The sequence below is a fragment of the Anser cygnoides genome, chromosome 4 (assembly GCF_040182565.1).
Source record: "Anser cygnoides isolate HZ-2024a breed goose chromosome 4, Taihu_goose_T2T_genome, whole genome shotgun sequence".
NCBI lineage: Eukaryota > Metazoa > Chordata > Aves > Anseriformes > Anatidae > Anser > Anser cygnoides.
The window spans coordinates 9,152,511-9,440,868 of record NC_089876.1 but is presented as its reverse complement, the minus strand read 5'-3'; the positions used below and the strand labels follow the sequence as shown (position 1 = coordinate 9,440,868).

Below are 288,358 nucleotides of genomic sequence, written 5' to 3'. Positions count from 1 at the left end.
TTCATCTGATGCCTATTCCGGTGGAGATTTTGTTTTCGAATACCCATCATCTATAGCCACGTACCTAAGTTATGGCCATTAAAACAAAGCAATGAAAAACTTCTAGTCCACCTCGGCTAAGCCACTGACTTGCCATCTGTTGTGCTAGCAGCTTACTGAAGATAAGCAGCCTGGAAGCATTACGGCAATTAAGAAATCTTTTGGTCATTAACTCCACACCAATTAAACACTAAAGGCTGGCAAAATTGGACTGTGGCTCAGATCTGCTGTTCATGGCAAACTCTTGTGTTCCCAGTGACTGGCTTCACCGTGCAACCCAGCGTTAAAACCATTTACTTGGGCACTTGTCTGACTAGGAGCAGCCTTAGCACTCACGGGAAGTACATGTTCCAGAAATATTCACATGCCCACAACGTACTTCATACCAACTTACACAACAACACCATTAATCCCCATTGAAGAATGCCATGTTTAAAAACACTTGGATCCATGCACACACGTGTACGAGCATGCATACACACTCAGATCTACCTGTAAGAGAGTCACTGGGCTTGTGTCACCAACATTAGTGTTACCCAAATTCAGAGCCTCACATCCATCTCAGTGATAAACTCCCTTCAAGTTTGAAACAGCCCACTACTGGGTTTAACACGGTTACACAATTCGGAAGAGGCTCCTTAACTCCTTGAGGGTCACAAACTAACCCACGTTTGCTGCGAGAACTGCTAACTCCAAGTATCTTCACATCACGCGATCACCGTTAGCTTGCTGCATCCACACCAAGGAGAAAAAGACCACACAATACTCAAAAACAGCTGAGCTGCGCTTGCGTACAGCTCAGTGGTAGCACCACGTTCCTGGCTTTGGAAGGGTCCTGCTCTGCGAGCTCAAGCCACTATTCCTGCACCTAGAAAACTGAAAAAACAATGTTTTGGCTTTCGAAAACCCCTTAGTTTAAAAGCGAAATTACTTTAGTCCCAAAATACAGCACAAAGCAAGACGTTTGCAATACCCCCAGTTCGTGCCCTGCCTCCAAGGCACCAACGCAACTGCTTGCGCTACTCAGCCTTTGAGAGAGGCATTGAAGAGGAGAAGCAGGAGGCAGAGCGCGTTCCAGCCTGGCACCCCGGCCCAAAGCTGCTTCTTTTGCTCTGGAGGAACAGGCGTTGAGGCAGCACAGAGCTTAAAGCAGACCAGGAGTCAAGGCAGAGCCTCACAACACTTGGCAGAACATTACATTCAATGCAGTTTCCAACAAATTTCAGTGCTACATACTACAAGATACACCCTAATAAAATAATAGGTAGATTTTCAAGCCTCCTGGAAGACATCTGTTAATGCAAACAAGTGGAATTTCATCGACTGCCTTCTCTTCTTTTCCTTACGTCGCCGACATGACCAAGTTTCAGCCATGTCCTTCACAGGCTTGGAGGCTGTCATTAGGTGATGCATCTAAAAAGCTTACTAGTCAAGTTCAATTAAAACATAATGCCATGCTCAGTGGAGGTTTGAGTCTTCACCAACTCACTCGCCTATCTCACAAGGCTAAGCTTCTTTTCACTTAACATCTGTCAATTTCGTGATTTTACAGTTCTTTCTCATCCAAATTAACTCTTCTGCCACATCATCCAAGAGGGATGAAAATGCCATTTCGGTCTCCTTCTGTCCTTCCAAAGACCCCATCCCCATTCACTAGCCACAGAACAGACTTACCCTTCTCTCAGCTTACCAGATCTGTGATGGGCACCTGCTTCTTCTGACAGATGGGAAGAGGAAAGACGACAACCAAAAGACAAGACCAGACCCTGACAAAGTGGCTACATCCAAACTATAGCAAGATGCTGTTTCTGGGTCACATTCAGACCTTGGTCCAGTTGACAGGTATCCAGGTTCCCAGTTCCTAAATAGCTGCTGGTGGTACAAGGAGATCATTTGATGGACAAGGCTGAACACCAGCTCTGGGTTGCGCACCAGCTCAGGCAGCAGCCAGCCATGTTAGCACCAAAGTGTGCAAAGTCCACCTGAGAGGCAGATTATTACCATGAATCAGATCATTTATTAGCCTAGATGGCCCGTCTTAGACGAAAGCTGGCTCATGAGATGGATGGTCCTCACACAACCTGCTGCACCTGTTTTTCCCCCTCCCCAAAAGCTTTCTGAATGTTATAACTATAAGGGATTGCCACTACTGTACGCCTCCTTCATCCTCTGTAGAGGAACATGCCCCTGCTATCCTTCACTCTCCAGTTCCCTATCTGGGGAATAATTTCCATGGTCACTTCTGCCACACTTGCAGATCTCCTAAAGAAGGTGAGTGAGCAGACCTTGAGGGGGAGGGAAAAAAACACCTCATCAGCACCACCTGGCAATTATTTCAGTGCTGTAGACTTAAGCTGCCAGTGTTTACATCCCTAATTAAAGAAGCTACAGATAGTCCGTGGGGCCCTTTACACATTCACAGGGCAGCTACTGGATTTATTTACTACAGGTAACACACCAACCAACCACACACAACATAGTAAACTGCTATCAATCAATGGCATTTAATACGCTAGCGATGCACGCACCCGTACACAATGTCTAGGAAACCTACCTTCTCAGCATACGCACAGCTGGGAAATAAACCAGCCACTGCCTCTGCACTGCTTGGTTTTGCTTTAACTTTTAAGCGGAGAAGCTGCTGTTTCCAAAGTGGGCAACGACTTAGGGATGGAAGTGAACAAAGCTGACATTGCGATGCGAGCTGTGATTTCACTAACACCCTGACAGCGTAGGCATAACAACGTCTAGACGAATACAGCCAGGTATCTAAAGATGTAGCTCCAGAACAGTGAAGTAGCCTGAGCTGCTGGACACTTCTACCCCTCCTGCCACCTTTCCCTGAAGAAGAAGAGGAAGAGCTATTTAGAGCAACAAACACTGCCCCAACAGCTGATCACATCCTCCATCTGTTCGCAGCTCCACACAGACCACTGAGCTGCTGCCAAAGCAGTTAAAAAAAATCCAGCAGCTTTTTCTGAGAGCAACTGCCATCCATGCACGCTCCCGGCGATCCGTCCTCACTCCTCGTTACTCCTCCTGCAGCAGCACGTCACCTCCCACAGCCACACTCGAGGCCCAGAAGTCCAAGGCTCTGGATTCAGCAGCAATGATTTCCGTAACCCTGGGAAGACTTCGTTATTTAGCTGGGTGACTGCGGTCTCACGTTTCTGAAGTTCCTGCAGACACACGCACTCGAGAAAGCTCCTATAACCCAGTCCGTCAGACCAAGGTGTTAAAGGGTCGCTACCATAAAGATTGCTTGTGCGAGAGGACCTGCTTTGTGGTGCTCTACCATAAGACTAACGATCTACAGAAGCATCCACAGCCCATTTGATTTTATTTGTCTGGGTCTGAAGGGAGACTACACACCGCAGTATTTCTTGGAAGTAGCCCGAGCTTTTCTTCCAAGAAACGCACAGTAGAGTCACTCTTTCTTTCCTTCCAATAAACGAGCCAAGCTATTTTTTCAGTTTTAAGAAGTGACCGAGGTTGCGATGAGGCTCACTCATCTCAACCCTTCTGAGCTTCCAGTTTTATTTTTTAAAGTGAAGAAGCCATAACTGAATAGGCAGGCCAAGGATAAACAGGGCCTCCCACAGAGACTTCCATAGTATCCTCACCTCTGGGTGTCCAGCTTCTACCAAAGTCCCCTGAGGCTTCCTCTTATAAAGGGTGGAGAGAGACTTGTCTCCTACAGCATGATTCAGAGCAGGAATGCCTCCTTCCCAGATGCTCAAGCACCCCCTGTTATTACCAGGAATTCTGTGATGGAAAGAACATTTTCCCAAGTCATGCAGCCTGCCCAACAGAAGCTAAGTTAATTACATAAGCACACGGCTAAAGCTCCTGCTCCCAGACAGCCTCTCTCCAGCTCCATCACCAGTCCAGCAGGAACAGCTTCATTCAACAGCCTCAAACAGGCTCACGAGGCAACCCCAATAATTTGTTCCCCTGAAAGCCGCTGTGTAACGCGGTGCTCAGACTGACCTCTGCACCACTACAGCAGCTGCACATGCTATATCCGAATTATTTGCTCTAAGGAAAGTATATACTTCAGGAGAATTACTGTGCTGCTCAGAGCTTTCATCCTGCTTCTGGTGTATTTGCTCACATGGCTATGAGGTGAAGGTCAGTAATGTCAGAGGCTGCCTTGAAGTTTAATAATATAAAACCATCAAGTACCACTCGTGTCAAAGAAATAATGGCATATTTATCTTATTGCATTCCCTGACAAGCCTCGACTGTTGCAGTTCCCATAATAACATTAAGAGCAGCATTACAGATGTCATTTCCCATTTGAACTCTTCATTTGCAGCAGAAGAAACCTGAACTTGTGGATTGAGTTATTAACAGAGAGAGAGTTAAACTGCAGCATTTGTCTAACTATTTAACTTCAATATTCCCTTCTTTTAATTATCCTCGGAGAGCTTCACCTATGACATACCCTTCCTCAAAACACAGCAGTCCAAATCTACCTTGGTCACTATTCGAATAAAAACTTGGCACAGGAAAGGAAAATGTAGGAACTGTTTTCATCACTTTAATAAAAGTGAAGTGACCTCTTCCCAACCTTGAAGGAGCCTCAGCAAATACTTGATCTTCTTTGATTACCTGTACCCATATGAGCGCTGGAACACTGCCTAGCACATCCATGAAGTGCTGTCCATCCTAAGCAAAAACAAGTTCATTTCCGATTATTTCTCCTCATAAATTCTTCACGATGCATCCCCAGCAAGCCTCTATTTCTTGAGGAGCACCCCTACAAAAACCATAGCAGGGACTAAACATTACCCGTGCAGGCACCAGATGCCATCAGTCTGAATTTCAATGTGCACTCAGCTCTCCTTGCCAGGCAAGTAGAGGAAGCCTGGATCCCTTCATACCCTGACTGTAAAGGAGAAGGGACCCGAGGGCTCCCCTCATGGTGGGATACCACTACAAAAGGACACTGTAAAAGAAAATCTGATATTATACACATAAAATGACACTTCAGGTACTGTTTTGTATCAGAAAATTTTAGGACAGTGACTGTTCAGAACCCTGAATGTTGCCATCAATACCCACCCACTTGACAAGAAACCTAATTTCATGATAACCTAACTCTGAACTAAATCAGCAAGGTTTCATTTTCAGACAGGAGACAAAAGTTTGGGAGGGAATGGAGTCAGTCTTTTTTTTTATAGTCAAAAATATCTTTTTAATTTCTTTCAACCATTTTGCAACCAACACAGCAAGAAAGAACCCCACCTCTTTCCTAACAAAGCCGTAGCAGGCTACTTAGCCAGTACCGATTAGGCACCGCTGAACCAGATGCAATTTTGGCCACACTTTCCACATGTTTCATTTAACAATTCACAAGCGATTATTCCCGTTATCAATTGACCATGATAGAGCAGGTGCAGGAGGTGGGGGAGAAATGGAGCGATCGGGGATTGGAGATCCGTCAAGGTCAGGAGAACACAGGAACATGCTTCCCAGGAGCGGCATTACCGGGTCCGAACGGAGGGATACGAGGCGTGCCTGTGGTCCCCGACCTCTTAGCTGAGAAATACCTTCACTGATCACAGGAAGATGCTAAGAAAGAGCTATTAACGTGAGTGTTATGCAACCATTAAGCTTGTTTTAAATGAAGCTAACTAGAACGCCTCAACCTAAGTCGCAATAAGATTCCCTTTCTAAATTAGCAAGGTAACTCAACCGTACCACCTAAAATCAGTCCTAATAGTTTCAGCCCGTTCTGTTACATCTCCTTTTATTAAAAAACAAGCAGAGCATAAGCTCTTCAAGGCAGGGACCGCACCTCCATTTACAGGAAAAAAAAAAAGAACGAATGAATTGCATTTAGTTAGAGGAAGAAGCGTGCTCCTGGACTATCAAAAGACTTCTTTTTCCTAAAGTATCATAAATTTTTAGAATTACCCGTTCCCTCAACTCCAGGTTACAATATTATTTTATTAGAATTACCAGGTTTACCTGAGCGTTGATAAAAAATGGCTAAAGTTTATTTGCCTTCTTTGTTACCTATGTACAAAAGCTAGGTATTTGTTGAACTCCTGAGTTCGTGACAAAGCTCATCTTTTATACGCTATTTCTTTTGAATGTTTGGATCATGGAGGGGTGAAGAGAGAAGAAAAATCTCCAACAAATCAAGCATAGATATCAGTGAAGTGCAATCAACTGGAGCACTGAACTACAAAGCTGCTGGGAAAAAATGGCCTACAGGGTGGCAACGTATGGTCTGCCATGAATAGAATATCTATTTAGGAAACCATCTTATAAATAAAGGAATAGTCCGGTGGAACAGCTCATGGAAATTCTAAAAATCAACAGCTCTCAAATGCAAGAAGGTTTAATACATTGCTACAATTTACTGATATAAATGATACTTGGAGAAATGGAAGCGAGAGCATTGTAAAATGGCTACTGAATTATTCACCTCGATAACCTACAGCGACTGGTCAGCCACGGAGCCCCAGCCCTTCGCTCCCAAGTACCTGGGCACGCTAAGGAACTGCCAGCTCTCCTACGGCATAACCCTGGGTTGTGCAGCTGTTGATAGGGACTGGTGCTGTAAGATGCAGTTGGTTATGATCCAAGCACCAGCCAAAGAGCTAAAGTGGCAAGTAAATGCAATGCATTACTGAATTAAAAACAAAAACAGGCAGCGGTCTGTTTAAATATATACATAAACTCTCAAAATATTTCACTTTTCTCATTACAAATCGTTGTTATCCATAGGATACTCAACTCCTCACTCCATGACACTGCTACTAACAGTTCTGTAAGGAGAGGAAATACAGCTCCCAGGGCCGTCTTGCAGGAGCGCCGCACAGAAACGAGTGACTTGGTTTTCAGTTCCAGGTTAATTAGACATAGCTACAGGTTTCCAAAACTGAGATACTCCCTTGCACTGAAAACACTGCCGTCGCATCCTGAACTTCCCTATCACTTTAAGCATCTGAGAGCACTGTACAGGATGAATTCTGATGCTTTAAAGCATGTGCACGGGGCAACATAGCTTCCAGGAAGATTCTATTAGGAGTTGCCCACTTGCAGCCCACAACAAGACGTTGCATGTACTCTAATGCAGAATTTAGCCTACAGTCTTAAAAATAATATTCCAGATAAGACACATAAAAGCCTCAATTAAAATATATTTGTTAGCTGTAACAGTCTCAGCTCGAATTTTAATACTGGCACATGCGCTTTTAGTTCCAACCATAAATAAAGCCATTTTATAACTCTGTTCAAGCCATTCCATAAAATGTACTGAATGCATACCTTATCCTGAAAATTACTGACAGACAAGAATGCAGAACACACACAGTGTCATTTCTCAAGCCTCTCATTTCATTCTGTACTTCAGACAAGTTCTGGAAGAAGCATTTAAAGAAACTTCAACAGAAGAACGTGCCCAGAACATCCAGCATGGATGCCATAATATCAGGGAAGTGATGAAAGATGGAAACAAAGCATGCTAACAACTAGAAAACACCACTGGAAATTAGAAATTGTGCCTTTTTATTAATAATTTTATATATGTGTACTTTCAAAGACGTTTGTCCAGCAGAGAACTGGCTGCTGCGTTCTCTTACCCACTAACAGGAACTTCAGAATATTCTGAGCAAGGTGAAAGTAAAGCAAGTCTGGGTACTACTTACAGCTATTAGCGTGTTGCTTACTCTCCATGCAGCCAAAACAAACATCGCACCTAATTTAGAAGTGATCAGTCATGTAAAATACACAGTTTTCTTTCTCAACTCCATCCAGAAGCAACATATGGCAGTCTTTCAGTCACGGAACGCAGCCTTGTTTTGACCACGTACCCCTAACTGGCGAATTACCGGCCATTAACGACAGCACGTTTTCAAGCACCTAACAGTCATTTAATGATGCTTTAGCATTTAACTTTTTTCAAAGACAAAATCTTAATCTTGTGCACTACTGGCAACTTCTTGCCACAACCACTGGTGAGGTATTGAAAGTGTCAAGGAAGAGGTCACAGAATCCAGCATGGAGGGAGGAAGCAGCATCAACTTGAAAGGAGCATCTCTGAGTTCAAGCATTTCCCTTTTGGAAACTGAGCACTGGGGATTTATCTACCCTCATTATAACCCACCTCTAGCACTTACTGTTTCATTTAATGAGAAACCCGTCACTGGTTTATTCTACGCTTAACTAATTGATCTGATAGATTTGTTAAGTCCCTGTCCGTCCATCAGTGTTCTGAATCACATGTACCATGCTAACAAGTAAAACACAAACATTTGATAAATTGCATACACGTCTTAGAGTACAAGCAAAAGAAATCAACTAAGACAAAGTTACAACGTGTTCAAATTATTTGTTGTGCATACTTGCAAGAGTACAAATACCATATTGCTACAAGTAATATATCAATGTATTTTCCTAGAAATCTAGTGCTGAAATACGGCATTTAACTTGGTAGATATACTCTCCAAGTGAAGACCCCTGAAGACTAAGAAATTTTATTAAGAACCGCCTAGTCTAAAAGGAAGAAGAAATATGAAGCAGAAAATTTAGAAGCAATGCTGCCCTTAAAAGAGGAATTTCAGAAAAAGATCTGACCCAGTACAATCAGTTTCCAACCAAAGTCCTGGCCTACACCTAACCACAAGATAGAAAGAGATCAAACTATCAGGGACAGTGAAGCCTTTGCTCTTCGAATCACAGCAGTGAAGCATTCTGCCTATCGCTCCATTGCTCATTTTGTTCCCCTTGCATTACCATGTTTATTCCAGCAATACCTAGGAGCTTGTGCCTGCAAGAACTTGCCGTCTAAGATGTAAAAGAAAACAAGAAGCATCTTCCTGCACGAGGTTTACCCAGAGCAGAGTTCAGATTCATGATTGGCAAAGTTACAAATAGCTTGCCCATCTCTTCACCATTACGCACATCATTCTTCTGGATATCTAAGTCATAGAAGTGGTACTGTCCCAAACAGAAATCACACCTGAAATAAGCATCAGGTTAGGAGAGACATACAAAAACGATTCCTCTAAACCACTGCGGGCTTCAGGTAACTAAATACGATAGCCCAAAAAGACGAGCGTTAAAGAAAAAACAAGTTAATCTACAAATACCAAATGGCTTGTTGACCAGCAAAACACAAAATAACACCAAAACCAGCATTCAGTACATCAGGGTGTTTTAACCACCCCATAACAGAAGAGCCATTTCTTCTGCTCCCCTCACATGCACCACAAGTTTATGAGAGCAAGAGAGGAGGCAGAGCAGGCTGCACGACACGCAGGGAAGCCTGAAGATGCTGTCAGCAGGAAATCCTTCTGTAAATACGACACCTAAACGCAACCTTCGTGCGGATAAAAAAAAAAAAAACATGAGGTAACCTTTACGGGAGAAAAGCGCATGAACTTATTTACTCTTTTGTCACCCGAGCTAGCAGGACACCTTGCTCAAGGCTTAATCCTTCGGCAGTGCCTCGGAAGAAAGGCCCAGTGACCCACCCAACGCGCTCCTGACGGATTTCCCCCGTTTGATGCTGGATGCCGAGGGGCGGCCGGCTCTCCCCCCGCGGCCGCTTTCCCTCCCGGCTCCTCCGTGCAGGAGGGGCCTGAGGCGAAGCCCCCCGCGGCGGGGGAGAAGAAAAGGGGGGGGGGGGGATAGAAGGAAAAGGGGGGGGACGACGACACCGGGCACCGCCCCCCCAAACCCTTCGGGACCACCGCCCACCTTCTGAGGGGGGGTCCCCAAATCCCCCCCCTTCATAAAAAAGGGGGGGAGGGGGTTCCCCACGCCCCCTTACGGCCCCCCCCCGGCCCCTCAGGCCGCCCCTCGCGGCCGCCCCCTCCTCACCTCGCCCCCCGGCGCTCCGTTAGCGGCGGGCGGTGCCGGCAGGAGGCCGCCCCCGGCGCTCGGCGAGGCGGCCGCCGCCTGGCTGGCGGCCCGCACGGGGGCCGCTCCCGCTGCCGCCGCCGCCGCTCCCGCTGCCGGTGCTGAGGCCCCGGCCCCGGCTTTGCCCAAGCCGCCGGCTCCCCCGCCGCCGCCCGGCCCCGGCCCGCCGGTGCTGCCGAGGCCGCCGCCCCGCTTGTTCTTCCGCCGCTTGGCTCCGCGCTTGGCGTCGGCCGGGCTCATGGCGCCTGGCAGCGGGCGGCGAGGAGGAGGAGGCGGAGGAGGGAGGGAGGGGGGCGGGGGGGGGCGGCGAGGAGCGGGGCGCGGCGCCTGTCACGGCCACGGGGCTGCCTCGGCCCCGGCGCCGCGGAGCGGAGTTACCGTCCAATATGGCGGACACAAGGGGAAAGTGATCCCCCTTTACGTCGCGGGGCTCCCCCTGGCGCTGACGGGAACCCGCCCCGCGGGGCACGCCGGGAAGACAAGTTCTCGCTCCCGCCGTTTCCTTCTGTTTCTTCGGGTAAAGGACTACACGTCCCGGCGTGCACCGCGGGAGCGGGCTGGGCGCGGCCGCTGATGTCACCCGCCGCCGCGGGGCGCGCTGGGAGCTGTAGTCCCGCCCGCCGCCGTTAGCCCCGCCGGCCGACGTTGCCACCCCGGTCAAGGGACTACACCGCCGCCCAGAAGCCGGCGAGCACCACGTGACGCGCGCCCCCGCGCCTTAAAGGGGACGCGGCCGCCGGCCGCTCCCACAGGGGCCGAGGCGCGAGGGGCTCCGCGCTGTGAGGGGAGCGGGGCCGAGCCCCGGGCTCGCCGCAGGCAATGGCGGCCGCCTCCCGCGCTCCGCGTTCGCACAAGCACCACAAAGGCGCGGTCAAACGGCACCGCTGACCACGTCCCCTCAATAAAGAGTCACGGGGAAGCCACGTTTTGCCCCCGATGTGTGCAGGCTGTGGGCGCAGGGAGGCATCGAGTCCCCGGGGGGAGGCTCAAGATGGAGGTTGAGCCCCGTGGGCTGGTGGCATGGTGCCCTGCTCTTCACGGGGCCGGGTGGCAAGGAGAGCAGGCCTGCCGCACAATGTGGCCAACCCAACCCAACCCATGGCATCACCTCACAGCCCAGAGCTCCTCTTCCTCACCACCGGCCTCAAGCCCTGCTGTCCCTTTCTCCTGCTAAGCCGCAGGAGAATCCCTTCACCTCATGGCATTAACTCCCACGTACATCCCCCCGCCATAAACTGCCACATAACCCCCCCGGTGCATCATAAGCCATCGGCCAGCAGCATTTCCTGAGATTGTTTTGCCCTGGTGGCACAACGTGCGGTCGCACAGATAGACGTGGAAAAGACAAAATGCTCCAGCGCGCTGCTTTGATCTGATGTGATGGCCTGACGTAAAGTTATAGGTGGGGTCATGAAACCTGGCGATGATCGACTGCAGTGTAAAAATCTCATCGAGTTGTTAAGATTTTGATGGCCTGTGTGGTAGCGGTGGTGGATCTGGCTATAGCTCGGAGACACCGGAATATTTTCCTTCCATTCACTGCAGCCACGCAGCACGGCTGGACAGCTGCTTGGCTGAAAGACACAATGCCCATAAAACGTTTACAGGTCACAGAAAAGACGGCTCTGGAGCTTGGGAAGGGAAATGGAAGAAAGCACTTATTCCAGTGCATCCTGACGAGTGCTGGCAGCTCCAGTCATAGCCACCATCCATGCTGAAGCTGTTCCAGGCTTAGTTTGCCCTGATACGCATGAAGGAGCTTTGCAGGTACACGCAGGCAGCTGTGAAACCAGGAGAACATGTTTTTTCGTTATGTGGTCTAATAAACGGTGAGTTTTTTGGGGCAGGGCGCTAGCCTTCATGAACACATTCAACACAGCGCGCACGGGGCTGTACCAACAAGAAACAGCAGAGACAACCGTAGGCTTACACAGAACTCACACGATTGTGTGCAGCATCTTGCCAGGAACAAATAAATTCCAGGCCTTGTCCTGTAAACTCAAATTTTACTCCATGTAACATCTCTTCTTAATACATGGTGTTATTTTCAGAGCGCATATCTTTCACTTGAAAGGCTGACATGTCTTATTTTAATCTTATAAAGGCCAGCTTTATCTTCCTTTCAGAATTGTATTTTCATTTGGCCCCTGCTCATCTAACACCATGCTTCTGAAAGAAAGATTACAGCTCTGTCAGTCTCTCTATCCCCTATGTGCTACAGATAAAAAACATTATTATGAGAAACTATTATAGTAAAATCACTCAACTGTACAGCAGCTAAAGTAATACTGCTTAGTCTGGCATCACAATGTTTAATTCCAATGCTCTCGTTATAGAAACATAAATGTTTTCCTTTTACTTTTCAGAAAATAAGGGTCATCCATAAGATTTTTTAAATTCAGCTTTCAACATTAAAGACAATTTGCAGTGCAGGACACAAAGTCTTAATAAACTGTCGAGGCCAGGGTCTTTTTTTTTTTTTTTTAATCTGCAAGTAAATACTAGTGCTGGGGAAAATGAAGTACTTTTATGGCTTTGAACAGCACTCAGCTACCACACCTTATTTTTAACTTACAATTAGCTGCTGAGCCAGTAGGTTGTTTTAGAAATGAACTTGCCAGCTTGGTGGTGGATTTGAACATTGGTATGAACTGGAGCGAAAGGAAAAGGAAATTAATTTGCCTGCTGCAAAGACTTACAACCAAGATTCTTGCCCTCACTTGAATCAAATTATTTAAAATGCTCCACCTCATCCCTAGAAAAATAAAGCCAGTCATTTGAACAAACTAACTTTCATTTACCTCATTGTTAATTTAAAGAATGGCATTACACTTCAATATCCTTTTGGGGGAAAAATCATTTATACTCCTAAAGTTTTTCAAGTTTTCCAGGAACAACATTTATAAAAACTCACTGCATAAACAGTGCAGAACGCTGCAGTGCATTCAGATGGCCTTCCTTTGAACCAGCCGAGTTTCAGTAGCGTTGTGGTTTTATCTGTGAAGCATAAAGTCAATAAAAGGCTCTGTGGAGAGTCCTGCAGGTCACAGTTACCTTCAAGTTCCGCATTCACAATGCCAAGGGGTCTGGGATAACTCAGTATGGTTTTACCGCCTCACTGGAATATTTGTGCTGGTCTCCTCTTGCACTCACAATGACGTAAGGAACCCATACCACTGAACTCTCGTTATAACTACAATTAAAAAATAGGTGCTCTGCTAATCATTACTGTTCTTGAAAAAATAGGCTCTGTGCCAGGGAGGGTAAAATTTATGGTTTCTTTGATTTCAAGTGGTTGTAAATTATGTATTTCATGCAGTAATAAGTCAAAGGAGCAACTTGCTGCACGGCAGCTCCAAGAAGAGTTAAAGTTGTCCTTCTGTTTTCCACCATCCTTGAATTACCCCCATTCACTGAACTATTGTTTTATGTACCTTTCCAAAACCTACTTTTGTGGCCTGTTTTTTCTCTGTCTCCCCCATACTGGTACAGTTTTACTGAGGACGTGGGGCGCTGCACTGAAATTAACGTTATACAACTCAAGCAATTTGTCAATGTAATTATTCTGCAACGAGCGCTATTTTGTCTTTGCTTTCCAACAAGGGGTCATTTTAATAGCAATTCCATTTTTCTAAAAGGCTTCTCTACAGGAGAGTGAACGTGCACATTTGTGGGCATAGGGACGCATGTATTTACACACAAATAAATAAATAAAAAACAGCTGGAAAATATGGAGCTCAGGCACTTTGTCACATCATAAGGATCATCGTCATGGTGAGAGACCCTCTCTGTGTCAACATGCTGAACTCACATCCCAGCACTTTTTGGTAGAGCACCTGGAAGTCCCCGAGGTCTCACAGAAGAGCTGTGTGTGTCTCCGGGGACAGCACCATGATTGCAAACCAGCACACAGATCACTGAAGCAGCATTGCAGCATCCTGGGTGCCATTTAATCAGCATACCTCCAATTCTCATGCACGATACAAGAGCATCTGAGCTCCTTCTGCATACTAGGGATGTTGAAAACAAATTCCTCGAGGGCCTTCATAGACTCCTAGGCACTGCCTCCTTTCTAAAGCAAGAATAACTTTGGGGGAAAGGTTATAGACTTATTGGCTTTGGTAGAGGGAGGGTTTTTTTTGTTGCATGGTGGGACTGAACTGAAGGATGATGCAAGCAATGCCATTCTTCTAGCAGGGCTTTCAGTAAAGCAAAAGACTGCATTTTTTTCTTCAGAAGGCCAAATTCAGTTTCACCTAATCTCCTCTGGAATTTGTTTCACAGCCAGATGCCTCAGCTGAGAAAACTATCTAATGCAGAGAAAGTTTAGAGCACAATAAAGGGAATCTCACCTGCTGTGTAATAAAATTTTATTTCATTAGCTTTATGACCTTTGTGGCTTTATGGTTATTGGCTTTTTCTTTCTGGACAATCTTCACTCGCCCTTAAACAACGTGTTCGTTAAACCTGTAAGCACAGAGGTCTTGCAGAAAGATTTGTTTGAGTATCTGCCGTAGAAAACAACATCCCAGGGAAACCTGGATTTCATACCTGATGTAGCCAAGAAGATGTGTGATTTCTGGGTGCTTGTTCACAGTGCCAGCGCTGAAAGACTTCTGTATTATGCTGAATTTATAAATAATAAACACAGAGACACAAAAGCAAGCAAATTATCTTTTTCTCCTGAATACCTCAGTAAATAAACTGAAGAGAGCTCTGTTTCTTACCATAAGAACACTACTGGAACGTGTATGTCAACTGCATTCAGCAACTTTTTCCCAAAATTTGATTCTCAACCTTTTTCTCTTCCTTGGAGTACTCTTTCAGCCTGTTCTGAAGGATAGCTTTTGACACATCTCCTGCATTTTATGAGGCATGGCTTAATTCAGGCTATTGAAATATGTCAGGTGATGCTGCTCTGCGCGAGCTGACATTTTTCGTACAGAAAGGTGGTACACCTTTCCATGACAAGATATTTTTGCCTCTTAGTTACAAGGAAATGTTTTGCACATCAGTGCAAAGACAGCAGCTAAGGCTGTACAATTCCAGCTTATCCTAACAAAATCATAAGTGCCACCTGCACGCGGGGCACGGTGTGCCTGCAGGCTGCTGGCACGCAGACGGAGGATCTCCCACCAGCAATACCCGCAGCAGTTCAAAATGAAGTGGAGCAGCTTGGACGAGCCTGCCCCTGAGCCCTTACAATGAAGTGTGCAGGGAATGAAGTTTACTCTCCCAGCTAGGTTTTCAGAAGAAAATCCAATTTCCACCTTTCAGCGCAGGTGTTAACCTACGCAGTCAGAGCTCTGCTGGTGAGCTGATGGAGTGAAAAGGATATTTCCATAGTGCAATCTGCTTTACCCACAAAGTCCCAGCGCAGTGGGAAAACACAGCTGCATTTCCTTGCTTGCAGTTTGCAGCCCTACCTGTCCAGGCAGCCCTGCACCCAGCCTCTCCGCTCCTCTGAAGGACACAACTGAGGCTGCTCGCCTTCTCTTTCTGCCTCCATCCCTCGCAGATTGCCAATAACCCTTAAATTAAGTACTGGCAGCCGGTGCCTGAGAGCAGTGCCAACCTTTGGGGTTGGTTCCGGTGCCAGTCCCTGTCAGGGCAGAATTGTTCACGTAGTGTTTCAACTGGATCCAGCTCCTCCTGCAGAAAAGATCTCAGGGCTCTTTTGACCCTCTCATTTCACCTTTTGGAAGATGCTGAATCCATCCGTCATTTCTAAGCAAGAGTATGACAGCTGAAAGATCAGAGCATACTTCTTGGCAGCCATTAACACGTAAAGCAGACATCTAATTTCATTGTAAATTTTGCCGATGGAAGCACATTCTGCTTTTGCTCTCGTTGATCTCGAGCTTTTTAACATTATCAAAATGAACAGTGAAGCCTGAGAATCTTTCTTATGGCTTATCTTTCTGCTTCTTTGGCTTTTAAATTTATTACCATAGGGGAAAAAACCAGTATCTCGTCGCTCTTCTATCAGCTGTTTCCTCAAAATATCCCACAGAATTTATTTTTCCCTATCGCTGAGGTATGATACAGGAGAGTTGTGGTTGTGATAGCAGATCTTATAACATGAGGATGCTCAGCAGAGCTCATGGATCACCCAGGTTTCCACTCTGTGCCCGAGAAACCCAGCAGAGATGAGGGATAACATTTTCTTGTTTCTCTTTCCTTCTTCTCCAAACTGCTGCCAGCTCTGAGCAATCAAGTTAATGAATTTTGGCTGCCATTTGTGGGGCGGTTGAACCCAGAGTAGCAGAATGAGGGGGTTTGGGTGCTCACGCCACCTTTCTCTGGTGGCAGGAGAGAGGGATCACTGGATGGGACATCTCCCCACCAGCACGATGCCAGGGAACTAGCAGCAGTCCCAGGCAGCGTCTTTTGTCTGTCCCAGCTGGATGAAGGAAGCGGAGAACCCTAGGATGCTACAGGCATAGAATTTAAGCCTAGAAAAGAACAATTTATCTGCCCACCTTCTTAAATTTTCCTTTATTATCAGGATGTCCCCAGATTTGTTGCTGAGTGACAACGTATTTTTCCAGAAGGTCTCGAGATCCAGCCTTAAAAATCCTGGGTAATGGAGGACATATTGTCACAGGAAAGTTTAACTGAGGGCACAAATTACTCTCCTTTGAAGGATTAACAGCTCTTCTGCAGCTCAGGCTCTGCTGGATACGGCCTTGCCTGGGAACAGCGGTGTCGGTGGTGCAAGGCCGGGAGCGTTACCCGCTGCTGCCCTCAGGAAGCCCAGGGTCACTGCATGAATCTTCATTTCACATTTGGACAGCTTGCCCACTGGTTCGATGCCCTCTGGAGGGAGGCCGGCCAAGCGAGGGCACTCCCCGTCCTGGGCATGGCGCTGAGGGGGAGCAGGCCGGGAAGGCGACACACGGACCAAATGCAGGCCGTCGGGACTCAGTGCTGGCGCCAGCGTCGTGGTGCTCGGCCAGGAGCAGGGCTCGTAGCTCTTGGGGTGGGCAGAACTGGTAGGAGGCCTGCCCTTCGTGTGGGCAGCCCGGCAGGAGCAAACAGGGCACTCGCTTCAGGCTTTGGTTTTGGAGGGTTTTGAAGCTATGGCAAGGCACTGGTTGTTATGGCACGGCGCTGTGCCTTGCTCACACTGGCAGGAACCATGAAGAAGCCAACAGTCCGGGGTGTTTTGAGTTCTCCATCTCTGCCTCTCTCTTCCCCAGGTCTTCTGTGATGGGCCAGCCCTTCTTTCCATCCGCATCCTGAGCAGAGTCAGAGAGAGGAGGTCCCTTGAAAGCCTCTCGCTTCTTCACAGGAGTGGATTCAGATCCCCATGAGCCTGTCTTCTTTGCACCCCAGGCTGTGCTGCAGACACCTAGCGCCAAACCATGATGCTTTGGCTAGAGGACAGTTGAGGACAAAGCTCCCAAATGAAGTTTTGCTGGTTTTGCTTCTGACACAAGGATAATCTGAATGACCCAACACCATTCGGTAGACTCATCCTGTGTTCAGATCGAAGGTCTCAGATGCAGAATGTACCCGTTTGAACATTAAAAAAGAGGTAAGCTGGAAAAGTTGATTTCTATAACCGAGATTCTGCTTCAATGACAGTGTTCAAAGGAAACCAACACCTATGCTGTCACATTTTCTCAGTGACCAGCTAAGATTTTTTTTAATCCACCTATCACTTTCAATCCCACTTGACAGACACAGAGATCCCCCAGTTATGCCATCTGACAAGTTTTAGGCAGACATTAACTTGCATGTCCCCCGGGTAGCCCCACAAAGGGGAAAAACACTTCCAGTCTCTTATCTGTGACGAGAGGCAAGAACCCGCCGGCCAGTCTGCCCATGCGTAACTTCAAGCACGGCATAAAAGATGCTGCCGCTCGCCCGGCCAGGCGGGGAGGAAATGAGAGAGCTGGGAGGGGAAGGGAAGGAATGCAGAGTCCAAACCCATGGGAAACTTTATTTCCACTGCCAAAGAGCAGCATATTTCAGTGAAGACCGGGATTCGGAGATGGCTTCTCTGAGGTTCCTCAAAGCCTGGGGCATCTGGGGACTAGAGTTTGGTTCAAGATCAAAGATACCAAAACCAGCTGTGAAATTCCAGTCCAAATTGAAATCCTCACCACAATAAGTGTCTGTGCTTCAACTTAAATATTTAGTTTGCTTGATGAGATTATCGGAACTGACTGGGCTTGCCCCTGGATTGTTGACTCATTTCCATGTTGTCTCCTAGGGTCCAGACTGTGCCTTTCAATCTTCAGAAAACTTGAGCAGTTAATATAATGACGTGATCCCCAAAGATGCTGAGCACCAGAAATCTCGTAGCAGCAAGTATAAATACATCTAGGTTTTGGCTGCAGGTCCTTTCAGAGCTACCTGTTATTCTAAACCCTTCCCATCGTGAGCACAGTGGGGCTTTTTGCTGGACTATTGCACAGCTCACTGTAAACAACCATTTCATGGTATTTACATGAATACAGGGTGTCATAATTCTGAGCTTCTCTCATCCCTATAAGAGAAAATATTAAAGGAAATTCCCCAAAGGGCAAGTCACATTCAGATAACGCTGGCATCACTCCAAGGGTGTGCAACTGCCAGAGAAAGGGAATTTACTTGATGAAGAATGAGAATATAGCTTTATTTACAAGCTAAGAGCTGACCCTGCAGGGGGTAGAACATCGTCTTCCTTGGTATCGGAGTAGACTGAGGCCGCTCCACATCTCAGGCCCAGATTTAATAAACACTGACGTGTTTGCACAGTGTGTGCTTGCAAGAGGCATTTCGGTAAGTGCAAGGAGGCAGTTTGCGCATTAGCAAGGCCAGCAGAGACATTTTCTGAGCCACTTCAGTGTCTGGGTTGTCAAGTGCAACAGCGATATCAAAAGCTTCAGCAGAGACGGGCTTGTTAACGTGCACTGTTTCTGGGCACAAACCATTAGCAGAGGGCTACAGCTCCTGGGTTTCAGAGCTTTTGCTAAGTTTATTTATTTATTTTGAAGTAGCAAAAACACCGCGTGTACTGTACTGTTCATGTATGTGGATAAAAAGGAAATTAATCCCTCTGGTCGCGTTTAGAATCCACATTTGAACATGCCTTTTGCTTTAACTCCACGGAGAATTCGGTGCGCAGTTGTATACTGAAGTTTGCATTTAAAGCATCACCTTGCAGAGAGTGAATCTGCCCGTCAGACGCATGCTGTGTGTTTGGGAAAGGAGGGGAAGAAGGAAGGACTGGACATTGGAAACGTTTCACCACATGTAACCCTACTGCTTCTTGAGAACATCGAGAGACCACCAAAACGCAGCCGGAAGGCACCGTGCTCTGATGCATCACTCCTTTGCTTTCTGCTCTTCTGATCCCCCTGGTAAATACTGGCAAGCCTGGCCACAAAAGCAGCACCTTTCTGGCTTCTTCTGTGCAATTCTTCCTCCCGTGTACTCCCAGTTCTCTCCAGGATGGTGCCCAAATGATTTTGAACAGCAGTGAGACAGCGCTGCAACATTAAATAGTCAGAAATTGTGTTTTCCAGGGTCGGTCTTCCCCATGGTGGCTAACTGGTACCTGAGTCAAGGCTAATAGACAAATGAGAAATTTTCTCTTCCCCCTTTGAAATCATCTACATGGCTGTAGCTGATTGATGCCAGCTGAAGCCAAATGGAGCAGACTAGCTGGGTTTGGTTGTGATAGCGGTACATACACTTATTGCACGCTGTAAGAATATTCCACCACATCCCAGCTTCTCCAGCCCATATAGCAGCTCCCTCTCTTTGTCTAATGAAGCACTTTTAGTCATCTCATTCAAAATTAAAAATCTGACATCGCTGTTGTGCCAGATAAGAGATGGGTGTATTCTCAGGATTCTTTTATTTCTCGGTGACTAAATTGGAAACAGGCTGGAACAAAGAAGAGATATTTCAATACATGTCTGCAAATAAATGGTGTATAAAAACACTCCTCACAGCACATCACGTGCTCCAGTAAAACTACTTGCTGCTGCGAGAAGTACTCCGTGCTGAAAATTTACCTGGAAATCCTGTACTTCTCAAAGAAGAGTCACCTTTCTGCGTGTCTACGTTTCAAGCAATTCTATTTACCTCAAAGTGCAAAAGGAAAAAGCGGGAAGTGGCTTTATTTAAGGATACATGGTGGCTGGATGTGCCAGAGATAAAAATAGTGGTTAATAGCTGAAATCCAGAAGGGGAAACAGATTCAGCCTGAATGAATTCGAAAGCTTTGTCAAAGAGAGCAATTCATTTTTTGGCAGTGTGAAAGCTTCGAAAGCTAGCAGGGGAAGGACTGCCAGGAATTTGTTTCTTGAAAGAAGACTTTTGCTGAGAATACCCTGACCAAGGTTACCCACTTGACGTTCCTCGTGCTACTGCTCTAGTTTAGGATGGGCAGAGGTCTGGGTTGAATTTCCTTTTCTGCCCAGTGCCCCGTGTGACTCTGAGCATTTATTTAACCTCCTTGGCCTCAGGTTCCCTTGGGTAAAATGGAAATAAAAAACACCGTACAAATCTTCCTTCCCAGCCTCTCCAGCGTGTTATCTAGCGCTTTGTTTTCAAAATAAATCATGGATGATTGCAAAGACCATATAAATCTTATCTACAAAGTAGGCTGATCTGTCAAAAAGGCTACCTTAGTTGAATTAAATGATGGCTTTCTTCTACAAAACATACCAGTAGCATTGCGTAAGAAGTCAGTGGGAAATATGGTGGAAATTAAATGAGGCACAAATAAAATCTCTATAAAACCACCTAAGAAGCGGTATCTAATATTGGCAACACTTCAGAAGCTGTACTCTTTGTCATCATGTGTGAAGACGGCTTAACATTTGGGCAATTCAGATCCTGCTATAAAGGGTTATACATCCACTGCCTTGGCACAGCATTTGTGAGGGCTTGCTAAAGCACCACCTCTCAAGCATTTATTAAATCACTTTAGGATTTTTTTTTCCTTAATGGCAATTAAATCCTAAATCACTATCTCACAGCAGTTTAATAAATGTTCGAGTTCTACCAGTTACAAATAATATTTCCGTAGTGATTTTACTGTTAAAGCCTCACAAAAAGATACAGTACCAGTTTCTTCACCCAGGGTGAGGTGCTGAATTTGAAGCCAGTGGAGCTGCAGCGCTTCCCGCTCAGTACGACTCTGGGCTGCCATAACTCGGGGGAATAGAGCTGTCTGAGTTCACCCGAAGCACGTTCTTAAATGCTAAAGCAAAAGCTTCCTCCCCTCCCAGGTTTTTAAATTGGACCCTGTTTCCCTGAGAATCTCACTGACGTTTTTTTAGTTCTGTGTGAAATTGGCAAAAGCCCCCGCTGCTGCTCTTTTACTGCAGGGATAAGCCTCCTCTGCTCCGACCAGCTAACTCGGGTGAGTTTCTACAGCATTTCCCCCGTGTTATCCTTGGAGGGCGAGTACAATGATGGCTTTGTCTCACCCTCGGCTATAATTATTGGTAAGAACAGAAAGAAGGGGGGAAGCAGAGGAGATGCAAGAAGGGCATTCTTGAGGGCGCTTCGCAATCTGGCAGCGACGCCTGGGACGTGGTGGCGAATGGCTGCCTGCTAGGGGCATCGCAAGGGCTTTTGGGGAGAAATGCGAACATATTTGGGTTCAGCTGTGGGCCAAGGCGGGGACCGGTTTGGGTTTGTTTGCCGTCTCCCATGAAGACGCTTACCAATGAGAGGAAGAAGAAAGGGAGAAGGTGGTGACGTCCAGGCTGCGATGTCCTGCGCCAGAAGAGAGAAAGAAAGGAGCTGCTGCTGCCAACCCCGCGGGGCTGGGAGCCCCACAGGAGCCGGGAGGTGGGCAGGGAGAGGGGAGGTGGTGGCCGGAGACAGGGGAGGAAGACAGAGGTTGTTAAAGGCATTTCTGGGGGTTCAGCTGCAGCAGTGGACACAGAGCCAGCAGCACTCTGCAGTGAAGAGGGGATGGGGCGAGGGTGGGGGAGCAGAAAGCAGGAACTGCGAGGCCACCCGTGTCACCTCTGCACAAGCGAAGGAACTTTTTTCTTTGAAAAAAACAAAACCAACTGCAGCGCTTTCAGGATGCATCCAGATTTCTGTAACCTTTTCCTTCTCGGCAGGTCCGGCCGCGCAGTACCCATGGCAACGCCAAGCGCCCGTTTCCTCTCTAATTTCCCCCAGTTGTAACCGGGGCGGGGGAAGTTGGTCCTGGCCTTGCAGCACCAGGGATGCTCCTGGTGCCCATCCCCGAGCTCAGCTTTCAGCTGAAATCCTCAAATCCCATGAATAAAAAAAAAAAAACTAATGCTGAGGTTATCGTCCCCATAAACTTACCTTGTTCCGATAAAAGAGCTCTGCTTCGCCCAGCAGCGGGGCTGATCAGTGCTGTATGTTTCCTGCCTGTATAGAAAGGCTGCTGGACCCGCTGCGTGGCCAGGGGGCTCCTCTGCAGCTCATGGATGTGCACCCAGACCACCGAACCACCAACACGCCCACAGCCCCGTTCTTACAGCATCACTGTACCTCGTCAGGAGGTACAGGCAGGTAGAAATACTGCAAACAGCTCACAAGCGGGCCCTCTGAAGATGATTAGCGCTCTCCCTCTCTGACTCCCAGTCACGCAGTCTCTGTTGACCTCTGCCGTTTTTCTGGGTTCACTCTCATCAGCATCCCCATTACTGAAATAGATATTTTTTGGTGAAAGTATTACAAAGTGTAGGTCATTTCGTATCTGCCGTGCCCCCACTGGCTGCAACACTGCCCCACTCCTTTTGGCACGGTGACGTCTCCCCTCCACCCTGCCATCACTTCTGTGCTCCACCGAAGTGTTGGAATGGCTCTTGCAAAATTCCCTGGTGCTTGGGTAAAACAAGTAGTATCCCCTTGGTTTGCAGTGAGCTGAAAGATGTGAGCCTGACCTATACCAGGCCTTCGCTTCACCTTGCGGCTGTGCGTTTGGAGGCGATCTCCAGAGTGGCCAAACGGCTGCAGAGATGGCACAGCCGTCCCTGCAGCAGCCGGCAGCACAGAGTGAGCATGGGCGGTAACCCCTCGGAAAAGCTGTGGCTGAAAGAAGGTAGAAACAGCAGCCTGACTTCATCGTGTGTGTATTCTCCCGTGTGTTTTTCCTAGGGGAATTTATAGTTCTTTTCTGCTGCGTCGTTAATGTCTGAACCCTTGCCACGAGAGGCCGAATGGATGCGTTGCCATTTTGCCCGCCACTGGCCGTAGGTTTTTGAGGCCGTTCCTTTCCAGGCGGACGCCAGGCGGTGGAGGCAGGGATGGATTTCGGCACGGTGCGGCTGTGGCTGCCTTGCCATCAGCTCCCCTGCTGCGGTAGCAGCGGGCTCCCTCCACTCCTTCGGGGTGCGAAGACTCGTCCTGGTGATAACGAAGCCGAGAGCTTGACAACCTCCACCTCTGTTATTAACGCGGGACCTGAATCAACTCCCCAGCCCCATCACCCAGCACTTGGGGCAGGCGCTGCTGCACCCCCCTCACCCCGCTGTGCCCACAGCTGTGGAGCCAGGGCTGGATGTGCCAGCACCACGCCAGGACGCACCCACCCGGGGACCGTGACCTGTGGACAGAGGATCGAGAGCGCTCTGGAGAAGGGCAATGCCCTTTTCAACGCCCTGCACCACAGCCAGGTCTCCTCTGGACACCGCATGAAGCTGCTCCGCCGTTTCCAAGGTGATCCTGGAGGTGAAGCCTGTAATATATTCCCGTGCAGGTAGCAGCAGCTGTAGCCGAGAGATGCCCTTGGACACGCCGTTGTTTGCAGGGAGGTGGGGAAAAGGCAGAAAGAAAAGATCTATTTGTAATTATTTTTTAAAGACCAGCAAGAAAAAAAAAAAAAGACAAATTAGGGCATTTATTTTGTGAGACGGTGAGTGTTTTCTAATGCAGTTCAAGTCTTTGCATCTGGGAATAAGCATTGCAACTGCACGGTAAACAACAAAATTAATCACTTAATCCTCATTTAGCACTGTCCTCTAATGCGATGGTTACAAATGCTGTTAGTGCCTAGCATTGAGGCCTCGGGATACCTGAGGAAGACCCCGATTTAAGGCACCACACCGAATTAATCGAGGCATGTTTTCCTTCCCCTGCCTCCCCGGGGGACGGGCTTGCAGCAGGTACAGCATGTGGCCCCTCGCTGCCTCCTGAAATCTCAGGGAACTTGCTCTAAACTTTATACCATTTCTCTGGAATTTCTTCTCCAGAGGTTCGCCGCAAACCAAAACCACATTTATTTGAAGCTTGATTTAGCCTTGCTGGAGTCTTTCTGCTGACCTCCTCGAGCTCAGGATTTCATAACACCCCGCGGTTTTGTAAGCAATGGATGCTTGGTTTAATGGATAAATTTCAGTCGGTGCCCTAAGAAAACAAACAGAAAGCTCACCCCAGAAGATGTTTGTCTCCTTTTCGGTTTTCCTTTTGATCAATCTGTGGGGAAGCCATACGCACATCCTGTACACACTTGGATGCAGCACGGATTTCTTTAAACCATTAACATCCAGTCTCGCAGGGTAGACTTTGATGTCCAGCAAGGTCAGAGCAGCTCCTCCGCCTGTATCGGAGCAATCAATGCCAGACGTTTTAAGGGAAAATTAATAAATCCAGCCCCAGGCTCTACCACAGTCAGTTTGTAGGACACCTCTTCTCAGGGAAGCTTTGCCCAGTCTCTTAGGGTTCAAGATTGAATTAAAGACCGGGAGGTAATACACAGCAAAATAGCATGGACATCAGCCCGTGTGGCTGGGTCTTCTTTCATAGAATCGTAGAAAATCATTTAGGTTGGAAAAGTCCTCTGCGGTCATCAAGTCCAACTGTCGACGTGGAGAACATCAGCCTCAGCCTGCAAGAGAAACTCCTCGAGTCTGGAAAAGCGGAGAGGAGGAGGGTGGCGATGGATGGAGCTCCGGTCACCTCCCCTGCAGCGTAACGTGGTTGTGGGCGCTGAGACACTGAACTGGCTCAGTTTGGCCATCGAGGAGCTGGAGTACCATGAGGGAAGGACTCCAGGGCAGCACCCACGGGTGGCGATGACCACCAGCTACACACAGCGCGTGCAGCCGGATCACCGTGCAGAGCCCGGCTTTACAGCAGCGCCTTGCTCTCTGGCTGCGTATTTATTTAATGCCCTTGCTTCCCAAAGCTCCGCGGTGCATCCAGCGGGCACAACATGCATCTGAATTAGGTGCGAGCATCAGTCCAGCAGCACGCTGCGTACGCAGCAGTGGCAGGTTACATACTTACTACCCTTTTGTGCTAATGGGTGCAGGGAGCACCGGGAACACCGGAGCTGTTTCAGAATAAATCTCTCGTGATGTTTTTGTTTGCTCCTGAATGTTACAGCCTTTTAATCTGCCTCCGACACACCGAAATCCTGCAGCACGCTCATTTTTATTGATTTATAATTCTTCAAAGTGCATCCAGGGCTTGGAGCCGGGCGCGAGGCAGGTGGGGCAGCGTAGGTGGCCAGGGGCAAGCTGGGGGCTGCCGCCTGTCCCTGCAGGGCCGTCGGCCTTGCCCGTGCCCCTTGGTGCCGCAAGGGGCCAGCTCAGTATTTACAGGCAGATGCCACGGGTCACTTGAGCAAGCCGTCACCTGTGCGAGTTCCCCCGGGAGGCAGAGCATGCTGCCTCTGGCGGAGCAGCATCGTGGGCTTTGCTTCAGGCTGTGCTGCCCGCAAAGCAAAATGCAAGCGTGAGCAATTAAAAACAGAGCAAGAGAGCGTGGTCGCAGGCTCCCCGGGGGTTGGTGAGGTAGGAGGCGAGTGGGGCACTGAAGCAGTAATCTGTAGCCAGGGATTTTTCCTGTACGTCTCACGCCAGATCCCCAGTTATTAATTTTACTACGCAGCGTATGCTCTTGCATCACTGCTTTCTGCTCTCACCTCACTTATCGTAGGAAGCCTCCGCAGCACATAATTCAGTGCTAATTAACTCACGGTGGCAGCCTCAGCACCAGTCCTGCTGGAGGAGCGATGTTAAACCTGGAGACGGTGTTATCAGCGGGGAAGGATGCTGAGCAGGGAGCGGTCAGCCCGTCGCAGAATAGGTACGGCCACGTGGGATAAATGGTGATTCCGTCCTGACGAGGCTGAAAATACCTTCAAGACCCCTTGGGGGAGCACCAGGTGGAGCAGCAGCCTCTGGTGCAGTGGAGAGAAGGTGCAGGGACTGGGCAAGGTGCTGCTCGGCCGCTTCCTTTGGAAAGAGAAAGAAGCCAACCAGGAGGCCGTGCGAGTTCACCCCTGGGAAGCTGAGCTGGTTCCGAGACATGAAAATTCCCACCAGCGCTGAAATAGTTAATCTTCATATTTCAAGATGCTATTTTTACACAGACCCTTGGAAAATGATTTAAGGTTATTAAAATTCTCTCATTTGTCTTCTTCTCTCGTTTCTTAAAACTGCGTCGGACGAGAACATCGATGCAGCCCCTACCCAGCAGCGCGGCGTGAAGTGCAGCATGGTGACCCCGAAAAGTTAACGGCCCCTGGAGATGCACTGCCACGTCCTAAGCGAGCATAAAGCATTTGGATTAAGAGATTTTAAATTCATTTAAGACATAAGGACAGTGCTCATCAGAGAGCCTGGCTGCCTGCATGAGGAGTGAGAATATTTTGCAGCGTGTGTCAGCTCTCAGCTAAGGCAAGCACGTGATGGCTTTCAGGAGCTCCGTCACTTTTCAGTTAAACAGACCCGGAATGGTACATCAGTCTGCTTAACAGATACAGCAATGTAAAACCAGTTCGATTTCAATGTAAAATTAATTAAGGGGGTAATTTTTGAAGCCTTTCTTCCAAGATATATAACCGCCGGGAAGCAGTCGTCTCCACACGAGCTCCCCCACTACAGCCGATGCAGGTACCTGCTGCTTGCGGGGCGCACGTCTCCTCGAAATCGGGGGCTTTTCTCCAAAACCCATCCTTCACTGCTCCCCGTCCTGCTCAGCATCACTGCGTGCCTTGAGCCCCCCCGTCACTGACCTACCCCGACTTCGCAGCTGTTCCTCAGTGACCTGGAAAAGCTCCAAAACCTCCAGGACTGGCAGCAATGCCCATGGGGGACGTGGCCCTGCTGTCGGTCAGGCCAGAAAGCACGTGTCCATCCACATGTGAGTTTCGTCGGCCTCTGGGTGCCACCAGACCACAGCGATGCTGTTGGAGAGCACAAAAGGAAGACGCTGAGATGTGTTTAATGCAAGAACATGGACTTTTTGTCCCTGATCTTTGTGGATCTTAAAATGCACCGACAACATCGCAGGGATCGGTTCATGGTTCCCAACAAGGGCACCAGTGAAGATTGGGGCAGGAAGCAAATCCCAACACCCCAGCCAAGCTTGGCCATGCAAAAACCCGCGACATCATGCCATGGCTGCCACGGGAGCAGGGGCTGGCCGATGGCAATGACCTGGACTGGCGCTCCTCTGGGGCCACAGGATTAACAGCCAGGATCTTGTATGAAGTGTCGGTAAACCTATACCCTCCCTATAAATACTCAACAACATTTTAGGAACTTATTTTCCTCCTCTCTTTTTTTCATTTTTTTGCTTTCCCCCCTGTGATTTGCATTATCGGTTGTTAAATGGATTATGGCGCACTTTCCCCCCATTCACAGCTTCAAAGCCCTCCCCTGTAGCAGTGTTGCAGGTAATTCGCTACTTGATCGTACAACTCCAGCACGTATTGCCAGCCGCAGGAATTTTATTTCAGACCAAATCACCATCCTTTTGGAAGTTAATACCCATTATTTTCCTCTAGTGGAGTTTCATCTCCTCTATAGCAGTAGAAGGAAAATATTTCTGTCTACCTGGAGGCATTAGGTGGAGACCTGCGTAACAGAGATGTCCCAGTGCTGCCCCTTAATCTCTCCATTGGCGCTGAGGTCATTCAGAACATAGTTTTCACTCTGCTCATCTCTGCTCTTGAGGTCAACTTGGCTTTTGTGGAAAAACAGTATTCTGTGAGTTTTCATTCATCCATTCCCCCGTGTAGTGGTCAGGTTCTTCTCCTCTTACCTCAGGTGTAAAATGGCAGCCACGATGTTCCTGTGACCAAAGACCTCCGGAGAGGCCCAGCTAAAGAAACCACGGAGCCACAACAGCACGTTTTAACTTTTGCCATTAAACTTGAGCGCTCCCCTCCCTCTCACACTGGGCCTGTTATTGCAATGTGCTTCAATATACAAAATGCTTCGGTTAAATCCTCTCCAACAGTTCCCTTGTTAGGCTGAATAAAAGCCAGCTTTCTTCCTTATGTCCCACTAAGATCTCCAATCATCTCCATTGTGTTTCTCTTGGCATCCTTAATATTATCAGTATGCAGCCAGAACAGAAATTGCTGGCTTTATGATCAGCTTTAATAACAAGTGTTTAATAATTGCAGGTATAATTATTCACAACACTGACAAATTTTCCTATTCACCACTAATTTCTTCAAATTGCTCAAGGCATAAAGCAAAAATTGACGAGTTAGAAAGACATTCATTCCTAATCAAGTTTTGTTGCTGTTGTTTAAGGAACAAAATTTTCAACCCCGGCGTTCCAATGAGATTTCATTACAATAAATGAAAAATAAAGATAACGGTGGCTTACTGCTCTGTACTATGCACAGATGGTTCTGATTTTGGTTAGGAACATTAATACCCAAGCTCTGTTGGGGTGCGCCTGCACTGATAAGGCACGACAGGCGCCGACAGTGTATTTCCTCAGCCTGTTTTTATCTATTCAAATGTTTTGATTATTGCTACAAGACTGAAACACAGGGCGATATCATGAAACCCCAAAGAAGGGCTTGGCACCGGCAGCCACCCGTCCTGCTGGGGAGGTCACAGCCTCGCAGGACGGCTGAGGCTGGCAGGCACCTCGGGGTCCTTCTGCTCCAAGCCCTGCCCCAGCAGGGCCACCCCGAGCAGGGTGTCACCAGAACCACAGCGCACACGGGAGGGACACACAGCATCGTGCTTACTGTGAGGAAGGAGCAGCTACAAGGCATTATGGAAGGGCTACACCCCTTCCTCTGTGCTAGCTTGTCCGTGGCACCCTTCCCTATGTGCTGTACCTCAGCAGAAGCCACGCCAAGTCCAGCTCCTGTAGTGCACGGGGAGAAGCTGTGGGGCAATCCTGGCTTTGGGCTGGGTGGTAGGGGTGGCCTCTCGTGCCAGGTACAGGTGATGCAGCTGTTGTGTATGGCTGAGGAGGAACGTAACTCCAGCCCTGGGTCTCATCCCTGTCTAGAAACGAGCCAAAGCTTCCACAAACCAGGCTTGCCATAGTGACAGCCTAAAACTCCTCACAAGTTTTGGGTCTAAGCTAAAACAGACACGTTTTTCTATAATGTTGACCTGCATTGCATCCTAGTCTGGTTAATCTTTGTCCTCAGCATCAGTACGAGGTGAGTGGGGCACCTGGGACCCGCCACACAAGCCCAGGACAGCGTTTCCTAGCCCAGAAGCACAACACGTTGTCCCCGGAGTCTCTCAGACAGAACAGTAAGGATATACACAAGGACACTGGAGATATTTGCCAATTCAAACGTACAGAGGTATGAGGAAGGGGGCAGGGTGACAGCAGATGGGACAAGTAGAGCCAAAATCTGCTCCTCAGCGTCCCCAAAAGTGGTGAAGGACATTACGGGGCCTACCCCGGGGCGCTGCAGCAGGCCTCGGCCCTCTCCTGCCCGTGCCTGCTCCGCGACAGCGGTGACGAGCTGTAGGAGTTTATGGAGCCACTTGATTTTTGGGGTTCAAAAAATAATAATAATGAAAATTAGTTTTGGAAGGTGTGTGCGGCTCCGGCGGAAAGCCCCCCTTGTTTTCTCAGGGCCTGGCCGAGTCGTGGTTTTTCAGTGCAAGGCTCTCCGCCCTCACAAGGCCGGAGAAGGCAGACATGAAAGGAGCACTGGGTGGCAAACACAAAACGCCGCCTCCACTGACAGAGCCCTCACCATTAGCAAAGCACTTGAAATATATTCTAGCCAGAAGTGTTGGAAAAATCAGTCTTTTGCAAGCATTTCCCCTAATTAGCGCTCTGCAAGCCACAGAGCCCCTGTGGCCGCAGACAGATCTCTTTCCGAGTGGAGCCCCGGCTGATCCTGGAGCCCCACGCTCGAATTGCTCAGCATTGAGGGGTGCTAATGCTCCAACATGCAGCAGGCACTTTCTTGAATGTCGGAAGACTTAAATTATGACCATCCTATAATTTGGCAGGTTAGAAAAGAAGCTTTAAAAGAGCCTTGTTAAATGAATGACTTAAACGCTCACCCCAGGCTCTTTTAAAAATTCATTTGCACGCCAGCGAGAAGGCAGGAGGGAGGCACAGACGTAGGCATGATCCATGTCTAAATTTCTGATTGCTGAATTAGAGAGAAGCTACGATCGTTTCACCCATTAATAAAGGATTTGGGGGGACTGCGTTGGAACATTGGCCACTGCCATAGCCACGGCTTCCTCCCATTCCTCCACAGGGCAGGGATTTGAAGGAGATTTAAGGAGGAACCTGCGGTAGAGAAAATATTCAACTCGGCACCTTCAGACGCTTTATAAAGCAAGGAGCACCATGCAAGGAGTCGTTCCTGGAGCCTGGCCACCACAGCACAGTGTTCCCTGCCACCAGCGTGCCGCTGTGGCAGGCAGGGGTCAGGGCAGAGATGTCAGCGGGAGAAACTCTCCCTAAAGGAAATGCAGGATAAACCACAGCGAAAGGGGGCAGAGGTCCTCCTCCTCCTCCTCCTGAAGGATCCCTCAGCAGGAGATGAGAGTGAATGTTGTGCGCTGACCGGGAAACAAGTGTCCCCATAAAGAGTTGAAATGTGATTAAAATTAATGTCTGCAATTTCTTGTGTAGACAGACCTCTAAAGCTATTAATCCTCCTCACCTCTATGTTAGAACGGTATCAAACCCTGTAATTTTTCTTGCATAAGGTTTTTAGTGCCTTTTTTTTAAAATTATTTTTCTAATACCTTGTTCACGTAATTTGGGAAAGGAAATCAGTTCAGAAACAATTTTCTATTCACACTTTCCTTCCCAATGTATCTGCTTCTAACTGCCTTGCTGGCAACCTTAAGGTAGCATCGAACACTGGAAATAAGAAAACACCGAGTCTGTATCTGAAATACGTGGTTAGCAGCGTTACAAGTGGGCGGCAAGGACATTCAGGTTTATGCTGCTGCTGTCATCAAAGGCTTTAGAGAAAGAAAGGTGTTGCAACTATTCAGTATCATTTTGAAACGGAGACCTCAGTTTCATTCCTAATAAAAGCAGAAAAATGCATCGCGTTGCCTCCATATTCATACCCGGCACATACCACCGGCATGGGTTGGACTCCTTGCTGAAATGAGAGGCTGGGGAGAGAACTCAGACTACATTTGGACACAGCCTCGGAGATTTTCCTTGGTAATAATGGCAATCTTTCCCTCTGGGAAGCCCAAGACGAGATATTCCTGTCCCTCTTACTTTCCCAGAACCCACAAAGAGAAATTGGAGGAGGACTTCGGATGTCACAGAAAAGCCTTACGGCATCTCAGTGCTAACAGCCCTTCAATCAGCTGAAGAAACTAGTAGGAATTTAGTCTTCACATGAAACAGAGCAACACAGAAAGCACCAAGATGGGTTTCACACCATCAGGAAAAAGATAAAAATGCAGATAAAAAAATTGGGGGTTAAAACGTGCTCACAAACCCAAAGGCTCAATCTTACACTCTCGACCTGAAGAAATAAAACAGATTTAAACAGAACATAGGCAGCTAACATCCACTGCCACCAAATGCGTATCAGACACGCTGAAAGGACGTTTCTACATTTAACAAAACTTCCTAGGCACCATTGCACCACCCGCGAGCATCGCCCCAGAGCTGCCTCACCCCCTGCGAGATGTAACGCGGGCAAACCAAGGCCTGAGCTCTGCAGCAGCTGCGGCCCTGCCGGGCTGATACACCCGACCCAAGGCGATGCTCGCCCTCGGCAGTTCCCTTTGCAGCCTGGCTGCTCGCACACCACTCGGCTGCAGCCACGTCGCTGCTCCTGGCTCTGCAGGTGCAGTTTCTGCCTCGTGCTGCACCAGAATCGGCCCCGCTCCAGCCCCCAGGACCATCCTCCTCCATCTTCCCACCCAAGCGGTGCCACAGCACCGTGGGCATCCCCCAGGAGATGTTCCACCTTACTCCTGGACCGTGTTTCTTACCTGCCTTCCTAGCCCAGGACTGGTCTTCTCTGCTCCTGGACTTCGGCTTCCCCGCTTGGGTATCTGGCTCACGTTTTGTATTTACCCCTTCTCCTCTCCAAAACTGCAAACCAGAACCAGACCCAAGGCGAGAACAACTTCTTGTCATTCATCCCACAAGGGTCAAATCCGACTGCAGGTCGGAGCTGAGTTCTGAGGGACCTGCTACCTCCAGTGGCACCAGGAGCAGACCAGGCAGCAAGGACCGAGCCACCACAACGCCCGTGTTTGCTCAGCTCGTTCAAATGGGGTCAAGCCGGCTCTGCAGGAGGCTCCTGGGGGGATAGAAGTGGGAATGAGAAGCCCCCGGCACCAAACAGCATTCAGCGGAAAGCCAACGCACAGAGCAGAATAGATGAGAAATTTCTAACACTCTTGTTGTAGAAGGGAACAGCTGTGGCATTCTGATTTAAAACAAAACCAAATCCAAAATAACGATCATAATTTGAGATTAACCAACAGTTTAGAAAACCAGGTTGCCAAAGCTCCTTGCAAAAATCTGTTAAATAAGATCCAGCATGCAAATTATTCTCAGTACTGCCTACAGCAGAACAGAGAGACTGGAACTTAACTCTGAGGGAAGATACCTCAAACGTTGGATTTACAGAAAGAGAATTATTCTTGGAGCTTTGCCTTGTATTGTTTTAGCCAGGAGCTGTGCTCGGGCACCTGCTTGTCACCGGTGTGTACTTACCGTAGACTTCTAGGACCGATCATCACCTGCAGATGAAAGCAGCATTTTGTACTAGCATCCCAATTTTTAAGACTAGAGAACACTTGCCGCTAAAAAATAACAAATAAAAAAAAAAGCCCCAAGCAAATAGGTAACCTCTCTTCCCAGAAAATAAAATTTCCTCAGCATAACCAGAGCCAGTGCAGATAGAGTAGGGAAGAAGAAAAACACGATTAGAAGATGCAAAAAGGCATCAGGCTGCTGTAAATAAAGATCAATAGGAAACGTACACACTTAACGAGTTTCATTAGCAGCAACGTATTTCAGAATAACACATTTGCTCCCAAAGCTGCTGTTCAGGTCCATCATAACACATTTTAACACCCGCTGAATAAATAAGATTACCAGTGGACCTCTGATGCAGCGGACTCGCATATGGATGCGAGCGTGATTAACATGCTCCATAAACTGCTTACATGGACGTAAGAGGCTCGCCTCCCCCCTTCCTCGTTACAAGGCAGAAGCTTCATTAAGAAAAATGAGTAAGGAAAACAAATTAGAGGCACAAGGAAAGAGCTACAGGGCAACAGCATCTACTTGGCTTGTTTGGAGAAGTAAAATGAAGTGTACAGAGGGACTTCCAAACCACCGCGTGACGTCCTCTCCTCAGCGCTCATTGCCCCTCTCCCGCAAGCCTCCACGCATCACAGGAGCGTGCTGCACACAAGGGCACCAGGAGCAGTGGGACACCTCACCACACGCCCGTTCTGCCCAAATCCTCGAAGGTGCTGCCGGCCCCCAGCTCCCAAAGCACCCAGTCCTGAGCTCGGTGCTGTCCCCGCTCCCCGACCCAGCAGCAGGACTGGGAGCCGTGGTCTCGCCGTCACTCCTGCACGAGAAAACACTTTACTCCTACCCCATACAACACCAATTCACCAAAACCCCAGACACTTTGGGATTTGCGATCTTTTTTCCCCCCAAAGGATTTAATACCATGCGATTAAAAGGAAGAATACTTGGTCGATTGATTTTTTATTTTATTTCCACCTGTTTAAAAGAACTGTTTGCCTACCAGCAGAGTCCAACATAGATGTGACATACAGACATGAATACAATTAAATACAAGAAAAATTGAACTATATACAACAAGACATACATTTACATAATGAAAAAAAATCTTTATATTATCTATCAGTTCTTGCCAATGTGAAACATCACTGGAACTCAAATATATTGGGGTTTCTTTATTCCTTTTTTTAATAAAAAAGTATAATGCAACTTAGTATTTTTCCATGTACTGCGAGCTTAAAATTCGAGATGCACAAATTTGTGGCACTTCACAGGGTACACAAAAGCTAAAAAACTTTTTTGTTAAATATTTTATAGTTTGGGATATCTAAATTTCAATTAGGCCTACTTATTAAAGCACAAACTATAAAGTGATATTTACATGGAGGGAGTTGTGCAAAGTCAGTTTAGGCTATAGCTAGTACACTACGAAAGATGCATGGATACGTGACTCAACGTCATTCCCAGAGGTAACTCATTAAACCCTCTCGTTATTGTCCCTCTGACACAGTAACCACTGAAGTAAAACTGGCCATAATTCTCCACCCACCCCCCACCTCCCCTTTATGGCCCGTAAATATTTTCACAGTTTCGTGTTGGGCTGCTTCTCTTCACGCAGTTCTGTTTGAAACAATCCTAAGGGCTGTTTTATCATTTCGTCTTTTTTTGGGACACGAGCTCCAGCCTGCCCTGTCACCGCGCTATCCTAAGACTGCCGTATTCCTTCGCTTCCGAGCTCACATTGCTACTGGGAGCGCACGGTGGAGTAACATTTTAGGAGTAGGAGCACTGCCACAAGGCAGAACCAGCATTTTCCCCAGAACAACGCTGAACCCAAGCTATCCCAAACCAGGGTGGGGAAAGTATTGCATTTCTCAAGGTGGCCTTCATGGAGCAGAACTCTTCATGGATTACTACCTCCAGTAACACCCCTAAACATCCTAAGAATAAACTTTGCTCTTGGGTTGCAATCTTCAATCAAGAACTTAAGACAGCTAATTAGAAGAGCTGCTTTAATTAAAGGCTTCCTACAGATTGCTAGGACATGTTAGCAAAGATACATCAGACATCAACGTTAACTAAACGCATCCTACAATTCTGTTGTACCAGAGCACAGAATGCTACTTCTAATGGTTTTCATAATTAACAAGCTTCCAAAGGATGCCTGACAGTTTAATTTTGGATTTTTTTTTAAACAGACTGAATTTCAACCTTCATAGATGCAGCTACTGCATATATGGACAATAAAACACCAATTTTAATCATCTCATCTACATTTAGTTATTAAAATCCTATTTGTATCAGCCCATCTTGGATTCCACATCAGCTGGCAGATTTTATCTGTATCAGGTTTAAGCAGACATTTATATCTTAGTCCCGGAAGAAGAGAAATAACTGGCTAACAGTACATAAGCATGTGTATTCCTGCCTTGTTTAAATAGAAGAGTTCTCTCCTAGGACATATACCTGACTTCTTTTTAAAAAGAAAGATGCATGGCCCTCAGGGCAAAGACAGTTTAAGCTTCTCTTTCAAACAATTTGCAAGTCAAGATTGCTGCCAAATGTCTTTTAAAGTCTCTATTTCCTCTGAACTCATGGTATTGCAGTTATTTAAATTTTGATCCTATACATCAGGCTAAAACCAGTCAACTGTACCAGTACAGCGACTGAAGAGAACAGCGAAGTGAACGTACTGCACTTGAAGCATTGCATTGGGTACACTTGATACAGTAAGAAGATCTGTCTGGGTAGTTTGGTATTCAGCTGATAAGAGCAAAGCATACAGTTTGCTTCTTATTCATCACTAGCAAGCCTAGAGAAGACTGTATTCGCCTCAGTTACAAGGAGACAGAGCTCTATAGAACAGTAGTAAACCCAAGTGACCATCTCATCATGTTAGAAAATAAATTCATCGTTGTGATCCAAATACAGGAATTCTTGGCAGTTAAAACATTCAAATAACTATTTTCACGTTGTACATGTTGCAGTTTGGCTATGTACTTCAGATCTCATGGAGTTCATAAAGACATCTACACGTTCAAGCCTTCTGCTTTAAAAAAATCTGACTGCTGGTTAACAGCAGGTTATTTTATTGCATTACCCTGGGTGTCGATTTCATATTGATTTATGATGAAATGATCAATTGTTACAGAACTTATTCTACTTGGACAAAGATGATTTAGCAGAAAGCAATATATTAATGAGCATATTATAGGATAAAAACAGAAGAGTAATGAAATGGCAAATTGTTCATCTGTATTTTGAAAGGTAACTATTTCATACCTGCACGCAACGGTGGGAATAATTTCAAGAGTAAGAAATAACAAAATATTCAGACCCCTCTTATTTACGCATTAAAAAAGTAGAAGGAAATGGATTAGCTGCTTCATTTCTGATATAGGCTGCTGGTCTAGTTTATAGACAGTCATAAATTCAACATTATAACCAGTGACATAACAAGAAGCAGCTTGGACCATAAAAAAGCTGTTTATATATGTACAAGTTATTCTCAAAAAAAAAATCAGTTTTATTTGGATGTGTTCACAACCTGCTGCTCTTTAAATCTTCAGAGCATTGAAACCAAGACATTTTCCCCAAAAATCCAGTTGAATCTGTCCTGAGAAATATAAGTACTCATATATAAATTGGATGGTATTGTCTGTGAGTGAGTTTTTTCCTACAGGTTGGGCAGGAATTGGCGTTCCTAAGGGAATCACGGAGGCACTGACTACAGAAGACATGGCCACATTTGGTTGACACAATCAGTCGCCCGCTTTGCACAATCTGGAAGAAAAGAAACCACAACAGGTATTTGGAATAAGGAATTCGGCTTTGCTGGCCTATTGGCACCAGGCAAATAGCACTTGAGTATCTATAGTCAGTACATTATTACTGTAATACGGAACCCAACTCTCGGTGCCATCTTGGAAAGTATTTCTCCCTCTGTGTATACTACTAAGAAATGACTTTGAGTGACAAGCCAGTTTAACCTTGGAACCCAAGTCTGTACTTCAAGCTAGCTGTCTGTACTGTCCCACACGACCTAACAGAGCTGTGTTGCTCAACCTCTTCCCCATTCTCCCTCCCACAGAAAAGAAACGACGACAATGTGTGGGTCCTTACCTCTGAGTAGCCATCCATGCAAATCGGACAACTAACAGTACCAGAAGGCCTTGTGGTAAAGGGAATAAAAAAAGGAAAAGAAACACACATCCATTAATTTCATGGTACATTGACATTTACTGATACATAAAATGTCATATCATCATCCGACTGCACAGACCAGCCATGACGATGCACTACATCTGAAGATCCCTGCGCAGCTTTAACTTTCTAAATTCCCTGCTTTTAATAAGTAGTTAGGGTCTCCTTTACTGAAGGGAAACAACTTGATTTCCGTCAAGAAAAACATGAGGAAGATGAAGTTAAGTCACACACTAACATGAGGAAACATTGAAAAAAATAATTCCGTCTCAGAAGACCAACTGGGTGGCCATTTCCAAGCTGAGGTCACAGAGGAACCCCCTCCTGCCTTCCCTCTCCAGGTCAGTTGTACTGCAAGCACTGCATAGTAACAGGCTGAACTACCCTGCATGGGGGAGTGTTTTGTAACGTAAGTGCTGAATGATATTCTCTATTAGAAAGAGTAAGAGCTTTTTGCCTCTTTTATTGACAGATTAATCTTGATTCTAAATGATCAAAGTATGCTGCTTTAATAAGTCTTTACCACAAACACTTGGCTTTACCGTGTAACCTCCCACGTTAAGCAACAGTTTATAATTTATTAATCACAGCAGGGATAGAAAGCACGATACCTTCTATCCCACAATCTTAAATTCAAGCAGCAAGTACTAAAGTCTACACCTAGTTTCACATACATAATTTAATTCTATTGATTACCCCATTTTTACTACTCAAATTCTTTATGCAGCAGCTATTATACCAACTCAGTAATTACAACTCATGATAACCTCCATGTAAGCAAGAGTAACCTAACTCTGCAGCCCAACACTGTGAAGGCTCTGTGGCAATCTACAGCATCAGTACCTTTTTGTCAATGTTAAAAGCTGCAGCACTGAGCTGTCATAGCCATACCTAAACGGACCAAGAAGGCCCATTCTAACAGAGAAGCTTGAGCTTAAGATAGCTAAACATGACATTTTTACATTAACTATGTAGTGGGATTTATTCATATAATACATATACTTAACAGCCAAAAATAACAACAAAAAAAACCAAACTCATTGGCCAAATCCACTCTGTTTTCAAATACAAGCACTTCAGGTGGCATATTTAAGAACCTGACACCCCAAATTTTCGTGTTCTCTCCTATATTGCCCTCCACTGAACTAAAAGGCTCAAAGCCCACCAACAAGATAATTTTATCAGTATAGGGAGCTCCTTCCCAAAACACGCTCAAGTAGTCCTGTTACAAAAAGTCCAGAGTTCTATATAAAAAAAAAAAAGACCGACTGCACGATGGAAGAGCTGACCACTGCCTGCATAAATACTTCTTTTTTTTTTTTTTTAAAGTCACAATGAAGGTTTTAACTCATTACATTGCTGGGGCCAAGCAGGAGGACCTGAGTTGAAGATACCCAAAAGGATTAAGAAAATCCGAGAGTTCAGGCCACATGTAAATGCCTACAGACTCTGAGATGCCAAAAAAGCCAAATAAGTTATCACACTGACACTGCTATACTGGGAATGTTTACACTGCGGTCTTTGTCAACACCACAGACCACTTAAATTTCAAAAACAAAATCCACCACCAGTGCTCTTAAGCTTTAAGATTATGGGCACATCTTTAGCCAATTTCTTATCCTCTACTCCCTGAAAACCAGAGCAGGTAGATCAGTTGCATCATAAATGCCATTTACTTGCCTAGGATCTAGTACCTTATGCTGTAAGGTCAGATGGGGATACCCTATTCAAAGTTGTAAAACTGTCAGTGAGATAAGAACAGCCACCCCTACTCAGTAACAGCACTAAGTCAGCTGTCAAGTTTGACTAAATTTTAAATATGTAATCAAGGCATTCAAAGAAGTGTCTAGGAAATATATTTCTTGGGAAGAATAACAGATTTTTTCCCTCTATTATCCACTGCACTCCAGTTTCACCTTGATTTCATCTATTTCCTAGTCAGAGACTAGGTTGGACCAGTTGATCTTGAAGGTCTTTTCCAGCCTTAATGATTCTTTGATTCTATGACAGTAACGACAGCCTAGACAGCATGGCCTAAGCACACAGCAATACAATCCATGAGCTAAATGAAAGACTACGTTAAAACCCTTAATAAAGATCTGTATTTCTCCCTCCCCCAAACATTTTACAAGACATTTATACCAATTCTCATGTTCCTTGTCTGCACTAGTCACATGGATACCTGATTTCATTTAGTTACTCTAGTAGATTGTAACACCAAACCTCATCCACACCAGTGAAAATACTTCCATATCACAACAGCACTACTAGAGCTTTGCATGAAAAGTAAATGCAACACATCATGAGCTACGGCCTGTCGCTAATCCTCCTTCCCTGACACACCCCCACATTCATCTTAAAGGTTGTATGCAAAGCTGCGCATTCCTCTTGGGCTGGCTTTTTATTGCAGAAGTGCAAACAACATCATTTTGTCAGTATGCGAAATGTGATGCTGTACTCATCGAGAGTGGCAACAAACTAGAGTAAGATTTCAAAGACAAGACTGACTGTAACAATATAAATTAGTCCTGTATGTATAAAAAGAGGCAAAACTTAATATTTATTAGGTCATAAGGCATACATACTTTGAACTTGCAGTTTCATCCTCCAGTGGTCCCAATTCTCGAGACACTTTATCTGTTACATACACATCATTATCTCTTGCTTCATCTTCATCATCGCTACTCAGTACACAGCTGTCTGACTGCCGCTGGCTTCTTAGTCTGAGATTTCTCCTTCGCCGTTGATTCTCTGCAATTTATTTGTTTTAAGTTAGACATATTATAAAATATATAGCCCTGTAACTAACCTTGAAATGTATGAGTAGACCGTAACAGTTGTAATTTTAAGTGGACTAAAACATATTCATCTCAGTTAAGAGCAACAAAAAAGGTTCCTCAATATTAAGGATGGACATTTCCAGATGCTGTGAATATTCTGTTTCATATTGACACAAACCATTTGCTCTATTCACTTTACAACAGCCAAAACATGACCTTAAAGCTTGTCTGTATGGTAAGCTTCCATATAGTTACGCTACCTGTGAACAGAACGCCCCTTATAGGGGCAGGCTTCCTCTCCAGGTTTCTTCTAACAGAAGAAATCTAACTGCTTCTAACTAGTATGATACAACGCTGAGGAACTGGAACAATTGCTACTTGATTCTTTAAAGGAAAATTAAAAGAGAGAAAGAAGACAAGTTTCCAAGTAGCATGGCGAGGTAGCGCAACAAAAGGTTTGACAAAACAGAGAGCACTTTGTTCACAACTGTATAATGCATGAGATTAGAAGGGAGCACCATCCCCCACAACTACCTAAACTGCTTAGGGCAGGGATATCATTGCCAGCAGCCAGTTGCTGCTTCTGGGGATTAGCGACCATATGTGTACACACACACACACACACTCAGAATATTCTTCCAGTAACAAAGTCTAAAATAAGTAGTTTTTCAGAATTGATGGAAGACTTGCTTAAGTCTAAACATTTAAATTATGCAGCTGCTGTGGTTTCTCACTGCTCTGTCCAGGTATACTGAAACGTTCCACTCTTTGTCTGTCTTAAATCAAATCTCCCTACTCAAAAGCAGTTTCAACAAAACAAGCCTTTTTAAGAACAGTATCTGGAAGATTACATAAATACTTGAAGTAGTGCCTCCTTAGACATTTTCATCATCGTCCTCCTGAGTTAGTGCAACTTGAAAACAGAGTTCATATTGTCCAAGATAAAAACAGATCAAAAAAATTACCTGGCCTGTAGCATCCAAAGGTTAAAGAACAGCTGCTTGCTTTTTTTTAACAATTAGAAACTGCATGCATGAATTATTTCTTTGCTGTTGCATCAACACTGGAGGTGTAATCACGAAGGACTAATTAACATTACATCGACAGCCCCAAAATTTAAGTTTCTTTCTGCATAATTTTTCAGCTATAACTTTTGTTGCATATGTTTTTATTCCCTTGTTTGTGTCATTCAGAGCCCAGAATGGATTACACTCTAAGGAAGCAGCTAACAACATATTAGCACATCTCAGATATTATAATCAGAGCAAGGTCTGAAAGATGTAAAGGATTAAGTTCTTTATACCTATTCTACAACTACTGTAATACATCAAGTAGAAAAAAAAATGTACTTGTTAGCACTTACCAGTATTAAATTTGAGGAGTGTTAGGCTACACAATTAAAGTGAATACTATGACTTGGACATCTTTCTACTTCAGTTCCTTCAGTACAACACAGGCTAATAAGGACTTTGAACATTTTCCTATTCTACTAATACAGATATTCTACTGCTAAAAGTGCCAGTTAAACTGATTATTCACTTCAGGCTTACAGAACTTCTATATTTGGGAAGAAAAATATATTTTGAGAAACTACGGTGCATTTTATTTCAGATACTTTATATCATCTTCCATAGAGACTATGAAGCATGGATTGGATCTGTTCTCTGAGACACTGGCTGAATACTTTAGCACTGCTCTTTGTTTTTTGCCAAACGCAGTTTTAATCCACGCTGCTCAAGTTTGTTGGAAAAGAAAAAAAAAATTAAGTTTAGGACAAATCTATTGTCACTTGTAAAACGTCAACTCACCTTCAACAATCTTGCATCAATATATATGGTATGGGAGAGAGAAGAAAAATAAAATTAGATTTTTGGTATGCACCCCAAGCGTTACGTACAAGCATCAGATAAGGTAAGCAATTAACAACAAGCACACTAAGAATTTTAGGATATCACTATATTATTTTGCTTAAGAATGTGTTAAAAGTATTTTCAGATCAACAGCCAATTTACTAAGTTCTTACTTCTGGTTCTTACTCTGCTGAAAAGGGACAGAAATGACCCCTTCTCCCTGTCCCTCAGTTTCAGTACCCCAATTTGATTTAGGCTGGAGGTGACTCTTCAGCTCCTTCTCCCCCAAACAAGCAAAGTCATGTGAGATATCCCTAAACACTTCATATTGGATAACAATTGCTAAAAAAATAAACCTGAACAGAAAACCAACCCACTACTATCTTTGGTGGAACCAGAACTGGGGCAACGCAGATTATATTAAAATGTTTGTGGCCTTCCCTTTGTATGCGCTCAGGAACAATCTTAGCATGAGATACCCTCCCTGTTACTCCTGCTGCTTGTTCGTGGTTCTGCACAGCAGTAGTGGCATCCCAAAACAGACTATTAACTACACTATGGACTGGATCAAATACCGTTTGAGCTTTAAAAATAGCAGTAACAACAAAGTGGATTTTTTTTTTAAATGAGTTCTTGGAGTAAGAAACTGAACTAGTTTCTAACAGTCAGCTACAGTTGTGCCTGCCTTCTTAAACTAATGTTTCAACTAAACACTTCATATCTGTGAAGCCAAAGACTTATTGCTACCTCCTCCACTTTTTATTTAAATCATTGGCCTTTATCTTTGATATATCTAACACAGCTCCAACTTTAAGTAGCATCTGCTTCTATTACATTACCCGTGATAGGTATATATCCCTGAGATCTGGAGCAACAAGCTATTTTAGATTGTGCTTTCATTACTTGCAGGTGATATTCACAGATGTAGATACACCTATAAATCCATTTGGCATTGAATGCGAACTCTGAAGTGCTAAATAAGAGCCAGGTTTTAACCCTTTAAGTCAGGCTACTTAGATATCAGGAGCTGTTTGTCTAGAAGATGAGCTTTTGATGATCTAAGGTCTTGGTAAACTATGACCCAAACCCAAATCTTGTAAAGCTTAAGCTTACTTCTGCAGTCAGTATATCAATTTACTTTTACTGTACAGATCTTCAAATATTCATCAAATACACATTTCAATAGAGTTCTTTAATGCCTTAGAATTCAGTTTTCCAGATTCTTCAAGCTTAGTAATTATCAGTAGGATTCTTCTTAAACATTCGTGACAGCCATGACAAGCATGCCAGACTTCTGATCCTTAGATTAGAAGCAATAAGGTCTGTACCTAGCTATTAAGGAACACACACTGCAACCTACAAAAACAACTGAGGAGCCTGTGCATTATACTCCATATAACTATACTGCTCAAAAACCCAGAGAGCAACATGGGAGCAGTCACTGTGCAGCTCAGGTACCTTCAACATTTAGTGAACAAGGGGCCTAGACTCTCAGAGAATGTCATACTTTAAATGCATTTAATTTAAATGCATCATGTCTACACTACGAAAAGGCGTATTATTATCTTGAGCCTGATTAAATTGGTTAGACTCATAGAGACATTTAACGAGTTGTTTTTGAAGAAGAGTACCCATGCAGATTTACAGCACTCTGAGAAAGCAGGGAGGGACTGTACTGCTGTACCCAAAGAATGCCTGTGCTACGTAGCACCTTCAGAGCAGTTTCTGTGTTGATCTGCAACGCATGGCTTTCATGCACTGAAAAGTCAACTCTGAACTTTGAACTCATCCTTAAAGATTCTACCAACAAGCACAATACAAAATTAATTTGACTATGTTATTTAGGTGTGTCATTCATTACTTACCACAACAGAATCACTGTGAGTTAGATCAACTACTACAGGATCAGAAGATTCACATGTGAGATCTACTACTTCTTCACCAGCTTAAAAACACAACGTTAGAATCCATATCAGAGATCGCAGGAAAAAATTACCTGTCAGTGTGTAACAGACTGAGGTACGATTCAACACTGCTCTATCCCTCTTCTCTTCAGTAATGTGTCCAAAATTTCACTCAAGCTTTGCTCTCAATAATCCATATACAGCATTAACACCACTGCCTTCTGCAAGTAGCAATGCAAGAGTAACAGCAGCTGACCTCGCACACTGTCTCACATGTCAATAGCTTGTAGGAGGTATGCAGCAACAGATAATTCATCCAATATAGGAGAATGATTATCACACTGTAAAACACGTATCATATAGGATATAAGAGTTTTCCAGTGCTATGCTGTCAATGTTCTCGTCTCACGCCTCTTCTAACTTTTAATAGTCAAATTCACAGCAAAAAGACAAAAAACCATATAGCTACCTGGAGACCAACGGTTACTTTTAATTCTTTCCAAAGAAGGCAGTGTAAGTATCTATTTAGAGGTTAAGGAGCCTTTTTAAAGTCTAGTGCTTTTTGTAAAACCATACTGGACAAGCGCCCTTAAGGAACAGGACATGACTGACAACAAAATTTAATTATCTTCTTAAAACTTGGGAGTTCCCAAATTTACTTTGCTGTTATCTGTAAAGGCAGCTGCAGTGACTCCCAACAAACAGTCTGATATTTGAGCATTTGCGTACCTTCCTCACGTAACTCAGCTCTCTCTAGCAGTGAACGCATCACACCTCAGTAACCAACTCAAACAGTTGTCAGCAGCCTTGTTCACAGATTCCATACTGCACGCATTTTAAAATAATTAGGTTTTTATCCTCCTTTAAAATGCCTTGAAACTGGCAAAAAAAACACATTAAGTGGGATCCCAACACTCCAGAAGCAGTTGATTTTCTTACCAAGTTAAAGAGAAAGCTTACCACTTTCTTCAAGTTCTATTGGCTCTGCTTCTGAAGCCATTTCCGTGGTGGAAGCTATCAGCCTGCTTCGTTTCTGAGCTTGCCTAGAACTAACCGATCCTCCACGGCGCTTTCTTTGAGTCTAAGAGAGAACAAAGCCTCAGAGTTTTCTTTAAGAGTAATGGTAGTGTAGACCTCACTTTTGCAGCATCAACGAAAGCATACAAAGATGGACAAAACACATCACTAGAAGGCTGCAGTATGAGTACGCTAGTGGGATGGGTCGGTCCTATCTCAACTCATCACATCAAGGAAAAGACATCACTCCAGATCTCCAGCCAGCTGGGTCACAAAAAGAAAACGATGGCACATATTGTGATGGTTTACAAATGAGAAGATGAGCTCACAATTACATCAGAGTAATCATTTGATCAGTCTGACCTAAAGTTTTTGCTGACGTTTTAGGCATTCCTGAAACACTGCTAGCTCCTAGAGATTAATTTAAGTATTACAGAACATGAGGTTACATGGGAACTTAATATGTTAGTACATATACAATAACTCTTAAAGATTTACAGAAGTACTATAAACAACACATTTTAAGAAGCAGTTTTACACTGATTAGTAAAATACTTACTGTACTCATGGTGTTTCTTGATCTAAAGTTACAGAAAAAGTAAGAGGTACAAATACCATAAAATTAAATGCAAGGAAGCTACAACTTTCAATTCCTTATATTATATTCCTTATATATGTGTGTGTGTATATATATATATGTATATGTATTCCTTCTTTAGGTAGTACACTGTTAGAAAGTCCAGATTTCTCAGTATCTTAGAATGATGTTCTTCCAAACCTATAAGAAAAGAAGAGAGAAGATTACCTATCTGTAAGTCCTGTTCTCTTCAACACGCCCACTCTAAGGATTCCCATTCCTGATCCACTAGTTGCTGACCAAAGCCAGGCTGCAAGTCCCAGAAGTATTTAAGCCTCAAACACCTGCAGATGGGCCTGCAGCCTCACTCATTCCTACCCATTTCCTAAACTGAACACCAGAATAAGCCAGTTCAATAGCAAACCACAAAAAATCACTAAGGAGTCCCAATTAAGTTTTATCTGAGAAAACAACTGATTCTCTTCAGGCACTGTTTGTGTGTGGGCAGAAGCCACCGGGAATTGTGTCACAAGAAGCCATCTCCAGAGAACAAAACTTACAGATAAGCAGTTCTCTTTTCTCCAAGCCGTCTCTAGATTCCACCACGTGGGAGCTGAACAGCTTGAAAGGAATCTAAAGCAAGTGGAGCACAGAAATTTCAGCGTGGAACTACTCACGGGTCTCTGGCGTACGGGAACACGAGTTCACAGCACCTGTCCTGAAGGAGCCGCAGGTGTGCACGGCCCTGCTCACCTGGCACCTCACTGCTCCGGGGGAAGAGCCAGGGAGCAAGCACACAGCTGGTTCTCACAGCAGCTGGCACGGTACTGAAGCTCATGTTGGAAAGCCTGCTTCTAGTAAAACTAACGCTTGTCCAAACGCGACGGGGGGCAGCAGGGGGACCCCAAACAAACCAAATAACTCATTTCAGAGGACAGAGCATTACAAAGTAGTAGGAAAAATATTCCTTAATAGACAAAATGAAGTGGTTAGAAAGCTGAGGAATCAAGCCCACCAGACGGCCTGCATTTTAGTGCACAAAAGACCAAACTGAAGCCTTCGCAGACCGCCAAGTGTCCAACCATCAAGCCTACGCAAAGTCTTGTTACGAATCTGTCTCTAAAAAATAAAATAAATCCCTTCTTGATGCACAGCTGCTTCTACCTGCAGAGGTCTGATATTGCCTAGAATCTCCCTCCCTTGGTGTGTTTTTACAGGCCTGGCAGCAGAGAAGCCCTGGCAAGCCCTAAGTAACACAACCGAGAGATAAACCCGTACTAGAAGTCCTATTGCACTGTGCTCAAACAAAACCAGGAAGGCAGAAATCCACTGGTTTCATGTGCTGGGCTTCAACTGCCACATCCAGCAACGCAGCCTTGCTGCAAGGAACGCCCACAGCCTGCAGCAGGGCGAGGGAAGGGATCCTTGCCCTCTGCTCAGGGCTGAGGGGCCTTCTGGAGCACTGGGCTCCCCAGTACAACCGAGACGTGGATGTACTGGGGAAACCAAGGCCATGAAGATGTGCCAGCCCTTGGAGCACCTGAAACTACTCATCAAGGGACCTTGTCAGCGTGTGCAAGTAGCTGATGGGGGAAGAGAAGAAGATGGAAATAAGTGATTCTCATCAGCGGTACCCAGGACTGAAGAAATGCCTTCCCAGACCTTGTCCCACGCTGCCGAGGCCATCGCGCGGTGCTCAGGCGGAGGGCGCAGCGCGGAGGTGTTCCCCCAGCCGTGCAGAGCAGGGCAGCCCACAGCTGGCACCGACCCGCGCTGCTCTGCCGTGTGGAACAACGCACTGCTTTTGTGCCAAAGCGGCCGTCCCCTGCCCGTAACGGCCTAGGAGCTGGAGCTGGCTGTTCCCGTCACGGTTCCGGCTGCAGACAGCAGCCCAAAGGTGCGAGCTGTGGCACGCTGCGCAGGTCCCTGGCTCTGCGTTAGCCATAACCTCAGCCAAGGGACGCTGCATGGCCCCTGTCACAGTGCAGACGGCACACCACGGCCTCAAAAAGGACACGAAATAACGCCAGACCGCCCCATTTGGCCGCTTCCAGGTAATTAGTCTTCTCTACAGAAGAGTTGTAGGGCCTTCAGGCAAGGCTTGACAGAAGCACCCTGGACACACAGGCAATCTAAAAGTACAGAGTAAATCCACATCCTCTGCACAGCCCTCCTAAACACAAGGACCAGCACGAGCCAGAGCACTGCTGAGGTCGCTCAGGCTCCCACAACTTCACCATCTGCACCCAAGTCAGAAACGAAGAACCTAAAAGAGGCCGAGAGGATTAGATGCATGTTAGATTTGAGCCAGCTGCATATCCCAGGCAGCTAAAGTTACCAAAACCAAGCTGAGATGATCTTCCAAACTACCTCATCACACAACCTCTCATTAGGGATTTTGGGATCTCCCTCCCCTCTCCTTTCCCCCCCCCCTCCGTGTCAACAGAGGTACAAACTAATTAGCAGGCTATTAACCTATTCCTGGGTCAAGAAATGCTGAGGCCACCCAGGGGGATGGAATGACATTGGTCATCAGTTATAACCTTGAGCTAAAAGAAACCAACTGAATTTTATTCCCCGTCTTAAACTTTCTCTATATTTCTTAAATCACTTCCATAAAAGACCTCTTAACATGAACTGTGACACAACAAGACGTGCCTGAGAATACCTTTACGCTACATTTGGTGCTTTCCCTAAGCCAAAAGATGCATTTATGCGCAGTTTTAGCAACACAATACACCACTCAATTTTCTCCCTTTTTTCCCTCGTTTTAGAATTGCCACAAAAAAAATTAAACTATTATTTAGTAAGAGGCTACCTGTTGTGTGCCGCTGTTACCGGCCAGAAAGCCCACTGGCAGGTCCTGCTCACAGCAGATTAAGTTTCCAAAGTCCTTATGCACTGCCACCCACCCCAAAATGAACCTGAAGTCTTCATGGCGTGACTTTCGCCAAATCTGGCAGGAAACGCTTTTAAAACCTCTAGTTACACGGACAGTCACTCAAGAGTTTTTCTAGGAAACGCGAGCAAACAGCCTTCTGCGCTCCCCGGGACACACAAGACGAAGAAGGCCTGGCGTTCGCTCTGCCGCGGAGGGCAGGGTGCTGACCTGCAGCCTCCTGCTCCCCCCCGCAGCCCTTCTCGTTTCCGTACCCATCTGTAGCCAGGTAGCGTGTGTGCTCTTGGCACACTTCGCCCCGCTGTTCTGAAGGTTGAGATTTCTCTTTGCTTCCCAAGAAAGCTTTTCAGCCACCCGCCAGCCTTACCAAGGCTTGGGAACATCCCGTTTTACTCAGTTTTTGGAAGAGGGAACAAGGACTTTTAAAACAAGACCGCATCTGATTCTGCACTCCTGCAAAATCCAGCCCAGGGGCACTGTTCTGGGATCACCATTTCTAGGTGCTATACGAGTTCCTCTCTCTCTGTTTTTTATAGCTCTGGCTTTGAGGCTTCTTGGAGACAAGGGGCAGAGGGAGGCGAAGCAAGAAGGGCACGCAGCACAAGGGATGAGGGATGGCACACAACAGGATCACCCGTAAACCTAGCATCAGCTCCTTCAGACTGCAGTTGCTCAAAGGCACCCTCTTCATCCAACAGCTACAACGGAAACCAAAAATAACTTTGGCAAAGCAGTTTCCCCCAGACAGGAAGATGAACAAGACCGAGCAACATATGAGGTATATAAAGAATCCGATGGCGTGGCTTCTTGCTAGGTTCATTTCACCAAGGAAGCCAAGAGACATTTTCCTCTGTTCTCCTCAGATACGGAATTGGAAAAACACTTTGACATTAAAAAGCTGGGAAATATGAATTGATACACGCATCTGAGGAGCGTAAAGAATTAAGTTTTAAACAAGCTTAGTTGAAATTACAAACTGCTAGAATTGGCTTTAATTACAGTCTTTTAAAGCAAGCTGATACATTGATGTATCTACGCTGCTGAAAGACAAAAAAATGAAACTCTGCTGTTCACCTGACAGCCCAGTTTGGGACATAAAACACTCAGAAAGCTTCACCAGACTGGGTGCTTGTTGGATATGACACTGAAAACAGCCCAGTGCAGTGGTATGGTGACAAAGTAGCTTAAAAAAAGGATTAAAAATTAGATAAAAAAAAAAATCAAGCACCTGGGATGACTCCAAATGTGAAACCTTATGCAGATTCACAGACTTCCTTTGGCCAGAAGTGGCACAAATGCCGAAGAGCTACTACAGAGAAAAACAACACCACCACAACCCAGAACAACAAAAACAAATAAAAAAACCCACACAACCAAAACCACTTAAATTTGGTGGAAAGTAATTGGAGGGGGCGAAGGGGGGAGGACGACGACAAGGAAGTACTGTTCAATAGCAGATCTGTCACACTAAAACCACCTCACCACCATTAACCATTCCCACGCCTCTTCACCAGGAGGCCCAGAAACCCCAGAAACGTGTCATTTACAGGATTACTACGACGTGTATCAGAGTAACATCAGGCCTCAAAGCAACGCAGAGAGCTACTTCTCCAACCGAGGTGGCAGCCCCGCGTCGCCATTCGGCTGTTTTATCTTTCTGAATCTCCCAACGCCACCAGGCGGCTTTCTTCATACTGATTGTCACAGCTCTTAACAGAGAGTACACGTGGGGCACAAGCATTCCTGTCCTAGTTGCTAATGGAGCAAACCTCAACCTCCCTGGGAAGTTCTTCTGCACAAGAAAGTTGGGAGTAGGTATCCATAGGGGTGCTCCTCACCGTAAAGCCACCCTAAAATAAACCACCATCAGAAGATTCATCAGCGTTAACCAGAGCCACCTCACAACAAACACGCTCACAAGGAAAGCCAGACTGCTGGAATTTATTAGGACTCCGGAAGGAGTCTCTTGATCCAGCAACATTCTTTTCTTGGAAGAACAAACCTCTTCTGTGGGGCTACAGATTTCCACACTAAGCTATTGGCTTATTCAGGAATCTCTGCTGAATGCTAATTGTCCGAACCGCAAGAAGGAGGATGAAAAATAAAGTAAAGCTTATTTTCTTTAGTATACCGCAGATCAAATTAGCATTATACGAGAAGAGATAAACAGAACAGCTCAAACACTGCACATTTAGTGACACACTCACTAACTTCTCTGGGGCCCCAAGCACAAAAAGAACATGGATGTATTAGGATGTGTCCAGAGGAGGGCCATGGGGATGATCAAGGGGCTGGAGCACCTCTCCTACGGAGACAGGCTGAGGGAGTTGGGGTTGTTCAGCCTGGAGAAGAGAAGGCTCCTGGAGACCTTACAGCGGCCTTCCAGTGCCTACAGGGGCTGCAGGAAAGGTGGGGAGGGACTCTTTGTCAGGGGGTGCAGTGGTAGGACAAGGGGAAATGGCTTTAAACTAAAATAAGGATGGTTTATATTAGACATGAGGAAGAAATTCTTTACTCAGAGGGCGGTGAGGCACTGGCACAGGCTGCCCAGAGAAGCTGTGGATGCCCCATCCCTGGCAGCGCTCGAGGCCAGGCTGGATGGGGCTTAGGGCAGCCAGGGCTGGTGGGAGGTGTCCCTGCCCATGGCAGGGGGTGGGACTGGATGGGCTTTAAGGTCCCTTCCAACCCAAACCATTCTGTGATTCTATCATTAGAATTCCTTAGAAGATTTTTCAAAGCCTCAGGACTACTGCATAATGATTCGTTACACAGGCCCAGATAGTCCAAATTATTTCCTAAGGCCTCCATGCTCCTCCTGCAGCAGTCTCTATGGAAACCCAGCATCGGGGCTCCGACGACAGGACGACACAAATAGAGTCACGGCACCAACATCTCTCCCCCCCCAACAAACAATCTTTAAGCACCACATAACCCCAGCTGAAGCTATTAGTAAGGTCATCTATTATACCTGTGGTAAGATGCACTCAGAAATCAGTTCAAAATTCCAGATTTACTTTATTTTTTAAGCTAAAGACTTCTTTTTTAAATACAAAAGCTTTGCAGATCAACTTAGCAAGCCAACAGGTACTTTCAAATTTTAGGGAAGTTACTGCATCGCTGCATGATGACGCGTTACCAGCACGAGCCGCTTGCCCTTCCTCACATGCAAAGAGCTCTCCACGTGCACTTACTGCTCCTGGCGTTCAGCTCTCCCAAAAGGCTTAAGTATTTGTCCTCATAACAGCATAGTTCAAGGCTTATTCTAGCTAATCCACTGATATTTTACGTACTATAACCACCGGCATTTCTCTGTACAGGTAGATACTTCAGAAGAATAAGGGTCAAGCCACATAAATGTTATTCACAGTAGGAGGAGAGGAATATTGCATCCCATATCTATGACTTAAGTCCTCCATTCTGGTTTTTTTTTCCTAAAAAGAAGTTAGTATATCCACTGTGCTTAAGTTGACCTCAATTAACGTTTCAATTACACTCCTGAAAACTGAATTCTCTGTACAGCATAAAATGAAAACTTCTCTTGCACCTCTCTGAAAACAAGGTTTTGATCTGCCACAAGCTTCCGATGCTTTAAAGCAAATCAGCTGACGGAAAAGTAGGTATTTCCATCACATCTGACTAATATGGACAAGACTTGATTTTGTAAACATCCTAAATATTACAAATAGGTTAAAGGCAGTATTTCAAGACAGCAACAATGTCAGACTAATGGTTTGGTACGCACAAGGCACAGCTGACACCAAACAGTATACATAGTATTTGTCAGAGCAGGGACATGCTACCTCTTTAAAATTTGGCTTCTTATTTCCACTCCTAAAAGCTCTCACGGCCCTGGTAACAACAGGAAACAGTATCAAAGGCGTAGAAAAAAAAAAGGAAAAATAAAAAAAAGGGGGTGGTTCTCTGTTCAGCGGCACTCAGGGCCAGGCCAAGCGGCAGCGGGCACAGCCTGGAGCCCAGGATCGCCCCCTGCCCCCCAGGCAGCCCTGCGGGGCTCTGTGGGGCTGGAGCCTGGCCCAGGCTGCCCAGGGGCTGTGGGGGCTCCTTGGGGACCTCCAGGAGCCGCCTGGCCTGGGGCTGGGCCCCCTGCTCGGGGTGGCCCTGCTGGGGCAGGGCTCGGAGCAGAAGGCCCCAGAGGCCCGTCCAGGCTCGGCCAGCCGCGGCCAGCAGGCCAGGCACCAAGCACAGCACGATCCGCACCACGTCTCCCTGTCGCTGAGCGCAGCCATCTGCCATTTTACTCCCTCAGACGCTCTCCTACCACGCACCCCAGGCACCTTTAGAGACATTCCCATTATTTCCACACCGGCTGCAGAAGAGCAGAAAGCCAGCCTACCCCCACCTCACCAAACGAGGCCGGGCGGCCCCACACCACAGAACCCTGCCCGGACCCCCCTCGGCAGCAGCAGGACCCCAGCACGGCGCCGAGCCCCCGGCCCCGGGCAGCCCCCCGCACCCAGCCACCCACCCACCAGCGCCCTAAAAAAAGGGCAAAACAAAGAGCCCGAGCCCGAACCCAGCCCAAACTTTCATCTGGCCATCGCACAGCAACGACAAGACGACGAGGACCGGCCCCGACCCCCAAAGCCGCCCCCCTCGGCTCCCCTCAGCGCTGCCCCCCCCCCCCCTTTCCCCTCAGCCCGCCGCCATTACGCCCCCCTCGCCCTCCTCCCCCCCCCCCGCCCCCATCGGAGCCCCCCGGCCTGCGGCCCTCACCCTCCGCGCCCGGCCCGGCGACGGCGTAAGAGCAGCGCCCGCCCCCGCCTCCCTGCCATTGGTGGCGGCGCCGCTCCGCCGCCCGCCCAAAGGCCGCGGCGCCCGTCAATCAAAGGGGGAGGTGGAAAAAGAACCCGCCCGCCTCTTATCCGGCCGCGGGGCGTGCTGGGAGTTGTAGTTTCCACGGGTGGGAGTGAGGCCTGTACGTCCCTCACGGCCCGGTGCCCCCTTGGAAAGTTTTTTTCCCCCCCAGGGGTTTGCTCGGTGTCGTGGCGGGGCTGCCCTCTGCCCCTTCCTCACCTCTTCCTCCCTCTGCCCCTTCCTCACGGCCGTTGTCTGCTACGAATTCCCCAGTGCACCCAGGGGGATTTGTCAGAGACATCAGCCTGGGGGGTCGTTGCCTATTGCTTCTGGCATGATTAGCCCAAATCCTCAATAAAACTTACCATACATGCTTGCCAATGTATTTTGCATCTCCTCTGACCATCAGAAGCATTTTCTGGCTGCTTTCCCTGGCCTACCTTTGATTTTTACTGCCCCACACCTGTCAGTCTGCCTTTTTGTAGATAAATCTGTAGCTCTTCCTGCTGACTTCTCTTGCCTTTCCTCCCTGGGTAAATCTCTCCTGAGATTTGTACCAGTTTTTGCCTGCCAAGCCAATGCAGCACTGTCTTTGGTTTTATGTGACTAATGAAATACCTGCACTGTGTAGGGCTGATCTGGTTGCCTGGCCAGGCCCCTAGGGACTTGCCTCATTATCAGGCTGTGAGTCTGGTTTGGTGTAGGGAGCCACGTGGCAGTGACCGTGGCACAAGAGCATGCACCCTGTGTCCAAAACCCTTTGGTTTTTCCTCAGTTTTTCTCGGACTCGTTATACTGTAGGTCCACAACAAAGTTTTTCTGATCTGGCCATCTACACTGAAATAGGAGACCTCACATTTATCTGAGTGATTCTGGCATGTGAAATTTATGGTGTTGAAAGGGGTTTCTTAATGAGTCTGTCACTAAAACCAGACAGGTAAAACCTCTGGTTTTGTGACTGTTTTCAGAGATTATTGAAGAGCCAGCCTTGTCCACTTACACTTGTCTCCTTGGCTGTAACAAATACTGTAACAAACATGTAAGTGAATGAATCACAAATTATTCATGCCCCTGTGTTTACCAGTGTGAAGGCACTGTTGATTACCAATTATCTCTGTGTGGATTAACCAGGCTGTGGATTATCTGTGCCACAAGTACAAGCTGTGGCTTGCACAGAGAAGTGCAGCTGTATTGTTTCAAAGCTCCCTTGGCTCTGATGGTATTACAGCTGCTTTTATAATTTAAGGCTAGAAAGTCCTGCCAGACCTTTGCTGGCTCTCTGTGGGATCACCTTAGGTTTCAGTGTACCATATTCCTGGAATGAGGAATAATACTAGGGGAAGTGCTCTGGTGGCCATGGGCAGAGTGGTTTTGGATAGGGTCTGCTGCCTCCAACATCAAGTTACACGCGTTTGTCTTGAGGAACATGTTATTTTTAATGTTATCCTGTATATTCTGTTGCAAGACCTGCCATCACCTTAAAATCAATAGCTTATGGAAAATAAGAATACATTGGTATTTTTCTTTAAAGACTCAAACTCTTTTATATTCCTCTAAACATTAATTCTGAAGAAGAACTCATGCATCAGATCCTCAGGTAACAAGAACAGAGCTATTTGTAACTTCTTATGATGATGAATCCACAGCTAGATTATTGAGATTCCTCAGCCCTTCCATTTGAAAGCACGGAAAACATGGAGAAGGAAATATTTCTGAGTCACCTTGACTGCAATTGAGTAAGAATTTTGAAGGCCTGGTCCAACATCCCAGGGGAAGAACCATGCAGTATGATAGTTTTTTTAAATTTCTTTATTACCTACCTAAGCATACTTAAAAAATAAATAAATCTCAAAATGCAAGATATATCAAAAAGTATAAGAGGTACTACTCAGCTATGCAATATTCCAAAACATGACTGTCAGCCCTGTTAATTGCTAGCTTCTGGAAAACTGAGGTGTTACAGTCAAGACCTGGCTTTGCCGTTCTGCAACAGAATGCTGAACAACCACAAAGGAAGATGAACTCCCTGCCACCTAGTGTTTGTCCTTTTAGGCTTTTACAATCCTCTATCACACATAAGGTCATAGTTCTCTCTTCTCTGTAGCTGTGCTGCTATCATTCCTTCTTTTCACTCTCGTAGGTTCCCTAACTCTTCCTACAGAGCATGAGTCCTACATTGCTTTTGTGGACTACCATAGCATTTGCAACAAATGAAAAATACAGCACATTTTATCAGCTTGCAGATTGTGGAAGTGATCTTCACAGCTAGATGGCAACAAAAGAATTCCATTAGACTTCCCGCTCTAAAAAGTGAGAAATGTAATGTTGTGAGAGCATTAAAAGCAGCTGCCTGACTCTAATGTCAATGACAGTCTCCTTCAATTTAAATATTTGCAATAGCCATAATTAAACACTTAGTAACTGGCATCAAGTTAAAATAGAAATACATTACATAGTCGTACTGCTGTGCAGATTTTAATTCAGATTTATATCCTCCTTGGCTTTGTGCCTAGAGTAAGTCTTGTGATTTAAAAGCTGTTTTACCCAGTATAGAAATTGTCATAGAGGGCAAATTATCTTCTAGGTGAGTAACAGAATTTTAACTTTTCTGGAAGCAGCTTGCTAAAGAGATCAAACAATGTTATGTTCTCTTTCCACTGTTTAAAGACTGAAGACATTAACCTCTGCAAACAGAGGGATGGTCTGTCGGGTCACTGAGTCTGGCCTCTGGCAGCTGCAGGCTATCGTGTCATCTAAACCTTCTGAACAGTTTTTCCCTTACCCTCTAAAAGCAGTGTTGAGACTGGTGATCCTGTTACACACAGTTACTGTCATGGAAGATGTGTTAGGAGCCTGGGCTGAGCATGCCTTCTGAAAAGATGCTTATATAAACAAATGCTGCTTGTTTTTTCCCCCATTTTTATTCTCTGGGAAAGTGAACATAGCAAACCATGTCCCAGGATGCAATGATAGCAGAAATACAGACCTTAGCATTCTCACCCAGACATTTGCTATTTTGATTTCTTACAGCTTTTTATTCTAACTGAAGAATATACGTATATACCATTATAGCTTTAAAATAAAATTCCATTCTAAAAAATTAACACATTTTTATTCTATTGTGCCTGTATGACCCAAATTTTGCTATTCACACTGTGGAGATCAGATAAAGATTAAAATTCAACCTTGTAGTAAAAAGTCGCACTGGGAGATTTCCAACAGGCCTGAGTTTGTTCCAAGGGTACTTTATTTTACCTCAGAGCGCAATATACAAGCTGTGGCTCCACTTCTTGCTGCCTCATAGGCAGCCATTTTCTGAGCTGTTTCTCTGGCCGTGAAGCCGTGCTGAAGGGTCTTGAACCTCCTTTCCCGACTCTCTTCCAGTTCTTTCCAGTGGTTCCATTGCAAAGAATCCTGCAGAGATGACACACATGATCAGACTGCCGAGAATATAATGCTGCTATTTAGATACACCAAACTTTTATTTCATAATGTGGCTGGCTGGTAACACAGCTATTTGCTAACATGATTGGGGAATGTCAACATCAATTTGGGCATGATGGATAGAAAGGTAACTCAATTGGGTTGCCCAGTTTAAGATAAATTACCCAGCTGCAACACTCCATAGAATGTGAGGTCAAGCTAAAACTATCTGGATAGTCTTCTGTGGCTCCAAAGCCACAGAATCTCATGTTCTTTCTTTGCCATCAGGTTATTCTTGAAGCTGTAAATGAACAGTGGCACAAATCCTATCAGACTCTGCTGGTTTGCTGATTTACAAGCTAGGTTCACAAGGGATCATTCTCCATAAAGCTCATAAGAAACAGAAAACAGCTACTTTTTCATCTGATATTTCACTTAAAATGGTAGAAAAAATACATTTTCTTAAATAAATGGTAGCTTTCTGTATCTTAGTTTTCCAAATTGCAATATACATTCTGTTTTACTAAGAACTTAATAGTAATTTATTAACAAATGTTACTTTCACTTGTACCAGCACAAACGTGTTGGGCCTCAGAGGCTATCACAAACGCAATTGAAGCTACGATCTGACTTGGGACTTTAATATGTGGGGTGAGTTTCACTTTTTGTCTATATATTGAGAAGCCTAAAAGGTAGCAGTACAAACTGAATGCCAGATAGCTATTACACCATAACTGAGGATTATTTTCCTATAGTCACTCTAACACCGTGTACAGCAATATGCAGTTCGACTAGAAAAAGATGCTGCTGGGCATATCTGACCAGAATTGAACCACTTCGCTGTAATAACATTTGGACAGGGTCATGCAGAGCTGAACAGCACTGATGGAACAAACGCCAAAACATCTAAATAATTTATAGTAACCTTAAGGTTTTCCTCTGGTTTTCTTTTCTCTCTTTTTTTTTTTTCTTTTTTACAGATGTCTTAACATTTGAGCAGACCATAAACAAAAACACTGTGACATCTTAGGAGACTTAGTGTGTAAAGCTAAAATAAAAAAAAAAAAAAAAAGACAAAGTCTAACTTCAAAACACCTTTCAAGCCTTGGCTTTTTTCACGTTTATAAAACACCAGAGCACTCACACAGACCCACATCAGTAGTCAAAAGTCGTAGCTCTGAATTTATAATTTGTTTATTTTAAAAATGTCTCACATTTGTAATTATATAGCTGCTTTCCTTTGAAGTCTGCATTTATTCCTTCTACTTTATACTGGACCTCATTCAGCAAAGTGATTAAGCGTATGTTCAAAGCCTCAGTTCAGGAAGCCATCCCAATTTAGGAAATGTTTTCTTCAAATAGGCCTTCAATATTTTCTTTGCTAAAAGGAATAGACCTAGTGTCTATGTAAGCACCTACATGTTTTGCTTGCTGTGGCTTGAAATGGGACTTCTGAGGGCAGCAACCACTGATACTCTGAAAGATTGCACTATTTCAGTTTCTAGACTATACACACTTGAAAAATACATTTTTCCTCTTGATTGAATTCAGCTTGATCCTTCTCACAAAACAGGTAGAGAGTTACTATTTTTGTAGGTAAAGAATTACTATTTTAGGATTAGGAGATTTAGTTCTAATTTTATAATGCTCTAGTACAGCTTTGAAAAAGTGACCCTGTCGTGACCGTTCACTGCGGTGTTTCATACGCCGAGGGAGACGTACTGTTACTGCTACATGAACCACTTGTAAATGTTAGGCACGCGTGAGGCAATGGCAGAGGCAGCAGCAGCAGTGGGAGCAGCAGCTCTCACCCCCTGTCTTTAGACACTTGCCATGGAAACACAACCAGTATAAACCAGCACAAAGCCCACAGGCTTACTGGTGCTTCCATTTGATGTTGTGGGACCAGGTTGAGGAAGGGCTAGGTAAAAATCGTGGGAATGATAAATTGGAGCATGCCTTGGGTGCGAGAAGGGGAGAACCTGTTTCAGTGGGATGAGAGTGTGTGGCAACGCAAGTGGGAAGCTCGGTATGGGACGGATGGACCCTGGCCTGTGGTAGCAGAACGTATGGCAAGGAGCTGAGGTCAAGGCTATTGTTTGGGGACACTGTGCCTATGTGGGGAGTTGTCACTGTCACCCAGGTGTCACACAACCTGCTTCTGCCACCCCTGCCAGCGCTGGCAGTAGAGTCAAACCCTAAACAGCAGATCTGTCACACAGCATTTCCCTTAAGTAACTCTCAGACCTTCCTTGATGTAATGCTGGTTTTCTGGGGAGTAATTTTTAAGAGTCCTGCTTGCTTTTTACGCTCCATTGCCTTCTCTACAATCTTTTTCTGTAGGTTTAAAATGCGTTCATCTTTCATATGACTTTCACCAGCCTGGGACTTTCTTTTCTTTTCTTCTTGTCTGCAAAATGAAAAAGAAGCAATGAGAAGGTAAAATAATATCAACCTACAGAATAAATCCATCTGAGTATATATTACGTGGATGATAATGAATTCGCTCTTGCTTCTGGGGACCAGCTAGACTGAAAACAGGTTTAAATCATATTGCTCAATGAATGTGGAATTCACAGCTTGCTTCTTGTTGTTTACAGAACAGCATTACTAAACAGGATAGAATAATTTCTTCCCACAGGATGCCGTGATGACAATAGCTGAAGTATTTCAAGCTGACATGACATTCTTTGGAAAAAAAACATGTGCAAAACTTGTGTTAATGCTACAGCTTTTTGCTTGTGAGAGCTACAGAGTTTTCTTTATATGATCATTAGTATTCATCTCAATTGCTGTATTCCTTGGCAAATGAAAGATATTCTTTACTGTGTAATCTCAATGCCCAGATTCAGAATATATGGGGCAGTGATGTACGAAGGTTAGAGGGTCTAGGTGGGCATAAATTGATAGTACCATGTGTAGCATATGTGTAAGGCGTAAGCATAAAAGACAGGTCATTGGATAGTCTCTTTTTTTCTTCCTTGCTTTTTTTCCCCTTCTATTATAGCTCCTTTTCAGTCCTTTGTTACATTTTATCTGTTTTTGCTTACTTTCACCCAGCTGGTACAACCTACTCACAATTTTTCATGTAAGTTGCACCACCTTGCACAGTGACTTACATCCAGCTTTCTCTTTTGTACATTGCCCTTGGATTTGGCTGAGTATCATCAGGCTGCAGCGTTACATTATGCCATGAGCAGTTGTCAATCTCTGGCCAAATCCAGTGCTAAAGTCAGTGTCAGACCTACCAAGGAATATACATCATATATCACCTGGTTAGATCTGATGTCTTCTCTCAGCTGGCAAGGGTAGTTTTCTCCAAGGTCCTTTTATACTGCAGTAATACAACATTACATTGCTATTATGGGAAACCTGAAGAGGATTCTGAACAACGAAGAGCAGAGTGTGCTGGGGCCATGTTCAGCCCATACTGGAACTGCTGCTCTGTGAGTGGCAGGACTAATTTCACTGACAGGTTGCCCCTTAGAAATGTTTTACAACAGAACTGTTTCTTCATCGCTTGGGCATATAAGTATATAAGCTTAGAAGTATAAGGCACACTCTTCTCATGACCTGCGGAGGTCCCTTCCAACCTTAACCATGCTGTGGTTCTCAAGGAGCTGGAAGAATGAAGGGGATGAAGGAAGAGGTTTTTCTTCTGAAGCTAGAACCACCAGTTTGCTTTAAAAACGGTCTGTATCAAGATTCCAGGGATGCAAACACTTCTTTCATCTCGGGAGAGATGTTTTTGTCTGCCTTGTTAGCTTCATCCTTGCTAATAGGAAAATCCTCGTAATAGCAGGTATTCTTCAGAGCAGCCATTCTGTTCTGTGGTTCCCTGAATCCTCAGGAATTGGGTGAAGGGGAAATTTGACTCATGGTACATTCTGAAATGTGACTGTGAACTCTAAAAAAGGGGCACAGTTTAGCTTGGTTTCTCATTTCCAGTTGCTTTACTGAGACACTTCCTGAACTGTGCTGCTTGCGTCATGCTGTCTGGATGGGATAACACTTCCGTACCTTCCCTGATACGGTGACACACTCTGCGACACCGAGATTAATTCTTAACACTGTTCTCTAAGTCTAAAAATGATGTACTATCATTTAATCTAATTGAGAACACGGGATATTTCTCCTTGCACCGTAACGAGGCGTAGCATTCCAAGGGATATAGGAGAATATAACGATAAGGTTTTTATGTAAACACTTGATGATTAAATATTGTCAGTGGGAATAAGCAACAAAACGTTTCATTACATGCAAATCCAGATTCTTGTGAATACCACTACGGGAAAAACAGCAAGAGGTTTAACATCATGGAGCAGCAGCAGCAGCTGCTTATGAATTAACATTGTGAATAGTTGGTTATCATCAGACTGATATTCAGTCCTCTTCAACACGAAGGCATGTGCCAGCCATCTACACTATTCCAAAAAGCAGCCAGTCCCATACATTTTCAGATGCCACAGCACATCCTAATGGAAACTCAAAGAGGGGAAGAAAGTGCTGGTTTTCTGTGATGGCCAGTTAATGCCTTTTAGGACTCAAGACAGCAAAACCTCACACAATTTCTGTTTCCCCATATCACATGGGAAGCAAGGTAAGAGTCACTCGGAATGGGATAGTACACGGCTAGAAGAATCCTCTCCAGATTCAATAGGAAATTATCCGATAATTTCTGGAAAACCTATACAGAGATCCTTTATTATTATTATTATTATTATCAGCTATTGGTATTGAGTAAACAACTTGAATAAAAAGCAGTCTTTAAGAATGGTCTTGGTTCCTAAAAGGTATTGTCAAGTCTTTGGTCCAAAAGAGAATTTGTGTCTTTTCCTTTGGTCTCAGACAAGAGTTTCCTGCCCCTTTGTGAATCTGCCATAAATAAATAAATAGAATAAAATTCCCTATGAAAGACTTTGAAAAAAAATGCAATCCTTTTAATGTCCATATATATTTGAAATGGTTTAATGAACTCTAGTTTTTGCTTAGTGACCTTGTCAGAAATTACCCTTTAGTGGTAAGGAATGAGATGAGATTCTTGTATGTGCCTAAGGAAGTCTGTAGTGGTGTGGGGTGTATGTATAAACTACTTAAAGGAGGAAGGGTAAGGTACTAATGAGAGATTCACCAGAATATGGATTAAAAACCAAAACAAAATAAAACAAAAACTGAGGTTTTTTTATCTACCACTGATTTCATTCTCTACTCACTTCCTGTGTATACTGTGCATACAGTCAATAGCAGGAAGACTTTGGCTCACAGTGATGAAGTGCAGAGCGATTCAATCAGTGATGGGTAAAATGTGTCTTTTCTACTTAAAAAAAATATTCCAGGCCTTGTAAACTGAAGTTCACATCCCATACTCATTCTCTCAGTGATTTCCTTAAATAACATAAAGAATTAAAAAAAAAAAAAGTATATTTTTACTTCACATTTTACAATTTGCAATGGAATTTGGCAGTTCAGATTCTTCTTATTTACAAATCCCTTGTAATTATTTATCTACCCTGCAATTTTAGCGTCTGGCCAAATGGACTCTAGGTCCAACAGGTCATCTGGCCTATAACTGAAGAAGCAACTCAGCACTAAAGGTTTTCCCTGTATGAGATGAAAGCCCTTGGAAAAGCCAGGTTAGGCCATCCCAGCTGTGTTCAAAAAGTGGGGAGCCTGTAGATTTGCCCAGAGGATTCCTCCTGAAATCCAACCAGTGTCTTCATTTACATTCTCAAACTCCAGACGTGCATTGAAACCGTGAGATAGATGCATGACAGTTCTTAACTGATTCAATACTAGCAGCAGATGGAGTAAAAATGGCTGCTTGACCATTCTAGGCACCAAAATATCACTTGAGCATCTAGGACTGTTTTTATATGCTCACCTTACGAATAGCCTTGTGTTGTGCAACAAACACAAGCATATTTTTAAAAGCAGAAGGAAACTTGAAGAAGTATGGTTGCCTCATACTGCAGTAAACAATACATTTTTTGCTATTTCCTCTTTCTTTCAGTCTCAGTGACTAGGGCTGTCTGTACTTCACAGTACTTTGTCTTTTATCTGTCCTGCACTATATAATCTTAGTTATTGCAATGAGGAAAATGAATGTATCTGTTAACAGCTCGCTGTTAAGGGAGCCATTATTTTCATATTTAAGCATACTCTACTGCCAGATTGATTACTGTTTTGTACTAATGTGAGGGATTTCAGCATTCAAATTCTGGCTCTCTTCCAAAACAATTAACTTGCTAAGCACCTCATTTCAGGTGGGGAAGCGACTGTTACTCTGTTTTCCTCAGCTGAAATAAAGATTATCAAGCTGTACAATCAGTGTTCACCCACAGAACTGCAGGGCGGTGGAGGCAGGCAGGGACCTCTGGGGGCCACCTGCTCCAATCCTGCTCAGGCAGGGCTGCCCAGGACCACGTCCAGGTGGCTTCTGAAGCTCTCCAAGGAGGGGACTCCACAACCTCTCCGGGCAACCTCTGTCCTCCACACAGCACAGAAAAGCTTCCTGATCAGGTTCAGATGGCACCTCCTGTGTTTCATTGTGTGCCCGCTGCCTCTTGTCCTGACACGGGGTACCGCTAAGAGCCTGACTCCATCTTTTTACAGCCTCCTTTCAGGTATTTATGCTGATGATCCATCGTTGCTGATGAATTTCTTCCTACTGTTTCAATGCTAGTGAAGAACTGATTACCAGCGGCAGGGACTGAGAAAACAAATCTTACTTCCCTACTGCAATCATGTACAGCACCCTAAGTACTTGTGAAATTTGTGAAATTAATGAAATCAAAAAATATTATGAAATACCAAACCAAGGTCCCTCATATTGCTAATTATTCTTGCTTCTGTGTACCTTACGTATGTGGCAGTGGCTGGAGGGGGCATGGATATGCTACTGTCATCTATGTGAGACACTTAAATGTGAGAGACAATAAAATAGTGTGGTGTTTCCTAGGGGGGCTTGCAGGGGAGCCAGGAATTGAGTATGAGAAGTTTTGTGAGATAGCCTTCCTCTAGACAGCTTTAAACCACATGAATGGGGAGAACATGCAGCCCCAAGACCAGGCTAAATCTAACCCAAAGCAAAACCACCAAGCCACAGATAATGTGGACGGAGGGAGCCTCAGCACCAACTGATTTTATCTGTTGCTTCTTACTGAGTTTAATTACCTGCAATATAGACGTAGCCTCGCTAGAGTGAAAGATCTGAAGCATACAGGCACATACCCACAGTACATTAGGATGTATTCATATGGTCATAAATCTTTTGGTGTTCATGTTTGGAAGCTGAGAACTCCAGTGTTTGTCCACTTCATATGCCAGTGCTGATTTTCAAACTGTGTGAAATTCTAGCAATTAAAGGGACGTCCTGCGTACATACTGAATTGATTCTTAAGTGTTCTGCAGGCACTCACAAAGCTACTGCTGTGATGGATGTCATGGCTTGCAGTCTATTAAAGGCTGATGTCTCTGTAATTTTTCATGTTCCATTTCCTATTTTGTTTAATATAGTTCATTATATGCTTGCTCAATGTGCTTCTTTTGTGTTGATGTATGTCTGTTTGTAAATGATATTGAAAGGAACCTGCTTGGTAGGGACCCAATTAAACTCCAGCTGACACTAACTAAAGCACATTTGTTTGGAAAAGCTTAGCCATCATACTTTAGCTGATTAGCAGGAGCCTTCAACATAACACAATTGAAGATATAACATGTAATTTCTTGTTGATGCACAGCGATATCTTATGAGCACCATTGGTAAGATTTGCTATTCTATCCCTGTAATTATGATTTAATTCTGTAAACATAATAATTTGCTCTTTACATCTTCTGTGCAGTATATCAGTACAAGCCAAAAAACTGATCACTCACATCGACTTGATAGAAATTTCAGGAGACTGGATCTGTAAATCAGGTTTAACACACGAAGCCTATAGCTTGTTTAGAGAAAAACAAAAGCTGCAGCAAAGTGTCTAGCACTCATAAATAGGCCAGCATGCTGCATATTAACACCGCCATAGATTTGCATTCTGGATGATAATGCATTAAATACATTCCTGAAGAACATTTCTAGTATGCTTTGATGATGCCTCTTCATAGCAGATGCTCCCAAGCTATGAGACATGAAAGAAAATGTCTTGTAACATCTATAATGAAACTTTATATTTGCTTTATTTGGAGAGCAAACAGGACTCCATTAAAATAAAGTATATTCCTGTATTCCTTACCATGAGTCTGAACAGAAGCTTGCAAACTCAGTGTTTAATTTCATTTAGATTCTACCATCTTTGGCATGGTGGTCTGTTCTAAATAACATTTCAAATATGTCCGGACAAAAAGTGAATCAAAGTTAACTTTGCATTCAGGCATAGCTTATTTCAGGATCAGAAGAGTTTTAGATTTGAATTAAGGCAAAGAGTCTATATTAAAGAAACCCAGCACTATGCAATATGCACGGACTGCATTATCTACCACAAATGATTATTAGAGTGCTCACTAGAAGAAACACATTTTATAAGGTATACAAGTTCTTAACGCCTAGTTTGAATCTCTGGTGGAAAAGGATGACTTGAAATGCTCCCACGGGCTTGCACAACACTGAATGCTTAGAGATGGGAATTTATTTCCAGCTCTAACTCCATTTCAGGTCCTTTAGTCTTAGTCTTCTCTTTATAGATGCTGTAGAAGAGAAGTTCACTGATCTATGCAGTCAATCCACTGGAGCTGCAGTTATTGATTCATTAAACTCATTAAACTATGCTCCCGAGTACTAACACAGTAAAACCTCACTCTTTGGAGATTAACTGTCAGCAGCAAACCAAATCACAGCTGGGACCGGTGAAAACTATTTGAATGAATACATCAATACTGCCTGCTGTGATTGGGATTTAGAACTGGAAGATAAACCAATAACATGAATTGAACTCTTACAAAGCCACCTTCGGTATCGAAGTGATAAACACAAATTTAAGACGTGTCTAAAGATGCATGCTTTTAGCCTGATAGAATATGTCTTCAAAATGCCAGCCCGAACACCTGCTTGCAGGATAAATATCGCAAGACAAGGACTAAACTATCTAACTCACAAAAGAAAAAAAGTGAAAGAAAACTTGCAAAAAAATGGCAAATAGTCAAGATGCATTAAAAATGGCATAAGATCAAGAGGTGTGCCATATTTTATACTTTTACACAGGCTTTCTTCTTGCTCAGATTTATTTGCAAATAGTTTTAACTTAGATTTTAAATTGTTTGTGGAAGGGACCTGTCTTCTGCATATGTAACCATCTATGATGGTTATGGATCCTTTATGACAATGAATAATAAATATGATAATGAATAATAAATATGAATAATGAATACAAAATTTGATCAGAGAGCCTGTAAGCAAAGATTTTTCTCTTTGATCTACTGCTATAATTTATTTAATTTATAATTTATTATTATTATCAGAAAATCTCCTTCCTAAAATATCTTTAATTTCCAAAATAAAGCCTGCCCTTTTACATAACAAATGAAATTCAAGGAAGAAGACTATAGCCCTAGTGTATTGGTTTAGATGAAAATGAGAAACCACTTTTAGTAGCAAGTTAGAATGATTTTAATAAAATCAAATTAGTTCTGATTAACTGAAAAGGAGCAGAAGAAAGGCAGAGCATCTTTCACAAGATATGATTTTGGCTCCCAATCCTGAGGCAATGCTGTCAACACTAGCCTATAGAGCATCTTCAACCACAAATTCAAACTGATGAAAAAGATTTGTTACAGTTGATGCAAAATATTTTCAAGAATAAACTGGAAATCCTGGCCCCAGTGTAATCTTTGACAGAAGTCACACTGCTTCATAAAGGGGCAGTATTTTGCCCCCCCCCTTTTTTTTTTTTTTGAATTCTGAAGGGGCTAGCAAGATATTAACGAAGTTGCAATGTGTTAAATGTCATATGCTGTTTTATACTGACTTTAATGCAGCCGCTCGTCCAAGTTCTGCTCTGAACACGGAAATCTGGTCCAGTTTATCTAGAAGAAGTTGTTCCTTAGCTTGTTTTTCATGAATTATCTGGTCTCTCTTCTCTTCCTCTGCTGCCTTCTGTGCTTCTCTGAGTAGAGCGAGGCGTTCACGCAGTTCCACTACTGACATTTCACAAATTAAACCGTGGCCACCAGTCTAGGAAATACGAAATATAGGTTAAAATAACATAGTAAATGGCAAGGGGAGAGTAAATGACTAAAACCAGAATATTTTGATTGTGTTCCAAATCATGCTGAACATGTTTTGACTTCAAAAAAGACAGGCATGGCTCTAACCCAACTGTAATTTACAAGCTGTTTTTCAGGTGTAGAGCTCATCTTTTATATGTGTAAAAACAGTAGGCACACAAAACATTTCATGAGAAAGCACTGAAGTATAGTGTAGATTAAACATAAACACATTTGCTGTCCAGAAAAAAAGTAGCTGACCTATCTTTTAGTTTTAGTTAGACTTTACAAGTTTTGAAACGTGTAAAAGTGCATATTTTCTAAGTTTGTAAAACTAGAACTGACCTTACTCTCAAAAATATGCATTTTTTTTTGTATTTATCTATTTCCAAGTTACAGATTTGATCTATGATGGCATCTACTATTTTTATCTGAAAAGACAAGAAATAAAAAGTGCTTTGTACACAGGAAATTCAAAAAAATGCCCAAACTTAAATTATTCAAACACAAATGTTTAACGAAAGCTTTTTAAAATCTGCTTTGCAATGAGAATGTGTTGTGGTTTAACCCAGCAGGCAGCTCAGCACCACAAAGTTGTTCACTCACTTACCCGCAGTGGGATGGGGGAGAGAACTGCAAATAAGTTAAAACTCGTGGGCTGAGTTAAGGCAGTTTAATAGGACAGAAAAGGAAGGAAAAACAGTGGTAATAATAATGATAGACGAATATACAAAGGAAGTGATGTGCAATGCGATTGCTCACCACCCCACTGACTGATGCCTGTCCCGTCCCCAAGCAGTGACCCCCACACCCCCGCCAGACCAACCCCTGCAGATTTATTGCTCAGCATGATGTCCTGTGGTACGGGATGTCCCTTTGGCCAGTTTGGGTCAGCTGTGGTGGTTCTGTCCCCTCCCAGCTCCTGGTGCACCCCCAGCCCACTCTGGCAGGGCAGTGCGAAAAGCTGAAAAGGCCTTGACTCAGTGTAAGCAGCACACTGCAACACCTAAAACATCAGTGTGCTGTCAGCATTGTTCTCATCCTAAATCCAAAACACAGCCTCATACCAACTGCTAGGATGAAAATGAACTCTATCCCAGCCAAAATCAGGACAGAGTGATAATGAGTCTGATTCTGAGATATAATGAGAGACTTCTGCGCCTTAGATTGCATCTGAAGACAGATCATTTCTCAACAGTTGTGTATATATTTGAAGTTTTCAGCCCTTGTTCTTACATAAACTCTCCCTTTCCCTGGGTCTACGCATATATACACCTGCATAAAAGGGAAAACTTGCACAAACCCACATGAATATTGAACCTCTCTGCAGCTTTCTTCGCAAAATTTCATCCCTTTCACACAAAATAACATTCTTTTGTCTATCAACCTAGATTTGGTACACATCTTTGGCACATATCTGGTACTATAGCATGTTATAATGGAATGCATAAGACGGGTGCGGAAGTCAAGATGCTTACCAGATAGAGTTGTATAAAATTAAGAGTGATATAATCATTCAGATTTTAATCACAAAGGCCTTGGTCTACTTAGTTCCATAGAACTAGGGCCAGAAAATTAATAACAAAGTTTGGAAAGGCTGAACTAGGGGAGGGCAATACAAAAGAAAAACCACTCCTCCAAATTTATTTCTAAGACTGAAATTAAGTGGTAATGATAAATCTATGTACGTAAAAATCAATGCAATCATTTTAACGGAAATTATTCAGTTAAAGAGCCTTTGTGTTTTCAAACAATCCTTTTTAGCAGAAAAAAAAGCCCTTGTACTGAATACTTAGTTGCTTGTTGACAGAACACTACTTACCTTTCTGCTTTTGGGCTTTTCACAAAACAGAATGTGAAGGAAAAAAACAACCCCCCCCCAAAAAAAAACAGGAAAAGAGGAGGATGCTCTGTCAAAGACAGATGCTCTGATTGTCTGTTTGGCTGCAAGAACTGACATGGTCCCAGCCCCTCTTCTCTGGCCTGGTATGTCATCTAAGCAGCCTAGTCAGGAACCCTTTCTTCACTGAACATTTTGTGGCTGTTCAGAGCAGCAGGTCTATGAATCAGGGTGAAAGACGAGAGAGATGAAGAAAACAGTAATGGCAGTGGGAAGAAAAACATTTCCAAGGGTTTCTCCTACCATTTTGGTCCCCGCAGCTTCTCTTTCTAAATCTTCAAAAGTTGAGTCAGTAGGAAGAGAACGTCACCTCACTGTTTTTTCACCTAAAACCTGACTCCAGTTTTGGTTCGGTGGTTTCTGCTTCCACACAGAAGAGTTTAATGTTAAACAGTCTTCTTTTTGCATCTTTTTGATAAACATGTACCACCATAGGTTAGTGAAACAGTCAATGATCATTTATCTCATTCTCAGATTTCAATTTAGGGTGAATTTGCAAATGGCAAATGCTATCATACCTTGCCTCTAATTTAAGCTACTCAATGACCACCAAGATGTATTCACAGAAAGTGAAAGGCAAATGTTTTACAACAAAGCCTATGTCCCAGTGGTTGTGTGTGAGCATGGCAAGCAGAAACCAAAAAGGCCCAGGAAAGAGAATTTCCTAGAAGCATAGAATGGTAGAGGTGAATACTTTGAGTGTGTGCATTTCAAAAATATTCAGTGAAGTGGTTCCTAAAATAAGAAAGGTTCTATACTTGTGGAGTAGATAATGCTGATACTTAGGCAACTGAAGCACCATCAAGTTAAGAACTGGGTACTTTAAAAATTGTGAGAATGAGTGTGAATTTTATGGACACATACTTAATTTCATTGAGCCTGAAAAAGCCTGTTGTAGAAAGAGAAAAATAGGGCAAGCTATCACCAAAAGAATGCTAAATGACTCTTGAGAACCATTGCAATAGTGAGTATGAGGGAACTGTGAAATAAGCTGAGATATCATTCAGGTTGACTCTCTTATACTTGCAATATGACCTACATGGCCACGCCATTTCCAGCAACCTTACACTACAGTAACCTCACAAATAGCATAAGCTTGATTTCAAATGAGTTTTTCACGTGTGACTTGAAACCTGTTATGTTTTTCTGCTGTCTTTTCAGATGAGCTGGATGGGAAAATGCACTTAAAGCCATATCTGTACTTAGAAACAAACACGATTCCAGCGGAAGATCTATGTCAGGGGTTGACAGCCACTGTAAGTGGCAATGAAATGAACTAGGTTCACAAATAAAAAAGTACTGACATTCCAATCACCTTCACTTGCCTGAATGAGAACCTGCACCATTTTACCATTGTGACTGAAGAAGTAATGACATTTCCACATCCAACTACATTATACTGTTGTGTCTTTGCAGCCTACATCTTATGACTTTGCAGCCTACATCTTGTGACTGAATCATCTGGGTAATAACTGTGCAGTGAGACCACGCGCTAAGGGCTCTGTTTAGGGATGACAAAATGTGAAGCTCTATCTGGAGCAGTAAAAGACCTATAGATTGGAGTACCTTTCAGGTATTTCTATGCAGACAGTTTACATTATCTGTGGTGTAAAATAATTATTTGTACTCTTCACTTATTTCTCTCCTTTTTTTTTTTTAATTAGGTTTCAGTATTATTTCTCCATGGATGGCTGGAGTGAGTCTGAGTTTGAAAAAAGAGAATTGCATTCGTTGGCTGGAAAGGTGGAGAAGCAAAGAAAGTAAAGGAGGATTTGACATCTGGGGAGTTGGTTTTATTGTTGTTCACCTATTTCACACTTAAGATTAAATGTGTTCTAAATTCTGATAAATGAGATGGGTGCTTTATCTGGAGTCTGCAAATACATCAGGTAGCTTTAGAATCAGTGAATGTCTCAGTTCTCTTCAGAGGAGCAGGAGATAAAACCAAAGCATCATATAAACTGTTTGAACAGCCCCATGGATGGAAGACCTGTTCCTTCTGTATGGTTTCTGCAGACTAGCCATGGATGGTTTTGAATTTGTTATCTTCATTTGAATACTTATAAAAAAAAGGAAGGAAAAAAACCCAAAATGATTATATTTAAAATTGGTGGGGTCGTTTTATATTATGTTATTCTTTTTAATTTGGGTGTGAAAAATGGAAGAGTATCTTTTAGCTACTCTGCTTCTGGTTTAGTGGTAGGATAACAGATTTCTAGATGCTGACTAAGTCTGGAAATTCTGCAAAAGTGCCCACTGCCAAGCCCAGTGTCAGGTATATTAGTTGTTGTGTATCAATAGTAAGTCCAAGAAGTTTGGGATACATTTACTGTGGACTTAACCACACACAGACAAGGCATTTGCACAGTACATGTGTAACAGAACAGCAGGTTTTGGGTTCTCTAGACAATCTCTTGTGTATACCTGAATGTTGACAGTTTTGAAAGCACAGGAAATTAATTTTGCCGATTACCATGGCAATCAACACAGCAATATAAAAAACAGTACATCAGTTCACACTTTGTTTTTGTGTCAGTCCTTACTGAAGACTGACAAATCTGTGACTTTTTGAAGGTGGATAGCACACGTTGTAATCACTTGTAGTCTCTTTCTGAAGGATGTTGGGAAACCTAGATACCATTGGCAAAATACAAAGGAAGTTCAAAGGGCCTAAGATTTCACTTACCATGAGAACTTTTATGTAAGATCTCACTTACCATCACAACATTCTTCATGGTAAAAATTTTATTTTATAAACTTTGTGAAAGTTTCATTTCAAAACTAATCTTTGTGTCGTGGGGTCACTTTGCATTTAACACTACACATTCAGGCTGAGATATATCTGCATGCAGTACACAATTCCTCTGAACATGTGAAGCACATATGGTATACATTTATGTAAAAATTGTAGTTCTTCCTTTTGAGCTTACCTCAGTTAAATCAACAAACTTGTGTTTAAGGCTTGGTAAAGACTCAATGGCTCGTATTTGTTGAATTAATTCACATCTTTTCCGAAGCTTCTCCTCCTCTTCTTCTAAAGCTTGCCGAAGAAGTTCTCGATTTTCTTCACAAACTTCCTGAACTGAAAGAAAAGAACTAATCTCTGTTAGCTGATTGCATATTTTAACAAGTAGTCCATCTGGAGGAAAATTCATACGCATTTGTGAATAACGATAATAATACGGATCTAAAGGTACTTGAGGGAACAATCTGTCATTGGTGGGAGGAATGATTAGAGAAACAAATGAGTACTTCTCACCTCCAGTATCCATCATTCTATTCAACATAGAAGCTTATTGTATACATACGTAAAATAGACACTTTGAATTATTGCATCCTAATTTCTGCTCTAATTAATGTATACTGTTTCATTATTTAATACAAGGATATGATACAATTTCAAACATTCATAGTTTTTCAAGCTCTATATATCACAGAAATCATTGAAGTACAAAGGTTGGTAGGCTTTGCTAGACCATTTTAGACTGGCTAACACTCTCTGCCCCCTCAAATACAAGTACGGAGTAAGATAAGCAGAGAAAAGTCTTCTGCTCACTAAAATATGCACAGAGGTAGCCCATTTATACACCAGATGTTAAGATGGTATTGCATTCGAATATGTACAGACATGCCAGTCAGAACGGCCTTCTGCCTGGACTTCACTCGCTGATGCATTAACTGAAGAATTTTCTTTAAGAATTACGGAGGATGAGTAACATCATTTCTCTTCATCCTAATGAGTGGTCTGTCTCGGAGGTGCTACATCCTTCTCCCTTGTGATACTGCCCTTCTGGGAGACGTCTTTTCTTTCCTCAGCTACAATCTTCTTTTCCAGACTGTCTTCTCTGGAGAAGACAATAATCTTAAGCTATGATTCTTTCAGAGTGGTTGCTAGGCAAATCCTCTCTTAATGGTATGAATCACAAGAAGCTGAGCTTCAAAACTTGATTTGACAAAATGTACAGTCATTTCACATATGCTGCTTTTAGACGGAAGGGAAACCAGTTGCAGAACATTAGTGCTGTATTTTTCCCTTTTAAACAAAGAGTAATTCCCATGACCAGTAGCTTAGAATTTCTGATCTACCCATTACAAACTTGCTACTGGCATTCACATTCGTACATTTCTGCGAATGTATATCCTGGGTATTTGCCTCAGCTCCCCTTTCCTTTCAGTAAAAATTGTAATTACCCCACTAAAATAAAGTAATTTGGGGACATTTGGCATCATTTTTTAAATTTTTTATTTTTTTTTATTTTTTTCTGGCAATATATGAATACCTATCTGCTGTTTGTATTTCTGAAGCTTTACTTTTGCTTGCTTTGCGTTCTTGTGTCCTTCCACGACCTGCTCCACCAGCTCTCTCATTTCTTTCTGTTCCTGGAGACGTTTCTCTGCATACTGGTGCATCAGCTCTGCTTTCTAAATCCCAGACAAACAGGTTAATAAAATTACTGATAACTGGTGATCTGAGAGCCTCAAATCATTGAAACAGTGCAAAGACAAACGGATTCATAGGACTACATCATTCACAAAAGTAGCAAAGGACTTTGGCTGGGGACAACATAGAGACACAGTTTTAATGCTTCCCTCTCTACCTTTTAGTTTCGCACCACAGCAATCCATAACATTTGTACTGCTATTTCCCATGATTTTCTCCCATATGTTTCTAAAAGTAGACAAAAAAAGTCATCTCTGGATCTGGTTTTGAGATACCAAGAAGAGTGCTAGTCTAATACACAGACAGTTGTATGCCTGCAGGATCTTCTTTGGCCTGAGCTGTATATCTGTAACATACAGAAAGTCCACTTTTAGTGATCACATTCCTTTCTTTGCCAGACAAAACAAACAGGAAGCAGAAAACATTTTCCAACATTTTCTTCTGTATTTTCTGTTTTAGATGGAAGACGAGAGTTTTAAAAGAAGGAGGGAGGTCACCATGACAGCTGTTGGTCATGGATAAGAGTGTCCTGCTCTCATCTGTTGGAAAGTGAAGGGAGCTGCCTGGAATTGGTCAGGTTAGAGTAAGCCTGATTTGCACATTCCCAGATCAATATAGTTTGGGGTATTTCTGTTAAAAATAAAACATACATGCCCTGAAATCAAGGTGAATATAGTAGTTACAATCATTTTGGAATGGGTTGGAATGGGCACAGTTGTATATGTTAGGGTTCACTTTAAGTTTTTGCTACAGTGTCTAGATAGACATAATGCCCCAAAAGGTTGAAAGATTGTTATTGTTTTAAAAGGACAGAAAAGGACCACATTAAGCCTACTTCACTTCTGTAGTAAGGCCTTTATGAAAATCTTTGTGGCCCAGTCCTAAGTTGCTGAGACACTACTGAGACATCTGTGAGATGTGGCCAAGAGAAAAGTACTGGCCAGCCTATGGGCGTAGCAACAAACCAGGATGAGAAAAGAAAAGCAGTGGACACTGCCTGTGATAGTGACTATTCAAAATATTAAGTCTATAGTATTGATGATTTCTTGAGCATTTGCTTAGTTTATAGGAAAAGCACGAGAAATGTAATGTGAGTTTGGGAAAAAAATGAAAAGATCTAGCAATGTTTTGGGAAAAATGTGATTTGCCAGATTGCAAAATGTGTGGAGAGGTACTTCTTGGCGTAAGTATTCGGTTTTCCATGTATGTAGATCTAATGAGGGTTCCCTGTCTGAATTTTCCTCTAAGAGAGATCCAGGCATGTCAGATAATATGAAGTAAATTGAATTATATCAGTTGAAGAAAACAAATTCTTTTATATTTGTGGCTCTCATTTTAACAAGATAATGAAATTAGTTATGTATTGGTGATTTCTTTGCAAACAGTGCTTAATATCTCAGTATCTGTACAGAAAGAATATTCACAATGACATGAATGTAGGGCAAAATGCTTTAAACTGTTCAGCTGAACTCAGAAGTGCTACCGGTCAAATCAAAAACTTTAAAAAATACTTAGATGTATAAGCATTGCTGTGTCTGGTAGCTATAGCAGTATTCTTCCATTGCTTGCAGACTCCAGTGAGTAAAAACACTGTACAGAATTTTTATATCTACTTGTAAGAGGTATCGTCTATGGTAAGTTTTGCACTGGTTTAATGCAAGCAAAATTTGAGCAACACTATATGTATTACCTCTTCTCTCATTAGATCAGCTTTCTTCTTATTTTCTTGAGTTACATTCTGATGGGCTAAAACTGCCTCTTCATGACTCAGTTTCCCTTGAAGCCTCCTACATTCTATTTCAGCCAGTTGCTCCTCCAGATCTTTACCACGCATCTGTTTTTGCCATTCCAAGAATTCTGATGGGTCTCCAGCCCCTCGTAGCAAGTTTTCAATTCTGCAAGAGTGAAAGAAGAGTATGTCATAGTAGGGATCTGGCTCTCCAGCCCTGCCTTGGTTTGTAAAATCAGTTTGTTCTGACATAAAGTGTTTGATCTCTGCAGAGAAAAAAAGTGGTTGTTGCTAAGTCACTTCATAGATACATTTTAATTCCAGTCTAAGAGGAATTCCTACTAGGAAAGCCTGGGAAAGCTGGGCAGGAAAAAAGTGCATGAGGGTGTGAAAGTTTTCAGAACAGTAAAGCCCCAGAAGAGGGCTAATTTTATTTATATATGTATTCTCACAAGGAGCAAGAAGAATCAGGCCAAAGGTATGTACATTTGCTCAGAGGATTACTTTGCTTAGAGAAAGAACAAGAAACTTTTCTCTTTGGCAGTCTTCTTGGTCACTTCAACATAGAGAACAAAAATCTTTTTCTGCTTAATTCTATTTGTTTTGTATTTTGTCAATTAAATAATCCTTTAACATGTAATGAGGCAAAGAAGTATTCAGTTATTAAGAAAAACCACATTCTTATTTTCTGTGCTTGGTTGACAGAGAAGCATAGCAAAGCCCTGCAGCAGGCCCCTCAAAGTCCAGCAGCAGAGGATTGAATGAGCCAAGAATTTGGGCAGAGACACAAAAATGCAGTGAGTTGTGCCTTACTGTTGCTCCCCAATGCATATATATGTATGTGTTGTTTGTTAAATGCAGCTGAAGATTACATCTCATGAATATAAAATAGTGTTAAGTTGAGGGGAAAATCTCTTCCTTTACTGAGTGGAATAAAATTCTGCCAGACAGAATGAACAGTATCATGTATAATTGTATAAAAAAAACTCAATATGCACACACAGCTGTTAATGATAGGAGGTAACACAACCTGAGTGATGTGTAATATCTTACTGCTAAAATCCTGATCCATATATCAAAATTTGCTAGATCCAAAAACTAAATCCAACTTTAGGCAGTCATTCCAGGATTTAAAATGCTAATATTTAGTCCTTAGCCTGCTAAGTTAGGTGGATTAGTAATAATACTAAATAAAGATAACAATGGTATAGGTTTTATCTTTGTTAAAATTATTATTGAAAATGTTCTGTATTTCTAGTTATAGAATACAATCTGCAGTGTACACTCAGAAGTCAATCTCTCCCTAATTAAGATCAGCTGAAAATCTCTGCCACTTAGTCAGGCTTCCTTATGTCAGAGCCCTAAGAGCACCAAAAGGACCTGCAGCCTTTTGTTCCCCACTCCTAGGATTTAGTTTTATGTGTTCAAAGACAGCTCTGTTGTGTTGCAGCTGTACAGCACTGGATCAGAATGCAGTGAAAAGAGCTGTGTGAGGAAGAGCTGTGAAAATTCTTATGTGTGTGTGGACTTTCTTCCCGGGAGCTGTATTTCAGTTCGTGCTAACGGCCACTGTCCTTGCCTAAGCTATGTTGCAGGTATGTGTGTGCCCACCCTTGTACTTGCTGTAAGGATGTTGTCCTTACATGCCTTGCTGTCACTCAGCTCCTGGCTCATTTGCCTGGTGGAGCAGCACACTCTTAGCTCTCCATGACAGCTCACTGTGATAGAAATGGACAGGTATTTTTATATACGGATAAATAAGTTCAACTATCAAATCTGGCATTTAGTTCCCCAGAAACTGTCAAAGAAAATGAAGGTATATGAAATGATTTGGCTTAAAATATATGTTTCTTTTATAATGGACAGAGGTAAATGTGCATTTGGGACATTATTTATTCTGGAGAATTGGAATAAATATAACGAGTGATCCCTATTGGACTTTACAAGTGGACACTACCCAGAGTGTGAAATCAGAACACAGTCACACTTGCACAGCATCTACAGCAAAATGACTTTAATGTAGACATTCATTTTAGACTACTTTTCTCTTTGTCAGCAATATTTATAGAATAGCTTCCTAATGTCTTACAAGAGATCCCTTATATTACTTTACCTGGAGTTTACCTAGTTATTTTCATGTGGTTAATTATTCTGTAACAAGGGATGTGAAAAATAATCTGAGAAAGATGCTTGATTGTACCTCTTGAGCTCCTGTTCCATTTTCCGCTGATAGAGGGCACCCTCCCTTAAAATAGCTGCTGTATTTAATTTAATAGGTATATTGTCAATCTGTCAAGAAAGGGAATGTATATACTATCGTTAGTAATGTAAACCATAAAACAGAGTATAAAAACATTTCAATGGGTTAAATAAATCGACCTAAGACAGCATAAATTTTGCTTAAAGCATTCATCTAGCATTAATCTGACATTCACAATGAAATTGCATGCTGTTCATAAACCACTCAAGCTGCTTAAGAAATCAGCAAAGTCCCCCAAGTGGATTATAAATTTGTAATCACTCTTGGACCATGTCAAATCCCTTGGAGTGTGTTCACTTCCTTTCATTTCTTCAGTGCTCATATACATAGTGTGCATGGATTCCATCTGGGTTGAACAAAGAAAATAAACTGCTTCCAAAGTTAAATATTTTGTGTGCCTATCTCTGAGGGAAAACAAGTTAGCCAAAAACATTAAAGTAAAACATGAGCAGTACCTCTCACACAAAGGTCTCAAAAGTTCTTTTGCAAATAATCACTGTTTTAACTTCCTAACATTTCTAAGACAGCTGGTACTACCAATTGCCATATCCATTTGCTAGACAGAGGCAGCATAGTTCTCAGTGACTCTCAGTCTTCATGGTACAAGTTGGACTAGATCCTGTGGCTGCTCTGTAGTTCTTCAAGTACTGCCTTAGGACTAACTTCTAGACAACCTATAAATACTGCATGAGGAAGGGAACGATCTCTCTTCCAGTTAAAATGCTCCTTGAACACCTAGACTGTTCAGATGACAAAACATAACACCTTTGTAGATGTATATAATTAGAACTGATCAGAACCAAGGCAAAGCAGTGCAGGTGGGATAAGAACTGGGATCATTCTTGCAGAAAACAAAGTTTAGTCATAACACATTTGACCTAAGTCCACACAAGTTGTTTAGAATCCAAATGTCTATTTAAACTCCAAATTAACAACTTAATGAGTAGCTAAGAAACAGGTGCACAGAATCACTAAAGCAAATACTGTATGTACAAATATGTTCTGCAGTCTCCTGAAACTTATAAGCTAACTGGAAAAGCAAAGGAATATTTTATATTTCATATTAATTAGGCATGTTGAGGATAATAAATGCATGGTATCACCTAGAAATTCAGTAAGCAGAATTACTGAGTTTTCCACATTTAGAGTTGGAATGGAGTTGTCCATTTTAATGGAATTAATTACCTGCCTATTTCTTGGCAAAATGATGATAACTCAAAGAATTTAGGACAAGAACCCCAAACAATGTATTTAAAGATGGTTTTAAAGAGTAGGTAGACCTTCTCACAAGGTATTTGAAGTCACAATACAAACACAGTTTCCGCATTAAACTATTCTGGATATGAACTTGAACGGGGAACAGACCATTTTCCATATTTCCATATTTGCAGTTCTCTGACCCTTGGAAATCCTAGTGGAGAAACAATCAGTATAGTAGATTTTGTGACCTGACTATGTGTCTAAAGGACACAAGACAAACATCTGGATGAGGGCGTCCAGTGCACCCTCAGTAAGTTTGCAGATGACACCAAGCTAAGTGCGTGTGTCGATCTGCTCGAGGGCAGGAAGGCTCTGCAGGAGGATCTGGATAGGCTGGAGCGATGGGCTGAGGTCAACTGTATGAAGTTCAGCAAGGCCAAGTGCCGGGTCCTGCACCTGGGGCGTAACAACCCCAAGCAGCGCTACAGGCTGGGAGATGAGTGGCTGGAAAGCTGCCTGGCAGAGAAGGACCTGGGAGTATTGGTTGACAGTCGGCTGAATATGAGCCAGCAGTGTGCTCAGGTGGCCAAGAAGGCCAACAGCATCCTGGCCTGTATAAGAAGCAGTGTGGCCAGCAGGTCGAGGGAAGTGATTGTGCCCCTGTACTTGGCTCTGGTGAGGCCGCACCTTGAGTACTGTGTTCAGTTTTGGGCCCCTCGCTACAGGAAGGACATGGAGGTGCTCGAGCGAGTCCAGAGAAGGGCGACCAAGCTGGTGAGGGGTCTGGAGAACAAGTCTTACGAGGAGCGGCTGAGGGAGCTGGGCTTGTTCAGCCTGGAGAAGAGGAGGCTCAGGGGCGACCTTATCGCTCTCTACAGTTACCTTAAAGGAGGCTGTAGAGAGGTGGGGGTTGGTCTATTCTCCCACGTGCCTGGTGACAGGACGAGGGGGAATGGGCGAAAGTTGCGACAGGGGAGTTTTAGGTTGGATGTTAGGAAGTACTTCTTTACCGAAAGGGTTATTAAGCATTGGAACGGGCTGCCCAGGGAGGTGGTGGAGTCACCATCCCTGGAGGTCTTTAAAAGACGTTTAGATGTAGAGCTTAGCGATATGGTTTAGTGGAGTACTTAGTGTTAGGACGGAGGTTGGACTCGATGATCTTGAGGTCTCTTCCAACCTAGAAATCTGTGATACTGTGATACTGTGATCCAGACGGATTGTATATTGCATATCAAACAGTTATTAACTGGAATCATTGCTCTTCATTCTTTAGAATCTCAGTTTGAAACAGTGATTTATGGATAGAAGATTCTTCTGTCCCTGTGCTGAGTTCTTAGACCATAGGTTCACAATTCTTGTTTCCCTGTGGGCTGTTCTTAATCCTCACCATTTTACATAAAAACTTCTCCATTTGGAATCAAAAACATTGTTGAAGCAGCATTTTTTTGTGCAGCTGCAGACAACTTACCTGTCAGTGTTCTGAGGGAAACCACCAGGCGATGATTGCCCTGACTGGCCTCACCTAGGACCCTTTGTCCACTGGTCCAGCAGTCCCACTTACGCTCAGGTCTGGGTGTCTGCTTTCCTGTTAGCTGGAGGTAATTCTGCTCCTTGTCTCTCCAGCTCTGTCTCCTGCTGTCCTTACTGGACTTCCAGCATGGACCTGGGTTGATGCTGTAGCCGTGTCTCCTGACTGGAATTCCTGGGTGGATCCTGGACCTTGCTTTGTCTAAGGATGGCTGGCTGTCAGCAGAGCCTGTCACTATCACCAGCCTTGACCTGTTCAGATACTGTAGCCTGTGTCCTGGTTGCTGAGGGTACTGCCTGTGCTTTTATTACCCTTGGCTCACAGTTTGTCCTCGCTCCTGGAGTAGCCACACTCTTGTTGCTCCCTGACCGTTTCCTTGCGGATTGTAAAAGGTCCACAGACCTTTATAGCCTTAGCCCCAGTCCATCCCGTTCTCCTGCACACAGAGCCTCGTGTAAAACCTTGGATTCCAGTAGAGCTCACATTCCCACAAAATTTGTGTTCTTTTACTCCAAAGTTTTCAAGTACATCTAGCAATGGGATCTGAAATGTTACTCACCTTGCTTTGGATCTTTTGAGCCCGGAATGCTGGCCTACTCTTCATACCATTGTGTGTGCTCTGCAGTTCAAACCAAAAATACATTTTTTCATTTCAGAGCGAGAATTTCAAATACTCAGCAGAAGAATATCAGATCTTTACTGAAAATCACTCTTGAATAATCATCTACAGTAACAACTATGATCATGGAATATATTTTGTGATTGTTATATCCTCAAAAACTTGCTATATATATCCAATGCAGTGGAAATATTTCTTATCAAATAACCATGCAAACATGGGTGCAAATAAAAAGTTATTGCAAAGATTCTTTGATTTCCATAACCTTTCTTGACTAAAATAATACCAAAAACAGTGATGTTTCATTTGACTATTGATTTCTACGTATAGATCATGAATGTATTCAGCTCTTAACTGAAACAGATACTCGGAAGACAAAATACAGTGCCAGAGGATATTTAAAAAATACATTAAAGTGGTAGAATTCTAGCAATGGTTATTAATTTCATTTTATGGTATTACTGATGTGAATGTGTCTGGATATTATGGGGATGAACACAGGGAAAAGAATATGCAGACGTGATGAATATATAGTTTGGTGACAGAGTTGCAAATGGGGAATCAACCAAAGCAAGAATTCTGCATGAATTGGAGTGTTACTGCCTCAGCTTGACTGCTTCATGACCTTAAAAGTCAATGGAAAAATAATATGTGGGTTTAGAGGAATGTTGCTGGTTTGGAGACTTGTTGTACTATCATAGGAAAGCTCATGGTCTCAGAATTAGCAGAATAATAAAGTAGGACCAGAAGAAAAGGGGGTTGTGCATTATGGATGCAAAGAAGCAAATGTTAGTATGTTGCATAATCTGAAAATAATATGTATGTGAACTGTCCACACAACTGCAAGTTGTGTGACAAATAAACAAAAATTTTCAAATACTTTGCAGTATCTTTATGCACCTCAGCCATTTTTCATCTTCATACTGTGTAAATCTTAGGTAACAAAGTATTTTGTAGCATACCTCTCCCTTTTCTGGATTCGTGGTTGCACACTTGAACTGGTTAGTATTTGCTTTCAGAAGCAGATCCTAGAATTAAAGCAATTAACTTAAGGAGTATGGTACATTTAAATTCTCTAATAAGAATTTTCTATCTGAAAAAAACCCTGCAGTACAGATCAATATACTAATTTGTTTCCAATGAATGAAGTCGGGACTTAGCATTTATAAGAATTTTCATTCCTGATGAAAGACTTGTTGTAGGCAAGTCTTGACTGCCTACACAGTTCTACCTGGTTGTATCCTTTGCACAGGGCATCAGGCCCTTTGCTAGGTCTGCCCACATGAAAGATGTTGCTCATTCAACTTCTACTTAAAAGCCTCATAATCATCTATGGCACATCAGTACCATAGCTAGTAACTGTTTGCACATAGCTAATAAACGATGGCTTTGCTTTTCTGTTAAATAAGATGACTATGATCAGATCTGAGCACCAAGGATTGCTCCAATGGGCACATCCATAATACTAATTTTGTCTCTCATTTCAAAGGGGGAAATAAAGGCAGCCACATCTCCTGTTTCTGGATATTTCTTTTGATTGTAAACAGTAATCTTTAATCCAATCTGTGAAACACAGACTAGATTTTCCAATATCCTTCAGGTGGTCAGCTGTCCATAACATCAACACTTCCATAACGATACTAAGTATAGCTTCCTCCCTTTTAAAGCTGCTCAGACACAGTACTTATAATGCCATCTATAGCTATTGCGAAAATGCTAGGACAAATGGCATTTCTTAATGCATATTTCTTTTAGGACCCAACATTTCAGCTTGTTTAGCAAACAGTGTAGGGAACTGACCTTTGGGAATGCTTTGGATGCCTTTTATAACATTCCAAAGGCAACAAAAACTGCTGTTATTGCAGCTCTGATTTCTGTGGTGGTGTTCTTCTGTTCCTTATATTCACGTATTTTCCCCACTGAAGAATGTGGCTGGTAGTTAAGTGATTTTACAGTTGTCATAGATTTTTGACAATATAGGCACTGTGATATCCTGCTTTTCCTCCCCAGTTTTTCTAGAAAGTTTGTACGTACAAATGAGCATCCAATGTGCTTTCTCCACAATGTGGAAATAATACAAGGATAAAAAATAATGCAGTACTGTTTGATAATGAAATACCAAGCAATGTGATGGGCCAGCAAAAGGAATGTAAAGTTTATCCCCGTAGAATCTATCACACATTAAAGTTTTTACTATTTTACCATGGTTTAGGAACAGAATCCAATGCCCCTTTCACAAGGACATGCACAAGGACATATGAAGAGCCCAGAACAGTGATAAATAGTCTTGTACTAGCTGGTGAAAGCTAAAGTAAGGCATTTTCAGAATGGAGGTGGGAGAGCGCAGATAAAAACAAGTCAAATAGCACACCTTTTATCACACACTGTGATTGGGTTGGATATGGTGATTACAGAGTGGGAAGGAAGGAAGAAAGTGGGAACTGACATTTAATTAATTCCCTTCCAAGGAGAAGAAGGCAACAATCTGCTTTAACCATGATAGGAGCTAACTTACTGAACAGGTTTCATATCAAAGTTTGGATCAATTCAAATAACTAAATCTGTGTCTTTCTGTGAGGGCACTTACCAGGCCCTCCTTTCTCTCGCTGTCTTAACATACAGACCATGTACTCTGCTTCTTTACAGATCCTGATGACTTCCCATTCTCTCAGTCCACTGAAGGAATGAGTATGGATTCCACATGAAAAAGAACTCAGAATCTACTGATATTTTAAAACAATAATGACGTGGTTATTTACCAGTTACTATAGAAAGCAAACAAAAATATTGAACATATTTCATATTTTGAAGCCTTGATTATTAAGTGAATGCCTTAAATATCCACATGTCTTGTGGGAGTAAAAGAGACAATTTCAAGCTGGTGAAGAGAAGAAAGTAATTGCGTTTCTGCTACCTTACACAGTTATTTGCATAATCCCTCATGTAATTCTTGTGACTATAAGGTGACCTTAATAATAAAAGGTGGATCTTAATAAATTGATAATGAAATAAAGAAGATGGGCAAAGTGTGATAGAACAGAATAGAGAATACAGACCTCATGACTTTAGAGAAAGTGCCGTGACCTATTAGCTACAAAAGCAAATATGTTTCAGATAGAGTTCTTAGATTTGTGAAAACTGGTACAAATTGCAGAACAGAGAGTTTAGAAGATAGAAAACACTGGAACAGGAACTTAATACACTTACTTCTGCTTTTTGTCGATTTTTTGTTTTGATTTCCTCTAGTTGCTTTTTTTCCTTTGGAGGCTTGTAGGTACTTGGAGGAACCTAAATAAAAAGGCAATAATATCCACAGTATGGGATATAAAACATTCAAAGTGATATATTCTTGCAGGGAAAACACCACATTCACCTTTACTGTAAAACAGCTGCAGTTATTTTTTCAATATTGATTCTTTTCTATCAGTGCCAGCATAGAAGCCATGGACAGATTTCAATTAGCTGGGACCACCCAGGCTTTTCAGACCTGTGCAGTGTAATATAAGCCCTGGACAAAGGGCCAGAAAGAAAGAATAATCTGAAACTAGTACAAGAAAGGCTAAAGGAATAATAAACACCATAGGCCCAATGAAGGGGAAAAAGAAGTTGCCAGGAGGGGAAAAGTTCTGTCTGGCATCTCATAAATTTCAGCTTCACAGCACTGACAGCCAGATAGGGTAGCTGTATGAAGTTAAGTGGTGGAGCTCTTTGGCACAGTGTGTGTTGACAAGTTTACAGAGGGTCCAGAGAAGTTTGGGGAAGAAAAATACTTTGAGGGTTATTAAACACCCAGGCACTGCATTGTAACTGAGGACGTCTTTGAGCTGAAATGTTTGGAAGCTGAGAAAGTTGTTGGGGAAAGCAGCAACTATGCTTGTGTTATCCCTGTGCTCCTCCTAGACATCTGGGTTTGGCCACTACTGGAGAAAAAACACCAGGCAAAATGGACCTTCTCTCTGGTACACTGTGGCTGCCCCAACGTGCTTGTAAAGGGACATCATTGGAGATGGAGATTAAATGTTTGGAGGTAGAGGACTGTGAGGACCCTCCCAGCATTAGTCAAAAATTTGGGAAAGCATTCATATGTCAGAAAGTGCTACAGATAAAATGACCAGGAAAGATTTATAGTCTGGCTGTCTTATGGCTCAACAATAAACTAGGCAGAAGGGGGAAATGGGACTGCATCATTTTGATCTAGGATTAGGCTTCTGGGGCATTTCAGTATTTGCGTAAGCAATACATTTTGTGCAGAAGCAGAACCTGGAAAAAGACTGGATGTCTCCTTCCTGTGTGGATGAGATAGGCCACCAGCTTATGGGGCATCTGCTTAAATACTTACCTTGCTATAAATGTTCTACCTCCATTAGAAGTTACAGAATTAATTCAAGAGTTACTGGGAAAAATCTATAATCTGTATTGTTCTGGAAGTCAGTTCAGGGAACTGAGGGGATCCTAACTAGCTTTACTGGACTGTAGAAAGAGCTATGCTTTGAAGAACTCGTGTTTTCTACTGCCTTTGCTATTTGACATCATTATCTACAGGAAAAAGAAATGCACAAATAGAAAAGGCTAGCAATTAAATATATGGGTGAGACTGCTTAAGTATTTTTGTGAGCTTTTAAAGTGAAGTAGAACTGAAAGTATTTCCCAGCAGTATCTACATTTTTTTTTATTATGCTTTTATGGATGGAGAAATAAAAGCCCAGAGAATTTGCAGAGGGTTGCACAGCAGTGAGTATCAGTTTCTTTCAATGTTCTTCCTAGTCATGTACTTTACCTACAAAACTGTACTCATCTGCCAGTGTGAGCTGAAGATCTCTCTGCAGAACTTCTGTGCTTATTCCAAGTAATTTAAGGAGGTGACTTTTCAATAAGATGTTTCAAAAATGATCCTAGCCTTGTAATTTAGCCTTCAGATACCATGGTGATGAGTACCCACCAGACAGACAGAAAGACAACACAGCAATTACCCTTTATAACAATAAACAATGTGCAGTTGCCAGACGAGGATGAATAATCACTCTAAGCAAATTGCAAATTCCAGCAATAGGGAGATCAGAAAGGCCAAACTGTACCTACTTAATCCTAAAGTGAAAAGGAGGGGCTAGGAGTAAGGCACACCAAGCTTGCCTTTCGCCTCCAGCGTGTGGCCAGCTTCACCTACACTTTCCATATTTTCTTTCTTTTACTGGAGGTTTTATTTAAGGAGTAGGTATCACAAGAAATTTAAGGAAGAACAAACCGGCATGATGCACTCACTGAGCTGACACCATGCATGGATGCAGAAAGGAGCAGAACTAGAGGCTTTTTTAATTGGCCCTGAAACAAATTGCTCCTGAATGCATCCTCCTGCAGCCCTGGATAAACTCCAGCCCCAACACAGGCTAGTTATTGCCTTAAATGTGCAGAGAGACACATGCAAGGAGAATGACAAATGATTTCTAAGAAATCAGCTCAGTTTTGTTTAACCACCCCCAAAATACATACCCAAGTAGAAATACCTTATATTGGTTGAGATGAGGCAATTTAACAATGACAAGAGAAAATACATTTCAGGAAAAGGTATGAGAGGGAAATATGCAAAATGATGAATAAGTACTTTGAACTTTGGTAGTGATCAGAATTGTATTTTTTTAAGCTACTGTTATAAGATAGACAAGGACAGGCTAGTGCAGTGCTTGTTGTTTTAAGAGCTTGTTTATATACAAAACAAGATCATAAAGGTAAATATATTGTTTGATCTATAGATTTGTAAACAGAGTAATCTGTATTGGCCTTTTAATTATTTTAAATAATCAAGCAAGTCCACTCATGAAGCTCAGCTGAAACAATAAGGAAATTAATCTCCCTGATCTTTGATGAATGTTTATGACGATGAACGAGGATGAGTTATGAGGATGAATCCTAACCTTCCAGGCCTGTGTCACCCCAATGAAACATCCCAATGTCAGTGGAGAGTCCCATCTCAATACTGATCACTGAGTAAGACAACTACCCTGTCTTCTGCAGTAACCCACCTAGAATCACAGAATCATAGAATATTCCAAGTTGGAAGGGACCCACAAGGATCACGGAGTCCAGCTCCTGGCTCCACACAGGACTACCTATAAATCAGACTGTATGTCTGAGAGCATTGCCCAAATGCTTCTTGAATTCCAGCAGCTCTGTGCCGTGACCACTGCCCCAGGGAGCCCTTCCCAGTGCCTGAAATGTGTTTTCAGCGTACAAGACAACAGTACTATTCCTGAATTCATGTAAATGATACATCCTATCCTACTTTGCATTTTATTTTAACTATGCTATATAATGCAATGTATCGGGAAGAAATACCTAAAATAATAATCTTATTAATCAAAATTAAATAATTTCACCATAGGGACGCAATGACTTCTCAGTAGTTATTGCTTAAATCCAGACGCCTCCATATGAATTCATGCAGTTGTTTCAAGTGGAGCAGTAACTCTGCCTGTAGTTAGTGTGACTGCGATATTCCCAGCTAATATGCCACATGGCAAGCTCTTTGACAGATGAATGAGAACTATGAGAAAAAATGGATATCTCAGAAAACTAACACCTTTGTGAGAAAATGGACAGGAACAGCAGATTATGGGATATAATCTGGAAGAGTTTTATTTCTGTTCATTCCTCTCAAATAGATACAACTCTCTGCCACACAGTAGCCAAAACTAAGGCTTGCTCTCACTTTCCTACATCTTTATTGACATCTGGGCTGACTTTTCTCTGCTGAAAGTACAGGATCTAAAACAGAGATGCTGGCAACAATATGGCAAATTAAAGCAAAGCTTAATTTGCTGAGATACATGCAGAAATGAGCACAGCATATGTCACTGCTACGCTAATGGTTTTAGATTCACACGAGCTTTTAAATTTGCAGACTTGGCCAAAATGTAAACCAAATTTAGTATAACCCTAACAACACAAATGAACTTCAGTAAATGCATCTGCGTTAAAGCAAATTTATTCTGAGAGGGGCTGTGCATTATAAAGGTACTAAAATGACAGCAATATGACTCATTCCTATACTGATTAAGTAGTTATTAAATGCAGTTTTTCAGAGCCTGGTATTAAGCTGTTTCAATGTAAAATCCCATTAACTGTATAACACACTACCATTAAATTGCTCTGCCATCCTAAGATGTAAATGGTATCTAAGAGCATTCAACACATGTATTATTTAAAACCTGAAGTGCTAATACAAGGTGGCATATACTGCTCAAAACTATGGCTTCCAAGCTCACTTCCCACTGCATTTAAATATAGATGGTTTTGGAGTCTTTATTAAGTTAGTCATAGCAACTTGATCCCAAATCCTGTTTGCCTTTCCCAAGCGAGCTGACTTTAAACTGTGTGTCTCTGATTTGTACCAGTGTAACTGAGTCAGTATCTTGGACAGTTAGTAAAATGAAAGCTTAGCATTTTGAAGATAGTCAACTCTCATTTGTATGTAAGCAATAAATTAAAATGGAAAAATATTAATTTAAGAGATTCAACATGAATACAAATAGCAAGGAATAAAAATCTAGAGTCCCTCTCATGTCCAATGAAATTGCTTTGTTACTTATTTAAGGAGAGTTCATTCTACAAAAAAATAAACCATCTAGTTTATAAAATTGTTCAGTTGAATATTCTTTTCTTACCTGCTTCAATGCATTATCCAAAGCAAACATTTTACAAAATCCACGGACTATCAGAAACCTTTGTATCATGCTTTCATCAGTTTGTATCCACTGTAGTGTTCTACCTCCAAGAGATGTAAACCAACTACAGGAAACAACCTTTTCCCTTTCCTTTGTTTGGCCTACAATTTGCTTACACAAGTTTCACTGAAATGAAATGAATTAGCTATATTTTAGAAATCTGACCTTCAGTAACAAATAAATCCTCGTTGATTTCTCAAAGGTTGTAGATTTTCTACAATTATTTTGAAAGAGACGATTAACTCCCTTACCATGATTTTGTGCACAAGATTACATAAAGCAGAGTATCTCAAAAAGCATTAAAAAAAACTCACAGGTGGACCTTTTTCCAGTACTGGTATTGGCAGAGGTATAGGAATGGCACGTGGTTTGGGTATGGTCAAATTAAATTCCTTTGGCTGAGTGACCGTTGAAGTCTTGACAGTGGTAGTACGATTATTTAATTTATCCGTGAGCTGTTCAATCAGTTGCTGTACTTTTGGCTGCCATCTTCAAATAAAAATAGATTATTCTATTTTATTTCATTTTTATTCTTTTGTACACACTTACAATGTAGTATATGAGCTTGGCACAGCTGCGAATTCTGCAACACTTTCAGCTATTCTGTTATTTTCTTTTCAATAAAATTAGCCCCTGAATTTGTACGTATGATTTAGTTGGATTGTGTTATTTCACCTCTTCATAGATGCTAGTCCAGTGGTGAAATAGCCACAGTTTTTACTGAATAAGCAGTTATGTCACCAGTCTGTTTTGCAGCAGAACCAGACTATGAATCAGAAAATCAGCTGTCAGAAGCAGAGTACATACAGATGAAAAGACTATGAACAGACAGTGGTCTAAGTACTGCCATTGTCATCATCTGACAGACACATAGATCAACCTCACAGCCCAGGCAGTTCTAATAAAAAAATAAATATATAGAAAGATGTGTGGAGTTTGGTGGAATCAGCAAATGAACCCTCAAAACAAGTTGGTGACTGTGGGGCAGATGTTTTTGAGTTCTCTGTGTTTGGATTTTTGCTTGTATAAAGGTTCAAAATTCTTCCCAGGAGTGACAGGAAGGTACAGAATGCAAGGTAACACACAGACAAGTTATCAGGGCTGATTTTGGTGACAGCTTCATGTCTGTTATTGCTCCTCCATATTTATTCTACCCATAAGTACTACACATGCAATAGAGTTTTCCCAGAATTTAAAAATCAGCTGATGATGCAAATTTGCACTGACTTCTTTACATGACTGTTAGCTTAGCTAGCACTGTCACTGTTGGATGAGGCTTACAAGTAACTTCCAAAATAATGCAGCTCCATTAAAATAAAAGGAACTTTTTATATTAACCTCACTGATGTTAGAAAGAGGAATACAATGACATATTTTAAAAAAATTAAACTACTCAACTGATTAAACTGATCAGTGCATCCTCAGCCCCTTGGAGGAAGTTTCAAACCCAGTGATCAAATCTGGTCTTCAGCATTCCTGCACAGCTTACATGTACTTCTAGGCAAAAAACTTGTGCTTGTGACACTGAATGCAATTGAGTGTGAAGGACGGTTCTCACAAGCCTACTATTAATGAAACATAAGCCATAGATTATATTGCTATTCTGTATCTCTCTCTGTATCTTTATATTCAAGCTGCAAGCATACTTTATAATTAGAATTACTACTCTGGAATTTATTGAGACAAATTCTGACTTCAAATACATCCCCGTAATTCCTGTAGGACTCAGTGGAATTGTATTTCAAGCCAAATCTATAGTACTACATTTGCTAATTTCATATAATCTAAAGAGAATCTAAAGGGCTAATTGTGTCGACTGACATGACAGAAGTAGATGCAAATTCTTTTTCAGCTGACATTGTTTGTAACAGTTCTGTCTAACAGTGTTTGCCATCATCTGTGGTAATCTATACTGCAGTGAGGAGGAGGTGTGATTGCAGCCACCTAGGTGTGCCCATGCTAGCTTTAATTTCTCAGTCTTGGGCAAAAAAAAGAAAACAAGCTGCTGAGTAACTTGAGATTCAGCTACTGTTTCTCCATGTGAAAATGTTCCAGTTTGGCAAGGGTACTCAGGCTACTGTATCACCACCTAACACACCTGGCATCTTAGAGCATTCAAACCATTAAGTGATGCTGCAATTGTGTAAATCAATAATAATTTTAAAAGACTTGTTTACATGCTTATCTGATTTGCTCAGAAGGGATTTTATGACCATTTGCATAAACAAATCTGAGCATAAAGCCAAGCTCATGAAAATCAAACATCTCTTTTTTTTTTTTTTCCATGTGCTTACTGTCACACAGATGGCGAAGTGACTTATGAGGCTGGAATCGAACTCTCTAAGAGAATTTAAACCTGCTAGTATGATGTTTGATCTATGCAGGGGCACTGAAAAACAAATGTACAACAGCTGTGAAAGGACTTCTCCATGAGAGAACCTTGCCTCTGGGCAAGTAAAAGGGATTATAGTCTCATGAAGACAAGAAAGGTTCTCAGTGACTTCAATGGGAGAAATACTTTAACAGCAAATCAAATTTTCAGCAGAAGCTTTCCCCAGTGTGTTGCATTTAAACTTTGAGGTGACCACAGGCTACTTAAGTACTGACTGCTTACCTTAGCAGTGGATCAATCCAGTTCTCCTTTACATACAGCGAATCGTAGAACCGACTCCATTCATCTTTTATCCATGTGTTCAAATACAAGGCATTGAAGAAGAATCTAAGAAACTAGTAATAAGGGATATGTTTTAAATATGGATACTAAAGGTACGATGTACATAAAACTACAAAAAGCATGGGTTTATTACAAATACTTTTGAAGAACTTGCTTTTATTTTACCCTGTATTTATAACCATGTGCTTGATATTTGTATGTTTTTCTTAGTTCTGCTAGGACGGCCTCAGGTCTTTCAGCCCTATTTTGTGAAACATTAATAGATACTAAAATATTTTAATGATCTAAAAAATCTAGTAGCTACAACATGGGGATGTTTTGATGCATCTTTAAGTTGCTTCAAACATCGTGAAACAAAAGTTTTTATTAAAAAATAATTGCTACTGCAATGCACTGATTTTAGTCTAATTATACAGTAGAGTTTTGAAGTCTAATATTCCCGTAGCCAACTCCTGATTATCTGTAGCTGGATGATCCACGGTGCCCACAAATATCTCAGGCCTGGCACTGCACCTGAATTGCTTAAGATCCTTTCAACTCCCTGGGAACTTTGTAGAGGGAAGTGGTGAGAACTATAAACTTGCTATACAATATGGTTTCTTTTTTTTTTTATTGAAATATAATTAATTGGCATATTCCCATTAAACTAGAAAGCTGAAATTTGGCACACATATATTGTAGGGCTCTACATGCTGGAGAAGTGGCAATTAACATTTGAACTTTTGTTTTCCACTAGAGTTCACCAGAAGGTCAAGAGCCTTTCTTTAAGACTTGAACTGTTCAAATAGCCTTTTGAAACACTCTTGAAAAATGGCCCTCAGATTCAGCATGTATCACTGACAGCAATATAAATTCCAAACTTGAACCTGAACTTTTTCACTAAAATTATTGGAAATGGAAGTACAGGCAACCATAGAATCATAGAATATCCCAAGGTGAAAGGGATCCAAGTATCACACTAAAATAATCACAATAATAGAAAAGATCCCTAAATAATATAGACATTATGGGACACACTGGAAAACTGTGTGCAGTCACTTGAACAGTTTCCAATGGAGACTGCAGGACTTATCATTTCAGACTTGGCATCAATCATGTCTTATTTGTGTTGTTTTCCACAGAGCCATATAGGTCTTCATATAGAGCTTTTTGTTCTGGAGGACTAGCAGGCAGCTTCTTAATTCACACGTGGTGCCAGGCTCAAGATGGCTCACAGCCCCATGAATAAGTCAGCTACAAACAATACAGATTTGACTCCAGGTGTTTGCTGCAGATGTTCAACAGGCATAGAAATCCTGCTACTTGAAATCTATAGTCTTGTTGTGACCATTTCCAAGGAATTAGCCTGCAAATTTAGTCTTATTTTCACCTGTTGCACTTTTGGTAGAGTTAAATGACTGATCAACAACCAAATGTCAAAGTGAATACTACCACCTTGGATTCTCATCCATGTTTAGAAATTACTGTTCTTCCCCAAAACTGCAGCTGCTGTTGTATCAACACACTGTCCAGAAGAAATTTCATCCCTAAAAGCAGGACTATAAATTAACTGTCAAATTGCAATGTTTTTTTTTTTTTTCTGTTTCCAAGTTCAGTTTGCTGAGTTTGCTAGGTATATGATAAACGAATGCATTTCATCCCATTGTACTAGAAACTTATTATTTCTTCTTATGGAGGACCTTTCTCTACAATACATGCATCTTGGCTTTCATTTTCCACGTAACATAATCATTTGTGCTTATGCAATGTATAAATAAAATGCGAAAAGTTCATAGTCTCTAGGAGAATCAATGCACTGCACATACACTACTTCTAGCAGTTATCACAACAAATATTACATCCAGGTATCCCAGGTGTAGATATGATTATAGACCCAGAGAATCATGTCCATTGCCAAAGTACTCTTCTTACCTTATAGAAGGCCTCAACTATACCCAAAGTTTATCAAAAATGTGTTTTTAAACCCCATGTGTGTAAGCAAGTGTATATACAAGGGTGGATTGAACATGAGCATACTTAAAAAGAGGCAGACCCTGAGGGTAGAAGTAGTTTCAAATTTCTGGGTATTCAGAGAATTCATAGAAGAAGCTGATGTGGAAACACTGCAGGTGGTGTTCTGTAGATCCTCCAGTTTTCTTTCATTGGTTTTTGTCAAGTTGAACTCCTCCGCCCTCGCTGTGTCCTCAGTATTCCTCTTACACAGCCTACTCCATCCTCAGAGCCTTCAATCAATCGTCTATTACATTGTCACATGAAACTAAGCCTCTGAATTACTGTTATTTGAGCTCTCCCTGACTGATCTTTTCTGTCTAGGTCTTCTAAATATTTGCTTTAATAACCCTTTACAAAGTACTTGCAACTACCTCTTCAAGGCAGATGAAACTAATAAAAGCATACAGTCAGTGATTTCTGGCTGCTGTATTAAACAGCTGGCTATGATCCCTTGAGGCCCCTCACTGCAACTCCAGTTATGTTCTCCTTATTAACATTTCACACTGTATTAGGACAAATGGATAATTCTGTGATGGATGGATGCTATGACGTATTCCTATGAGCTACAGAGTGGTTAACTGTGTAATCAGATAGTTACTGGGATGTATATTACAGTGTTCCGTGTTTTAGTCACAGTCCCCTGAGAAATGCTATAATATGGATATGCTCAAAATGCCTCATGTGGAAGAACACTTGGAATGCTGCCCTGGAATGGTTATCCAGGCAATGCAGGGATTGCCAGTGGTAATGCAGGGATTACCAGACATTGGTTCTGACCCTGGGCTGTCTGGACCCAAATCCACAATCTTGGCTTTGATAATTCTCATCACAGATGGCGAATCTGGGCAGAATCAGGCCCAGGAAACCATAGCACATTTCATTTCTTAACAGTAGAAACTTCTGTGTTTTGTGAACTGAATTACTTGAAAAAAATACCTTATATTTCTGTTTTCTCTTTGGCCACACATGACCAAGGTGTCAACCCCAATATTATCAGTCTGTGCTTTTACAGCAGCAAAATACAGCTTGAAGTTCTCAGATTTCTGTTCAGATATTACCAGTATCTTTCTCCTTAGAGAAGCCATTGGACAGTCACTTTGGTAACAGCATTGTTCTGTTTACTGGTCCTCTGTCTTTAATGTTCCAAGCCCGAGAGTTTCACTACTCACAAAGCATGATGAGCCAGATTAATTTCTCCTCTGAAAGTGGTGGAATTACAGCAGAAATTGTATCCATTTTTACTATTTTACCTTTCTCTGGCTGTGGTAAGATTGAACAAGGGTGTAAAACTTGACTGTTTTGTAATGCATTTGTACAGGTGGGCTAAATTAATGCCTTGCTTATAAGAATTTGAACATGCCCTGCTAATAGTCTCTTAATATGTTTTTATACAGCGAGATTATTTCTAAAAATGAAATGAAACAATGGGAAGTTTCTTCTTCTGGGATTATCTCTACATCCGTGAAGTCATCTTTATATTCACAACATAAGCTTTTGATTCTTGAGTTAAAGAATCAACTGCAAGAAACCGTAGATTCAGGTTCTCCATACAGATCAGCCACTACCTGAGAATGAGATAATTTTGGCTGTATGCAACCACAGATATTTGCTGTAGTAGCAAAGGCAATCAAAGAGGTTCCTGTTCACTCTTCTCTTCACCTGTTGATTCTTTCACTATTGTTCTTCACTTGAAGTTGAATTACCTGTAAGATTATACCTTTTAACTGCAACACGGAAATGAAAAGGAAGGCAAGAAACTCTTTAGAAGGCTTTCCTACCAAGAAATAGTAATCAGAAATTCCATTTTGAGGATCCTGATTTGAAGCTCTGGAGCAAAGTGTCCTAGCCTGGTCCCAGATACTTCTGCCACTGTTTGACCCAGCTTGGATTTATTTTGCCCTTTTATCCTCCAGGAGGCTGATCTTGTCCTACTATTCCTACCTCATCATAACAGCAATAACAATACCCGGTTCTTATATAGTAATTTCATTTGCAGATCTCAGAAATTCTTTATAAAGGACTTCACTGCTGTTGGTATAAATCAGAACGTGAAATAGAATGAAACATGTTGAGTGCTAGAGGGAATATGCTACTTATTTGCATTTTTTTACAAGGCAAGTATGAAATTATAAACCCGTTTACTTCAACTTTTTATTTCAAGCATCTTTTCTCTAACATACAAACCCTTAAATTTTATCACAGAAATAAAAGAATAAAATGTATGAATAATAGAACATGAAAATAGGCTTGAGCAAGCGTGCACAGCTAAGTTCTTAGAAGAACAATCCTGCTAAGGTTACAAAATTGGGTTTTATCCAATGATTCTGTCAGTATAAAATCACAAAGAATTCTTGCATATATTCTTAACGTTACAGAATAAGCTTATAATTTTCTGTTCAAGCAGATGAACATGTATGAATGAGGTACCATTATTATTCTGCCTTGATATTATGCCTAAATGAAAATATTTGAACATACACGAATCATAGGGAAACACTGACTTTGATTCAAATGGATTCCGTCATGCAGACCCGTAAGAAGAAGGTCTACTCACACAAGTAGATCTCATTCATAAGAACAGTGCCTTTAATTTCATGAAGACTACTAATTTGCGTAAGATTTATCTGCACAATTAAGAAAATTCCAGTCAGCCTGTAATGTGCAGAAACATTTCTCATTTAATCCAAGCAAATCTTTTCTAAGTAAATATAAGTGAATAATTATTTTGCACCTCAACCGAACTCAGATACAAAAGTCATCAGGCAATATCTACAGGTCAGCATCCTGAAGAAGAATCCCAAATTTCTGACAACTTCAGGCTGTTGCTAAGGCTGCAAATCTGCCTTCTGCTGTTTTTGTCACTGTTGCTGGGGGACCAAATGCTGCTTCTAAATCCTCTGTTGCAGGTGCATTAATACACTCTAGCATTACTTTGCAGACAAAGGATCTCTTGTAATGCAAGAGAAGAAAACCTAGATGCTGTGGTGATGAGGATCTGGTAAGATACTGAAGTAAGCAAAATTATATCTACAGGAAAAAAAAAAGTAGCAGGTGCGGATCATCACACATGCAGCACTTCCCTATCAGAGAAAAATTATTCCAGACAAGGAGATAGAAATTGTCTGAAGTAAAACGTCAGGGTACTGGCACGTAAGCCATATAAAGCTAGGTGAATGGAATCAACAAGAGATAACTGTCATGAAGTGGGAAGACTGTGTTGCTGGCTGAATGAGCTCAAGACGCATCCAATCCAGTGGCTTGCTTCTAAGATGTTTACCAAAGAAGGGGCTGGAGAGCATTTAGACAGAGAGTGATTTGTCTGTCTATCAGATTATGGTAATTCTTCTAGGCACTTCTCTGTTTTTTCTAGCAGTTAATGAAATATATATATATATTTCCTCTCAATGGAATTAATAAAAAACATTCCATGGTAAGCCCATCAAAACAAAGTGACCAGAGGGTTGAGTGTTCCTAAAAGCATTATGCAGACAACCTAACCTTCTTTCTCTCTATGTATTACAAAGCAACTGTACTTATGAAAAAGACACAGGCATCCACATGAACATTCAGTGTAATCAGAATAAGGAAAAACCATAGCCTTTTGAATATTAATTACTAGAATTTGCCTATCCCTTGAATCTCACATTTATATAGAAGCCTATACACTTGCTATTCAAACATTGTGTTTGGACATGCTTTGAAACATCCAGATGATCAAAGCTTACATATGTATGTCACCAGTAATTTAATTTTTAGCCTATTTTCCCAAGAAAACAGGGCTTATGGGAAAGCACTGTCAGTCAGTTTATCCCTCTCCCTGACTTTATAATGTAGCTTTTAAGATAATCAGCACTTTCAACCATTTTGAAAGAGAAGCAAAGTATATTTACATTTCCACAAGTTTCATGAAAATTAGCAAACAAGTAGAGGAGAGAAATCCAAACCGATGACTCCAGAGAGGAAAAGGCAGGCAGAACTTTGTTGTCATGATTTCTATTTGGCAGCAATGGAATTGCATATATGTTGTAATGAGGTAACTGGTACATGTAACTGGTACATAGCTCCAAACCAGCAACTGTGCTTTTTTGGAAAGGAAAAAAAGCAATGGAAGGGCAAAAAGCTTGATAAGCAAAGCGGCAGTGGGTTGTTTAGGGAAAGAAAGAACACAAATTGGCAAGAACTACAAGTTTCAACCGATTCCTTGTGTACAGCAAAAACTACTGCCTGAAGTCAAAGAACAAAAGCAAGCAGAGCCAAGAGTGAGTATGTAAGCTAGAGGGACAACTGTAAACCACATGAACTGTAGATCCCATATTTATTCTACTTTCTCAGATGATAAAAAATACATTTTAACTTGATATTTGACTGAATATGAGATAATCACTGCATAAGTACAGAAAATCAAGATTTTTGTGATAAGAAAATAATAATTTCCCATTTTATTTCTGAATTTAAACTGAAAGTAACACTAATTTCTCAATTTAAATGATCTTAAAAGTTGAGAATTCATCTGATTAATCAAACACAATGAAGAAAACACTAATTGTTGAAAAAAAATTGTACTATCATTACCTTATGCATTTTTGCAGTGTCCAGAGATTTCACAATTCTGCTGAAGTGCTGAAGACCGAGCTCTTCCAGTTGAAAAGTTGCCAAATAGCAAATAACTATCAAAAGATAAATATATTTAAAATGCAGCAGAAAATTCTAGTAAATATATACCTTATAGTCAACATGCTCTAGGATTTAGATTGTTACTTTATTTTTAAACAATCTTCAGTATTGCTTATCTACCTGGGCAATATAGTGCTTGACAATGAGAAATTGTAATAGGAAGTTATAATATTAACCCTCTGTTCATTAGCATTCTGACTATGCTGTGGTTCATATAAATATGTTATGTGTTTCTTGAGTTAGATCTAAGCAAGTGAAAATCTACCATTTTATGTAGAATGCATGTAGAATTTTATGCAGAAATTGTAACAGCTGAGGATCTGTCCACTTACACGAAAAATGTAAAACAAGCGTAGTTATCCAAAGTCATGCACAGAGGTCCTCTGGATGCCTGCAAATATCTTTTTGCAAAACTGGGAGATCTACCAGAGCAGAGTTTGGAATCCTCTAAAATCCTGCCGTGATTTTGCAGTCATTTCATTCTGCCAACATCACCACTAAAACAAGCAGCTCTGTCAACCCCTGAATGCTTGTTCCCATTCCCCCTTTTACTTCCTGGTGTTTCTTCTCTTGGGCAAGTACAGTCACCCACAAAGCCAAGTTAACTCAGGCTGTGAATTTTACTGAAGCAATTTCTTGATCAGTTCACTGGATGGCTGCTGAACACTTGTTCTAACTCATGCAGGTGAGAATGAGTGGCCAGCGATGAAGACACAGGCAGCCCATTTCTTTTGGTAGTAGTACCATCTTATACACCAAGTATCTGCATGCTCCATCAGCGAAATTCAGTGTTAATCTGGCAGTAAGGCAGGAAAAACAGGAGTCAAAAGGCTCCTGACAGACACAACTGAAAAGTTTCTGAAAGAAAAACTTATTCTGACAAAATTTAATGTAAAGAGATGACTAAAAAACAGTTTTGATATTGGATTTTTTGACATATTCTGTTTTTAATATTGTTAGAGAGGATAACTCTTATTATTCTGTTACAAAATCAGAGTTAATTATATAAAACAAAAATTTCAAACATAAAATATATCTCTAGTATTTCATTTACTTTTTTTTTTTCAAGTGACCTTTTTGCAGTAAATGTTGTAATTTTTGTTTTTATTCTGAATTATTATAAAACCAGACTTTAAAACTGTGGAGTGTCTGGGAAGTCCCAATCTGATTTTCGCATCCCCTTCTGGCATGTATACAATTTGATACGGGAAGAGTCAGTGCTTTCAGATTTTAATGGACCTGTAAAGTTCACGAGTTCCTGTATCAGCTTTTATTTGACCTTATTCACTTGGATCAATCAGACTTCACTTGCACTGCAGCACTTTAGCTGCCACCAAATAGTAATGATGAAATCAGTAATTCCTGACCAATATGCTGCAGCCAACTCAGTGTATCGTTAGACTTCAGTCGTGTGCTTTAGCATAGCAACATATTTAAGCAGTCTTAGTACAGTACACATTTATCTCCTACAAGCTTTATTAAATTCAAATCTGCTAACACATAGCAACAGCCTTTATAAGCAGCTTTGATCATTTAAGTGTCAATGCAGCTTGGTAAAGGGAATCACAAGCAGCTTAAAAAAATCTAAGCCAATGACCTTAGACTCTCAACTTGTTGATAAAGGAAAATCTTCCGGGGTCTCCCCTTTGCCCATGATTAATGGAGGCTTTTGTGTGGACCAGTCCTGACAATCCAATTACAGCAACACTCAGCTTAAAGTTGTAATATATGTGCCCCAGACACTGAAAAACATGGCTTTGCAGAAATGGAGACAATGAAGCATTATCATTTAGAATCAACTCAATATACCATTAATTTCATCTGACAGTTTAGGTTCCATTTAATTTGTTATTTGATTTAGATTTCTATGCTTTTCCTGGGACTGTGGCATTAGCAACCAGAATTACAGTTAAAATGTAATAGCTTTTAGAACACAAAATGTAGATGTATGTATATTAAATACATTTTTAGTATTTTCAACTACTTTGAATTAAACTGACTGGACTTTACAAAGTACCTACAAAACTTCAGAATATGTAAGACTCAGAGAAACAATGCCAGTGCAATTCGTGATTCCAATTTCTTTATGGACTTTATAACTCAACCTCAGTTATGTTAAGTTCATAGCACAAAAAGATTTAAAGATGACTTTGTAATGTATTTCTTAATGCCTGACATCATTTCTTAATGCCTATAATATCAGTGATAGTAACTAGTCTGATTAACTAGCTCATACTATCAGAGGTAGTAGTATTGTAACTGATTTTAACCAAGTCACTAACAAAAGGAAGATAATTGACTTATCTCACAGAGACAAGATAGAAATCTATCAAACGTTATTGTGATGGCCACTAACGAAGAAGTCCATGTATGGATAGAAGCAGCGTATCTCCTTCTGTGAGACATGCTGTGTCCTTCAACAAACAAAGCTTTGTTATACAGTTTCACATCTGAATGGCAGAGGTATTAGATTAGAAGGCAATAAAGGGAAAACATTGAATAATATTTTTTAAAGTGATAGTTGAGCTTTCAAGATATTTCTTGTAGTCAGCGATGTCATTTTCCACCTGCATGTTACAATTACCTTAGTCTTCTGGCATATTCTGCAGAACATTCTTAGGTAAATATTCAGCTAACACCTGTGAGAATCCAGACTAAATAACAACCTCAGGATTTAGGCTTTAGATCATAAGGCCATGGGAAAAGGTCCTGTATTTCATGCTGCACTAGGCACAATGATAATAACACCTGCACTAATAACATAATATTTTTTAAAGTTTTGTGTTAAACACATTTGCTGTTTTAAAGAAAACTTACCTACATAGAGATTACGCTCAGAAATCAGACAGTATTTCCCATCTCGAACAAAAAAGGCATTGACTACTACATCCAATAAGGATTTATATTCTATGCATCCAGCAAGTGTTTCTAATACAAATTTTTCTTCAGTCACATTAAGAGTCTATAGAGATACAAAATTAATAATGATTAATGCATTTTGGAAAGAAAATGTTAGTTGTGTACACAAAGAAGTACAATCATTTTGAGGCAATCAAAAACCACAAACACTACACAGCAGTGCCTTTGTAGGGCTGACATTTCTAACACTACCAAAACATGGGAAGTTGTAACAAATTAATGGTCCTTATTTAGTAAAATGTAACCTCCCCCAGTACTAAACTTTCAGCTGATCTACGGACATGTGAATTTAGTTAAAAGGCCCTAATATGTGAAAGTCAGCAGTTAATGACAACAGATAAAATGGCAGACAATAATGATTCTCTGACTTAAAGAAGTTAGCCAAGAAAAAAGCTAAGTCATCTTCTGAAAAGATAGTTCACATTCAATATATGATCTCTCCCACTGATCTGAGATGTGGGAACAACTGACCTGCAATGACCGAAGATCAGAGGTTCACCATGCCTAGTAGGCTATCGCCACTAGCATCGTAATCACTTTATTTGTCTAATGTAATACAATTCTAGTTTAAAAGTATTATTAGGGGCTGCTAGAAGAAAGTATGAGTCTTCTGATGCATGACACTATGTAGGGCTTTGAGACAGGGCAAATACATGGCAAAACTTTAAAATTACAGTTCCAGTTTTTAAATGTCGAAAATGACATAGAAGAGTTCCAAGTGTATTTACTTAGCTTGTCTTTCAGAGCAAGTACAGTTCTTTTTTTACTAGTCCTGCTCCAAAGCCAGGTTTCATTCCTTTTTACATGCACATTATCACTAGAAACACATCACTGTTGCCTCTGTATAATTGTCTACAAATACTTATGTATATATACTCACAGGCACACATATATGCAGGCAAAATTACACAAACACACATCGTTTGTAATTTCTTTACTGCCACTGAAATTACACTAATATATCTGACTCTCTCTAACAGAACTGTAACTGACAACATTGCTAATAGTACACATCCCGAAACAGAATCAAACTCAGTTTTTGTGGGTTTTAGGTCTTTAAAGCTAGTAATAGTTAAAATGATATACAAAACTTTACTTCTATAACTGAAGTAATCAGGTATGACTTTGGATATATTCTGTGACCCGTATATGTTGGGTAAGAAGAAACAGTATAGCCAAACTATACGTTACATAGAGACACTGAAGTTTTACAAAGTCTGTTGGGCAGCTAGAGACTGAATGCAAGTAAGCAGGATATCACCTTCATTCTTCGTTAGGGCTCCAGAGAAAGAAGAACTAATAGGCTTTGGTTGAGATAGCAGAAAGATAAAGGGGAATGCAATTGGGAAAATAGTGCCAACAAGAGGGAGATGGCAAAAAGGGAGTAGAGAAAAAGGAGTGAAAAGGAAGGTAGAAGAAAATGGGAGATACAGGAGGGCTTTGATGGAGGAAGGACACAAATGGAAGAGCAAAGAGACCGAACATATCTGAAAAAAAAATAAATATATATATACATAAAATTGATGGGAAGCACGAACTCCATCTTGCTAAGCAATGAGAATTCTTGTGAAGGATACCCTCCATTCCAAATATACCTTTTCTGGATTTAAGGAAGATCTTTCATGAATGAAAGAGGACAGAGAAAATCCAGAAATCTAACCACCCACTAAATATTTAAATATATATCCCAAATTTGATATGAGGTGTCTGAGAATTCACCGCAAAAGGCAAAAGCAAACACAAACACCTGAAATGCAAAAAGAGAGAAATAGTTCAAACAAAAGTAAGACTGTGACATTCTGAATCTAAAAAGATAGGTCCCCTTGAACAGATGATTTTGTTCACAAGCAGATCAATCTGCAAGTAACAGTAGCTCTGATGGTAAAGAGAAGTCCATGTTAAAATTGGACAAACTTGCTGGAAATATGTCCCCAAAACCTCTTACAACTATCTCCTCTAGAAGGCTAGAAAATAAATAGTTCTTAAAATATTCATTTGATCAGAATCCTTGCATTCACCTCCTGAGTATCCTATGTGTACAAAGTCCTCCAACAAACCAGTGCTTTTCAAGTGTACTTTTGAGAGAGGAACAGAAGTAGGCAACCAGATGGCAATGGGAAGACACCAGTACCCAAGGCATACCTCCCGCACAGTTCAGACTACACAGAAAAGAGCAATTGCTTATTTACATTTACTCTACTTTTGCTGTTCTGATTTAACAAGTCGGTCAGAAGCTAGTTGGTAGGACAAACACAGAAATATGTGCTTACCCTTGTCATAGCCAGGGGCAAGAAAGTACATAACCACTGCATGGCCTTGAAGTAAGCAGGAGGTGCAGCCTGGGGACAGCTGCGCCCCAGAACATTAATACTGACTGGTTATTCTGCCGACCACATGCCCAAAAGAGTCCTTTCCTCTTATCACACAATATCATAAACTGAATCTTTTTTTAACTACAGAAGGTACTAAGTGTTCTGTTTCTGTGTCATCTGAGGAAGTGATCTCATCCACATTCATAATAAACTAAACAAGACTGGGCAGGATCAAGACTTGGATACGAAATCTCAAAGGTAAGCCAGTTTCTGGTTAAGCAGGCCTGATAATCTATTAAATCAAAAACTGACCTAATGCTTTAAAAAGTTCATAGTCTCTGCTATGGAAAGTGCTATGTCCAAGACGAGAGAAATAATTATCCAATATTTGTGGTCATTTATTCTGGTAGTATTCTTAGGCTGTCCACTGAGCCCACTAATTCATAAGTGCATTCTTTCTCTGTGCCTTCTTATGTTGCATTTTATGTCAGTGGGATGGATTTCAGAAGTGGGTCAAATGACCCAGAAACAGTTACTACAATATGATGACAGATTGTAAAGTTACAGCAGCTTTTGGATGAGATTCTCAAAACATGTCACAAATATTAATTGTGCTTAAAGAAATTCCTTTCGGGTAATACTATTTTGTAAAAGTGGGAACTACAGGACAGAGCTGGGAAGAAATTTTCCCCAGATAACACCCTAAGTCATTGGTGGCAATGAGAAAAGAATTTATAAATGCTGATTTGTGCGTCTTTGTGCTGTCCATCAGACCATATCCCTACCTTCTGAATTTCACTTCACCTCATTTCTCTGAAACAACTAACAGGTGGTTATGTTTGCAAGCACCTTGCATGAGTCTTTCAGCATGAGAAGAGCCAAATAATTTACAGGTGAAAGTTACATGCAGCAACCAGCTTTTGTTGCACCACCTATTGAAATCTATCAAGGACTATAAATCTTGAAAAATACGCCTCCAGAAACAACCTCTCTACCTCTAATATTACAGCTTTTTATTTTTTGTTTTGTTGTTTAAAGCATAGTAAGTTCATAGTAGATGAATACTGGATGGTTCTGTATTTTTAATGTTCGGAAGCCTATATATTACTGTGTTGAGCAACGGCTGCACTGTATGTAAGCAAAATATTGTTATAGGTGTTTGCGATGTCACACCATAAAAATATCTGACCATATTCTCTTTATGACATTGAATTTCAGCTTTTCCTGATTCCCAAGTGATTAAATTGTAAAAGAAGGATCCTGTCTGCAAAAAAGATGCATGAGATTGACCTACCCTAGTCTGAATATGTGCTGATTAGCATTATCGCTGCTTTCTGAGAGATCCCTGGTGCCCTCACTCTGTTTCTCTGGGCGTATTTTCCCTGCTTCCTGCTCCCTCACTGTGGCTGGAAACCAGTCAAGTTCCTTCAAGAACACAGGAGACTGTGTAAGAAAACTTAAGCACAGGATTTGTAAACACACAACTTTCAACATGTGTGAGTACAAGCAATAGCATGAATTAAATGGAAAAGCATCTGGAAAAAGCAAGCCTTGCCACCGGGGGTGCATGATAAGCATGGTGACAATGGGACCTGTTTAAGGGAGGTCAGAGAAGGATGGGCAAAGAGAGACAGAAAAGTTCTTGTTTCTAGAGGGAAGGAAGGAAATGAACATCAGCCATGCCCTGCTTGAGACTCCTCAGGATAAGGATTTAGTTTAAGGTGAATAAACAAACATTTAAGGTAAGAAGCTAATATTTGATGAAAAGATAAATACCTTTCACCCCCCAAGAGAACTGTGAGTAATAGCATGTACTGAACTTGTCGACTTCTATGCACATTTTGCAGATGCAGTCTGATTAATTCACAGCACTTCAGCTATCAGTGCTAGTCCTCTCCAGGGGTCTAATCAAAATGCCATGGAAATGAAAGAGAGTATCCCTACTGACTTCACTGGGTTTTGGATCAGTCACCAGAACTCAGTCCTCTTTGCTTCCAGTAATTTCAACAGGGAAAAAAGCCCTGGGATCTTAGGATATAAACACAAGAATGCACTGCTTCTACTATTTACAGTCTATGTTGCATTCACCGGCTCGTATTTTCATCTTCATGTGATAATGCTGACCATCTTGAAGAGGTACAGTTAAGGTTATTTTCCTTTGTACTTATTATTAAATCATATGAGCAGGGTGTTGTGGAAAAATCAGATTCCATCCTTTTCTTAGAAAGATGATAATTTACATTTATATCAGTAACCAATAGTACAAATTAGACTCGTATAATTTAGTAGGATTTTTTTTAACCACATACATCAAAATAATCTTGCATTAAATGATTTTCATATTTAAAACTAAATCTATGACATTTGATATTTGGGGATTTTACTCACAATCGAGTGGGCATGTGTGAGACATACAGCTGAACCAACACAAATGAGAACTATGAAGAGTTATGCCAAATTACACCATGTTCTTGCAAAACAGAAAGCTCAAAAGCAGGTTCCTCTTGCTATCAATGAGAGAGAAAAATGAATAAAACAGTGAATTTGGGGTGGCAATTCTGATTTTACAGAATTAAGCTTTTCAGTAGATGGAGTTTATAAAGCTCAACGTGATTGGTCTGACCCTGAAACTCTAACTGAAGCAAATAATTCCACTGAAAATAAAGTGAGTTACTTACATAAAGACACAAACATTGCATGATAACTTCTGTATTAAAATCTATCTATTGTTATCAGCAAAAGCTTGATTCTAATAGTCACTCCAAAGAAAAACTGTCTGGGATGCTTCAGTTTTGTATAAAATGTATTGTTTTTCTTCAAAATGAAGAGATGCAGTCCATTTTTATAAATGGTCTGATGAAATGATGTACGTTATTACTTACGTACAATACACGAGATGAAGAACCACTATGATGTCAATCATTTTAATAGATTTAATTGAAGACACTAAAAAAAAGGGGCTTTAGTAAACAAGAACAAAGACATTATCTGGAGGACATCAATCTGATGAGAAAAATATTAAAAAGCATTTAGGAAGATAAACAAGGAGAAGTAGTGTTGGCATTCAAATGAAGAACAATAGAAATAGAGATGTTTGATGTTTTCAATATGAATACCCATAATTTAAAGAACTAAGATTTAAAGAATTATTTTAAGTCACTGTGCTATTTGGGATAATTCATACTGAACTCCGTTAAATACCAACAAGGTCTCAACATTGAAACAAGAGCATTTATTTGCATTTACTATTTGTTTTTATGAGCTTTGAAGGGCATAACATGACTCTTCAAGATTGAAGGTGACGGCTTGCTCGTTGCAACTAGGAATCACACAGCATATTACTAATGAACCCATGTTCCTATTGAAAATATTCCCAGTGAAAACAAGTTCAATATTATGTTGTAAATGTTATAACGTACAACACAATAAGCATGAGGACTGTAAATAGCCAAATTACAAGTCAAAGCGTAGTTTCTTTCCTGGAAGAAAATCAAGTCTGATCATTCATTGGGAACAATGAACAGAAATTCTTTTCATGATGTAAAATTAACATGTTGCAGAAATAAAATATATGGAGATTAACACAGAATTGCTTCTAGACTAATTTTGATCATAACATTCTAATTAGAGGAAACCGTGTTGATTTATCTCCCACTATTCAAGAAATAAAAATGCTTACCATATTTCATTTGTATTTCTCTAACAACAGAAGGCTAATAATCAGTGAGATTCACCAGTGCCATTTGTATACAGAAGCATGAGCTAGGAGTTGGAAAATAGGAAATGACACTGGAATGTGGTTTTCTCTCTTGCTTCCTGAGTAGCCATGAAGAGATTATCTTCTCTCTTGACAATTTGCTTTTCTGATCTATAAAATGAGGATTATCTCAAACATGTTCAGATATGAATTAAAAGCACCATAAATTGCAATAATAAATAAAAAAAGTACTTAAGTGTGTGTTTGAGTGTTTTGCTGAGTCGTGACCGAAATGCCTAAACAATGAATGAAGAAAGAATGGAGGGCCTCAATGTGCTGAATCTAGCTTTCTGTTGGAGCTGAAACCAAATATTCAGCTGAGCAGTAGATATTGTAAAAGACCTTCATCTGTCTTCTGAAACGAGAGGTTCCCTTCCAGGTAGCTGTAGAGAGCAATGAGGTGTCCCCTCAGACTCTTCTTCTCCAGACCAAACAACCCCAATTTCCTCACTTTTCAGAAGTCTTGTTTTCTAGACCCTTCACCAGCTTCGTTGCTCTTCTCTGCACGTGCTTGAGCAACTCAATATGCTTCTTGTAGTGAGGGGTCCCAAACTGAAAACAATATTTTTGTAAAGCCCTTCATTTTAACATTTAACAATATTTGAGATGCAGTCTCACCGGTGCTGCATACAAGGGGAAAATCCCTTCCCTAGTCCTGCTGGCCATGCTGTTTCTGATGCAGGCCACGATGCCATTAACATGGTAATTCTGAGTGTGTGTCACTTGAAAGACCCAGCCTTGAGCTAGTTATAGCTACACTAAACATTACTAACTACTTGACACTTGGGCAGTCTATTTATACATTTCCATCACACCACAAGAAGATTCTATCTTTATATATACAGTGGCTCGGACAGATCTGAACTACTGTCAAAGTAATGCTCACCTCTGTTCTTTAAAATTCAATTTCTATTCCTTTGGTACTAATTTTCTGATTCCCTATTTGTATCTTGAAATAGCAAGTTGTTGCAAAGTGCAGTAAGAGAAAAAGAAAAATGCATCCCAACAGTTATTGGATATGCTATCTGCTTCATCTGTTTCAGTCACAAAAATATAGGGAAAGATGGGTGCTTTTTCAAAGCAGTACACTGGGATTCGATGTGTGGCCACCATGATGGTAAATGGATGATATAAAGGCAAAAAACTTAAAACTTAACTCTAGATAGCTTTATCTAATTCCTCTGCAAATAAAAATGGTCACCTACTTATCTCATTTACACTAACATATGTACAGACTAACACAGACTTTGGGCAGTCACTCTGGAATATACCTGGAAGCAGACAGTACACCCAAATGTTTTTCAAATAGCTTTCTCTCTCAAAGCTTGAGACAAGATTTCCTACAACGACTGAATGTATTCAGATGGGAATAATGTAATGATACTTTAAAAAGTTATAAAGATGAATTAAGAAACAATAATATTCAAGAGGTTGCTTCTGTTCCTGTTGACGTCACTCGATGCCCTCCTGTGGCATTCAAGAGGAACAAGACAAGAGCTCGCCTGGTCTGATGCAAGGAACTGATAATTCATGGAAAGCTGTCTACACCATTTTAATGGAAAAGCATAATATACTATATTATTTAACACAATCGTGCTTTTTGGGTTTTTATTTTATTACTTATCTAACCTTACGTGAAAGTAAAATTAGAGCAACTAAAGATTACAAAGAAAATCTTGCTGAGAAGTTATTATGCAAACCTCTGGGTTGTGTCACTTTTGCAGCAGCACAGTGAAACCAACAGATACGTTGTGCTGGATTTTGAGCAGAATGTTCAGCATGGACCTATTCCTTCCTTACTAATAAAATAAAAGGTCTAATATGGAATTCTGCCAGTTAATTTTCACTTAAAGCAAGTTATTCTCAGTGGTTGGTACATTTTTAACCTACAGTTTTGACCCTTTGGATTTTATGCCTCTTCCTTTTTTTCATGTCCTTTTCAAATCCTTCATTTTAACATATATTTGCTTGCCCACTTTGCCACTTTCATTTATTTTCCTGTACCTCAGTTTGCCACACATTTTTAATGCTTTAATTTCTAAGGATTCCCACAAGAATAGTTTTATACTCCTGGTGGATTGTTGACAGGGATATTTTAGTCAAGACAGATTATGCCTTCAGGACTTACTCCCTTAGGATTAAATCCAATTTCCTTTTATAACATATCCACATTCACTGTGTACGTAAATAAGAATTCTAAATTAAGTCTAAAATCCAGTCTCTTTCTGTATCATTTCCTCATTGTTGTTGTCAGTTTAATTTCAAAGATGTTAAAACAAAACTTCAGCACTCTCTTGCAACTTCTTTCCACAACTTCTTTTCCGTAACTTCAGAAGTACTTCTTACCAAGTAGAAAAGTCTAACAAAATAGAAGATAGTAAGTTGTAGAAAAGTCAAGTCTGATTTACTGCATATCTAACTAACTAAATATAAAGAGAGCTGTGTCTTGCAATCATATGGATTTGTGCTCTTGGAATCTGATTCTCCTCATTTTTGTCTAGTCAGCAGTCCACAATATTAGGTTTGCTATTTGTCATGCTGCTAGCACAAGAGATACAAGCTTGGACTGAGTGGGGTTTAAAGTGATGGCCTTAATCAGGATTCTAACTGGAGAAAGTTTCTGCAGGAATCAGTTAATACCGAGTCAGTTAATACTGGCTAATTGGTAAGTGGCCAAGCCAGGAGATCATGTGTACAAAAATGCTGCAGTATTTCTGGGACCACAGGTCTATTCTGAAATTGAAAAGAAATAAGTGAAATGAATTTTCCATGAGGAATTATAATCACCCGTTTGGTACTAAAACATTGCATGAAAGCTTAACTTTGTATAAAAATAGATCTCACTTTTAATTTTCTCAGATAAATATGCAGCAAAATTATTATGGAGTAAGTGAAGTGAAACAGAATGATTTAAAATGTCCCAGAGAAAGATTTTTGCCTTATCTTTGGCATCAGCAAAAGCATCTTGGTGTTCTTTCCCCTTTGAAAGAGTTTGTTAAGAATCTTAAGATCCATGTTTCTCTAATGGAGCTACTATTTCTTTTGTCTTTGTATCACCTTTCCTGGGCTGAGAAGAGCAGTGATCTGAATATTAATAGGAATTTATTTTGGCAGCAGTGGTAGCTGAATGCACCCAGTCTTTGCCCAGTCAAAAATGATTATTTTGAAACTGGACCAGTTCCCTGATGTAATTCAGCATATGAATGCATAAAGAGTTATGCCAGCACTACAAAGCAGGAAGGCAGTGGCAGAAACTAGAGGCCTGAGTAGAAATTGTTTAAGAAAGTAAATACCCAAGGAATGTGCATCACTGCCTCAGCCTGTGATGTCCATATCAGACCTCTGAAGTTTTATATTCTTGTGAGCAGTTATGTTTATGCAAAATAAACATAAAAGATTAACTAATCGGAGTAGCAATATTTTAGACCTTATTGTCAGAAGTGGCGATGAGTACTTGAGCTACAACGTGGCAATGTGGAATTAGGGCTCTGACAATGCAGTTTGATAATACACAGCATGCACAAACAACAGCAGCCTAAACAATATCACTGTCTTTTCTTAGTGATTTCCTACAGCTGAGCCAATCCACCAGCTGCATCAGCAGAAGTCAGGGGTGCACTAAGGACAGAGATGGGAGAAGATGAATGAACATGGTGAGGAAAGGATGGGAACTGCTTCAGCTGGTATAGCTACACACTGTTGAATCTTGTTCTGGTTACTTGCAGTATTAGATTAAAAGCAGGTGGTTAATTTACTGCCACTTGCCTTCCATCCCACTGTTCTGGCAGTCATGTGCTCAAAGCAGGAATACCTGATCCTGTGAGTCAGCTTCTGAACTGCATTTGTGTATACAAACAGGTGGTGCTGGCAAGAACTTTCATTTAGAAGGAGAAAAGATGAAAGAAAGAAAACTACAAAACAGCTTAGAAGGGGGGGAGAAACTTTCCCTGTCACCGTCAGATCCATTTTAGTAGGTTGCTGCTTCCCCCATCTTTTGTTGCTACTCAAGCAGTTACGCAGCCCCTCTGATCTTTGCTTCCTTGTTTTCTGGTGATAACCAAAAGAAACTTGGACTTACTCCTGAATCAAAAATGTTGGCACTGTAAGATAAATCTATGAAAGTTACAACAGCATGTTAGAAAATAGATATCCTCATATTTAAAATCATCTACTAAAACATTGTAAGCAACGTAAGATGAACTGAAACTGAATATACCTGCAACGTCTTAGCTGATTCATTCAAGAAATCCTCCACGCTCTGATTTTCTGGGTTAAATTTGTTAAGCTGTTGGACTATTATTGCAATATGTTTTCCATGGCTGACCATCTTCACCATGGAGAATCCTATAAATATAGTAAATCATTAATTTTTCATGCCTGCTTCAGTTGTAGTGTAATGTATGTTGATAGGCTCATAGAGAAGCTACACTGCAGTAATGTACAAGAGAACATTTAGGTCAAGCTTTCAAAACCATGGTTATTCAGAGCAGCAGAAATGAGAACACTAGAAACAAAAGAAACATCAGTAAAATACAAGACATAATTACATACTTCTTATTCTGCAAATATCTTATAAGATCGTTAGGGCAATACTTTAAATGATTTCTGCATCAGGTTATTTGACAAAATTTAATTAAAGATAATACTAGAGAAAAGCATTAATTTTTGTATGTGTGCTATACAGGTCCTACTTAATACATTGATCCTCTCAGTGAGATGCAAGTGAATACAGAATTTTAGTCTTAAACCTTATTATGTGTTATTACTAGCAGTCTATTTTTCAAGAAAGAACGAAAGAAAGGGTAAAAAAAAAAAAAAAAAAGAACAGGAGCAGAGATATGAGGAATATAAGGAAGCAATGAGACAGTGTTGGTCAGCAGGCAGCGATCACAGCACGTCGGTAGCCTAGGCCACTGCCAAAGTTTTCCAGGGCACAGCAGCTGGGCACATTTAACGCTTGATGCTTTGTGAAATGAAGGGATTATATCCACCTCTAATGATGTCTTAATCATACGTGTGAGTCCACAGTTCCGGCTACCTATGCTTTAATGTTCACATGACAGGAACTGTAATTCATTTGTTTACACACACGGGCATGTTGCTGTGTATTAAAGACCAATGACAGTAATGAGCAGGGCTGAAAGTCAGGCATCCAGTTTAGCAATGGGGAAAAAAATGAGCACAGAAGTCATTTTACATGGTGAAAAAAATATTTCTGAAAATTGTTCTTCCATTTTATATATCATTATATTCTGCTGTTGCAGAAGAAAGCTTGATCAAGATGATTCATTCCTACTATGGTAAAGATAATTCATTTCTTGTTGTAAAAGGATGTTGTAACATTTTCCGATACAGTGTTTTTATACCCTGCCTTTCAGCACTATCAAATGTAATTATAATTGCCTAAACAACTCTTTTAATTACTAACGACAAGATGCTTAAAAAAGGTGTTTTGTGCAATATAGACATTTAGTTACCTAGTATGATGAAGATAAAATGTCCAAATAAAAGAAAAAAAAGACCAGCAAGACAGGGCTGGACCATGACAAGTGAGGACAAGCAAAGAAGAGGTGCTACAGTGCCTCTGTCATCGGGGGAATCACCATTTCTCCCCTCCTCTGCGGAACATGATCTGTTTCTCTGTACCTGCCAAGGTTCTTACACTCACAAGGAATTTCGGATAAGGGCGAGAAAAATACCTCTGTACTCATTCAGACTGAATCATAATTCAGGCTCCAACAGCCCTCCCTGTGACAAATATTTTTTCTTCTGGCACAGTAGAAATCTGTTTGAGTTCCTGTGCTCTGTACATGCCAACATTCCCTCTTTTCCCTCCCCACCAAAAAAAAACAGTCATTAAAGAAAAAAAATGGAATATGAAAACTAGGATATACACACCTTGAGAACTCGGGACATACAGGGGTTCTTCGCCTGTGACTGTGTTTAAACAAACTGCTGCTTTTTTATTTTATTTTTGTTGATTATTTTAAAATCATCAACATTATTTTAAAACGTATGCACCAAAAATAAAATCCATAGTGTTATGGAGTGCACCCTTATTGCCATACAGTTATTTAGGAGAAAATACTAATTCCTGTGTATAAAAATGATACAGAATCATTGCACACGAAATGGTATACAGCTTCTTCCTTTACCAGATGTAGAAGTTCAGTTAAAGGAATTAAGAACCTGACTTAGCCTTATTTTATGGCAGAGCTTGGAGATATTTTGAAAGCAATTACATATGGTAAGACCAACCACAATTGTAAGGACTTGTTTCAATGGCATGAGAGAGGCCTTCAAGTTTCACGTTCGTTCCTGCATTCCTAGCCTAGAAAGCCTGAGATCACATTTCCCCTGATGAAAGCAGTGCTTTGGGGGGGACTGAACTCAGTCCCCCTGCAAAATTCACTCAGCTCAAGCGGCTCAGAATGGCATAGGCGTTCTCCTCACGTGTGCTAGCAAGAGAGCCACCGAACACAGGGTGCAGTTGCCTCCGGGGTCACACCCTGCTGGTCTCATTTATTCTGGAATTTAGAATCACAGAATCATTAAGGTTGGAAAAGCCCTCCAAGACGATCTGGTCCAACCATCGCCCTACCACCACTGTCACCCACCAAACCATGTCCCTAAGCACCGCGTCCAACCCTGCCACACCACCGCCTGCCCTCTGAGCGAGGCAGAGCCTGGGCACTGCTCCTCTGTCCTCTTTCCTCTTTCCTTCAAGGCAGCAAAGCCTCGGATGGAGCACATCCGTGCTGACCGGCTAAAGAGCTCCTACTCTTTTTTAATTTTCACACATTTCACCATTTTGTCCACTACAAGCGTTTTATTTCACACCGTATTTTTGGCACTCAATACCTTGTGGAACTTTATGACCAGGGAATCGCTGCCCAAACCCTTCAGCAAGGAAGCTTTACGCTCCCTCCCCAGCCAGCTGAGCCAAAGGACACCGAGGCTTGGCGATACTCGACCCAAACCCCAGCAGCGGAAGAAAACCGGGAGCCAATCCCGACAGCCTTGTCACGATATGACACGGGCCGATCAGTTCCCCTCTCGGTCTTCTGTTTCGTGGCTGGATTTGGAGTTCCCCGGCCGCCGGGGAGGCCGCGGGGCGCCCTGAGGTGCCGGCGGGGCGCGGGCGGCCCCTCGGCCCGGCGCTGCCCGCTCCCGTACCTGGCTCGGCGCCGCTCCCGGGGCGGCCCCGCGCTCCCTCCGCCCGTTCCGAGCCCGCTGAGGCCGCCACGGCCCGGCAAGGCCCGGCCCGACCCGACCCGCCGCGGTTGCTAAGGGCCGCGGGGCCTGCTGGGAGTTGTAGTTCTCCCGCGCGGTCGCTTTCGTATTGCACAATGGGCGCGGCGGGGGCAAAGAACTACTGGGATGGGAGAAAAGATGGCGGCGATTGTTTGCCGCCGTTGCCGAGCAGCTCGATACGCCGCTTCTCCATTTTTTCGGTCAGGAGCGGCTAGAAATTAATCAGCACGGACTTAGGTAGGGCTGCCTGTCGGGTGCAGAGGTTTGTTGTCCAGAACCGGCGAGGTTCACCATCTGGGGGCGAGGAGACTACAAGCCCCAGCACACACCGCGCAGCGGCGCATCCCACCGCACCCCAGCAGCCCTGCGCGGCATGCCGGGACATGTAGTTCCCCCTCATCTCCCGTTACGCAAATGAGCGGCGGAGTGGGCGGGGCGAGCCCTCCTCCCGCCGCCTTGCGATTGGCGGCGGGGCCTGAGGGAGAGAGAGCGAGCGAGAGCGGGGGCCGGCCCCCCGCGCATGCGCAGAGCGGGGCCGGGGCGCCGCTGCCGGGCGGGCGGCCGCGGGGGCTGTCAGTGAGGCGCGGAGCCGGCGGCGGCGCCGGGCGGTCCCTGCGCTGAGGGCAGCCCGCGGCCACCGGCGCCACCACAGCCGCCAGCAGCAGCACAGCGCTGCCTCCCGGAGCGTCCCGGAGCTTCCCGGCCAGCTCCCCCCGAGCAGCCCCGGGCGGTGGCGGTGATGATGAACAGGTTCCGAAAGTGGCTCTACAAACCCAAGGTGAGCGGCTCGGGGGGCTGCGGGGGGCGGCGGGATGACAAAGCACGGCGGCGCCTCGGGCTGTCTGCCCTTCCTCCTCTTCTGCCCTTCCTCCTCATCCTCCTCTCCCTCCTCTCCTTCCTCCTCTCCATCCTCCTCTTCCTCCGAGCCGCGCGCCTGAGGCAGCGCACAGCCTCCTGCTGTCGCGCCGCTATCGCGACAGCGCTGTCGCGAGCACCCGGCCCCCCTCTGTCTCCCCCCCCCCCCCTCGTCCCCGGCACCCTCCTGCTGCCGGCCGGGCTTCGGGCGGCGGAGCCGAGCCCGGCTCCCGCGGCCCCCGGAGGGCACAGCCCGCGTGGGGGGGGGCGCCTGGCGCGCACGGACAGAAAGTTGAAGCGTGGCTTTAGGGGAAAAGTTGAGGTTTTCCTTTTTTCTGCGGTCGGAACCCCGGCCGGCGTGTGTGGGAGAAGGCTGCTCGTCTGGCGTGGCTGCTGCGACCCGAAAGGGAGGTAATTCAGGGGCGGAGGAGCTGGGAGCGCCGTGAGGAGCTCTGAGGAGCTGAGCGGGCAGCGAGGGGTTGCAGGGAGAGCCCGAGAAACTTCAGTTGTGTTCCCGGTAAACTTTGTCCTTTCTTTCATATCGATGAACTTCTAACGAGTAAAAAGAAGCACGGAACTTGCAATGAATAAAAGAAGCAGAAGAAATCGCAAATGCAGCTTTTGTCACCTTTTCTTTATCAAAACCAATTAGCCTTCCCTCTAATTGTCTTCCTAATAGAGATCCGATCTCTTTTTTTTTTTTTCCTGATAAACCCCACTTTATTAATATGCAATTTCAAGGGGCGCATCAAACGGTGCGTGCTTATCTGTCCGTGGGGCTTATCTCTCCGTGGGGCTGATCAGCGGGGCCGGGACCTTTGCACACCCGTCGCATGGCACCAGCCCTCCCAAAGCCTCCCGGCAGCGCTGTGACAGCAGCGTCGTGTCCGGGCTGCGCCGAAGGAACCACGGAGGAACAGCTGGGGGACTTGGCAAACAGCTCGGGTTGGTTTCGGAAGCTCGCTGCATCGCTTTCTGTGCTCGTCTTCAAAATGGGGCGCTGGAGAGCGTAGTAACGTGACGACCTGTTCCTTCAGGAGCAAGCATTTGCTCTGATTTGTCCATTGACTTGTTATGGATAATGTTGAGATGAATATACAGAAGTTTGCACGGTTGTTTGTTTGTTTTTGGTGGAAAGTAAGGCGGAGGCGTTCACACGTAGGGAGCGTCGCTTTCCTGGTTGTTCTCCTTGCTGTCCAGTTTGACCAGAGGGTTCTTAGGATTCCTTCCAGTAACGCTGGTGGGTTCCACAGTCTGTTCTGAAACGGTTTGGAACATAGTCTGGTTTGAAGTTGATTCCTTCTTGGATTTTTATTCTGGTGGGGGCTTATCGCTGCTTATGTTACGTAGTTATAATCTTCTGTTAGGTCCTGCAGGCGCCAGGTGTGTTTTATGGGCAGTAACAATATTGAACTGATGATGGAGACTGCTTCTTTTGAGGCTTTCCAGATACCAGTACGGTGTAACAGGACTTCTGCGTGGCAGCTTTTTTTTGCAGGTGTGGGGTGTTTGGCTGCTGCTTTGATCGCATCCAGAACTGATTGTGAAGGCAGCAGGGGAATGGGGCTGGGAGGGAACAGGAGAGCAGCGGGTTCACAGCGCAGTCCGGCCAGGCACCTGAATAGATGCTCATATTTGTACATGGCTGAGACTGAGAAATGGAACAGAGAGGTATTACTCAACACGATTGAATTACAAAGCCGTCAGGATAATTGCCAAGTTACTGTAAGAGGCAGGGACCTGCATCTAGGGAGAGACATTTACTTCAGAACTGCTGCATCTGTTTGAACATGGCAAGGATGTGAGAGAAAATGTGGGTGTAGGGAAGTGGAAAGTCCTGACTAATGTTGGGAGCGTGTCACGAGAGCAGCACGGCTTTCCTACGTCCTTACGCAGCCAGCACTCTGCCTTCTGGCCCTGCCCCGGCTCTTCAGGTGTGCTGGCATACCTGGACGTCAGTAAGCAGGGCGGTGGAGGTACCCACAGAGAGAAATAAACGGCAGCGATGGGGTCTGCACGGCTGGCAAGAGGCAGAGTTTTAGCTGATGCATTAGAAGCAGAGCAGAGAGATGGGGCTCGGTTTCCAGCCTCCTGTGCTGCATCGATGGTGGCTGAGATTTTTGTGTGCTTTCGCGTTGGTGGAACGACGGCTGTACGGTTTGACCTCCTCAGGGCGCTGCAGGCATCCCACTGCCTCTTTGGCTCTGCTACCATGCGCAGAAAAAGGATGATTCCTTCTAAATCAAAATATTTGTGCGTATGCAGGGATAGACCAGAAATATTTCCTGTCACTCCAGGGAGCTTCTTATCTTGTACCTTTTGCTGTCGGAACATTCCACAGGTGCTAGGTCAGAGCCTGCTCCCGGGCAGACCTGAGCATCCCACAGAAGTATGGGAACTGACTGGTTTTGTACAGTTCAGAAATGCTTTTGATGCCCAAAGTATTCCGAATAACTTCTATGAACGCCGCTGCTGAAGTTCCAAGAATAGCTTGGAAAAGGAGCAGATAAGAGCTCACCGGGGTCGATGTTTTGAATTGAGATCCATTTTATTGATATTTTGAAAGAACTGTTCAGTATTTGACATGGGAAAAAATAATCTCTCTAACCACAACTTAAAGATGTTTTTAATCTGCTTAGCATAAAAGACTGGAACATCTTCAATGGATGTTTATTTTTCTTTATTTAAAATATTAGTTGGTGATTTACATCTACGAATCTGAATTTCTTTGGGTTTTCTTCAAGCTGATCGTTGCTTTCTGTAGCTGGATTAGCAGATGCATTTTCAGGACACGAGATTGTCGCTTTCTGTTAACGTGTTTCTGTGAAATAACATCTAGGGACGCATGGAATGGCTGGTACTGGGAGAAAGCTAGTTTTCGTGTCTGTGCATAGTACCTTTCTCTAACTTTTTAAGGGTCTTCTTACTAAGCTATGTTTTGAGAAAGTAAGCCCTAGGTAGCAATAATGCTTTTCATAATATTTATTGAAGGACTTAGAATAAAACATAGATATGCTAATTTAAAACAAGGCTTTAAAACAGGAGCTAGTAAATGAGCATCTTGGAAGAAGATTCCATGCAAGTAAGAGAAAGAGAGAACGTTCCTAGGGGATAAAGAGTAATCCCCTAATGTAGAAAAGTGAGAGCCAATGGCAAAATATTAATCTAGTGACCTCTAGGAGCTTCTGCACTACCTTGCGTAAGGATAAGTGTTTTTGTTTGTTTTTGTTTATATATATGTATGTATCCTTAAAAAGCAGGTAAAAACTGAACACTCAAACCTGCACGTAACAATGTAATCTTGCTTGGTTGTGTTGTCAGTGTTGCTTTGTGGCAGAGCTGACTCAAAGCATTAAAGGATGGGAAATAAATAGAAAATAGCCAAGACTGATTTTTTTGTTTTTTATTTTTTTGGAAAAGAAGAGGAAAATGCTCGTAGGATTTTTTTTTTTTTTTAGGAAAAAAAAGCTGTATACAGAAGATGATGAATCAAAGTATGAACTTTAGAGGAACAGAAGATAGTAAAAATTACTCTCGAATACGTGCTTAACACACTGTGAAGAACACTTTTAAAATTGAGTCAGTAGAATGAGATGTAGGAAGAGGAAGGATTATTTTAAGTAGCGCTTTGATGGACTGAAATGGTGAGAAATGAAAAAGGATGAAGCTACTGGAATAGCCAAGCAACTATTGAGGCTAGTTTGGGGTGAGAGAAAGGAAAAGGAAGGATCAATTTACAGAGTGATAGGAAGAAAGCACTATCTTATTTTAGCTATAATTCCCACATCTTAAAAGTGAAGTGTTTAGTCTTCACAGGAGAGAACTAGAGCGAGTTCAGTCGTGGGAAAAGTGTCTTAAGAAAACTACTTGAATGAAGAGTGAAGGAAGAGGTAAATTGCATTTGTAGCCTAAAATTTCTTTTTACTGGTGCCGTACAGTAATCAAAGTCTTTTGGGCGCTGCTGTTTGTGAACAAAACCTGGTATTTAGTACTATATTTTTATTAACATCTTACTACTTTCAAAGACAAAATTTAGGAATCTTTCTTATTTGGGGAGACCTCAATTACCCGCTTAATTATTCTTGTTGCTGCTGTCTGATCAGAGGCTGCAGCTATCGAACCGCATTCATCAGCAATATTGATAAAAATCCAGAGGAAGGCAACTTACACATCCACAGACATAGCTTCAGAGTTCTGTGTGCTGACGTGCTTTATTTTAGAAGCACCATCTAGTGGTTTGAACACACGTGTGGAAACCAGTGATTCTTTGCTGCTCACTGTGGCTCTGCAGCTGACTTAAGGTAATTCCAAGTCCTGTTGTTTCTTGGCCTTGGTTTACCTGCAAAAGTCAACTGGGCAGCTGTTGCAGTTGTCTATTAAGGGAATTGCTTGGCTGTTCTTAGTTACCCTGACGTGGGAGCAATGCGTGCACCTTGCAAAGTGACTTTTTGGACGTAGATTACTGTGAGCAGAGTCACGGTATGTCAGAGTGGAAGTCCATCTAGCCTGGTGTCATGTCTGGTGGTTCTCGTTCGCTGCATCCCGTAACAGACGCCTAGGGGAAAAAAGATGAGAGGAATAGGAAGTGATATTTCCCCCGGGCTTTCTTTTGAACTTACGGCAGTCTGCGTTTTCAGGAGTGTGCTGAGCTGCAGATTGTGCCCATATAATTCAATAGCTTGGGAACATTTTTCCTTAAACTGTCTAATTGTTTTTCAATCCATTTATACTTCTGGCCTCCATTATGACTCCTGGCTACTCAGTGCTTAAAGCCCAGTTTCCCTCTAGTGAGGTGAGTGTTTTCCAGCATCCATCAGTGTGAGCCAGTGTGTCCCTTGTCCTGCAGACTCCCTTTGCTCTTTCCCTTGGAAACTTGATTTGGATCTTTCGACTCCCTCTCATGTCCCCCCCACGATCGTTACCAGAACTTAGAAAAAACTTCTTAAAGAACACATTGTGCTCTTCTATGTTGTTTAGAAGAATCACAATACAAAAAGAATGTCTGCGTTGACCACAGTATTTAAGCTCTGGTAGTTGAGGGTGCCCAAAGAATATTTTCTTACTGAGCTAACTAAAAAATTAGCAGTGCAAATACCTTTGACATGCTTCATTTAGCTGTTTTAATAGTTATGATCTACTGTCTTGGCAGTTCTGTTAGCAATGTTCATTTAAAAATGCATTCAGTAAAGCTATTTTTATATACCGATGTTAAAAATAAATGAATTGGAAGCCGCGTAGGTACGTTTGACTCATGTCTGAAGACTGACCAGCCTTCACTACGCATCCGAAAAAGCAAGTTTCTGAGGCTCAGTTGTTTTACTGGAGGATGCTGCTTCGTTGGAGTCTGCCTTACCTGTTCTCAGATGAGTCTTTTTTTTCATCTTGCAAGTACAAAATATTCCAGTGTATCTAAAATTACAAGCTGGTTTAATGGTCACATGCTCTCTGCTTGTCTTTTGGACAAGAACTGCTGCTCTGCAGACAAGGTGAAGCTGCCGAGCCCCATGAACTGAAGCTGTCCCCAGCCAGCTAACGCCAAGCTCTCAGCCCCCCGTGACAGGCAGTGCTGTGCGGTAGGATTTGGTTTTCTTTTTTATGGCAGCATCCAAGCCTGCTGTTTGGAAACAGGCGAGTGACACAAGTTGTAATACACTTCGCAGAGCTGTAGATTTAGGATGTAGGAACGGGTGAGCTTTAGGGGGGTTGTGTGTTTGGACAACAAAGATGCAGCCTTCCTGTCTGAGTGCTCCTTGCTGTTAAAACCAGAGAGTCTTGCTCTTTTTTATGTATTTTGATGGTGTGAGTCAGACATGCTGCATTCTGTCCGTGTATTTCTGTTCTCCCCTGCAGCTTGTAGGATTTTCCTTCTTGTTTCCCAGTGGGCAGTGACCCTTTTGCAGTACTTCCTCAGGCCTCTGACCTGGGTATTCTTCTTGACTGTCCTCATCCTGTTGGTGGTTCTGCTTTCTCCTATTCCTCTCTATTCACCATCTTCTCCTCCCTAGAGTATTGATGCTTTTGATGTTGTTTAGGATCAAGATTCCCTGAAGAGCTGATCAACAGGAACTGGGTTATCAAAGGAAATAGGATTCTGCAGCAAGGCTGTGATTATCTATAACATTGCACTGCAAGGGAAGCTGAGAATGTCATATAAGGACTGCCCCTACTTTACCCCGTCTTTATAGGGCACAAGATCATTTTTCTTTTCTCTCGCAGGATCTTTAGCCATGCTTGATGGCTGTTCAGAATGAATAACGTAACAGCGAGCATCGTGTCAGTTCCATGCACTGTGCGCTGGGTGAATGCAGGGACGGAGAGCTACCGGGGGAAAGACACTGAAGGGGAGAGAGGTGAACAGTGTAGAAGAAAGTGCTCAGAATAAAAACATAAGAAAACCAGTCTGAGGGTGGAAAAAGGGGAGGAGATGACTCTCCTCTTTCGAAATGCACGCTTAATATTTTCAGTTGGGCCATAGGTTAATTTGAATTGGGGTGATGTTTATGCTGGAATGTCTTAATTCCTGCCATCATCTGGCACTTTGATCTCGGAGAATTACAGGTGGTTGAAGCTAAACTAACCGGATGCTCAGGGTGTTCTGCATTTCTACTTTGCATTCTTCTGATTTTCTCCTTCCTTTGTCAACCTTTTAACATAGGAGACGTTTCCTGCAATTCTGAAGTTCATCAGATGTTGAAAACAATCAGATTATCCAAGTTACCATTTCTGCTCTGTACTGACGTTACAGAGCTGAGCGTGAAAGGAGCCTTCCGTGTTTATCTAAAGTTGGCTTTTGGATGGTTGTCATCTTAGGTATCTTTTTAGAAGTGATAAGGGGTGCTCATATCAGTGCCTCTGTGTAGAAGGAGAGTCAGAGAAGCATCAGTCTGTTGGCAGAAATTTCACCTTCCTGTATCAGTGCAGTTGCTGGACTTTGAGTGCTCTTACCATACAGATAAGGACATATCAGACTGTTTCCTCTCAAGCCCTACAAATCCTTTGAAAGAACTGCCTGCTTTTACGTAACTTTCAAGATTGAGAAACATAGAGTACCTGCACTTCTGAATGCATTATTTAATGCTTTTGTAAAGTGTTTTTATGGAGCTGGATGAGCGTCTCTGATCTAGTTGACAGCCTTACGAAAATGGCTTGACGCAATAGAGAAGACATCATTCTGTGGTGCAAGATGGATGGAAACCCTTGTAGGGTAAGGCAGAGTTAATAGGACATAAGGAGCAGGAGAAAATGTTAAGGGCCATAAAGCAAACCTCATCTTGAACCTGTGATTTATTTGGCTTTGTATTTTAAGGTGTTTTGCAGGTCATCACTGAAGCATAAGAGATTAAATGGAAATGGTAATTAGGTTTGCTGCAGTCCGTTGGCGATGACTGGTGCGTGCTCATCCTGGAGCAGAGTGACTGCTTTTGTTTATGTGTGTGTAGGTCCTGTAGGGACTCAGGGTGCCCTGGTGAGGTCTCTTAGATTCTTGTGTTTGCCTAGGCTCTGTTGGCCCATTGGGTGGTGGTGAAGAGGTGTTAGAACATTTTGCATTATTTTTTCCCTGTCAAACTTTGTTTCTCTTTGGTATGTAATGCTTCTGATGGTGAGCTTGGCCAGAGCTGGAGGGCTTTTTGAAGACTAAAGAGTACTAGGGGATTGTTCCAAGGTACGAGCTTCCTGTGTACTTTGTAGCTCTCTTACAGTTTTTGTATAAAGCCTGTAATAAGACCGCAGTGTCATGATGAGTAACAAATAATTGGAAGAGGGCAGGTCGGTTATTTTGTGTGCATATTGTTTACCTATAGGAGTTCACTGGTGTCATTGGTCATTTGGTTGATATTTTCTTGATAATTAAATCACTATCAAGTGTTTTATTCAGAACTGATGTGTTCAATTTGGAGACTGCTTTCAGATGTTGGATTTTTGTGTGTTTTATTTCCCTAACAAAGCTGCTGCTTCTCCCTGGATTCTTTTTTTCCATAGTTGAAGACTTGCTATAAATTTTTTTTGCCTCATGATTTCAGTCTAGAGATGCGGCGCATAATATACCCGATAGCGGTCATGATGGTAGGAAGGAAGGTACTGAAGTACTCCATTTTCCTTGCTAGAAAAGGCAAGGAAGCAAGGTTTATTGTTAGGCATTCATCTTTATTTCATAGCATACATTCTACTGCCATTTTTTGTCTTATTTTAAAGGGTGTATTATCTCAACCAGCTACAGTATCTCTTCTGACAATTGGTTTCTTGAAGGAAGTCTCAGCCTTAGAGTCTATCTATTTTTCAGTAGACTTCTTCTCCTATGTAGCTTGGAGAGCTGCTGTCTGGCACTTTCATGGTAGACAGTACTGTGTGTCGCTGAGAGCAAGAGTTTCAAGTATTTTCAGATGTGGACTTGGGCTGCAACTTGCAAAATGAATGCTGCTTCAAAAAGTCCCGACGTATACATTTCTGCATAAACAATTAGGATAATTTTTTACTTTAGAAACGTTCTATTAATTTATTGATATAGTGTGTGTATATCTAGATCTACCTATAGCTGTGTGTATGTATTTAACCTGCTATTCTGATGTTAACAGTAAAGGCAAGTGAACTGAAGTCTAGTTGCTTTTGTTTCCTACATCAGAGGTAGGCTGTTGTTTCGATTGACCTGACTTGATCTGGTTAAAAAGCTTTTAATTAGTTTAGAAAGAACGTTTAGCTGATAAATACTAATTCAAGCTGTTTGAAAAAGATGAACCCTGCCAAATTACTGCAAATACTTCATGAGTATTCCTGAAGACTTAATAGATAAACCTTTTTCCTGGGAGCATTGGTTTCAAGGTAAGAAAGCTAAGCACACTTTTTGCTTAAGCTTGGAGTTGTTTGCAGTTGGTCAGGCCAAGCAGTGAGATGCTGCGAGGCTGCTTCTGGCTCTCGCTGTGGTTCTCTCTGTGCCTGTGTGCTGTGTGTGATCCAGAAATTGTGTATAATCTGTGCGTTCTTTCAAATGCCAAAAATGATTATTTTTCCTAGCTTTTAAATAGGGGACAGAGGCGCAAAGGTTTTTCAGTGCCCCCACATATAAGCTAATAGCCAAACTAGCCAGAAAAGCTTAATCTGGGTGTTTCTTATCTTTTTTTTTTTTTTAATTTTTCTCCATGTCCACTACTTCATATGAAATTATTTTTCCTTTTAGGGTTACCGTGCAGTCATGTTTTACAGCTGAAACAGAAGACCAGATTGTGTGTACTTTGCTATCCAAAGACTGGAGTGCAGCTTACTGTTTCCATATGTTTGGATTCACTGTCCAACTCTAGCTTACAAATGAGAACATATGGGAGATAGGTAATGGTGATTCTCAACTGCTAATTAGTCATGTTCAAACCAGTGCCTCTCTACCCAGGCCTTCAGTCACTCCTGTCTGTCATCTTTCTCATCTCCCCCTTGTGGTAAAATTACTGGTATGTGTTGGCATGCAAAGCTGCTGGGGGAAAAGGGTTTCCTTCTGCTGAAGCGTTTTTGTAATTTGGGGTGTGCGGAGAGTGTCTTCCAACCCAAATGCTGCCCAGGAGTCCTAAGTGCGATGTACCAAAAATCCATCTCATTGTGGTGGGATATCTTGCTTACATTATAGTTTGTTTGGTTTGCGGGGAAAAAAAAGGATGATGTGATCAATGTTGTATGTAAAACAGTATGAATTAGAAATGTTTTTAAATGCTGGCATCTATGGGATATGTAGGTTTTGCAGGACTGGATGAAAGCATTCTCAGTAATGACTAAACCTAGCTTTGAACCTGTTAGCTGCACTATTTTGCCAGAATTTGAGTCATCTCGTGGCTACTCCGTATCACAAGTCAGGTTGCTTAACTCTGTGACTGCATGCTGTTTATGACTCCCTCCTCGTACTGGTTATTAGGCAACTTTTCTATTATAATGACTTTTTTTTGGTAAAGTACTGTCAAAATGTGGTGAAATGCATTTGGGCAGTAGTGATCTTTCAGAGCAACAGGAGAATTACTCTCTCATCTTCTCCAGTGTTCCTAATATGTGACCTATGAAGAATATTTGTGTGTCCCCCTTGTGAATTTTAAGTTGACTGAAGACAGCGCTGCTTCTGCTGAAGGGGCAGAGTTGCTGCTGGTCCCCTGTTCCTTCAGCTGCTGCCCGTGTGCTTCTCTTATCTCCCTACGCCCTGCATGAGGAACGGAGTGGCCTTGCTCTGCATTGGATCAACTTCCTGACACAGCTGGAAATTAATGTAATTTGTTCATAGCAATTTGCAGAGTTACCCGTCAGCTTCATCCAGGGGGGAGCAGCAGGATCTCCTCTTTTGGTGGCAACATGGTCTTTAAACTACCCTGTAGCAACCACAAAATTGCATCTTCAGAGTCTTTTGTGTTTGTGTCTGATACTGTATTCACAATACAAATAATGGGAAAATGAAACCCTAATCCAAAGAGAGAAACACTTACGTTGCTGGCTCGAACAGCACCTATTCTATTGCTCCTCCTTTGGCACGAAAAATGCTGCATTGTGTAATGCGGGGAGCAGTCTGAAACCCAGGTGAAGTCACATGGAACTAACAGAGCTCGACTGGTGATTCGATTCTTTATCATAAAACACAGGCCCACCTAATTTTTTTTTAGGTGACATTAGGGTGCAGACCATGTATAAAATGTTAATGTAGCTAATCTTGCAGTGACAAAGGCACAAAGCAAAGCTGCAGAAGCAGTGAGGCAAAACAGAGAGCTATGAAAGGGCAGGGTTTCCACATTCTTGAACGACCTGACACTTTAAATTTCCTTTTTCAACAGGAATTGTGAAGGTGCTAAAGTATCCAGTTAATGCACCATTGTCTATTTGGCATAGCTATACTCTGTTTCAAGTTCATTATATGAATTGTCAAACCTAGAATTTGCTAATTTGGGGCTTGGAGCCAGTGACGTGAAGGATCAGCTACACTGAACATTTTTAATTAATTTCAAAGTCTTTTAAAAACCTTTCTTTTATTTACCTTTCATCAGCTGGGTCAGAATTAATATATTTAAATAGCAGTATTGTCAGATAACGTAACATTTTTCACTGTGTACTTAATGGAATAAGAAATTTCAAAGAACTGTAAGGAAAGGGAGAAGTACAAATTCTTGTTAAACTTTCAGCTAGAATTAAATTAATCTGTGCTTCGCTTGCTTGAAAGCTAGCAAGTAAAACTCTTGCAATGATAAGTACAAAAATAATAACTGGGGTATGCAAGTTCTTCTTTCCCAAGTATAAAGTACTGTCTGTACACGTTTCTTCATTCTGCATTGCGTGTGCTTTATCATGGCGTTGGGTGGTCCCAAAAAGAGCTAAAAGCTTTGCTGTTTTTTTTTTTTTTTTTTTTTTGCTTTTGCTGTTTTTGTTTTTATACTCTTAAAGCAGCAGAAGCTTCTTGTAGGGGGCTTGTTTGCCTAAGCAACTTGGGAGCAATGTGGATGATGATATTGCAGCACGTGTCTCAATGTGTGAGTGCCCACTTTCCCCACTCCACTAGATCCATGTGGAGCAATTAGGTATTTCATTTAGGTGCAGGAAAAAGGTGACGTGGAGAAGTGCTGTCTTCCCAGATGTTATTTCCACTCTGAATACCTACTGTTAGGGATAAAAAAAAAAATAAAATAAAATAATAATTGTAATTCATATCACCTTTCTCTGAAGGTAAAGCTGGGTATTAGGGGAAGCCTAATCTTAACCTGCCTTCAAAATTATTTTCAGGCATTATTTCCAAATTGTAATTACTGCTGGAAAATTGATGAGTGATTTGCTGAGGAATATGGGGATTGAATAGAAATTGTCTGTAAGCAGTGTCAGAGCACCCTCTGCAGCCTCATAATATTTAAATGAGCTTTGTACGTTTCTGGTGGTAGCTTAATGACATGGATGTGAAAAAAAGAAAAATTAAGTTTCCAGGTGCTTTATGCCACCCTGTTGGCCCATCGAAGTACAATGGCAGATCCTTAGGGAAAATAATTAATGAGAATGTTTTGGATGTGTTGTGTCTATTGTCCTACTGTACCTCTCCTGAAACGAAAACCCTCAGCAGTTTTAGTAGGTTCACTGCAGTTTAGGCTGAAAAGTAAAGAATACCATGTCCAGTGGAAATTGCATGCAAATTAGGTCTGTGTGATGGACAAATTATAATGCCATTAAATAAACTGGGGAGAAAAGCTTAAGAAGAATTTGCTTATTTTAAATTCCAATTTACTGCCTTATGATAAAAAAAAAAAAAATCCAAGATTTGGTAACCAATGGATCATTTGAGCTGCACAGTCAGCAACAGGCTCATCTGGTGTCATGCTGGGACATTGGTTCAGGTCAGGTTGGGGAAACATGTGGGCAAGCATGTGGCCACTGCTATGGGCTTTTTTGCAAACATCTGGGTTTCTTCTAATCTGCTGTGGAACGACCTGATGCTATTCAATTTATGAGCCACGCTAGCTGGGTGGAGAGTAACATCTTGCAAGGCACTGAAGACTGCACAGCTGAGACATGAAACGCCATGTGATTTGTTTTTGTAGGTGAATGCTGTTTTTAATGTACAACAGTAATTTATTTTTTTTCCTATATTATTAAATCAATGACACTGTGAAGTCTTTTTTTGTGTTCAGTCCCTTTAAAGTATTGTTTCCCTTAAACTCAAAGCAAGGATCCCTAGAGCAGGTTTCTCAGGGCCGTGTCGAGTTGGGTATTGAATGTCTCCAAGAATGCAGACTGCACAACCTCTCTGGGCAGCCCGTTGCACTGCAGGGTCACCCTTCCAGTAAAAAAAAAAAATATTTTTCTTACATTTAAATAGAGTTTCCAGTACTTCAAATTTATCTGTGCTTTGAGCAGTGAGGATGTTCACATAACCTATTCTTCACACTTGTCAGAAACGGTTTTCACCATCTCTTAGGACAATCTACTCCTCTTCTCTCATAGCTGGTTCCTTTCCAACTCAAAATGCCAATCGCTTTTCCTGCTGTTTAATACAATTTCTTCCTTTCCTAAGACCAAATGGATACAGAAAAGAAGTCTTACTTCTTTAACTTTTTCCATATTGGAATGGTGTTTTTTGTGGTGTTTTTTTCCCTTGCCCTCAATGAACTTTTTTTTTTAGCATGTTTGTAAGCTGTGCTTTTTGAACCTCTTATTCCTGCTGTGTTCTGTCCCTTCTCTCGTTCGAGGTACAGATCTTTTACAGAGCTCGATAGGTGGGGTTTCAGCTAAGCAGCAGCGCCGCATGGAGTGGCTTACGTGTCATCTGGTTCTTATCGCGGCTGTGACATTGACTTGTATTTGCTCTGTGCTCTGAAGTAATTAGCTGATCCTGCTTTGCATTCCTCATTCGTTAGAACCTGTTCTTCGTGAGTACTCTCCAATTTGCAGTTTTGTGTAGTATTATGTTCTTTTTTTTTCTTTTGGTTCATTTCTGTTAAGCCTGAGCTTGTGACTGCAGGTGGGCCGAGCTCTGCCTTGTTCCCAGTGCTCCCCAGCTTTGGCTATGGCATGTAGTGGCGTCCTTGCTGAGCTGACTCAGCCCAAAAGAAAACAGTTTAGGGTTTTGTGACAACCAAATTGACTTCTTTTCCACACTCATTCTTGCCCTTAGAAATCATTTTATTTGCCAGATTTGTTGATTAAATCTGTTTGGGTGCAAGACCCAAACAGCAGCCAGCCAGGTGTGCGGGACTGGGTGAGGAGGGTTCTGGAGAAGTAGGATTGCTCTTTTGGCAACAGCAAGTCGTTAGAGTTCATCAGTAAAATAGAGTCAGTTTATGCTAATGTAAATTCTATTCCTGCTTTCCGAAGTATTTTTCATGCCTTAATGCAATTCAAGTGGACTGTAACCACACTTAATTTTTTTGAAATTGTACAGAGCCAGGCCCATGACAGCACTTGACACATACTCACATTTTAATAGCACATAGTATATGCTTTAAGTTACACAAGTAGTTAAACAATCTTTTATCTCAAGGCTACTTTATCTCGATTGTTTCTTTAGTTAACAAGAATGCCACGGGGGACTGCGTGAAGAGTTCCAGTGAGGCAAAGAGGTCCCTCGTCTGTGTTCACTACTGCAGTCATGCAGTTGAAGGGAATTGAAATGGTTTCATGATTTGTCCTTAATGTAAGAAAATAGTGTTAGTAGTTTAATGATATATTGTTCTTTCAAAGCTTACAAACTCAGGCTTTAGTGGTTGGTTCCCCCAGCCTCCCTCCCTCCCTCCCCCTGTATCTTTCTGAGCATCAGATTAGACTGAGTTGTCCATAATTCTTCGAATCATTTTTTCCCTTCCTCACCTCAAAAAAAATGGTGGTGGTGTGTGTGTGTGTGATTAATTAAAAAAAAATTAAATTAAATTTGTTTAATTTCTGTTCTCAGTCCTGTACTCCTCCATGAAGTGGTCTTTGGCTTTTTCCTTGAACATCATAAGGGAAATTTTATTGCGTAGTACTGGGATGTATAATAATTTACTTGTTAACCATTTGATAGATATTCTGTGTTTTACCAGCACCAAAAATATACACTTTGTGTACATTAAATTTCTCATTAGAGGTAGCTTGTTAGTACTCTTCCTGCTATAATACTGGAGAAATGAACATTTCCAAGTGTATGCGCTTTATAAGAAATTTACAAACACAATTATGACTTTGACGTTTTTCCGTATTGAATGAGATTGCCTCAGGCCAAAAGTGAAAGACAAATGAAGATCTGAGACATGCCCTAAATACACATGAACCAAAGCTACGGAATGAGGTGGTAAAATTAATATCTTCTTTTTATGTTCAAAAGATGTCAGAAGATAAGGGCCATTACTATTTTTAGATCCTTTATCAAGAAGGGACAGGACTTGCAACTGTTTTTTTCATATTTAATGACTAATATTTGATTATTGGACTATACACCTTGCAAAAACGATGATTCTGTTGCATTCTAAGTCGTCTTAGCAGGTTTGTGTCTGGTGTGGATTATTTTAATGATGATAAAGAGGAATCATCAGCTTTGGTGGGAAAATTCCTCAGAGAAAACTTTAGTGTTTTTTTTTTCTTCTCCCCACAATTTTCACCAGTTTTCATCTCTGGATACTTTGAGTGTAGCTACACTTGCTGATTCAGTGTGTGATCTGGTTTGACTTCTGAAATATCTGTTTGCGTCATCCTCAAAGATTTCTTCTTTGTGAAAAGCTGAGTAGGTATTAGGCAATTTTTAAAGAAGTCTCTTCAGAGGAAACTTCTCTTCAGAAGAAGTGATGGCTTTCCTTTTGTAATGAAAGTAGCCAAAGTCCAGGGCGTAGCTATTTATTGTTAGGTATTGCTGTAGCTTAGAAATTTGCCAAAAATAACCCTCAAAAATGAATGAAGAAGTCATGCACGACCTCAGGAATTTTGTAGGTGGCTCCTCAGAGATGTTTGTGGCTGAGGAGAGCCTGGGGCAGGGTTGCTGCTGCCCCAGAGCACGCCTCGAACAACCTTATTTTGTAAAACCAGACAGCTGTAGAACAAAACTATAATAACTTCTATTTTGTCTTTTCCCTTTGCAAGCAGTCTGAGGGCATTTGCAATTAGGTAGGCCTTGAAGAGAAGAAGGCAAGACTTGAAGAGGGGTGAATATTCCTCTTTTTCCTACGGAAGGGAAGACGTCGCGAGGTGCTGAGAGGCCTGCTGCTTAGCCCGGTCTGCCAGCCTGCTTCCTGCGTCAAGGATGTGGAAGGTGCTTCCACAGGAAACACTTTGTACCTCGCTTTTGGTGTCATTTACCCCCCAGAAGAGCTTTTCTCCCCTATTTTCTTAGCTGACTCCAGAGCTGGGCAGGTCATGCTGCTGCAAATCTGGCTTTGGTGTGTGCTCCTGCTGGAGTTCCTGAAGCGAGCTGGGGAATGGACTGTTAGCACTCGAAGTCTTATGATTCTCTTCATAAGAGGCTCTTCTGGTTATTGTACATAAAATAAATTTTACTTAAAATTTTTAGAGATTTTGGGGAATGGGATCATAGCAATCAATGAATTTTTATAGGCTGTATATAGGTTTTTCTCCAGTTTCCGACTTTTCCTAAAGTCATGTTCTTCTGTAACAAAAAATTCAAATAAGCCTGAAAGACACTGGAGGACGTCTGCAGTACTACTGATCACATTCTTTTAGTCTGTTTCTCTCTTCTTACTGGGTTCTTTTATGTCCTGAACAGCATCAGCCACCTTGCATCTTTGTTTTAAAGCCTATTGTGGCTTCCGAGAATAAAAATAAAGGATTTACTAGAGAAGATTTTTCGTTTAGTAATGTTTACCACAACTTAGTTTATTTTTGCTTGCTTTCATACAGCTCTTGTAGATGGTATTTTTGCTGGTGCCAGAATGCTGCTGGTGGGAACAACTGCCTCAAGGTGAAGTCCAATCACTGTCTCAGGAAAATCACACTTGTTATGGCATTTTTGTTGTCTGAGGACTGGAAAATATTGCATCTATTCTAAGTAACTTACTGGTTTAGCTGAATGGTTGGAAGAAAATAACTTAGAGTTTGTATTTTAAATGTAATACTTCCAATATTATTTTGGCATTCAAGTTTGCAGGTATTAGTAGGTATGATTTTTGTTGGTAGTTTTGTGATGTTTGCAGAGGAACTTGGAGAAAGGATTGTTATCTTTGCTTTCTCTATGCGTTGTTTCTCACCTGAAATAAAAAGCTTTGTGAGTTTTTCTTTCTTAATACTAGGAACTAGCCAAATAACGTCTTCGAGAAAAGGTGGTTGGGGTTGTCAGGCTGCATTCAGCCTGATCTGCTGTCATCTCTCAGAGCTGTCAGCAAAAGACAGGGATCATTGCAGCATGGCATTAGAGCATGAACGCTGGGTCGATGTGGGTTAAAGTCATTACCGGGATTTTGTTGGGCTTTTCTTGAGGTTTCTAATCCTCAATATCTTCATTTTCATTGCTTGTGTCAGTTCAGCTAAAGCTCACAAAGGTTTACCGATCTATTACACTTGGCCTTTTGGTATCGTCTGTGTAGATGAATGTCAAGTAACAGGCACTTTCAGACATGGACAGATGGAGACAGGCCTTTTCCTAAAAGCAAAGTGACCTGAAGTTGTCATGATTATGAAGTACTATTTACAAATAAATAAATAAATTGAATTCATGCATTTAACTTGCATAGCTTGAGGTAAAGTAGCCACCCTGGGGAGTAACTCAAATTATGTGGTGGCTGGATTAACCCCCATTGTATCCTGATCGTCTCCCTCTTCTGAACATCGGCAGTGTTTGAGTTTTAACTGATACGTCTAGCAGCTTTGTCTAAAGGGTTGGTGAATGCTTGCAAACAGTCTTGTGAGAACGGGATGCAAAGCTTGAGTTAGACCCCGAACACAGGAGGCTCCCTCTGAGTACCAGGCCTCTTCCTTGGAGATCTGCAGAAGCCACCTGGACGTGGTGCTGGGCCCCCCGCTCAATGGAGTTGTGGCCTGTAGCTGAAATTTCTGCCTTTCTATGATGTTAAAGCAAAGCTCGTAATTACAATGGAGCAATACGTATGAGCAAAAGCTCGTAAAGATGTCACGGGGAAAAATACCTTCACCATCTGGTACTGCACCCGAGGTCCTGTATTCCAATATCAGAAGGTGAGGTCAGATTCTGAGGCTGGGGGAGAAGAGTGGGCGTAAGTCAGGGGAAAAAAAAACAACTCCTTGTGTATATGCTGAAAAATAAAGAAAAATACATATTTAGTCAGAGTGACATCCTGGACCTGCTCCAACTCAATGGAAACTTAACTATTCTCTTTAATGGGGGCAAAACTTCATACCTAGCTTTTGGAAGGGCTAAGACTTAGATTTTTTTTTTTTTCCTGGCAAAACTTTCTCTAAAGTGACTAGAAAAAGATCAGTAATGGAACGTAATGTCTGAAAGTGTGCCCATATTGGTTACTTCCCTTTCCCTATAGGGGAAACTTAGGTAAAGAGATGTCTAGTTAGTGTTTTTATTTATTTATTTATTTTTCTTTGTTTTTAAGAAAGAAAACGTTGTGGTCTACCTGCCCTGGGACGGAGCTGTTTTCAGCAGCCTTTGTCTCTTCTGTGATGTCCCCCATGCAGGTCGTAGGGGATTTGGTGCAGCCAGTGCAAGGATTGCATGATTTAGCAATTTCACAGCATCGGCCAGAGTTGCTGTGATGTGCAGAAACGGCTTCCAAACTGTGGCAGTGAGATTGGAAAAGCTTCAGCTATTCTCCTGTTCTCTAAGGTGTTTCGTAACAACTGACTGCGCAAATCCCCCTGGATAATTAGTCTCCAGTATAGTAATTACTTTATAAAATCACTCGGTACACAGACTGAATGCATATCTGAAGTGGAGGTGACTGTATGTGTTAACAACTGATGTGAAATACTTCTGAAATAGTTCAGCAAGTAACTGTTTTTAATCAGATATTCTGATTATTTCCCCAGGAGCTATAGTTTATGTTCTCTAGCTGGAAAAAGACTTGCCCATCACTGGCTGCCTGAACAGTCCAATTTCTCTACAAAGAATCTTCCATAATTTGTGAAACTGGAATATTTGAATGTCTAGCATGAGTTTTCTTAACCTGCACGTTCCGTTTCTTTATGTGTCAATAACAAAAATGTTTTCTATTGCAAAATGTCAATTTTAACAGGATTTTTCATCACGAAGAGGAATTAGTGGAAGGAGCAACATATATCCAAATGTATATAAGAAGTGAATTGGGTAACCTTTGGAAACCTAGCTGAAAATGCCATCTTTAACTTCTTCCAATCCTATGATTCAGTGTTTTAAGTGCAGGTTTTAGTAAGCTTTAGGAATGTCTTTTAACACAGCAGGTAGAAACTTGAATCTAGCATTAGTATTTTAGCAGAAATTTGTTGCTGGGCTCTATAAATCAACGCTGTTGTAAAACAACCTCAGTGAAAGTCAGGCAAATGTGGGTTTTTTTTTGGGGGGGGGGGGGGGGGAGGGGTGGTCTTTTTTTTTTTTTTTTAATTTGAAATCTTTCCAGCAACTTGACAAGCAGATCTCTCTGCATGAAGTTGCTTTTGTGTGGAATTAGTACAGGTAGCAAAGGCTGCAGGGAAGGGGTACAGATTTCTGCTGCTGCCTTTGAGGCTTACCAGGCTTGCCATATTTCTGCTTATTTGCTTTAATGCTGTTGATCCCCACGTATGGAAGTGGCCATGGGGGGTTAACTGAATAAGCAGCATAGCCTAAAGTGGTCATCTGCATACTATATTGAATAAGCAGTTCACAAAAGAATTAGGTAAAAATGAAGGTTCATAAATGTCTAAGCTTAGGGTGAAACTGATTTCTACTGGAAATCTTTCTCTCAAAAAGATTTAGCTGAGCAGCAGATGGAGACAAAGAGTATTCACAATGATAAATTACATCCTTTTTTTTTCCCTTAGTTTTGTTCTTTTCTCCTTTGTTTGAATAAGCAGCGTGTATTTTTATAGGTGGTTAGGATCAAAGAACCGGTGCTTGACACGTGTGCGGTGTTAATGGCCAGCTGTTTACCAGGCTGGTCTAAGCAGAACGCTTTGTTGTGTTGTACTTGCTCATCCTGCGTGACATTTTTGATAGACAAACTAAAACCAAAACATCACTCCCCCTTAAATCCTTCAGTTGCAGTCACTTTCTTCCCCCACTTGCTTTGGAGAAATGAACGTGAAGTTTGCTGATAGTTCTCGATTCTTCCAGCCTTGGGGACTGGTGCCATTGGAAGGGTTGGTCTGGCCATGGACTATGAAGTCTTCCAAGGTCACATTTAGAGCAGAACTGTGTGTCATGAGCACTAGGTATGTTGGGGGAATTGGTGTCCTTTGTAACGCTAAAGATGTTTCTCCAGTACACCTGTAATAGGAAAATTTTGCTCTGTTAGAAGTGATTCTGGCTCTTTGTAATAACCGAATCCAGAATAAGGCGCTCAGTTCTGTTCTCCCTTTTCCCCCCAACTCTTAAACAGTCAAAACTCTGCAAAGGCTGAGTACAGGCCAGGCTGGCTTTCAGAGGTGACCTTTCTTTGCACATGGTGAGGCCAAATGTGTGTTTGTTTTCTTCTGTAACTTGGGAATCTGGTGTAGGGTTGGGGACAGCTCTTGCAATATGACATCGTGGCTGATCATTTAATCAAAGCCATACCTTACTGCAAGTAGTTTTGGGATTTAGAAATAGCAGAGTATTTTAGTGCAACAATGAAAAACAAATGTAGTTTTATTGACAGAGAAATGTCAAAGCTTCTGCAAGTCAACCATATAATGTTTCATGGGATTTGAGGCCAACTTAAACAATAGGTGCTTATTTAAGGAAGCCAACCAAACAAAACAACCAAACCCGAAAAACTGCTGCTGCTACAGATAGATATGCCGGGTCACCCATGACTAAAATTACTTTACTCTCTGATCTTTGATACTCCTGGCATTTTCAAAAACACAGACCCCGTGTAACCTGTAGTGGAGGCGGTGGCGGATGACGGATGCGTGGCGCTTCTCCCCCCACCCACACTCTTGGAGCAGAAGTGACTTGATCAGTGTGAGGCGCATCAAGTCAAGTACAGGTAATAAGTAGAAGCTGTAATATTTGGGTTTGTCCACTGAATGCCAACGAGTTCTTTGCTGGGAAGACGTCTTGTGTTTAGATGGTTAATGCCTGCTATTGAAATATGCACTGTTTTGTGTAGATGCTTGGGTGGCGTTTTGTTGCCGTTGGCTCCTACAGCTGGGCAATCTATCAGAAAACTAGCAAGAAATGCTACAAGAGGATATGGTATTGACAGCTTGTCTTTATAATATGTAAATAACTCTTGAGTCATCGTGTAGTTAAAGCAATAGTTTCAGGGTTTCAAAGGATTTGGAGCTTTCTTATAAAGGCAGTGTGCTCTTCAACATCAGTAATTTATGTTCTTTCGCATTCTCTAACAAAGGGCTAAAGCTAGTGCTGTGGCAGGGTTTAAAACACTCCTGAATTAGATTAGAAATCCGGGATTAGAAACCAGAAATTCTTGAACACTGGTGCTGGCTCTCATAACAGATTCAACTACTGGTAGGTGTGTCGCATAAAATCACCAACTCGTGTTTTGGGATGATGGCCAACCACTTTGGGGAAGGTAGTTTTCTAAAAACCCAAACAAGACAAGTTGTTTAGACTTTTCTTGCTGAGATCTTCTAAAAGTGTGTCCATTGAGCAACACAACCCCTGAAGTGAGATCTGCCTTACCAAGATGTGTACTGATGAATAGGAGGGAGTTCTCCTGAGTAAAACTGATAAGAGATTTTATGGAATTCAGTAGAAAAAAATAGCGTTGTTGAAATGTGAGCGCTTCTGTTTTCTTTATTGCTTTCTGATTTTCTTCCTTCCAGTATTCTCTATTCTTGCTTATTAGTAATTAAATTTCTACCTGTTGATGTTTGGTGTTGCAGAAAAAAGCCTCGATACTATCAAACTAAAACCAATGAAAACTTTCACATCATTATCAAAGTCAATGTTATTCTTTGGATTAGTTGAATTTCAACATAAGCATTTGCTTTGGAGAGCAAAAACACTTGCAAGCTGTGTTCAAAACCACGTCTACTTTGCTTTTAATAGCAAAGAAAATGATTAAAATATCCACATTCATTATTCCTTTTTTCCCATCTGGATTTAAGGTCAGATCATCTTTCAGAATGTGTTCAGAAGATGATAATTAGTTGCAATTTAGTAATGGGCTATATTTTTTGGCATAGTTTATGGAGCTGCTCGTGCCACATGAAACAACTTGTGGGAATTCTGTATTTCAAAGCACCTAATGGAGCTCATGTCTGAGCCTGTGCTTAGCAGAACTGCTTCGCATGTGATTGACCAACTTCTAGAATAGTTTCAGATGTTTTTAAGGCTTAACAGAACTTAATTTGGAAAATATCCAAGTTGATTTATTTAAAATGTGCATTCTTTTTCTTAACTTTGACTTTATTCTGGAAATCTGGTATGTACTTTATCATAAGAGAGTTAATAAGATGGTAGACTTAGGAATGATATTGGCGAAAGAATGAGAAATGGAAAAGTTTAAATGTATTTATACTTCCTAAGTTAATCTGTGCTTTCAAAAGAGGGATTATGCCAACCAAAATGTGGGCAGGAAAGGAGAGAGGGAAGGAGAGAAGTAAAGCACTCGAGTAAAATTAAAATGCCATGGCTGTCTGAGAAGCAGAAATAAATGGCTGTGAGATATTTGACTCTTTTTCCAGTCTTCTAAACAGTTTTCATCTTAAATCCTAAACATTTTTTTCTGGATCTGGTAATGCGAGGAATGCATGAACAAAATAGAGCTTCACGAGAGATTTATTGTGGTAGTTGGCTGCCAAGAAATCTATGGTTATATATCTGTTTTGAAGTTTATTTTCCCATTATATTAATATTATTTGAAGCACTGAATACTTCTATTATTAAAAGTAAATTCCAGACACTTTAATGTAGCTTAAATTTTGTTTTTACTGTTCTAGTTAGAAATTGCTTGAAGAGTTTCTGTGGTTAAATGATTGGCTACAGGGTGAAAAGTTATAAGGGACAAGAGTGTAAACATTTTCAATTGCTTTTCTTCAGCGTATTTAGCCTGGTGTGCTTTTATCTTTCTAATGCTCAAGTTCTCCATATTCTTTTTGTTTACTAATTACAGAGTCCTGTCCAAAACAGTCCATAGCTTATTGTGTAACTGACACTTCTGTGAACAATTTTCAAGTATTTCAATAAATATGGACTCCACAATGATTTTATTACAGAATTTGGGATGTCTTGCAAGAGGATGTTTTCAATGGACTGCTATATTTGACTCATTCCTTTTTTTACTCTTTATAGTTGGATTTCATCTAGCCATATTTGTTAGAGGAGTGGCACTTGAGTGAAAAGAAATGTAAGTTTGACTCCTGCTATTTGAAATAACACAGTTTAATACAGTGTCTGGAACTGCAGGTAGAAATTCAGTATGAAAATTGTAACTTACCTTTTCTTGCCAATCCTATGGCAACGTCAGAAAACCTTAGTTGTATTGCAATTGCTTTGCAGTGATACTTCCAGTATGGAAGTGATATGTTAAGAACAAATGCTGTCTTCTGATCAGGAGAAGACCAAATCCCAGTGTGATATAAGGATTTCAATCTTAAATATGTCTTTTAAGCTCTTTATGGAGGAACAAAAACTGGGTATTTAAAAATCAGAAAGCTTTAAGGTGACTGTTAGAGAAGTAGTTCTCTTACTTTGGTATTTAGTAAAATAAATAAAAATTGCTCAAATATCATCCTGACTCCTGTCGTGCTTCGGTTGTGGCTCAAAAATGTGTTTTTGTAAATTGAGTTTTAGATTAAGCTTTTCAAATGGGCTAAATGGGAAAGTTGTCATTATAATTAATGGTTTCTTTTCATGGAATCATACAATATCATGAGTTGGAATGGGCCCACAAAGATCATAGTCCAACTCCTTTTGTGTACATAATTAAAATATTATCTTGCCCATTTTAATATTGCTCAGGTGTAGTTGCTGGTACTTATAATATAACAGTAATTTATAAAAACAGACAAATGTGGCTTGGGTGGGAATCCTGTGAAGAATCGCAGCTTTTGTCTCCCTGGCCATGGCAGTCTGTAGCTGGTAACTATTTAAAGTCTGTTCGGAGCTGCAAGGCAAGCTTCAGCGTGAAGCCTGTCTCTCATTTAATGCTAGAGGATTGCGTTAGGAAAGCAAGTCCTAGGAAACCGAACTTCATTTAGTTTTGTCAACAGCAGTTTGAATGGAAGGGCGTGCTGAAGCTGCACAGCTCGTGGAGCGAATCGCTTCACAAAAACTGAGCTGACGGGTGGCTCTTGAAATGAATGCTGCTTGCCAAAGACTACTTAAAATAACTAGAGAGAACCTGCATTCTTTGGGGGAAAACACAAGTCCTAACTTTCTGCTGTCATCAGTGACGTGCACGGCGAACAAACACACAATGCGATGATTGAATGATTAAGCCCAAGCCTCATGGGAGGAGATCAGCACTCATTTGCTATAACTATTGCCTACCCTTCTGCACGTTGTGAAGAAAATCTTCTGCTTTGTGCAGGAGAAGGTTAAAGGCTTTAAATATTTTTTTAGTTCTGAAGTAAATCTTGACATTATGTTAATGTTTTCTTGCAAAGGTTTTGAACCTTCCAGATTTTTCTGCTAGTGCATGTTCTGTGCTTTCAGTGCTTGACAAATTTGACAGACTTGCTCTGCAGGAGGAGCCTTGGAATCAGCAGAACAGAAATAGACCCATTATATGCTTGCTGGAAGGTAACATTTAACAAGAGTTTGCAAGGTAGCATAAAAAAATCCTGCCAGTCTGACTTCTGAATGCAGAGATCACGTCATGGAGCAAGGAATAGAGACTGGCGTATCTCTATATATTTTTACTTTACTGATAGGCTAGGTAACAAAAAATACTTTTATTTCTGTTTTTTGTCCTTAAACATGTCATCACTTTGGTAAATATTAACTTAGGTAAACTTTTTTCATGTTTATTAAAGCACGTGAATAATGCACCAGTAGAGATGATGAGAAATTTGTGTGAATTCAGAAGTAGCTTGAGCAAATAACAGTAGTGTTACCTGCAACTTAACGAAATCTATCATTTTATGGTTTTAGACATGGTAATTTGTTCAGCTCAGTATTTTGTGTACCAAGATAACAGGCACCTGACTGCAGCCTTCATTTGCCTGGCTTTCAGTCAGCATTTTGCTTCTTAACAACGTGAGGTATGTTTCTGATCTGTGGAGGGAAGGGTAGGACATTTCATTGAGATGAGTTGTCTTTACTTCAAGACAGTGTAGAACTGTTGGAAATAAAACTGATTCTGAACTGGGTGCGAGTTGGGTTATTAAGGCTGGGTGCACCAAGAAAACCATGCTTTCCTTAGGCAGGCTGCAGTTTTCATGTGTTAATGCTGAACCTGGTAATTTGGGAGCCTGTAAGCCACTGTGAGCCTTCTGTGCTGGTTGAAGAAAAGTATCATCATCATTCTGCTACTGCAAGGGAAATAAATGAGTCCAGGTAAGTTTTAGGAAACTTTAAACCTTTGAATGCTTTTTGTGGATACTCCAAGAGGCTGTGGTTAAGCTTGTTTTTAAATCTGTTTTTGTTAGAAATCTGCACTGTAGCGTGCACTGGAGGCTTGTCTTGTCTCTGTTGTTGTTTATCTGCATTTTGCACTGCTGGAAAGGGCATGGGGTGGGGGCTTCGGGGGGAAGGAAGGTCACCTGGCTTGAACTGTGTGCAATAAAAGTCAGTGGAGAAAGAGCCTGTGTGTAGTTCCCAGCAGAAGTGAGCTGCTTGTGGGCTTTGGAGGAAGATGCTGCATTATCCCTTAAATAGGTGTGGGCTTTTTTATGCTGTACTTCCTGGAGCAAAATAAAGTTCTGAAGCTTTTACTCTTAACTCTTGTATTTTTACATCTTCTGCAGTTTTTCAGTTATTAGTGTTTTTTTGAGATGTTAGTGCTTGCTCTTTTGTTTCATGCAATTTAGTATGTCTAAGGGTTTGCCTCTCCAGTTTCATTTAGGAGAGATGATGCAATTAATTAAAGACGAGAAAGGAATGTATGTAAGTCAATGTGCATTGTGCACATTTGCAGAGGAGAAGATGGCCTTTTTTTTTCTTTTTTTTTTTTAACAGGTTGATCTTCCTGTAGGGAATGTCCTTACAACAGATGAATGTGCTTTAATTTGTGTGTCCATGTAATGCCTTTGGCTAACTTGTCTTCTCTCTCTCTTGACTCTCCCTGTTTAGGTGAGCCCTGAGGCATGTCCTCTCAAGGCCAAACTCTGGAAAATAACTGCTTGGTTATTAGATATTTCTGATATTTCAGTTCATGCTGTTTTAAAAATAAATATTTTCTACCTTCTCTTCATTTACGCTTAGGGGTTCTGCGCTATTCTGCTCAGTTCCACCTTTGTTCAATGTGAAGTAGTGTGGCTGAAGATCTGATGCTTACGTTGGTCACTTATGCTGTAATATGATTTCTGATCTTTCTGCTCACATATGTACAAGCTGGTCTTCACAACAAGAAATGATGCAGTGAAAAACTATTCCCCAAACCACGAATTTACAGCACAGTTTTCATTTGCTCTAAGAAGCTCCTTGTGGGTACGACTGCGTGGTTCCAAGTGTTAGCCTCATCGTGCAAAGCCCCAGGAGACCAAGATGGGGGCCTCTTCCCAAGGTCATACCTGGGCTATGGGTTCCTCTGCAGAGCTCCTTCGCATGAAGGCTGTGCTAGGAGAAATCCTAGCCTAGAAAAACCTCTGTGCGTGCTGTCAGGGGTGCTTGAGATGCCATTTCGGTGTGCTCTGTTACCAGAGGAGGCCTCTGCTTGCTGCTGTGCTCTGACTCAGTGCCGCTCCTGCCTTACGGGAAGCCCATTCTGCAGCCAGAAAGCTTGGGCAGGGTGTTTTATGGAAGCATTTGCTGACATGCTTAGCTAAATATTGTAAATCTGTTGAGTTGAGCTGTTAACAACATATCGATCGCTTCCAGAAAAAAATGAAAATTTGAAGGAAAGAATTTCAGTCAGCGCCGTGGGGTTGATTGCTGAAGCTTGCTGAGCGAGCGGCAGCGCTAGGAGGAGATACAGCTACCTTGGCTTCAGGCCCTGTGTCCTGCTCAGCACATCTCCTGTGTTAAGTGGGGTGAGAAATGGCAGAGTATCTGTGCCCATAAATTATTTAAGCAGGAAACACTTTGCTCTTTGTACTGTGTTTTCTTAAAATGCTTAAAAAAAAAAAAAAAAAAGGAACACCGTGGAAGAAATACATGCCAACTACAGACCTATGGCAAAAAAAAAAAAAGGGTGGGGGACAAAAATCATAGAATTATAGAATGGTTTGGGTTGGAAGGGACCTTAAAGCCCATCTAATTGCACCCCCCTTGCATGGTCAGGGACACCTCCCACCACACCAGCTTGCCCAAAGCCCCCAAAAGCCAGGCCATAGTTTGTCCCGTCCCGTCCAGCCCCTCACGCTGGTACCTTGCTGTCTGCTGGAGGGCTTTTAGCAAGGTGACACCAGCACCATGTTGATTTCTGTGGTGTGAGAAGCGAAGAGCTGCTGGACTTTGGGGTCTCTTCCTCTCTTGATACTAGTTTGAAACAGCAGCTTTAGAAGACAAATGCCGTTGCCCCGAGCGTCCCCCCCTTCCCCTACTGTCCCCCAGCTCCATCGCTGAGCACGGCGCCCTGCGGTGCGGGACACCCTTGGGCCAGCCTGGGCCACCTGCCCTGGTGTGTCCCCCCAGCCCCTGGCTGGTGGGGCAGCACCGGGGTAGGGAAGGCCTTGGCTTGGGGTGAGCCCTGCTCCGCAGCGACCGAATCTTCACCCTGCTATCGCTGCTGTTTGCAGCAAAAACCCCAAACGTGGCATCATACAAGCCTCTGTGAAGAAAGCTAACTCTGTCCCAGCTAAAACCGTGACAGCTTAGTCATGGGACTTAGACAAAGCAACGGAAAATAGTCATGTAGGGAAATAATTATCTTTTTCTGACAGAGAGGATTAGAGACAGAACCTGAAGGCCAGCTGCACAGGGTATGTAAACATGAATCGCAGGTGCAGCTATTCCATGAGGTTAATGCTGCATCGTTTTCATTTTAACATACTGATTTTTGAAAATTATTTTGCCAAGGTTATATTGACTTGTTCTGAGTGGTAAGTTTTCACTTAGCTTATTCTATTTCTAGGAGCAGTAATAATTTTGGTTGAATATGCTAAAATTAGCGGAGGCTAAAATTGGCACTTATCCTGGGGAGGAATCCATCCAGGAGCTAAGATGCTAAAACCGTGTGTAATGTTCACAGGGGCTGATTGCCTTGTCGTCTTTCTCTTACATAGCAGTGAGTTAGATCAGTAGTACGGTGTAGCTCTGGGGTAGGCTTTCTGATACAGGGTAACTTTTAAAAAGTGTGACAATGGTAAATTCTGGAATTGGGAATTCTGAATCCTAACACACTGGCTGTTTAAATCTACGTATGGCTTTCTCAGTTTGTTCTGAAGTCTGAACTCCACATGCCGATGGACTGTAGAGTGAGGTCTCCTGCTTCTAGAACTTGCACAGTACACGTCCCATGCTGTGGCTAGAATTAATGCAGGCACTTTAGCACTCTCAGATTTCTTCTCATTTGAGCCTTCTTTGCATACATGTGCCATGGAACTTGGGTTGTACGCTTTGTATGGCACTGGTCATATCAGATAAGTGACATTCGTTGTGCAAGATTGTTATGTGAGTACTGCTCATTTCACTGAATGTTATCCAGAGCTAGGTAACTTCAACCCAACCATTTTTTCATTGGTTTAACACTGCTTCCTAGTGGAAGGAAGCTGAACTCTTGTATCAGCAAGCTCAGGCTTGGGATGTTACATTGGCTAATGCTCATATGGTCCTTCAGGAAAGGGGTCTTACCTGCTCAGGTCTTTGCTTTGTGGATAAGTGTTCAGAGAGTTACCAAGTCTTTGGGTGATTTGTTTTTTCCTGTTGTTGTTTTTCAGGTATTAGTTTATCTTCAGACATATCCAGACTTTCTGTTCCTAAGGCAGTATCAGGTGGTCTTACGTTAATCACAATTATGTGAAGCGGTCAGACAGTTGGACTCAATGATCTTCGTAGGTCCCTTCCAACTGAGTTATTCTATTTAAGCTAATCGTATTTTTATCTCCCCAACGTCTCTGTAGTGAAGCTGCCATTGAACTATGCAGTAACTGAAGTTGCAGAGGAAAGTGAAGGGGAGTGGGAGCTGAGGAAGGAACCAAGCAAGAGAAGAATCCATTACTCATTTGGAAATTGCAAATTCACATCAAAGTGCAACGAAGTGTATTTAGGATTTCAGGTAGCCTTCCACATGTGTTCTGGTTACGATAAGGATGGTAAGATTTGCTGAAGTCTTAGTTTTAAAGAACAAAAAAGGCTTTATGACTACAGCTATGGGCATCTCTTCGTAAAGTCTGGTTCTGTCAACATACTGAAGCTGAGTACTTGAGTACTGCCACTACCACCATGCACAGCAGTTCTGAATATATTCAAAATGGGCTTATCAGAAACCACGTGAACGCTGTAGTAAGGCGTAATTGCCGTATTTTGGAAATAGACAAAGTAGAAACTTGCATTCTTCATGCTTTTTTTTTTTTGTTTGTTTGTTTGTTTTTTGAGCCCATATTTCTGGGGAAGCGTAAGCAGGGAAGCTGATCAGAAGAGGAAAGACCGTGCTGTATTAGCTGTTCAGTGGAGACTTTTGAAAGGTGGGCAGAATGATTTCCTCAAAACATCTTCAAAAAGTGAATTGTTGTCGCTGTGAACGTGTCAAGAAATAGTGTGAGCCTGTGTGGGCACCTGGCTCGGCATCAGCCTCCTTCAGCCCCAGCACGTGGGCCATGCAGTCACCACCATGGGCGTGTGTAAGTGCTGGAAACTCAATGAGAAGGAATTTCTGATTGACAAAGCTGTCACCAGCAGTGGAACGGTTGTTTCGTGAGCAAGAATAAGTGTTTCAATTTTTTCCCCTTTCAAATAAGAGTGCAGATGTTTCAGGGCCAAGCAAAGCCAACAAGTTACTGCACATCATCAGGTGTCTCATAATTCCTAGCCTGTGGCGACAGTGGAGTTTTTTATTTAGCCTAGCCCCCTTTTATTGAGTGGCTGCTTACCTCTAATTGCCTGGCACTGGCCACCACTGCCTGCCTCTGGACAGACCTTCAGAGGTGTCCCGGTGATGCTTTACTTCTAACTTGGTTCTCTTCTAGCTGAGGATGCTTCAGTAGAAGCAGGAAGGGAGAAATCACTTTAAGGTTTAGCCGCGACTTAAAAGAATGTGGATTGTGTGGTGTGTTGGAGGCTTTGAAGCGGTGACTCACTCTGCATCATCGGTATCGGGAAAGAGTGCTTTATATAACACGGATTTCAGATCTTGGTTAAAATTTCAGACAAGCAGACTACTTTTAGAAACAGTGAATGTGAAGTTTGGAGAAACACAAAGTTGGAGGTTTGAATGATGCACATTACAAGTAACTTTAACAAGCAGCTTTGCAAGAGGAATGGGGATTTCATATTTATTCCAGTTTTGGCTATTACGATCAATTTGTACTTTGATTATTATAATTTTGGAATGGTTCGAGTACAAAATGATGGTCTGTAATGTCGTCTGTTATGTCAGATACTGTATCAAAATTATTGTGATTTTACAGTGACCGCCTTACGCAAGTCGTGCTATGCAGAAAGCCAAGCAAAAAGCTTCATCAGCTCCAGCTGTTCTGGGAAGAGAGTGCTCTGTAAGACTGAGACACAGACAGAAACGCAGAAACGTTTTAATTGTGGAGTTGCCTCCGCTCTGGCATAGTCCCTAGTATGCCAGTTTGGATCATCAGTATACACTGCATCAGCAGCAGTGCGTGTTCCCTCATTCTCACTTTAGCTCTTTATGTACTTTGGTTTTTTTATATTAAGAAACAACACAGCTGAGACAGAACCAAAAAAAAAAAAAAAGGAAAGAAGCTGTCTAACACTTGAATGCTGCTAAATAAGTACAATACAGTAATTTGAATAAAAACATCACTTTTAGAATCCCTTAAGCTGCCTGTTGGGTGTGTTCAGGAAGGAACATGAAGAAACTTGTCCCATCCCAAACAGACACAGGAGAGGGTACTAAAGGAGCTGTGTGGCCTCAAAGGGGATCCACACTCTGCAGTTTAATGTTTTATACCTGTACTTTTCCCATCCTTCTTTCGTTAGCTTGCAGTTAATGTAGTCGTTAATAAGGAATCCCTGGAAAGTTTTCTAAAATCAAAGTTACTTGCATTAGAGCAGTAAAAATGTTTAAACTTTAATCTGATCGATCAGAAATCACATACTTGACATGTGAGTTTCCTGTGACTTGTACAAGTATTTTTCTGACCATCCACCATCACTGTTAGGAGCATTTGAACTCTGATGCATGGGGTAAAATCATGCAAGGTAACATCCCAAGCTTTTCCTTGCATTTTAGGTCTAAGCGAAGGTGGGTATCTTTCAGCTCCAGTTACACCATCTTGTTTTTGGCTTCCCTGTCACCTCTGAAGCCTTGTGCTGCCTTTGTCTTAAGGATTTGAGAGGATTACAAAATTGCTATTATTGATACAAACTCATCTTATTTGATTTAAAGAAAAGGTTCTCTTTTTCAAGAGAAATTAACGAGTCAGGAAGTCATTTTTGAGTCTGCTGTAGAAGCAAGCAGGTATACAAAATAACGATAGAGCGTGGTCTTTTTCAGGACTGCTGCTAGCTTTCTGGTTTAATTCATTGTTTCTGTCTGTCCTCCAAGGAGGAGTATAGTTATTCTCTTTTCTTTCCTTAGTGGTCTGATTAGTCGGGTTTTGTAGGTAAGGGAGAAGTCAGCTGCCTTTTTTACAATTCTGTTTTGTGTATTGAGATTTGAGTTTGGAGTATGAATGCATACAATCAGATTTTAAGAACTGAAATCTTATGCTTTCTTAATATACTTTGGAGAAATTAAGTTTTAAATTGTAGTTTTCTGATTAAAACCTAGGCAGTTTGTCTCCTCTCAAATGCTTTCATATCTACAGGTGAAGATAAACCTCTTATCTTGTGAAAAATTGAAATGGAGGCTAAAGGCTCGCTAAAAGCTGAGCTGAGAGTGTAACCTGCATCTCTTAACCCAGTTTTGCTCAGTAGTTACTCGCCTGAATTGGCTTGCCTAGCTAGCCCAACTTCCTTCTCGGTGGGATGTCTGGTGGAAGAAGCTTTGTCTGAAGTCTACCTGCTGTGTTTGATGAGAAAAGCTGTTCGCCTTGGAATCTCTGGTTTGCATCTTAAGATGAATTCTGTGAACAGTGTTAAGCTTTTTGTGGGACATACACATTAAAAGTAGTTAATTCAATCTCTTTCCAGTAATGCTGTACCATATGATCTTCGTCACTACATCTGAGACTGTTTTTATGGTTACCTTTTTAATGTTTTGAATATTGATGGAACAGTTGAGTACAAAAAAAAAAACCACTTACAGGAGACTCAAACTGGCAGACTCAAATCACTTTCTGAAGTCTCTGATGTTACTATGACTTTATTAAAAAAAAAATAATAACAAAACCAACCAAAAAAAATCCCAAGCCCTAAAAATAAGGTTGGATCATGGTTCCATTGCAAGTATTTACTGAAATAGTCTTTAGGGTCATTCTAAGAAAATAAACTGAGGGGCTTCAATGCTTTCTAACCTCCCTTGTTTTTGCCTTTCTGAAAACTGGCAGTTGTCATTTTTTATCAGGAAATGAGAAGATTTTTTGAATGTTTGCTTCTGTTTAATGGTGAGAGGGTGCAGGAAGGAAACATTTGCTGTAGTGGATAGGCAAGTAGATTACAAAGGTATCTGACTTTCTCTTTAAAAGATGCTGTTCTCAAAGTGGAAGTGTTCCTCTTGATTTCAAACAGCCCTTTTAAAGATGTCAAAAGGTGACCGTCCAAAACCAGAGGTTTCCCAAGTGACTTCTTCTGAAAACCTTTGTTAATTATGTCTTTTCTTTGAACAATTAAATTCAGTTCTCTAAAGCATTCACGAGTTCATTCTCATTCTAATATATGTTGATTTCTGTCTTGTACCAAAATAACCTGTGCTAATTGTTGTTAAAGGATTTGAATTGCATAGAAATATCTGTAAGGTAATTGGAGTATTTAACAGAGACAAAACCTTAAAAGTGAACTGCCAAACGTGGTGCTTCTGGTAAAGTCCAAATGCCAGGCACATTTTCCCTTTGCAGATGCCATATGACTCTCTATGTTGCAAAATACTGTAAATCTTACTGTAAAATAAAGCACAGCTTCACAGCAGCTTCTCTTCTTTGCATTTTAAAAACATATAGTTACAGTAAGTTGTCATAAAATCATCATAGCTAGCAATAAGTTGGAGATGTTTGTGGAGCAATTTGCTTGTCTCTTGTCTTTCCTAGAGGTGGATATTAACCTGCCAGGCTTGATCTCTCAGTTCAGAGTTATTACTGCTAGAACTATCTGTAATTGTTTTACATTTCAAGAGATGTTTTTCCTAGTCAGAAAAGGTTAACATAACTGAACTCTCTAAAACTTTTTTTTTTTTTTGGCAGGGGGGATTGCTTACAGGGAGAGGCACTGTCTGAAAAACATTGATTTGAAAGATTGCTCTGGAGATTGCTGATAAATTGAAAACATTACTGTTATAATGGAAATACTCCTGACATTCTCTCAACTCTAGCAGGTAGTGTAGTAGGTACTCTGTAGTGTTGTTCTTCTTGAAGTCCAATTTCTCCACCAATATCAAATTATTTTTCATTTGTGGCTCTCGATACTTACAGCTTCTTGTGTGCACCTTGAAAGGAACTAGTGGCGTTCTCATCTGCAAAGCTCTATTTTCAGAGGTTTAGCCCTGAAGGCATTTTAAAAACAAACTTGGCACGTTACACTCAGCTACAAGGAGGAAATCTCACTGTATTAAAAAAAAAAAGTCTTACTGCTTTTTTTCCTTTATACTTTAATATTTATTGGAAAACTTGGGGACACTCTGTTCTGGAGGAGAGCTGGCAGGGGCTTGGCTGCTCGGGGCTTTTGGCCAGCCCAGTGGGTTGGCACAGGATCTGTCCCTGCTGCCTGCAGGTGTGAGCACCCTAAAAGAAGAGGTGATGCAGGTGGCTGTGTCGCTGGCCGAAAGATCTGGAGGTAGGATTTAGGAGCACAGAAGAGATGTTTGTGTGTTGTATGGCTGTAACAAGGTGAAACCATGCCGGATGCGGGTGCTGGAGGTGACCTGGAAAGGCAGAGCGAGTCCTTTCTGGGGCTGGCTGTTGCCTGGAGCTTTTTCTCTCTTGGGAAGAGGGTAAGTGAACAAACCCACGATACTGAAAACATTTCTGGAGTGAATCTGTTCAAGTTCAATATGCACGCAGCACCTCACAATGTGCTTCTGCTCAAGCTTTCACTTACCATATACCGTATTTAACTTTTTACGGTCCACCATCCTGTTTTTTTCCCCCTTTGTTCTCTTGACTGTGCCATGTCAGTACTGAGTAAACTTCAACCAAATCCATGCCTGCTTTCTGCAATAAATAGCATTGGCATGGTATGGCCTTCCTGTGCATCCACACGTATACAACACGGAGTGGTCTGTTCTCTTACGTTCCTCTCTATGCAGTACTTTCTCTGACTGTACCAAATGCAGTTTTCCCCCCCTTGCATTTGGATTCGTATAATCACTCCACGAGAAATATGCACTTAGGTCTATTCTGCATTATTTTCTGCTGCCTCCCTCCTCCCTATCATAGCAGACACAAGCTATTTCCTTCGCTGACTGTTTGCCTCCCCGAGCCACATAGCCCACCTAATCCAGCACGTGGAAGAGGTTTCATTCGGTACAGAAAGGTCAGCAGCTCTGCGCAGCCGGACACGAATATCCAGGTTGTTCTGCTTGCTTTGCTCCCTGCTGTTCCCTGGCAGGCTCTGCTGCTGTGTTTTTCTTCCTTTTTTTTTTCCTATATAGTCATAAACTTGGCTGCAGCTAACTTGCTCGTGGGATTAATTAACACGCTGGGCATATCTTGTCCCCTCTATTTAGGAGTGAAAATACTAAAGCTTTTTCTCTCCCCACATAAATACTCTGGGAGTTCAGTGTGATGTCCAACAGCCCCAAGGCAGGCAGGAGGTTGGAGAGAAAAAGGCTTCCTGGGGAAGGGGGGGATGAGAACAAGTTCTTTAAGCCAGGAGCAAGAATTTATTCTGTGTTTTCACAACCTGCATTACAAAATGTCACCCGAGGGATGCCCAGGGCAAAGGGGATGCTGTGGTTGCTGGCGCACAGTGAACACACAGTGATATTTGTTCATCTTTTTCATGACAAGAGTTTAGATCTGTTAATGGAAAAATACAAAAGTCATAAGTCCCTGTCAGTGTTTGGTTTGTGCTGTCGAACAAACAGAAAGGTAGCAAAGAAAGAAGGCTGCGTTAGTGCTCTGTGTATGTTGGGGAGTGTTTATTCGGAGTATCCTTGTGCTTAGGTGTTCTGTGGGGCACACCTGTATGTTTTTCATTGGGAAACCCATATTCAGAAATGTTTGGGTGGCTTTTGCTTGCTCCCTCAGCCACTTGTGACACCAGTCCCTGTAAGCTAATCCATAATATCCCAAATCGGCAGGACAAGGGTCTGCAGGAACAGAGTCCTCTTTCTCTTCTCGGATGAGTTGTTACAATTGGTGGTTTTGTGGAATTTAGTATTTCAGTTAGTTCACATTGCTTTGGAAAGGTGTTTGAATAATTTCACTTTAACCTTCTAAAGCACCTTATAAAAATATATTTTATGTATTTTAAGCTATGTATAAAACATTAAAAGCCATAACTTGAACCTTATACATACAATTGAAGTACCACAGTGCAGGTAGTTTCCTTCAGGGGAAAAATGTGCCGTTTGAATCTTATTTTGCTGAAGAAGCTTGTGGTACGAATTCTGGGTTCTTTTCATTGGGTTTTTTGGGATGATAGTAGTTTGTATTTTGTCTTAGAGCCGGATTGAACGCTACCCAGTGTGATAAAGTATATTTCCCATTGTCAGTGCGTCCTGGTTCTTAGGTCAGTAAAAGACAGAAAATAAATTCAGAGCAAACCTGTAAAGATCGATGGAAAAAGAATTCTCAATATCTGCTGTATTATGGGGGGAAAGATACAGGAGCTGTTTTGTTTTTTTACTGTGGCACTTCAAGGCTATAGTGTTTCCCGTGGCATTCAAACTAAAGTAATTTGTCCTGAAGGAGAATGGCTTCAGAGGTTCACTGGGTGGCAGCCACAAGTTCAATCAGGTGATCCGTATTTTTAGTGCACCTTTTTAATTCCCTCCCAGTACCCTTGGGTGTCTCTGGTAAAGTAGCACTTGTTGTCCTCACAGCTGTCCATCAGCTTGGACAAGCTTTTCCTCTTGTATTTTAAATGAAAACTAGTAATTTTGTTTGTAGCATTTATTCAAATGCAGAGCCAAGAGGAAGCACGAAGTTTTTACCAGCCACCTGTCCCCGTCACGACCAAAATGAAAACAAGGAAGGCTATTCAGCGCAACGTGGCAGCCCCTTAAATGCCACCTAACCTTAAGAAAACAAAAACAGTACAAAAGAACAAATAAAAGCCGTGGTGGCCTTGTACGGTTTGTGAAGGATGCTTGAGTTGGTTTTGACTGACAGGGAAAGTAAAGGCCTGGCGCAGGTTCCCCCTGTGCATGTTGCCTGTCAGGCAGCATTTGGGTTTGGAGCCTCCCGCTGGAGCACCTCGCTTGACCCTGCTGCTGCAGCTCTGTGGCAGCCTCCTAGGGGTGGTACGGGGCTTTGTCAAGGCTTCGAGTGCACCAGGAAATAAGTAGGAAGTCGGGATGTGTATCTGGTAAGTACTTGCTTATGTGGTACTTGTATTTTGTACTGCAGACCGCTTCAGCTGCTCCTGTCAGCAGTCCAACCTTGCAAAGGTGTCAGTCCTTCGGCTGTGCCATCAGCTCCTCTCATGGCACCCAGCTGCTTTCCCAGAGTCACTCTTGTGCATTTTGCAGGCTTCCTGCATCACACGCCTTGAATACGAGGTTCACACAGATGGCTTCTGCGTTGCGCTCCCACTTGGCTGTGCTGCCATAGCTGCTCTCTCTCGAGCCTCACGCTAACACCCGGGGCGTGCAGGGGATTGCTTCTCGCTCCCCTTCAGCTGCTGCAGCCCTCAGGTAACCCATGGGCGTGCTCTGAATCTCGTTTGTCATCCCTGATTGTCATACAGCTAACATTTGGTGTCACACGTTCAAAGGGAGGGCCCCTGGAGATGGTGCGTGGTCTTCAATTCCACCCCGTACGGCTCCGCAGCGTGCTGTCAGAAGGCAGAAGAAGAAACGTGGTCAAAGCTACCATATGGAGGAAAAAGTCTGATACATGAACACTGCTGCGAGCAGCTGAAAACATGGGGCTAAGCACGTTTAGGTAAAACTTCCCTCAAGGTGTCTTTGGCAGCTCATGAATTCGTTTTGAGGTTATATATACATTTTTTTTAATGCAGACTGGTCAAAAGCATTTTACTTCTACTTGTTATCACTAGAAAAAGCGTTGAGTTGTATATTCTTGATATCGAAAGAGGTAATGCTCTCACTCTTTGCTTTCTGAAACACTTTGGCTTTCTTTTAGGTAATAAAATCAGGCCTGATTTTGTTGTTTGCTTACTTCTTTCCTTCTGCTTTTACCAGGAGTTATAAACACCTGTTAGAATTTCCTGTAGTTTTTAACATCACTTACCCTCTGCTTATCTACATTTATCTTTTGTCTTTATAAGCCTTTAATGCTATTTCTATTCTTTATTTTTCATTGCTGTAATATCAGGTTGATTCTTGTTTCCTTAAGAGGAAAACAAACCCCAAAACGTAAAGACAGTTAAAAGTCTCTGGGAGGGATCAGGATGTGAACCTTACCAGCGTAGGACACAAAAGTTAGGCTTTTTTTTCCTCTAAAGGTTTGCTCTATCTACTTTTGCTCCTTTGAATTTACATAGGGAGCTCCTCAGAGGAGCTTCAGTTTAGTTTTGCAGAGCAGTGAAGCCTTCCCCATATTTTACATCTAAGACAATTTTAAAAGACACAAATGTACCTTCCCCAGTAGAACGGGAATAAACAGCCTTACATCTGTAAGGACTAGCTACGTTGTGCCCCTGTCATTTTTTGGTAAACTTTAAGCAGCAGATGCAATATGCTCTTTGCAAGCTTTTATATTTCTTTGATTTAATGTTAAAAAGTAGTTCTTGCTTTACTGTTTACAGCTGTTGAAAATTGTCTGGTTTTGCTAGTCTAGAACTTGCGAGCGCTTGGCTCGCTGCCTGCTTTTCAGCAGCTTGTCGGGGACAGATGTTGTGCTGTCTCCTTCTGAGTGCTTTAAAGCTGCTCGAGTGAATTCTTCAGACAGCACTTATAAATCCACACGCAGGCTTCTGAAGGCTAATAATTTAGGCTGTAAGGCTAAAAATTTAAACCCTCAAATGGCACATTTGACACACCGTTCAGCGAGTGCGCACGCAAATCGGTGTCAGCTTTTGGTAGTTTAAAAATACACCTGGGGAAAAAATAAATACGATTTCTAATAAACTCTGGTAATTCTGCAAGAGAGAAAACAGGAGAACATGTAAGTGCTCGGTGAGATGAGCACATTGCTCTACTTTTCGAAGTGCGCCTGAGCTATAACTTTGAATATTCACATTTTGAATGTGCAAGTGATTGTCAGTGCTGTAGGCTCCCTGTGCCTGTTTCACGTAATTTCAGATTCATGTATACAATTTTTAAAAATGATTTGCATGTCCATGGCTCCTAAGAGAAATTCGGAATATAAATAAAGTCTGCTTGCCGTGTCAGTCATAAAAGGTGTCGGTGGTTAATGTGAGGGGGACTTTGGAAGCGCAAGTGGAGTGTGCATTTAAGAACTGCTTGAGTCTGCTGTTTTGCAGCATACGAAGTAATACAAAAGACTTTCCAAAACAGACTTGAGAACCTTGGTTAGTGCTTGCCTTAAAGAAATTCCAACTAGGACCTCATGAGGTTTGTTATATTATGGCCCAAACTTCCTGGAGAAACTCTAAGTTAAACACAGGTGCTTGATCTTCAGTATTTCCTTAACCTTTTGTATTCTGTCCATCCAGAGATATCGCTGTGTGAGAGACGGGATAAGATGGATAGGGGGGAATTCAAAACAGTTGGTGGCTTAAAGAACGGAAAAAAAGTGGCACTAAGTTGTTCAGGAATAGTTTGGTTTGATCTCTCTCTCATCCTTCTGTTGAGAACCAGTAGCTTTTATGGCATTTGCCATCCATTGGTGGGTTTGTTTTGTTCCGGGAGTGGTTTGTAGCCACGTGTTGAGCCTGTGAAGTGAGGCTTCTGATCTTGGTGCGGTGTCGAGCTGGAGCTTGGAGGGACCAAGCGGTTGAAGTCAATGTAAGTGCAGAGGCTCAAAGAGAACAGAAAATCCTTCCTAATGAGGTGGCACCGTGTTTTTGTTTTCTCCCCCGGTATGATACTTGAATACATCTTGTTTCTGCGCTTGTCCCTTTCTTTCTTTTATGTTTTTTTCTATGGCAGGAAGTTCAGGGACTCTCTGTAAATGTGTTGTGTACTCTTTAGGGTCCTCTGAAGGCCACAAGAAAAGAAGTGATCCCAACCATCCTTGATTTAGCTTTTTGCATGTGAACGGACGGGAACTGTCCTCCTCAAACTGGACTTAGCTGGGTAATACGAGTTTGTATTGCGCGTGGTCCCTTAAGGGGATTTCACTTTTTTTTTTTAAATGCATTTATCTCCACAGCAGCTTTGTTAGTGCTCTCTTATTGCCCTTGTTGCTCTTGTGCCACTTCATAAATTAGCTCAGTATTTTAGCTTGCCTCTAGCAAGCTTTGGCAGGCTGCGCTGAATTGCAAGGTTAAGCTTCGTGCGTTTACCAAGAGGTGGTTCAGAAGCTCTGCAACAGCTTATGCAGAGACCATGATGCACGGTAGCACGCAAAGTAAGCCATTAATCACACATTGGCGCTGAGTTCTTAGCCTTTTTCTGTATGATCATGGTTTGTTTCATTTGTATTTGTTTCATTAAACCTAAGACTTAGGTCGATATTCTCAAATACTATTCGACTCCTTGAAGGTTTTTTCAACTTAAACACAGACCATGTTGTAGAATTACTATTTCAAATATTTCAGAAGGTTAAGAATTAAATTATTTTAACCATTATCATTTAAAAAGCAAGTATTACCTTGGAAAGGAAGAAAAATACCATCAGCAATTCTGCACGGCCTTCTCAATAACGTAGAAGTATTGCAGATTTGTGTTTTATTTCACTTCTCTTACTAAAGGGCCTCTGTATTCCCTTGTTTTCAAGTTATGGAAAGATCTTGATATTTTTTTATCCCTATCGTGTTGTAAGAAATTGTTGCACTATACACAAGGCATTTTGCTTTGTTTATACCAAATTATTTCTCTGATAGCTCTGCATGTAGAAGAAATGTCAAGTCTCCTTGGTTGAATTAGTACAAAATTTTTCTACTCCATCTTTGGACTTGCCTTTTCCCCTGTGCCTACAACTTGATTTTTGGTGGTTTTATGTAATAGTAGAGAAAAAGATTGCAGTTTCAGCTAAAGGCCACACAGTGTTCTAGCAATGACGATGTAATCATGTAGCAATAAGATGAGACCTCTGAGCCATCCTCATCACATCTTACCACTTACAGCACACTAAATGTTTGTGCCAACAACTGTACTGTGTCTTTCAGGAACCTGCTTAATAGGTTGCACATGTGCATGTCATTCTTGTGTTTAATGAAGTCAGCTGAGGGACCCCTTGTGACTTCAAGTCTTTTTTAGTTTTATCAGTAACCTCCACGCCGGCCTCCCAAACAGGGCTGGTTACACAGACTCGATGTGGAATCTGAAAATGAAGCTGCTTTCCTTCCAGGAGGCAGATTGTTGCTCTGAGCATTATTTAAGGTTTCTGTAGCTACTTATTTTATGACTGAGTGTTCTTTCAAGTGAGTACTTGACGTTTTAGCAGCGAGATGCAAATACTTCGGTAATTGAAATTGTGTAACAAATCTCTTGCGTGAGGTGGAAGAAAATCTGCATCCTGTTTCATAACGATTTTTTGAATATATTCAATTAACGTACTCCTTGTAGATACGCCTATGTCCTTGTAGATATGTGCATGGAGCTGAGGAGGGAGACATGAATTTTTCTTTTCTTCTTAACCCCCTCTCCCCCCTTTCTTTTTTTTTTCCCTCTTAAAATACATGTAAAAAAACTTCTGTGGGTCGCTGGATATGCAGCGTGTGTGAAGGGGAGTTGGGCACCACTCGTACCCCAGACCTGGGTGAGATGGGATGGAGGAGCTCAGCCTTCTGGTGGGGGGGGTGGTACAAATAAATGTTCAATAAAATCTACCTTTGTTTTATTTCTTAACGCTTCTTTCTTGCTATAGTACTTTATGGAATTTATAAAGCTTTTCTGTTAATATACCAACCCAGGGCTGGAGCTATGCTATTGATTATGTGGAGATTTCTGTACAACCTATTGCCTTTTTGTACTTTTGGAGTTGTTTAGCAGGCAGTGCTAGGACATGGATCTGTTGTTAGAGACTAAAATGTATAACTTCATCTCTTCCAAATTTTTAAGCACATAGATTAAATTTGTCTGTTTTCACTTACATATACAAATTACAAATCTGAATTCATCAGTCTGAGTCATTCTCCACTCAATTTTTGATTTATTTTTTTACTCCTAAGAAGTCCTTTCCCTTGCATACTTTTTTCTGACTTTAAACTTGTGCAATTACAAATGATGTTGACAAACAATGCGATGCATTAATGTGACAGCACATTTTCCTTTCCAAATGCAATGCATAGAGAATAATGAAAAGCACAGGCTGATCTAACTTGTGATATATGTGGCGCTCACAAGACATCATTTCTTTTGCTGTCCTTGATGAAAATTGTGCTGTCAAAGATGCTAGCTATCCATGTGTTAGCAGATGGGTTTCCTTCACTCGAAAATGTCACCAAGCTTTATTATGGTAATGGCTCAAGGAAGAAATTGTGGAGAATAGGTTGTCATTAGCTAAGCAGAATTTAACAATGAAAAAGCATCCTGACGAAGTTTATTTAAAAAGATGTTCCATTGTCTTGTAGTATGTCATCTTTACAATTGCACAATTCTGTGGAAGGAAACAAGAGGCACAAAGATGCATTAAAAAAAAAAAAGGAAAAAAGTTAAAAGCGCCCCCACTTGTACTTCATCTTTGAACTCCATTGTAATGTTAAAATGAAACTTGCATCAGGTTGGTTAGTTCGCGTGTGTGTGTGTGTGTGTGTGTAGCATATAATTATCTGTTCTAATTTGAGACTTTTTTTCCAAATCCACTGTAATAAAAAAAAATAATCCTGGGAGTTAACTTTGCAATGGCTTTGCTTATAGTCGATGTATTTGTTGTTGTGGCTTCACTGGTAAATTGGCAATAAATGGTATTATTCACATTATATGTGAAACTCTGCTGGATTCTTAGTAAAATGCTTGTTAATTCTAATGTCAGACGGTGCACGAAGTCTTCCAAGTTCTCTCTGTTCTTTTGCATCAACTTACTCACATAGGCAAAGTAAGGTGACTCCTTGAAATATATGCAGGCCACTGAATGCAAGTATTATGGGTGGTTGAGTGTCTCTGTGCTGCTCCTATCAAGAAGCAAGCACATAATAATACGCGGTGGTAGTTATCGAATACAAGGCTGGAGTATCTTTTACAGAACAAGTCCTTTGAGACAGTAACTGCATGCAGGACTGTCTGAATCTGAATAACAAAATGCTTGGACAGCAACCTATGCTTCAACGAGACAGACCAGAATCTAAAATACATACATCTGCCAGCCCAAGAATGCCTCTACAAACCTTTTGTTCAGCATAATAAGTGTAGCACCAATGAGTCCCTAAATTGGTGAGCAGATTAATGCACAGTTGGGATTTATAACACTGGGTTAAAGAGAATACTTATTTGAGTCTAGAGTGGGTTAACCACAGCAACTTTTCTTCCTTTTCAGAGCAGCCAGAGTATGTCCATCCACGTTTTTATTGGAGTTTATGAGCTGAAGTAACTGCAATTTTAAGAACAGAGTGCTCAGTGTGGATTGAATGACTAGATTTTAAGAGTCTTTTAGTTAAAAAATACTTTTCTGCTATGGCTTAGGTTACTGTCAGCTGCAATACAAGGGGACCCCTGAGGACCAAATGTACATTTAAAAAAAATAATAAAATATATATATAGGCCCAAAGTAGTCTGAACAGACCTGCACTAAAACTGTAGGACTGGAAGGAATGAATAATAAAAGCTTCACTAAGGAGTGTTTGTATTCCTCTTGAGCTTTTTGCCTAGTAATGCGTACTTTGTGATTTTGCTTTATAATTAAAACAAACAAAAACGTAACCAACCCATACCCCCCCCCCCCCCCAAAAAAAAAAACAAGAAAAATCAGACAAAATGCACGCATGAAAAATCATATGTCAGTGCTGTGAGCCTGCATGTTCTCTGTTGGACAACCTCCTTCATTCTTCGTCATCTGGTCTGCTGTAGGCAGGATATGAAGTCACTGACTGTTAGCTGAAAGTAGGTTATGTACAATTAGCATGTTTTTCTAATAAACAAACAAACCAACCTCTGAAAATGCCCGGTTAAAGATGGGGAAACCCTTGTAAGGTCCTTATCTTATTTTTTCAGGCTAGCAGTGGTAAGTCATTTTATAGTCAAGAGCCAAAGATAAAATACAAGGCTGGGCAAGAGGCTGGGAGGGGACATAGACAAGGCTGACCAAAGCGATATTGTATACTCTGAGACACGGTGCTCGGCAGTGAAAGCTCAGGTGAAGGTGGAAAGGGGCTGTTAGCAGTTATGGTTTTTGTCTTCCCAAGCAAGTGCTACCATGCTGAGGCCTTCCTTCTAGGAAGCCGGTGGACATCTGCCTGTCGATGGGAAGCAGGGAGTGAATTCTGCCTTTTTTTTTTTTTTTTTTTTTGCTTTGCTTGTGCATGCAGTCTTTGCTCTTCTTATTAAATGCTGTTACTTTCCCCTTGTGTCTTCTCGCCTTCCCTCTGTTTTTCTCCCCATCCCTTGGGTGAGGGGAGCGAGTGGAAGGCAGGGTTGGTGCTGGGCTGCTGGCTGGGGCCTGCCCACCACCGGGCAGCTCACACCGAGTAGGATCAAAAGGCCAGTGCAGATGGGGCTGAGTGAGGCCAGAGCTGGTTTTTGTGAAGTAGTAGGACCTGGTTTGCAGCTCGAAGGGAGGGATTTACCAAGACGAAGTGTGCTAACAGAGTTGATGTAGCTGGTCAGGGAAATAGTGACAGAAACAGGCTGGGCTGTGTGATGGCCTAGTCCTCCTCAGGCTGGGGGTGTCGAAAGTTCAAGGCGCAGGACCTCTTGGGGCTGGGGGAAAAGAGGCTCTGTTGTGTTTTCTATTGATTTATTTATTTTTTTAACAACCATGAAATGGGCTGCTCCAATTAGTGGCTCCTGCTGTTTCCTTTCAAAAAGAGTTTGTGCAAGGAGCTGTCTGCCCCTGCCCGAATGTGCCTGTGCTTGGCTGAGTGGACAAGCCATTGGAGATGATGCTGGGGATTTGGAAACGTGTGCCTTTGGAAAGCTGTCTGTATAAACTGTATTTGTGCAGTGAGAATTGGAGAACGAAAGGATTCTGTATATATTTGGCAATAGAGGATATTATTAATTAGAGATATCTCATAAGCAAATTGGTATAATCTGACTGTGGAACTGTTTTTCTGCATGGATAAGCAAATGCATTAAGCTTTAAACAGAGATACATCAGGGCTTCTACTTTAACTTTTAATTTTGCCTGTGTTGAAGTTGGTGAGCAGGTTAAACATTAAATAAAATTACCAGACCACGAGATAAATGCACAATGCTGATCACCTGTATCATTCGGTATCTTAACACCCTTTGAGAGCAAATAGAGACAATAGTGCTCAGTTCAAGTTCCCTCTCGGCATCCGTTTTCACTTGAGAGAGTTATGGGACCATATTGCTACGTTATCAGTGTAATTAGAGATGGACACTCAGGAAATTTAAAATTGCATATTTACAAGATCTAAATGCAACTCTGTAGTCGTGAAGTCCAGGTATTAAATAGCTAAACTCATCTGGCAGAAGTAAAGTTGAGACAAACTGCTGAAATCTCTAAGAGGAAGTCTGCAGTTCATCTTCTGTATTACTGTAGTTGCATATAGTCTGTTCCTGATTAGCAAACAAGCCGGTTACAAAGGCTACGATTAGCCATGGGAAAATCTGAGAGTTACAGTGAACAAATCTGTTATTTAATAAAGTCTGTAATAGCTAAATGATATGAAATTTTGTCTCGTGTTATTGCTGTTTGCTTTTAACATGTCACTTACACATGGATGAAAAAAGTCACTTTGCATCTGATCTCTGGCAGGTTTAATAATAACGTACCTTTTTTTTTTTATAAAGGTGTGCATTGTGAGAGCGCCTTAGGAGACTTGGTAGAATGCTGGTAGCCAGCCCTGATGAAATATCCTCTGTCAATGGTAGTGTTCAAAATACTATGTTAGTTTTATGGATGTGTGATTTACAGTAAACAGATCTGCCAAATCTGCAAAATGCTTTTTGTGGTATATTTAAAACTTGGAAAGTTTTAAAAGGTATTGAGAGTTTAATGTGCCACACTGCTGAATTTTTATTTCTTTAATGGTTTTGAATTTCTGGTTCTATATAATGGTTTTGTATATACTGTACACATTAAGACAGCAAGTAGGCATTCATCTTGGCTGTCCAGTCTGAGACTTGGAGCTGTGTTTTCTCATAACCATCCTTGTTTAACACAGCTCCCTGAAGCTTCAGATGCCTTGTGAGCTCTCAGTGTTCCCGTGTTGCACCAAGTAATTGTGCTGGTTGATGACGAGCAGGATACTGAGCTATGGTGTGCTGCTACTTGTCTGAATTGAATAGTTGTGCTGCTTCTTAAAACCTAGACTTGTTGGTATGGAGAGTGTAAAATATTATTTTTCAAGCTTTCATTGTGCAGCTGTTCTTCGTTTTCAGAGATTTTTTTTAGAATATCAAAGTCGTTAACCATTTACAATAGAGCTCATTACAGCTTGGCTCATTTAGTGTCTTCCCAAGGAAAAAAATCAAATTGCTACTCATGCACTCAACTGTAGTTGAATGTGCATTAAACTCTGCCTCACCCCACGTAGGCTGCACAGAACTTGTGCGTGCTGGCTCTGGGCTGAGTTGAGCTGTACAAGCACACCTTAGTGTCCTGGTGACATGGCCAAGGTGAGGCCAAATCCCACCTTGCTGCCCCAGGAAGGACTTCTGGCCACGACTCCTCTTCCTGCTGTGACCCTTGTTTGCAGGTGTTGTGATGCCACTTAAGTCAGCATCGAGCAGCTTGCTTCTAGGAGGGCTACAGTGAGTGGTGCTTTGGTGCTAAGGGCCCCAGCAAGAGCAGTAAGGTATGTTCGTAGGCACGAGGAAGCCTGCTCCTCACTTGCTCCTCACGTTGTCACAGGAGTCATTTTGCATCTGGGAATGAGAGTGTCTTCGTTACAGAAGACCTTCGTTACCCTCTCCAGGTATGCTGGCATAGCCCTGTGGTGGTTGGAGGCTTCTGTGATGTTTAATAAGAGGTTTTGGTTTTAGTAACACTTTGCTAGATGGGAAAGCAAAGTCATTTTATTGGCTGAGCATTTCTTCTGCAAGCTTTCAGAAAGAAAACTAAGTGCTGCAAAAATACTCCATGCAAGTTATCGAATTTAAAGATTTATTTTTTATGGCCAAATATGAATTGTCCTGAAATCAGGTAATTAGATATTTTGTAGTACCCCGTAGGTCAGGCAGTGAGGTTGTGATATTTATAGGTAAAAGAAAACAAGAAGTGATGAATGTGATAGGAGCCAAATAAGTATATTTTCGCAGCCTGTTTTATTATAAATGCAATGATTTCCCTGATTTTTGTAGTCATTTTTGTCAGAAGTTGTCAGATAGAAACTTAGTGGCTAGTATTCTATATATTTTTAAACTATTTCCTTGTTTTTAAATACTTGTAGCACTTGACTGTGTAAATATGCAGAGTTTAAAGCAGTTTGAGAGGCAGAAGTAGGTAAATAAACCAAAACAAGTTAGTTGGTCTTTGAGATGTAATACAACAAAATAGTTTTTGCAAATCTGGTGTTTTTCTGAAAAGCACAGTGAGAGACTACATGGTCAGGTCTGGCAGATGCCTGTTTGAATGAAGGGATAGCGTTTCATAACAGGAGCCTCATGGTGAAGGCAGTACCGCCAAGTTCTCAGGGAAACGCAGTGACACCCAGGGAACGCTCAGCTGGAGTCACGCAGGGTAAGGTAAGAAACAAAACGGGGAGAGGAGCCTCCAAGATACTCGCTGCATCGAGGTGTATGAACTCCCCGACTGGCTGAGCCGGTAGCACTGCCAAGCTGCTGCTATTCCTTTACCGCCACTGAGAGCAGGTTTGAGGAAAATGCAAAACTGCAAGTTGCTGCCAGCAGCTTGACTGAAATCTAATTGTGTCATGTTTCCCACAAAAGCTTTGCTGTGCAACCACATGACTGCGGCATCCATAAATAATCACATAATCTCTGCTAGAGGGCCTGTGCTAGACGTGCAGCACAATGATTTTTTTTTTTAATGCTCAAGATGGTAAGAACTTCCCAAATGTACCAGGCCTCTTATATTACTTGCTCTATTACTTGACCTTTTAATCGGCCAGACGTTGTAGGAAGTGAGTTGTAGCATTTGCACATGTAACTGAAATTGTACAAATGCACAATAATTAAAAAAAAAAAAAAAGATTTATGATTTAGGGGGAGCATATTAAAATTAAACATGATTATTGCTTGGTTATTGCTTGTGAATAATGTATGTGGCAAAAGGTACATATAATTGTTTTTTGTTTTTGTTTACTTTTTGGCAGAATTTCTGAAAATCTGTGAATCTCAGTAATTCTCTTATGCAACCGCTGGCAGGAGCATGCTCTGAAAAAGCACGAGCTGCCCAGCCAGGACTAGGACAGAAACGAATACTTTTAAATAGGAAAACGTTAACGTTTGAGCTTTTACCTATTTTAAAATAAATGCTATATTTTGCTCCTTGCCTTTCCTATTTTTGAAAAGAGGAAGAAGTGACTTGTAAGATCTTCACTCATGTTTTTACTTGAAGTTTTTCCTTCCCAGACAGCTCAGCATGGCGTGGCATGTGCATCCACTGCTTACTAGGTGCTGTACTGTAATTCAGGCTTGCCTGGTGCTCTGCCTTCAAGCTTCTCTTACAAGCGTGGACGATTCACTCCCATAGCTGCCTGTAACATCTTCACCAAGCTGATCACTAGCACTGCCGTTTTCCAGACACCTCTCTTGATGACGAAGGCAAGTTTGGGTAATTTTTGAAGCTTTGGCGTTGTCTTGGTGGTTGGCGTTGGCCTCCCCACGTTGGGTAACACCAGGAGCCTCATTGCAAACAGTTAGTGCCTTTTTAGGACAAAAGATGATACATGTACCCATTGTTACACAACAAATTCTTGATGTCTATGTCATCTCATAAGCCATTTTTCTTTCAGCGTGGAGATCATTACAACGTGTGTTAGAGTTTTGGATGCAGTGGGTTTTGAAATGTGCAATACAGCTCTTCTGCTGTGTGAAATGGTTGCTCTACGCATGAAAAAATATTTCAACAGAGCTTGCTGGGCTTTTTAACTTAGCTCACGAGTAATGAAAAAAGCCAGATGACGGTGATAAAATCTTGTGAACGGCTGTTGAAAATTTTGTGGGGATTTGAATGTGTCAGTAACTTTCCTATTGCTTAGTCATGAGTTTTTTCTGCAAATACTGATCGGTTAAAATTATAAAAAGTTATTGTAGCAGTACTCACTGAAGGGTTACAGCATTGATCCCTACCCGAATTGAGGCTGAAAGTTTCAGGTTTAGTGTCGCTCAGCCTCAGTTAAATAAGAAAGCAGAGGTTTCTCAGCTGCAGAGGTGTCAGATGTGTGCCTTGGAGCTGAGCTGAGCTCGGGCATCAGCTCGCCTTGTGCCCACACAGGCTCTGCGAGAGCAGATGACTTGTAGCAGTGCTGCTGTGCGGGGCATGGGCGCTTCCTGGTGCAAAGTGCCTCCCACTGGTTCGGAGTAATTTAATTTTTAATTATAATAGCTTTTATCCAAGAATCTCCTAGTGTTTTATAAACACTGGCGGCTTCGTTCTCACAACGTTCTTCTGTATTGCAGCGCTTTGCAATAAGGGAGTGCTGGGAGAATGAAATGCAACCTTAATTTTCCGCATGTGAGATGGGCATCTTACGGGTCCAGTGCAAAAAATGTTCATGATTACTCCTCTTGTGAGTCACAGGGTAGGCCGCAGTTTAATAAAACTTAATCATACAGTTACAGGCTAGAATTAAAGGCTGCAATCGTACTGGAAAGGCCCAGAACTGTTCCATGGTCACAGAGGGATTTAGTGGTAATGTTAGTAATAGATATTCATACAGCAGTCAAGGACCAAAGCTGCTAGTTTTCTCATCATTCACAAAACATACAAGTTAAAGTGGAATTAAGATCAGGGAGGCCGTTTCCTTATTTAATTCATCTGTGGTCTTACTCTGCTTTTTGTTCTTCTTGATTTGGTTTTTTAATACTACTGTTCACAGTTTGAGTAATCAAAAAGTTTTTAAAACAGCTTTTCAGGTCCCAAGAGTTGGGCTTGATGATCCTCATGGGTCCCCTTGAACTGTGATGCGGTGCTGCAGGATTTAATCACTTGAACAGAAATTAGAAAACGGAAAGAAATCCAGTAAGAGAAAACACGGAGGTTGGGTAAGGCTAGAAAACTCAGCTGCAAGAGTTTAGAGGATGCACGTTCTGCTGTTTCCTTTCAGGGCCCCTGATTTCTTTCTCTATTTTCTTCTTCTTTTTCCCTTGTCTTATTTAATCAATATAGTTTTCAGCTTAGTGCTTCTTCATATCATGGTTCTTTAGCAAAATGTCACCAGCCTAGCAATGCTTCAGGTTACAATCTGTATCACATCAGTAGCCTAAAAATATAGCTGGAGTTGTTTGCTTTTGCTCATATCTCCCTAACATGGTCATTTAACAATGCGTTTGTAAAAAGCAGAGCAGTTGACACAGAAGCATTTTCTGTTTTAATGATTTTTTCCCCCTGAAAACTGTGCAAGCAGTGGTAGAAAAACAATTTTATCTAAGTAAGAAAGCATTGGAGTGCGTTTATTGGAAACGAGGTTTCAGCTGAGAGGAGGTCTGTATAGTAAAGCTGAAAACTGTGAAATACAGTCATTTGTAAGCTTTTATAGAAAAGGTAAAAAATAAATAAATAAAGCTTCCCATGGAATATTCTTGATTGAAGCTTTTGCTTCGATGCCCTTGAACATTTTTATACAAATAGGGAAAGTGAGTAAGAATAGGAAGGTTTCTCATAAGGGTATCGTTTTCATTGTGTTGCTGTTCTTTTCTCCATTCTTGGTGCTTCATCAGCAGTTGTACATCTGCAGGGATCTGTGAAGCCAACTCGTGAAGAACTGAAGGAAGGAGTAAGGAATGCCAACGCTGCTCATCTTCTCTGAGGATCTGATGGGAGCTCCATGTGGTCTAGGGTAGTCAGGATTCATTTCTCTTTGTAGAGGAGAAAGGGTTACTTGTGAAATTTGAATTTATCCAAATTACCCATGTAGTTGGTATACCAAATCTGTGTTGACTTCTATGAGTAAACAACTAAGGAAATCTGTAGCATGTTGTACAGATGAATTTGCAGATGTGATTGGTACCCTGCTTCCACTTTGGCTAGCTAGTGATACCTCTAGCTGAATTTGAAAGTAAGACATAAAAAATGATGAAAAGCAACTTAATAGAAAAAAAAAAAGAAAACAACAAACCAACAAAACACAGTTTGGATTATAACTGACTCTTCTAGCTCTGGGATTTGGTTTCTCTTCTGCCTTTAAACATCTTCCAAATGCGCATGGAGACTTCTCTTACTCTTTTTGCCCAAAGGCTTTTATTTTTCTTAATTCTTCCTTTATAGTCGCCTTTCCTCAGAGCAGGTCCAAGTTTTATTCTGTTTTCATGTACACTGGAGAAAATTGGATTTACCAATTCTGCGGTTTGATAGCAATCCTCAGTTCCAGTGGCTTCTGGGCTAAAGATGCAAATTTCTTAGAATATTACTTGTTGTGAAGGTTCATTCCAAATCAGATATGTGATCATGAGGCAGAAGTATTGTAGGTTAAATCAGTACACGGTAACTGTGCAAGTCCACTTCTTACCTCATCTTCCTGAGTCATGTTTTGTATTTTGTGCTTTGAAGCGTGTAACAAATGCTGCAGCAAAACTCGGTATGATTGCTAATAAGTTGTGTAAGCGCTACTCTGCTCCTGATGTGTGTTTTCTATTTTTTTAAAGTGTTTGGTTCACTGTGGTGCTTTGTTTGTCCATGTAGGACTTGCCCAGGTATTTCTGTGGGCAAACAGTTCAGCTCTTCTTGCTCTGAAGGCTGTAGGAAAGGTAGGCTGGGTGGGCACAACTTCCCTGCCAAGGCACTTGTCAGACTTGTCCCTGCGTAAAGAAGATTTGTGCATTATGTGTCTGACTTAAGTCAAAGTTCATGTATGTGATGTTCCTTTGAGCCATGAAGTTCGTTTTACGTGTAGAGAAAAAAAAATCATAATGGGCTTTATACATTGTAGTCCCTAATCTGTTACCTTGATTTTTTTTTCCTTCTATTTTTAGTCTGTAAGTAAAACCTGCTAAGCATCAGTCCGTATTTAATGAAACTTCTTCTTGCATCTGCCTTTAAAGCATTGGGCAACAGCATCCTTTCAGTAAAGACTGGTTGCTAGAACAGACATTTTCATTTCCTTAGTTTTCTTCAGCATTTGCTGGAGAGAGCCAAGAAACCCAGCAGTTCAGTATGTGCACGCTCGCAGAATATTTGTGACAAACTTCTGGAGGAAACCCTGAGGCTCATGCATGTTCTTTGGTATCCTGAGCATGCCAGAGAGCCTTCTTGGCTATCATTAGTCACTGGAAGCTGCTTTTTCCTCAGCAAGCATTGCTTTTTATACCTCCCTCCCGTCCCCTCTGGTGCTCGTTGTCACTGTTGGTTTGAAGTGTCCCTTCCTGTAGGTCCTCGGTGCTGGCAGGCAAACGTAACGTGAACGCTTAGATGAGGATAATCTGTTTAGCTCATTACTAGCTCCAAGATTTGAGACAAAACACAGAAAGAAGTGACATGATAGATGTTCGTGGGAAAGCACTGTGAAATGGTGAGCAGGGAAGAGAGTCTAACAGCAGAAAAAGTTAAGGGGCACTGCATGGAGCAGGTTCAGGGCAAAGAAAAGGTTCTCTGTTTTTCGTCAGCATGCGATTAACCTGTGCAACACCTTCTCCTAGGATGCTTCAGAGGCACGGTGTTTACAGTATTGTCAGGAAGCAGCTGGACAGATGGTGTAAGTGAAGTCCTGCAAACCACACCGGTTCAGAAAGTTGCGTGGCTACAGATAATGCTTGCCAGGTTCCAGCTGCACGCACAGCTTCTGGTACCTGCTGCAACCACAGCTGCAAGCGGGACTCTGGGCTAGGCAGGCACTTCTTCTGTCCTGGCATCACTGCTGCTCTTGTATATCGGAGGGTAAGGCCGTTCTGTTGTATTTGGAATGGAAATACACCTGGGCTCTCATTGGTGATGTTATAAAACTTCTGTTAACTTACTGAGTGAGTCTTAAGGAGGTGCTGAGTTAGTTTGTAGAGTTATCACTGTAATGAGTCTCAGCCGCTGGGTCCAACTGATGCCACACGTCGTAGGTAGGTGTGACAGTACAGAGGGAGCCGGTTGGAAGTGAGGTTTTCTCCTTGCTGCCTAAGCTGTTACTCAGTTAATGGGTGTGCTTAATACACTGTGCCTTGAATGCCCATGGAAAGCTGTGGCAGGCTTGCTGGCACAGTTAATCTGAAGAAATGAATGTTTAGATAACCTTCAGGTTCCCAGTTGTAACACGTCTGGGGAAGGACTGATAGCACCAAACACTGAACATTGATTAAGAGAAAATGGGAGCAACTTATGATGTTCTCCATATGCAGGGATATTCTGTAACTTGTTTATAGTCATTGAATCTATGAACCTAATGTCAAGCAGATGCTAAATGCAGCAGGAATACAGTGTTGCAGTTTTTGATTTGGTTTGGTGGTGTTTTTTTTTTTTTTTTAAGTTTTAAAGTAAAAATAGAGATGATTTTGTTTAGGTTGCCTTTTTTTGCTTGTTCTGCTTCGCTGTTGAGTGTTGAAAAAAAATTAACGTGCCTGTAACCTTTTGACATCGAAGTCAAATCCAAATAATTACGTGTTGCTCTGCACCAAATTGCTGTGAAGATTACACACAAGCAGAAGCCAGCTTCTGAAAACAAAACCTGGGTGTCAAAATGTGCTCTAGCACCTTACGTGCATTTGTACAGAGAAAAAAGTATTTCTGAGAAGGTGAATTAAAGCCAACCTGAACAGCTGAGCAAGCGGACAAGGGCTTCAGCCAGTGTATTGCAGAAAGGTGAGGAAGGAAAAGCAGCAAGGAGCTAACACCCCGTACGGGCTGACCGAGCTGGTCTGTTGCCTGTGGGACTATTCCTTTTCACTTTGCCTTCAAGCTTGCTGTGAAGTTGAGGTCTTGAGGCTAGAAGTGGTTTCTCAGTGTGATTTGGGACCACTGCAAGCGTGGTGGAGCCATCCTAGAGCGATGGCAATGTAACTGCTAGGGTTGGTTATTAGGCTGTAGAAAGCAACACAGCAGTTCCTTTCTTAGGATGCTGCAGAAAAAAAAAGTGGTTGTTGCAACATAATTGGTTTGTGTGAGATAAATAGGATAAGCAAAGAGTTAAGAAAAAGTTTTATCTCAGGTTTGTGAGAAGTTGCATGGTGTTATATCAGTTCATTAGCAGCAACCAGTTCAATCTGTCAGTTGGGTGCTTTATGTGAACCTTTCCAATGGCAACCAGCAAAGATTTTTTTCCCCACCTTGTATATACATCTCTAAATCTGTCAAAGTCTGCCTTCAGCCTGGCTGTTCATCCATATGCTGCAGCGTGCTGGAAGATTGGGGATGCTGCTAGTTCGTACAGACAGCAGTATTTTGTCATGCTCTGGAGCGCTGGCTCTGGAAGCTAATTAGCTTTTTGGGGGTATTTCTTTGTAGTTTGCTTTTACGCAGTGCAAAATTTCACCTGAGTGTATGCAAACAAGTTCATATTTATCTTAGCAGCGTAATACGATGTCTGAATGACTAAAAATAATAAAAAGGATATTGTTCGTTTTCTAGCACCTTACAAAAACATTTCTTTAATCAGTTCAACCTTTCTTTTGTTGTCTTCTCTTTCTTTCGAAGCAAACAGTCACAGGGGAACCTTATCTGTAATTAATTCTAACTTACAATATGTTCTTACACATAAACCAACTTTAAAACATTTTTTTTTTCTTCCAACAGTGCTGCAGTGATTCAGTAGCTTGTCTTTAAACTGACTCAGAATAACTGTAACTCTTTGTCAGTACAGAAATTGGAAATGCAGGATTCTTAGAAGTGTCTGGGTGCCCTAACATAGTCCTTGAACTTCTGCCTAGCACATGAACTGTGTAGATTTAGAGGGCTTTCTGGTCCCTATTATTTCTATCCCTATTATTTCTAAAAATATTTTTCAGTTATACTAGAAAGTTATATGTAGATTTTTTCTTCTGCTCTTCATGGCCATATATTTTCTGATGAGACTCTGTTAGAATCTTGATTTTAAGGAAAAAAATGTGGACCACTGAAAGAATAAATTCTGAGCATATGTAAAAATAATAATTCCTGTTGAGCAGAGCTAATCACTTCTCCTCCCTTTTCAGGCTTCCTAAATTGCTGCACCCTAACTTTTGCTAGTGTTTCCAGGAGAGTTGGTGGCTTCAAGGCAATAGGAAAAACAAATAAATCCATCAATGTATACACTCAAGATGGATGCATCCTGCATTACCTCTAAAATTACTTGCACTTTGTACAACAAATTAAACTCATGAAATTACACTCTTATCTTTTTCTCTCCTGGATAAAGAGTGTCCTTTTCACTTTTCTCTTTTGACTTCCTGATAACCAGAGCAACATATGTTGTATTTGCTGGTTTCTTGATGAATCCACAGTAAAAATCTTTTTTTTTTTTTTTTCCCTTATTCAAAAACATACAAATAAGGATTAGTATTTTTGGAATATAAATTTAGTATATCCAATTGAGCTGTATTACAGGCAGAATGGAGTTTTAATCCAAGCTTTTTTTCCATTAGTCATATGAAAAAAAAATTAATGGAAAAATAATTCTTACCTTATGCCAGTAGTAGATGCAGTTTCCAGGAGATTCCTCCTTCCCTGTCCTGTCCCTACCCCTGCCATTTTCTCTCTGTCCTTGTATTTCCAGTGATTTAATCCTGATGGCTGTGATCTCGGTTCATATGCATCCTATCTGTGTCTGGTGCAGGTTTTTTTGGGCGAGCTCGTGACACTGGCCAACCGAAGGAGCACCTCTATCTCTCCAGGGAGTGACTGCTCCTTTTCTTTGTAATTAACCTTGGTGCTCTACATCTTACCTGCTTTCCTGCATAAGCGTTTTGGGGGATAAGCCAAGGCTGCTCAGCCATGCCTAGTTGGGAGCTGTCAAGTACGCTGTCAAGTTTTCCACTTTATTTGGTAATTTTTTGAGGAGAAAGGATGCCAACGGAGGGCTGCCTCTGCAGAGCAATCCTGGGAGACATATGGGGGAATCGAGGAGAAAGCTTCTACGAATGAGCGCATCTTTTTATTTCAGAAGTATTTTGGCATAGCTAAGCCATCCCTTGCACAGAACTGGAAAGTTTTGAGGGCAGCGTTTGCTTTTGTTGGTTGCTGGCTGCACTTTGCCATCGGAGAACTGCTCCTTGTGCTGTTGTGGTCTTACATGGGGCTGGGGCAGCCTCGCTCGTGCAGAGCTGTGAGGTCTGGCTGTGAAACGTTAAAGCCAGAGCAGATCCTTAATGTTCAGTTCTCAGTGCAACGTGGAGTAATTTCACTGTACCAACCTTTGTTTTTTCCTTTGGACTGCTTGACTCGATGTTTTTCCTCTTTCTTCCTGGGGTGCTCTGGCTGTGTGTGCTTCAACAAGATTTTCCTTGGCACAAGCTGCCAGACAAACCTAAGAAATAGTCTGAGGAAAAATGATGACTTCGATTCTCTTCCCAGCTAGGAACGGCGCTGATTTTATGAATGGGGAGGAAACCCTCAGAGCATCTTATCCTGGTCTGAGTTTTTCATTAGGCTGGCCAGGGTCTGCACACCTCCGCATGGAATCACTGATGGGGTGGGAATAGGAAGCAATACATGACCAGATTTGTCAGGAGACAAAGACACAAGTCTTCTCCTCACTACCAACCATGTATATCCAACACTTCCCAAAGTATATAAAAGAGTATTAGCGATTGGGGATGGTAAAGAGCTGGTCTAAGAGCTTTGTAGGGCACTGAACCTGCGCTTCCTTTTGCCTGCAGGGAATGCAGCATCCCGTGTTTCTTAAACGTGGAACCCAAGTACAGACACGGACATTTTATTTTTGTGATGTGCAGGGAGAGTGCCTCCCACTCCCCTCTGCATGTCAGCGATGCCCTGCTGCTTAGGACGTATCTCTCCCAGACAATATCTATATACCAGTTCCTGCACAAGACCGTGTTCCCGTGTATTTAGTAGAAGGCCACATTTTTGAAGATGTAACTCTCGGAATATAATTGCTTTAATTTTACGGGATTGTGTAGGCTGCTATTTCCAGTTAGGGTTGTGAATCCCTTGAGAATCAATGCGTATCTCGTTTGTTCGCTTGCTTGTTCCGAGCCTTCCTGGCAGTTCTGAGAAATGTGGAGAGAATAACACAAAGCTGAACGAAACCATGTCTACTGATACATGAAGAACTATACTGACTATTCTTTTAATTGCAAATAGTTGTGTTTATTTCAGCCTGCTAAAATGCTGCCAGGGTCTTAGACAACCTCTTCCTGTGATGCCAGGTTCATCCCTGCTGTGCCTTTATTGAATAGGATCCTGATGCAGGATTTGAACTACGTGTGCCCGTTTACTCTGGGTGCAGCGGGGCTCGGAGGTAGGATGCAGGCTGAAGCGCTTCACGTGTGCAGAGATGACTCAGTGAGCAAGGAAGACCAGTCTGCCAGAACAGCCTGGTACCTGCTGCAGCTGCAGGTAGACCAGGTAGCTGCAGCTGCTCTCCAGAAGCCTGGCGCTTTGAGGCATCCCACAGAACGAGTGGAAAAGCTTGCTGTATGGGGTTGCCTTGCTATGTTGTCACAGGTAAGCAGTAACCTTTTAGGATAACTGTTTTCTGGCTCCAACACTTTTCTGGAAGGAGACATGACTGAGTAGGTTTTCAAGGGCTATGTCTTCCAAACTTCATTTTGCTGTTCTGGAGAATATCGGGACTCCAAGTGCGCAGTAACGCAAATACTGTTTAAGACAGGTCAGACTGCAGGTTTATTAACTGTGAAGATAGTGAGGGGAAAAAACTCATTCCATTGTTAAAAAAGGGCTCCAGACAATCATTTGCATGTTAACAAGCCCAGGTATCCGTCCCTGCCAGGGATGGACTGCTTACATAGCTTGCTAACTGCCACAGCTACAGGAAGGAAGCAGACGGTGAGCGTGTGACGATAGGGAGAGGTGGCTCTTGGTGGAGCCTGTAGAGTGGCACGTCCAGTAGCACCTTACCTGAGAGGTGGGGGCTGGAAACAATGCTAGTTTGGTCAAAAGCATTGTTCTTCTAGTTGGGGTAAACCTCTCAGCCAGACCCCTCAAATCTTAATCATTTTACCACTGCACCTGACTACAGCGATGCTTGCAATGAGAGGCACTGGGGCAGGGCTTTATTTTAGCGTCATTCATTGCAAGTCACAATAAATTCCTTGCGATGTGAAATGTATGGGAGCCGTGTTGTCTTCTGCTGCAGTTGGGTGCTGAAGCGCCTAGTGGTGCTCAGCGGGAGAGCGTTCCCATCTGCTGCCCCGCGGGGCGCCTGGGGAGGGGGCTGGCTCAGCTGGCTGAGCAGAACGGAGGAAAAAAAGCTTTTCTATTGAAATTCTGCTTTTCCAAATTCTGTGTGCACTGTATCTCGCTCTAAGTGCTATAAAGCAAATTTTTATGTAATAATATGTCCAGAGAGAAATTAAGTGTGTAAGTGAGAAAGTTCTCTCATTTCTTTTTTTGTTGGGAATAGCTGGGAACATGCTAGGTGGTGTGGTGCACGGGGCTGAGCACGGCTCAGGGGACAAGCAGCAGAACCAGCAGCGCTGCTGGGGTTACACGAGAGTGGTGGGGGGCATGCGGGCAGCTGCGGGGTCTCCTTTGGCTCTTTTCTAGAAATAAGGAAGGCTGCTCTGCCTTACGTGCACATTTATGCTTCACAGGTACAACAGCTCTGTGGTAAGGAACGTGTGTAATCGTTAGGAGCCATAGCAGTCCCTGTGTTTTTGGAGTGTGTGTGTGTGTTTTCTGTGACATGAAATTATTTCCTGGGAAATGGAGTTGTTTGTAATGGCTTTTCTGGTAATTTGGCAAGTTTCACTTCACAGGTAATGTAGTTCTTCCTTTATGGAATCAAATAAGTTGCATGGCTTTCTTGAAATTGTCTCTTGCAAAGACAATCATATCTACATAGAAGAGCTGTTAATGTAACTTTGATACTGCAAGTTGCCTCATTTACCCTAGGATTCATCTTGATAGAAGGGCTGCATTCATCGCAGCTGTAGAGGTTTGCTCTGATAACTGCTTGATGGGTTGGGGCTGATCCTCAGAAGTTAGCAGTGAGCAGGAGGGGTGGGTTTTCTACGTGTCTTGAACATCGTTTTTGAAGAGGAGGCGAGGTCTGTGCTGGGCTTATAAATCCATTTTTTTGGTTACGTCTTTATCTCCTGTATTTGCACTGTTCTCGACACCAGGAATAATGTTAGCTTCTGTCTAAACCTGGGTGTGTCTGTGCTTTTTTTGCATGCTGTACTTCAGTTTCTTATTGCCTGCCTTGTCACAGTACCTGAGCATCCAGTGCTGTGTTCAACAGTGTGACTGCTCTGTTTTGTGTGAGGATTTTATTTTTTAATTTAAATCCTGAGCATGTCTGTCTCAGACTGGTCTTTCTGAAACAGTCTGCATTCATATACCTATATACCTCCTGGAAATTACTTCTTTTGCCATGCCTTTTTTTTTTCCAGACTATTTTGCTTTATATAAGATTAGTTTCCTGTATATGGAATAACTATATAGACACATATCCCAGAAATGTGTCATCATGATGTAATCTGTCCGTATTTTAACAATCTTACCTTCTAGTAGTTAATTTCGCTTCCTTTGTCTTAGGCTGTGCTGGGAGCTGCCTAGCACCCTTGTAGGTGCTACCACCGTAAGTGGAGCAGTAGCTGCCTGGAGAGATGCAGCAGAATGCCTGCTTGATTTACACTGAAGTGTTTTCAGTCCATTTCAAAAACATAATTGTGTTTTGCTGACTACAAATCATCTTTGATATCCCTCCAAACTGCATGCACATCCCCAAACTTGATCAATTCCAGGCTATATTCTTCTGCCTGCCATCTCCGGTTGATAAATTCTGGACTTCCTTTTCCTCTCAAATAAATAAACAAAAAAGTAAATGAATAAAAATTGTTTCTCCACACATACTGTAATTATGGGTGTTAGTCATGATTTTGAATGGTGCTTGTGTTCACAGTGCAGTTCTGGGTGATGGTAACATCATCCTCTGAAGTTGGTGCTTTTCTGAACAGAGACATTAATTGCAGATATTCTATTTTAACTTAATTTGTACTGATTTTCTACGCACGTGATTGATAATTTAAAAGAATATAAAAAATGACATCAAGGAAAACAAATGACAAGTGCCAAAAACCCCTGACTTCTGCTATACTGACGTGTAGTTTAAAAACCCCTGTCAGCCTCCACAACACTTTCTTTGACAGAGAATGATGTATTTCGCTTACATTTGATAAGGAAAAGCAATGTGGCTTTGGAAGTTGTGAAATATTCAGTACTTCAGGAAACTGTTGTCTGATTAGATAAGCTAACTGCTTGGAAGAACAACGTAAAGCGTTTTTACTGTAAGACTTTTCAATTAATTGCTCTGAGAGTGTTTGCAAATCTCCACACAAGTGCACGATATGCTTCTCCTTCAAGTACTTCTCCACTAATGCGTGGTCATATATATTAAAAACATTTTTCTTGACTTTAATAATGCCTTGAGTTTTTTTTTTTTTTTTTTTTTGAAAATCTCTGGTAGTCCCTGAAGTTCTGAAGGCGTTTGCGTTGTGCAGGCTGGCCCTCTTTTAACCTGCTGGCTTGAGGATATCAAAGCAGGGCTGTGCTTCAGGCAACCGCAGCGGGAGGGAGAGGTGATGGAAGGGCTGAAGGGTACTGGAAATAAACCCTGATGCAGGGTAGCTCTGAGATAGCAAGGAAAGGCAGGTGAGAGATGCGGAGTTCAGGAGGTTCCAACCAATGTGTCCGGCCATCAGAAGGAGATCATGCCACCATGCTCTTGGTGAATCTGGACGGGTCTTTCTGCAGTTCTCATGTGTGAACCCCTGGCTAGGATGGCCAGGTATCGACTGGCTGGGGGAAAAAGGTGTCTGGTTCAAGCGAAGACCACAGTGGGCAAGTACATCCAAGTTGCATCCTCTGCTTTTACATTTGTTCCCCAGTACAAAGTCTCGAGCAGGAAAACACTGAGGAGTGGGAGATGACAACTGTTATTTTCACCAGCTTTGGAGCAATTTCCCATGTTTTAGGCAAATAATGTGACTGTGTGACTGTGGGCAGGACATGTGCCTACCAAATCAATGCAGCTATTACCATCTATTTTCAGAGTAGTCTTGAAATTACTGGGAATAATTAAGAACTTCAATTTCAGAAATGTCAGAACGCTTTTTTGACACTTTGTTGATATTATGCTGATTATTTTATTCAGAGAAAAATATTCACTGTTTCACAATTGCACAGCTATGAGCAACTTTGATCCGAGGCTGCGTGTATGTTGAGCCTTGTGTCGAATGCAGTTTTTGTAGTAAAAACAATTGAACGTTTTGACCTGTGGAGCTGTTGAAATGTAGGCTGTAGATATACCAGCAGGTGTTCTTTGCCCTTTTACGTGGGAGAAAAATCATGGGTCTGCCTCCAGTTTTGGTACGGTGCCTAGTTAGGGTTCGTTTTAGGAGTCTGACTGGGGTGTAGAGCAGTGGTAGCAGAGAAGGGAGCTCAGCGTTGGAAGACCAAGTCTACTGCTGTTTGCTGGTAAAGACCAGCAGCAGGTGTCTGTGTAGGAACTGAGTGAGTTGTGCATGTAGGAGTTAATGGTTTAGCATTACCTAAGCATGCTTCGCTTTTCAAAGATCAGATTTCTCTTTTGTTGGTGTCTCCAACAACGTAGTGTTGTTGGTTTGTGTTTTTTTGGTGCTATTATCAAGTATAGCAAAGGAAAACTAGGCTGAATCACGTTCTTGCCAAAGTGTTGTAAATATTACAATAAGCATTACTGGTAATGCATTTGCTTGCCTTTTAAAAGCTGTTCTGCAATTAATGCCTCTGGCTCTTACGTCATTTAGCATACTAAAGAAAATAATTGGCAGGCAGAGTTTTGGAGAATGCAGCTGGGGAACATGAAAGTATATAATTGTGACGTGAAAGTGATATTACTGATCAATAGAGAGCGATAGGCAATAGGCTTCTATGTATTACAGCTTTTCTCAAAGTTATTTTCCGGAATGAGGAAAACCAATTCTCTTGGTTAAATAGGTAGTGTCATAATTGTGCTAGGTTTTTGTATTTACCTAAAAAGGCAACAGACAGGTCTCAAACTTGGTCTTAGCAGAAGAGACAAGGTATGATTTGGAAATCCTAGTATGAATCGCTAAGATATAGTGACCAGAGGTTTTTTTCTTTGTATTTTCTCCTTCAATAAATGAATCACCCAGCCTAGAAAAATTTATATCAGAAAAGCATTCATGTTATGCTTCTGATTAGTTTTGTGCAGTCTGTGTCACGATTTAAAAGGAACCTGTTTACATCAGGGACGGGCAGGGGAGACCAGCTGAAGCCTGATGCAAGTTATCCCACATCTGCTTGCTGATGAGGAGAAATGGTCCAACTAAAACCGTGTGCTGAGCTAGCACAGAAAACAGGAATAGCTCTACAAACCCATTTCTTTCCCAGGAGAGGTTTCTGCGTGCCCGGGAGACCAAGGGCAGACCTTGAGGATGTTGTATGAAAAGACCAGAGAAAGCCTAACGGAGCAAAAAGACTCCGTTCTGCGGGGGAATGGGACAGGGATGCTGGTGACCATGCTGCCATGCAGTGTTGTCTAATTAGGTTATTGTCTTACCAGCAAATACAGGCTTTTTTGTGCTCGTGTACGTAGGTGTATAAATATACATAATACTGATGGGCTGTTTCAAAAGATTTTGGCATAGTTTACAAAGTCCTGCGTGATCACACTGGTGCCTGTCTGTTGCTTCTGTCCTCTCTCTTCTTGCCCATTTTTTGCTGATTTTCAAAGCCAGCATTCATGCTGAAGCAAGCTTGGAAATAAGATGCTAATCTCAGTAACAAGCACTTTAAAGCAGTGAAGACCCTAAAAGGGACCCTGTGGAGGGAGGGACTTTCTGCTAGCCAGAAGTTCAATGCCCTGACCGAAGGGCTGTGTCGTGAGTGGGGTTGCACCAGGCGTGGATGAACCCCCACAGGTAGGAGCTGTGGTAAGCACGGGACAAACATCATCCGAAGCTGCTGTTATCCTAGAAACTGAATAATAAAACCCTTTTGACAGATGATGGCACTCAAAGCTACTTTTTTATATTATTTAGCTGAAATAATGGGAATCAGATCAAAAGTTTTACTTAGGCAGATGTTCATTTGAAGTTGCTGTCTGAAGGTGGAAGCCAGGAGAAGTCGCTGTGCTGAGGGCCTGGGACGATGCGTTGCTTTCATCGCTGGGCTTGAACAGCTGCGTGTTTGGGAATAAAGTTCTGATGAAATCTTTTTGTTGCAGTGATTGATTGCGGTAGCGATACGATGCCAAGGTAGTTAAATCCTGCACATCTGGCAAGGCGTTCAACTTGAGCTTATTGAAAGCCTCCTACCAGGAAAATGAGATAATGCACGTGCAGCTTCACGCAGGTGATCGTTCTTTTATTCAAGTATGACACGGAGCACCTCAGATTCATCATAAGCAAATTTGCTGAGGCGAAGAAAAATAAGGATGCACCTTCAATATGAAGAAACCTAAGGAATGTGCTGTGCCTGTTAATACCCGAGAGGGACTGTGTAGTAACTCTTTTATAATCTGCAGGCTTGAACTCATTGCTGGGTTAGGTTTCCTTCTTGTTAGGGTTTTGTCTATGCCCTGATAAATGAAGACATTTCTTGATCCAGAAGTAAAATAGTGTATATGGCAGATTGTTCAGAACAGGTTGGAGCTGAACGGTGAGGCAAAGCTGGCATGCTACCAGGGCTGCTAAGCACGAGCAAAACACTGGAGCTACAGACCTGGGAGGGAAAAAAAAATCCTATTAGGATATAGCAACCTAGAAGAAGATGGAGATTTTAAAGAGGCTGCAAAGCAATCTGTAAACAGCACAAAGCTGTCTTTTTTCCCCCCTAAGAATAGAAGTCTGATTTTGAAAGAAAAAAGCTTATAGGAAAAAAATAATGAAGACGTAAGCATTAAGGATGTGAGAGAAGAGGTTATGGTTTGTCTCAGCATTTAGGAATTTTTATAAATACTTAAAAACATTAATAAAACATGTTATAACATAACTATAGTGGATTATGAAGTCCTCTAATGCATGAAGTTGTGAAAAAATGGAGCTTAGCAGGGCAGAGGGTTTTGCATTACTGGAGGAAAAACAGTTGGATGCTGCTTCCCAATGCTACTGCGTTGCCCTGCATAAGGGGAGGGCCTGTAGGTCTGGAAGTGTGGGGAACTGAATTGACATTTTTCCTCTTGATAGGTAACACATCCCTAAAAACAAGGTGGCATCTGTCTTCTTGAAAAGATGCTTAGTGTAACGTTGACAAAAATTTAGACAAATCTGAATGAAACTGCGTAAAAGCATTTAAAGAATGACCTGTCCACTTCGATACTTATCCCAACAAGCTCAATTCGCTCCTTCTTAGTAACTAGTTGTCCTTTAAGCTTGATGTTCTTGCAGCAGTTGAGAAAGAAAGGTGATTATCCTGAAGTCAAACCTGGGGAGACTCCCTAGAGACTATGGGAGGAGGCGGTCAGGAAGTGCAAGGAGGTCAGTGGGTGGTTGGACCATGGTGGCCAGGTGCCCACCCAGTTGTTCTCTTGCTCCCCAGTAGCACAAGGGGAGAAAATAGGATGAAAAAGCTCATGGCCTGAGATGAAGACAGGAAAATCTCTTCTTCGTCACCGTGGCTTCTTCGTAGCTGCGGCTGGTTTTGGCAGGAGGCAACCAGGCAGCTCTGGAGGTGGAAATCCCTGGTAGCCTGCAGTGGACTTGGTGGGGAGGCAGCACTGCAGGTTACCACGCTTCACTTAGAAGAATTGCTTGCTCCATCACTGCCTAGAGCCCTGATTTCACCCCAGCAAAGCTGCTTCCTCCTCCTGGAGTATGCCTTATTCCCTAGAAATAGAGGCAATGGTTCAGCTGCGGTCCACTCCTGCTCAGCAGAGTACGTGTCCAAAAGCTTAAGTAACACGTGTTAAGCATATGCTTATGTACTTCCCCCAGAAAATATGGATTTGAGCGCATGCTTTTCTAGATTAGTATTATGAACGTGCAAAAATAGAAACTCTGTGCAGTGACTTAATCCATCATGAGTGAAAACTGACTGTGTGGCAGTCTCAAATATTTGCTATTCTAGTTCAGTGTAATCACTATCAGATTTTTTTTTTACAGGTATTATTTCAATATCATTCTGTAATGGAAACATAGCATTTAAATGTGCTTTTTGGAGAGCACTAGTAGTGGAAAAAAACTCTCTCACCTAATTTGTGTTGTCCAATAGTAAATAAATCATTATCTCGCTAATTTTTTGCTTAAGGCACTGGTAGCATTTTTTTTGTGTGTGTGCTAACAACCTGTTCACCTGTCTTTCTAGCTTGTGTAATGATATTCTGTAGATAAACACAGAGCAGCTGGTAAAGCTTTAACCAGTCTGTAGCTTTTCCCACAGTGCTTTTTTTTTTTTTTAACAGATCCTCATGACCAATTACCAATTGTTGTGCTCATTTTGGAGTCCTTTTTTCTTTTTATACCTGTGCAACACCAGAAAGCCAAGCATTAAAAAAATTGCATTTTCAGTATTTTTAAGACTTCACTACAGAATTAACCTTGAGGGAATATTTCACCCTTTTTTCTTAATGGATAGCACTTGAACTAGAATTGGTAGATGTAAAAATAAATAAATAAATCCTGCATGCTTTGAGTAGCAGAGTTGCTTCTTCCCTTCATGTGAAGCAGTATCTGTGCTATTAAAAATTATAACGTTTGAAGTTAAGTATCAGATATTGACTCCTCCACCCGTTAGAGAGTGATCATTTCTTATTGGTGTTTTATTACCTTTTGGAAAACATTGAATAAAAAATCAAAGGACCTGTCTGAAGAGAGGATGTTGGTACGCTTGCTTGCATAGAAGGTGAAAATGAACCCATGTAACAATTTACTGTTAATCCTTTTCTGAAAAAAATACATAAAATCTTTGAAATAAGTCATCTGCCAGTCAAGCCTGCTAGTGCGTCTGTGACTTGTGTAGTCATGTTTTGACTGGATAAGTTTCAATCACTGCAAGTCCATTATTTTTCACATTGGCAATGAATACATTTGGGGTTTCAAGCCTAAATCCTATTATTTTTGGAAAAAAAAACAACAAACAAAATAACTAAAAACTTTTTCCTTCTGATAATATTACGTAAGTCTTAAATGAGTTTAATTAGTTGAAAACTAGTAACATGCAACATCAGTTTTAAGCTTTAAAAATACAACATTATGTCTGAGATGCATAACTGATCATATTTAAAATCTTAGGTCCTAATTCTGCTTCATGGTACACAAAAGACATGATTGTCATCATGTACAGCGAGTTGTTTTCCAAAATGTTAGGCAGTGTTTTCTGTGTGCTGAAGAGCAGGATTGACTTCTTAACCTACAGCCTTTCCCTAGTCCCATCACAAAGCAAATGCGCTTGTGAAGACCCGTTTCTGATTTCTGTGCCGTGCAGTAATCATTCCTCTCTGGCATGGTCTGATAATTACAGCATTTATTTCAGGGAAAGGAAAGTTTGAGGTTCATCTTCTTTCTCTGGTTGTGCCCTTCCTTCCCCCCAAAACACAGCAGGCAACAGATTTAGACTGACTACACCTGGGCCGTCTGTAGTAGAGACATTTACACCACCCTTCCCCATAGCAAAGGGGGAATAAAGGAAGCCATGCAGATCAAAGACTGTTCTGCTGATGTGAATGCCATGGTCTTTCCCTAAAACATCTCACTTCAGCTGATAGACTCCCATCAGCTGGGGCAGAGTAGGAACTGCTGAGTTGAAGTTTGTTAACTGATCCTGGCTGAGGAAGGGCAGCATGATGTGGCACCTACAGCAATTAAAACGATCACATGGGGATTGTCTGGTGTCACCCAATATTGTCCTGCAGGTGTTTGGTGGATGCAGTTGCCATAATGTGTAGTAAAATGAATTTACTTGGGTGAAATGCATTTTTTACCATTACCAAATACTATTTGAAAAGCATTCCCAGTGGATGTAGGCTTATGTTTTTTTTTCTAGTCAAAAAGCAACCGGGATTTACTATCAGCAAAATGCATGTAGTTAATGTTTTTCCTCATAGTTTCTTTCCGTAGGGATCGGGTCAGGGTTTGAGTGCATGGGAGAGATGTTAATGCTTAGGACACTGGAAAAGTGCAAATGGACAACCAAAGTCTGGAGCCTTTCCTCTCTGGTCTGTGCGTTTTATTTTAAGCGGGGATGGGGTTTGGCTGTTGTTCTGAAGTCTTTAGATCAGCAATTCAAACACAATGAATATTATTTTTTGGAGGGTAACTGGCAGGCATCAGAAGATAATTATATCGCTAGCTAGGATCTCGCTCATCTCTATGGTTCCCTTGTTTCAGTCTGTTCTTTGGCTCGTTTGTGATGATGATGTCTTTTGTCTCTATTTTTAGTGGCGATGGTGGGGGCTTCATTCATGTTGTGATGTAAGCAGAAGAAAAACTTGAACAGGATCTTTACTTTCCTACGAAGGGTTGCAGAAACCTGGTGAAAATGTTCTTCGGTGTTCAAAGTATGGGCTGCTGTCGCTGATGTTTATAAGACCATGCATTTTTTGTGTTAGCTAGTTGAGAACGAAGCAGTATTCGTACTCAAAAGCCATCATCGAAATCACACAAAAGATGCTCGCGATCTTGTTTTGAAAGATCCACAAAATGAATCCTTATTTCTGGAAACTTGATTTTCAAAACGATTATTAAATTCTGGAATTTCTGACTGAATGGTTTGAGATTTCTCTCTTGGCACCCTGGCTTTTCAATGTAGTATGGGTTTTCTGTCTAGCTGCTTGCTTTTGTCCTGTGTTGAGATGTCTGCGCTAGAATTCCTTCCTTTCCCAGTCAGTTTACACTTTTTTTAAGTGACAGCTTCTGTTTTTGATAAAGACCAGCTTGCTTACAAGATGTGAGAATGGCATCTTTTCATCTGATAACATGTAATAAGTAATCTTACAGACCTGTTACTTATCTAACAACATGTAGCTCATAGCTCTCTTAATTTGCTTCCTTTCAACATTCTCTTATATTCCATGTAAATCCTGAAGAAAAATCAAATCTGAATTTGTTATGAAACAAACTGAGCTAACCTAATTGTAGTCGTTGTTAGGCCTTCGTTGGGAAAACCTGCATGCAGCCTGTTCAATAGTTTATGCAACTTCACATGTAGACAGAGTACTGAGCTTGGCAATGGCAGGGAGTCTTCTGCATTAAATCTCTGAGTTAATGAAAGCTGCAAATGAAGAGTAATGCCTAATAAAAAGTGGATGAAAACAACAACAAAACAACAGTAAAGGAAGTATTCAGTGGGTGATCTTTCATAAAAAGACGAATGATGCAGTATTACAGTAACTGATGATACGCTGATTCCTGTCTTTGTCCTGTCTGGAGTGATAGTCAATGCATATCATATAACTCAGAATAATAAGTAATGACCAATGTATAAAATGATGGTTTTGAATCCGTGGTGAGTGTGGTCTGGTGTTACGGTAAGTTATGCACTGGCTGTACAGCTACACAGAATAATCTGGGTCATTTGGTGGGCTGTATCTTTTTGAACATGAGCTGTGAAATGCAGAAAGACTTTGGAGGGTGTTCTTGTAGAGTGAAAGAGCCTGTTGCCTTGAGAGCTCAGGCTCAGGAGGGTATTAGGATGATAATAGGTTTAACAAAACCAAAAATTAAAACAGGAATAAAAAACTACGTGCGATCTACAAGGGTGTTGTGATAAAAAGGGCAACTGCAGTCCACGGATACAAAAATAGCTGACAAGAAGTAGCTTAAATATATGATGCTCTAGTGGAACAAGACAAGGCCAGTACGTAGAAGATGAAGTCCAGCAAATCAAACCAAGAGATTAGATGAATGAATTTGGTTGTAGTGTGTAAAGTTCTTGATACAAACTACAAAGACATGAAGTGGTAGGTTTTCTGTTAGGTGCATTCAAATGAAGTCTTTCTATTAATTTAAACAGTTGAAGATGAAAGAGTACTAATTGTTACTCTGCCAAAGAGACAGAATTATTTGAACCATGTTTTGCACAAACTGAAAGCAAAAATGGGCATTGAGCATGGTGCTATCTTTTATTTTCTCCTACCAGTTGGAACAAATTGAATTTAGAAAGTTGTGGTTATTCATTTTACATGTCCCCCCTGCTGGGAGATTTCGAGTTTCGTGTAGCTGTGTCTTGCCAGGGACCACATGACTGACACAGTTAATCAAAGATCATGATACTAATCCGCAACAAACAGAACACAGTAGAAAGAACTCAACTACCACTTTTGTTCCTCCACTTTAAAAGATCAGCCACGTGGGAGTTAAAAATAAAAAGTTAAGCTGAGATATTTAGCTCAAGACCACTCTTAAGAAATTGCCTTACTTCTGTAGTGCCATTTAGATGTGTATAAACAAGAAGTCATCCTTTGCCACAAGTCCACAAATGAATTCCTGCGTCTTCAGTTAACATCTTTGTCTAGAAAGTTTTAACGATGTAGATAAATACAGAAAGAAAATATAAAAATCAGGAATAATAAAAAGAATTGGGTGGGAGAAATGCAGGACTTCAGAGCAAACCTGAACTAAATTTAGTAATTGTTATAAATTTTCCCTCTTACTGTCCTTCATTCCCCATATCGTATACTGCAAGCTTTGTCCTCCTTCCTGCGCATTTTTCTGTCAAGTCTATAGTGAATAAACTATTTTTGACACGCTGGAGGGTAGAGATGCCAGCCAGTGGGACCTGGAGAGGCCTGAGAGGGGGGCCTGTGCGATCCTTACGAGGTTCAACAAGGCCAAGTGCAAGGCCCTGCATCTGGGATGGGGCAATCCTAAGCTGGAGGGAGGATGGGCTGAGAGCAGCCCTGAGGAGAAGGACCTGGAGGTGTCAGTTGATGAGTATCACAGATTGTTTGAGGTTGGAAAGGATGAGCCAGCAATGTGTGCTTGCAGCCCAGAAAGCCAACCGTGTCCTGGGCTGCACCAAAAGCAGCGTGGGCAGCAGGGTGAGGGAGGGGATTGTCCCCTTCTGCTCTGCTCTCGTCAGACCCCACCTGGAGCCTGCATTCAGCTCTGGGGCCCCCAGCACAAGAAAGACAATTAGACGTAATTAGAATGAGTCTAGAGGAGGGCCGCGAAGATGACCAAGGGGCTGAAGCACCTCTCCTGTGAAGACACGCTGAGGGGGTTGGGGTTGTTCAGCCTGGAGAAGAGAAGGATCCGGGGAGACCTTACAGCGGCCTTCCAGTATCTAATGGGGGCTACAGGAAAGCTGTGAGGGACTCTTTGTCAGGGGGTGCAGTGGTAGGACAAGGGGGAATGGCTTTAAACTAAAAAATTGCATATTTAGATTGGGTATGAGGAAGAAATTCTTTACTAAGGGAGTGGAGTGGTGAGGCACTGGCATAGGCTGCCCAGAGAAGCTGTGGATGCCCCATCCCTGGCAGCGCTCAAGGCCAGGCTGGATGGGGCTTTGGGCAGCCTGGGCTGGTGGGAGGTGTCCCTGCCCATGGCAGGGATTGAAAGTAGATGATCTTTAAGGTCCCTTCCAATCCAAACCATTCTATGATTTAAGACTAAACTTTTCACAGTTTACACACAGTGTACTGTAGCTGCTTAATAAAAGACATCCGAGAAAGGATAAAAAAGGAAAAATCTTAAGATTGCAAAGGCTTTCTATTATTTATTTTGTAGTAAGTGGCTGGCTCCCTGCTTAAAGAAAGAAAAAACTCATTCATTACTGTTTCAGCTGCCTGAAAGGATTATTTCTGACTTGCATCGCAACTTGAATGTTGTGAACTAGTGATGTAGAAAGCTGTTTGGTAGTGTTACAGCTCATAATAATATTAAAGGTAGGATAGCCTTAAAATCATTATATTCATGCACAAATAGGGCATGTAGGAACAGGAGTCAGTGTGTCTGCTTTCAGCAAAGGTTGTTGTTGTCTCATTAAATTGCTGGCTGAGAAACCATGCAGCATGCACCAGCGAGGTAGTCTGTAGCATCATTTGTAAGACTAGATGTTTTTTAAGACTTATTGTAATAAAATACTTGAAGTAGTTAACTCTGTGATCCTGTCAAGTGTGGAGGATGTGTACTGTCCTCTTTAAAAGTTGTTAATACTGTGTTCTTTTCCAGGGACTGTACAGGTGTGTAGATTTAATACTCTTGTAATGCAAAGGCCTAAAGGTTTTTTTTCTGCAGGAGCTCTATTTTGCGAAGACTTGAGTTGGGAACTGACCAGTGTGATGTGGTACTTCTCTCTCTCTTTTTTTTTTTTTTTCGGGGGGTGGGGAGGGTGGGAGGTTGTTGTTGTTTTTGGAAGTAGGCAGCAAAAAGAACTGCTTTTTCCATGACGATATTCATTGTACTCTGACCACTTCTGTTGCTGAGGAGTGGCTGTGAGAGAGCTGACACTTTTCAGCCTAAGAGAGAGGATGCTCAGGGGGCATCTCATCAGTGCGTATAAATACCTAAGGGGAGGGTGCTAAGAGGACTCATACAGGCTTTTCAGTGGTGCCCAGTGCCAGGCCAAGAGGCACCGGGCACGAACTGGAACACAGGAGGTTCCGTCTAAACATCAGTCGGCACTTCTGTGCTGTGTGGGTGCTGGAGCCCTGGCTCGGGCTTCCCAGAGGCTGTGGGGTCTCCTCCTTGGAGAGCTTCAGAAGCCACGTGGATGTGGTGCCAGGCACCATACTCTGGGTGGCCATGCTTGAGCAAAGAGGTTGGATCAGATGGCCTCCAGAAGTCCCTGCCAACCTCAGCCATTCTGTGATTCTGTGAAATGCTTGGAAGCTTTCATAGGGGTCTGAATTTCCCGTCATTAATATCATTTTTTTTTCCTTATGTGAGGGAAATTATTCCCCCATAATAATTATTATTCTTAATGTTTCTTGATAAATTCCCTCATTCTTCTGTTCTTTCTATTATTATTGCAGTCTTTTAAATGTGGACAAAATCCGTCATAGTAATTCTGTTCTTTGCCACTTGGAAGACCTGTGACATAGTTTTCTCTCTGTAAGACCTCATTAAATCATATCATTTGCTTTGTCAAGTCTTTGTATCTACTTGACCCTTATATCATATCTAGTAGATTCAGTACCTTTACCTCCTATGACTTGATTCTTCTGATCCTCAAAATGAGGGTTGTGTCCAGACGGGCAACGGGTTTCAAGGGTCACTGCAGTGGTCATAAGTTGATGCTGCAGCTTCTACTGAAGGCCCACCACATCGTCTCGTTGTTGGCAGTGGGTGGTTTTTGGTTGGTGTTGACTTGGCAAGCAACTTTGTCTTGTTTTGCCAAAACTGAAATGCACTTTTGTTTAATAAACAAAACTAGTGATTCAGTTTGTACACCACGTAATTATGCCACAATGGGTGAGAATGCCAGGATGGTTTTGCAGATAACAGTAGCTTAATAATGCCCCAGCTTTGTTACAGGAGAGATTTTTTTCTTCAAGGTAGAAAAATTTTATAAATATGTATAAATGTGTTAAGATCATTCTCTTTGTGCTGCCGTGCTACAGATCTGACTTAAATATTTGTTTGTTTGTTTGTTTAATTACAGAAAATATAATTAGCATTTTTTTATTGGCAAAAAATAATGTATTATTCTGTATGTGTCTCTCTTCAATGCAGAGAACAGACCCGCAGCTCCTTGCTCAATTCTACTATGCTGATGAGGAACTAAATCAAGTAGCAGCTGAACTGGACAGTTTGGATGGAAGAAAAGACCCACAGAGATGTACACTGCTAGTCAACCAGTTTCGCTCTTGTCAGGTAATCAAAATGGCATATTCCTGGTTTCATTGGCATTTTTGTGTACATTAAATGTATTACGTTATTATTTATTGTATTAATTAGTTTTTATTGTGAAATCTATTTAAAATGACTTTGGTAGTTGTATGACTTTTATTAGCTTAAAGGCTATATTCTTCGAGAATACTTTATAAAATGAATCTACTCCATCTCATTTAAGTGTTTGTTGATGGTTTCCTTTAAATGAGAGCACATATTAAAGATTTTGTTTCCTTTATATGAAATAAGCATACAGAGCTTACTAGAATGTGAGGAATACTGCAAAATTTCAGGCAGTGTAAAACAGCCATATCTTTTGTAGATGCTCAGCTTCCATGCTTCATGAATCTGACAGCTTTTCATTAGTAAATGAGCTACATGAACACAGCTGATAACTTTGCTAATTTTTGGAAAGAATATTATCTGCTTCATTTAAGAAGCCTTGAAAGTGAGAGGAACTACTGAGGAACTAAACAGAAAAGGATATTTATTAGTAAATTATTTCCAAAGAGCAAATCAGTTTCTAAATTCTTGTTGTATAATATAGCTTACCTAAGATTCCTCATAGTATTTTCTGAAACAATGGTTATAATTTAAGCAAGACTTGAAAGGAGTATTAGAGACTGCAAAGACTAGTTCACTGTAGTTCTGCTCTTCATTCTTGCACAAATGCTCTGATACTTCCCCTCCCAGTTGCACCAAAGAAAAGACTTTAAACCACAGTGAGCTGAAGTCCACAATATACCATGCTCAGGAGGATTTCTCTATGAAAAGTAAACACTTGTCAAGTCAGGTGAATTTTAAGTGTAAAGACGATGGTAATACAGATTCATTGCCTTTTTTTTTATTTGGTGGAAGAGTAAATTGGGTGTAAAGGATTCATTTTCATTCACCTTGGCTAGAATTTCTTATATTACTGGTAGTTAAAATGTACCAAACTTCATTATGCAGAAAAAAATTCATTGCTGACCAAGTTAAGATAAATTAGAAGAGCAGTGTCCTGATCAATGTAACAAATGTTCACATTAAGTTAGCTGAGTCCCTTAATGAAAAGGGAATGAAAAAAAGTGAGATACTATGTGTTGGTTTGCAAGAAAACTGAATGAAAAAGTGCAGTCTTTCTTTTTTGAAGAGCATTTTACAGAGAAAGAGTTGGCAGCCAATGTATTATGTCAGAAACAATTTAAATACTTCTGTCTGGTTTGAGTATCTTCAGTTTCCTACTGTACTGTCACTAGAGAAAAAAAAAGTGGAGTTAAAGGGCTTACAAAACAGGAAACTAAATTTAGTAACAGTAAAAATTCAGTGCCTTGGAGGATAAAATAGGGGTGAAGTTATCTTGAAAGATCATTGACTTCAATCTTCTGTGTGATGGATCAGCTATACCTAAATCACCTTTCACAAATTGTATTTGATTTATTTATAAACCTCTAGTAATGGACATTCCACAAACTTTCTAGGCAAATTCTTTCCAAACTGTTATTAGAAAAGGCGTTATGATAACAAGGATGGATGAATAATATCATGGTGCAAGTTAATCTCCTTGTTTTATCCCTGGAGATAACAATTTCTTCTCTGTTTCTGTGCAGATGCACTGACTTTCCTATTTGCTTACTGTAGTATAGACGGAGAATTCTGTTCAAAAAATAGTTTCTCTGAATCTTTCAGATGTAGGAATGCAAGAAATGCAGACTGATAGTTCCTTGGTCAGTTTGCTTGGCTTGTTATGTAGTGACTCACTATCTTGTGACTCTTAATACCGTCTGATGCCTGGTAGTTTCTTCTTTTCATTTGTCTGACAGATTGCTGTTACTTAAACAATCTGTTACTAGAGCAGAAAGAAAAGATGGAGATAGTTGTATTTTTTTGTGCAGCTATTTTTGCAATTTCTAATTTTCAAAGATCTGCAGAAAAGGTCAGATCACAGTCAATAGTCAACAAGTCTTACAAACTGCAGTTCTTTTTAGAGATGGATCTTAACCATATTCAAAGAGCTCAGCTTTATATCTGTGTCTATATTTTCAGTTTTTGTAACTATTGTTTGAGAGTTCCAGGTTTACTGTAGTACATAAACAGGTTCAGACAAAACAAAAGGGCTTTACCTAGAGAATGCAGTGCTTTATAATGGTTATATTTGGTGGTTTCTCTCTTAACAAAAAGGGCAGTATTAGTCAAGGCAAATTGAAGGTATGGTGCTTTAGCTGTTGTTTTTTTTTTTTTTTTTTTTTATTTTTCCAATGGATATACAGAGAACTTTTGTTTTTAGGACTGTTGAAACTTCCTTAGTAAAACAATTGCAGCTCTAAATGTGGTCTTTTACTGTTTTGCTTTAGCACTTTTTGATTGATGATAAAAATCACACTTTTTACAGTAAATTAACTTTTTAAAACTTCTGAAGATCTTGCATCTTGGATTTAAAATGCTGTGAGTTGACTGTTTAGCATGATGCTGAGTAGCATGTATTTATGAGAAAGAATCAAGGTATGGGTTTTCAAAGCTTTGCTTTTTGTTTTCACATTAATGCAATGTAAGTTTGATCCAGTTATGGTAGCTTGTTATAAAAATGACATCCGTTGTTTTGCTTGGGTGTTTGCGTGTCAATAGCAGAATATCCTACGAACATAACATATCTGTTAATAAAGTATCTTGCATTTTTTTTGCGTGGCTAATACCTGTTTAATGGAGTAAAGCACTTCTTCCTATGTTGCTTTCTGCTAAAATTAATGGCAACTTACATGTGGAGAGATGCATGATGAAAAGCTATCTAAATTTTTCTTAAATGAGAAAAAAAAAGAAGGATGTTATACTTCATTTTTTTTTATCTTGATTGATGGCGATAGTGGGAAGGCACAATTTTTTTTCCTTCAGTAAAACTTATTTCCACCTCTGAATCTTGAGGGATACGCAGTGCTGGATCATCTGAGTGGCTTTTATTTTTTTCCTTGCAACACAAATAATTAATTGATATATTTTTATATTGGGGTTAGGATAAGGCGTCCTTTTCTGTGCTGCTCCTACCCCTCCCAGCATCACAGGGTTTTTTTGGTACTGAATTTCCTAAGAAATAATGTCATTTTGTGTACATTTTTAAATTAATCATTCATGCATTTGTGATAGTTTTCTAAATGAATTTACTTTGACTATTGCTATTTTCATATTGATTAATATCTTGTTACTTGAGCCAGTAAACTGATCATTCTAATGGAATTAGCTTTAATGTTACATATTGTAGATCTTCTTTGCTTAATTTGGAGTGTGAAGAGTAAAAACACCTTTGTTTCTAACATGGAGATTTTGCTGGAAGTTGACAGGTCAAAACTGAACCTGCGTCTAAGCGCTTCCCGTTATTAAAGTGCTCCCAGGGTCATGGTACTTGCTTGCTGGCTTAGTACACTGAGAATTACTTCTGTGTAAAGCAGCGAGCTCTCAGAGTAGTGTTATGAGTCAGTTCCCAGCGTGGTTTTATCAAAATTACTCCTTGAACAGCAGGCTGTGTCTCAGCAACGTGTAATTTGGAACATTAAAGTCCACTGGGAAGGAATTTGCCCCTGCCAGGGCACTGACCTGAAGCAAACCATCGACTCGCCCAGACGTGCTACCCCTCGTGCTGTGCCACAGAACAGTAAAATGGGAACCTCCTAGTATTTGTGAAAGCTTACTTTTCTTAGCTCATTTATAGGAATGATTGACTGGTAACATATTATACTGGCTCTTCACTTTTTTGGCTATTTGCTTGATGGAACCACTAGGGAAACACTTCTTGAATTCCTGCAACTGGCTGGCCATGATTTTCAAGTCGTCTTTCAGTGGTTTCAGTTTGCTGTAACATTAGGCTTTAAAATATATGTAGACTTTAGTGAACTGCTTCATACATGTGTTAGTCCATACATCGGTGGTGAAGTGGACACCTGAGTCTGAACCTCATTATCTATCACAGTATAAGTGAATGTTGTTGAGGAATCAAAGCCCTTAGAGAAAGTTGAAGCGTATTTCAGTGTTTTGTTAATCATTTGTCTACGTCAATTTCTGTAACAATATAAAATACACGCAGAGAATGTTATCAAAAATGCTCTGTTTCAACCAGTTGTACTTATCTCCGTATGTCTTGTGGCTCAGTTTAACAATTTAAAGCATCAGAATGAGATAAGCTGCGATTCAAGTGCCAAGGAAAACAGCTTTGCCCTTATCGTGAAGGAGTGCACGTGCTGCAGGCTGGTTCTCAGCTACAGGCTGCAAGAGCACCCTGTATGATATGGAAAGGAGGTAAAAATAGGCTGAGGAAAACCGTGAGTAATAGGAGGGTAAAATGCTGCAGGAGCTCCTCAGGGTACCCTCCCTTGTCACAGGATGGCATGCTAAAATCTACAACAAACTGAAAGAATTGCAGCCTTCATCATTGAAATAAGCATAAGTACGTTATTTGCTTTCTGAAGCTGGAGATGTATGGATAAGATAAGTCTAAAAGTGAGGAATTTCTTCATGTGATCCTTTTTGGTGTGTGGGTGAACCAGCAGCGATGTTTGATAACAGGGTACTTTAGGAAGGAATTACCGATGGCCTGATAAAGGGACGCCAGTGCAGTTGCTTTTCACCTCTGCTTGCACCATTTGTAGGTTTCTAGGTTCCTTTTTTCTTTTAATAAAAACCATCCAACCAGAAAATGCAGAAGTGGTCGCAGAATTGCCAAAATGCCTAGTGCTGCTTCCCAAGCTGCCGAGAGCCATCCCTGCTTTGCAGCGAACTCTGCGTGGAGCTCGTGGGGATTTCTCTGCAGTGAGGAATGGAAAGTATCTTCAGTGCGACTTCTTTATTTTGTGTGTATTTGTATTTCAGAAGGGTGAAACTGAAGCTAGAATCACAAGTTGGTAAATAATGAAAGAGGAAACTTGTCTTTCTATATATAATACAATTAATTTTTTATCAGTGAGAAGAGGAACGTGATTGTATTAAACAGCGCGTGCTGGGGAAGCGGTAGGTTGTTACTGAAAGGGCTTGTGATGCCACGTTACCCTGCGCCATCTGCTCATGAGGAGCGTGTTCTTTGCTTGGAAACTCAGAAGGAAAAATAATTTGTCTTTGATGGAAGATGAGGTAGTCCTCCATTTAACAGGAAAGCAAGGTTAATATTTTATACGTACTTCAGTTAGAAAGCAAAAGAGCTTTTTTTTTGCTTTGCAGTCAAGACATGACAATTTTTGTGCATAATAAAAATATGGTGTTTCGTTCTTAATGTGTGGTTATCTGCCCTGGATCATACTGTTTGTATTAAGAAGAATGGACTTGTTGGTATGTTGCCTGAACATTGACATACTGTACCTGAGACATGCTGGTAATTACCGTGCGTTTGAAGGCTATGTGAGGATAGGGGATTGAGGTCATTTTAAAAGTGACTTTTTTTTCTCAGCATTTGTGAAGTATGAGACTACAGCGGATCACTTCTGAAAGCTCCAATTTAATATGACGTGTCTAGCTGTCAGGGGCTTTATAGTTTTGTAGTTTTTCCGGGTTCTTCAGCAATGTCATCAGAGAGTTGTAGTCAGCTCCTTTTTTATCCTTTTTTTCCTTTCTTTTTCTTTTGTTTTACTGTTGAAAAGAAGGACGAATTCCCATGTTGGCCACTGAATTGGTTATGCAGTCACATGGCTTAAATGTGCTGCAAAATGTCTTCTTTCCTCCATACGTTCGTGTTACCAACACGCTAGCAAGATTAACAATATGGGAAAACTATTTACTTGATATTTATGTACTTGGGGTTTAACTCTGTTTTCTTCTGCTAGAAGCTTTTTCACTTAATCATATTAGAAAAAAGCATTCTTCTAATTTAATTTTTCTTTCATACCAGTGAAGTATGATAAGAAAGACAAGAAGGCAAATTAATTTCTTAAAGAAAATTCTTAACAGTGGACTTACATTAAGATCACAACGTAAATTTATTTGAAAGTTAAAGGCTAAATTTTTCTGTATGGAATAATTCATAAATCATTAACTAGTTCATATTTTGGAGGAATATAACAATATACTGTGTATGTATAATGCTGTGTATATATTTCATATATTATGAATAATGGGTTATTATGCATATTCTGTGAAATATTGTGCAACTTTGTTTTCTCATGTGTAGGTTGTAAGCTTTCAGTAAACAAAAGGAAGCCTTTAGATGTATATCTACATACAGATCTACATATATTATGCATTGGGCACCCCAAGGGCTTGTGCATATTAGCAGGAGGGATTACAAAATAGATTTAGAGTTTGCTGAGAGAACAGATGAATTGCAGACTTCACTGTTGTTGGTGTTAGTGTATAATTTAACAATAAACCGCTAGTTAAATGGCTTGAGTTCAAGGTGAGGGGAAGAAAATAGATAAAGTGTTACCCATTAGGTTGGCTTGGTCAGTCATTGCAACTTTATCATTAGTCAGAGAGATGACTAAATAAAAATAGTTTGGTCATAACTCCTCGTTCCTTTTGTGGTGTAAGGATGCAGCAACTGTCTTCTGCCTCAGACTTGGGAAAGAATTCCTCTCAGCTCGTTGCAGCACAGTGCTCTAAAACAACTGGTGGGAAAGTGCCGACTTCAGGACAGTCATTAAAAAAATAAGTTAGTTTTTCTAATTTTTTTTCTAATTTTTTTATTAAGTTAGGAATGCTTCAGAGAAGTTTGAAGTGGTTGATATGAAAACAGCTCAGATGAGCCAAAGTTTATGTATCGGAGAGCAGGCAGCAGATGGTAGGCTTGGTGCAAGCATTTGCACTTCCTGCACACGTGAAAACTTTCCGTTTTAAATACTTTGGAAAACAAGTGTTTGTATGAAACGAGTTATGCAGGAAGCACGTGGTGTTGATTAGGAGTGCTCACCTTCTTACTTACGCCATCTACTCCTGCTGGATTTTTCACTTCTTACACAAAATAGTCTTGTTTCCTTTAAAAATAGTGTTGAGATGAAGAGCAGCAGTATTGCCCTAAGTTCGTTGTCCTTCCCATATGTGGATGCTGCTCCCTGTTCAGAGAAGATGCTGAAGGGGGAACAGAAGTAATGCTCCTGATACTGCTGGATGATGTACACAATATAACTTTGGGTTGTATTTTACATTTTTAATACGTTTTTAGTTCCAAGGTTTCTGTGGATGCAGTTTCCTTAAGCAAATGCTAAGCAGTAGATGCTTGTATTCTGATTCCTCAGGTGCCCCAGCGTACCCGTACCTACTGTTGAAGTCATTGTCGTGCCACTTACACAGTGCCCATGGTAAAGCAGCCCAGTAGTTCATGTGGAAGTGTAAGTGATCACCCTGAGACCGCTAAGTTTGTTGAATTGACCTGTGACAGTAAGAGAGGCATTGAGATAAAACTGTCTCACTGGTATAAACTTTCATTTTTGCCTTAGATTTTTTCTGATAATGTTGGAAGGTGTTTTGTTTTTTTTTTTTGGTTAGGTCTGATGTCCTACAAAAAAGGAAGAATTATAGCAGGCTTATATTGTAATGTTTACTCAAGACTTCGATGATAGCTGGGTTGAAGAAGTATTGTACCATTTTCGCATGTTCCTGCAAGCTGCTGGCCTCAAAGTCTGTCCTGTTTATTCTGTGTGCTTCCATGGGGATTTTGCAAATTTAACCCTGTAACTGGAATGTGAAGAGTTCTCTCAGTAGATCTAATTAACATAATTGTGGTTGTCTGGCTTATTCTGCAATGCAAATAAGAGTCTAAAAGCACATCATGTTGTATAATTGAGAAAATCAAATTTTGAGTGCATTCCTCAGTAAGGAAGGCAACATTATCTTTATGTAAATTTTTTTTAGGAGAAAATCCTTAACTTGGTCATTTTAACTGTACTGATAGCAGAAGTGATCCTGAGCCACCAAACTCATCTATTTTAGAACAGATATCTCCAAAATTTTGGGCTCTGCAGTTTTGAGTTGAATTCTTGTTGGATATAACTGCAGTTGATTGGTAGCATAATACCTGATCGGCCTTTTGTCATTTGTCCGCAGCTCCAGAACTTCAACATACCTTTCTCAATTAACTCTGTTCAATGAAATCAGATTTTCCTTTATTTATTTATTTTTTTTTAATGCAAACTATGTTCTTTCTCTCCTAGTAGGTAAAGGCTTTTAAATCTACCAGTGCTGTGGATTAACGCTGCTAGGTTTTATAACTGTAGTGGTGAAAATCTGTAGCGTGATTTCAGAAAACAGTATTTTATGTACATTTGGGAGGTTTTGGTCAGAGTCCTATGATAATTTCAACAGCTGTGCATGTGGATTCCCCAGTCATTGGCTCAAGCAAGCCCTTGGGCAGTCAGTATAAATGCTACATACGTTTTAGCTTGGGTAAATTTCTTTGCATTATTGCCTGGATATATGGTGGAGTATAAGCAAACGAGATAGATAAACTTCAGTTAAAAAAGAAGAATCTCCTGAAATGTGAATTTTTGTGTTACAACACATGGCTCCTTGGGCTGTAATTCCATGGGCCACTGACAGTGTCAATATAAAGGCTTCCCATTTCCTACTTACCCTATTTTTATTCCTATCCCTACACTTCTGCATGCTCCCCCCAGGGCACAGCTTGGTGTTACTTAAAACTGATTTGAGACGGTGTTGCCCACAAATATGGCAGCGTTGTCTGTCCGTCCTTCCTTCCTACAGCAGTCCATCTGTTCCAGGAGCCAGGCTCATGTTCCAGCAGCGATTTAGCAGCCACGGGGCAGCTTGGAGCCTCCTGGAAGCCTGGTTGAAAGCAAGTCTTTGGTAGGGCTGTGTTCTCAGCCCAAGTGATTTGCTTTGTGTGTGGATGCCTGATGGCATAAAAGGGCTGATTGCGGCTGGATAATATCCATAGACAGGCGTGGCGAAGGAGCAGTGGGTGTATAGATCCTTATCCAGAGCCACTTTAAATAAGCTGTGGCCAGCTGCAGACCATTATGAAACCGCATCTTCAGCTGTACTGATGCAAATATTTGCAGAGTCATCCCGTGAACTTCAGCAGTGAAATGCCCTGGGTTACTGCAGGTGAGTGCACTGAGCCAGCTCACTTATACCCTTTGTACGAGAAGCTGCCAGTGCCAATAAGACATCCTGGCACGGTCTGGAGATAGAAAGGAAAGGTGCAAAGTAGGTGAGATTGGGGCTAGGCTTCACGAGCTGGTGTTGCTGCCTAACGGCTTATGTTGCACAGCCGCCTTACGCTGTTTGCTGCCCATCTTGCAAAGCGACTTATCTGAAGGTGTCTCCTATTATCTGACAACTTTAAGTGGTACGAGGGAAAAACGTGCCCTTTTATTCTTTAGTTTATCTAAATTATATCTGCGCCAAAGAGAAAATTTTAAAACGAAAGTCAGCCTTAATGAGCATCCCTTGGTGAAGAAGGTATCTGTGAAGAGCTGTTAAATAACTCATAGGACAATGATGGTGTCATAGCGGATTGGCAGTGAATTATCTAAGAAATACTAATTGTATTCATTAACATTCTTGATAAGAGCAAACTGGGAGTATGTACCATAATCACTGCGAACAGCGAGGCAGTTCAGGGGTGCGACATTTTCGTGTTTGATTGCATCTGTCCATCGAAGAACATTTTCTTCTGGAGTTAGGCAGAAATAGATCTCATTAAACAAGTCAAGTTAGACTAAAGCTGTAAGAAACTCCCAGCTGGATTGTGAGACCTAATGATTGGTTAGAAGTTGGCAAGAATCTATTCCTTATGTCATTTTGCTAAATAATGTAAAGGTTGAACAGTGGGGATTGAGCCAGGAGTACTTTCAGAGAAAGTAATGGCCAAGTCTTTCTGGTCTGCTCAATTTGTTTGAGCCCTCCAGATATTATAGTAGTGACATTAGGGGAGGTCAGTGGAGGAGACAGCAGGGTAATTATTGACTTACAGGGAAGAAATTAACTTAAAGAAATAAATATTCTTTGTCTTAGTGTTCACAAAGTTTAGAAAATATACTAGACAAATATATTTTTTATCAGTAGAGGGGAGAAAGTAGGAATCCACAGCAGAGTCTCGCCATTCAGTAGCATTGGAACACTTGGGTGTTATTCATGGATCTGTGATGAGGAGGAACCCATGCTGGTGTCCTGATTTGTACCTGTTCGTGAGTTTTTATAAAACGTAACAGAGCTGATGGGCTCTAGAGAAATTCCCGTAAGGGCTATATTTAAGAGACTTGATACAGGTTTAGGAAACCCAGATACTCATGCCAGAAGGACCGGGCAGTTGACTGATAGGTGCGCCAGACAAGCTTTGTTCTCTTTTTATACATTCTCTCCCAATTTAATTGAAGTGGCAACAGTGTCAGATTAAAAAAGAAGGCAAGTGCAACTGAGAAGAAAAACATTTTTGATTAATTTAATTGGTGATGTCAAGATTGTCCCTAAATTCCAGACAATGAACGCTTTTGCTGCACTGTTTATCTCTGATACAAGAGCCTTTGCTTTTTTTTTTTTGCTATAGAGTGTGATCTGCACTTCAGTTATTTTGTAATTGATTGCAATATTTCTCATTTCGTTACTCCTAGTAAGCCTCAGAAAAGTTGATTTTTTTTTTTTCTGTTCTCTTCAATAACCAAAGTAGGCTCTATGACTACAGATTTTACATTTAACTTTTTTTTTACCCCCAGAAGTTTTAAGTGATCGACGGAGTGGTATAACTAGGTAGAAAACAAATGTGCAGCAATAAGCCTTTTTAATTAGTAAATAAAATCATTAATCGTGTCCTTTTTAAACTTGTCTACTTTTCGTCTTTGTTGGGAAACTTTTGGTCACTTGTATTATTTTTGACTGTAGAGTGATTGACAGGGAGGCTAGGAAATAGAAAACGCTTGGCCATAAGCTGGTACACCTTTGGTACTCACCAGTACAACTCTATCAACAAGCAAAGGATTTTCTTCCCCGTCTGCATTTTGGATTCGTATTTGATCTTGTGTAGGGAGTGATTAATGTTTAAAGATATTTTTCTTGAGGAAAAAAAGGATTGTAATAGTGTTTACTACTATAGTCCGAAATTGTAAGTTTCCATGTTAGCAAGCTTTTTTGTTTCTCTACCCCATGGCATTGAAAAGGCAAAGAGGAGGTAGCAGTAAGTCGTGGCAGCATTGCTCTTTTTCTGCTCTCAGCCTCTGCTGCCGAGTAGCTTGGAGGCGGTAGGAAGAAGGTGGTGCCAGCTCTGTGCCAGGCTGAAGGTCTTGGGAAAGCTTGCAGTACGATTTTGGGCAGTTTTGAGATCACTCTGGCACACAGGAAGCCTGGTACTTTTTGTTGTAGCACATGCCCTTGTTCAGAGCGAATTATTCTTCTGCTGCCCTGACGGTATGTAAAGGGGATGTTAAGGTACAAGTTCACTTACTGCGTTGTGTTCAAATGTCTTTCAGTGAAAGACAAACATTTTAGAGTCTTTATAGAAAAGGTTTGAGTAGTTCTAAACTGCTCTAAGAGCACGTCTGTACCCACTAGGTTTATCTGGTAATATCTTGTTTTGCTGTGCACAGTTTTTAAGTTCTCATTTCCCAGTAAGGAAGGCTTGGCTGGAAAGCTCTGCTGAGAACTTCAGTACAAGCCGGGGTATTCTTCATTTCAGGAAAGGCTGTCATGTCTATTATTAGTTAATGGCTTTTTGGTGTGGAGGAGTAAAACAGATTTTCTCTTTCTTATGACTGCATCAGGAACACTGAGATTTTTGAGATCTGAAAATGCTTTTCTCTGCAGAGAGAGGAGGATGCCCTGCAATGATACAGTACTTAACGTAGTCTCAAGATGGTGGTAGTTATGAACAGCCCTTCTGTAAATGGTGATTCCTCTTTTATTTACCGAGAGCTATATTTGGGTGGGTAGCAGGAAAAGAAGGAAATTTAATTCCACGATTAGATCTTCGTGTTAGAAGCAGACACACACTAAGAACAGATTTAAGTTAAATTTAAATGTAAGCCATCAGAAGAGTGCGCACTGGCTTGCTGAAAATGTTGTTTCAGTCGAGAAAGAAATAAATCTTGGTTAAACAACCAGTTGTGTTGGAAGCTACACTCAAGTATCTGTGATTCCTTGGGCTTGAAAATTGGTGTGCCAGTCTTCAGCAGTTTGTATGTACCACTCACGCCATGTGGAGGTATAATTATTCAGCGTATCTGTAATAGATTTTGAGCATATGCAGGAGGTGAGATCAACATTAAAGTTAATAAACCTATGATATTTGGAGTGTGTCGTGCCCTCATAAGGGTATTTTAGCAAGGCAGTTCGGGAAGAGAAGCTTTGCTGCAGTTCAGCACAAACCAGAACAATTTTTGTTGCTGATATAGCATTTAAATTGCTAGAGATCCAAGTGGCCTTTCATTCATGATAAATTTTGGAAGTGCTTTATAGTGTGCTAGGTTAAACTAGGATTTACTGCACACAATTCAGAAGTTACTTTTAGAAAGTGGAGCAGCCAGGAGTTGGCAGTGGGAAATAATTACGAAGCTCATCAGGCAAAAAAAAAAAAAAAAAAAAAAAAAAAAAAAAAAAAAGATTGAAAGGGGGGCCTTTGGCACCTGTACAAAATGGGGTGGAGGGAGCGTGGTGGAACCTGTTGTTGTCTGGAGACTTTGGCTCTCAGATCAGAAACAGCCCAGCAGGGATGCTGCGGGGTTCTGAAGCCAGGGATTTGGGTGTCCTTTTTGGGTGTCCTTTGAAATCTGTAGTCACATCAAAGCGTACCTCATTTGTTCCTGCTTTCTCCTGTTGATGAAAGTAACCCACAAACGTCTGAGTGCCGGCTAATTGCTTGAATTGGAACAGAATCTTCCTGTACGTCGCTTTATGTCATTTTTGTTTATCGGTTCCTTGTTTGTCAGAAGTGTGCTGTTGAAGGGAGTCTGCAACTTAACATCGAGCCAGAAAAAGAAACAGAAAACTTGAAGGACGTATTTCAATGAGGATGCTAAAATGCTATCGGTTGAGCTCCTGGTAGCGTTATCAGAGGCTGTGTTTCCATGGCTAGGTTCTGCAGTCGGGAACAAAGAGGTACTTAGCAACACGGGAAGTTACCTTCCTCTTGAAGAGGACCTCAGAAAAGTCATATTAAATTTAATAGCACGGAAGGGCAGCATAGATTTTATCAAGGATAAGTACAGAAGGGTAGATAAGTCCGCCTTCTGTTGATTAGACCTTAAGTACAATGGAGTTATTGGCTCTTCTTTTTGTACCTATCCAAAGGCTAATGCAGTTGCTGTTGGCTTTTTGCTCTGATTATTGAGTATCTGGCCAATTACTGCTGGGCCAAAAATAAACCAATTTTTTGTCCTCCACTGCGGCTAACTGCATTCACTGTCTGACTACCACTCACTGTATCTCCTATCAAAGTAAGATATAAACAAGTGCTCTCCATTACATGAAGCACCGAGTTTTGTTTTCCAGGAAATGTGGGACTTGGAACCCATCCCAGAGCACAGCTCTGCAGCGGCTGGCCGTGGCACTGCAGGAAAGCCCGAGGAGAGCAGCCGAAACAAAAGTGCTCATCCCCGTATGCAAATGAACCGGCAGATAACAGATAAAGCCACCAAAGGATACATTAACATCCGGAGGCTTTTATGTAGCAAGATAGATCAAGTGAAAGATTTACTACTTCAATTCCAACTAATTGATTTCTGTTGCTTAACTTAGAGCAAAACCTCGGTGCTGCCATGTATCTGAACCCATTCATTCTTCGCTTACAAAGCAGAATACTGTAATTAACTAAATTGAATGTTTCTTGAAGCTCTTTTAAAGAAAAGACTAATTTGCTTACAACGCATTGGATGGTCTGTCTAAATTGGCTGGCATTCTTCCAGTTGCAAAGCAGCAGAGATTTGAAATCATTACAGGAGCAAGTGGTGTGAATTTCCTGCTTAGGTTTCTCTGCTCTAGGTGTCGTAAGAAGGAGGAATGGAAGAGGGAAGGAGTGTGGTGGAGAATTGTTTTTGTTTTTGTTTGCTTTTTTTCTTTTTTTCCGTGTAGTAGGATAAGATAAACCCTGGGTAGAGTCAGAGAATTTGGGAAATGACACATCTCGAAACAGCAAAAGCAGTTTACTTCATAGTTTTCTAAGCACTTTCACACTGAATATTAAAGTTTTGTCAACTGTGACCAGCTGCCCATGTGAAGCCAGGTAACTCTTGGAAAAACTGCCACTAGTCCAGAGTACAAAACGGAACAAAATATACCTGGGCAAGCAACTGTTCTGTGAGTCCCGTTGCTTTACCCCATTTGCATGAAACTTTCTTTGATATATCAGGAATTTTGAGTAAGTATGTAGATGATTATGAAATGGGAAGTCAATCTGTCTTGTATTTGCTGTAAGATAAGATTGCATTTGGAAAGTAATGCATTAAAGTTAAAAAATATAATAAATTGGGAATGCTTTTCAATACAGGTCTCACTGTCCTATTCTGTGCAGCTTTTTAAAGAAGCAAGAGATTGAAAATTGCATTTTACCATATTCAGATTTGGTGGCAAGTAAAATGAATTGGAATATCATGCCCTAAACTAAAATGGGACTGGATTATTTAAACTCTGGTATAATTTGATTCAAATATAATTCTTTTATGAGTTCACTGCTTTTATATTTCTTTGCATTTCCTGCAGGTTTTGTAAAAATTCAGCTGGTAGGGTTACTTTTTATCTCTGTATCACTCCAACGTTAAAAGATCTTTGCAAACTTGTATTAATTCCCTTAAAACAGAAATTTCATTTTTTTTTTTTTTTTTCTGGTGTGCCAACCTGTATTGCTGGGGTGCTAATATGGGAGCTACGGACAAAGCACCTGCTCTTGGAATAGATGAGGAATAGCTCGTTTAAAACAGATGACGAGCGACTCGTGACTTTCCACAATTTCCAAGTTATAATCCTCAGTTTCATACTTTGCTCTGTGACTTTGGGTAGCGAACTAAATGGTTTAGGAGCCGATTTCCTTATGGGACCTACTTTCAAAATATTTTGGTTTCCCAGCTATATCTAGACTATATAACGATGTGAGCAGTTAAGAAATGGTGTTCCTATTAATCATTTGATCTACACCTGTATTTCATAGAACCGAGCAGGAGGAAGAGAGGGGAGGAAGGAAAGCAGTACCTTGCTTTTGTCACCCTGTTGCTCCATAGGAATTGGCACGTAGTTCCTTGCTTGTCTGTTTTACCCTGGGAAGGTGGTGGCAGCTTTGCTGCTCCGTGGTCCTGGATGCCAGTGCCGAACCAGGGTGCAGCATCTTCTGCTCTGTTGTCTGGGACTGGAACTTGAGTTCCCTTCACTGGGAGCACTGCGAGGCTGCGCTTTTCTCAGTTTCCGCAATGGGCAACTCTTTGAATTGGGACCCAAGCACTCTGTGGATCCTGGCAGTGTTCTCCTACCCAGCAGGGGGAGGGGTACGGCTCTAAAATTAAGCATTACACAAAGAACAGCCTCAGCACGAGGGACGACTCTTCCAGTACTGCTTCGGCCCCTGCGCCTTCACTTCGTGCCCATCTCTGCAGGGTGCGGGACTGAATCCCTGTCTGTGTTCTAAATGTTCAGGGGGTGTTTGTTTCTTTTAACAACTTAATTAAAATGATATATTACTGCATGATACACTTAAAAAATACTTTTAGGTAAGCATGCTTTAATAATTGCAGCAGCAGTAGATAACACACCTTATGCCAATGTGTAATAAATTTTGCCAATCATAGTTGACTGATTGATTTTTTTTTTTTTTTATGAAGGTCATTGTAGTTACAGGACTGACACTAGCATTATTTTGTGGCAACAGCAATTCCAGCAATCTGCACTGAAATTACAGAAAATATGCATATATTTTTTTTTGAACCTACAGTAGGTTTTGTTTTTTCTCAGTGGGAACACACAAAAGAGGCAGGTTTCTTTAAAATTCCCATCTTCTGTTATTTTCTTTTAAGTGCAGAGCAAAATAAAACAGTGCAGCGCAGACTTGAAGCCATTCTGCCTGTTAAACAGTTCTATACATGACAGATTTGTTTTTATTTGTTTGAAAAATATTTTAAGTAGAATGTGAATTCTGTAAATAATGGAAAAAGCATGAGACAAACAAAGCATCTTTAATGAAAGCACTCAGCCTTTCCCGTGCTCTGAATCTACCTTTATTATGGTAATCAAATTCCTTCCAGTACCCAGCAGGGGTATGTGAAAATTATCTTTTCAAGTAAACGAGTGCAGGTTATTTACCTCGTATCAAGAAGCTGCTTAGAGGGCTTTGATCTCTGTCCTGCTGCAGACACAGATCAGAGCTGCTATTAAACACTCTCACACTCGGGCTGCGTCCCCGTATCCCCCCGGGTGGTCCGGGAGGTGAGGTGGCACAGCGCCCGCCAGCCCTACAGAAACCTCCTCATCTGTATTTCCAGGACGAGCTCACGTCCACTCAACCCTGACGATCGCAGCATAAATCAATTTCTGAGGCCTCCGGGGTACCCTGTAGGGCATTCTTTTTAGGAAGAATGGAATGCCTATCGCTGGGAACTGGTGAGAGGAAATGAGAGGAATCTAATTTACTTGTATTTCTCGCTTATTTACTGGTGTCTTGCGGATAGGTAGCTGCAGGTCAGAAGCTCTTCAAATCACGCCTCCTCACCAGAAGTCCCACTGAAGTATTCAAAGTTGAGTGAAGTGAGTCTGAGAAACAGCCTCTAGGAAAAAAAACAAAACACAACAGTGCCTCTACAAAAAGTGAAGTTTGTCATGCTTCCTTCCAGCAATATTCTCCTTTTTTTCACCAGCGGGATGCTCTGTGTGTGTTTGTGTGACGTTCTTCACTTGCATTCTGCATTTGCCAAGTCACTTATTTAGTTGGAGTCTCACTAATAAAATCTGTTAAAACTTCTCTTATTTAAAAGTGTGATTACTTTGGGAACAGCATATATGTTTTCCTATATTTTGCTTCAGGATAATGTTTTGAACATCATAAATCAAATCATGGATGAATGCATTCCTCATGAACGGGCCAACCGAGACTTTTGTGTTAAGTTTCCAGAGGAAATACGCCATGACAACCTTGCAGGACAGCTTTGGTTTGGAGCAGAAGTAAGTCTCTCATGTTTCTGTTACTTGGGGCTAATGGGCAGTTTTTTATGGCATAAAGCTTGCAGTTGGAATTTAAAATGCACCCCGAGCCTTCTCTGAAAATGGTCCGTATAATTACAGAACAGGGGAAACAGATGGAGAACTTGCTGTGGATGTGTAGTGGAAGGGGATTCTTTCACTATGTTTTTGGTTATTGGATACAGATTTAATTTCATAATTCTCTACTGTCAATATGACCATCTTTTAAAAAACTGTTCTTTTTTAATTAGCATCTGATTTGTATTGTTGATGATTTTTATCCTGATAGGCCATCTTACATCTCATGCTTTGAAAGCCTTAGAAACAAAGAGAGAGAAGGAAATTTTCTCAGGAGAAAAGTTCTCCTGCAAATCTAAGTGCAAGCTGTCATTTTATTTTGATGTCTATGTTATGCTATAACTCGTATTAAACATGCAAAGTTTGTTCAGCTGACATTTGTTGTACTTAATTCTCATGTATGCTGAAGATATAATGGGTTCTTTGCAAAACACTGAAGCACACTTTCCTTCTATTGCCTGGTTTCTCTCGAAGACCTGCCTCCACAGCAGCCTGTAGGAACAGGGGATTTTATAGTGAATAGGCCTTAATTAATGTAATCAAGGGAAGCCTGAAGAATCAGAAAAAAAGGATGTGATATGTAAGATGCTTATTCATTAGTGCTGATATTTGTTGGCTAAAAAAAAATCCTTGTGGCATCTTCAAAGATAAATTTAGTATCTTCAGGTCTGCTGGCCTGAAGGTGACTTTAAGCATCATGCATTTTTTGGGGTGAGGGGGAAGTTATCTAGACATCCCAGCACACAGCAGCACCTTACGTTGTTATTTTCAGCTTTGCATCTTTGCTATTTGAAACAATCCTTCAGCTCCCGTTATTAACCAGTCTTTTCTCCTCTGATGCCTCCTTTCTTTTTAAAGTGCATGATCTCCATTAGCAGTGCCTATCTTGTTCAGTCCAATATACCCCAATGTGTTTTGCTTCTGAAAATTTCTTTGACAGTAGTTAATTGTAAGCTCCTCAGAGCTGGAGAAATCTTGGGTAGCATTTATTAAATGAATTTGCAATGTCAATGTTTTATAATTCCGTGCTCAGCAATAACAGCAGCAGTTTTTCTTCTTGTTATGGTGTGACCTTGCCTACCTTCATCCAGATGGTACCCAGCTCTGTTTTAAAATGCTGAGGGCATCTGCCACGTTGCCTTAATAGCACCTCCTTGGTAGCTAGGGAGGGCAAGATGGGGGTAATTCTTCATGCAGCCATTCATATTGAATCCCCGTGAATCCTATTATCCTTTCCTCCTCTAAGGGACTAGGAAACTGGGATCGCAGCAACAAACAAACAGGAAAAACCCCAGCCAAGGCAGTAACTTCTCTTTGAGTCAATGGCGAAAAGTGCTTGAGGGAACCACTGACATGGCCAATAGCTTTTAAAACAAAAAAAACCCTTCCTCCCCTTATTCAGTGTTTGGGTTATATAAGCTAATGCATTTAATCTTTCCAAATCGAACTTCCACTGTCCCTGGTCTGAGCAGACCTGTTGGTTTCAGAGACTTAAGGTGTGCAGTGCTGAAGTCATGCTGATTCATGCTCCTGCAGACACTGTCCTGTAAATGCACGTAGTAAGGAAGACTGTATGGACAGTTACAAATATATGCCTAGGTGTCCTTGTCAGTGCTGGCACTTTGAATCACCAGTCAAACAGTGCCTATCAACAGGTAAGGCTTGCCTTATCCATATTTTTCCACCAATACTGGTTTGGCTGGTAAGAGGTAAGAACATGATCTTCTCTGAGTGCACTTAAAAACAAATCAGGCTGCTGAGCAGGGGCTGGGACCGCAGGTCTTCCATCTGGGGCTGCAGAGACTCCTTCCCTCCCTGCAGGGAAGAGGGGAGGGATGCAGAGCTGCAAAGGGGAATGAGAAACAAATAAAATGTAAATAACCCTCTACATTTCTGGTTAAAAAAAAATATTTCCTTTAATAAAATACAGCAAGTATGACTTATGTCAGTGCTTGTTGTCTTCCAAATGTACCTGTAAAGGAACGAAGCCAGCAGCAAATATATTTAATAACATATTTTAATAGCAAGATTTTGAAAAGTGTTATATTAGTATGTTAATATGTAAAAATATACATTTAATGTCTTTGAGCTGGTTAGAGGAAGTCAATATATAACTCCAGGGCCAAGGAGTCTCTTAACCTGCTGTTTTCCAGAAACTGGAAGGGAAGAATCCCTGTGACCTGTGGTGTTTGTTTGCTTGCTTGCTTGATTGCTTTTTAATATTCTTTCCTGTAAAATATATTCACAGCTTCAGTGGGAGACAGGATACTGGATCCCTTGTTCTATGGCCAGCGTGACTGTTCTTGTTGCAAAAGGCATCACAGTCACAGAATGTCTTTCCTTTTTGTAAGGATAAATTTATTTGACAAAATCAAGCAGTCCAGCTTGAATTGAAACAGTCCATTGATCATATTTTACCTGTATTCACATCCCTTTTCTGCAAGCAATCCTTGCGCACACAGAGGATATATCCTACTGAAGATGATTGTCTCACTAGTAGGAGTAGAGCTTTCCGTAGGTTTGTCTGCCAGCCTTCCTCCCATTCTCATATCTCCCTGACTGAGCTACTCCCTGACCTTTAACATGTAGACTTAGGACTCTGAACCTATCAGTCTTAAATCTTCTAGTTGTTTAATAATTAGCAACAAATCAGGCTAAGCATTGCCCTGGTCAAAGTATCCAATATCTCATCTTGTGCTTTTTTTTTTTAACATAAAAGTAACATTATACAAAATAATAATTTCTTTCTCAATGTGTTTTCGTAGTGTTTGGCTGCTGGTTCGATTATTATGAATCGTGAAATTGAGAGTATGGCTATGAGACCATTGGCCAAGGATCTTACCCGCAGCCTAGAGGAAGTTAGAAACATCATACGTGACCAGGCCTTAAGGGATTTGAACCTCTACACAGAAAAAATGAAAGATTCACTCAAACATTTTGATGTCCTTTTTGCAGAATTTGAATTAAGGTAACAGATTCTAAGTTAATGAGCTACTATAGCTGTTGCTTGCCTCTTTGGTTTTTGGAAGTTGGATGTTTTGTTCTGTTTTCCTTTAATAGAAAAAGTATTATTTTTTTGTCATGACATTTAAATTCTTCAGTAATGTGTTCTATTGTTAATTTTTTCCCTGCCAGTGTAGCAATAATAAAAAGAAAATTAAATAGCTTTTTAGCAATCAGCATTTGCTCTCCTCAAGTCAACTGTAATCTTCCATTTGCATGCTGGCATATGGCATTTGAGGGAGGTTTTCCAAGACACAAAAGAAAGCCATAAGTCTCTTCCCTTAATGTTTTCTTTGTCAGAGGAGAGGTGACAAATAAGAGACATTAAAAAATATTTATGATAACAAATAGTCTAGAGATTATGAGGTTTTGTTCTGTCTCATGCTTAGAGATAAAAGCAAGATGCACTCAGTGAATTTAAGAAGGCAAATTGAAATCTGATGAAGGAAGTGCTTTTACACATGAGCCATAATTAAACTCAAGAACATATTGATTAAAAAAAATCTGATGGAAAAATGGCTTGGAGGTTTATGGCAAAAATAAAACAACTGCTTTTGGGGTGAGAAAAAATAACTGCTTGTTGGGTCAAAGATCCTATTGACCAAGTCTTGTATTGTGCTGCATAATTTAAGCCAGTTTCCTTCAAGTCTGTTAGATGTATGTGGTGCTGGTCATAATTAAAAACAGGATACTGGATGAGATTATCTATGGATCTAACGTGATACGGCATTTAATGCCTTCAGCAGAACAGGATTTTTGGTAATTGGGTAGTGTTTTAAATTTTTCTTAGGAATAATCCCTAGAACGTCCTGTCGTCTTGTTTGTCCTTCCTCTTTATTCATTTTCTCTTGTATTATATTACTCAGATAAGTCTTTTTTTTCTGATTGGGAAAATCATAATTATGCTGTTATATTGAAAAATATCTTAATCGGAAACGCTGATTAAAAATGTGACTCTTTGTGCAGACACCAGTGGCAGTCAGTAGCTGGTTCTGGACAATGCCTGCACAGTTTCTGACCTGTCTGTACCAGCTGTACATACAGCAGTTTCCTCGGCCACTGTTTTCCAAAACAACTTTTTTTCTTCTTGTGTTACCCACAGTCCACAAGGGACTGACTGGACATTACAATGACAGAAAACACCATACTCCTACTCGTGTTTCTTGCCTTGTCCATTAGCACTTTTGCATGTAATTCCATGTAGAAATGAGGCCACTGTTTAAGTCTCCCAAATTATCTCTCTGCTGACTAACTGAATGTCAATAATACAATTTCAACTGAAACCTTTCAAGATAAAACGTGTATTTTAGTCAGTATTTTTTCTCCAAGAAATGCAGCGTAAACTTTTCTATTGTCGAAATGCATCAATAAAGATCCTTCTAGGACCTGCCTCCCTGTGCCGTATAGTATGAAGTTCTGATTGCTAAATGTGTATAATTATACCTATAAATTACTACTGAGTTCCAATACCTCAATGCGCAAAAAGTAAATCATCTTAATTTCATATACATTCTTAACATTTACGATTTTTCTAGTTGGTGCTGCCAAAATAAATATAAAATGGTTCAGGAAATGTTGTGCTTCTAAGGTGTTTTGGACTAGGTTTGTTTTTACTTATGGTCTGATTTGTTAAATCATGTAAAACAGGAGTACATTAATTATTTTATAATCTTCGTAGTTATGTGTCGGCCATGGTACCTGTGAAGTCCCCAAAAGAATATTATGTACAGCAAGAGGTAATTGTACTATTCTGTGAAACTGTGGAGAGGTAAGCAATGCAATTAACTATTAGGTTTTCATTTTAATGTTTACTTTTAGTCTGAACATGTATAGAAATATCTTACCTGTAGTCATTAAGAAACATCATAAAAATACGTGGCATTTAAGTATCTAAATACAAACTTAAAAAGCTTTAGCACAAGCCTTTTCTTTTTGTTGTTAAAGAAAGGGTAATAATACTGTAATATTGTTGGTATAGATGTGTAAATGAAGACTAAGCTTTTAAAAGGGCTGAATCTCTTTAAGGCATCAACATGTAACGTTATTTCAGTAAAGAATACCTGGGGAGATGGTTCACATCATCTGCCAAACTCCAGTGATTATCATAAATAGGGGAAGAGCAACTGACATAACCTACCTTGACTCGTGCAGGGCATTTGACACTGTCCCCCGTGATATCCTTGTATGTAAATTGGAGAGACAAGGATTTGACGGATGGACAACTCGGTGGGTAAGGAAGTGGCTGGATGGTTGCACTCAAAGAGCTGCGGTCAACGGCTCAGTGTCCAAGTGGAGATCAGTGATGAGTGGTGTTCCTCAGGGGACCAGCACTGTTTAGCATCTTTGTCAGTGACATGGACAGTGGGATTGAGTGCACCCTCAGCAAGTTTGCTGATGACACCAAGCTGTGTAGTGAGGTCGAAATGACAGAGTGTAGAGATGCCATCCAGAGGGACCTTGAGAGGCCTGAGAGGTGAGCCCATGCGAACCTCATGAAATTCAACAAGGCCAAATGCAAGGCCCTGCATCTTTGCAAGGGCAATCCCAAGCACCAATACAGACTGGGCAGAGAATGGATTGAGAACAGCCCTGAGGAGAAGGACCCTGGGGGTGTTGGTTGATGAGAAGCTCGACATGAGCCAGCAGTGTGCACTTACAGCCCGGAAGGACAGCCGTGTCCTGGGCTGCATCAAAAGCAGTGTGGCCAGCAGGGCAAGGGGGGGGATTCTCCCCCTTTGCTCTGCTCTCGTGAGAGTCCATGTGGAGCCCTGCATTAAGCTTTGGGGCCCCCAGCACAAGAAGGACATCAACCTATTAGAACGAGTCCAGAGCAGGGCCACGAAAGATGATCAAGGGGCTGGAGCACCTCTCCTGTGAAGACAGGCTGAGGGAGTTGGGGCTGTTCAGCCTGGAGAAGGAAAGGCTCCGGGGAGACCTTGTATAGTGACTTTCCAATACCTAAAGGGGGCCTACAGGAAAGCTGGCGAGTGACTCTTTGTCAGGGAATGTAGTGATAGGACAAGGGGAATGGTTTTAAACTTAAAAATGATAGATTTTGATTGGAGTCTTTACTCTGGGGATGGTGAGGCACAGGCTGCCCAGAGGAGCTGTGGATGCCCCATCCCTGGAGGTGTTCAAGGCCAGGCTGGATGGGGCTTTAGGCAACCTGGTCTAGTGGGAGGTGTCACACTGAAGGGGGGTTGGAATTAGATGATCTGTAAGGTCCCTTCCAACCCAAACCATTCTGTGATTCTATAAAGGCTCTGTAAAATCCTGGGAAGACTGGAGCTTAGCTTCCATGCATATGTGGTTGAGACCATCAGTAAGGAATACATAGCACACTTTCACGATCTGTAGATGATACCAAAATCAGAGGTGTTTTGGGCCTTTTAAAATAAAGGATTATAACTGAAAATGATTGCAACAAGTTGGAGGAATTATTTGCAATCTGTCAGATACTTACTAGATAGAAATGCCACATATTTGACAATTAAGAGGAAAATCATTGTTTGTCTTTTACAGATTTGGTTAATCTGGCAATGAAGTGTAGGAAAAAATGTGGGAGTTGTAGTTGGCCATGTACTGAATGAGTCCATCTAGTGCTAGCACCAAGTGAGCCATGGCCGTTTCGCTGTCTGCCAACAGCAGTGTTGGCAAAACGAGTATTGAAAAGGAATAAGAAAATGTTAATTCTATTCTACTCATGACCAGTACTAGCAGCTGTACTAGTGTGCTGTGTGGGTGTCGTTTTACGCAATTATATGGACAAATTGGAGAAGAAAGTTACGAGGCAATTAAGAAACTACGAAGAAAAAGTTAGAAAATATCACCAAGTGAAAAGCCAAAAAAAAAAAAAAAAGGGTTTCAGCCCAAAATAGGGATTGATGTATTTGAAAAAGTTATTAGGGGTTGATGAAGGATCCCAAATATTAAATTCAGAGACTTCAGTAGTAGTTACTCTATATACTTTTTTTTTTAGTTAGGCTTGTGAGCTTAGCGTGTTTTGACCTAAAAGATTTTAGCAAGTTTTATTTGAAAATGAGACCAAATACTTTCCACTATTATTTTAAAAATGTATTTTTTTTCTTTTTTTATTAAACTTGCAAGCCTATAAGCACCAGTGGTTTCCAGTAACAAGCTGAAACCTGACATGAAATAGTATATAAGAAGGGAAAGTGGCATAAATAAATATTTTGGTTTTGTTTAGATGGCTATATGTGTTGATTTTTAATATATATATATATATATTTTACAGTGAATGCTACATCAGTCAATTTTATACATAGTATATTAGGATGTTTATGAATTAAATACTATTAGTTTGGGCTTTTATCACATTTTTTTTTTTCATATTTTTTCCTATTGAAATAGGAAACTTTGAAATAGGAACTTTGAGAGTCTAACCTCTTGCTAAATCATTTTATTCTTCTACTTAGAGCCTTAAGGCTTGGATACCTCACTCAAGATATGATTGATGACTATGAACCAGCTTTAATGTTTACTATCCCAAGATTAGCCATTGTATGGTAAGTAATTCTGATAACTATTCTGTGTTCTGCCTCCCCCTCAGAAATATATTGAAGATTTAAAGAACTTCAGAATTTTGATGTATTTTCTTTCACCTGAGTTTGCTTGCGTTATTTACAAAAAAAGAGAATTTAAAAAAAGCAAGTCATTGCCGGTTTATCATTGAAGTTGAAGAGCAAAAAAGGAAAGGGAAGAGAAAAGAGAATATAGAAAGCAGGACCCTGAAACTGTTGATTAGTCTTCCTCCAGAAAAAAATGAAAAAGTGAACAAAGAACATCAGTACATAGAATGTAGTGTTGTCAAAAAGATTTTTTGAAAGCAGATATTCTGTTACTCAAAAATAATATGGCCTAAGGATACATGTCCTGGAAAACACACGTTTTCAATTTCAGTTGTGTATTTTTCTTAATGACTCTGGATCCAGAAAGAATTGTCATAACAAGCTGAGTGCATTGTGACCAGTGAGTTCGGTTTAAATCTCTTTCAAGGGGAAGTATTAACATGTATAACTTGTTACGTGTAAATTCGTGCCCTGTATTGACCGCTCAGGTAACTAAGTTAAAACAGTTTTTTTTTGCTTCATTCAGCTTTTTCAACATTGAACAGATCAGTTGCATTTTTCCTAATAAGTCTTCATGATTTAATAGACAGCAGTTTCTCTGAAGTAAAGCCAGCATATTTTTAATATTTTACCATTGGAATGTTTTAAAGTTAGCTAATGTCAGTAGTATAATTGAAGGAGATAAGAAACCTAAAATCCTGAGTAAAATGTGCTTCTGTTTAGGAAATCTTTGTGGCCCATTTTTCCTTTTAAATAGGATATTCTCTGTAACCATCATTCTAAAATTAAAAACAGTAATAATCTGATTATCAAAAGACAACAGAAATGTGAGAATACACTCTGATGCTCTTGGAAGACACAAAGAAGAACACATGGTTGCTCACGGGAAAACCAAGGGCTCTCTGGAAAATGAGCAATATCAATCCCAAATTACAAAGAAGGACAGAGAGAGAGAGAAGAGAAATTGGTTTAACTGCTCCCAAGTATCCTGTGATTTGAAAATAAATCACTGCCATATGAAGTCACACGGGAAAATAACCCCATCCAGTTATGGTACAGCCTTGAAGAAATTCAGGCCTTTTATTGGGACTGTGAAAGGAGAAGCCTTTGAGTTGCATCTGTCTTGCATTTAAAGTTGCCATGTTGTTGCTGTGTTGGGTAGCCTGAGTAGGATGGGTCTGGGGCCAGGAGAAGTGCTGGCTTCCCTTGATTCTCTAATAACAAAGCTTTCCTTTAAGGAATACTTTTGAGAGTCATTGTTCTTTAATGTTTCTTTTCAGACATCAGCTTACTGTGCAGGTTGGGCAGTGTATGTTGCACAGTATTTAACAGGTGTCAGTGAACTTTGACTTTAGTAGGAAACATTTAAGATGCACTTTTTTTTTTCATTTTGTACTTCCTTCCGTGGTACAACCAAATTCAAGCGTTGATTCAGAACTCTTTCAACAGTCCTATGGAGGCCATTTCACAATCGTTTTTTGTAGTGCTTGAGCCCTCTTCTATTTTTATCTTTTAAAATTTCTTCTGAGAGTTAAGCTCTGTAGAAAGGGAGCCTGGAAACTGCCAAAGGAGTGGTGTTTTGTGTCCGTTAGAAGTTCAGTGGTAGCAGCCTCTAGCTTCCACTCAGCAAAGACGTGACATTTGTTGAGGCAGAACGTGACTACATGAGTCAGTGATAACTCTGTCGCTTCATGGTAGCCTCCTTGTTGAAGCTCAGAAAGCTTGAAAAACAGTACGTAACCTTGGTTACAGGATAATTTGTCTTAAACCACAAAAAAAAACTTGACTTGCAAAAGAAGCAATGTCCCTCACGCTCCCGTTCTCCCCTTCCCTGCTCCTGCCCTCAAACCCCAATCCCCAGAGCAATGTTGATCAAGTTCAGTAGTCGCATTTCTGGGACCCTCTGTTGTCTTGACAATTCTGAACTTTCTGATGGCCATCTTCCAGCCTGATGGGAGACTACAGTACTATCCTGGTACCAGGGCATGAGCCAGACTCTGGGTTTATAAACAGAAGAAAAAGAGCAGTATATCCCAGATGGTAAACAGAGTGTAAGTGGTCTTTTTTTTTTTTTTTTTTAATACTTCAGTGGGAGTCATATTACTTGTGACACCAGCATTGCTGCGGTGTCTGAGAGCTTTAGGTAGCTATGCACAGTGCTGCTGATGAGCAGAAGGTGAGTAGAAGACACCACAAGTTTTATTGTACCTAGAAAGCTCTCTGAAGCAACATGTAATTTGACTGCAGGAAAAACAACGTATCCTTGAAATAGTCAGCTCTCAGAAGGGGAAAATGTCCAGGGTAAAATAAAGCATATGTAATCCAGAGGGTAAGAACACGCAATCCATTTGCCTTTGAGAAACAGAAGTTGTTTTGGCAGTGGGCAGAGGATTAAATGGTTTTAAGCAGAGTGGTGCCTGTTATGGGTGGAATCCGCTCTCTCAGGCACAGTGCAGTAATATGCAGCAGGTCTGGTGAAGAAGGTGAATTTTGTGTAATCCCTGACACATGTGGGTTTTGGCAATAGAGGTTCTGTCAGTAGGTGTTTAGGTATTTTCAGCGAGGTGCTCAGGGGTTTTCAGTATCATGAACTAAGCCCTTTCCAGGGAAATTTTACAAATACTTAGTTCATTTAGAAGCGTGATATTATCAAAATATGTTTTACGTAACTTAGTGTGATTATCTTCTTTTTTATCTCATGTTGCTACCAGGTTATAGATAGAAAAATGGGAGTGTAAGTCAAGTACCTTACCTAGAAATGATTTAGACTGGAAAGAACAAGCCATTTGCAATCTCTCTCAAGCTAGTGAGCTTTCCCCAACTTAACCAATAATCAATTTGTGTTTCGTTTTTGTTTTTTCTGGGTCAGCTGCAGCAGTGATATGAGAGTATGTTCTTCCTCTTGGGCTTCCATTGCTCTTTCTCCCATGCTTCAGAAGCAGGGGTTGGAGGGGAGGGGATCTTTTTCCTGTAGCTTTAAATATCATTTATTCTAACTGGAGGTGGATAAGACAAATAAGATAACAACGTGAAAATGAAGTAACTTGAGTGTAGTTCTAATATTTATGTACAGTTGCTTTTCTGATTCCTCAATGAGTAGTTGCTGTGTGTGAAGCAATTTTTATTTTTGTGTTCATGCTTGTCTGAACTACAGCGGCCTTGTAGTCTACTCCGAGGGACCACTGAACTTGGACCACAAGCCAGAAGATATGTCTGAACTCTTCAGACCTTTTCACACTCTGTTAAGAAAAATAAGGCAAGTAATAAATGATGGTTGTAACTGCTTCTTTTTTGTAGTGAAAATCAGAGAGTAAAACAGTGCATAGAGATGCCTACGAAAGTGTTTGTTATGTGAAGATACATTTTCCTCTCATCTGACTTATATACCCATGAAATATCTAACTTGTTTTTCATTTTCCCTGAATTTTCTAAACTTTTTCTCTTTGATATTTTATTTTTTTCTGAACATAACTTTATTACATTTTAGTTTTGCCTTATGGTGGTATGATGCCTGAAATATTAAAGTTGCATTTTATTTTGGGAGATCCTGCTTCTAATTAGCATCAATGTTTTTGTTTAACTAGGCTTATTATATTTTCTCAATATGTTATGATGCAATACTCAGATCATTCTTAATCTAATAGAAATGACCATCAGTTTTTCATATTGTGCATCTGTTTCTAGAGGGTGGATCATTTTATATATACCTCTTTTCACAGTGCTTCAGTCTCGGGAATCATTGGAGAGGTGTTTGTTTTTGGCTCAATTCAAGTATAAGGGACATTAAAATAAATTTTTTTTGATGAGGTCTTTTAAATCATTGATGCGTTACTTTGTAGAAATCAAGCTGTATCTTATGCTGTTTTCTTTTTTATATTCAGACTTAGAGTATTTTATCCAGAAGTTGAACTCAATAAATAATGTTCTTTCAATCCATGCACCGTATTATTTTCTGATAATTCTAATTTGTACACCCACTGCAAATATTGTTTTGGAAATCTCTAGAGTTAACTTGGCAAATTTTCTTTCCTGTGTCCAATTTTTACCTGTCTCCTTCCCTGTCTGTCATGATGATGGTTTGACATAAGAAGAATTTTCATGGAGACTAAGTTTATCCAGATTAATTTCCTTGTGAGGAGCCTATCTCTGAAGTTAGCTTTTATGAATATCTAGACCACGTCCTTTTGGGCTTCTTGAATATTCTCTAGGTTAAGTTTTATTTTCAGGTACACTAATGATATTCATGTTGAAATCTCAGAATTAAAATGGACAAATTGACATGTATTTTCATATATTTTGAATTACTATGGTTTTATAAAACAGAGTAAAGAAGAGGAACATTGAGTAGCAAAACTTAATTTGGGGTGGGTGAACCTTAAACATTACTAAAGCTTAAGAAGTCCTTGCAGTTTGCTTTAGAAAAATATCCCAATATATGCCTATCACAGAAATTTTCACTAGTATTCCATGGGCTGACTAAAGCCAAGAAAATATTTCAAAACTAAAATATTTCTCATAATCTGTATTTTGTGCTTACTCCGTACATTTCACAACAAGGAAAATGGAAATCAATGAAGTCAGTTTATTGCTTAGTCCATTTAATTTTCAGTTTCTCTGAACTTAATGCTTGGGTTGAAAAGACATTAGTAATGTGCTTATTTGTTCAATAACTGTAATTTTCAATGCACACTTTCAAAAATGAAAAGGCTTTCAGATCCATTTTTGGAAAAAGGAATGCAGATACTACACGATCTATATAATTTATTCTTTCAAATGACAATTAAGAAACAAGATTTCAGTTGTCTAGCAGACAGTTTGCAAGGTGTTGTTAGTGAGGTAGTATTTATCAGGGCATTGGGAAAAATTTAAGCAAGCTAAGAAGTAACTTGAAATTTTTTCACAGTGTCAGTCTCTGGATTGAAGGAACATCAAGGAACTCATCCAAAGAACTTGATTATTTGAAAGAATTGGGCTTTAAAAGATCCTCAGTAATACTCTTGAATGAAAAACACGTTGGATAGAAATAAAGACAGTGTAATACAAATAAGTGTGCAGTTCATTTAGAGTAATGAAATTTACTTTAAAAGTACCTAAGCTGTCTAGATCTTTTTTTTGTTTGTTATGACAGATTTTTTTAAACTCATCAGGTTGCATTTCCTGCTCGCTAACAATGTTCACAGAAGCCTATAAGGGAAGACAGAATGAGATATTTGAACGTGTCTCCAGTAAAAATGAAGTGCTGTGACAGTAAAATGAAGTGAAGGGCCTTTCTCTGGTCTCCATCACCAGTAGTTAAGGCACAAAAAATAATTCAAGTAGTCCTATGTTAAATATTTTCATTTTCATTTTATACTGCAATTGTGTATCTGTTGTAATAGTACAGAAGATCTTACTGAGTAACAGTGATCACATCCCAGGAAATTTCTGCATATAGTTCAGTATGCTCTAAATTTTAGCCAACTAAATATTTTCACTCCAATAAATCCAAGTATACAGTTGATAATTTTTAAACTATATTATCCTAAAACATGCCTGCTTTTAAATGAAGATAGTACTATGTTTATGTGGATCTGTGTAACTAAATTGCAGCTAGCTGAGAAAAACATCTGGCTAGGCAATTTTTGGCGGTCCTGTTGGTGGCCAGCAACTTAGAAAACAATATTTTGGGAGACTTTCAGAGCAAAAGCATTAAGGGTTTTTGTTTAGGTTTGGTGAGGTTGAGCAGCAAATGGTGAGTTTGAATATTTTAATACCCGTGCAAGATGCTTGTGTTGATTTCAATTTTAAGATATAAAATATCAGCACTGTATTTTATGCATCTACCAATGCATAAATATATATAGTAGGGTTATCTGTTTGTTTTAAGCTGAGATATTTGAACCATTTCTGCCTATTAACCATGCAAAGCATATAATCTGGTATATGCATAAATATTTAATTTGGATGCCTATGCCTAAACATTCTTGCAATAAAATATTGCCTATACCATATGTGCATTTGTGGCTGCAATGTGGGGGTTTTCAGAGGTAAGCACATCTGGGATTTCGCAGTACTCCTTAGTTCTGCCCTCTTTTCAGAGCCCTCTGCCTGCTTGGTGCTGGTTTCTGGACCCATTACAGCTGGTAGCAGGGTCTCTGTGGATTTCAGTGGTGCAGAATCGAGCAGATTGCAGATAAGTGATGCAGAATCAGAGGACCCTACCACTTTAAGTACACTGAACTCCTTCCACATTGACTAGAAATCAAATGTGGTATACCTGCTGTCGCTGTGTTAAAGAATATGAGGGGCAAGTTGTGAAACGCATGCCTTTAAAGCATGCACAGTGACTTGGGGAAAATACATTAGTTTTTCCAAGTTGGCCATGTTTAAAACTTTGATTCGATTTGAAGAATTTTACAGTAAAAGAGTGCCAGTGCTGTTTGTTCTTTATGAGAGTGGGTTTCTCATTGGAGATGCATCGGAGCAGATCTGTGGATGGAAGCAGGAGGATGCATGCAAATTGCATTTCCATACCTGCGTTGTGTCCTACAGCGGCAGCCCTGTAAACAGAGAGCTGTTGGTGTTCCGTTCGGAGCAAGAACTGAATCACGGGCTGGCAATACCATCAGTGATGCTGTTTTCTGAAAACAGTTTAAGGTGCCAGTCAGAATAGGAGCGAATTTCAGGAAGGAGGGAGGCCCAGCGAATGTGCAGGATCTGTGCACCTGGGTTGTGTGACCCTGGCCTCTGTTCAGCCGCCTGTCTTTAAATGGGCATCTGGCCTTGATTTTTCAAGAAGTAATTTCTGCTCCCTGGGTAAAAAATATTTATTGTTTTTGCAATAGGTAGAGCAGATTTTTACTACTGGCTTGTAACAGGCAGAGTACGTTTTAAGACCTTGACTTGTTTTCCTGCCAGTGGCTAAAACCACTGCAAGAAAAATGTTCCTTGTATTTTCAAGGCTAGACTGCTTTTCTGTGATACCAAGCTAATAAGAGTAAAAGCAGGTGAAACCCCAACATGCCCTTGTTTTAATTTGCTGTTTTCTAAAGCCTCAGAGAAAAGCAAGTGCAGTGCAGCTGTCAGGACAGACTGTAGAAGCCCTCGTTACCTGTGCCTTGTGAATAATGAAAGCTGAGTGAGAATTTTTTTTCCACGTGAGCACAGCACTTGCTGCATCCACTGACGAGCTACAGATGCTTCAGCAGAAAGGAAATGAACCATGGAAGTAGCTACGCTTTAATTAAACCTTAAGGTTTAATAATGATGTCTGACATTTAGTTTTAAACTTCCAGTAGTGAGATTTACCATTTCTTTCTGTATACTAGGTGATATTAATTTTATTCCCAATATCTACACAGGCAGTTTAAAACAGGCCATGTTCTAATGTTGGCGGTGAATCTTTTTTAACTAATATATCTTGTATCAAAAAGATAACTGTCAATCAAAAGTTGTTCATCTTGCAAGGAAGCTTTTATCTAAATTAGTCCAGTGAGTCTAGTTTTTATGCAGAGCAGGGAAGGTAATTTCCAGATCCTGTTTTTCTTAGGACAAGCTGCATTTTTTAATAGTAAAATTTCTGATGTTTCAATTAGGATGTCGAGCAGATTTCCTATGAATTTAAAGCAGGAATGATTTCCTTCATAAAATAACAGAGCTGGTGGACTACCACATGTAGTCTGACTGATTGCATTTAGCATCTCTTGCCAGGCAGCATGGATCTGACTCGAAGCCCTAAAAGCCAACAGGGCTGTTGCTGATTTCATTGGTTTTTGAATCAAGCTTTATTTACTTAACCTTAAAACTGCAAACAATCGTTCTCAAATTTTAAGGTGTTTGGTATTGGCAAAAATGAAGAGTTTGTTACTCAACTCAATGAAGGTAGCCTTTTGACCAGAATGCAGTAAATATATATTTCCGGCACTTGCAGAAACCTTTGTGTTTGCTATAAATAGGTGAAACATATAACAAGTAGTTGTGAGCAGTCAGGTTTTCTGTGCCTTCAGAAGAGAAGCGGAGCAACTCTGGGCAGCTGGACATCCAGGAATCCCAACCACTGCAAGGAGGGTGAGAGTTCTGGAGAGTGAAGAAAACACCCCAGATTAGATGCTGAAAAACAGAGGGCTCAATCTAGACTTTTCTTGGGCCCATTTAAGTCCAAGTTATGCTCATGAGCTTGGATGGAAAGCTAATTACTCTGAAAGTTGCTAGTGTAATCTGTATCTGTGGAAGTTGCTAATTCTTGTGTTTCGTGAAGGGGGGTATGATTGTGGTGTGTTGAGTAGAGCTGAGTTTTGAGTAGTTGGCTGTCATTTAGTTCCTGACACACACACATTCATTTATGCAGGAGAAGCTCACCAAGAATTATTGACCATGAAAATGCCACCTCAGAACTTCCTGAGCTATAGGTTGTTGGAAGCCAGTAGGAAACACTTAGCAAGTTCCCTGGATGCTTGGCCCACTCTTAGTCCTTTCCTTACAATCTAATATTAGAGACCAGTTTCTGTGCTTGATGGGCCTTGGACTGACCTCAAAATATCTTTTTTTTTTTTAATATCTTGTCTTTGCATATGTGAGAGACAAGCCTAAACCATTCATTTTTGTGTTTGTGTGCTTACTGTGTTTAAAATAATAACAAAAATTCAGTTTCAAAAAATCTCGCTTTTCTTTCTTTCTGCTTCTGATATTCTACATCCCAGCATTTTTCTAAAACTTTACAAACTGACTATTTGTAGCACAAAGCCTCATAGCAAAAATCATGTGGTTTTGTTTTGTTTTGTTTTGTTTTCTTGATTTACACTGGTATAATTCTTTCAAAAACCAAATAATATGGCTATTTGTGTTGGCCTTAAAACTTAAACTTTTCTCTGTCAATTTGGTTTTTATGGTGATGTTAGAACGCTCGATCTCTTACAGACGCTGGTTTCTGTTTAATTAAAAGTTTTGGCAAAAAAGAAAGGTTATATCATGACATACTGTTTAGACAAAAGAAATGTGTAGGTCGTCTTAAGTGTTTTAGTCTGCCAGATAGCAATATTGGTCTATAGCTTTGTGAGCTAAGTGGGTCTACAGAGATTGTCCATTTCCCTTTATTACTAATATATGACTGGAAAAATGGTCACATTTTGGACTTGGAGGTGCATATGGAACAATTGAAATAAATACTGACTTCTCTATTTGAGAATATGGAAGTAGGTGAAAGGGGGAGGATATGGTGGTGCGATTGTTCTTGTAAGGTGGTACTTGAATAAGTCTAGTATTTTTTCAGGTTCATATGATGCCTCTTATTTTCAGCCCAAGAATAAAAGCATAATTTATATAGTGTATAAAGATGTTAATGAAATGGAGTGTACATCACCACCACCACAACAAAAGAAAACATATATTCTACACTCATTCTGCCTTTGAAATGGTTATCTAAACTGATACATACATATATATATGTGTGTGTGTATTTTTTCGATTGTATGTTAATTGATACACAAGTCAGATACCAGTGATGTTTTTTTAGGTAATTTAATATTTAGTGATAGGAAAAGTATTTGGCCTTTGACGTAATGTTTGTTGGTTGATAGAAATCAAAACATGAGATGTATTGAACGGAGCTTTTTTGTAGGGTGGATGTGGTTCTCTTGTTTAGACTGAAGTTACTCCTTTAAGGGAACTCTTTTAATAGGTGTGTATTATTATTGTTATTATCACCATCTTAATATTTTGCCAGCTGCATGTCACCTGCTAGCCAATGACTTCTAAACCCATGAAAAATAATGGACTCCTAGCCCCTGTTTAACCGAAAGGTCTCCCTTTTTCCATCCATTTATTTATGCTAAAATATACTTGGTGGTCTTTGAAACAACTGCTGTCGACAACAGTTCTTGACAGAGGATATTTTTATATGCAGCTCCTACTTCAGAAGCATGGTATAAATCAAATTCAGACCTAAAATTCAGTGCTGTGTCTATGTATCATGTTGTAAAGTTATAAAGCATTTAAACATAAGTCTCAAATAACACTTTTTTAATGGGTGCTTATAGTCCAAAACTGCAATACTGAGGACACTTGATAATATTGGAGATGCTTTATGTCTCTGGGAAACTGTTCAGTAAATGCCTCAATGTTTGCTTTTAGGCCTGCCTGATTCTTAACATCATGCAAAAGCCTAGCTCCCTAATCCCCAAGTTGTGTTGGAGGCGGGGGAGAGCCAAGTTCCAGTTTCGCTGAATAGGCTTCCAAGACATCAGCATTGCATAAGTGATATTAATACTTCTAATGAGTTCTTCTTATCTGACAATGTAAGGGTGTGAAACTTCTAGTGTACTCTTTTGTAGAATAATTTTCAGGATCTTGTACCACGGATGGCAAATGTATTTTCAACTCGAAATCAAATTTGTGAATTAAAAAAATGACAAAGTATGTTCACTGTGAGTAACACTTTCCCTCAGAGTAAATGGGGAAGATCCATTTTACTTTATGCGTGTGTTTTGATTTATTTTGGGGCTTTACTGCAAATATATAAATAATTTGGTAGCCTGTATTTGCATGAGTGTTCTTAAATTCAGGCACCAGCAGTCCCAAGTGTTCTGAATGTGAATGCAAAATGCACCCTGAGATATGCAGCTGAAAGTACTCTGTGTTCCCACGTTCACTCTCTGGATTTCTGTACTGACAGTAAAAGCTTTCTTAAAATGTGTAACGTCAGTGCCTCTTGTGATTGTGAATGCAATGTCACATGTTTTTCTTTACTTTTAGGGATCTACTTCAGACGTTAACTGAGGATGAACTGCACACACTGGAGCGTAACCTCTGCATCTCTCAAGACGTGGATTTTCCTGTCAGAACAGATCCTGAAGTACCCTCTGTCATTACACCAGGCATAACTGCAACATTGCCAGTGAAGGAGCTCTCGGCAAAAGCTGAGAACACAGAAGCTGAGCTGGCTTGTTCGATGCAGTATGATGAACAGGAGCTGGAACAGCTGAATAGGATGGTACACAGAGTCGGAGATGAAATGTCTTCTCTGCTTTCCCCTCCGAGCATCTGTCAGTCCCCAGCTCACAGATCTAGCCTAAGAAACAGTTCTAGCACAGAAGCTTCACCAACGAGACACCATCTTGACAATTTAACTGATGAAGAGGACAGAGTGTTTTTTATGGATGACCTAGATGGAGCAGGAGAGGCTCTTGCTGGGCTGGATTCAGTAAGTGATACCTTTGCTTGGGTGAATAACCCTTGCCACAGTTCGAAACAGAACCTGCAATACAGAGATGCTCTACTGTATGAGAACGGTCATCAGACAGAGGAAACCTTGCTGTTAAAAGATGCAGAAAGTGATGTAAGCAATAATAACAATATTGAAGACAGCAAACAGATGTCTGGCATCTCAGTTCAGAATTCGTGCAGCTGTTTGGAAGGTCCGGATTCACAGTTATACCTCAATGGTTGGGATGCATATGCTGATGATGCAGAAATGGCAGAAATGATAGCTCACAGGACAGGGGGAATGAAAATATCTGCTACTGTAATATTCAATCCTAAATCTCCCTCTAGCTCAGAATCCCCAGTAACACCCGAAGCAGCTATTAATTGTGTTCCTGGATCTGCTAATCCGTTAGCAAATGAGGAGGAGGATGAATCCCATAAACTCAGTATAGCTGCCACAAACTGTCTAATTAATTCCTGTGTGTGTTGTGGCAGCTGTGAAGACAGCAGGGAGGAGAATGTGGAAGGTTTAAAGACTAAACATTCTGCAGGAGGTGTTGTAAATGCTTCATACACGTTAGTGAAGTCTAAGGAAATGGACCACGTAGATAACTTGGACAATTCAGTCCCTGCACAGGAAACATTAAAACCTGAAACCTCTGCTTTGTTAGCAGAAAGAGACTTTGGCAGAGAAGAGCAAAATCTGCCGATCTCCTCTAAGTGCCTGGCACATTCCTCAGGTTCACAGGTAGGAGCAGAAGATGACTTGCAAGGAGAAGCAGAAAGCATCTCAGATCAGCAGAAGAGGTGGGAGAAGAGAAAACAGCTATGTGAAAAAAAAGTGGAGAGCAATGAAGATGCTAGTAGTGAAAGGGCAGCCAAGGAAGACATAAAATCAAGATCTAGTTCAAGGTAAGAGCAGCTTGACTTTTTGATAGTAAGATTTGCATACAAATAAATTCTTTCCTAGTTCTTTAGTGGTCTGTGTACAATTAGTGTTGATTTTAAAGAAGATGATGTTGAAGGATTTTAGTTTTTGAATATACAGTTTTAATGCAAGTAGTTTTTGTTGGTCTTCACCAGCTTTTTTTTCTTTTTCTGAAAACCGTATCATTGAAATTAAGTACCCCAATCTTACCAGTTTAATGTAACAAAGGGTGCATTGCCACTAAACATCACCTGAGTGGCCATACTTGTTGTGTTCTGCTGTTTTGCAGAAAAAAAGTGTCTGGCAGATACTAAAAAGTTAACTTCTGCATCAGTACATGGGATTAAATTGTGATTAAACACATTCCAACTCATATCTTAGCTTCATTTAAGAAAATAGGGCTTATCTGATTGTGTTGCCTGTGGGCATGAATGGATTTGTGAATAGGTATGTTGAAGGAACCTAATAAAGTGCAGAAGCAGCTTTTAAACTTTATTAGACCGTTTCAACCAAAGCTGATAGAAGAATAGAGGTTACAGATTAATGTTAAAATCATTTAACTTTATTAATACTTAACAAAATTATTTTGTTAAAATCAGGAACTATATAACATCTGTTAAAGAAAACGCTACACTTCAAATCAACTTTGATTAGACACTGGCGTCCTACTGTAGAACACCAGACTTTTTTTTAACTGCTTTGTATTTTTATATTTATTTTGTTTCACTATTTAGATGATAACTTTTTTTTTTTTTAATGGTGAGTAGTATCCTTGGTTTCCGTGAAGGATTAATACCACAAAGCAGAGGGAAGAAGTGAATTAAGTTACTGTTGTCTTCTCTATTTCTGTGATGATTTTCTTCCTTTGTGCCTTACGGTGTCAGTGGTGCAGAGGTTGTGTGTGGCGCAGGCTCTCTCTTGTTATGTGTGTATGGAGTTCAGGGTAGCGCAGTGGGGGTAGCTGGAACCGTGAAGCATTACCGCAATGTAGAGGGTGCAGAAATAATCGTAATTGAGTTATGAAATATTTCACTACCGGTGGAAATAGAATCGAGAGTTATTTGGGCCACAGTTAATTCCTCTTAGAGGTACAATATAACTTGTCATGCTTAAAACTCAACTTTTGAGAAAATACCTTTATCTTCCTCGTTATTTTGAATATTTGTGATCTTAGGCTGGCAAGTATCATCATATTCAAGGCCTCATAACAGAAATACAGAATCATCTTCAGTTGAAGAAGTAATTCACAAATCCCTTTGACATTTCATGCTTTTACAACACTTCAGATGGAATATTGCTTAAAAGTAATTATTGTAAATTTAATTACAATGGCCAGATAAATTACACATTTATTGCAAAACTCAATTTGTCTAGTAATTTTTTCCTTGGGTAGGATATTTGTGAGAGCAATTCTGCAAAATATAATAAAATTATATATCAGCTTTTTTTTTTTTAGCCTTCCATGGTTTGTGTGTGTAACAATAACCTCTTGTCCAAGTCTTCGTCTGGTCCGTGCCATTTGTGACTTTGCAGACCTCAGTCACGCCTTCCCATCCTGGTCTTTCTTTGAGGCTGGAAAAGTCATGGCCTAGCTGATCATTCTTTGTACTGACCTTGTCCTATAACATTAATCATTCCTACTGTCTTCCTCTAAACCTTCCTTTTAAGGGTTGAGAGAGATCTCAAGGGGATGAGAACTGCACTTAGACAAGGTATGGGCATACCACGGATTTTCACAGTGGCATAGTTGTTTTCTGATGTTTTTCCAGTGATTCCTAATATTTCGCTTTGGACTTCTTGGCCTGTTGCAGAGTGGTGAACTGATTGTTTTTTGACGTTGTCTGCCGAAGACCCAAAATTCTGCTTGTGAGCTCAGAGTTGTTCTGCATGAAGCTAAAATTGTTCTCCATGTGTTTATCCATGGAATCCTGCCTGCCATTTTATTACCTGTTATCCAGTCTTTAGGATCCTGTGCAGTTCATCTGCCCTTGTTCTCACTATCCTGAATAATTCGGCACAGCAGGCAGCTTTTCAGACCTCATTGTTCTCCCCATTTCTGCAGACCATACCTGAAAACAAAAACCCATGGGTCCTAAATGACCTCCTGCTGTTCTGGGAACTGGTCATTTAACAGCTCCTCCCTGCTTATGGTTGAGAATTTTCACCCGTTTTGGAGAATTAGGCTTCCCCATGATGCGTTATCCGTAATACTTCTAAAAACCTTTGGTGAGGTATTTTGAGAGATTGTTCCTCCTTTACTTGGAAATGTTCTCATACTATATATACTCCTTCAGTATATGCTGCAGGAGATGGAGATCCTGGGGATCTACTGAGGACTTCAGATTAAACAATTTTGTGTGTGTTGCTCTTTAGTTTTCGTATACAGTATGTCTATATATAGGCCTGGTTCTTGCCTCTGAATCACTCATCACATTATCGGTAAAAGAGCGGATTCAGTTACAAAACACAACTTTGTGGACCTTTTCTTACTCACGCTGCCTGGGTGGTGACTAATCGCTGCTTTTCAATGGTATACTTAAATTGGAAGATCATATTAGGCTTCTGTGACTGCTCCCTATTACATGCTTGTGAATGCCAACTTAACCATAGGGGAAACGTTTGAGACATAGATTATTCTCGGAATGATGGACCCATTAGCTAGAACAATAAGCAATCTAATATACATGGAATAGCTGCAGGGTGTACTCATTCATCAAATTGATAAATGTATTTACTTTCTAGTTACTGGAACTCAGAAACTTGGAAAAGAAAATTTTCTTTCCCTTGTCTGAATCAAGCAGCTGTCAAATGTGTGTTATGACATCAACTGCTTCTTCTAGTAAATCCGTCCTTATACTCTGCAATATGACATTATTAGTATCGTTTCAATGATCCTGTCGGGTTTACCGTAATTAATCCTTTAAGTCTCAACTACCTTTATTTCAGGTTTCTCGATCGAGCCTCAATGTTCAGTGGAGTTTAAAGTAAAGATTAAATTCTCTTCTGCGTAAGATCCGTGTGTCAACATCTTTACTAGTCTGGTGTTATGTCACAGTTGACGTTATTTCCTCTTTTTCTGTTATTTACTTGCAAGTATCTCAAAAAAAGCACAAAGGGCACTGAGAGTCTTGGACAGCGGGATTAATGATACACAAATATGAGAAAATCACTGGCAAAAATGTGGTCAGCATCTGATCTGAAGCGGGGACAATGTTAGAAGGAAAGGCTGTGGCAGCAAAACAAACTGTTACAAAGAGGAAGTAATGTAAGAAGAAAACCACACGACAAAGTGGCACTTAGTGTTTTGGGGTAAAAGGGCGTACTTTAACATGAAAGACAAGCTTTAGATCTGTATCTGTTCTTTCATTCTTTTCCTTTTTTTTTTTTTCAACTGGAAGCAAGCTTTACAGTTTTTTGAAATGCTCATTCTACCATAGCATTCTCCCTTGTTTTTCCAAGGGAAGAATATACAAAGATTGACTATTGTGTTTATTTTAGTGTTTTGGAAGTACTTGGCTTTCTGTTTTTTTCCAGAATTGATTTGTCTTATAAAATTTCAAATTCTTGTACATATTTTAGGAAGTTTAGCAGCTTGTTTCCTATTGTCATGCCATCCTAGTGTTTTCATGTTTTAGGCTTAAATACTCAGTTCTGTTGCATGTTCATTTATCTACGTGCTGACCTGTAACAGTTCCGATGTAAAAAGAAGATTTTGAAATGCAGCTTCTCTTCTTTCCCCTGCAGGTCTATTATATCTAACTTAAACTATGCTTTTTTTCCCCCATTTTCCTTTTCTTAATTTATTTGGTGAATATACTCTTAATGAAGCCTTTTACTGTGCACCTGAGACTTGGAGCTGAGGTTGGTGATGATGAGAACTTCCTATCTTCATGTTTTCTGCAAGCTCTAAGTGTGTCTGTTGGCTGTTAGATACTGGCACCATTCACATTTATTTGTGGAGGCTTAAAAAATAGAATATCTTGCCATATGCTTTTGCAGTGTAAGGAGGAGGAATGAGGCATCCTCAGAAGAGCATGTTTTCCTGTTTACTGCGCTGTATTGCAATTCTACAATAAGATGAATAATTTAATCTTCTCCTGCTTGGTATTCAAGGTGTCCCATTTCTGAGTTTTGCACCTCTGTACTCTAAAGGATGTTACACCATAATATATTTAAAACTTTATTTCCTCAGCATGCATGTTAGAATGACTCTGAAAAAAAAAAAAAGACGAACACCTGTTTTTACACAGTTGGTTTCTAATTTTGATTTTTCTGCCTGTGTTTTATCTCTCCTTAGGAACATGTGACATACTCACATTTTCATTAGAACAACATTAAGATACTGTAGTCGTTCCACCATTATAAATGCATGGAAAACAAGTATTTGGATTTTGGGGTTGGCTAGCATTCACGTAGTAATAATAATAAAATCCTTTCTAGCTTGTCTTTTAGTTTATAACATTTGATTCTATAAGTGCTCCTCTATCAAAACTAGATTAATTGATATTGCAATACATATTAAGTTGATTAAATGTATTAAATTCATGTTTTCCCTACAATATTCCTATGTTTTCCCAATAATATTCCCATCACAGGAAGACTTAAGAAGATTGTGCCCGTCTTCACATGACAAAAATGCCTTTTCCATAAAAATGAACGTACAGCTGTGCGTGTTCACAAAACCAAAACTACATCTGCTTAGCCATCTCGTATTGATTAGTCTTTTAACTAGCTATTCAGGAGTAAGAAAATTTCTCATCAGCAAGAAGGAAAGAGTAGTTGATTGGGAAAAAATAGGAGCTTTTCAATTGCAAAACTTTGCTTAAGCAATCTTTCATCTGGCTTCTGATTGAAATTCCTCTCTTCCCCTTCTGGTGTTCTGTTTCTTTACTATGTAACCTTTTATATATGCAATTGAACAAACTCAGATTTAGTACAAATACCAGTCTCAAATTAAAAATGACAGTGGTTTTGACCTTGTCTATTGAACACCGATTCCGTGTGGTATCTGATAATGTGGTTGGTGTTTTGAAGCCTTAACTTGCAAATAAAAGGTGTCTGTTTTAGAGCAGGTTCCATTTTCCTAGGACATACATCAAATGCAGCAACAGGGAACTGTATTAATTCTCAACATGCATATTCCCAAAATGAATTTATATGTATAGTAGGTATAACAAGATTTAAAAAGGGACTTATTTGAGTGGACTTGGTATCACTGACACATCAGGCTTCACAGTTAGCTCTCGTGTAGCATAAGAAAGACTAAGAAGAGAAGATCTGTGCTAATTAACTGATGTAATATGGAATGTAATTGGAACTCAAGTAATAAAATGCATGAAGAAACCGTTCCGTAAAACAATGAGAGGTTTAACTGAACTTTTAAGAGGCTGGAGACACATTCCAGCGGCAAAGAGCACACAAAGCAGGATAAAAGTGGCTTTAAATATTTATTTACTGATTTATTTAACTTATCTTTAAATAAGTGGTTCTCTTGTTCAGTCGGCCAGTATTCCATGAAAAGAGGCGGTCACGTCACCCCTTGTCACCTTGTTCTGTTGCCTCAAGTCTTTATTTTTATCAGAAGTGCTGAAGTGTTTCATTTTGGTGAGCCTAGATGGTGGTTTGATTCCATGCTGGAATGTCATTTTAAAATTAGCACAGCCGGCATTTTAAGACCTCACAAATGAAACAAATGAAACTTTTACCACTTACACAATTTAAACAGAGTCCAGCGAATCCTGTGAGCATGGAGGCCCTTTCCAACGTGGCATGAATTTCAAGTGAGTACAAGATGCCATGAAGTTCATGTTGCACGTGGGCTGGTGTGGAAGAAAGGCTTGGCTGCCCTCTTGGAGCTGCTGCCTGCTGCAGGACGTGTCTGTGTGCACATACGTTCCCTTCTTGTCATTGTGCTACCGAACACACGTGCCTGGCTAGTATTGGCTGGTGACAGCCACCGTGAGCTGGGAAAAGCAGGTCAATTCACCTCAGGATCCACCAGCGTCAGGCAGACACTAATGAGAAGAAAACTGTATAAAGAGGTATCGCATACTGAGAGAAGACGTAGTGAGTGAGTATGTCAGGAATCTTTTTGTACGTCTTTTTTTTTTTTTTTTTTTTAATACTTAACTGTAACACTGAGAAGGTGTAGAACAGACTTCTCATTATTGGATTTCATTTCGCGGTACTGAATAAACACAGAATTTCTTGCTCTGTAGCATTCTAGTCTGAATATAAACCAGAAATACATACTATAAATAATAAATATTTCTGGTAGAAAAATTCAATCTGTATTGGTACAAACAAGTGAGAAAAATATTTACAGATTTTAATTGTCCAAATGATGCATCCTTTTGTACAACAAACCAACCTCTATTAAGCAGGGTTTGTGTAAAGTATCTGCAAACAGTTTACATTGCCAAATGATTTCTGACCAGCTGGGTTTTTAGTGCTGAAACCACTGGATGGCTCAGCACGGCCAGGCTCGTATACCAAGTAAAAGATGAAGGAATAGAAAACGAAGGCTCTATGAAGCAGTTTACAATGGCAATCAGCTTTAAGATAAGGCTTAAAAGTAGATAAGATAGTGGAGCTGAAAAGAAAAAAATGCTGGCTGTTATTTCTAGTGACTAGGTAGAGGTGAGGGGATTTAAATGAGAGGAAAAAGGTGTGGAGAAGGGGTGTGAGAGGCGTAGAGGCTTGTATGCTGGTCTGAGAATATCCATGAAGATGAAAACATTTTATCAAAAATCTCAATATTACCTTTAAAGTGTTGTTATGCCATTCAGCTCTGAGGTTACTCATCACATTTACTTACTGTCTAGTTCCAGCCCTTTGTGTTCCAGCTGTCTTCTTCATTTTGCCTTCTGGCTTGGACATCCAATCCAAAATGTTAGCTCAGGAATGAAGGTGATTTTGTGCTTGGGACAATGTTGCTAAATATTATCAGCTCTTAACAGAGACATGATACTTAGGGTGGTGATGGTTTGTTTTATTTGTTTTAGCTCATAAAAATGCATTGAATTCTTTATACGTAGGAAGAGTGTTAGCCCTTTTGGGTTTGAATAGAGCTGTGAAAAATTCAAATTCCCAGAAAAAACAACAAACAAAAAACAAGCCGCAACTCAGAACCTATGAAATGAAACTGAATTTAGGTTTTTAGTCTCACAATTTTGTTGTGTACTGTTGGTAACAGATATTTTGTCTGGATTTTAAATATATCAGGCAGAGTTTGCCAGAAAGCACTAAAGGACAGCAAACCTTACATCTCTTGGAAGTGTTACTACCCAAATCAGCTGGCAGGATTGTTAGACTGGAAAAAAAATGGAAATGATGGGGAGGTGAGAGAGAATAAAAGAAGAAGCTGAGTATGCTAGTTGTTCTTGTTTACTGGATCTTGCTATTCAAAGATTACTTTATTCTGAACAATACATTTCGTCTTTGCAAGACAGCTTATCTTGCTCAATCATGCTGTGAAATCGCATATTAATGTGTGTTTTTTTTTTTAACATCATTTAGCTGCCATAAAACAGATAGCAAAAATACATTCTAGTAGTGTGGCAGTGTTGTATGATTGGATGGGTAAAGGTGATGAGGTATAAAAGAGTAATCCTTTGTTTAAACGCACCTCTCTCTTCATAGTGAGCAGAATTAGCGAAGGAAATTATATAAAATGAATGAAAGTTAAATAGATTTTTGTTCAAGTCTGATAAATTATTTTCCAGTTGCGATGGCTTTCCTTTCTACTAAAGCATAGTACACTAGGGATTTATTTTCAAATTGACAATCAGAAATGAAGAACATGAAGGTATACATATTCCAAGCGATTAGTGGGAGGTATGCAAACAAATCCTATTATTTCTTAGTGGGATTAGAGTGCATGCCTTCCATACACTGCTTTGAAGAATTCCCCTTAAGCGTTCTTCCAGACTTTTAGCTGCAAAAGCAGCTAGAATAGTAAATTTGGTAGAAGAAAAGAATTTAGAACATAGCTGGTCTGAACATGTACCCCACATACTCCCACAATTCAGTTAAGCCTAAGAAATCTGTTGGTTGTTGTGGATGCGTAAGGTAAAAGAATCCTGATCTATACAGTTATATTTCTTTTAACTAAAGATATTTCTTAAGTTTCTCTCTGCGTTGGCCAGAGATTTCTATTGACTGAACATTTCAGTTCAGCAGGCTTGAGTGATTCTTCTGCACTGCCTAGAGCTAATACAGCTTTGATACATTTGATTACAGATTTTATCTAGTATAATTTAATTTTCTTCAGCTTGTGCAGTTTCCAGTGGCTGAGCAGTAAATTGTTACTGAAAAAAAAATTGGTCTTTCCACAAGAGTTCTGTCATGCTTACGAAACTTTTAACCTTCTAATCCTAGCTTATGTTGATAATATGACATAAGGTCCAAAGTTATGTACTGTTTCAAAGCTTTTCCTTAGTCCAGGGATGACAGGGACAAGTTGTGTATTGTTAACTTAAATTTTTCATGATCTTTTATTTAGTAACTAGTGGATTTCCTCTAATGAAATGTCCATGGTTTGCCATGGGACCGCTACCTTGTGCTCATCCAGTTGGTTTAAAGCTTGAGGGTACATGTATAGCAGTTGTAGGGACTCAGCGAATTAGGGGTGGGTATATTATCCTCATCTCCTTACTGAAGAGCCAGCTTTCTGCTTTTTCTCATAGACTTTTTCCTTCCCATTCTCATTCTGTGGAAACTTAGATCAAATTAGTTGTGGTATTTCAGAAGTTCTTGAAGCTTATTGATGTCTTGCTTGAAACCCACTGTGACTTTATCAACTTCTAATGATGTTATGTCTTCGTTATAACATTAAAACAAACACTCTTCTGTCTGTGCCCTAAGAAAATGGAAGGTCCTTGGTTCTTTCCTGAGTGATTTAACTGCATGTCATAAGTTAAACTGAGGATTTGTATAAGAAGTGTGCCCACCAACTTTGCTAAATCGCCTGACCCTTTGGGAAGCAAACAAAATAGATGTATATCACTTCCTTTCTTATCATTATTGTTTCAAATACGATTGTCAGTTTACTCCGATTTCCGTATAATCAGTGACAACCCATGCTTTGTTTTTTTACCTTTGTTCTCTTCAGCAGTTCATTTTGTTTCCATGTTTTTTCAGTTCTCAGGATGGCTTACGTGATTCCCCCCTCAGCTCCATCTCCAGCAGTGACTATGAGAGTGTTTCTGTCACTACATGTAGTCTCTCCAGCATATACGCTCTGAGGTAATAACATCGCTTCACAGTCAGATTTGACTAATTGTATTGGGTTATGGTTGGTTAAAAATTTTCATTGAATTAACAATCAAGTGACAGCAACACTTCTGAATATTCTTCCTTGCGAACAACAGGTGCTGCTTTTTTTCTTGCTTTTTTTTTTTTCCCAGCAGTTGTCTTCAGTGCTGCGATTGAGAGGCAACTGTTTACAGAAAAGTTTCAATGCATGTAGTGCTTAATTATATGGTATGCCAGTGATCTCCCTTTTATTTATCCTTATAGCATTTCTTAAGAGTGATTTCAGAATTCAGCTTGAAAATTACTGAATATTTGTCTTAGCTAGGTTTTGCCTTTCTAGAAAGCATGTTTTTTTTCCAATTCATTTTGTGTAGTTAAAATGAGGGCAGCATGCCACTTAACAATAACTTAATTTCCAAAGGTTTTTTTTTTTTTTGCCAAAGTTGTTAAGAATACTGGTTTATATTCTCATCATCTGAGCCTGCATGTGAAGGTTTTAACTTAGTCGGTTTGTTTTGTGCAGAGCACCTAGTGTGAGTAACAGAGGAATAAAGGTATGGGGAAAAAAAATCTTACTAAAACAGAAACCTGAGTTCTTTAGCTTTTTTCAAGGCTTGCCCAACATACATGTATGTCATGTGTTGCATATGTTCTATGCAATAATGTTATTACTCTGGTACAGGTAGAAAGATACCACAGTATCAGTCAAGGTAGATTTTCCATTGCTTCTTTCCCTGCCTTTTTCATCCATATATCTCTATGAAGCACTTTTAATTTTAACTCCAGGAATACCAAATTTTGTCTAGGTTGGGGGAAAGAAAGAGGGTAAAAGGCCTTTTCCTATAGTGATAAAGGAAATATTACATAAAAAGTATTTTTTAGGATGTGCCCACAATCAATCTCATTTTTTTTATGATTTCCATATTTTAAAAAGGCAAATAAGGAAAGGAAGATGCAACTAGAACTGGTTTTCATGTTTTAAATTTTGAAATACACTTTTAACTATGCTTCAAACAAAATTCAATTTACCAGCATTCAGTTGCCCTCTGCTAAATACTGTAACGTGGAAGAGACTGTCCCACACAGAGCTGTCTGAATGGATAGCAGAAGTAACCTCTGTTATTCTTTAGGCATAACTGAAGCAGAATAAATAAGTTTTCATTAGATGTGCCACCTTTTTTCGAGACCTTAATGTACTGCCTTCATATATCAGTATTTTGCTTGTCACTGTATTTAAATATCTTGATGCCTAGGTAGTTAAATCTGTCTATTCCCTTTTTTTCAATTTTATTTTTCTGAGGCTCAGTTTATAAGGCAATTTTGTGCATGTGTATTTAGGCTTTTGTCCACTGAATTACAGCATTGTATCATCCTTGGGTGTCATCCAGGAATTCAAGTTACCTATTTTTCTGTATCTTATCCATGTAGCTATTGTAGTTGATGGTCCAATAAAATAGTAACTGCCTGCTTGACTATACTGGTATAAATTTCCCCTTTTCAAATACTTACACAGCTTAGTTTGAAAAAAAAAAAAAAAGGTCAGAAGTCTGACTACTTCAGAGAAGCACGTTCCTAGATGTGCATGCATAGAAAAGAAATATTCGGCACATCTACTTGTATTATATTAAGTTACATCATTTGTCTACTGCAACAAGAATGTTCTTTGCAAAGACCATCTCTACAAAATGTTATTTTCTGAAGTAACTAAGTTCTTCCCGATGTCATGTGCATATCCAAAACAATACCTAAAATATTTTTTTCTTTTTCCTCTGAAATATGCCATTTTACTATGTCTTTAATTCCTTGCTGTTTTCACTTGTAATCTTAACAATTAGAAACTGAAATGTAACACTTTCAATTTTGTCTGAAAATTAATTAGCTAAACACAGAATTCATAAAATGTATTTATTTGGCCTTTCCACTTCCCACATATCATAAACAATTTCTCTGTGCTATTATAATCACCGTAGGTTAAAGTAGGTAAGCAATGTTGAGACTGAAAGCCTTGTTGTCAGATTGCGGTGTCTTTTGGAAATAGCTGACCACCTTCAAACAGTTCAGCTCCAGTAACAAAAACAGCTTAGCATATAGTGTTGAATGAACTACTAGAATATTAAACAGCGTAGCTGTAATGGATTTGAAACAATGAAGTATAATATATATGGAATTACATGTATCTATACATTTACTGTTTTCCAAATGAAGAACTAAGGGAGAAAATTCTTACTCCTTGCATCACAGAGCACAGTTAGACCCAGGGGTCATTGCGTGCCTTTTTATTTTCAGCTGGGAAGAAAAAGCTGGTGAAGACCATGGGATCCAGTCAGGATCCTGTAAAGAAGGCTCATACAAATCAGCATGTGATTTACTTTCCCATGTGACAGACTTCCCCATCCTCAACCAGTGGTGTATAATTTTTCTGAGCGACATTCATCCCATTTAACTTGAGGCACCAAACTGATACACCTTATTTAAAAGTTTTGTTGCTGAAGGTTCCATGTTTAGTCAATGGAGAAAAAGCAGAATCCTCAGTTAAGTGTGTATTTTCTTGAAATGCATCTGGGCCAGAGATTTTCAGGCTTATATCGGAACTGTGATTGTATGCTTTGATTACTGATTGTGCTGATGCAGTAATTTGAAAAAATATTTGCTTGAAGGTTTCTAGAGCACAAATTGAAGTACAAAATCTATATATAGTGTGTGTATATTTATATATACACATACATATATGGGATGAAAGGGGTACAGAGGTTCCCTGAAATGGTTTTGCTAAAGAAAGTTCAATTTCATTGGTGGCAGATCTTTGTAGAAGGTTCCTTCTTCTAGCCTCAGAGATCTGATGGTGAAGAAGTTAAACTTTCATCCAGTACAGAAGCAGATTTTTTGCAAAATGTTCATTAAGCAGTATCCGGACTTGAGGTGCCCATATCAGTAGTCAACTTTCTCAGTGAAGAGTCAATATATTCCTCGTCTTTCCAAAGGTTTCAGAGAAACTGTGGGTTTTATGCAGACCTGCATGTGTTTGCATAATTTCTGTATTACATCAATGTGAATGTGGACTAATACTGCTGACTTAATTGAAAATGAGATGTTTGTAGCTACAGCAGGGAAGTGGCAATTGGTCTATTGTTTATATTAGCTCCAGGAAACAATGCATCCAGCTTTTCCTTTTTTCACTGGTATCTGTTTCATAAATGTAATTTTTAGAGCAATTTTTAATGTAACTATAGCTTACTGAATTGTAAATAGGCAGCTAATAAAGTACAATGCTGGAAGCTTGTCCATTTCGTTGTCAGAAGCAGTAAAGTCAGTGGCTTTTAAAAATAAACTGTTTGCAGAAATTTGTTTGTAAGCTTTCAACGTGCATTAAAATTAACGGGCAAGATCCTGAGGGAGCCATTAATTTGAGTGGAAACCGAAGAGAAGGCTATTCATATGCTAACTGAATGAGATGACTTGATAAGCTTAAAGCCAAGAATGAACTCAAGTTCTTTGAAAGACTGGAGGTAGAAAATGGCCACAAAAACATTGTTTTGGGAATGGTGAGGGAAAAAAAAGTGAGACGGAAGCAAAACAAGGTAGGGACAATTAGTTGATTTCGAGCCTTGTTGGAGTTTGAATCTGAAGTGCAATGTGACTGACGCCAAAGCAGCCAGAAATTAGAGCGGGATGTTTATTGGGCTCTTGGTTAGAATATCGCTATCCGCGTGTGTGTGGGCTGAGCCCAAGCTCTCTGCATGTCCTTGAAGGATATCTCTTACTGTATGGCATATGCTGAGTATGGCCCTGTTAGAACAAACACACACACGTGTGAAACAAAGTGGGGAAGGTTATCGCAGTATATAAACGAGAAGGATGAAATTTTGATTACTGCTTCAAAACTAGAGGGGGTTTTGCCAGAGCCTGTTTGAAGCTGCCTTGCCTGTCAGCTCCTGTGGATGGATGGTGCCTTACAAACCCAGGTGCTTCACTGGGCTTTTCGTCAGCAGAAGTCAGACCTCGGAGGGGATGTGAGAAGGCAAGGTAACTTAGTTGTTCGGCAGGACTTTTAATTAAACTAGGAGAATTCAGTTCTTTCATCTCATGGTTCAGAGTTATCCATTGCTCTGTCCTATAAAGCTACAGTGCGGATTGCTTGCCCACAAGTTTTAACAGACATCACAACTGCTCCTGGGGATCAAGTAGCTGGTAGTGTGGGGCACAAGAGATGTGCTAGCGATCTATTTCAGTTGATGTGTCACAGTCAACCCGACCATCTCTCTCTCCAAATCACCCCTCTTGCAGTTTCATCATCACATTTGTTCAATCTATGCAAAATAACAGATTGATTCAGCATTAATATTCGGTGCTGTTATTTTTTGGTTTGAGCAGCACATTGCTGTAGATTTTTCCTTCCCGCTTTTTCCATAAAACTCCTCTTCATGGAGAAACGGCTTGTAACTGGAAAAAGGCTGGTGATAATCGCTGTACACGTACGGTACTGGAGTCACGGAAATGAAGAGCTCATTGGGAAGAGCTGGAGGATTTCTATAGGGGTTTTTATACCTTGAGAAAATTCGGATGACTCCTGAAACAGGTGCCATTCCTTCCTAATGGTTTTAAACCCCAAATTGTCTCTGTATGTTTTAGGCATTGCGAGTCTGTGCTGTTTTGTACAGCTCTGCCACTCAAGCAGTGTGAGGGCAATTAATATGCATATTAATACAATCATAAACAGGCTGCCGTGTGGACTCTTCTTGCTTTGCAGCTAAATCCCTTGCCCCACCAACCAGCTGAGCAGTAGCAGCAAAACAAAACAGTCATTACTGATGAGGTCTGTCAGCTTTTGCTTAGGATTTTAGTCAGCGAGACATATGTGACTGCAGCAGATGTCTCCGGTTTCTCACCGCCAGGATCCTTCTTGATGTGTTCCGTGCCATCTTGTTCTTCGCTCTGCAAGACAAAAATTAAATCTCCAAATAGTGCAGCATTTTTGAAGCTTAGTGTTCCCTTTTACAGGAAATTCCTCAAGGTATTTCTAGGTAGATTATATGCGTATCTTTGTAGTGAGTAACAAGTAGCTGATGCAGGTTTTATTTTCTCGAGGAATAACCCAGGCATCTTGTGTCAACTACTTGTTAACAAGTGCTTTTTGCAGCGGGAGGGTGAAAATGCAGTTGAGTTGTTTTGTTTTTTTTGGTCTTTCCTATTAAAATGGAAAGCTAATGTTTTAGAGATGTTAAAATGCCCAATATGGTCAAAGTCAATTAAATATAAAATCTGTTACTTTCTGTGTAAATGAAGTGAAATAGGGCAATATTTTAAGCTAACTTGCTTCAGTGGCAGAGGCAAAGAGTCTCTTCTAGCAGAATTGCTAGACACCCCAGAATTTGCCATTGTGTGGCTGTAATCCAGGTGGCATATTTGGCTGGAGACTGACACAAAGCAATCCTAATGGGTTAGTATTTGTGTTTCTACATAGCTTGCTTGTAATTTTCATTTTTAGTAATTTGGCCACATTTAACTTATGTTCATTTTAATGATGTGTAAAATCTGTTGTTGAATATCACTTGGTGTTCCCTGTGCTGCTAATAGAACAAGAATTATTGGCTCTCAGAAATTACATTTTATTTGACAGATCTTTTTTCTTTTTAAAACCCCCGAACTTAAATAACATGTTTGGGAGTTTTGAGATTATGTGTAATTAACTAAAATCACTATAGTAACTGCAGGTTTGCAGGTTCTTTGGCAATGCCTAAATCAAGGTATGTTGTAAAACCACAATTTATATTGCAAGAAAAAACGGGATTTCCTCATACAGCAGTATTGAAGTTGAAAAATTAAGAGAGAGCTTTCTTTTCTAATTAAGATTTTAAGGCTCAAAATACTTGAATTAGCTTTCCTCAGCTTTGACTCCCACGGCTGGATACAGAATTCCTGTGGGATTCTCCTAGATGCTAGGATGCTTTAATGCTTCAGCTGGTAGCTTTATATTATTTTTTGAGGGAACCGATGGAGGTGATATGAAAACCCGGTGCTAATAAGCTTCCCTATCTCTCAGAGTTCCTCGTGCTGGAAGATGTTTCACGGTGCCTCTTCTTCATCTCTGTGTCTGCCACACACAGCAGTTGCAACTCAAGAGAGCATCTACTGGAGCTGGATGCTAAATTAATTCACTTTTTATTAAGCCATACAGTATAGTTGCTTGCATATCACAGGGGACACTGCAGAAGAGCTGTATGAAATGCCTTTCTTTGCCCTTGGAAGTATTTGTATCCAGCATCGGGTATCCAGGTTCAATATATCCTGTGTCAAGTTCTGGGACTGATGCATTTCTATTATCATGTTAGATACCGGAGCTGGTATTACATATCATTTCTACATAAGTGCTTAACCATTTCTGCTTTTCACTTTCAGTTTTTGCATTTCAGGATTATTTTTAAAGTTTAAGTATTTCTGTGCTCTAATCTCATACTGTTTGTTCTTTTGCAATGTGAGTGAATGCTTTAGAGCTTTAAATGCATGTTTGATTATAGGGAAGTGTTAGGAAAAACATCATGGTGGAATTGGGAAAATCCTAGTAGAACCTAAGCAATTCTAACTTCTTACTTTTTCAGTTCTAGTTTTTGTTGAATTTTACAATGTCTTATCTTGCAGGTCTTATCCCTTCTTGATTTAAGTTTTTAAGAAAACCAGTAAAAAATGGTACCTTGCAAGTACCTGATACTAAATTTGATAGTAAGAAGGCAGCCCTGTTGATTACTAATGCTCTATTTGTTCATATTCACTCTTATATACATTTTATCCATAATGAACAATTTTATCCATAAAGAACAATGTTCTTTGGGAGAGAGCATTGTCAAAGACAATACCTTCTGGGCTGGCAATGTCATTCCTTTTAGTCCCCGCTTGGAATACAGTATCCTTGCATTCTTCTGAAAACCCAGGCTAGGATGGTATTGAGTTTGAATAAGGCAGTTGTCTAGCTAGAGTTTCTTATGGTGGATCTACTTAGCAACATGGTGCTTCAGCAGTTGTGTTTTTTCAGATGTCCAGCATGGTAGGTACAACAGGAATGCCCTGCAGTTTCAGGAACTGAGGAAGGATTCAAGATATTTCTCCAATGGAGTGGGCAGCTGCAGAAGCTGCCAGAGTGTGGAGCAGAGGTTGTCCTTGTTGACTTCAAACTCAGCATGCTGAGGAGGGAATGCTGAGGGATTTTTCCTGGCTGAAGATAACACTTAAGACCCATGGTTCGTCCCACTTGGCAATTTATTTATTTTAGTCTGCCCACTTCAGCTGAAGAAAACAACGCTTGGAAGGGGCTTCTACACATCTTACAGTGATGAAAAGATAATTCCCCTACAGTGGAGTTCAAAAGGCTGACAGCAGATGGGGCTTCTAGCACGTGTCCTAGATATATGGGGCTGGGCATGGATGGTACATGCGATAAGGCTGTAGTGCAGTCCGCTTCTTCTGGTGGTGCCTAGCTAAGTTGCTGCTAGAGGGGTTTGCATGCAGTTCTATTATTTGTTTCTCAAGACAATAAAGTTTTGAAGCCTTTGGAACATTTTAAGGGCTTTCTTTTATCCTCTTTAGCCTTTTTTTCTTAAAATAGAGAGAAAATACATAAGAGATTGCACACAAAAAGCCTCTTGACTTAATAAAAGAGTAAGGTTAGGAAGTCAAGAAATAAAGTTTTGAATTAAAGCTTTTTTAGTCTGCTTTAAATGTAGCTTCTGGGATCATTTATTAAAATATAGTCCTTTGCTAAATAACCATATGCTATTACCCAAATAATAAGACAAGTTCTGGATTTGGTTTAAATGACTCTAAAATTGGATGTGTAGCCCACCCCCTTCACTTAAAATAATTGTAAGAAGCCATTAATCTCATTGTAGTTTTCCTCCAAACCATATTAAAACTAGTACTTATTAGAAACAAAAAGGTTGTAACCTGCTGTTTATTGTATCTTTTTGTGAGATAACCAGAAAAGAAATGCCAGAAGCACTGCAAAAGGCAGGATAGGAACTAGTAATTTTTTTCTTACTTACATGGAGTCATGCTTCTCTCATTCAAACCCCTATCATTTCCCTCTTGTCATTCCTCATGTATACAACCTTTGCCTTTCTGCAACCATTGTCTGATCCTTTAGATGGCCTTTGGAGCAGTTCTTTCTGCAGAATGGAGCCCGGAGCTGACTGCAGCCTTGAGGCACTTGTAATAACTTAGGAGAGACCTGACTGACAGCTCGGTGGTGGGGTTTCCAGTTACAGCCCACGCAAGTATCAGTGGGATAAATGCACCGGTTACCAAAGTAGTTTTGGAAACCCTCTTCAGACAATTACAGACTTGCCTGAAAAAAAAAAAAAAAAGTTTTTTACTTAAAGTATCAAAAAATTCACGTGAGAGAAAAAAGCTTAAATATCGTAGATTGGATAAGAAGTGTGTGTTGCTGATATTGCTCACAGAGCACAAGAAGGGCGTTGTGCTAAATTATGTATGAATCAAAATGTAATATTTTTGAGGAAATAGCATACAAGTGTTTAAGAACAGCGTATTTAAAACATACATATAGGGAAATTCAAGCACACAGTATAGCTCTGCATTCAGAAAATATTGATAAAGTGTGGCATTTTGAGCAGTGGAGATGACAGATTTGTTTAGGCCAAGTAGTGCAAGTGGATTGGTGTCATTTGAGTCAAAGGAACCGCGCTGTTTTATTCTTTGGGGGCAGTCTCTCATCAATTTGTTTAATGAACTGTAATCGATACTCTGGAATTGACCATTGTCCCTTTGTAGAAGCTTTCAGCATGATTATAGTTGTGATGTCCTTTTATGTAAATAGGGACGTGTGAAATTGTTTGTGTGTGGGGTATATATGAAAACCTTCTGCAAAGTGTTCCTGACTGTAGGAGGAATCCTACCTGAGGGATTTTGCCTCAAAATGCATTACTCTGATTTTGCAAAGTGCCTAAACCTCTGCATCACAATAGGACTATTTAATGCAGGTATTTTGAATTCACTATAAAGTGGATTCACAAGCTTTGAATTTACAGTATAAGAGGAAAGTATTCTCTTCAAGTTTCTCTGCAAGTATATTGCATGCTACTTCAGCCTCTGCTTGTGTAGTTTGATGGAGGTTTCCAGGGCAAGTGACTAGGAGCAGCTGATGGCATGGGTATTTGTGTAACGAATGCAGTAAGGAGAGTCACTGAAATGCGTGTTTAACGCTTTTCAAGTAAACATTTGTAGTGTTGCTCTTAGAATTAGTGTTTTACACTTTCAGTTGCGATGAGTTTGTCTTGCTGGAATTTGATCCCTCTTGATTTGAAGGCATCGCTGACAGTCTTTTGAAATCTGCACCTGAAAATTAGTTGTAACTAAAAGCCTTGCGTGAGATCAGAAACAGAGGATGATTTTACTTTCCTTTTAAAATGGCTGACATAATTGCGCTGTTTGGAGTAGAAAAATACATTGAATATTTTCTCCTTTGCAAGGAGTGACCACCTGGTGCTTTTGATCTGAGGCTTCTTCAACAAAGTTATTTTAAAGGTTTATTATTTTGAGAACAGGATAATACAGTTGATTTCTTTATATTCATTATATCTTATGCAGTGAGCTTTCAAATTCTTTTTATCTGCCTCTACTGTATATGTAATGGGTACTTAAGATACTCTGAAGGTTTATGTTTGTGAGTAATGGGGAATTTTTTGAGAGACTCGTGTACATTCTGCATTCAATACAGAGCAGATTTTAGGTTTAGTGAATACAATACAGAATACTACTAAATTTGAAAGGAAACATCTATGAATAGTTACAGATTTATATTGCCACTGACTATTTTTTGAGCACAAATATAAAATAATAAATTTGGACTAGCTTTGAGTCTTGTTGGTTTTGGTTTCTCAGTTTTAGACTCTGCTGCTTTTAGTGTTTTTGGATGAGTGTCAATGCCCAGCAAATTCAGCACAAGGCCTGCGGTATCACAGATGGTTACCTAAAGCAATTAGCCCCTTCTGATATAACCTTTAGTTATATAACCTTTTGGTCAGTCATAACCTTTTCTGTTTGTTCCACAGCCCCATTTTCCTTTGTGTGGACTCTACTGCTTAACCTGGCTCATAGGTAAATTTTGGAATTGAGAGCTGTAAAGCAGATTGGTTCCACAGGTGAAAGATGACATTGTGCACCATTGTTGGGTTTTGTTTGCTTGTACGTATTTGACTAAATTTCACAGTCAAGCTTTGAGATCAGGCAGCTGTTCTGAGATACGATTGCAATGTGCTGAAAGAGTCTCGCTGCTCTTCCTTCATGATAAATGGAGAGTCATTTTAAAATTGTTATGGAAATGCTAGTCGAGTCAGGTAAAAAGCTAATTTGTTCTGCCTGTTCCTTTAAACATATAAGCAAGTCTACTGTTTGGAATCAGTCCTTTGACATAACATCTTCTTTCTTCACATTCACCTTCAGATGTGTTAACTTTGCAATGTTCTCACTATGAAAAATAAGTACATGATAAGCATTGTTTGTATGATAAAGATTTCACAAGGGGGAATTCCATGCCTACTTTATCTCTTCATAGCCTAATTCCTTGGTTAACACGGGGTTCCCTTCAACCAAGAAGGTGAAAAAAGACATTATGTCTCTAGCTACTCAGAGCTTAAGTATGGTTCTTCATATTCTGCAGTGAAACTCAATTCTGGAGGTATCGGCAGTGTAACATTCCAAATCTGAGTATGGTGTGACGTTAATGAAATGCTTCCTACACACCTGGTATCAGCTGAGAGTCTTTATCCAAATTATGCATGTTAGATAAGCCCAGTAGGAATGGTATTCCTCTTAGAACTATAAAAATAACTTCTCTGAAAGAATAATTTGGACAAAAGGTAAGTCAAACTCTGTAGATCAAAATTCGGGTTTGTTTTCTAAATTATCAATTTAAAAATCAAGAGGATCTTTAACATTTGCATAGATACAATCACTGCGGTTTAGGATACCCAGTTACAAGAAAAGCTGTTTATCTGAATTAATTGTTATGTTTCTGTTCTTCCAGTGTTTCTGACTACCTCTACAATATTTGCTGACTACATCCTTTAAGAGTAAGACGTGTTTTCAAATAAAGAACAGATGGTTATTAAGCCCTCTCTAAGAGTAATTTATGTCCAGATCTGACTGGGTCCTGTTGGTAAAAGAGTAATTGTTTCTTTCCAGCTCTGCAGTGATGCTTAGGTCCAGTTTTAAATTATTCTGGAATGCTCACTTTTCTCTTTGCAGTGGCACAGGCAATGAAAATACCCATTTTTCTGGATCTCTTTTGTACGGATATTGTACTTCATGTCTGGCTCTCTGTACATATGAAAGTATGTTGTAAATGCGAGTATGTGTATGTGCTGACCTTCACCACACAGTGCTGCAGCAATTCCTATCTGCTCTGTACTGTAGGGCTTTTTAGGACAAAACCACCAAGTCTTGTGGTGGGACATGACCAGGCTTAATGACACACCACAAAATCTTCCACTGAATAGTCTGGAACAGAAGTCGATGAAACCACAATCCTTGTATATATAGTAGGAGGTGACTTAGAAAGGCAAACATTATTATTGCAATTGGTCAGAACTTGGTCAGAGTTGTGGAATGAGCCTTTCTTCCTGTCTGCAAAATGGGAAAGGACTAAATTTTTATTTTTTTCTTAGAAGGCACTCTTTGCAGTTCTCTGTCCACTTAACACCTTGGAAATATTTCTTCAGCTGTGACTTGAGGGAAGGGAGCCATCCTTATCACCCCGTCTGTGCCCTGCACTTAGGTTTTTGCTTAGTTTGGGACTTGCCAGGACATCATTCTGTTGAGATTTTATATTATACATGGACTGCATTTCTTTCTGTCATGAGCTCTGTGCTTGCCTTGGAGAGCAATTTATATTGCAAATATGTATTCGTAAGATTGATTCTTCTTAAAATGAGAGAAAAGGTAGACCTTATTTGGCCGTGTTAAGAGGCAGACAGAAAACCTTTTATTTGGACAAAGTCGCTCATGCTGCTGAGGGAACTGTAAGCATAAAACTAACATCTTTTAACAGAACTTTGCTTTTGTTAATAGCAATAGAGACATGAACAGAAGTGGGTTTCTTGTAAGTATACTCTTTACTCTGTATTTGAAAAAATGAGAAGCCAGCTAAGGTACTTGCACCACACATTTTCCATTGATATTTCAGTCAATAACTAATCTCTAGTATTTATGTATTTTCAGTTCTGTTTTTACTAGGGCTTTTAAAACTGTATGGCATAATAAATCCTTTTCTATGTTTTAAGGATTACCTGTACAGCTCACAGATAGAATTTCAAAACAATATCCTGTAAATTTTTGTTTATGATTATTTTTGTATAATTTCTGTAAATGTTACCTATGTGTCTTATCCTGCAATAAGTGTGCATGCTGTCATAAGGGTTGGATCTGCAGCTTGGTGAATACTTCAGCATCTAATAAAAACAGGTTGAACTCAAAATGCATTAAAAATTACATCCTTCCTTGTGTTTGCTATTTATGCAGTCAATAATATACATAGATTATACATATATTTTTTTTTACATAGTAGCTTCCAATCAACACAGTGAATCCTTACATAGTTGCATCCTGTCCTATACTGCCATTTAGGGTTTTTTCATTGGCAAAATGCAATGTAGCATTTTCCTTTAAGTATTTCCTTATTTAAATGCATTTTACTTTACAAGTGATTTAGATAATTCTGGATATTTAAAGAAGCTGGATTCCTGCCAGAGCTTCCTGCAGGTTGTTCCAGCTTCCTTTCCATAAAGGTGGTAGTGGTGGAAATGGCTAGCAACCATGCATCCCTTTTTAAGAAAAAAAAAGGGTTAAGGCTCTAGTAGACATTTAGAGACACATTTTAATCTCTTTGGAGTTGATGAGCCACTCTTTTGCAATAGTTTGACATTTCAGTAATTTTTACAGTTAGGTATATAAGGGGACTAATCTTCCTCTTTACTGCCTAAATTATGTTTTATCATCCTTTACATTTTTTATGTAAGGTTATATTTGGATTCTATTCTCACTCTTTTAAGGCAGCATAATTCAGAAATTCTTTTTTCAAATTTACTTCCACATTAATAAATTTCTAAGGTGACTTCAGAACTGACCTTCGTATTTTAGGCTGATATTCCGCTCTTGCATTTCTTGTGGAGTTATGGTCTTAGGACACAGCTTTGAGTGGGAGTTAATGTGAAAAATGGCACAGCATTTTGAAATAGCTAAGGGAAATACAATAAAATACAGACAAATGATTTTCTGCTTAAAAGTTTTTTGTAACTATGCCACAGAGTGAAAATCAAACATGATGGTGATTGATTGCATGTTGATTACCTTCAACAAGAATTTACAGCAATTAGTTCTGGTTTGCTGTAGAGTATTGCCTGAATAATAAATCCTTTAGGATTTTCTGAACATCCTGAACAAATGAATGCAGACTTACATTACTTTTCTTCATTATGTTTTTTTCTCCAACAGCAGTTTAATGACGAGTTCTTGTTCATCCGATGACATTGATCAGGAAGAAATTCAGCTTGCTTTGCAGGCTGCTAAAATTGCCACCCGAGAAAAGATCAGATCCAGATTTCATGGCAGTAATGATCTTATTCACCGCCTTTTTGTCTGTATCTCAGGTATGTGAGTTTCCTTTGTTCCTTTGTTTTGAATGTGAAAAATGGTCTTTTTTTTTTTTTTTTTAAATGTGTATAAATATATGGTAGAACGGACTAGTGATGAAATGGCGAGAAGACTGTATCTTGGAGCGTAAGTTGCAGATTGGTCTAGATAGACCTGTTACCTAATGGTGACCAGTGTAAACAGTCAGAGACACAGACATCTGAGACCTCAAATGATGAAGAGTTTGGGCACGCAAAGGGTTTGCTTTCATAGTGCTTCCTTTTTCTTGGTGATGCCCTGTGCCTTCTAGGGAAGACATTTGATGCAGCTGTTGTATTTTGATGCAAAAGGAATCTCCCAGTGTTTTCTACCAAAAGGACAAGGGAGTTGTTTATCAAATTGAAGTCAACATAAAGGCCAGGACATGGCTTGGTCATCATGGAAAATTATTTTAATTAATGTATCTGTTTTTATTACTGACATGAGCTAGTGAACCTTCAAAAATGTACACCAAGCCATTACTGGGAGCAACATACAAATTTAAATAAGGGAGGTATAATACTCTAGTAATGATTTATCTGTTGTCTCAAACTCATAGGTGTTGCTGACCAGCTGCAGACAAATTATGCTAGTGATCTAAGAAGTATCTTAAAGACCTTGTTTGAAGTTATGGCAACCAAACCCGAAACAGAAGACAAGGAAAAGCAAAAGAAAGGTGAAGAGATTAAAATATTTTTTTTCTATACTGAATTTCTGCTGGTAACCCCATGTGGATCTATGAACTATTTGACAAGAATTTTCTTAAAACTTTGCTAGCTTTTGACAGGACACACTGTACAGTGATTTGAGCTATGTTTAAAAAAAAAAAAAGTCATGGAAATGGACTGTAAACAGGATGAAGTCACTGAAATTACACGTATATAGGAGTATGTCTCAAGGCAAACGTTGCAAGACGTAAAGCCTTCAGAGTGCATCTGCTCTTGCCCATATTCCTGGGTGCAACAGAACAGTGTGCATAGCCTATATGAAGTGTTTAGACTTCAGGTTTTTTATTTGTGTATTTATTTTTAATTTTAATTTTTCCTGGTACTGTATTACAATGGTCACATTTTAGTTTAGCAAGACAGATGTCTTTTTTTTTTTTCCTCCTGGAATTTAAATAGCTATGTAAAAAGAGTAGGCTATGAGATTCAACATTCAAAGAAGAATAATGAAGAAATTGAAGCTGTAAAGAATTATCACTACAAAATGTTTTGTACACAACAATACTTAGTTGGAATAATTTCCACTGGATGAGCTATAACCTAAAAAAAGAAAACATGTTGAGAAATGTAAGCATAAACTAAGTAAGTGAATGAAAGTCAGGGACACTTGGGATGATGCTTCTCTTTATGTGATTTGATGTGTGCAATACACCTAGGGAATCTCTGGTTGTTTTCATCATCTATTTCTTTGTAAAAGATCCAGGTTAAAAACTGTGAAATAAAATATAGGATGCAGCTAAACTGGTGGAAGTGCAAGAACTGTATATCCTGTTATTACAGCATCTTTCATTTCTGTTGTCATTTCAAAGAAGAATCCAGGAGATTTTTAAATTGCTGTGTCAGGTTGAATAAAAAAGAAGAAGTATAAGAAGGTACATATAGATGCTCCTGTAATATAATCCTGGAAGTCCTAACGTGAATATTTTGAGTACAAATTGGAAAAATATGAATTCAAGTACTTTTTGGTTTGTTTTACAGTTAATCAGGGTTTAAGGAACGCAGCATTGGAAGACTGTGCTTTATGTCAAGAAAGTATATCATCCTCAGAACTTGCAGCAAAAGCCAGAGATGGGGACTTTGAAGGTACTTTCTTTTTTCTGAGAATAAAATGAGACAATACTGTTGTTTTTAAAAACAAAAAACAAAAACACATTAAAATGGAATAAAAACCTACTCTTTTAAAGTTTGGCTCTGGAAAATGAATATAAAATATTGTCATATGTCTTAGAAACAAAGGTGATAAACTGAGCATATATATTTCTTTCAGAACTTCTTCTAACATCCTCATGAAACTCTGTGATCTGCAAATTGTCATACCCAGTATGAATGCATTTGTATTAGTGGAGAAAGGTTCTGTATAGAAAAGGCTTTAATATAGCACATGACATTATATGTGACAAGTCTCAGATGGTTGCGTATGATGTGATGCCGTAAGTAAGGTCATCTAAAACCAAATCTAGAGATCTTTTATATCCTTAGCTATATGTGGAGGTGCTACTTTTTTCCCCAGTAGAAGTAGCTTTCATATTTTCTACACATCTGTCTCTGAGGGAAATGATCAAAATACTACGGTTATTATTTTCGTATGCTTCACCATATTACCTCAAAGTATGGAAAAGATATTTCTAGTGAGTGTACTGAGGGTACTTAAATCTCACTGAATGTACGGAAAGAGTGAAGAGAAGTGCACGTGTAAGTCTCAAAGTGTGGGTCAAGATTCAGTCATCCTGAGAGCTCAGAAATTTTTTGCTTTGGTTTTAAATCTGAGCTACAGGAATGCTTAGGAGTCGGTTATGGACTGTAGCCCTAGTATAGTAAACAATGTATAAAAAATGGATTAAAAGAAATCTTTGCACTTGCAGTCAAAGAATAAGAGTAGAGAAATAGCTGTATGAGATGCAGCAAACAGGAAAGCTGTCGGCTTTGATCTTGAGGGCTGGATGGTGATTTCTTCACACCAGGAGCTCAGTTATTGGAGAGGCGTTGTCTCTGGTCAGGGTCCCTGGTCAGGTGAGAAATACTAGACTGAGAAATTGTACCTTATTTTCCCTGAATTTCAGGTGGGCAGTAATTTTGCTGTGCTCTAAAACTTTTTTCTGTTGTTGTCAATTTGTCTATCTACACCAGAGTTCTGCCAGTCTCATTTTGAATCCAGGATGTTAAGTGAGTGATGAGCAACGTACATCTCAGCTTGTATGCAGAAGGGGATGAGCAACAGACAAGAAATGTTAGTTCATGTCTCTTGTAATAAAGATCAGAGATCACAGGGGGAAAAAAAAACACACAACCCTCTTAAAGATAAGATTTTAGAGAAATAAGTTGTTTTGTGCTTATAGAAAACTCAAGGATTGGTTGCTAACCCTTCTTCTAAAGCTGCAGGCTAAAAGATTTTGAATTTAATCTATTCATTTAGAACAGCAGGCCTAATTTACGTGTAATGTACTGTAGAAAAATTATCTCTTCTGGAGGAAGATGATTTGGGGGCAGATAAAGAACTATTCAGAATAATTTTAATTGATTTTTCTATTGTGCCATAATTCAGAATGTGACAGAAGGCGCAGTGAAGAACAAATCTTTAAGCAAAATATCTACCGTATACAGGCTGTAGTGGAAACAAATGCAAGAGATGATTCACTCCCTACCATTTCAGTTCATATTCTTTTGTTTTGAATCGATGCCTGATGGTGTCAGTAAATGTGACTTCCAGAACTTGAAAGCAAGTTCTGCTGAGCTGCAGGATGCTGAATAACCTTCTCACAGAGAACGTACATTTTGTCAAAGCAAAGTCAGTTCATTTCTGTGGCATGTTATTCAGCTTTTAAGGTTCTTCAGCTTTTCATGGCATCTATCGGTGAGGGGAAGGTTTTGTGTTTGGAGACGCACAGCTTCTGGCTTGGGATGCTGTTTATTGAAATAGAGGGCAACAGTCTGGGTGCTGAAGTGATGTTACAGCTGGCTGTGTTGCAGTGGGGTAAGGAGAAATCTGTGGTGTTACGTACTGGGAGCTCCAAAGCCCTTCAGTACCTGAAGGCCTGGCACTGGGACCACTGGAAAGGGACTGAGTGAGTCCTCTTCGCACCCTCCTTGCAGGTATTTTTACACATAGATCACTTCTCTCCCCCCATGCCTCTACTTCTGCAGGCTGAACAGCCCCAACACTCTCAGCTTCTCCTCACAGCAGAGGTGCTTCAGGCCCTTCGGCACCTTGGTGGCCCTTCCTTGGACTCTTTACAGTTCAGGCCTCTTGTTATAGGGGGCATCACAAGAACACAGAGGGGGCTGGGGAGCGTGGAGATGAGCTCTGCCTTCCAAACCAGAACAAACCAAGAAGGGCTTACAGAAAGGGGCATCTGAAGTGGATCAAATCATTAAATTTGTGGAAACTGTAGGAACAGCCATCCTGTCCCCTCTTCAATACATTCCAGACTCACGTCGCTTCAGGCACAGGTCACAAAGTGTCATTGCTCGTAGTGCTCTACAGATGTTTTCCTACTACCTATCACTGAGGTATGCAGTGATAGCTAATGGGATACATCCTTTGCTGTCTCTAAAGCATCCAGAATGATGCATAAACTCACAACATCATTTTAACCTCAGCAGCCACGTGCCTTCCCCCCACACCTTATAACACCTCCCCACCTATCTCATTTTTGCAGATTGCTCTGAAAGCAACAGCTCCTGGCATCGTGCTGGGTGATGTTTGGATGCAGATGAAGATATTTGCTGGTTAGGATAACCTTTGCTGCATGAATGGTGTTCCCCATTAGTTGCAGCAAGTCTGATGGGTTCATCCTTCAGCCTAAAGCTGGGCCACAGGCCACCAACAGGAACTCACTGCAGTTGTCATTGTAAATGGGTTCAATACAAAGTCTGTTGATTGTTGCACCAATCTGTTGACATCATTGCACCAAAATTAATTATATCCATTTTTCTACATCATTTCCACACTTCAGGTCACTCCTAATGATTTCAACAGAAAGTGAAAACAATTTAAAGCGAATGAGAGCGCATCGGCAGCTCCTCCCTTCTGCCATCATGGCAGAACACAAGCATGGATCAAATTGAGAAAGTCCAGCAAGCTACCTGCCAGGAAAGCTTTTTCCAATTATCAAATAAAACTCCCTTACAAAAAGTACAAAGATTGCATCCAACCAATGTTAAAAAAAAAAAAAAAGGCAAGCCTAGCAACCCAAACAAATAAATGAATAGTGGTAAGATTTTCGTGAAGGTTCCAGCCTCTACTCAGATTATGAAGATGAATCACTTGTTTTTGTCAGATTTCTCATTCTTACTCTATATCAAACTCACCAGCTGGTCTGGGTCATAAAACAAATACGAATGCTTATTATGAGCCAACTGACATTGGCAAGGGTATAAGAGTTGAATCCTGTGACCTTCTGAAGGTTGAAATACAATATACTACAGATTAATTGACATTCCAAAACAGAAGCATTTTCATTTTCAAAGTCCAGATGAGCCTGTGGTGTATATATTCATCTTTGATTTCCTAATGCTCTAGGATTTTTTTTTTAGGAAGCATATGTATTTATAATTTATAGATGTAAAAAGCAGTCTTTTTTTTCAGAGAGCGAATGTAAAGCAAATGCATTTATAGTTTCCTAGAATATAAAATGAATGTATACAAAATTTCATAATTGAGTTTTAAATGTAATATAATTTCCCCGATACGCCCTGATCAAATGATGCAGAAGGTGGCCAGTGGGTATGAAGTTCTGTATGTAACAGACATACGTGTGACAGCTGCTCAGAAAAAAGCAGGTTGGGTGCTGCTCTTCTCCCGATGTCAGTGGGGACCGACCAGCCAGCACAGGGAGAAGGCTACTGGGAAGTTCCCAAGCTCTGGCTTCCCAAGCCAGTCAGATAATAAGCTGACCAAGGAATTTGCATGGGACTGGGAGTGGGCAGAACGGGTCACATGCGAATTAAAGCAAACCTTCACACTGGAAAATACGAGTAGACTGCTTTTCAGTTAACCTAGTTAAAATGCATCCTGGCTGGGGGAGGGCTGTCTCGCTCCTAGAGGCTTCGGTATCTAGTATAGCTTTTTTATAAAACAAAACAAAACATTGAGAATGTAGAAATTTGATGTCTTTTTGCAGTTTGTGCATCTGGGATCCTGTTTCCAGTCCCAACACAAAACTTGCTTTGTATGTGCATGCTGTTTCCCATATGTATACAGTAACTTCTTTTCTTTGTTTGTTTTGTTAAGGATTTGTGTGTATTCATTTCTTCATCCATCTGTAAATGTGATCAAGCATAATTCCCTGCTTACCACATTTGGGATTGGGGAAAGGTGAATATTTTTAACGTGTCGATATCACGAAGCTACAGGCCAGCTAAAGAAGTGAGTTACATTTCTGGTCTAGGAATAAGTGTGAGATGTTTAAAAATTGAAAGATTTTCTCAGGGAAAGACAGTAAGCATTAGGAAGCTGTTTGTGCTCCACGAAAATATTTGCTGTAGCATCCCACCTCTCTCTGCAGCCATACATCTGTTTTCCCTCCCTCTCTCTCCCATTTATACAGAACCTCCTTGCTCGCTGCCACCTAGCCATAACTCTGGCCGTAATGCGTTTGCTGTGGCTGCCAGTACAAATAACTGTTTGTGCCAAATGGTGTTAGCATCTGTTTGCTGCACAACAGCAAGCCATTTCTCCTTGATCCCTTTCCATCTCATAAAGTCCCGGCCCACCCACTTTTGTCTAGTCACTGCCCCTTGCTGCTCTCCAGCCAGCAGCACTAGCACAACTCAGTAATTTATGGTCCTGAGGCTCGAGTTCACGTTCTTGTTGCCATATGAAGGCACAAGGTCAAGAAATACCGCCCCTGCTGCTGTGCGTGCAGAGTCTAATCACTGAATCTAGAATTAGCTGTCAAGCCTGGCTGAAAGCTTCAGCTTTCCTTTTGTCCTTTACACACCTCTGGCTACTCTATTATTTATAATGATGACCAGCAATGCTTTCTAAGTGAAGGAAGTTAAATTCCTGCACAGTTCAGTGGCCAAACATATTCTGTCTGTATAACTTCTTACTTTTTTTTTTCTTATTCAGCAGCTCTGCTTGTGCAAGTGCAACGGAATAATTTAACAGAAAGTTTTCTAAAATGAGCCACTGTTTTGTAATCAACTGAGTGTACCTAATTTTTGGAGACTATGGGATTTCCAAATGTTCAGATTTAGGTAGTATTGCTGTAACTTGGTGTGACTTGTGTTTTAAAAACTTGCTCACAATTTCTTACCTTTTCAAAGACTATCCCACTCTGTCAGCACAGTGCAGAACTTGAGATTTCATTGCAGGAGGAGAAAGCAACCAATAGGTACTGTAAAGCGCAGGCTTATTTGCCTCCACTGTGACATAATTGAGATTTTGATTAGGTTTGAATCTTCTTTGTCCTAAAAGTACACATTTTTGAGTGTTCTGACATCATGTAGTGCTACAGTATCAACTTGATTCTAGTTTTCAGAACCTAAGTCAAGAATGTCACTAGAAAAATATTTAGAATCTAAATGTGTGTTAATATACTGCATAATTTTTAAATCTCAAAATTTAGGCTTCAGAATATGTTCTATTCCATATTCTGAAGAGAAAACTAGATTTAAAAAAAGGGAAGCAGGACAGGGAGAACACTCAGAGAGAAACCCAGAAGATTAACTGTTCTCTAATCGCTGGTAGCTGTTACGAAGGACTGCTAGTAATGGTTATATGGAAGATAAAGATTTTAGGTTCATCTTATACAAATTTTAAAAAACAAAACAAAAAAGCATATCCCAGTGAAAAATCAGAGTTGCTTCATTTTATGTAAATAATTATTTGGCCTGAAGAGTGAGTTGCTGGTCACGCACCTGTACAGAACAGATTCAGGATGTCATAGTTCGAGATGGTGTTGAATCAGGCACAGCAGAGGCTGGGGCCAAAGTCTGCGAAGCTCCATGCTTTGTTCAGAGCTTCCTAGGTCTGTGCAGAGATTCCATCTTAAGAAAGCCATTTGACAAAGCTGTCCTTGAAGCTAATAAGTCTGTACCTCTGTTTTTGCCCTCACCTCCCCCCCTGCCCCAATTTTCATCAAATAACATTGTTGAAGCAGAAAATTATTTTAATTGAAAAATTTCAAGCCAGCTGTAATCAAGGCTAAATCTACTGAGCAAGGGAAAAAATTACTTTGGTGCAGTTGCCTCCAAGGAATCTTACATAAAAGTTGGAGACTGCCTGGAATGACATGCGGAAAATTAAATGTCATATGGGAAAAAAGGGTTTGTCTTACCGTGGAGGTTGAAGCGAGGGGTAAAGTCACATCACCTTAGCTCTCTACTTTCCATACTTAAAACTGTTAGAATTTACCGTGTGGCACAACTCCTGCGTTCATCAGAGGAGCTACAGCAAGGCGATCTGACCTTTTTTGCAGCTGTGAGGATAACGCGTGTCGATGGCTGCAGCCCTGGAACTTCCACAGGGTGCCACAGGAACAGCCCTCGCTGGGGCTGGTTTGGTAAAAGTATAGTCAGGATTGTGCGTGGAGTGCTCCAAAATCTAATACACATCGATCCAGGAGGAACTTCCAGTTTGAGTTCTGCATTACGGTTATTTGATAAAAACAGAAGATGCAGAAGGGGTCCACCCTTTGTTGTCTGGCCCTAAAGCAGGCACTGCCACGAGCTTAGGGGTTAGCAGTTGCTCCTCAGCAGGGAGTTGGGAGTGCATGCTTTTGGATTTGTTTTCTTTCAGAGTATAGATTTGCTAGATAAGGGAACTTGCAAGCTCTAACAATTTGGAGAACTTTTCTTCCCATCTCGCCCAGTCTCCTGTGTCTCAGCACCCCCAAATGAACTCACGCTGCCTGTAAGGTTTCACGGTTGTTTCAGAACTGTGTGGTTCTGCGTTGTCAAAACTTGGATTTGGACGGTTTACTCATAGGAGGCAGGGTTTGGTTTTTAATTCTGGTCTTTCAGTCTTCAGCGTTGCTGTTGCCAAACGTCCATCCCAGCAGGACTGAGCTCTAGCTGAGGAATAGCCTGGCAGCGGGTCCTGGTGCTGTTTGAATCACCACTGTTGATGGGTCCAGGTGCAGGCTCTCTTCTCCGAGTGCTTTGTGGCACGGAGATGTTCTCCTTGTTTATGTCAGATTAGACAGACTGCAGCAGTTGTGTTGCACACATTTAAGCAAAATAAGTTCACATGTGCTTTTTGACTTGCTTCCAGCACCTGATTTTTATCGTGATTATGCTGTTCTTAAAGCCCCAGTGTCTTGGATTTATATTGGATTTGTAACTTTCATAGTGCAGAATGAACTTTGTTTAACTAATGAGGTTGCAGGGACATGTAAAGGTGAATTGTAAAAGCTACAATATAAAAGTGAAACAAAAGAACATAAAATGTCATGATTTACTGGCTATCATAACGCAAGATTTTTGAATAGCTAGGAGCCGGGAAAACTGTTTCTCTTTTTTAAATGTCTTTTTCAGTCTCCACACTATTTCACTTTATCTTGAGCCTTTGATTTTATTTTTTTGCTTTCTCTGAACTTGTGCTTCCTATCCATTAAAATACTTGTTTCGCTGCTTTTCTCTGCGTTTTTCCTGTACACGCTTTTTATGTCTTCTTCTCAAATTTATTTCTGTACTCTGTCTTGCTAATCCCTTCCCTCCCTTCCTCCTCCTCTTTGATGTTTGTGCTGTGGTCTTCATCTGTTTCCCAACAGACTTCTCTTAGCTCTCGCAGCCTGATGAAGCAGCGGGCCAATTAGCCCACGAACGAGCCTTTCCCTCCGTGCCTTGTGCAAATCCCCGAAGCCCAGGCAGATGCTGCTTTAGCGACTGGATCTTTCCATCCGCTGCTGCGTGCGGGGCTGGTGGGGCTGTGTAGCCTGGAGAAGGACCGTAACAAAAAGCCTGTGGGCGCAGTGCTGCTGCCCTGCTTCCAGCGAGCCTTCGGGATGATGCTGTGGGTTTCTGCTCTATAACTCGCTGTGCTCCTCCTGTGGAAGCTTTCTACCCTCACGAGGCTGCTCTTCAGAGAGTATTTCAAAAACCTGTTCTATAAAAAGCCCGATGATGACTCAGTCGCTAATGTAAGTCAGGCAGGAAGGCAGCTCCCAAGGTTGAGTGAGATGAGGCTGGAGACGGGGACCTAGAGGTGCTGGTCCTGTCGCACTGGGGTTGCACGGGCTCCGAGGGGCTGAGCTGTTCACAGCCTCGTCCTTCCTGCAAGTGCTTTTGGTGATTTTTCCTTTTTATTCAGCATTGGAGATAATTAAATCCCTATCAGGTCAATTAAAAATAACTTCCCAGCGATGCATATCAAGGGCAATAACAGAAAAGCAAACAAACCAAACCCAAACGGTAAACACCTGCCGATAAGAAGCCTGCTTTTTGCTGACGGGCTCTGGAGCCTTTGCGGTGGAGTTGCGTTGGTCACGGTCTGAGGAGAGGAGCAGTTATGGTACGAGCTGCTCCAGAAGCCTCGATTCTTACTGCCCTGTTGCAGGCTATACAAAAAGGGCCTCTGTTTCCTGGCTTCTTGGTGAATACTAAAATTAGTAACCAGCTGCATAGGTAGCAAAGTAGGCAACTTACCAAACTACTTCACCAGTGTGCTGTTCACGTGGGGGGAAGACTTGGTGGCACAAAGCTTGAATAACTTCTAAATATTGCTGTCTTTAAAATTAGTGAGAATCAAGGGGATGGTTAAATCCCCAAAAATATAACCAAGGCTGTGTAGTCTAATGGCAAGTTAGGAATAGACATATCTTTGTTGGCTAGTTATATTGTATATGGGATAACCCAAAGGACCTCCTGGATGGAGAACGTGGAGATGGCCCAAGGTCAGCAGGCCTGCCATGACTTCAGACTAGGTAATTCTGGGGAAATGATACCAAGTTTTCAGTGTCAGCATCACAGATCGCTTTTAGGAGCAAGTTCCACTGGGCACGTTACGTGTAGTAGCTGGGGAGGTAGCAGCGAGAAGGAGAAGAGTGGAGAGGAAAATCCTCTGGTGTCACTGACATTAATGCTCTGACTTAAGCTGGCAGTGCTGCCTCTGCCTGCTGCCATAGGAAAGTCTGGCTTTTAAATCGGATTTTGTGCCCTTTCGTCGCCACAGAGCACTTCCTGGTGAACTGCTCTGCTGTTCCCAGGGGCAAGGTGAAGGCTGCTATGTGCAGTCCTCTTTTTTTTTTTATTTTGTTTTACTACCACAGAGGTCATTTCTCTGAACATAGACTTTGGGTTTGGTTGCTCTCCCTACAATTATAGCCTTTACCAGACCAGTTAATTTGTTAAATGAAAGATTACTTCCTTAACTAGCTTAATTTGCAAAATAAGTTAGATCATATAAAAGCTGAGTCTGAATTTCAAGTTCTATTCAGATTTTTTTCTGTCTACTTTTTGAACATTTTCTGCCTTGAACTGTATATCTTTTTTTTTTTTTTTTTTAATTTGACAAGTGTTGCAATATGACAAAGAGGAAAACAGGTCACGGCTACATTTGACTGACGAATATAATGGAATGAGCTGGATTTTTCATTTAATTATCTCCTCTCTGTCTGTAGCTGTTGTCCACTTGACCTCTGTATTAAGCGCGCCGTATATTTTGTTGTTGGATAACGTGCTCCTTGAGGTAGGGATCTTGCTTGTCAGGTTTATAAATCAGCAGTCGCATGGGTTGCATACTGTAAATAACACTTGGAGAGAGGCTGCATATGGGGAACGTGGGTGAATACGTCCAGCAGTTCGTGTTTCCACTGTGTCCATGGATTCCTTCTGAATGGAACTTGGCTTGCTCTTGATTAGACTTTTATTAACTTAATTAAGCAATCAGCTACGTCATTTGTACAGTCATAATTTTAGACTCTTGGAGGTCACGTCAGCCTGTCACTAGCAGGAGCAGCTCGACAGAAGTGAGCCTAATACGTTCTGCTTTGCAAAAAACAACTCATTTCGCTGCTTGGCTTTTGTGAGGGGTTACGGAGCTCGCAGGAGAAATAAACAACCGAAACCTGCTGTTAGGGACGGTGGTCGAGTTCTTTTTCTGCTAAGTCTTGTACACGTGATTTTGTGTATTTGCTTTCGTTGCTGGTAAGGCAGACTTCCAGGAAGAGTACTGATAGCGTAGCAGAGAGCAACCAGGCTCTGAGCTGATTATCTGTGGAGTTGTTCGCCTAACTGTACAAAAAGCAGCCAGCTTTCCTGTAGGGTGTGCTGCAGAGGCTGGGAATGGCTCGCGGCTTGCTCTGATGGCTGGTTGCATTGTCAAAACTGCCTGTGTTCTGCTTAACAGTCTCCTGCCTTCGTACTTTATGTCGCTTATCCACTCCTCCCTGCCACTTTCACTTGCCCGGGCTGCGTTTCATTTCAAGCCCAAAGCTGCCGTGCGGTGTTTGGGAGCCAGCTGTGCTCTGCCCCAGAGGTGGCCGCCTTGTGGGGAACGGAGGCGAGCCCCCCCTGGTCGTTCCTCATCTTGCCCACCTGCCTGTTCACAGAGCACCTCGAGACGCCGAGGTGAAAGCAGCTGTTATATTTTATCCTCCCTGCTCCCTGGAGGACCTGGTAATCACATGCTTGGTTTTATTCCCTTCTGATTTATCTCCCCTTTTGTTGTTGTGTTTCTGACAGATCCTCCTGACTGGGTTCCAGATGAAGCCTGCAGCTACTGCACGGCCTGCAAGGCTCCTTTCACGGTCATTCGCAGGAAGCACCACTGCAGGAGCTGTGGCAAGGTAATGACTCAGTCAAAACTGTGAGAAACTCTCAGCCAGAGAGCAGCAAATTCACACGTACCACAGGAACTCAGCTGCACAGCAAAACATGTGCTCTTGCCCAAGATTTTCAAGCGACAAGTACTTTCGTATGTCTTCTGTTGACTGGTCAGCTTGTTTAGAAACTGAGGGGAACAGGAAACTTTGACTTTTATACAGCAACAAGCATTCGTCCTCTTAAAAGCAGAACTCCCCGTTGAGGCCCTGGAACCAGCACCCCAAATCTGGAGTCACTCCGGATTGCTGCTCTCCAAGCTTTCATGAACCGCAGCAGCTTGCACAGGGAGGGTGCTGCAGAGCTCAGCTGCGGGGACAGTGCAGTCCCTTTGTTTTCTTCCTAAGTCTTTGCAGGATGACTCTGGCGTACAGGGCTGCTGCTTTGCAAGTCTGGGGGGGAGGGAGAGGGAGTGAGGGAGCATAAAGCAGTCACGAGTCTTGGAAAGCCAGAAATCCACAGTCTCGTTTCACTTGCTTTCTTGCTTGCTGTTGTACAAGAGGGTAGAGAAGTTGTTTTAGGTGACTTTATAGTGGACAGGCAGGAGTAGGAACTCTGGGGATATTCACAAATACTCCCCTAGTCTGTCGTTCCGGGTATTCCCAGTACACAGGAGCACAGCACATACAATCTTCTCTCCCCCTTCCTGAAATCAGTTTTGTCCCAGCAGTCCTTCAAGGAACTAACGTGAAATCTCCCTCTTCTTTTTCAGATCTTCTGTTCCCGCTGTTCCTCCCACTCTGCTCCATTACCTCGTTATGGTCAGATGAAGCCTGTCCGTGTTTGCACTCACTGTTACATGTTCCATGTCACTCCTTTCTATAGTGACAAAGCTGGTATCTGACGTGTTAAACTACTGGTGTGTCTGCTGGAGTCTTACATGGACTGACATATTTGACCTAAGCCAAGACTTAACTTGAAAGAGGGACCCTGCGAGGGTGTGTAAGCTTTGACATCCATTATTATAAATTTTGTACAGACAGTTTTTATTGCATTTTCCTAAGCTGCTAAAGGGAAGTATGAAGCGTCTGTAGCTCTAAGGCTGCAGTACAGTCTTCCATAAATTTAAAACATTAATGTTACGATGCCATATGCAGAACAAATGCACTGTGTGGAAAGAAATAGGGCTCAGAGAATTGAACAAGCATTGCTGCTTATCTGACACGCTAAGAACAGAGTAGGCGGTTACCTAGTTCATCTCAGCAAATCAGTCCCAAAGCCTGGACACTTCTGTGCTTACTACAATTCCAGCATGGCTGTGGATGTCAGCTCTCTCCCTCTCGTTGCTCTTTAACTTGCCCATTGCTAGGTTTTTGCTACCTATGCTAGGATTAATTGAAGCAAAAATATTTCAAATCCATCTTTGGTATTTATAAAGGCAAAACTTTCTTTGAATCACGTAGGAAGCACTGAAGGTCCTGAAGCAGTATATTTCTGTTGCCTTTCATTTACTGAGCAGAGCAATAACTCCAAGTTGTCTTTTAAAAATTGAGGTTTATAACTTCAAGTTCCATATTTTGAGATTTTGGAATTATTTATAATCTGCATCATTTATGCTAAATCCTGTTAATAAAAGTATAAGACAGAGTTTTGGTTTCTATATCAACATTTAAAACTTAACAAACTTCAGAGGAAATGATTACAAATGAATGAATTAATATTAAAGTACATATTTTTGGAAGGGTTTAGCAGCAGAATTCAGTATTGTGACAAATGATTTATCCCATGCTGAGTTTTTAAAATGATTTCTAAAAGGCAAATACATAATGATATATTGGAAAGGTCAGAGCGTTACAGAATGGTCAACCAGAGGAGGGTTCTTGGTGTCCACATTTGGCAGAGTAACCGTGTAAAATATTGCATACTGTTACTTCACTCATGCTAACAACTCAGAAGATGTTTGTATTTATTTGAAACACCAGGGATTAATTTTTATTTCCACTTGGAGAGGAAAGAAATAAGATTCACGTGGATTCTTGCTATGATCTTGCACAAACTCTTTGCAGTAAGAGCTCCCTGAGCACTGAGGTTTCAAAGACGTCTGGACATGCTTTGAGCTAGCCACATTAAAAGCAAGACACTGTGTGCTGTGGTTGCAGAGGAAATGAGATCAAGAGCTCTTTGCTGTATCCTCTTTCCTGACGTGCAGAGTTACACAGTGTGTTTCAAACTGATAAATACAAAAAGAGAGATGAGGAAGTTGTTTGCGGTATCGTGCTCAAGAAAGGTCGTCATTCGAAATGATAAAGCGAAACTGGCCAGTGTGATTTAATTTTATTTTTTTTTTTTGGTGGACATTCCCTTTGTTCAGTGGTTTTCTAGTAAGTGTTACGAGCCATATGAGGGTATAGCAGTCTGGCACTACTGTCATTTGGGATCACATGAAACAGCTTCACCTAGTTTATGTGTAATGCACAAGCCTTATGATGCTGTTCGTGGACAATGTCAGCTATAATGTGTTGTCCTCACCTTATTTATATTTTTGTTATTATTTCCCTGAAATTCCTTCCATGGAATCCTTGAGTTGGAGTGTCGGCATTCACCGGAGTTTGGCAAGGCATGGGGTGGGTGTTTGGTGGGAGGTGAGTATAACGTGGTGCAAGCAATGATACTTATTCAGGCTTAAATCTCAGGCTTCACATTGCAATGATTATTGCAGTTTTATTTTTAGAAAAAAGAAATAAATAAAAACAAATTTAATGCTTCTTTTATAGGATAAAAAAATACAACAAACTTCAGTTGTGAAATAAATATGCACAAAAAGTTGCTTCTGTGAAAAAAAAGTCTTATTTAATGGACTGAATATTTATTCAAGCTTGTTTTTATTTTGTAAATGCTGTAATTCAGAATCATTTCCATAAATATGATATTTAAAGATCTCAGACACTATAGTTTCTTATGTAAATACAGACTCCTATTTCTCTTACTGAAAAGCACAATGACTATATCAATACTAATATACATTTGCCTCAAGAAAGACTTTCATCTTGTAATCTCTTCAGATAATTAAAATGTCAGGACTTTCTACTTCCATGTGCTGGATTGCTCTTTCATTTCTGGGTCTGTTTACACGTAGTGACAGCTGCCAGCCTGTCAAATAAACTGCCCCTAATTCTTTCTCGCTTTGCCCACTTCCCAGATAACCGGAAAGAAATGAGTTAGAGTTTGGAAGTGGAAGTGGCCCTTATGGAGAGGGGGTGGCAAACCAGCGCCAGCCTGCCACGTAGCGTGCTCGCTGCTCTCCCTTGCTGCAGGCTGAGAATCTCCCTGCCCGAAATATCTGGTGTCAGCGGCCACTTCACACGTTAGGCACATTTGATCTGCCCGTGTCAAATCTGAGCGAGCTGTTCTGCGGGTGATGCAAATCCGCAATGAAAATACTGCTCCTTGGCTCCACCGCACCAGTTGTTCTTGGGAAGCGTAAATGCCCAGCGCCGATCCGTTCTGCCCCCTACATGAGATGTAGCTGGTGTAGGGGTCGAGGTTTTTTACCTTCTTGTTTTTCCCGGAGGATTTAATGCTTGTCTTTGGGATGCCATTTCACTGAAGGAAAAACCCTTTTACAGCTCTGTGACGTTAGGATTTTAGCTTCAGTGCTGCAACGACAGGAAAATTTTATGGGAAGTCTGCACCCGAGTTGAATTGCAGTTGAATTAATGTACGTAGTATTTATGGGCAAATAATGCTGCCTGAGGTTGTTTATAAATAAATGAACAGCAGAGCTTTATCCCAAAGGGCCTTTTCAATGAAATTCACATCGCTTCAGTGTTTGTCAGGAGTGGGGGGAAAAACCACAGCAATGTGCTGCAGCTTCCCCTTCCTTTCAGTGAGGGACAGGGGCTAACAAGGTAAGAGCGACGTTGCTGGCGGTGGCAGTAATTCACCTGGTGCTGCCTGCCAGCTTCCCTCTGCCTCCAGGCTGTTCTCAGAGCAGGTTTACAAGAAATGGTGAAATGATCCGTTCTGCCTCTGTATGAGTGGCACAGCGCTTCCTGCTGCCAAGGCTTGTGGGGGGAGGTGGGATGTTGGTGCTCCCTCGGCGACGAAGGGAGCTTCAGCAAAATCTCTCTGCTGTCTGAGATCATGCATGTGCGGGAGACTCAAAAATATTTGAGATTACAGGGCGGCCGAGTGAGGAGGAAGCTGGGTGGAAGGGATGGGCAAGGAAAACGATTTCTATGTTGTCTAAACTGGGAGGAAGCAGGGGGAAAGCTGGGGGTGCGTGTGCCGGGACACGGAGGCGGGACACGGAGGGTTGGGTTTGGAAGAGGTGGAAGCAGGAGATCTGACTGCAGGAAAATGGAAACACGGCCACATCAAAATCGCTCCTGGGAGCCGGAGGAAAACACCAGCCTTCTCAGCGCCTCGTCCCCAGCTGAACTCCCTGTCAGTTTATGCAAAGTCAAAGCTGCTGGGTCTGCATCCTCTGGTTTCCTCGGCAACCCCGATAGCATCTCTTCCGCGAGAGCCAAGACTGCAGCACTCCCTGCCCGCGCGCAGGCACAGAGCCTTCTGCTTTCTGCTTAGTCAGAGCGATCCTGAGCGCCCGAACATCTTCATTTGGAGCCGGGAGCATTGCTGCTGCAGGGCCAGCTGCTTGCTAGGAGCTCCCTTTTAGGCAGTAACAATTTACCGAGTTATGCTGTGTTTATTAGGCTTGTCTGGAAGAGATCTCCTCTGTGGACATCCCTTAGAGTATTTTTTAGGGTCCTTCAGCTATTTTCCCTTTCTCTCCTTCCCCCTCCCCCTCACCCAACTTCTCAGATTTTACTCTGTGGAAACCAGACCCCTCCTGACGTGGTCTCGCAGCCAGCGAAATACCAGAGGCCATATTACACGATTCGAGGAGCTTCCAGCTCCATCGCTTGCTGATCTCCCCCCTCGAGTTCCCAGGCACAGGCTCACCTCAAGCCCTCGGTCGGTGTCCTTGCACTGGGAACAGCATCGGGCTGCAGGAGCCCTGCCTGGGTTTTGCACCAGCGTTCTCCTGCAGCACTCCGAGCCCTGCAGTGCTCCTTTGCTTGGCAGGGGGGGAAAGAGAGACCTTAAATCTTGGGTTTTAGCAGCTATTGGTAAATGGTAGATGTCACGAAGGCATTTGGCTGTCTCTTCCTTGGTCTTAAACCAAAAAATGGTAATGTATTAAGGTGAGAGGATGGAAAATAGACTTGTTACAGCAAATCCAGAAGCGTGAAGGTAATATTTTAATGAACTAATTGGTCCTTGAAAACAAGCTGTAAGTGCATGTGCTAGGAGTGCTGGGGCCATGCTCATGCATAGCATGGGCCATGGGCTCCTTTCAGTCCTTGTGTTCGCTGACCCTGACAGCTCTGAAGCCTAAAGCACAGGTTCCCTCCCGGTTCGCTCGGTGGAATGAAGTTGTTTTGTTGCCTTCTGCCCAGCATAGCTCTGCAAGCAGCAACCAAGGCCTTGCTCCTAGGGCTCTGACCGAGCTCGTCCCCAGCAGAGAAAAGTCCTTGGAGCCTGAGGTGATGCAGCCGGCGGCGGCCTCCAGCCCTCTCCCTGCAGTAGGGCGGGTGGGTGCTTGAGGTGACTGCTTCCTAGGATACATTTCAGCAGTGCCCAGCTTTCAGGTTTTAGCTGGAATTAGGCTGTGGTAGGGCCGAGCTCATCAGCCTGGGGGAAGAGGCCTTGAAGAAATAGCCCTGAAGAGAGTGAGGGCCGAGCCCTGCCACGTGGTGGTGTCCTGCAAGGTGCTGAGGTGATGGTGTCCTGCAAGACGGGGGTTAGCCCCAGCAGGCAGCTGAGCACCACCAGCCGCTGGCTCCCTGTCCCCAGGTGGGATGGGGGAGAGAATCGGGAAGGTCCAAGTGCGAGATGTGAGGTGCCTGAGGTGAAGGCAGCCTACCAGGGACAGCAGAAGCCACGCGCCAGCCAAGCAAACCGAGGAATTGGTTGGCTGCTGCCCGTCGTGTGTAACAGCCAAAACCACGACAATGACCCAAATGTCTTAGCATCTCTGGACAGCTCGGGGAGTTGTCCTTCATACCCGGTGGGCTGGGACGGTGGCTCCGTATCGGCCTGATCCAGAACACGATCCTGCTGTGGGAAGTCGGCAGTAAGGGCAGGGAGAGCGCCCTGGCTTCAGGAGTGGAGGACTTGTACCATGCAGTCATCACCTGCGTTTGTGGAGGGAGCCTCTGTGACCAAATTGTGAGACAATAAACTTTTCTTTTTTTTTTTTTTTTCCAAATCCATTTGCAATTCATCAGCAACTCTTCTGTTTATCAGGCAGCAGTAGAGCATTCTGGGACCAGTGGTTCGTTGGCTTGTTTTAATTCATTTCCCTGTCTTTGGCGTATCTGTGGAAAGCTGGAAGTTAGCAGCTGAAGACAAGAGCAGAACAGCAATCCTGTCTGCAAGTTCATAAATACATTTAAAAAGGGGTAAAAGAAGCTCTGTTCGAATAACAAAATTCAGTTAATTTGGTGCGGGGGTGTTGGAGCAGAATGTGGAGCTGCCACACGTGAACATGAGCTCATTCACCGGCTTCACAGCCCCCGATCGCTGTGTTCTGGGGAGTTTGTTTCAGGACGCTGGTCCTGCTGGGAGAACAATGCAGGAAAATGTTACACGGCTGTGCTGCTGCAAGGAGCCTTTCTCTGTCATCGTTACTCATGGGATTGTGATAGCCACTTTTTTTTCTTTATTTTTTTTTTCCTCTTTAAAGGAATAATACTGGAATTAGACTCAACACTGAGTACTGGGGAAAGTACTTTCTTTCCCCTAACCAGTGTTTGAAATGACTTATTGCTGGTTTTCCGCCTTAAAGGCAGACTGTTGTGAGCAGCCTTTCCCAAATATTCCCACCCAATATTAAGAGGAACACCAGTCCTTGGCAGGTGGAGGAGGGCAGACAGAGACTGCTGTCCTTTTGCTTGTGGACTGTATTTTTGATTTTTCTCTGCTTGCTTGCTGCTATAAGAAATACGTCATCAACAACAACAAAAAATCACTCTTTAAAAATCTTAAATTCCTATCCCTGCAACAAATAATTCTCCTAATGCGGTATAATTGCGGAGTGCAAGGAAATGCCAGTCATTAAGTAATGTTGGTTTGGTTTTAAGGGGAGAAATCATTAACCCCAAATCAAGCAGTTATGGGAACACTTCTCGGCACAAGCAGCCCACCAAGCCACCCGAGACTGGCAGCGTGGTGCCGTTTCTGGAGGCTTTCCAGTGCCCTCTGAAGGCCCGGACCTTGTCACGTTGCTGCTGCTGGGGGAAATCGCTTCTTGCCGAACCCTCCCCTCACTGCTGCTGCCCACGGAACACCTCGGCTGCCCCATAAACACCCACCCCGGGTGCCCGAAGCTGCTGGCAAGGGCCCTTCCCTCAGGCCAACAGGCGGCTGCTGGCAGCCGATGGCCAGAAGGTGAAGGGACTTGGACAAATCCACGTGAGCTATGTGGGTAATTAGCTGGCGAACTCTCTGCCTCTGATCACTGGATTTTTTTTTTAAATTCACTATTAGAGGGCTTCCAGAAAGCGTGGCGGTGCGGCTGTGCATCTGAGGATGGAGACAGGAGGTGCCGTGGTGGGCTCAGGTGGACAAGCCCTGCTTGTGCCGCTGCTGCAGGTACGTGATCGCCATCCTGCAGAAGAGGCAGTAAAGAAGGAGTTTGTTAAAAGGCCTGGGAACACAAGATCAGGTTGTCCTGTCCTGCTGTCTCAACAAACGATGTAATCCCTTTCATATATCAGTCGTACCCCATCATGGAAGTAAGTACGGGTTTCTTTACTGTACTCGGATCTCAGTCTTCTTAGTGGACTGGGGCTCTTTGAGCTGGTGCAGTCTCCAGACTCTGATGTTTAAGCTGCCCACTGAAGCTCACCCTTAACCCTCAGCCAGTCCTTCCTGTTCCTCTTGCATGGGAGGGCACCTTTCGCTCTGCGCCTGTCACCTGGACCCTTACCTAAAGAAATGCCTGGTGGGGAGGAGAGCTTGTGGGAAATGTCTAAGCCACTGTAAAAGAAGTGCTCTCTGCTACACAAATGAAGGCTTCTGGAGGCTTTGGTCTCCAGCTCAAAAGTCCCAGCTTCTGCTTGCCACCCTCTAAAAGCCATAGTTGTGTGGTAGGCACCATTCCCTTTGGCAGGCTGCTGCCATCCTCCAGGCAGTCTCTACCCTTCATTTGGCTTGTGGAAGCTTTCCGGGCCTGCTGCACGCTTCAGGCACAGGTGCATGGTGAAGGTCAGCCGCTGAAGGATCAGTTCTGCTCCCATCTCCATCACTTCCATCCAGGTCCATAGGAGCAGCTCTGTCTCAGCAGTTACTCGCTGCAATCACGGCGGTGCACAGCACATGGGGGCCTGAGCAGAGGCTCTCTGGCGTGGTATCGGCATGCCTGAAACACTGGGGGAACCTAAAATCCATTCCCAGTGACTGGGCTGGGCAGCAGGGGGATGCAGGGTTGGAGGACGTAGGCAATGGCTGCAGTGTGGGAGCTGCAGCCTGGAGGTCTTGGCATTAACACTCCCCCTGTCCCACCTCAGCCCCTAACCCCCGTCAGCGATGGACCCGATGCTGGGCTGTGACCTGCGGCCCCCACCTCACACCCAGCAGCTTCCAGGGTTTGGATCTGCTTTTTCTAGGTTCTCCGATGCCTTTTGGTACCTTCAAGCCCCGGTACCGCATCCCAAAGTCGTCTTCCAACCAAGCAAGCGTTTCATACGTAGAAGGCAGCACAGCTATCCTTTCCAAGTCCTTTAGCCGAATCATGATTTCTCCCCCTCGGGCGGCTCGGCAGCTCGGGGGAGGAGGCAGTGCTTTCAGGTGGGAGCTGCTTCGCCTGCTGCTGCTGGCACTCCCAGAGCTTCCCCGCTGCGCAGCGGACTGGGGGCCCCGCTGTCCCCTTGCTAGCCCGGCCTGAATGTGGCTGCGGGGTTTGGTGCCTGCACCAGTGCCCCCGAGCCCTCGGTACCCCCGTGCTGCTCCTGCATCGCTGCTCGTGTGAGAAATCAATAAAATCTCCAGTGCCCCGTAACCCAGCAGTGCCTCCGAGCTGCGGCGCGAGGCCCTTTGGGGAGGATGCAATTCCCCCGGTGGGATAACAGCGGCAAACATTGCCGTTTCTAACCTCTCCAGGGCAAAACACAGCCCACGCTCGTCCCCTCTCCCCATTCCCTGCTGCCACCACCCCGGTGCCCCGGACCCCCACCGCCTCACCCCGTTCTGGGGCTGGAAATGGCTGGTTTGTCCCTAAAAACTGCAGCTGGCGGCGGAGCGCGGCAGCGGCGGGGCTGGTGTGACACCGTGTGGCGGCCGCGAAGGATGTTGAGACCGAAAGGCCGGGCCTCCTCGGAATTGCGGCTTCCCGAGGCCTCCCGTGCTGCTTGTTTGTTAACTGCTGCTGACGAGCATCCCCCCAAATTTCCGTGCGTCCGGCCAAGGACGTCCCGTCGGATGCGCCGCAGGGCACAGGGCATGGCTGCTGCTCCGGGAGCACCGGGCGGGACGCGTGGGACCATAGCAATGACCACGAAACCCACCGAGCGGCTGGCAGCTCCGTGGGGCTCACGCTGTGAAACACCTCGGCTCTTCCCTGCCCTCCCCTTGGAAACCTCCCCGGCCCCTTGACTTGAGGCCTCCCCATGGGTTTGCGAACTCGGAGAACATTTGTTTGTTTTTTTTCCTTCCTTCGGAGCCGAGTTCTCCTTGCCAAGAAGGCTTTAATAACTCACCATGAAATTTATAGCGTTTAAATGTAAACCACACGTGGGAAAGTGGAGCTGTAACAGTTTAATCCGATTTAACCTCGAGCGAGCCGTTCCGCAGCGCTCGGCAGACAGCGCGCACCACTGAGAGTCCTCCGTGGGGCGGCAGCCAGCGGCCGTCTCACCAGGTCTGTGCCCTTTCCGAAGCACAGGGGCCCAGGGTTGGTCAGCTACAGCCCTTTAATCAGACTTCAGACTTTTCCTTCTTGATGGTCTGTCCCTGTGAAATACCAAGCACCCGACGCAGCTCAGAGTTGGGGCATGCCCAGGCGGAGGCTGAGATGAGCCTTGCTCCAGTGGTCATGTTTTCCTCCCTGTGTTAAGGATTAGCTTTTTAAATCCCAGTCACATTTCCGCTCCTTCCTCATTCCCATCACCGAGCAAGGCACATCTCACCGGTGTCCCTCCCCGGGGATGCCACCTGCTGGGGATGTCCCCGGTACCCTCCAAGGGCAGGAGGTGGGCAGGACTTATTGCCAGGTAAATGCTATGGATGGCACTGCTGGATGGCACCGAGCACTTAATGGTGCTTTGAGAGTTTTTCAAGTGTCCCTCGGCAGCCAGCACAGCACTAAGTCTGTGTCATTGATGAAGCAAAGCAACATGCACAGAGCTGTGACCACCACCTGCACGTCTGCCGAATAAATGGTTCCTGATCCCGGTAGGGCCACAGAGACCCCCACAGCCCAGTGGTGGAAACAGTGGCTTAAAACTCAGCTAAGAGCTTAAAATTGGGTCCTTCTGAACGCGATGCCCAGGAGACCACGAACACCACCAGAGAAGAACCCCTTGCAGAGCTTCAGAAGTTACCTGGGCGAGCTCCTGGGCACCCTGCTCTGGGTGGCCCTATTTGAGCAGGAACGTTGGACCAGGTGCCCTGTAGAGCTGCCTGCCAACCTCACCACTCCGTGTTTGTCATTATCTCAGCAATAACAGCCAGGTTTTGGCTTTGCAGCCATCCACCATCAGGGGGAGTCAGTTGTATGGTGGTTCCCAGCCAGCTGTGCTGCAGGGTGGCCCAACACGGCGATGCTGAGCTGAGCTGGGAGAGGTGTTGGGCTTCCCCGCCTTTTCAGGGCTTTCTGTGCTGGTTTTAGCTTCGGTGCTCACCTAAGCAGCTCTGCTGGACAACCACACTACAGAGATGGAAGCTTGCTGTTGTGTCTCAGAGGAAACTGAAGCAGAAGTTGTGCTGATGGGCTGCTCTCCTCTCTAAAAGGCAAAGGTTAAATCCCTTGTTTCACAGAAACGTGATGGTTACAAACCATGTTTAGCATGACTTCAGCAAGTGAGTGCTGAAAGCTTTACTTCCATTGACCTGCTTCGTCTTTTGTAGCAAAGTCAATTTTGTATCAACACCATTCCAGTGTGGAGGCTTGAAATCTCCAATGTGTGTCTGTAGCCCAAGCAGGACGTAGAATTGGCAGGGATATAAAATGATTGCTCTCGTGTGGATGCTCCAGCCCCACGGAGGATGCTCTGACTGCATGCACAGGTGTGTTAGCGACTTAAGCCTGGGAAGGCTGAGTTTCTTGCACGCTGTTTGGCTAAGGCAAGCAAAGTCAATGCTAAACAGACACAACCCTGAAACACCTCTACACATAGCATATGTGGCTGACTTGAAGCTCAGGGAACTAGCCAAAACTGTGTAGATGGCAAATCCTACTTTTTAGATTCTATTTTTTTCGCTTTTCCTCGGTTTTGTGCACTTAACAGAAGATCATCGAGTAGCTTGCTTCTGTGAGACTTGCTTCTTCGTTTGCTCTGTTTCCGGGGAGATGGAAATTGACAGCCAAATATTCTTTAGACAACTTAGATGTGACTCGCAGAGACCAGAAATTGATTTCGCGTCGTGTTCCCTGCCAAGCCGTTTCCCAAGGAGGCTGCCTGCTGCCTGTGCCACTCGAGTCAGACACTTGGGGGGGTGGAAGCAAACAAACTGAGCTTCCCTTGCAGCTTGCCAGGTATGCCAGGCTCCTGGGCTGACTCACGAGGCGGAGGTTTCCCAGATGACTAATGGCCGAGCAGGCATTGATTTCTGCCTGTCTAATGGGACATGTCTTAAAGTCTCCAGCTTCCAGACTGGGTGGGGTGCCCGCCCTTTGAACATCAGATCCATGTATTGTGCATTGAGTTGGCTGCTCCAAAAAAAGAAACCGTAACCTTGGGATCAGGTAAGTGTGTCAACGGCAGGCTCCAGGCTGCCAAAACTCACGCAAAGTGCTGAGGCAGCTGCCAGGGCTGCCCTCATGTGCTCCTGTGCTTCACCAGTGACAGGAGCAGGGCCTGAATTGCAAACCAGGCTTTTCAAAGCCTTGCGTCCTCGTCTGAGGGGTTAATGCAGTCCCCTAAATGGAGTTTTGTTTCCTGTGAGGGTGATATTTGCTCTCCTGTTGCCACCTTCCTGCTCTCGGTGAGCACACAACGTGTCCCCGCGCTTAGGCCTGGCCACGCAATGAGGCTTGAAGTCGTTCTGGGTCAGCAGCTCCGTGCCAGCTCCACGGGAGACCTGAGCAGACCTGAAGGCTTTTGTGAAAACTAGAGCACGGCGATGTTGTATGTTATCTTTCATCGTGGATGCGACTTTATTCTTAACTCTGTGTCACAGAAGGAATACAGAAGTTAATTAGACAATTTCTGGCATGGGCCTTGTTGTTGAGCACTCAGCTAATAGGAGTTGCTCCACACCTGATCCAGGCTCCACACCTGATCCAGGCTGAGGTCTTCAACCAATACAGGACTTGGGAAGGCCAAGGCTTGGCTTGTAAGACCGACAAATACGTCCTCAGCTCTGCACAAAGTGAGTTACCTCCCCTACAGAGCACCCGCTAGGTGTGAGGAGACTTTGGGTTATTTTTGGCCTGTCTTGCGTTCTGCTACACCAGTTTCTGAAATCAGCCCCGTGAGTGCCCAGCGCCATGTGTGTGTCGTTTCCCTGCCCTTTAGTGACAGCCACCAGCACAGACGTCCCATGTCACCCCTGTTGCCCTCTGTTCCAGAGGCCACGCTGGGCTGCTGTGGGCCTGGTGGATGTCCTCCTGGAAGACGTGGTGCTTCTCGGCCCCAGTGACCTGCACCTTGCTGTCCTCTGCACTCCTGGTTCCAGTTCTTTAAGAGCTGGGTACAGTCACTGCTGATATAAGAGACGCCCAAGCAGCCCTGATAAACCCAACCACCAGCGTTGTGTGTGCTACACCAGTTACACACACATCCCTCACCAAGCTCGCCTTTTCCTAGGGAAAAAAAAAAAAAAGTCTCAGGCAATGACAAAGCGAGAGCATTACGTTTTTAAGAAGCAGACTTCAGAGACTACATCCTGAAATTTTCTGCTATTTAAAATGTTTCCCTAAGGTTTTACCGCACGTAAATGAAATGATAATTACAATATTTTAATCCAATTAGCTCCCTTCATGACCTGGCAGGTGCAAATTGGAGACGGATCAAACTTATTCTTGCTGCAGATTGTGCCTGGAGCCTCCTTAAAGCTAGCGCCTGGCCTTGTGTGTACACGCCGTACAGCTTGTGTTACGGGGGGACTGCGGCGGGTGCCTAAATTATGTATAGCGTATGAATTATTGCTGAAATGCATCGCTGAGACTTCACTCATCAAACATTTCCAGCTCCCTGCGAGCAGCATGGGAAAAGCAAAGAATGCGCCTGCAGCATGGGCAAGGTTTCCATTTGCGTGGATGTAAATGGTGTGTGTCACCGACAAAGGCACAGGTCACCCGGACTTAACTTCGTACATGCCCCCAGATCTTGAAGGAAATGTATTTTGCAAGCTTTCATCTGATTAGCATGGAAATTACACTGGGGCTTCTTTTTAAAATAGGGACAGTGTTGGAAAAAAAAAAACAAACAAAAAAACTTGATTTGTCACTGGAAAAGAAAAAAAAAAATAAGGTTTGTGCAGCTGCCCTTCTGCAGGCAGATCTCCAGTTCACTTCTGGGAGGACATCCCCTCCTCTTGCCTGCCACCGAAGCCTGGAGCAGTGAGCCCACGCTGTGTAAGGAAATGTCACGAGGGACATCACAGCAAGGGCAGCCGATGTGGCGCGGGTGGGTAGCCTGGCGCTTCTTTCTCTGACACCTGTGGGTACAGCTGGGCTGCAAGTGATGGAAACCCATCAGGTAACACCCCAAAAGTGTCCCAGTCCCACTTTTTTCCAAAAAAGTGAAGCTCTTCACTCCTCTCTAAAGAGCTGGGGCAGAAAGAGGAGTTTTTAGGCAAGGTGGAGGCTGCTGGGCTTTGGGCAGCTGTAGAAGAGCATCCACGGGGGAAAGCAGCTTGGGGGGGGGGCAGGGATTTTTAGGCAGTTTCCTGGCCCAAAGAGTCTTCAGAGAGGAAAAGCCTGCAAACAAAGTAAAGCACAAATTACTCTTGCTGCAACCCAGTGCTGGGTTTCACCATCCATAGGTGAATTGTTGAGGGAATCTGCACTGTGCCAAGGGAAGCCCCAATGTGCCGTTTTACTCCCCAAGGCTATCGTTGCAGTGCTACGGGCTATGGTTTGTCTGGGCAGTGCATTTGCAGAGCGGTTGGGTTTTCATGGTGCACCGAGAGGATGTAGAAACTGTCTCTTGATGAAAACCATATGGACGCTGAGAATTGCTCTGTAACATTTTGACAGCTCTTGTGGGGAATGTGCTATTGCCTTTTCCATCCCTCAAACTGAGACAGGAATAAAATGACATTTTTCTTTTCTTTTCTTTTTTTTCTTTTCTTTTCTTTTCTTTTCTTTTCTTTTCTTTTCTTTTCTTTTCTTTTCTTTTCTTTTCTTTTCTTTTCTTTTCTTTTCTTTTCTTTTCTTTTCTTTTCTTTTCTTTTCTTTTCTTTTCTTTTCTTTTCTTTTCTTTTCTTTTCTTTTCTTTTCTTTTCTTTTCTTTTCTTTTCTTTTCTTTTCTTTTCTTTTCTTTTCTTTTCTTTTCTTTTCCTCTTCTCTTCTCTTCTCTTCTCTTCTCTTCTCTTCTCTTCTCTTCTCTTCTCTTCTCTTCTCTTCTCTTCTCTTCTCTTCTCTTCTCTTCTCTTCTCTTCTCTTCTCTTCTCTTCTCTTCTCTTCTCTTCTCTTCTCTTCTCTTTTCTCTTTCCTTTTCTTTCCTTCCTTTCCTTTCCTTTCCTTTCCTTTCCTTTCCTTTCCTTTCCTTTCCTTTCCTTTCCTTTCCTTTCCTTTCCTTTCCTTTCCTTTCCTTTCCTTTCCTTTCCTTTCCTTTCCTTTCCTTTCCTTTCCTTCCTTTCCTTTCCTTTCCTTTCCTTTCCTTTCCTTTCCTTTCCTTTCCTTTCCCTTCCTTCCTTCCTTCCTTCCCTTCCCTTCCCTTCCCTTCCCTTCCCTTCCCTTCCCTTCCCTTCCCTTCCCTTCCCTTCCCTTCCCTTCCCTTCCCTTCCCTTCCCTTCCCTTCCCTTCCCTTCCCTCCCTTCCCTTCCCTTCCCTTCCCTTCCCTTCCCTTCCCTTCCCTTCCCTTCCCTTCCCTTCCCTTCCCTTCCCTTCCCTTCCCTTCCCTTCCCTTCCCTTCCCTTCCCTCCCTTCCCTTCCCTTCCCTTCCCTTCCCTTCCCTTCCCTTCCTTCCCTTCCCTTCCCTTCCCTTCCCTTCCCTTCCCTTCCCTTCCCTTCCCTTCCCTTCCCTTCCCTTCCCTTCCCTTCCCTTCCCTTCCCTTCCCTTCCCTTCCCTTCCCTTCCCTTCCCTTCCCTTCCCTTCCCTTCCCTCTTCCCTTCCCTTCCCTTCCCTTCCCTTCCCTTCCCTTCCCTTCCTTCCCTTCCCTTCCCTTCCCTTCCCTTCCCTTCCCTTCCCTTCCCTTCCCTTCCCTTCCCTTCCCTTCCCTTCCTTCCCTTCCCTTCCCTTCCCTTCCCTTCCCTTCCCTTCCCTTCCCTTCCCTTCCCTTCCCTTCCCTCCCCTCCCCTTCCCTTCCCTTCCCTTCCCTTCCCTTCCCCCTCCCCTTCCCCTTCCCTTCCCTCCCCTTCCCTCCCCTTCCCTTCCCTTCCCCTTCCCTTCCCTTCCCTTCCCTTGCAATTTCTGAGAAATGACCAAACCTCCATATCCCCACATTAAATAGCAAAAATGCCCCTCCCTTGAACATACAGGGGTGCCCATCTTTACAGCATTGATGCAATAAGAGAGTAAGAGGGAACTTTCTTATCTCTAGAACATTTTCTGTGGAAAAACACAAATTATTTTCCTGTTTATGTTCTGACTTCCACTCAGAGGACTGCTGCCAGTCTGTGCTGAGTGAAAACTCCCCTGCTTTATGGGAAGGGAAATCTTCACTCCTTTTAAAAGAAGCACTCATTAAATAGATTTCAGAACAAGGCTTTTTTTCAATATTTGCTCTTGAAATCACTGCATGCTGGCTGTATTACATCCCATTTATGTTTTGGTGCCTCCAAATCTATGACCAAGTTTTACCAGCAGCTGTCAGAGGAAGAAGTCCTAATCTCCCATCTTCAGGACAGATGGAAAAGGGATTTAAAATTGGCTATCCTCTAGCATGAGCACCAAAACCCTGGCTGCAAAGACACTACTCGCCAATGGAGGGAGTGGGGCCAGCCCTGATAAGGCACTGGAGCTGAATTGTTAGGAGTGAGCCACAAATCACACAAATTTATATGAAAAAAAAAAAAGCACTGAATGTTTTCAAACAAACCAGAGAAATTTGTGTTTTTTTGCACATTAGCAGTTTGTGAACATAAGGTGGCAAAATCCTGCCGGCAGTGGTTTGCTGTGCAGCAGCGTGTAGACAGAGAGCTGCCGGTACGAGGGGCAATGCGTCGGCATATCTGCTTTGAGCTTGCGATTTAGTGCCCTCTGCTTCAGCTCAAGTTCTCTCACTTAACATGGGGGGGCCAGGCTGAGCCCTGCTGTGACTCCATAGCCAACGTGCAAAGTGGGGACACCAAGGAGCAGTTTTGCCCAGCAAGGTCTTTGTTTCTGCAGGAAGAGATGCAGCCATGAATATTCAAATGAAGACTTGGGTTTGGACTCCAAAATTACCCCAGTGAGCTGGTTGGTTTGAGTTCAGCTCCGTTTGTCTGCATGAAGCCTTTGGTCACAAAAGCACAGAGAACCAGAAGCCCAAGTCTTGACAAATTGAGGAAACACACCTAAGGGGAGAAGGACAATTTCCCCTTTTGTAAAGGGTTGTCAACAGATACCAGTGAAACTGGAGCCAACACAAAGCTGGGAGCAAGGCAATGGGCAGGTGAGGCAAAAGGTAAGATTTGTTTGAATAGTCAGAATTGAGTCCTGTAGCCAATTTAGCAAATTTATTAGGCTGCTGCCACCTAAAAATTCGCATCCTTCATAATAATTTTTATTAAATAATGAAATTAAGGCAGATTTGGAAAATAATCTTTTTCTTTCTTTCTTTCTTTTTCTTTTTTCTTTCTTTCTTTCTTTCTTTCTTTCTTTCTTTCTTTCTTTCTTTCTTCTCTCTCTCTCTCTCTCTTTCTTTCTTTCTCTCTCTCTCACTCTCTTTCTTTTTTGCTACTTTTGCTGACATTGTGGTGATCTAACCCAAGCTTCCTACAGAAAGACTTCCTGCTGCCAGGCTAGGAGGAAATGAGTTAAAACAGCCTCTTCTCTGGAAATAAGTCTGTGTTGAGTCATGCTAACTATGAGGTTTGGGGGAAACCTTTTGTCCATCCAGTATTCTGGGGGTGACAGTACAGATCTGTTCTTTGGGCAAATGGAAAGGTGGCCACTTGTTTGCTCACCAGCTGATGGACTACTTCACCTCTATGTGCTCAGGACATCTCCTCACAAACAGTGCCCCAAGTGCCACCTGTGGAGCAAGGCACAGCCCAAGAGGAAGGACAGTATCCAGATCCATCCTCCCTACACACGGCAAGATGACCAGGACAAAACTGTGGTCACAGTGCCGGAGAAAGCAGGCCAGCCACCACACCGGGTCAGGTGGCAGGAGCAGCAACCACCGCCACGACTCCCCACCACTTCCTTGCTTGGTTAATTTGCTGCCCAGACCATATCCCCAAAAAAATCTGCTCTGTGCAAGGCAAAACCCAGCAACCCACAGCCAGGGCAGGAGCGGGTGTCTGGGCTGAAGGTACGCTGCTGTGGGAACTGCTGGGTACTTGGTTGCACCTCTTGTTTCCAGCTAGCCACTGACTTCTCGAGAAATCTGCAGCCGTGTAATGCTTTTGAGGCTGCTTCCTCTTGGTCACGCTGTCGGAAGCGGGTCAGCGTGGGCTCTGACGTCCCACTGCAGTGCCACAAGCCCTGTCGCAACCCAGCTGTGTTCAGTGCCGGCCCTTGTGGTAGCCCAGTGCTGTTGGGCAATGCTGAGGCTTCTCTGAGACTCCATTTTCAGCAGGCGCTGAAGGAGAAATCGCTGGTACTGACCAGAGAAAACTTGTTTTAAGGTGTGCTTTTAAGAAAGTTTGTGAGGTGCCTGTGCTCACAGGGGAAGATGGAAGTGCTGAAAGTCCTTATTCATCTAACAGAGCGTTAGGTCAATGGGAAGGTAGGTGGTAGGGTCCTACTTGAACCTGGGCCTTGGAAAGAAACCCCCTGAAGACTTCGGCTCAGCTTTGCAAGAAATAACAACCCTGCTCCCCAGTGAAATCTGGAGCCTCAGAGAGGCCTCTAGCACACAGCCTGTACTTAACTTAGGTGCCAAAATTGCCATCTCCTGACCCCAGCAGAGGGAGGTGACCAGCCGTACACATCGTGTCTCTGTACATGTCCTACACAATATACATCAGATATCTCTTGAGCCTGCAGTCGGTCTTACATAGGTGCTTCCCTCCCTCCATTGACCTTGCAGGAAAACTGGGGTGCCTCCAGGTGGCAGCCCTGTCCACTCGAAAGAGGTGTTTGTTGTTCCTTTGAGATGACAATCAGCAGTGGAATTAACCTGGGATTCAGCCCACCGGAGCAGCATGGCAGTAAAATGGCGCCCTGTGTCTTGTCGTGGTGCTCTCTGCTTACACAACAGGCCAACACTTGCAGAACTCAGCCCCAAACCAAAGATGTGGGCTGCGGGCCCTGCGAGCCCATGGACAGGGTCAGAGGATCGCAGGAGTGACCCCATGGCCTCCACAGCACCTTCAGTCCTGCGCAGGACCAGGCTGGCGAGTCACGGAGGCAGAAGGAAGAGCATGGAACCAAGTCTGGGCCTTGGTGACTGTGGCATGCAGCTGGCTGGTTACAGACAGGAACTTGGAATTACAACATAAAATGTGATTAGCTAAAAAATATAAAAGTGTAGTCTTTAATATTACGCAGAAATGACCACTACCACCAGCAAAAAGCCACTTTCTGGCACCAGGTGGTGAAGTCACCATGTTCCTCCTTTTGTGTTTGAGGAACGCCTAGCAGTTGTTGGGAAGGGAGGCTCCTCAGCACTGTCAAGGTGTAGATGGTCGAGCACCTACAAGCATGTTCTTTGTGAGAAGTCAGAAATCTGCACGTGGCAGCTGAGAGGGCCTTCACAAAGCTTGACCTTGGTCCTTTTGTGAATATGATCAAAAACACCTTGAAGGACTGCTTAAAGGAGTTTAAAATAGTAATAAACCACTCACAAGTTGACAGGAGTAATGAAATTTGGGTGTTCCCAAATTTTGCAGCTCAGTTTCTATTCCCAAAAGAAGGATCAAAATCTAAATATTTCCTGGATCCGTCTAGCTTATTGCTCACAGGCATTCTGGAAAATGCCTTTAGTTTCTTACCAGAAAGGGGGTTTGTTAGGCAGACCATGCAGAATTTGAAAATTTGCTTTAATGCAGTGCAAAAGAAATGCAAAGAGCTGGCATCTGAATTCTGGTTCATCTAATGATAGAAATCCCTCTTATTTATACTTGTAATTAACGATGATTTTTTTTTCTGTTTCCGTCACAATGCACAGAATTATTTCTAAATCATATTTGAGACTTCCAGCAGAAGAGGTTAACTAATACTGTGAACTCATCCACCCAGGGGAGCTCTGAATTAATGTGGTATTTAAGTGGGGAGATCAAAGCAGTGATACCAAATGAAATGCTATTAACAGTTTCTCACAAGGAAAAAAAATATTCAAAAAATGTCAGTACCAGACTTTGGAATGAAGGAATGGCTGTGGATGGGGATTAGGTGGCTTCACCCCAGTGCTGACTTTATTTGATGGTCGAAACGAGCTGAGAGTAGCCAATCGTTCACTGATGTTTGTGGATGTGTTGGCCATGGTCGAGGACATCATGTACCCCCTGAGAAGGGGAAGGGCAGAAGATGAAGTAGAACTCTTCCAGCCTGCACTGTCTTCTCACCAAGTTCCCTAACAACAGGCAAACACCAAAGAGTGTTGCTATGGTTTTGGTAACTCATCATTGAGTTTGTACTGTGAGCTATCTGCTTCTTTTCCCACATCATCTCCCACTAAGTAGTTCAGGGAGCTGCTCCACCCAGTGGCTATTTCTTTTTTCCTCTTTTTAGCTAGAAAGCAGACCAGTTTCCCATGTTCCCATATGTACTGCAGCTCTGCTACTGGCAGTAAAAAGCAAATTCTTTGAATAAACTAGAATTTCGTTGCCATCCTTTTGTCCTTTGATTTAAAAAAAAAAAAAAGGCAAACAAAATATTTTGCGGAGAGCCTCTGTATTTTTCAAAGCTTGCTTATCTATCTTGCAGCAGTGTTTTCATAACTCCACGCCGCTGATCAAGTCAACAACTTATAAGGGCAGGGTCAGGCCACTAATTAAGCAAGAACTGTAGAAAAGATTTAAGTAGAGTCTGCGGGGCTGTCCTTTTTCAAATACCAGGTTCATTTACGTGACCGTGCATTTCAAATGGGTCAAGAGAACTTGACTGTAAGTACCTAACATACTGCTGTGAATTAATATTTAATCAGATGCACAACACAGGGCTGAATATTAAAGCTTATCTTTGATTTTGACTTCCATGATTTTCTCGGGTTTCTGAACCCGTCTGAAAGTACTCCAGCACTTCATAATAGTTTTACTCATGTTATGTTTCTTACCAGTGATTAAAAGTATTGCGAGTGTAAATCTACAAAGGGAAATCTAAGCATGACCTCATCAGCGTAGAGTATGTGGGAGACTAATTTAGTTCCATCCCTATTGGTAATGACAAATCAAATTGTTCCTCCAGTTAAATCACTAATATAGCAAGGTTTTGCAACTCAGCACATAACATGCACGATAAATCAGTTCAGTCTGTACACAAGCACTGCCGGCTGCTTTAAATCTGGGTTCATTTCTGGTTCCAAACTCTATTTCCATGCCATTCAGCTGAGCCATCCCAGGTCCCTTAATACCTGGAAAGAGGAAAAAAAAAAAAAAGTTAATCTGTGCTCCCCATGTACTGTGTATTAAGCACTCAACATTTATAACCCTGCAGCCGATCGCTTAGCAACATCAGGGGGAGGAAAGGCTCACCTGATGCGCTATCGGGCTCGCCTCTATGGCAGGGGAAAAGTGCGGATAAAACGAGGTCAGGCAGAGTAAGCTCATCCTGCGCCGAGTGGTGCTCGTTCCTCTCCGTAATGAAATTAATCAAGGTCATTAATTTGATCCTGTTTTATTGTTATAACATGAAGCTGTAATTTGAGGTGGCTCAAAGAGGCACAGTCTTATCTGTAATTATACCTTTATAATTACATTTGTAATTTAAAGTAAACGTTTTCATGTATTACTGTAAATAGAGTGTGTATTATAGAGAATAATGCTGTCTCATGCTGCTTTTCAGCCAGAACTGCAATATTGAAAACACGGGCTGTAAATAGGATGGGAAGCTATTGAAATCAGCCAGTTAAGTGCTATTCAGCTTGTTTTTAAGAGGCTGCTTTATGTATCATTCATGCTAAGGTTAAAATTAAGCCTAAAACCCTATTCAGGCCCAAAAGCAAAGGCTAGGGCAACTGTGATGTATAGAGTACCTTTGTATTAGCTTTTAAAAGCAGCTAAAATATTGTAGATCCAAGGCACAGAGATCATCCTCACCTGGGGGATGCTCCAGAGCTGGAGGAGCTCCAGGCAGCTGACGGCCACGTGCCAGAGACACCTCGACGCGGATGCTTGTGACAATGCCAGGAGGCAGCAGGGACCAACAGTGCCAATCCTGCAGGTTTTGGGTGAAGAGAAATGGCATCGCTCGTCCAAGACGGGGATATGAAAGCACCTTCTGTCTGCACAGCCAATTTGGCTGCCTGTGTTCCCCCCAGGGCTCTGCTCACCGGCTGTCTCCACGGCATGCATATGAGCTCCCTCCTGTCTCTGCTCTGGAGCAAACCAACTGGTTTCTCCCAAGAAGAAACCTCGGCACGACTGACAGGCTGCTTTTTCCAGGGTTGCCCAGACGGAAAAACCTGTCATGAGCTGGACCGGGCTCTACCTTGGACAGTCCTCCAAACATCTCAGGAGACCTCGTGCCCATTGACCTTCACGCCACGATGCAGAACACAACACACCGTCACGTCCTTCTGTAGACGTGCAGTTCTGGCAGTGCCTTTCATTATCTGGAGAATTTCAAACTAACACAAAAAAAGAAGAAAGTCCAGGATGTGATCATTATTGACTCACGTTCTGTGGGGCTCTGCAGGGAGCTCAGGAAGGACCCAGGCCAAGTGTGACCATGGTCAGTGCCCTTCAGAGAGCGCTTGGTGGGGTGGACGCGAGCCAGTCCGTAGCAATGAACCTATGTGTTAATGTGACCTCCGAGGCATTTTCCGCCGCGACAACACGTACACAGGCTTTGCCAGGTGGCCAACACTCAGTGTTCTCTTCTCTTCTCCCTAGGACTGTTTCTGGGCTTTGCAAACCTCTGCTTCCCTGTGGCTCAGTGCTCTGGCAGCAAGGTGATGGGGACCCTCCTGAGTGGCAGAGGTAGGTGACACAGAAATGGGTGACAAAAAAGTGGGTGACCCAGGTCCTGAGGTGCAAGGACGGGTCTCCAGAGGCAGAAGGAAGATGCTGAGCACAGGGAGCCCAGAAAGAGGGAGCCCAGAGAGGCAAGGAACAAGGGAAATACAACTATGTTGCTGGGCAAAAACAGCTCAGGAGTGAATCCCATCCCTGCTTCATTTTGGGAGGAATCTCTTGAAGCACATAAGAAATCTGGTAATTTACTTTAGATAGTTGAAAAGCAAAAGCTGAGAAATTTCTAGTGTAGTAAAAACCAAATTCACGGATTTAGAGAGAAGGGGGAGTGAAAGGCTCCGGAGGCCTTCACTTACAGATAACCTTGATGCAGCTGCCAGCAACATCTGGAACGGGTCCCAACCAAGCAGATTCATACCAAAATCTTCAGTATGAAAGAGTTTAAAAAGTAACAGTGCCATTTTCAAACTCTTTGTAAGATGGCGGGAAAAGCAGTAAGGACCACGTGGAGGCAAAACCCGTGCCAGAGCACTTTGTGTCGGTGTTGTACACTTCCAGGAGAGCCAGGGTCCATCACGTCCTGCGTGCGTGAGGTTCTGTGCTGCATTGCTAAAAGGTGGCTTCAAAGCTTTCATGCTGCTCATCACAGGGGTGCTGCTGGAGCATCTGGTGGTGTTCAGGTACCCACAGCACCGCTGTGAGCTACAGGGCTCTGTATGTGTGCCGGCATCAGGGCTCAGAGATTCACCCCAGGTCAAGCAGCTTCGACTAATTCCCTTAAGATCCAGCATAACACCTTGACTGGTGTATTTCTTCTCTTTACGCCCGAGGATGCCACTTCTTCTGCAATGCCAACTTCTCTAGGCAGTAGCCCTGAGATCCTGAAAGCAGGATTTTAACCCCTTCCTGCTGCTTGCATTTAAAACTACTCAAACAACATAAAAGATCTTGTCCCAAGGGAAACAGCCCCTGAAAGTTAAGGCAGGGACTGCAGAGAGCAGGAGGTTGCTGTTGTTTAGACTTGGCACACGGTGACTGTGTAACACAGGAGACGTGACTCCTTGGCACACCAGTGCCAAAACTGGGAGCTGGACTGTGTTGTGGACAGGACACAGGGTGCTTTGCTCTGAGCTACCCCACTCAGCTCTCAGAAAACAGGCGCTTTCCATGTCTCATCCATATTTTCTTCGCAGTATCTAAATCGTGTTTGCAAGCAAGCATTTGTCTATGCTTGGCTTATTTCATTCTCTGTTTAAACACACACCTGAGAAGAGTCATAAACAATTTGCAGCGAAGCCTGCCTTCCCTCACCAGCAATAAAAGCCCTCATAAAAATGTTCCAGTATGTCTCTGCAAAATGAGTACGTGAACATGGGTTTGTAAAAGCAGAGCTAGAACTGGCTGAAGAGGGACCTGGCAGACACCATACGAACAACGCATACAAGAACCTCAAGGCATAGCCATCAGGTCAGCCGGCTTTATTTTGACTTGCCACAGTTTTTAAAAGTGACGTGTTATTTTTGTAACCTTAATTTCAGGGGTTTCTCATCTGAGACTATTTTATACGAGACCGCTGCTCTGAAAATACTTGCTCACCTCCTGATAAAAAAATAAAGAAAGAAAGAAAGAAAGAATCAGCTCCCCCAAATGTTTCAGTCTGAGCACCCAAAACTAATGGTCAGTCTTGAAAATTCGGGGTGTGGAAATGACCAGGGATGGGCAATAAAACACTCCACTTCTTGTGTAAGTGCGTGTTCCCATGGGGCCCAACCAGGTACCTCCAGGGGCCGATTTCCCAAGCAGGGCAAGATTTTTCTGGGCAATCCAGGCACGTCTCGTTACATCCAGCAAGTGTGCTTGAAATGGGTGCAAGTTCGCTCAGATCACTTTGCTTATCCAGGTGTTGCCTCAGGGCGGGTGCCCCCCTCCAAGGAGTCGTGTAAACGCGTAGAGCCAAGTGGTGGGACCTGAGCTCAATCAGACAAACCTGGGATGGCTGGGGAAGATTTTGTGCCTCTGTTAGTACAAAGCCCGGGCTGGCTGGGGTGATATCAGTGGATCCACCAGCACGACCTCCAAAACTAGACACCCCATGGTTTCTTGGTCATTCTTATCCTTCTTCAGCATCTCCAGCAACAACACATCAGCAGCTCCCTTGGTTGTCTGAACAGAAATCTCCCCTGTGCAGGCTGTTATTAAATTCTCTTATGTCTTCATTAGATATCAGATGTGATGAAAGAAGGTGACATCTCCAGGGAAATATTGTATGGGGTGTGGGGATGGGATGTTAATGTACTGGGGGAGACAGAGTGTCTGCAAATGTAATGATCTTCTGATGCCCTCGTGTAAGTGCTGAGATCCAGATCTCTTTTTTTTTTTTTTTTTCTCCAAAAAGCAAAAGGTACTTGAGGGGTGTATAGCAAAAGGCACTTATCTCTTTCCTCTTGCCCAACTCTGTTTTCTCTCTGTCTACTTCTCCCTTTTGTTTTAAGGATGTTTTTGGTGCCTTTGCTTTTTATTATTTTGCCATTCTTCAATCTTCATCCTTTATGTCTTAGCTGTTGGCACGACTGATGAGCTCTGCTTTCTCTGTGACAGCTTTGTTTCAAAGAAAAATGGCAAAATCACTGCATAATCAGCATGTGATTTTTTTTTTTTTGATTAAAAAAGGAGAGAAGAAGATGGATGCAGACTGTGGGGGCAATCCCCGGTGCTTTGCGTTTGCACATTGAAATTTGTGAAGAGGGTGAGAAGGGAAGTAGATGGGAACTGCTGCCACTGGGCTGGGCTCAGAGCTCACCAGTACCATCCCATGCAGAAAAGGTAATTTACATATTACATAGAGGTACATATTTCATCAGCAGCTCTAAGCCTCTTGAGGACAGTCCTTGCCATGTCCCATTCCTGCAGCAACGCCAGAGCTGCCCTGACCTGCTGCTGGTGCCGGCCCTGCTTTGAGGCCACGAGCTGGACTGGAGGTCCCCAGAGGCCACTTCCAACCACCTTTTCTATGATTTTGTGAGCCAGCGCTGTGTAAGACTCCTTTTGCCTCGACCAGCACCTTTCCATCGGATATTTCCAACAGGAGTTGGACTTGATGATCCTTGTGGGTCCCTTCCAACTCGGGATATTCTGTGATCCTATGATTCTGTGATTCTATGATATCTGCTCCCTCCCTTCCTGGAGAACCCTTGGAGGAGCAGCTTCTGTTACTGGGGACCAGCAGCAGGTAGGCAACCAGGTGTCTCCTGACCCAAAACACTTCTCAGCAACACTCACGCTGCCCTGGGCTTGGCTATTTGACCTGACCCTGCCCTGTCGAGAGGGTAAATCCCTGTTGGCAGTGGTTCACTGCCCCGTCCCCCCATATAATGGGAGCCTGCCTCGCGCCGTGGGCATGAGCTCTGTCTCCCGGGGAGCCGGCCGGCAGCCACAGGACATGCGAGAGCAAAGTCTCTTACTTCAGATTTTCAGATGCTTAAGCTGTGTTTTTCTGTTACTGAATATCCAATGGACAAACCAAAAATAAAATCTTAAAGTTCTCTTTAAACTCATTTTTAGCTGTAAGCGAATTGGACATTTCTGGCTGTCTCTAACAGGGAACGCATTCTGGGCTGCGAGGAAGCTTTCTGCAGTCTGTTTTCCGCATATGACAGAGAAATGATCTTCCCTTTTGGTAGAAATCTTGGCCCGAGCAGAGCGCGGTGAGGACTGGTGATGCTGCCGGAGACGTGCACGTGCTCCAGAAATTGGGATGGTGCCCGTGTTGTTGCAGTTTCAGGTCTGGATCCAGTTCCCTCTTTGCAAGCGGATTTCCCTTGCGCCTGTCTCTACAGTGGATGTGTTCGCAGTGCAATCCCACACGCACCACTCCCCCCTCTTTTTGGGAAGGCAAATCAGAGCCCCGTTTGCTCCCAGAACGCGTCCGCATCGCAGCTGCTCCGTTCGCTGGGGCTCCGGCTCTTCCGAGCCCAGCGGTCACACGCAGCTGCTCGTTAAGTGCACAGACCCCGGGCTGTAACGAGGGAGGCTGCTGGCCCTGCCCGGGGGGCTGTGACTCTTGGATTGCCTTGAAAATAGTTTTCTGGTTTAGCAGACCTGAGAGGCCGAGGATCTTCACATTTGTTCTACTCGCTGGTTAACTTCAAATCTGTTTTCATGCTCGTAGCAGTAAGTAGTTACAAAGAATGTCCTCTACCGGAATTTTCATAATTAAAAAAAAAGAAAGGGAAAAAAAAAGGAAGCCTTCATCTGTGTAGAGATAGATTTGACTGTGTGTGGAGCTTTTTAGGCTCTTGGTTTAAAAAATTGTAATCCCATCAACAACCAAATTGGCCATACGGGGGAGAGAGAGAGTGTTCTGCAAGCCAAAAAGCAAGCACTGTGCAAATTGCTCTCTAATAGATTTCTGAAGGTGGTGAAGGATGCTTGCTGGTTAATCTAAGCTGGTTTAATTCATATTTTATTTCCTTACATTACTATGATGGTCAGGGACTGATGTAGGATCCTCATGGCCTGTCCAAGCTGCAGGTGAGATGATGACCAAAAGTGAGATGACACCTAGCTGGAAATTTAGGAATTTGGCTTAAGGAATCTAAGATACCCAGAAGGGGAAAAATAAATAAAAATAAAAGAACAGCTAGGAAAAGCCATAGGCGCTCCCCAGTGACATAACCGTGTGACTTAGCAACAGGGCTCCCGTGGGGAATAAGGAATGCGAACGGCCGAGGCAGCGATTTATTGCTGCAAACGCTGGCACAGGCACAGAGGGAACCGCACGCCTGAAACGAGCCCTCGGCACGGCCAAGCCCGGGCACGGCTGGGTCTGCTTCTAGGAAATCGCTCCTGTGTCACTTCGAGTGCCTGTCCCTCCTCCTGACATCTTCCTCAGCAAGCCGGGCGATGCCGGGCAGTGAATGGGGCATTTCCCTGTGTCTGAGCATCCTGATGCCTGCGTCTGCGTCCCACACCTCCTGCAAGCGGGAGGGTTCGGGTCAGCGGCAGCTTGGCTCGCATCCCTCTGCACTACCAGCTAGCTGTATGGGAATGTTATGTACTCAGAAGTCTACAAAAAGGAAAACAATAGAACCCCCCCCCCCTTCTCTGCTCTGGATGTCTTTTGTAAACATTGAAGAACGGAGTAAAATAAACACATGCCCAGTAATTACATGCCACAGACGTTCCCTTGCAGTAATAGTGTGATACGGGACATGCAAGCCCTGCAGACAAAATTATTAGCAGAGTTTCTCTTCATTGGCACAACCCCCTGCAATACTACATGCGAGCCAAAGTAATGTTCTCGGGATGGCAGGAAACACTTTTTCCTCCAAGTGTTTCCATGAGCAGGCTGGAGATGAGATGGGCTGCACAGAACAGAGCAATTGCTTCTTAAGAGAAGGCTTGCCATATGAAGTGATCCTGATCTCAGCTTCTGAGCTCCCTTGTGTTCTGACCGGCTTTCCAACGCCTTGAGATGCGTATCCTCATTTGCAAATTATTTTCACTGAGAAGTGTCCGAGGGTCTCTGGATTCAGCTGCTCTCCAAAATCAATGGCACTTCCGAGCCATCACTGCCTCTATCCCAACTGCAACTCAGCTGTGCTGCAGTGGTTCGATGTGACCAGGAATTAAAATACTGGGGCTTGGGGTGTTTCTTTTTTTTTTTTTTTTTTCCCCTTCTTACTGCCAAATCCTGACACTTCGAGGCTGTCTCTTTGAGTTTGAACTAATGCTAAGCGATTTTTTTGGTGAATGTTACTAAATACTTGTTCAGGATGGGAAACACCAGCACTGTTTCAGCTCAAATATTTTCTTCTGTGCACTCCTGAGTGACATAGCTTTACTCTCCCTTTGCAAAGAGCAGGTTTCCTTGCTGTTGCTTCTATAAGGTTTGAAGGTTTGCAGCCCCTGGGCCATCGTGTGGCTGCTGGAGCCGTGCTCCACTGGCCAACTTCCTTTGCGTAGCGGTCATTAATGCTTTCTTCATTAGCAATTTCGCATTGCAAAATGAAAACTGCTTACATCAGCCACAGGCTCACTGGAGATGATAAGCTTGTGAATGTAAGACCCTGTCCTGTCGTGAATGTGAGCAGCTGGCAAAAGTTGACTCTGGGCTCCACTGCAAGCAGCTTGGGTTGTCCAGCCTCATGCTGGTCTGGTTTATGAAGTGCTGTGAAGTGGGATCAGCTCAGAAGTCCTTCGCTGTGACATTTAAGATACTTCCTGAAGTGTCTCTCCCCTCCTGCTTTGTCATACAGCATCCTCCCCTCGCCTGTGTGTCTGCAAAGTCTTAACACCGTAATTTGTGTACAGCGGACAGGGATGCACATGGCTTTAAATAAAAATATTTAAATGCCCTGAAGCCACAGGTCTCAAAATTTGGGGAAATTTCCCTGTTTTCAGCTTCCTCTGGTACGTATTCACCACGAGCTCAGCAAAGCCTGTTAGCAGGAACCTTCGGCCCAGGAGCAGAAGGTCCCATACCCACGGCCAAACATCTGGCAGCACATCTGGTGGCCGTGCCAGCCAGCTGTGCCCCTTCCTCTGCTGCCCTGGGAAGGGCGGCAGCACGGGATGCAGCCTGTGTGGGGAGGAAATGGGAGCCTAACACCTCGCCGAGGGGAAATGCAGCATTTTTGTGGGACCATCTTTGTGGGCACCGCAGCCCAGGGTGCTCTGATGCATCTCAGGCAGCGTCTGTGGCACCGGCGCAAGCACCCACACCTCGCAACAGAGGAGTTTCGTTAGCACAGAGAACACCACTTGCTCAGGTTGAGAGGGGAGGGTAAGGCAGCCTTTTGCTTGGGAAACGTAGAAAAGTTGTGCTCAAGGGCTGTGCAAGCTGAGAACTGTGTAAACAGAGCAGATAAATTATCCCCTAAGTTACGAATGTGCTCAGAAGCAGAGCTGCTGCCAACCTTTGCATTAGATGGGAACAGCTGCATACTCCATAGCCTCCAGATTTCCATA

General features: G+C 41.8%; 4 protein-coding genes across 16 annotated transcripts in view; 1 reads left to right on the top strand and 3 right to left on the bottom strand.

Moving 5' to 3' along the window:
• The window catches only part of FAM193A (family with sequence similarity 193 member A), a 126,277-nt gene extending 116,043 nt beyond the window's left edge, over positions 1-10,234 (bottom strand). For both annotated transcript variants that reach the window (XM_066996505.1, XM_066996506.1), the window contains exon 1: positions 9,880-10,234. In XM_066996505.1, the coding sequence (XP_066852606.1) occupies positions 9,880-10,158 (279 nt within the window). In that variant the 5' untranslated portion in view covers positions 10,159-10,234. The remainder of the gene's footprint in view (positions 1-9,879) is intronic.
• A 23,570-nt stretch (positions 10,235-33,804) lies between these two features.
• RNF4 (ring finger protein 4) lies at positions 33,805-52,689 on the bottom strand. Of its 4 annotated transcripts, XM_013178644.3 has the most exons (8): positions 45,862-52,688; positions 45,167-45,385; positions 44,551-44,671; positions 43,552-43,631; positions 41,645-41,654; positions 39,642-39,807; positions 36,976-37,024; positions 33,805-36,636 (listed from the first exon to the last, which is right to left on the bottom strand). In XM_013178644.3, exons 2-8 carry the CDS (start codon positions 45,173-45,175, stop codon positions 36,487-36,489), a joined length of 585 nt encoding a protein of 194 aa, XP_013034098.1. In that variant the 5' UTR covers positions 45,176-45,385; positions 45,862-52,688; the 3' UTR covers positions 33,805-36,486. The 4 variants fall into 4 exon arrangements, with proteins under 4 accessions (XP_013034098.1, XP_013034108.1, XP_066852622.1 ...); XM_013178654.3 differs by adding an exon at positions 44,320-44,469 and having other exon boundaries at positions 44,551-52,689; XM_066996521.1 differs by having other exon boundaries at positions 45,167-52,688.
• Positions 52,690-55,797: 3,108 nt separating this feature from the next.
• Positions 55,798-113,549, bottom strand: CFAP99 (cilia and flagella associated protein 99). 5 transcript variants are annotated; one of them, XM_048045634.2, is made up of 16 exons: positions 113,418-113,549; positions 110,458-110,585; positions 100,071-100,215; positions 97,152-97,246; positions 90,528-90,640; positions 88,228-88,402; positions 83,403-83,483; positions 81,158-81,223; positions 80,136-80,195; positions 76,789-76,877; positions 74,550-74,754; positions 72,699-72,840; positions 71,349-71,500; positions 66,281-66,486; positions 58,569-58,731; positions 55,798-56,312 (listed from the first exon to the last, which is right to left on the bottom strand). In XM_048045634.2, exons 2-16 carry the CDS (start codon positions 110,575-110,577, stop codon positions 56,145-56,147), a joined length of 1,980 nt encoding a protein of 659 aa, XP_047901591.2. In that variant the 5' UTR covers positions 110,578-110,585; positions 113,418-113,549; the 3' UTR covers positions 55,798-56,144. The 5 variants fall into 5 exon arrangements, with proteins under 5 accessions (XP_047901591.2, XP_013034083.3, XP_013034084.3 ...); XM_013178629.3 differs by lacking the exon at positions 113,418-113,549 and adding an exon at positions 113,103-113,366; XM_013178630.3 differs by lacking the exon at positions 113,418-113,549 and adding an exon at positions 112,140-112,765.
• Positions 113,550-113,577: 28 nt separating this feature from the next.
• ZFYVE28 (zinc finger FYVE-type containing 28) lies at positions 113,578-261,862 on the top strand. 5 transcript variants are annotated; one of them, XM_066996507.1, is made up of 14 exons: positions 113,578-113,732; positions 186,422-186,562; positions 203,480-203,617; positions 206,479-206,681; positions 208,395-208,484; positions 211,153-211,242; positions 214,460-214,561; positions 222,034-223,395; positions 232,553-232,657; positions 246,167-246,321; positions 246,903-247,019; positions 248,047-248,151; positions 258,694-258,797; positions 259,544-261,862. In XM_066996507.1, the coding sequence occupies exons 3-14, from the start codon at positions 203,510-203,512 to the stop codon at positions 259,673-259,675; spliced, it is 2,673 nt and encodes an 890-aa protein (XP_066852608.1). In that variant the 5' UTR covers positions 113,578-113,732; positions 186,422-186,562; positions 203,480-203,509; the 3' UTR covers positions 259,676-261,862. The 5 variants fall into 5 exon arrangements, with proteins under 5 accessions (XP_066852608.1, XP_047937530.2, XP_047901571.2 ...); XM_048081573.2 differs by lacking the exon at positions 113,578-113,732 and adding an exon at positions 114,017-114,273 and having other exon boundaries at positions 246,170-246,321; XM_048081566.2 differs by lacking the exon at positions 113,578-113,732 and adding an exon at positions 114,018-114,273.
• Positions 261,863-288,358: the final 26,496 nt, after the last annotated feature.

What these genes read in the sequence shown, in the direction of transcription:
- RNF4 (XM_066996521.1), bottom strand. An exon ending in GATGAAACTGCAAGTTCAAA is followed by an intron (nt 37,025 to 39,641) that starts GTATGTATGCCT and finishes CTTTACCACAAG; the next exon opens with GCCTTCTGGTACTGTTAGTT. An exon ending in GCATGGATGGCTACTCAGAG is followed by an intron (nt 36,637 to 36,975) that starts GTAAGGACCCAC and finishes CTTTTCTTCCAG; the next exon opens with ATTGTGCAAAGCGGGCGACT.
- CFAP99 (XM_048045634.2), bottom strand. Translation starts at nt 110,577, where the DNA reads ATGGTGAAGATGGTCAGCCATGGAAAACATATTGCAATAATAGTCCAA. An exon ending in ACACTGCAAAAATGCATAAG is followed by an intron (nt 90,641 to 97,151) that starts GTAATGATAGTA and finishes CCTTATTACTAG; the next exon opens with TTTCTTAGATTCTTCTTCAA. An exon ending in TACTGGAAAAAGGTCCACCT is followed by an intron (nt 83,484 to 88,227) that starts GTGAGTTTTTTT and finishes CTTTTTATTTAG; the next exon opens with GTTCCTCCAAGTACCTACAA.
- ZFYVE28 (XM_048081566.2), top strand. Translation starts at nt 114,235, where the DNA reads ATGATGAACAGGTTCCGAAAGTGGCTCTACAAACCCAAG. An exon ending in ACTCTGTTAAGAAAAATAAG is followed by an intron (nt 214,562 to 222,033) that starts GCAAGTAATAAA and finishes CTTTACTTTTAG; the next exon opens with GGATCTACTTCAGACGTTAA. An exon ending in TCCAGCATATACGCTCTGAG is followed by an intron (nt 232,658 to 246,166) that starts GTAATAACATCG and finishes TTTCTCCAACAG; the next exon opens with CAGTTTAATGACGAGTTCTT.